The following is a 263,506-nucleotide window of genomic DNA, read 5'->3' on the forward strand; positions in this document are numbered from 1 at the left end:
TTTAGCTGATATTCTGTAAAGCTTTGCTACTAATATCTTCATTTTACCCTACTAAGAGTTTGTTGCTAAACTTTCTAAAATAGTCCAGATTTTTGTGACTTTCACAATTCATCTACAGTTAATAATTTCCATGTAGATTATACTGCAATAATGAGAAGCAGACGTGAAGGACTCCTTTTGCTTTGGCTGATAAGAAGCTGAAGTTCAGAAGTCTTCATTAGTTTGTTACATTGGTAACCAGAGCTCTTCCCATACAGTTCTGAGCCACCTCCGTATCTATTCAAAATTCAGAAGAAAGACAGACGAAGTCACAAGAGGACATTGCTGCTGCACATCATAAATGACAGGGGACACAGCAGAAGTTAAGACAATAAAAACAAGAGAACAAGACCAGATCACTGCGCAGAGCCTGGAGCTGGGTCACTCCAGGTGCACAGCAAGGAGGGAAGGAAGGGCCCTCTGAAGTTCTGCCATGCAATTTTGCATATCCATTCCTTGAGTCAGGAGATTTATCACACAGTTTAATTCATTTTCCTGAGTGCCAGAAAGAATTGGGTATTTTCCAAGTGTAATTAATAGACCAAAGCCTCACATCACCTGATAACACATTATCAGAAGTTGTCCCTTAAATGCAAATTTCCTTTTCAATGCTCTTTGTCTACATTGTCTGCTTTAATATTCCAGCAGAATAATGTTCAGGTCTCAGTTTATTATCTATCCAAGTAATTTGATCACACAGCTATAACTTGCATTCTTTCTCCTGTTTGCCTTTTCTTACACTGTCTTTTGTCATTTCTCATTCTTAGCCACACTGTCCTTGATCTCCACATATTTTGTCACGACTCTTTGATATTAATTTTAATACTATGTTTATCACATCCTTAGTAATGGTTCCTTAGTTTCACCTTCATTCTATGGCAGAGAATGAGCACTTCCTTCACTCTGTAATCAAATAAGTCCCTCTTGGCATAAGATTAAATTACAAAGGTAGAAAAACCAAACATCTGTTAGTGCTTAAGCATAGATTTTTCCCTATCTCTGTGTCTGTAACAGGTATCATCAGAAGCAACATGAATATCAGTCCATAATGAGAAACATATAGAGGGCACTTTCCCTGGCTAAAGCATTAGAGCGTATGAACCTCAAGGAAAACAAAGTTCAGGAGAGTGAAAGGCCATGTGATTGTGTAAGGATCTAGTGGAGCATCACTCTGATGCTCAGTTTCTCAGACAATTCCTAGTGAACAAGCAGTTGGCTTAACTCATCTGTGTATTCACCTTAAGAAAGTTATTACTTTTCAGGAGGATTCAGTTATCTCTACATGCTTAAACAGGCCAGTTCTTACTACATCAAGAGTCCTAACCTGTTAAGTCACAGTAATAGAAAGTATGGCACTTACTACGTGACAGTTCCTTTTTAAACCTGTTTTGGTTTATGCTGCATTTAGACAGAAATCAGCTTCTGCTGAAGAGCAGTTTCAAATAACTTTATAGCCATTAAATGAAACTATTACACTACACTGTAACAGGCTGAAAAAAAGAGTTAAATGATAAAAACATGGGCACCACTTCCTTTGTGTTTACTGATTATAGGTAATGTGTCCTTCAGGATGCTAGGATTAGTGAATGCATACAATTCATGCTTCATTATTTATTAGTTGAGAGAAGAAAATGAGTTTTCCTGCTTTTCAGCTGCCAGTCAGTAAATCGGTTCAGAATAATTCAATCACTGACCTTGACTGAGTGTGAAAAAAGTGTTTTGGCTCTTTCAGAAAAGGTCAAAAATCACAAAAATAAGATTTTCTTTTTTAAGTCCTTACTTTATCCAAGTTACCAGGCAGCAAAATCAAACCCTTCATAGAAAAGGGATCATAGCATATGCTTCATACATGAAGACCTGAATGCTAAGTCTAATCAGCCTACGACTAATTATTTTCAGGTAATTAGTTGATTTTAGTGTAAGTTGGAGTATCTTATGCCATAGCACATACGGACATATTTCCACATTTTAGGTACATTTTTATTTAAATGAAAGATTTAGTCTTTAAAAGGCAAAATCTCTGGTGTAAATACTGAGATATGTTAAAATTAGTTTGAAACCAGTGTATGTTTGGACTCTGTCCCTCCTAAACCACTCCTGCAGCAGTGTGATCTCTGCCATTTTACCACCATTCATCTTCACAGTATCACAGTATCACAGTATGTTAGAGATTGGAAGGGACCTCAAAAGATCATCTAGTCCAATCCCCCTGCCAGAGCAGGAACACCTAGATAAGATTACACAGGAATGTGTCCAGGCGGGTTTTGAATGTCTCCAGAGAAGGAGACTCCACAACCTCCCTGGGCAGCCTGTTCCAGTGTTCCGTCACCCTCACTGAGAAGAAGTTTCTTCTCAAGTTTAAGTGGAACCTCTTGTGTTCCAGTTTGAGCCCATTACCCCTTGTCTTATCATAGTTTGCCATTGAGAAGAGCCTGGCTCCATCCTCATGACACTCCCCCTTTATATATTTATATACACTAATAAGGTCACCCCTCAGTCTCCTCTTCTCCAAACTATAGAGACCCAGCTCCCTCAGCCTTTCCTCATAAGGGAGATGCTCCACTCCCTTAATCATCTTAGTTGCCCTGCGCTGGACTCTCTCCAGCAGGTCCCTGTCCTTCTTGAACTGAGGGGCCCAGAACTGGACACAAGATTCCAGGTGTGGTCTCACCAGGGCAGAGTAGAGGGGAAGGAGGACCTCTCTCGACCTACTGACCACCCCCCTTCTAATACACCCCAGGATGCCATTGGCCTTCTTGGCCACAAGGGCACAGTGTTGGCTCATGGTCATCCTGCCATCCACTAGGACCCCCAGGTCCCTCTCCCCTACACTACTCTCTAACAGGTCGTTCCCCAACCTATACTGGAACCTGGGGTTGTTCCTGCCCAGATGCAGGACTCTACACTTTCCCTTGTTATATTTCATCAAGTTACTCCCTGCCCAACTCTCCAGCCTGTCCAGGTATCGCTGGATGGCAGCACAGCCTTCTGGCGTGTCAGCCACTCCTCCCAGCTTAGTATCATCAGCAAACTTGCTGACAGTACACTCAATTCCCTCATCTAAATCATTGATGAATATATTAAATAATACTGGTCCCAGTACTGACCCTTGAGGCACTCCACTAGATACAGGCCTCCAACTGGACTCCGCCCCATAGACTACAACTCTCTGGCTTCTGTCCTTCAGCCAGTTCGCAGTCCATCTCACTACCTGATCTTCTACCTTTCCAGTGTCAGAATGTTAGAAAGGAGAATTGCAGCTCCAAAGACGCTGCATTGGAGATAACTACAGGCATCAGTGAGCCTTAGCCCAAGATGATGGCTTAGAGACAAGAATTAGCTGAAGCTTTTACATCCAACTTGATTTTGTCTGGTTTGCAGTAGCTGTAGGCTGAAAAGAACTTCACTATTTTTTGAACTTGATGCATAGGAAAAGTTGGGTTCATGGAGACGAGCTACAAAGGTTAGTTTCAGGTTTTGAGTATCAAAATACCCATGGGGTGAGCCAGATGGGACTGGCTGGTCTACAGGTTCCCTGTTCTGATAAAACCTGATGTGAAACCACTATCTAGTTGCAAACATCACGCTAATGTTTTATTTACAAGCACACAACAAAAGTCCTGATGGAATGCTGCTCTCTAGTGGTTTGCCATTTGTGCAAGTGGGACATGCTTCCAGAAAGAGTGAGGAACTCCCCATCACCACTCACAGCCCGTTCATTCCTTTGATCCCTCTCTGCACAGTACAGACCAGTAACTGCTTCCTGCAGAAAATGCTTGCAAGCATGAAGAGCCTATCCTGTAATGCATGCCAAGAAGTGATGCACCAGTTTTGACCTAAATCATCTCAAGACTGCTTTAGCATCTGCAGCTTGTTGCTTCACTATTCACCTCCTCCAGGTACTTTTAGATTACACATACAGATGCCACAGTAAGTTTCTGATGTGTTCTGATGGCCCATTAGGAAAATGAGCTCTTTACCTACATTATTTTCCTCTAAAAGATTTTTAGGCCTTAAAATTTCTTTTATTAATGAGTCCTCCTAAAAGCTTTTAGAAAGCTTATACTGCAGAACCCAAACACTCTTCTGGCTCTGCTTAGCTCCACTTTACAACAGAGGTCATTGCTCCTTTCCCTGGCTTGCCTTGGAAGGGAACCAACAAAACGGACCAGAGAGAAGCAGCAGGAAAAGGGCTACTTCATAAGCAGGGTTCTAGAAACTGTAAGGGCAGCACAGCCTGTTGATGAGGTGTTGAATCACCTTCAGTGCCCATCCAAAAGCTGAAGGCACAAACAAGACTACAACGTAAGCTTGAGGTTCAGCAAGAAACCAAGACCAAACCAAAAGAACATGGTCCTACAACACAGCCCCAACAAGAAGCAAAATGTAAGGCCAGTGCTGAAATAGAGGCTCTGGGAGAGGCCATGGGTAGAGACACCAGGTGAGGCCAGTCAGCAGCCATTAAGGTCTGTTGACACCCTCCATCCCTAAAAGCTACAACGTGTTGCACCAGCCTTCCTCAGTCCCTGTACTGTCTAGTGAACACAACTGCAGCTTAGGTAACTATATCCACTGGGTTACCAGCTGGATCATCATGAGCTTCTTCAGAGACCACTAGGAGACTGTATTTAAACTCTGACTCAGCGCCTATACATGATGTTTATCCCTTAGTCTACTTCTTCCATTTTCATTATATATTTCTTCCAACCCTGGGTATGGAAGAAATCCAACCACTCACCGGGATCCTTCTTTGAGTCTGGTTGCATTTTCCCCCAGCTCTGGCACTGCAGTGATTTAAGTGGCACTTACTAAGCTCACAGTAGCTGAACAGCTTCAAACATGAGCTGCCTCTGAACTCCTGGGTGAGCATCACCTGCTACCTACAAGTCAGTACTGCTTGTTGCACTGATTTGTGCTAAACCCCGTTCTTCTCAGCAATGATATTTTCTCTGAAACATCCTTCCTGAACCTGAGATTTCCTCAGATCAACCCCTGTAAGGAATGATCTTATCAGGAACATCCCTGTGCTGCTCCATAGCACATGTCAGCCTAAGGGATGCATGGTTTTTTCTGCAGTAACCTTATTTTTACATCCTGCTTTTCTACTGATTCCAATAATTTTGGCAGATTTCTAATTTAAAAAGATGTCTCTTTTTACCCATGTTGCCACTTGTCAGAATTTACATTGCTCTTTATTTTCACCAGATGACTTCCATTCTTCATTTCTGCTGCTCCCACATCTAAGCATGATTGCTCTTTATACAGTGTCTAGTATACATTTTATTTCTATGTCACTAACATTGTCTTTTAAGTTTCTAAGTTTTTATCCTTTTAGTTGTTCCTTTTAGCTAATTTCTTTGCTTTTAGGGAGTTCCATTTTTTAAAGTGCCACATTACAACTGTGTGGTTTTCAGGTCTTTCTGTGCAACCAGAATTTGGACTTCATACAAACATGGAAATGTATGCATAACATACCCATGCAGCATATGCATGGATGTATATGTATTTCCACAGCAGCTTTCAGGGAAAGAAACCAGAAACCTTGTAAGAAACAAACCTGGTTCTATACACAAGACACTACTTTGAGATGAAATTTCTTAATAGAGAAGCATCAAGCAATTGGCTAAGATCCAACATTTCTTTCATAAACCTGTCAGGATGAAGCTTCAGAAATAGAATAGGTTTGATTTCTCTGTGTGTTTGTAGGGACAGCACATGTCTTGGGAATATACGCTGCTAGGCTAAAAAATGACACGAAAAATGTACAAGCAGGTAATAATGTTCAGTACTTTCTTAGCATGCCTTATTCAAGGTATTTTGAAAACATAATGAAATCCTAAAAATTGGAATGTTTAGCCACATTTCATGAATAAAGAGATTCAGATGCTGGCTCATGAACAAGTGCATCCAGGATGTCTCAGTAGCAGAACAAGAACAAGAAACCAGGAGTCCCATGCCATCCCTCCCTATGGGGATTGCCACTCTTTCCTGGCAAAGGAACAGAGCCTCCAGTCTTCAAGTGTTCTCTGGCAAGTGCTTACAACGCAGTTGGGTGCTATTACCTCTGTTTTAGACAAGAAATTAAGGTAAGGTTTTCAAAGCCGATTGCTAAAGAGATGCACCTTCAGCCACATTTAGGATGTGAAACAGGTGTGCTAGTTCCCAGAAGTGCTTAATACCTGCAGCTCTCAGAGGTCAAGGATTTACCTTCAAGAAAGGAGTTGCCTAGCTTTCCCCAGGAGAAGGTTTGTTAGAGTCAGTATTTCTGCATTTAATGTCTTTATACTTACTAATAAAGTATTTTATCTCCAATCCCAAGGACTGCAGGTGGTAGTTGCTGTGATACTGGGTAGTGCAGAGTTAACAGAAGAAAGGGGTCTTCTGTACAGCATTTTCCTATGTGATGGGAGAGGGTTGTGCCACCTGTGTAAGTGACTAAATAATTGTTGGTTTAGTAGTGCAAATTCTGAGTCACAATACGGTGTGTGCAGTGATGTCTGTCAGCACAAAACAAGCACTATGGATGCTTGATAGTATAGGAATGTATAGGATGATATATAAGCGTATAGGAGTGACACGCTACAAGTACTCACTAAAGCCGCTTAGTCCAGCTTCTACTGGTTCAGGTACTAATGTCTTTGGTTAGCTTTTTTTCACTTAAAATTAATCTCCTTTTCCTAACAGAAATGTGCTATTGTTAGAATGCTGTTCTCAAAGTAGATTTTCTGAATCATGCAGGTAATAATGGTGGCTTACTGAAGGTTCATGGGAGAAGCTGCAGTCCAAGGAAACATTGCTAATACCCAAAAAATCCAAAAAGATTTGTGATGAATATGGATTGTAACAAGAAGCTGAGCTTGAGGCTGGGTGAGTAGCACATCATTATTACTAAAATAGCTATTTTCTGGCCACTGTTGCTGACTTTCAGAGTACTGTTTTACCTGAGGGGATACTACTCTACAATGCTACAGTGCTAAGGTTTTCTTTTCTGAAGTGAGAAAGGTTGAGGGTACTAAGCTGTGAAGGGCAGTGTTGAAAAGGGCAGTCTACGTTGTCTTAAGTTAAATTTCTGGATTTTCAATTACAGAAAAGCAGCTGATTTCTAGGCTCTTTCTATAAGTTAAATAGATGAAGGGGGGAAGTTGGGGGAACACTGAACAGGCAAATCTGAGAATCTATTGTGGTATCTTAGTGCTGATTAATCTTAAAGGCCAGCATTTTAGATCCCAACATTCTACGGGAGAGCAGAGAGGAAGTATTTCAGTTGGTCACTGCCTTTCTCCTGGACGCTCTTCTCCGTGACAACCAATGGTAAGACAAGGGGTAATGGGCTCAAACTGGAACACAAGAGGTTCCACTTAAACTTGAGAAGAAACTTCTTCTCAGTGAGGGTGACGGAACACTGGAACAGACTGCCCAGGGAGGTTGTGGAGTCTCCTTCTCTGGAGACATTCAAAACCTGCCTGGACGCCTTCCTGTGTAACCTCATCTAGGTGTTCCTGCTCTGGCAGGGGGATTGGACTAGATGATCTTTTGAGGTCCCTTCCAATTCCTGATGTTCTGTGATTCTGTGACACTGAAAACGGGCTGAAACAGCTACATAAGGGTACATGGTTGTCTCCATCAGCTGAAGATCTGGATACTTCATGAACAGTAAAACTAAAAGCAAGGAAAGGAGGAAGAGAACAAGGTGACAGAATAAGAGTCTGTTGTATCTGAACCTGCGCTTCAGGAAGGCTGTCTGCCAGCTGTGGGATTGCCACGGCATCTTTTGCAGTTCTGCTATGCAAAGTTTGTATTTTCCTCGGATGGAGTGAAGAACTGAGACCTTACACCTTAAACATTTTGCTTTTTAGATAGTTCATATATTTTTCAACAGTTACTAGAATCCATATAACTTGCCTGTGCTTTCATCTCCACGGCAATGCTAATATCCTCTCTCCATGGTAGCTCTACAATAGGTAAGCCCAGGTCAACTTTTTCCCTTCTCGAGCTATAATTACTGAGGCACAGCCCATTAGTGAAGAATAATATGATGGGTATGAAGGAGATGAAAGTTCCTTTTCTTGGCATTAATGGTCCTACCACATTTCACTAGGATTAGATAAAGAACTAATTCTACATGCTAATCCCCATATGCATGCATAAACGCAGAAGCACAGTTTTGCATATGGGCACTGTCTCTTGCAAGCATATAAGCATACAAACATTAAATATTTGCTCTGCAATGGATTTTTAAGAGTGTGTAAGACCTGTAACAGGAATTCAAACAGTCTGCAAAGTACTTCTGTGTGGTTTTGTGGTGAGGATAAGGTAGGAATCTTCTTCCCCCACCCCTCTTAATCCACTGCTGTGAGTTGGATCTGAGATAGAACTGAATTCCTGTCAGAACAGTGGTTATGTATTTGTACCTTCAGCTCTGAAGCATTGTTGTCACCCACTTTGTGTGCAACTTCAATTATTTATATATTTATAAATAAAATATATACTTTATATATTTATTTATAGAATAGAATCATAGAATAGTTTGGGTTGGAAAGGACCTTAAGATCATCTAGTTCCAAGCCCCCTGCCATGGGCAGGGACACCTCACACTAAACTATGTCACCCAAGGCCTCATCCAACCTGGCCTTGAACACCGCCAAGGATGGAGCATTCACAACCTCCCTGGGCAACCCATTCCAGTGTCTCACCACCCTCACAGTAAAGAATTTCTTCCTTAGATCCAATCTAAACTTCCCCTGTTTAAGTTTGAACCCATTACCCCTTGTCCTGTCACGACAGTCCCTGATGAAGAGTCCATCCCCAGCATCCTTATAGGCCCCCTTCAGATACTGGAAGGCTGCTCTGAGGTCTCCACGCAGCCTTCTCTTCTCCAGGCTGAACAGCCCCAACTTTCTCAGCCTGTCTTCATATGGGAGGTGCTTATATTTATATATAAGGCAGCACATCCTTTGATGTACTGCCAGGCATTTTTTAACTATGCATGCCCACATCATTCCTGTTCACACAGCATCCCCAGTGCCTGGTTTAATTTATGGTGAATTATACCTGTTTCATGCAGCTTTTGCTCCAAGTCATTATCTGGAAGCCTCTGTTCTTACTAAAGTGAGACCAGCACCTAGAGAATGAGGGAAGGTCCTCTAGAGTTCATTTATCAATCAAAGACTGGAGCTTGCTCTAAACCTAATCTATAAAAAGGGAGTTGGTCACCCATGGCAATATCTGTGTTGACTGCAAAAGCTGCGTGTGGATTGCATATTGCGCCAACTAAGGGAATGTTATTTAGTACTAGGAATTCTGTGATGACAAATAGTTGGTTTAAGTGTTCAAGACCCTCTGCAACTAGACACCATTACCAGGTGCTGATGTCTGCAATAGCCAGACCTAATAGGCAGCTTGAACACAGATCTGCTTTGGTGGATGTTGTCTGGGTTGTATTAGAATTCTTTTGCCTGGATATTGGACTTGGCCATCAATATTTGGTGTATTGTCAGCTTTTCTCAGTGGCAACCTATTTTAAGCAGAAGCTGTTGAATGTAGGTAGTATTTAAAGCTACACAGAGCGTGCCTGTGTGAGAAGTGTCTCTGCCAGTTACTGTATCAACACAGTGACACTGACACTTTTCTTTTCACTGTAGATTGACAGGTAGTTGTCCCTGCCTGTTTCACTAGGTAGTTCAACAGCATTGCCACTACTCCAGAACATTAATATGGGTCTAATGCAGGGCAGTGGATGCTTTGTGGATCAGTGATCAGGGTGGAAAAACGATCTGGTAGAGGCACTAAGAGGGTACTATGTCAGGACAGGGGCACACGGCTAAAACTGTAGTGGGCAAGCACTGGAATTAGTTTACACTCCCAAGTATACCTGTAGAGCTTAGAAGAGTTCCCACAGTGCCTAGCAGAGAAACAAGCCACTGCTGTTAATCTCTCTTCTCTAGGAGTATTAATTTTTACACAACTAATTTACTGATCAAACAGTAATGTAATCAGTGTACTGGAACCTACCTGTCATTAGCAGAAATACTTAGGCAGCCCTTTCCTGTTGTGCAATCTAAGACCAAATACAAGTCAAGATGTCATCCTGTGCGATGGCCCCACCAAGCCTAATGACCTGAGAGAAGAATCCACTGAGAGTACTGTTAACGCCAAATGAATCTCCTCTTATAGCAGATACTTTAGGACATCACTCTTCTTTTGCAGCACGATTTTCATTAAGCCATGTGACTGTGCTTAATCAAGATACATGTTTGCAAATCATAGAATCACAGAATAGTTAGGTTTGGAAAGGACCTTGAGATCATCTAGTTCCAACCCCCCTGCCGTGGGCAGGGACTCCTCACACTAAACCATATAGCCCAAGGCCTCATCCAACCTGGCCTTGAACACCGCCAAGGATGGAGCATTCACAGCTTCCCTGGGCAACCCATTCCAGTGCCTCACCACCCTCTCAGTAAAGAACTTCTTCCTTATATCCAATCTAAACTTCCCCTGTTTAAGTTTGAACCCATTACCCCTTGTCCTGTCACTACAGTCCCTGATGAAGAGTCCATCCCCAGCATCCTTGTAGGCCCCCTTCAGATACTGGAAGGCTGCTCTGAGGTCTCCACGCAGCCTTCTCTTCTCCAGGCTGAACAGCCCCAACTTTCTCAGCCTGTCTCCATACGGGAGGTGCTCCAGTCCCTGATCATCCTCGTGGCCTCCTCTGGACTTGTTCCAACAGTTCCATGTCCTTTTGATGTTGAGGACACCAGAACTGCACACAATGCTCCAAGTGAGGTCTCACAAGGGCAGAGTAGAGGGGCAGGATCACCTCCTTTGACCTGCTGGTCACGCTCCTCTTGATGCAGCCCAGGATACGGTTGCTTTCTGGGCTGCGAGCGCACACTGAAGCCGGCTCATGTTCATTTTTTTCATCGACCAACACCCCCAAGTCCTTCTCTGCAGGGCTGCTCTGAATCTCTTCTCTGCCCAACCTGTAGCTGTGCCTGGGATTGCTCCGACCCAGGTGTAGGACCTTGCACTTGGCATGGTTAAACTTCATCAGGTTGGCATCAGCCCACCTCACAAGCGTGTCGAGGTCCCTCTGGATGGCATCCCTTCCCTCCGGCGTATCAACCGAACCACACAGCTTGGTGTCATCAGCAAACTTGCTGAGGGCGCACTCAATCCCACTGTGCTGACAAGTGTCTTAAATGTAGTGGTAGACACCTCTGTAGGTAGGGCTTTCTATTGGGATGCAATTCAACCTAGCAGAAACAGGCTGTAAGACAAGAATCCTTGTAACCTCAGGGCACAGACACTCAATGCAGAAGGAGCTACAGGCCTGGTTACAGAAGCAGCAAAGCTCCACCAACACTAAGTGGAAGCCACAGCTAATACTCCGAGTCTGTCTGCTGCAGTGCCTCATGCTGTTATTTTCCTCCCTTTCCCACCACTAACAGCAAGTAGAGGGAATGATGCTCCAGTTAATAATTTATAAATGTCCAGTAGTGTTAGGCCAATATTTAATTAAGCCGTAACACTGTAAGGTACAACTTATACTGAAATAAAATTATCACAGGTCAGTGCTACTAATATTCTTTTGGACCACAGGTCCTGAGCATGGAGGGTGCTAGCTGGCTTCTTATCTCTGTTGAGAAGAAACTTTACTCTAGGGAGAAGAGATCATAAAATAGATGATAGGAAGCTTTTGGCCAGAAGCACTGCTTACAGAAAGCACTGTAACTTTGGAAGCATTATCATGTCAATGCCTCCTTCCTGTAAAAAATTATACTGCCTGCGTAGGTAGAAAGAAACCCCAAACTTCAAAAGGTCAAGAGACACCCCCGTATGAATTCTATGGTTCATGATAGGGGTGAAGTATTATCTACAGCCTTGTTCTGGCATCCTGAGAACAAATCACTGGTGATTCCAAATGTCAGTAGAACCTACTAGCAGAGCTTTGCTGCCTGTGCAGTTCAGAGTCTTTGGCATGAGTTCAAAGTAAAAATGAATCTGAACATTTTAGAGGTCTGGGAAGCCCATATGTGAATCCAGTTATGTATCCTGGCATTTTGGCAGAGACAGTTTTCTGTTGCAGGACTCTGAAGGCTACATAAATTGCCTTTGTGCTCCATAGCTAAAGGCGTATGAAATGCAGCAGCTTTAAGTGAACCTAGAAGTTCAAACTCACTCTCTTTTTCACTTTATTCCCCTCATTAAAATTACCAAAACCTGCTTTCGTTGCCAAATACGTGGCCTTTTATGAAATGGAGCTTCCAGCTGCTTTCAAGGCTGGATTTTTCAATTAATCTCATCTGAGTTTTAATTTTTGGGAATATAAACATAGGAGCTTTCACAGTTTATTTAGTATGAAAATGCTTTCAAACCTTGTTAGTTTATGTTGTTCAGTGATGCAAAGCTAATCACATACTATAAGAATAAAGGGACTACCTTTATTAAATTAGAAAAATAAACTGAAACTGGTCCCTTCATTCTCAAAGAACACATTTTAATCAAAAAAGGGTGAAAATGTGAACTTCAGACAAAACAAAGTTCCTGAGCAGTCTGAGAATTAAACAGATGGGGTACCTGATTATTGCTGTCAAACTGAAGCAGCAGATTACCCCTATGGAAACTAGTGGGAATTTTGTATGACTTCAGTGATGAAAGGATTTTATTCCCTGAATGCTCCTATAACTTATCTCATGAGCAGGAGGAGCAACTATTATGCTTCTATAATGTATTCTTACTCTCTCATTTATGCCATCCTTTCAGGTGGCAGCATTTTGTACCTAGTGTGGACAGTATCTGTGGGGATGTGCATTGTATAAGATGCATGGCAGGTGAAAAATCAGGCTCCAAGGATCCTTTGTTGCCAACAATATGCCTTTTCTTATACAACCCAGTTTGTAAAATAATCCTTCTAGAAAATGCCAATATCTGCTGGTGGAAGTGCTTTGGCCATTTTATGTAAACTACCAGAGTGTAATAGAAACTCATTCTTTCTTGGTGCTCTGAGAACAAGCTGACCATGGTCATAGCTCAGTGTCTCTTCACATCAGGTTTGCTATATTTATTTTGCCCTGTAAGTTTGTGAAAGGCTCTGTCACAGGCATTAAGCAGCCAGCCTCATTTAACAGTGCTCTTTCAAAGAACTTTAAAGAAACTCAACAAAGAACCACAAATAATGACACAATAAGCCAAGCTGATATTTAAAGTTCAGGATTTTACATAATTGAGAAAAAAAACATTTGCATTCAGAGAAGTGGGCAGACTGATGAGAGTACAGCTCCAGAAGGTAATGGGTAAGTGCTGTATCCCTGTGCAGAAGGATCTTTATTAAAGAGATTTGAAATGGATTTTATATAAGAACTTTCCCAATAAGAGGGGGAAAAAAACCTCTACACTGAAGCCAAAGTGCCATTTGTAATCCAAACCAGCAACATGTACAGAGTTCTTTTCATATATCTACTTGAGAGCTAGATGATTTCAGCTTAGTAAGAGGGCTGATATATTTTTTCTTTCTATTACTGCCATTTTCAGTATTGTATAAATCACATCTTTATAGTCTTGCTTAGAGCTCTCTTGTAAGAATAGTATATTTAACATGCCTAAGTGTGTTAGTAATGTAACATCACCGAATGGGGGGGGGGGGGAAGGGGGAATAAAAACCATTATGAAAGCAAAGGTCAATAACAAGTAGGCTTCCAGCTTATTTTTAGTGTTTATGGTAAGAAAGGATAATGTAGTATTAGAATCACCAATAGTAAAAGTTGGTTACAAGAAACAAATCTGTCAATGCTTTTATTTTGCTCTCCCATCAATGAGGAAGCTTACAGAGACCTGCAGCTGAGATGCAGAATAGGAGAATTAGGTCTATCAAGTTCTGAAGGTTTGCCAGTGGTGTAGTCTATCTCACTGTTCTGCAAATACCTCTGAAGCTTTCTTGGTACTTCATGGTGGAGCTATGACACTGTCTCTTCACGCATACATGGGATGTGACTGTAAGCCAAAAACCTGGAGAAACAATGAACCCTAGACCAGAAATGTCAGATCTCTTGAGCTGTGTGCAATATCCATGGAGAGAATAGCTTTGAGAGTTAAACTAATTTATTCTCAACAGTTGTTATCTGTAAGGTGAAAATAAGTTTGAGATTTTAATGAACATTTCACAGTGCCTGGTCTTCATATTTTGCCTTTCAGCTCAGATGGTGAAAACAGCTAGTTAAATCTGTGTTCCCCTTGCCAACTTTTCATTCTGTTCTCAGTAAGGCTTAAGACATGCAGATATACCAGGAACATTGTTTGGGCTGTATAGTCTCAATCCTCTCTATCATTACCAAATGATGCAGCATCAGTGTTCAGTCATGAGTATGTTTTAATGGACAACATTACCCCTATTATAAAGTATTTTATTAAACAGATCTGATTAAACAGATCTGTTCTACAGCATTCATAGCATATATAGATATTGATTATAGCATATATAAATACTGAAAAGACATCAGTAGAAAAATATTTCCTTACTTTAATTTCAGATGCTCTCAAATCTTGCAGTGCTTGCATTAATTTGCGCAGCCAGTACTGTTACAAGTACCAATTTTAATAGTTTATGGTCACCAAATCTACTTTAAACTGAGTGTAATAGTTTATTCAAAAACATCAAAATCTCTTCCTTTCCATCTGCAAGACTGACTCGAAGACAAACCTGCAGCTAGCTGGCCAAGGCAGAGCCCATCAGTGATGCCGGTAGCACCTTAGAGATAATACAGTTAAGAAGATGGCGGGTGAAGGGGTGGGGGGATATGCAATGGAAACTGCAGCCAGAGAGAAGAGTGACAGTATGTGAGAGAAACAGCTCTGCAGATACCAAGTTCAGTGCAGGTGGTGCTCTGGGCTCCAGAGCAGAGATTTTCCTGTGGCTGTGTGGCTGCAGCCCATGGAGGTCCATGGTGGAGCAGATTCCACCTGCAGCCCATGGAGGTCCATGCTGGAGCAGATTCAATCTGAAGCCCGTGGAGGTCCATGCTGAAGCAGATTCCACCTGCAGCCCATGGAGGTCCATGCTGGAGCAGATTCAATCTGAAGCCCATGTAGGTCCATGCTGAAGCAGATTCCACCTGCAGCCCATGGAGATCCATGCTGGAGCAGATTCTACCTGCAGCCCCACACCAAAGTAGGGGGATGCCCAAAGGAGGCTGTGACCCTGTGGGCAACCCATGCCAGAGCAGGCTCCTGGCAGGACCTGTGGCCCCATGGAGAGAGGAGCCCATGCTGGAGCAGGTTTGCTGCAGGACTTGTGACCCTGAGAAGACCCAGGCTGGAGCAGTCTGTTCCTGAAGGACTGCACCATGTGTGGGACCCACAATGGAGCAGTTAGTGAAGAACTGCGGCCCATGGGAAGGACTCACATTGGAGAAGTCCATGGAGGACTGTCTCCAGTGGGAAGAACCCTACTCTGGAGCAGGGGAAGAGTCTGAGGAGTCCTCCACCGTAGGAAGGAGCAGCAGAGACAACTGTGATGAACTGACCACAGCTTCATTCCCCACAGCTTTGCACCACTGGAGAGGAGGAGGTAGAGAATTTGGGAGTGAAGCTAAGGCCAGGAAGAAGGGAGCATGTGTTTGGGAATGGTGTTTTTAAGATTTAGATTTATTTCTCATTATCCTACTCTGATTTGATAGGGAAATTAGTTTAATTTATCAAAGTTGGGTCTGGTTTGCCTGTGATGGTAATCAGTGAATTATCTCTTCCTGTCCTTATCTTGACCCACAAGCCTTTCATTGTATTTTCACAAGGCGTGATCGAGCGGCTTTAGTGGGTGCCTTGCCTCCAACCAGGGCCAACCAACCACACCAGAATTTCCTATTTAACTGGAAAACGAAAACAAGCCTTGGGGTACCACTCCACCTGTACTGTCCAAGGTGGCTCTGCAGACTGGAAATAACAGTATGAAACAGCAAAAAAAAAAAAAAGAACTGCTTTTCCTCCACTGTGCAGAGTGAAGGCATTTCTAGCCTTTAAGCTGACACATTTTTCCTTTTATGGTTTCTGATTAAATAGGGTCTACTGTACTGAAAAATGATTTAGAAGACATACATGACTGCCAAGGGCATATTCTTTAGAGAAGCCATTGCAAAGTTTCTAAGTCAAGGGGTAAAAAAAAGGGAATAAAAGCAATCCTTCCTCTTTTGTATTTAAACACTTGCCAAGTAGTGGTTAGGCTCTCAACGTAACATATTAACTCAATATTCACCTGTGGAATACTACTAAATCAGAGAAAACTGAACTCTCAACACCACCATTTGCTTAATGTTGTTTTATCTCCCAGCAAATGTTTGTATTTCCAGGTATCATTACTTCAAACTGCCCTTCCTTTTGTTTTGTTTTGTCTGGCTTCACTCATTCCATCAAACCGTTTGCTAGTAGGTGTGTGATTGTGCCTGATGGTAGCTTTAAAGCAATACATGGGAACACAAGACAAAGCCTTTCCACACTGCCACAGGGTGCCCAGAGAAGCTGTGGCTGCCCCATCCCTGGCAGTGTTCAAGGCCAGGTTGGACGGGGCTTGCAGCACCCTGCTCTAGTGGAAGGTGTCCCTGCCCGTGGCAGGGGTTGGAACTGGATGAGCTTTGATGTCCCTTCCAACCCAAACCATTCTATGATGTCTTTGCCACCAAATAGCAGACCCTGATGTGAAGCAGCAGGAGTGGGTACAGCCCCATCCTGCGGGGCTGGAAACCTGGTATGTTGGTTGAGAATACTATGAGAAAAAGGCCAGAAAGCCCAAATTCCTCCCAGAAACTCAGCTCTTGACCAGAATCAATGAAACAACAAGCAGCACACACCAAGGACAGAGCCTAGAGCACAAACTCCTCATCTTGGCCAAACACCACCTCCTTGCCTGGCTATGGCTGAGTCTTACCTCCCTTTCCTGCACTCCCATTAGGTATAAAACAGAAAACTGAGGTGACTAGCGCGTTACAATTTGTAAAGCACTTCAACATCAAACGTCAGGAAGTGTTTGTCATTAAAGCGTGTCCGGCGGTGCTGCTCAGCTCCGAACCCCTCAGAGCACTACTAGGTGCACTACAAGAACGAGCCGCAGCAGCGACCCCCGACAAGATGGCGGCCCCTGACCCCCACGCTTCCTCTTCCGGCCGGGGTTGCCATGGCGCTGCCCCCCCTCGGCCCACCCCTTCTTTTCGCCGCTGTGTGTTTACACCGGGCAGGAGGAGCCGGAGCCTCAGCGCCGGGGGACGCGGGGACGCAGCCGATAGGCGTCCGGCCGCCCTCCATCCATCCCTGCCGGGCGGTGCTCCGGGAGGCGCGGCATGAAGGTGATGCTGGCGGCGGGGGGTCCCGCCGGGCGGGGTTCGTCTGGGCCGCGGCGGGTACCGGTAGCTGTGGGGGGAAGAAGGGTAGGGGCCGGGTCCTCGGTAAGCATTGGCTTGAGGTGGTCGCCGTTCGCTCTCGTAATGAAGTGCAACTTCCAGAAGCTTCTAACTTCGCGGGGGATGCGGTGCTGCTTCTTGGAGCCGTCTCCTGAGGAAGATTTACCCCCTTCTCTCCATTACAGCCCGGTTGTTGCCTGCGGCGCTGTGAGGGGAGCCGGGGGAGGCTGCCCGGCTCGGTCCCCCTCTGGGCTTGTGTCTCTGTAGGGAAATACCCCTACTTTTCCCATGCTTCCTTCGTCATGGCTGTACTCGTGTAGACAGTTCTACTGCCACAAGCAGCCGTGGGGTTTGGTGCTGCTGGTATGCTCTTGGGAGTAGTAACTCTGGTGCTCACCTGTGCTGCTTCTCTCACAGGCCCTTTCAATAGTATGGAGCAGACCGTCGACTTTCTCCTTAGTTTGCTGTGGAGAACTATTAAGGTAGAAGTGGGCTGACCCATGCCAGCAGGCAGCTTTGGTGCTGTGGGAGAGGTGGATGCTGGGGCTGGCTGGGCTATAATAGTAGTAATAATACACTGGCTCTTAGCTGAGAGGTTGTCTCTTCATTTCTGTTGGTTAGTAGTCAGCAGTGCTGTGGTATTGTTTTTCTTCCCATTGTTTTCTGTCCTGTCTCTTTAATTTGCAGGTGCATGACTTCTGAAATGGGTCGCTCACGTTAATCAGTTTGAAACACAAGGCACCCCAAGCATTCCCTGTCTCCTGAATTTGTCCAGCAGCAAAAAAAATCAGCTAGATTGTAAGCTCTTTGAGGCAGAAACTGTATGTTTCTATGGTCTGTGTATGGTCTATGGTCTGTACTGATCCTGATGGAGAAATTTGTCTCAGGCCCTCTTCCAAGCCTCTTGAGTCAAGTAAGTATCTGTTAGGAGTTCCCCAGCCTGTGCAGGTTTTGGGTTCTGGGCACTGCTTGTGTTGGTTACTCAGGCTGACGATTGTCTCTATGCACAAGGGGCTCTCAACTCTCAGTGTCTGCACAGCTGACATGGAAGAAAAGGGACAGTTTCCGACTGCGTTAAATAAATCTATCTAAAATGAATGTTTCCTTTTGTGCAGTGTTATTGTTTTGTTTTGCATTTGTTCAAAGCCTGACAGTAAAGAGTAATTTCATTTTTCTTCCTCTCTGAATGCTCGTTAGTTCTGATAGCGTGGGATAACAAAAAATACGCATGATACAGCTGTTGGTAAACAGTGCTGTGGCTCTGGGTGAGTTGTTGACCTGTACTGCAAAACAAAAACCTCAGAGTGCTGGCTGAACAGTGCATCCAGCTTGAGGCCAAAGCTGAAAAGATTTCCTGCAGCTTCTGTTTTATTACATGCAGAGTAAACAGCTGATTTTTCTTGCTAAGCCCATTATTTCCACTGAATTCCTCTTTTGCCCCCCTAGAGTAGGGAAAGCTTGTGGCTATTTTAGATGGGCTTATTCAAAATACACCAAGATGTGAATGGAGTCATGTTCTGATTGAAAGGAAAATGTGTGCGTTTGTGTGGGGAGAGTTTTTTTTAAGCAGTCATTTATCAGGTATAAACACTGTGTAGAGCTTTTCAGTATAAAAGGATTCACAGCTTTCCCTCTGACAGTGTGTTTTCTTTCAGTGTGTGTTTCTTTCCAAATGTGCCACCATTTGCTGTAGCAGTTGCCTTAGCTTTCTTTTTGTAAGATCATTGCAGCTGCATGATTTAAAGTCTTAAGCTGGGGTGGGGTAACAATTATGTTTTTAATTAACAAGTGACATGCATCAGAAGTGCAGTGTTTTACCCCTTAAAAGGAGGAGGAAAGGAGAAGTGAGGCAGAACAAGAGGTGTCCGTGTGGTATGAGAGATGGGAATCCCTTTTATGGACCTGATCCAAATAGTTCAGTGCGAGCTGAAAATAAGTCAAAGTTTCAGCTGTTGATCATTGCAGGGAATACATCAGAACCAAGCATTTTGAAAAGTCATCTTACCTATTTCTCCCCTAGTTGTTATTGAGCCTTGGGAAATATATTTGACTTTGTGTATTTTATCAGTATGGGTTTGGAGCCTTTCTCATTGATGCTGGCTAGCAGGTTGCTGAGAAAGCAGAGCTGTCAAAGTAGAACAAGTTAATGCTACTGTGTGTATGATGGCCTGCCTACTAGGCAAAGGAAGAAGCAGGTGAAGAGACCCATCAGGGGAGTTCTGCTGTGGAAGTGATCCTTTCAGGATCCTTCACTAATGTCTGATTGTTGCTGAGGAAACTGAAGGTTTCAAATAACTTAAGTATCCTGTTTGAAAGATGGAGTGAAATAAAGCAGCGTGGCAAAGTCATGCTTTAAAGCTTGAGGGACTGAAACTGGATTGGATTTGAGGGAGTATCTTTGTGTACTTTGGTTCTGTTCCCAACTCTTTCAAGCAATGGTGGTGCCGAAAGATGATATTTCTGGGCCTTTTTAGGCTATGCCAAATACAAAACTGGTTAAAGCCCTTATTTCCTGCACTGTAGGACAGGAATGAGAAGCAGTCAGCTTGGAAGTGGACTGTCTCAATGTGTAGGAATAAGTGGTACATTTTTAATACACAAAGAGCATTTGCTTTCATTCAAGGGCAGATCCTCTGATTGCAAGAAAATACGCCTTTTCAGGTTGCATTAGGAGCCTGGATAACAGTTCCATCAGGTGGGAAGGACAGTTTCATTCATTAGGGAAGTGAAGAATTGTGAGGAGATGATCAATTCCCCTCCTATCCATCACAGTGTCAGCTACCAATTACTGTCCCACAATACAGCCTGTTTCCAGTGTATTTCTCTTGTGGCAAAACACTGGTTGATGTCTCTGGGCTTGGGGAGCACTGGAGAATGTGCCCTGGATAGCAGAACCTCTTCATGCCTTTACCTTCAACTGGTGAATGAATTGGGGCATTAGGATAGTCCCTGATGGCTACCAAGTACAGTTGCTGCTGCAGTGACTGTAATACTGCTCCTTCACTGCTCCAACTTAAATCCAAAAATCAAAGGAATGAAAAGCATTGAGAGTCAGGTGATACTGAAGCACTTGTTTGGGAGAGCAAGCTCAAGATGTGATTTCGCTTAAGTAGCTGCTCCCCTTTTTTATTGAATTTAAGTGATTCTCCAAAGTAGAATGAGAGTTTGTGCTTTGGCACGTGGTCACATTTATGTTACATATTCTGGGATAAAACAAGTGTCATAAATGTGACATTTTCCTTTGAGAAACAGCTATATTTAAGAGAACGAACATGAATTTATTGCTTATAGTTCTGTTTGTCTTACTGCCTGTGATACTTGATGTTGGCAGATGAATCCTAGAGATCAGATAAAAGCATGAAGATGAAGCATCTAACGTTATGGAAAGCCTGAGTGAATACTTCTCTTGCTTCCATTTACAGACAGCTCTGTTCTTGAAGGATGAAGGGTGCCATGGGTTATCCTCTCAAAACTTGATGTATATGCAGCTTCTTTTTTATGCTGTTTAGTGGGGCACTTGACAGTTGAAATGAAAAGCACTTGGGAAAGGAACAGCTTATAAAAAGGAGACAAAAGGTATTGCTTCTATGGAGTATATAGTAAATTCGTTATAGGAAGCAGGAGGAGAGTGAATGTAAGATATGGAGTAAAAGGGAACATGAACTGTATAATCTGTAGATAATTCTGGCTTGACTATTTGCCTATCATTGGTCACGTCTGGTTTTCTTTATTGGTGAACTGCCTTACAAACTTTCTGGTGGTTTTCTTTTCCCAGTGTTGCAGCTGAATTTCAGAGGGATGGGAAGAGGTTATGTGCCTTCAAAGTTCTGGGCAAGGTACATGTTTACATTGGTCATGGCAGCAGCCGAGCTCTTAAGCAGTTTCTTCAACGTAAGTGTTGATGCTGGCTGAACCTGTTAAAGTCACAGAAGTTGTTTGTGTTAGCAAATCTTACAATCTGAATGCTTCTGCAGAGCTTCCTAAGGTCTAGTGCAATTCTTGGGCTTCCTTTCAATCTAAAAAGAAAATCATCTTTGAGGAAGGGATGATGAAAATCATCACCTTGCAGGTCCTTAAAAGTAAGAGGCAGCCATTACCAAAAGCTACTGCTGCCAGAGTCAATTTTTACTTTTAACTTGTGATGCTTGCATTCGTAATGGTGGTTTTCTCTATCTGATGGTTGTTTAGTTGCCGAGTGAAATAAGTCTGGTTGGAATCTTGGATGAGGCAGGTTGTGATATTTCTCACACTTAGTCTGGAAGCAAATGAAATCTCTGTGAAGCCTGAAATAAAAGGGATGTTCTTGCTGGCAGGGCTACTGTCAAGTTTAAGGTGTACAGGCTAAGGTGTAAAATTGGAGAGCTTGATAGTACCAGAAGATGCAGTGTTAGTTCTGTAGAGTATATAAATATTTTATGTGAAAATTTTTCCTTTAAAACATTACAACAATAAATGCATAGAACAGTAAGTAATCCTAATCTAAAAGAGCTCTGATCTCAGTTTGGAACTCCTTTGTAAGGAAGGAAATACTTAGCTACCTAGCCATCAACAAAACCAGTTTAAAATTGGTGTGATAACTACATCATATTTTTATCTCCCAGCTAATTCAGAAGTGCTTGATGTTTTGCAGACAATTTGTTTAGCAATTCCTAATGAAATAAGGAAGCAGAAGTTAGTTCTGGATTGAAGAACATATTCTTCCCACTGAAATTGCCTGAATCAGTGAATGCCGGTTACCAATATGATTTAATTGATATTTCTGAGATGATGTTGTTGGTAATTATTTACTTGCTTTTGAATTGGTTTGCTTTGACCAGGGTCATGCTTTGGTCCTGCATCATTCCATGTCATGCTCCTCTTTGTTTCAGAGTCTGCTGGGTATTTCTGTAATGGCTGTTCTTACTATGTATTGTCTTGCCCCTATATTCAACATTTGCTAATGTGCTAGTTATTCTGTGCAATTACACTTTGCCTTCATGTAACTTGTTCTTTTCCAAACAAATGCAATTCAGCACAGTCAGGTTTTGAATATAAGCAGTGTTCTGGACAAGACATACCCTTCCTTGTGGAGACAGTAGTTTAAACTAGAATTGACAGCAGCTTACACAGCCTCTTTTGGGGTAACTTTTCAGCCTTTGCACTGCTGCATGGCATCCTTTTGAGAATTACAGTGGTTAACCTGATGGAAGTGAGAAGTGTTCCCTTTGGGCCAGGTCAGTACATGATCAATTGAAGTGTGGTTTGTTTGTTGTTTGTAAAACAGTCTTTCTGTGCTAACACTGATGCAGGTAAAATTCACATGGAAAATAAATGGTCGATAAAGACAAAATTCAATTCAATAATTAGCTTAAAATCCAGAACTGTCTGAGCTGCCACTGAGTAGAATGTGTTGGCTTTTTGCTGTAGAAGTGGTATTACATGCTCCATATAAAGCGTGAATGGAAAAAGTGTAAACCAGACTGTTTACTGGCTTGCTGAATGGGGAATAGATTGTGGTGTCATTAATGTTGCTGAAAAGTTATTTATGCCAAGTATACCCTAATTAGGATTACTCATAGTACAAAGTTGTTTTCTTGCTGCAGAAATAGGATTTTGACTCTTCTGCTGAGAGCAATAGAACTCGATTTGAACTTTGCAATATTAAAACTTGCTCTCGTTGCCTCTCTCATCCAGTATTGTTGTCAAGACAAAATTAGGTGGTGTTAAAATTGTAGCCTTCCTGGTGTGTTTGTCCAAATGCAGAGAAGAGCAAGTAATCTTACCAACTTTTCTAGTTCTTTCTTGCAGTGTACTTTGAACAAAGGGCTGTAATTTTACGCTACTGTCATGCTCAGCATTTCTATTTCTGTACTTTCCTTTAGTGTTCTAGGGGATTTATAACTGCAACTCCAATTCCCTTTGGGCTGAAACCTGACACAGAAGCTGTCATTATGAGAGAACTTTGTTTTGCAAAATCAAAAGCAAAGCATCCATCAAGAGCCTTCCTTAAGCCTACAGGACATGGAGGGGGGGAAAATGTTGCAGATCAATTTTTTCCCTCTACAGGAAAAATCCAGCTGGCTTTGGAAACCTGTAATGTGTGGGTGTGCGATCAGTAGTGATGGCAGATTCAAGTGGAACACTACTAGATTTAGAAAACTTTAACTGAAGGTCTGAATTCCCCAATACACTGAAAATTGATTACTTAAGTAAAAGCTGCAGCTGCAACCCGCCTACCAGAGGTACAGTGGTAGTTTAAAAGTTGCTCCTACTGTTTGAGAGTGGTTGGCTGAGCAGTAGTGTATAAAGAGGTGGTTGGGTTGTTCTGTGCTTCTGGAGTTAAGTACCTGTAAACTCTCAGTTCCCTGGAAAAGGGAATAATTGTGTTGAACTACCTACCCAGTCTCTGCTTGTTTAAAATCCTTTTATGTTCAATAAAAACAACAACAAAACCCCAAAGCAACATCAAAACTGCCCCAACAACCCTCCCAAAGACAACCCACCAAACTTCCCAAACCAAACAACCAAAAAACCCCCACCAAAACCCGACCCTCTTGTTTTCTGTAGGAATTGAGGCTTTATGTAACTGTGTAGAAGCCAAAAGGACATTCTGAGCCACAAACAGCTTTCATATAGAGAAGATGGAGTAATTTAATTTGGTTAAGCTTGAAATATCAAAAATAAGTTCTGAGGAATTTCATAACAGTGCTTGGATAGAGGAGAGATCCCAAATTAACAGTTATTAATGATGTCATTGTAGGAAGGCCTGATAAGGGTCAGCTTCATTATTAGTGGATCTGACAAGCCTTTTGACATCTGCACACATTCAGCCTAGTCATATGATCATAGAACCATGGAATGGTTTGGGTTGGAAAGGACCTTAAAGATCATCCAGTTCCAAGCCCCTGACATGGGCAGGAAGATATATGTTTTCTCAGCCGTTTGGAGGAAGTGAACCTGGGATGAGAAGAGCTGGGGTTTTTGTGGTTTTAGGAAGGGGCAAAGTATGTAAATGTACAGGAAACTCTGGTTTTTAGTCTTGTGGGCATGCAATAAATATTCTTTAAACATAATGCAAAAACAGGCAGTGCTTTCATGAAGATAACTTAAAAACACCAGTGTAATTTCCCAAAGCACTTAACAGACTGGCTTATACTTGGGAATTACTTGTTTCTTCCCACAGACCCAGTAATCCTTTAGGAGTGTATCTATCCTTTGCAGTTATCAGTTGAGATGTATTTGATACTATATAAAAAGGGTGTTGGATCTGTGCTGGGAAAGCTTTCAAGTGAAATCAGAGATGTAGAGGGGTGAAGCCTGTGCTGCCACTAATTCTCTGCTAAATTACCTTATTGGAATTATGCCTACCTAGAATACCAGGTCTGAACCTCAGTGTCAGGCAGGACGGAGGATGTGTGATTTAGGCTGGCAGTTGAAGATTTTGCATAGAATGAACTAGGTCTGACCTTGTGGGCTCTTTAAAGAGAGACTTTGAGGAATGAGGCAGTTTTGGATAGTGAAAGAAGTGAGATTCTAGGCACAAGTCCAGAATGGAAATGAATATGAAGATAAATGTCAGAAAGGAAAAAAACTGGAGTAAAGCGTTCAGGAGCAAGAATGGAAATACAGAGATTTAGGTCAGGAAATAAATAGTGTTTTCACTTGAAAATGCACAGGGAAAGTGGTAGCTAAAGCTGCAGGCTTTAGAATGATTTCTATAAGGTACTTATAGAGCTCCAACACTGAACTGCTGCTGAAGTCATGACAGTAAGCTTGACATTCCTCTCCCTTCTATTCTGCGTGGAGGAAATGATTACTAATAAAATTCAGTATAATGGAGAGGAGTATTCTTTTGGTGGGTTTTCTTTTGGGTTTGCTTATGTGAGGAATATATATATATTTCAGAATACTGTATATCTAGGGATTGAGTAGGTATGGCAAGAAGGAAAAGGATGGTAAGATACATGCTTCTCCTTGGTTGTGAACAGCAGTAAAGTGTCTTTTTACTAGTAGTCATAACTGAAGGAAACTTGGAAGTAATTTGCTCCAAGCTCATTCAATTCCAGTAATAACTTTTCACAGGATGGATTCTTTATTTATCTTTGATTCCCATTCTCCCCCTCTCCCTTTGTTTGGGGGTTTTATTTTTTGCTGTTTGTTAGCCTAGTGAATTAGCTCAGTGAGCTGTCAGTTGACAGACCTTATTTTGGTTCGAGATTGTATACCATAATTAATGTAAGGCTAAATACAAAAGTAAAGTCTTAAAGGCCTCAAAGTGGTTGTGACGGTGCAGGGTAGGGTAGGGTTGGTTTTGGGTTGTTTTGAGTTGGTCTGCAAGGACTTTTTAGAAACCTGTGCCGTTTGCAGTGTTGACATACCTGTTGGGGCATTTGCAGCGATAGTCTCATGTCGCTGTTGACTTACATGTGACATGGCCTAATAAGGGTTGTATGGTGCTGGGATTGCCCTGAATGATGTGAGGGTTTTGTGTACTTAATACTCTGCTGAGACTGAGGTGGTATAGGCTGCTTTTATGACCATGCTGAAATAATTAGTTTATACAAATGTGGTGACAAATGCAGCTCTTGGTTTCAGTGTCATAAATGTAACTCAGTATCTTGTGGAAAATAGTGACCCTCACTGGATAGGAATTTTCTTTGTCGTGCATGGATTTATCACAACACTTGTAAAATATGCAGTCTTTTAAATATAGTGAAAATATGAGCATATCACTGAAGTTCTGGTCAGGCATTATATCCCATGGAAAAGCATGAGGGGTAGTCTGAAACACTTGTAGGGGATTTGTCAACGCTTGCTTAGTTCAGTACTGCAGTCCTCTATCCTTAAATCCATAGCCTTCCATGAAACACAGAGTAAAGCAGCAAACAAATACTAATTTACTGGGTCACAGAAGCCCATAATACTTGAGTTAAACTGCACTGTAAGGTCAGTAGTCATACCGTATGGTCAGAAGACAAGATAATATGTTCCTCAGGCAATTTAGATCTTGCTTTAAAATACAACATAAAAATTGCCGCTAAATCTTAGTAGTGCTCATAGTCAGAAACTCATCGATTGCTGAAAGGAATTACATGATGTATGTGCTTGTGAGAGCAGGGACCATCTCTGAAGAGCCAAGAGGTTTTTCTTAGTTGTATGTTCCTAGGCTGTGTGCCATAACCTGGCTATTTCTGTAATAAGACCTGTTTAAATCTGTGCTTCTCCAATGGCTCTAATGAGAAATGGAACCACATTCCCAATTAAAAAGGCTATATAAACCCTAAATAATTGAAAGAATATTGTACAGTTAATAATCTACTGATGTTTCTGAACTGTTGGAACATCTTCCTGCATCCTAAATGCTTCTAGAGAGAGCATCAAAGCAAAGCAACATCTGTGTGCATTGCTTCTGCCATGGCTGCAGCTCAAAAATTGTGGAATTGCTGGACACTGCATGGCTGCTTGTCTGCAAGCTAATAACTTACACTGTTGTGTGCATCCCATTCCTCAATTTGTGTGTCAAGGATCCTTAGGAATGAAAAACCCAAGTATAGCTGATGCCTCATTCTGTTGAGACCAACAGCTAATAATTTAGTTCTAAATCATCTTAAAAGACAATTTCCAGAATCTAGTCTTGGTAAGACAAAGATGAGATTTTTTTTTTTCCTTTAAATACCAAGTGATGACAAGTTTTGCTGCCTGCGGTAAATAGGGATTTGAATTTATTGTTGTAATAATTGTGTGTGTTAGAAATAATAATTTAGAAATTATGCTTCACTGTTCGATTACTGGTTTTTAGTCTACTCAGACCCTTGTAACTGTTTCCTAGCTTGAAGATTCCTTTGGGTTTTTAATTCCCCCATTTGTAAATATTTCAACTGCAAACAAATCTCCCAGTAGCTCGCTTTCGCACCAACTAAAGTGAGCTCCTTACTGTCTGGCATTATTGTCTAATCCTGTAATTATTTCTGTGGTACCTTTCTGAACTTTCTCCAGTTTACCTCCTCTTGATCTTCTGTTCTGTTCTGCAGGGACCTAGCTTAGAGACACAGATGGTGGAAGATGAAACTGAGACAACAAGTGAAGAACTGCCTCCTCATCTGCGGGAAGAGCCTCCTGAAGGTACAGTACTAGCAGTCAGTATAAACTCTTTACATTAAATTGGGAGAAATGTTCTGGCCAAGGAAGTCTTATTTATCTGTCTGACTTGAGAGCCTACATTTGCCTATTTTCTGAGAGGGATAAAGCTTTGTCAGTGCTGGCAGCTGAGCCAACCTCCAAGCCAGAGGTCTAGCCAGCTCCTGAGCCTACTTCTGTATTCAAAGAAAGCTGCACCCACTGAGGTGGGGACATTGTTCTGCATTCTCTTTAACAATATGGTTTCTGATTAAAATTGTCCTGTTTGATCATCCTGTCTGTAGGCTTAGGAATAAAATGCCTTCTCTACTGTGTTGTGTGTGATATTTTGAGCCTTCATTAGGGAAGACTTCCTAAGCAGTCGTCTATTCTCTCCTTACCTTGCTCTGCAGCATCCTGCTATTGAAATTGTCCCCAGCAGAGACTTGTCAAAGTAAGGTGTTCTAGTGATTTTGTTTCTTTCCGCTGTCTCTCCTGGAAGCCAGTTTAGCCATCTGAAGAGGAGGTAGTGAAATGCTGTCAGTCAGCAGGAGGCTCAGAAACGGCAATTTTAATTAAAAACCTTGTTTGCAATGGCATGCCCTGGATTTAGACAGGGAGTGGAATTTTCCCACTGTGTAAATGTTGCAGACATTGTATGTGTGCAACAAAACAGGCGTTGCTTCCTTTTGAATAGAAGCTGCTAACATTGCTGCAAGTGATGGTACGTTTTAAGCTCTATCTCCAGTGCCTTTTAAAACACAATCACTCATAATCATGAATAGGTTAAACAGCCCAGAGAGTGCTGAGTTTCTTATTGGCAACTTAGTGTTAAAATACCATGACATGTCTTTGGGAAACATAAGTGTGCTTTATATTTTCTCTTTAAGAGAGTAAGATGCTGATGCAGCATTTATACTGTCAGCTGTTCTTAAAGGGAATATGAACCAAGTAGATGGTTTTAGGAATTTGTTGCTCCATCCCTTCTTGTTGAGCATTCCATTATAGTTTTCTCATTAAGTAGCAATTTCTTGTTGTGCCATTTCATATACTCTTGTGTTGGCAATTACAGTATATAGAGGTAAGTGAAAGACAGGTCAATTTTTGCAACTCCTATAAAGCCAGAGGAAGTAAATGTGGAAGATGTTGTGACTTTTATATATATATATATATATATATATATATATACACACAGAGGATATAATCTTGATTGAGTTTTCTTTTGTTACCCCCTTTTCTTTGTAAGTAATGCCAAGTCAGCATGTAATGACAGAGCATTGTTGAAGTAAGAGTTCTGGTCACTAGCCTGAAGTGATCATTAGATGAGCCTAAAGACCATATCCTGGAATTTAAAACACAGGAGATCATTTTGTGTCATCAGTTTATCAGGAATAGTCTTAAGATTTTTGGACTATGGCTTTGAATTGTGTAATCAGAAGGTTTTATTTTAATGTGGCTGAGTATTTTTGCAAACTAAGTTTTTTGTGATTGAGAATGTTTGTTTCTGCTTGCAACCCTGCTGCTTTGGATGATGGTGAAAAATAGGAGTATTAATATTCCATTTCTGTGGCTTGCTGGGTGGTCTGGAACAAGCGTGTGCTCTGACTATGCCCACTTTGCTGGCATGAGTCAAAAACTCTTTAACAGTGGAGCTGGTTTCATTAAGTAGTGGTATAGTAGGTACTGTGAGTTCTCTCGAAGTCTGAGCTCTGTATGTATTATTAAAGTATTCAGTGATGTCAAGATTAGCAAAATAGAAGAAATATTTGGAGCACAACTGAAACTAGAGACTGCTTGGGAGAAGAGGTGGAAAAATTGCTCATGAAAGAGAGCCATCAGGATTATGTTGAACTTACAGGTGGCTTTGTGTATAAGTGGAGCTGAGTCACGGGAGTCTTCCTTAGAAGCTGCTGTCTACCAACAGACCAGGCAGAAGACCATGTAGTTGCAGGAGTGATTACAAATACTCCATGAAAAGAGACCTCTGAAGTTCTACCATGCCATGCAGTACTGGTGTCATCTTGTTCTTCTACTGTTTTCTGGCTTCTGATAGCGCTTTCACAGTTAAATCAAGCGCTTTGCAATAAATAAAGCATGTTGTCATGACTACTGCACTCCTGTTTCCTGGGATCTATGAATTGGAGACTGTGTCTGTTTGCCTTCTGGTAATGAGCGCATAAGGGAAGGAAAGCTCTCCAGAGTCTGTGCCTTTCTAGCACAATCCATTATTTCACCAGATTGCATCACAGTCACTTCTTTTTCTAGCTTGCAGTGCATATTTACTCCCCTACTTTCAGGAGGGAATTGTGAGCACTGTGCTATATAAATACTTCAGGAAAAGAAAAGGTGAACCTTCAGGGATTGTCATGTTTTTGAGTAGCATTGCAGTGTGGCCTTCTACTAATAAAGGGACAGTTTTACAGGTCTGTCATGTGCATAGCTAAATTGAGTAGGTTTATGTGTGGGTAACAAGTGGTGGAGAACAGCGGATGTTGGTTTTGGGTGTAGTGTGGTGACCTGTCAGTATTTGAGATGAGTTTTGTGGTTTGGGAAAAATGAGAGAGATTGGAGAAGACTTCCCCCAAGCCCCAAAGTTATGTTATAATGTTAAGGAAACTTTGTGCTAAAGTGCAGCTGGTGTAGTGTGCTGATGCAGTGTGCTGTCCAGCGAAGTTCCTGTAGTGAGCTCTGACAGGTTGTTTGGGCTCAAGGGTCCCATCTTTCCTTAGACGTTAACAGACCTGCAGACACAAAGGTCTGGGTCTCCTTAATGTGACATACAGTTTAAAAAGGAGATGAACCAGGAAACCCCTGAAAGACAACCAAGAAACTATCCAACAGAGGCTAGTTCCTGTATGTAGTCTGAGTCCATTTATTTGATCTGCTGTCAAATATAACTCTTATGTTTAAGTAAGTCAACAGAGTAAATGAGTAAAAAATACAGCTGGTAACAGATCCTGTAGGTGGTATTAGACATGAAACCTGGCTTTTTATTCTGTGAGGTAGATGCGTTATTACCAATGGCATGGACATAGAATCAGAGAATGGTTTGGGTTGGAAGGGACCTTAAACCTCATTCAGTTCCAGCCCCCTGATACGGGCTGGGATACTTTCCACCAGAGCATGTTAATCCAGTCCGTGTCCATCCTGGCCTTGAGCACTGCCAGGGATGGGGCAGCCACAGCTTCTCTGGGCACCCTGTGCCCTGTGTTGTTAAAAATTTCTTCCTTATCTGTCTCTAAAGGTATCCTCCATTAGTTTAAAATCATACCCCTTGTTCTGTTGCTACAGGCCTTGTTGAAAAGTATGTCCCCATCTTATATACCGCCTTTAAGTACTGAAAGGCTACAATAAGGTCTTCCCAGAGCCTTCTCCAGGCTGAACAAGACCAACTTTCTCAGGCCTGTCTCCATAGCAGAGGTGTTCTAGCCCTCTGAGCATCTTCATGGTCTCCTCTGGACTTGCTTCAACAGCTTGACATCCCTCTTTGTGTTGGGGCCTCAGGGTTGGATGCAGAGCTGCAGGTGGGGTCTCACCAGAGTGGAGTAGAGGGGGAGAATCACCTCCGTTTACCTGCTGGACACGTTTATTTTAATGCAGCCCAGCATACGGTTGGTTTTCCGGGATGCAAGCACACGCTGCTAGGTCATGTTGAGCTTCTTGCCAAGCAACACCCCTAAATCTGCTGCCCTGATACATGTGCAGGACCTTCTAGGTAAAGTAAACACGGCATTAAAGAAGTGATGTGTCTGCAGGCATATGGGAACGCTGTGGCAGGCGCAGGACCTCCTGTACCGTGCCCCATCCTGCAATGGAGTGGAGGAATGGGGACCTGGTCGGGTTTTCGCTGCGGGAACCCTGCCGTTCGCGCCGGGACGGAGCGAGCGGTCAGCGCCATGGAGCGTTGGCGGGGTGCTCGCTGCAGCCGCGGGGGGGCGCTGCAGGCCCGCCGATGGCTGCCCGTGCACACCCCTGCGGCAGGCGGCGGTGGCCGCTGGTGTTAAACCTCTGCCGTTCGTAACCTGGTACAGGGGAGTCTCGGGAACGCTGCTTGTGCCTGATGATGTTTTACCTGTTCATGATGCCTCTGCCCAGTTCACACGTTTATTCCCCTTCATCTTTCCTTTCTTTCCCATCTTATTAACATACTTTTTTCACCCCTCAGTTAAAAGGCAAGCATGGGGGAGCGGTAGTAAGTACAGTGTGATGTGCTGCTCAGGCTGATGTGCTTACCGCTCCGCAGAGGAGGCTGTGTGTGTCACCAAGCAGTGCAGTGCAGCGCAGCGAGCTCTCGAGAGGAGCCGGTCTGTTTTAAATGGTATCAAACACTTTCCTCTTTTCAAGAGGATCTGTGCTGCCACATGGTCAAGCGCTGGGCTACTTCCAGATGGATTCTGTGATCTCAAATGTTTGCTGTTAAATAGCAGTCTGATTGTAGTTGGAAAACTAGTTTTAGTTACCCCAGTACAGCAGCATCTTGCTGTATCTTTTGCTTCTTTATCCACCAGTTTAGAGTTCTGTTGCTGATCATTTAATGCAGTGCATTGTTAATTGTGCCTTGTTTTTCTGTTCTATTCCATTCAGTTGCTCAAGGAAAGTGATAGCAATGAAGTCTGGTGGTGATTAAATCTTCTGTAACATGATCCCTTATGAAATACTAGCATCTTCTTTGTTGGACAGCTCTGATCCTAATCTCTCCTATTTGATGAATTGGTGACCCTGACCATGTTCCTCCTTCTCCTGCCTGCTGCCAGCAGGTCCTTCCACTTTATTCAGCACTGTTTAGGCCACAGCTGATGTACTGTGTCCAGTGCTGGGCTCCACAATATGAGAGAGACATGGACATGCTGCAGAGTCCAGCAAAAGGCTGTGGATATGGTTAAAGAGCTGGTGTATCTCTTCTTATGAGGAAAGGCTGAGAGAGCTGGAGCTGTCCAGCCTGGAGAAGAGAAGGACTTGGGGGAGCTCTATCCATGTGTAAAACCAACTGAGGGGAGGCTGTAAAGAAGATGAGGCCAGGCTCTTTTCAGTTTTGCCCATTGACAGGACAGGCAGCAATGAGCACAAACTGAAACACAACTAAACATAAGGGAACACTTTTTCACTGTGAGGGTGAGGCACGGGAATGGGTTGCCCAGAGAGGTTGAGGAGTTTCCCACCTTGGAGGTGTTTAAAAGCCATCTGGATATAGAATTGTAGAATAGTTTGAGTTGGAAGGGACCTCTAAAAGTCATTTAGTTCCAACCGCCGGCAATGATCAGGGCCATCTTTAGCTAGATCAGGTTGCTCAGAGCCCCATCCAACCTGGCCTTGAATGTTCGCAGGGATGGGGCCTCTGCCACCTCTCTGGGCAACCCCTCATAGTAAAAAACTTACTCGTATCTAATCCGAACATGGTCCTGGGTAGCCGGTTCTAAATGACCGTTGGTGAGCAGGGTGGTTGGACTAAATGATCTCCAGAAGTCCCTCCCAACCTCAACTATTCTGTGATTCTTTACCTCATAGGCACTACCTCTGTATTTAAATTCTCTTTCTGAAGTTCCTGCATGTATTCCCCATTTATTATGCTAATTCTTATTAGAAAAGTAGCTTTACTGCTAAATATTACACGTTTTGAGAATGCATCGTTGGTAGATACTGGGGTCTGGCTGTAGCTTCTTTTGGCCCTACATTGCTAACTAGTACTGAGTATACAAATGCTTCATGTAAGATGGTGTGGTCTGGTTAAAAAGCTGTATTGTCGGTTAACAGCAGTAGCCCCTCTTGGGAGTTTACAAACCGGTTTGTTCTTCCATGGTCTTTTAAGTATTAAGTGCTAAGATTTCATCAGCCAGCCTCCTGTGATCAATTTGGCAATAAGCCCAAGAGTCTCGTGTCTGAGCCTTCTGCTATCTCTTCTGCGGACATATTCCTTCTTTGCTGCGGATTGGGCCTTGTGGAGTAAAGCTTTATTAAAAGCAATGGTTCTTAGCAGCTCTATAGTATATAGCAAATCTTGGGAAATTTACTTTCCAAATAACTGTGGTGTTCCTAATTCAAATTGTTTTATACTTGCTGTGGGTAAAGAGCACACATAGATAGTTACAGTAAATCAGATGATTTGCACCAGTTTAGAATGCAGTATCTTGTGTGAGCCTTATAATCTGCCTCCATGGAGGCATATCGCCTTTTCTGCTGGTTTATCTCTTCTACAAGATATGAGTATTGCATGCTTCTGTAGGAAGCTTTAGGACTCCTGATTGACAGTTTGGGAATCTCTGATCCAAAGTATCTGGGAGTTTTGTGAATTATTTATTCAGGATTGTCTTTGGATACAAATATTTACCTTACAGATCTAACTCGTACAGTTGTATTTCAACTGAGATACTACCATGCATTTGAAACTTCTGAAGTTAATTGGACTTTTGACTTCATATTGTGGTATTCTCTTACAAGAGCACAAGGTTTATTGAAGCAGATGCCAGAAGAACATGCTGCTTTAGGCATCTCATCTGAGATGAGGCATTCAGTTCAAGTCCATAATACAGGTGCCTAACTTTGAAAAGGTGTACTCCCCTAAACAGATCCAGTTCTGATGAATGGGTGGCATTTTTCCGAGTACTTTGCTTAAAGTATTCTTTACAGAGAACAGTTTCCATCAGAGACAAAGTTTATATTGTTGGGCCAAATGTTTGCTGCGGTAACTGCTATACGGAGATTTAAATGCTGCAAACGAGCTGGGTTGTAGTTTGCATCTTCTTGTTGCAAGTAACGTTTAGTATATTTGTCTCCAAACTGCCTATATCCAAATAACTACGAAAAAATCACCTTGGAAAATGGTGCAGTTAATAGCAATTCCATTTCCTTTCAGTGTTAAGCTCTGTACTAAAAAGTTTGCTTTTTCTGGTACAAAGTGACTTTAATAAAGTTGCCTGAGGCACTTAATGTGATCTACTGCATACATACGTAAATATTAAGTGCCATAAATATGTATGTATGTAGTCTACCACACTAGCATCTTGAAGTTCTGTGTAGCTGGCAGGGCAAAACTGTGGTATCTGCTGAGTTGCCTTCTGCTTTCCCAAGTCAAATTACTGTCTGTTGTGGTTTATCCCCAGCCAGCAACTAAGTACCATTCAGCCACTCATTCCCTACCTCCCTGGGGAGGAGACCTGGAAAAGTGTAAGACCTGTGAGTGGGATAAGATCAGTTTAATTATTGAAATAAAGTAAAATATAATAATAAGGGGGAAGGGTAGGGAAGGGGGGAGAAATAAACCCCAAGAAACACAACTGATGCACAGTACAATTAGTCACTGCTGGATGACTGATGCCCAGCCCATCCTCAGGTAGTGATCGGTGGCTCGCAGCCAGCTCTCCTCAGTTTGATATTCTATGGTATGGAATATCCTTTTGGCTAGTTTGGGTCCTGGCTGTGCTCCCTCCTGGCTTTTTGTGTTCTTCCCCACTGGCAGAGCATGGGAAACTGAAAAGTCCTTGACTTAGGGTAAGTGCCACTTAGCAACAGCTAAACATGGTTGTGTTATCAACATTATTCTCAGACTAAATCCAAAACACAGCACTGCACCAGCTACTTGGAAGAAAATTAACTCTATCGCAGCTGAAACCAGGACACTGCTTCAGTGTGCTACCTCATGAGGTCCGACAGTCAAATCCTTCTGCAGAGGAGCTCTTTAAATGGTCTGCTTTTTTTGTCTCCTGTCCAGCTGGCAACATTCTCAGCATGGATTCACCTCTGCAGTTCTGTGGTCCTGTTAACTGAAGCAAAAGGCTGGGAACTGGGACAGCTATAATCTATTGCTCATTCCACTGTTGACTCATTCTAGTCAAGCAGTTTGGCCTTCCTTGAACCATAGTGTTCTTTGTGTATGAAACAGAAATTACTGTTCTTATTTATAAATGAGGATGGTGAAAAGCAAATTGTAACTTTTTAGGCTTTTAGAGGTAAAAGATACTTGAAAACTGAAACAGAAAATGTGATCATACGGCATAAATAATACAAAACTTTGCCCAATACATAACTTGTCAGGCTTTGAGTCCTCAGAAAGGTGATTGGACTTGTCAGGTAACTTCAGACAGCAAGGCAGGTTTCTTAAAAAGCAGAGAAAGAAATTAACAATGAGGCTGTCTGTTCTTTGGAGCTGGGACTTTATGTACCTGGCGTGTCCTCTCATCTGTGAAAACATTTCCTGAGCTACTTCTGTAAATGGCCTGAGGCTGAAAAGCAACATTTCAGTATCATCTGTCTCTCTTTAAGGCACTGGTTCCATGCAGCCGTGCTCTTCTGTTGGCCAAAATAGTTCTTGTTTCAAAAGAAATGACCCGGAGTGTCAGCTCAGTCTTGTGCGCAGTCTACGTTAGTATTTCTGGTAGAGCTCTAAAACCCTTTCACAACTATTGAAGCTCTAAATGTTGTGTTTCTGTTTAATTTATTGTCATAATTTTACTAGAATCTGAGATTCTTCTTTGTTTAACTTCTCCAGTGGCTGTGTTGGCTTTCTCATGCTTTATTTAATTTTGTTCTCTGGGGGAAATCAGCAGTCTGAAATGGGAACAATGCTCAACCAGTGTCTGTGTGTACCCCTGTTTTCTTCTTTCACCCCCAACCATTCTGTATTGCTGCTGCCTGTGCTTGCATCTTCCATTCAGCAGCATGTTACGTGGTCTCCTAGAAACAGCGTGAAAGCTATTTAAATTGTTTTTATTCCACTTCTCCCTCTGTCCTATTCTTTCCTCTTCACTGTTTCGGTATGATTTAATGAGATGTTACTGTGACAGCTCAGTATCCCTTTTCTCTAGCCTACTCCATGCCCTGCAAATCATTCTATCGCTATGTTGTATGTGTGCCCAGCATATGCTGTTAATGGCAGCATGAATAGCCTCCAAGTGCCTGACAGATTCCAGAATAAAGGTTCTTATAACTTAAGTATGGGAAACCTCTTATCAGTGGGTCTTGTTAATACAGTAAGGTTGTGAAGTGAGTCAATAACCATCTGGTTTTCTCTGAGGGTGTTTACACACAGGATGAGGATGGGGCAACGATAGTTTTACCGTTTGCCTTGGCACAGTAACTGTAAGTAATGTGCATCGTCCAAATGTAAAGACATTTCAGGGTGAAGGGCCAGTGGGGAGCCTCTGTTAGAAGATACATCTTTATCAATTCCTAGTGAATGTGTTTTATTCTAGCAGTAAGCTTTTGAACTGCAGGAGTGACAAGAGTTCTGTTTGGTGAGTGGAAGCAGCATATCTTACTACCTGCCTGTAGTGGCAGGCATTCATCACTGTTTTTATACTAATTAGAGACGTGTGAAATGAGGAGTGTAAAAGAATGTATATTCTAATGGACTAAAATAAGAGGCAAGCAAGTCTCACTTATTTCTAGCTACACTCTGAAGTACTAAATAAGAATGATCAATGCAGTAAATCCAGGTCAGGAGTGAAATTGAATCAGTATATCAGTGTGTTAACAATGATGATATCTTGAAGTGCTAAACTATTAGAGTATTATAGCATTATAGCAGGCAATTAAATCATAAGGTCGGTACATGAGGCTGTTAATTCTGCCTCAGAAGTGAGTGAAAGGGCAGTTAACATTTCATAAACATCTGTAGTCTCACTCTGGCTGCCTGTCTTGATTTCAGCTGTTTGTTCACAATCTGAGCCACTACTTTGACTACCAGGATGATTGCATGATTGCACCAATCTGGCCTCTTGTGGACTGATCATTTTGGATCACAAAACCAATCTCACTCTGAAGAGCAGATTTCTTTTCAAAGCTGTTTATGAACTTCAGGATGAGCTGTAAAAGTGAGGGGTTTTGTGTCAATTTTTCTTGCCCTGGGGGATAGTACTCTAGAAAAAGATCTTCATCTGCGTTGAAATTGGGTAGAATCTTAAAGTAATTTTTACAGAGAACAGTCTGGTGCTAGTATGTGTGTGCAGTTCTGTTTCTTATTTTCTGATCACCGTGAAGACAAATGCATATTCCTTATTAATGTGGAGGATTCTTAAGCCACTGTAATATACTTCTTTAGCGTATCATGGGGGACCTGCCCTCTTTCTATCCAGCTGACACTTGTATGGTGAGAAAGAGTTTAGCTTAGGCTAAGTTTTAGGTTTCCTCCTCTCTGTTTTGTTAATGCCTGCTATGTACCACTAACATACTACTCTTTTCAGTGTTGCCAAGAGTATGTAATATTCAGTAGGATATATCTGCTGTAAAAAAAACTCCAGGCAGCTTTATATTTTTGGGTCTTCTCTCACAAAAAATTGATGTCTTTTTCCAGATTATATCATAAAGGAAATAACATAAATATTCTTCATATAAAATACTGAATGTACAGGTAATACTAAAAATGTGGCCATGGTATTTCTGTGAATTGTGAGAGGGTTCTGGGATTGTTAAAAGAATGTCCTGGAATCTTCCTAGAGTAGAAAGAACAGATTTATAGTCTTGCAGTATAACAAATATTTGTTTTCTAGCACCTGAGACCTGATCTTTGGAATAAGTGAGAGGTGTTCAAGAGGTAGGCAGGAGATGAACAGTTTGTGATGTAGCTGTGTGAGCCGTTCACCAAAACCTGTTCATCCATTTAAGACTGTAAGAAAGAATCTGGGAATGGTGTTGACTTCTACTCTTTTACTTTCTGGAACTTAAAATTTAATGTAAAAGTGTAAGACTTAATAAAAATCACAATGGTTCTGCCCTGTTATTTCCTTCCCCCCACCTTGACTTCTCTAGAGATCTGTGTGTGGTGATGGTGGTGGTGTTCTGTATTTTTGATAAGTTTGTTTTCCCTTAGGAAGTTCCTTGAATGCAAAATTGGAATATTTCTAGCTAATTACATGTACTCATCCTCTTTGGTTAAGCCAGCCATTGCTATGTATTCAGTACCAAAAAGTGTGGTTGAATGAAGTGCCCAGTACCTCTCACTCATCCCTGCAAAAGCCAAAAGAATGAACTGGCAAGATTTAATACAATATTATTACAATACGTTAAAGTTAGGGCTTGCTCTGGGAAATGCAAAATGAGACTGCAAGTTTGCTTTAGTGTTTTTATAGCTTATGTTATTGTTACTGTTATTGCAGTGTTTTGTTCCTAGCATGTTGGCTGTTTTTTGTTCAAAATATTTGACTTATTTAGTCGCAGAAGTGGGTAAGTTCTTCCGGTCTATGAATCTTGCACCTTTATGTTGAAAAAGGAGAAAACACATCTACCAAGTCTGAATACTGCCTAAAAATCTCCTCTATGTTATGTACAGAAATACATTTTCTGCAGGATCTGCAGATATTGGAAGAAATTGTGATTAGCTGAACCCAGCTGTCATTGAAGTACAATTTGGTGATTGGTTTAAGCTTAATGTGTGCCCACACAGCTGCTGAAAGAGACATTCCTACATCCAGCCCTGGTTGCACGTTACCAGTTTTGCCCCACGTCATGGCCATGTATGTTTGGTTCCTAGCACAAAAGCAGGAGAGCACCCAAAGTGCCTCTTTCTGGAGAAAGTATGGACCTAAGCAGGGTGAGTTACCGTGCACATCATTCCTATGGACTGTATATTGAAGGATGGGTTGTTTAGCTGAATAGAGCCTGTAGCATGCATATGAGCTTCTGCGGAACTGAAAGACAGGCTTTGAGTCCAGTGTGTGCTGTGGGGCTCTCCTGGCTTCCTTGTTTCAGTAAGGAAGAGAGGTGCAGCCACAAGCATCATTAAAACCCTCTTTTGTGATAGCGTACAGAAGGTCATCATTTGATGTCCCTGTTTCTAGCAGCTTCAATGGAGCACTGTAATTAAGATAGTGAGGAAAGCAGGGGGATCTTGGCTTTCAAACTTCCTCCTCCTGGCTCCGGTCCAAGTATCATTAATATGACATGAGACGTTTTGTTGGTATTTGATTAACTGGGAGGCTTGTTCTTGTTGTGGGTGACACACTGTAAGTTAACCACCCAGCATGCTGACATGTGTGATTAAAAACAAACACTTACAGCTAAATTGAGATGCTGACTGCCAAGTGCTCCACTGGGAGAAGCCCAAGCCATGAAGGACCCGGCTGGCTGGGGTAGGCCCCACCAGCTTTTCTACTGCTCTGTCATCACCAGCTTTTGAGTTCAGTCCTTTATTCACCACTGCTTATTTTTCAACACCTTCTCCAGCTGCTTTTGTGCAATTAAAATGCTCCTGACAACATTTGGGAATGGCAAAAGGCAGCTTAAGAGTTGCATTGTTCAAGCAGGTTGCCCCATGGTGATGGCTGTGGTGTGAGCTGCTATTCCTCGGTGGTTATCAGCACCTTGGCAGTGAGGCATTCCTGCCATCTGGAATGAAAGGGCTCTCCAGCCGTGGGGATTTTCCCGCTCTCCTGCCTCCTGGGAGCTGTGACCAGCACGGTGCTGTGGCTGACGTCCCAGCAGAGGGCTGCCGAGACCTCCGTCCATGGTGACAGATACCGGCCTTTTTTATTATATCACAAACTCACATTTGCTTTCTCCATGAGTTTGTAAATTCCAGGACATCAAGAATGTGTCTGGATTTTCTTATAATTAGCTAATTAATCCCACAAATAAAACTTGAAGAGGTAGCAAAGCTTCTTTTCCCTATACCTCCCATCTCATTCTCTTTAAGGTCCTTCTCTTGTTGGGATCCTTGGTGTGGAAACAATTGCAACATTTTCCAGTCAGCAGCAGGGTGTCTTTAAAGGATGTGTCACCCAGACAGGCTCCTAAATGGCCCAGGGAATGAAAACTGTAGCCTACACAATAGCCCTTAAAGTCTTGGTAGTGCTTAAGCTGTATTTCCAGAGCTGAAGTGTGCTTCACAGCATAACAAGAAACCTTCTGCTGATTCAGTGGGCACTTTCAATTCCACTTAAAGCAAAATGTGCCCTCTGACCTTTTTCCAGACAGATGTTCAATGCTTGTAAAAACACACAGATCCTTTTGTCTGGAACTGCTGAGCTACATCGTGTGGTGTAGCCTGGAGTTGGGTGGCCTCAGAGAGTCCCTGTTAGCTCCTCTGGGAAGGGAGAGCCCATGGGAGAGATGCAGGAAAGATGGGTGTTCCTCACCTCCATGACAGGAAGAGCTGTCATTGCTTCAGCACGCAGCTCCCGTGGCTGTGGCAGGGATGTTCTCATTTTGTCAGCTCTGCAGCTGAATGCTTTCTTCCCAGTTTGCCTGCTGATTTATTCCTGAAGCAGAGTAGACCCTTAATTGATTATTGACTCTGTGAATCTGTTGGGAAGTATTCTGGGGAAGGGGTAAGCAGGCCTTGTATAAAGCTGTCTTCTTGAACATCAGTATCTGCTTTCCCCTTGCACTTGCCTTGAAAACAAAGAAGAATCTTTAAATGTAGCTGCTAATTCCTAAATTGAGATTTTAGTTTGGATTTCTTTTTTTCTTTGCCCTAAGGAAGAAATTCTATCCTTGCAGGCCATGAACTGTGACTGGAGTAGAGGGAAAACAGCAGCAGCAAGTGCACTGCTGGGAGGGGATAGTTCACAGAGAAACACACAGTTTCCTGCTGCTGTCATGAATTGCAGCCAGAAAGAGAAGTCTGTAAAGATACTTAAAGTATGGAACAAATAAGAGTGTTTCCGAATTGTTGGAGTCTCCATGACATCCCAGCAGTTCTCCTAAATAACCTGTCAATTTATAGTAGCTTCTGACTGAAGAGTGTACTCAGAGTGAAAGAATGGAGTGTTTTTTCACCTGACTTTTCTTCCTGTAGCACAACAGGACTTCAGATGGAGCTAAGAAGGGTCCTGTGAGGACAGCTTGGAAAAAAAGTATTCTGGCAGCCACTCAGAAGGACCTGGTTGGAGTCCATTAGTAGTTACAGGTTTGATTTGAGATCACGAGAAAGCTTTTAGTTGACAGAAGCCAGCTATTCCCTGCCCTGAGTTGGTCCTGAATAAACTATTGTTCTCAGATGGTCACCTGAGTGCAATTACTTTTTTCTGCCACATTGGAAAATGGATCTGTGAGTAAAGAGTTGACAGGAAAACAATCTTCAACTCTATGTGGATTACCTAAGATATATTTGGACCGCTACAACTGATAAAGAGTTGAAGGATAGTCTTTGAATCACACGGCAGCTTTTAATTGCAGATTTAGCTTGTGTTCATAAACACTGCAGTCAGATTTTTCCTTTGAGATATGCAGCCCTTCAGATACAGGAATCCTTATCTTGCTGGACAATTAGAGGTTTCACACTCTTTAAAGGGCATGTTTGAGAGGTGGGCCTCACCCCATGTATTTGTCCGTTTCCAGTGCTAAGTTTGGAATGGATGCTATTTGAACTTAAAGCTGACTTCCCTACTGTGTTAGAAAAAACAATGTGATGTTAAGAAGTCAAGCAGTAAATATGTGCAGAGCTGAGTGGCTATAGGAAAAGGAGGGAGGCAATACAGGAAGGGCAGAAAGTGGTAAACTGACTCTGGTCAAGATTTTGACAAGAATGTAATCACTTTAAATGAAGTTTGTCCCCAGCAGACACTTGCAGACATCCTGACCTTTTTTTAACTCTGATTTATTCATCATGGGAATGGATTTTGTACCTCATCCATTCTGTGACTGATGGGCAGGAGTAATTTCTGTCTCAGTACAGATGAGTACGCTGTGGTAGACTCCATTTGCCACACTGACAGGAGCAGAGTGCCATCAGCTAGAGTTACCTGAAGAAATATTTTCCTTTCCAGTCTTGCACTCTAACGTGTGCATGATGTATGTGTAGCAGTGGGATGGGGGGAAGGTGACTGAATTGTATGGAACTTGAGTCATGAATTTCCTTTACTGTCTGAAATCCTCTCAGATCACAAAGAAAAGGAATTAACTATGGCTTTGCTTAAAAGAATGCAAGGGAGAGGGGAGGGAAGCAGTGAAGAACATTCCTTGCCTCCCCCAGTCCCACTCCTGCTTTCTCCTGTAACAGTTTTATGGATGTTTTGCTTGCACATACGTTCTTTGTATTTGTAGCTTCTTCAAGTGTCATGATCCTTATATGCTGAATTTGTTCTATATGACTGTCTTGCCACATGGATGCCCTTGAAAGTAGTAATGGCCAGCCCTTTAGAAGGGGCAGTTACCGTCAACTTCTGCTTCAAAATACTGCAGACAGAACCCTAGCTACCTTTTCCTTATGGATAGCTTTGGAGAAAGAGTGGGGAAATACAGGAAGGGAAGAATAAGATGGTTGAACTGATGCTAAAGAAGGTAACATTAACATCATCAGCTTATTGTATTTCAGTATATGCAAAGACAATGAAATCTTGTGTCAGTGAACATCAGAGATTTAGAAAACAAATGAACCAGCACCTAGAATTCTGATGATTGGTGAGAGTATCTGTAGTAAAGAACTGTGGTGAGAGGGTTTATAAACTCATGGGGTTTTTTTGGGCACAGATAAGCTACTCACTACTGCAAGACCTGTGTGTTGCCTTTCTCATGTCTAGGGATTTTTCCCTAATGGCACATTTGAAATGTAACCAGTAATCTCCTTGAAAAGGACCCATCTTACTGCTATATTTATCTCACCAGATCAAAACTGTTTTCACGTTAATTTCACAGGATCCCCTAAGTCGCAAAGAGGTGTCTGAGACTGGCTCTTCCCTCTGAGACTGACTGTCAACCTCTGCTGTGCTGTTATTAAAACCAGAACACTTTGGCATGCTAGGAAATGAAAATAGGAGCGACATTAAATATACTGGAATTCATATAAAAATTAATGGAGATCCTGTGTGATTTTTATTGTTGGTAATTTAAATAAGACAGCTCCCTTTTATTTGTATAAATATACCATTACAGAGTATGACAATTCTACCACTGAATTTTGCATGTGCGTATTCCACAATAAACAATGGTATTTATAGCTGCGTGATAAAAGCTTTGGTATTTGCCAGAGAAGGGCAAGGATGCTTGGCAGCGTAGGATGGTTTAATTTCTTTGCACCACTTGCTGCTACTGGCATCCTGACTCCCCCACTCTTTATCTTCAGTAATTCCTTCCTTCTTTCATTTTCAAAAGGTAATCTACCACTGCCTCTTTGCTTTTATGACTGTTTGCTACTGACCTTTAACAAGTCCTGTAAATGTTACATTAGGTTGTAGGTTGTACACTTTTTAACGAATCAAGAAGCAATAGAGCTGGTAAATGTTCCAGTAGCAGTGAAGCTTTTTTAATTGTGTAAAACCCCAAAAGAATGACTCTAAATGGGACAAAAGGGATAGCCATTACAGAAATGTCCTTTCCTGAAGAACTGCTGCCTTTTTAATAGTTTCCCTATAATACCAGTTCTATTTCTCTTTCCCTATTTCCCTGTAAAGTGATGACTGATTTGTTTCATGCATTAAAACAAATGTGGCGCTCTGAATCATTTCCACCAGCTTTAAGTCTCTGGACCAGAGCTGTTGATCTGGTTTGCATTGATTGCTCTTCTCCATCCCTTTGCCTTCTCCTTATTTTTGTCTGTGTGGAATTAATGATAAAGCTGAGATGTACTGAGACACTGAAGTAGTGGGGTTTTTTCCTGTTATTTTTTTAATGTTAATACATTTGGGTATTTAATTTCAAGCCTGACATTACATTTAATAAGTTCAGTAGTTCTTAAAAACAAGTCCTCAATTAAACAGTTTCACGCTGCTTTTCAACACGGCTTTCCAGTCTCTCTCTGTAATGTAGCAATGCTGCTGCTTAGCTTGTGCATTAAAACTGTAATGGCTTGTGTGACAGAGTCCAACATGCTGTGATGCTCCCAAAGCTTAAGATTTGCTTCAGTTTGGAGGGTGAAAATCTATTTGTAATCAAATGAGTGATTCTGATATTAACAAGATGCCAAGCTGTAGTATTTCCAGCTAATGGTGGATAATCAGCGCATTGTTAATGGTATGCTGACACCTCTTCCATGCTTTTCCTTCTCGGAGGGCTTAAATAGTCTTTTGAAATCAATGTGGGAATTTACATCTGTACTAAGCACAGTGTTTCTTTTTCTTTGGTTTTCCTCCTTCTGCTCACCTCACAGTATTGCTTTGGCACTGCTGCATCAGAGGTCAGGGCATCTAGATGCCTGAAAGTAATAACCTGGTGTTGTTTCTCATTAAAAGAGAAGAGAAAATCCTGTTTGTGGGACTCTACCTTAAAATCCCTAAACACCAACATGACACTTTCTAAATGTGTATGGGGGATCCAGCTCCCAAAGGCAACTAAAAAGATATATATATACATGTATATTTCCTCTTAAAGCAAAAGCACTCAATGTGCTGTCATCTGTAACCTGCATATTTGTGTGTCACTTCTGTCACACTGGCTCAAAACTCAGCATTGTAACAACTGCTTGTCTGTGTAGTGTTAGTTTCCAGCCTACCCACCGTACATTTTACTGGGTAACACCTGTATGTTTTAGAGGATTGCTGAAGAGCAGTGTCAGTGAAATGACAGCTTCCTTCTTGCAGCTGAGCACTCAGAATTTTTAACTGGTATGTCATGGGCTGAGTCACTGCTGCAGTTTTTCCTCTGTGGGTGTTTGTGTCACTGGACAGGCAGGCAGCTTTATCTCCATTCTGGCATGCATTCTTCCAATACCTTTTTGGGTCTGAATGGCCACCTCCTTACAGTACTGGGCCTGACGTTTTCAAACTGATATTTGCTAAAGAAGCATCATCTATCTTAATTTTTAACTTGTTAAAGAAATCATTTGCAGTTCTTTTGTTGTTTGAAATGTCTCATTGGCTCCCATCAAGCTGTTAAGATTAAGACAGAGCATGTTTGGGTAGATTATGATGTAAAATACCATATTTCTAATGCTGGCAGCTTCTAACATGGGCAACCTGCCCAGTCCTAGAGAGAGCAGTGTGATAGTTTATCATTTAAAAACCAACCAAACACCCTATTATTTGCTCTATTATTTAGTAGCAAGTATGCAGTGCAAATATGTCATAAATTTTCTGTCTTATCTTGTATGATAAATTTTTCAGTAAGCAAAACTGGTCTAAGAATGCATTAGCCAATAATGAACTCAAAATGGTAGGTCTAAGTAAGGAAATAGGGATCCTTCTTTTAGTGCATCTGGGCGTACTCTCAGCAGCAGGTCTGTAACTTCTGTTTATGAACTTATGTTGCACTTAGAATCATAGAATAGTTAGGGGTTGGAAAGGACCTTAAGATCATACAGTTCCAAACCCCCTGCCGCGGGCAGAGACACCTCTCACTAAACCATGTTGCCCAGGGCTCTCTAACTTGTAACTAACGGGACTGTTTTAATACAATCCTTTCATTTTACTATAAATCATGAGGTGGGGAAAGCATCTGGAGAAGTTTTCCAGAGCACATGCTCTCTAGGGCTATACCCATCCAGCCTTTCTGAGCCTCTTCAAGAACTCTTCTTACGTCTTCTTGGTTTTGGAAAATGATGAGGGTTTGGTGGCAATAAGCAGGTTTAATGTCAAACCTGTCTTGTCTCTCCTATGAAAGATGTAAAATTGTCCTGAGCGGATTTTACAGCTGATGTTGGAAAGAGGAATTTCTACTTGAGCAATGTTGTTTCTCTGGTGGAACCCAAGAGATGTGACTTCTATGGTCAAGTTTGTACATGTAATTAGACAGGTAGTAAATTGGAAGCCTAAGATGCATGACTCTTGTTACTTGACTTGAATTTGTCCCTTGGATTTGATCCATGCTTTACTGTTCTGGACCTGCTCTTTCAGTGTTGGCAGCTTTTGATTTAACAAAGAAAACCTAGTACATATAAAAAACACAAACCACAAAACAAGCTGTGTTGCTACTGGTATTATATTTTAATTGGACTATTGTATAGCTTACAGGATGGGCCACAAGGGAACAGCCAATTACTCTGTGTCTGCCTAAAAGCTTTTTCATTATAGAATTCTGATTAAGATTGTATAGCTTCATAGTGTTTCATGTTATTGATTTCCACCAACCCCAAGTCAATGGTCTCATTAATTGACAGTTGCCTTTTTTCACCATGTTTCAGAAAATTGACATGGGCAACCTGAGGTGTTAAGTTCAATTTGAACCTAGGTATCAGTGTGCCTGTTTAATCTTAGAACAGAGAGCCTAATGGGTCTTGTTAAATTTTACACAGGCCATAAAGGCATCTCTGCAGGGAGGCTACAACCCTCTTGGTATAAGGAGAGCAAAGATAGTCTTTATGGAAATAATAGGGAACATCTCTGTGCCTATCTGTGCTGATGGGAGGAATCAATGTTTTGCCTGTCACAGATGCTGCAGTAAAGTTTGGGGCCATTGACATGTACTGGCTCACTTGAGTTGTACCTTGAATTTGTTTGACTGTGTCTTCAGGAGTTGGATACAAGAAGTGAAATCTTTCTTTCACAAGTCAAAGGTGAGAATGTTTGAAACGAAAGCAAAGGGCTAATTCTTTTGGAGGGAGGAACTTTGTGTATAAAGCATGAGGCTGGGGTTTTTGTTTTGTTAGATTGCCTTTGTGTAGGACTAACTTCCCAGAAATACTTTCTCATGTATTTTATGTAAAGCAGTCAGCCTTTGATCAATGATAGGTTGCATACACCTTTCTACCAGCTTCCTCTGGCTCTGCTAGCTGCCGCTAGCTAGTCCTCCAAGCTCCATGTCCCACTAAATGTGACAATGCCGTTTGTAGTTTCAGTTGTTGTGGGAGTGGGAATACAGAGCTGGAGGACATCAGCATGCTGACAGTGCCACAGCTCCATTTCTTCATGAACCTTCCCAACAGTCCTCAACCACAATGAGCAATGAGGTCCTTTTATGTCTTCAGAAGAGGTGCTTCAGGGCACAGAAGTAATTGGCACACAACCTTTTGTGTTTAATCTGAGAATGGAGCTCCTTGAGAGTAGATCTACAGGGCCCAGCTAAGCTATGTCAGTAAGACTTTTATTATAATCAGTGGCATCAAAGGTTTCCTCATTGTGCATACTGTTTGTTCAAGCAAAGAGCAAAAATTAGCAGTGCTATGGTGCTTGATTTCAGTTGGTGTTTCTTGGTCTCCTGCAGTGGCTCAGTGCTATGAAGTTAATTGTATGCAAGGGTTATTAATTTGCAGATCCTCAAAAGAATTAGTGTTTTCCACAGACCCTGTCCTTTTGTGCACTTGTGTCCCATTGTACTCCACTTGCACCCTTTTGAGCAAAGCATTATGGATTGCACTTGTCTTGGAAGGGTTTGCCTTCTGCTGTTGTCTGACCGTGCTGCTCCTGTAACTGATGCACATTGGTAAGCGTAGGTGAGTCATAGAATCACAGAATAGTTAGGGTTGGAAAGGATCTTAAGATCTCCTAGTTCCAACCCCCTGCCATGGGCGGGGAGAGCTAAAACCATGTCACCAAAGACTGTCCAACCTGGCCTTGAACACTGCAACTACTCATCAGTGTGGGGTGGAACTAAACTTGGGTGCCAATAGAAATGAGCTCTTATGTGGAGCATACCAAGCCATATGCTTGCCATTGCTTTGAAACTTACGTGTTATAGGACAAATTCAGAAGGCAAAGAGTAACTTACACTTACTGTTGCAAGGTCAAAGGTCAGGTGCTTGATTCTAAGTGTAGAAAGAGATGAAAAATTTTATATAATTATTATTTTCAAAGATTTACCAGGAACTTAACTCATTTTCTTAAAGATGCTTAGTTAGAGACAGTCTCCCAGGGCCTACCTCCATCATTACCCCTGTGTATTGTTTCTCAGTCATCTTTCTGTCTTCCCGTAGTTCTGGTTCACTAGCTAACCTCAGTGACTCAAAATTAGAAGATGATCTTGAGAGACTTTCTTAGGAAGCTTGTGTTAATTTAGATTAAAGCAATCTTCAGAATGTCTTGGGCACTTTCCAAGTAGAGACTATAATCCCTCTTTCCCAAAGGTTATTAATTCATTGTTTATTAATTGTATCAATGTTATCCTTAGGAACTTGTGGCTAGGACCCAAGGACTGCGAGTTTTAGAGCTGTTCCTGTTCATGTTCTTCATATTTTCTTTCCCCTTTTTTCCTGATGTGGATTTTAATGAAAGTTCATTTTAATTCTACTTGGTAATAATATTTTGTTTTGCTGCTGCTAAGTATATCACTGTAAATATCTACTGTTCTGTTTTATTCAGTCAATCCCTCCAAGAACAAAGGAGATTTATGGTTCAATTACAGACACTTCGATCTTTAATGAGTTGTGATGGAGGAGATGGCAGCAATCTTCAGTGAGCCAGAATTCGTTACCACAGTTTTCTAAAGAAACAGTTACAATATTTATTATGCTGATGAGTTGAAATATTCATTTTAGCTTCTCTTCAGGTTAAATAGTCAATCCATTTGAAGTTGATGTCAGAAATTCTTCTGACTTGAAAAGCAGCAGAATTTTCCCCTCAGTTTCCTCTTTCCCATCTTACAAAAACATTGCGTTCCCTTTAGGGGAAAGGATCAGGCTGAAGTATATTTCTGGGAAGAGATTATTGTACATGCATTCCATACATGCATCAATATACCCAGGTTGGTTTCCCACAGCCTCACTTTTATTTCTTGTCTTGACCTGTTCTAGGACTGAATCTTTCCTATGTTTCATTTTGGGGTGACATAATATTAAGGAAGAGGTGGTTGTCCTGTCTTTTTTTATGTTTGGGAGTTTTAGTAGTGTTTTTTCCAGAGAAGAAGGATCTGTCCCTAACACCCCACTTTGCTTTATTTGGTTCTGCTTTCTTAGTGGGTTTGGAAGGGTAAAAGGTACTATAAACTTCAAGCATTTTGAGGTTCTCACTGAAAGGATTTGAAGCTTGGTAGGTCTGCTTTTTTTTTCCTTCTTTCTTTAAGCCATTGACAGAGGCTGAATTGATGTGAAGCCTCAGGCCTTCCACTGCTGAATTTGTCTAGAGCATGAAGAATCTCATTATTACAGAGCACGCTTGAAGTATAGAGAGTATGATGACTACACTGATGGTTAAGTTCTGCACCCTGTGAGTCAGTGTCACCAGTGCATTTAACGTCTAGGTTTGTGTTAATGTTCGTATTCATGTGCTTGAGTGATGGCAGAAGGTAATGACTCATTTGCTTCATTTACTGGTGTCCTAGCACTTTTTCTCTGGCTTCATGGACTTTTTGCATCTCAAAGAGCAATTACTGGGAAAGAATGAAGTCTCTATGCATGAATAAGGGTCAGAGAATTCAGAAGGGCTCTGAACATTGTTTTACCAAAGAAAACAAGATGTTTTCCTTCAGTTTTCCTGAAGTACTTGGTTTATGTCATGTCTTTGCTTTTACCAAAGTAGTTTAAGGTCCTGTGCTTCTGGTTTAGCTGCAGAAATTCATAAGGTAAGGTGGCTGTGTGCTCATTTGTCGAGTTCTTGGTTGAAAGTAAAGTAGATGTGGTTGCTCTAGTGTAAAAATTATCAGAAGCTGTGATGTTTAAATGCATTGCACCAAAAGTGGCTCCATAATTTCCATCTATATGAGGGAAAATACGGTATTGTGCTAGTAAAGATCTGGAGAGGTTTTAAGCGCATTGTTACTTAAATAATACATTAATAAAATTAATTTATGAATTATTTATTATTTATATAAATTCAGGACTTTTCAAAAGCACTGTACAAAAAACTTCTGCCAGATGGTTTCCTACTTCCTCTCTTTTCCCTCTTGTCCTTCCTGGCAGAAGCAATGCGGAAAGATGTGGTTGATGGCGTAACCGTGTGAATGTAAGGTGGCCAAACCAGTGCCTGTTCTAAAGCTGCTTCTTGTTGTTACATGGTCTGAAAATAACAGAACAGTTAACCACCTTGATGTATGATGAAAGGTAAGAGGCATTCACAGCAGTTGGATATGAAAGACTGGAAATAAGCAGCTTTAGGTCAGATTCAGAAATCAAAATATAATGCTTGGCATGACCAGTCCAACATCTGTGAGAGGTTTGGGATCTTTGTCTTACTCAAGTCAGATGTGCAGTGTTTTGCAAATCCTGTTGTGCTTATAATGACTGAAATTGTTTTCCCGTATGTGGGACTGAGAACTGTAAATACAGTTGTCTGCATGTGAAAGTAAAAAGACGTATTAGGAGCTGTTGGGTCAGTAGAAGGTTATCAGGGAAGCCTTGAGGTGTTGGGGTTGCCTGCAGGTTCCTTTCTTCCTCCAGTTGACAAAGAAACTGAGGCCAAAGCCGCGTAGAAGGTCTAATGCATACACTGTCAGGCAGTGTGGCTGTGGTCCCAAAAGGCTTGCAGAGTGATGCCTGTGTTTCTTTAAAAATAAGGAAACTCATGTAAATACCAGTTCTCAAACAGTTCTTTTCCCTGTGGAGATATTGAAAAGGAAAGCTCGGGAATCAGCTCTCTGCCACAGCAGCTGAGGAATCATGGTATTACTTAGGGATCAAGGATGAAGCCATAGAAGATAGTTGGATCTCATTCTGACTGTGAAACTGTTTATATTCCTCCACTGAAGAGCTGAAATCTCTGTCCTGGATGTTATGCCCTATACTATATACATTTGCAGTACTCCTAAGGGAATGGTGCATATTCAGGATTTTTGTATCGGCAATAAAGTACATATGCATGTTAGCTGGCCTCTCCTGCTTAAAGCAGTTTGCCATCACAGACTGGTGCTTCTTATGTGGTGTAGCACTTGAAGCATCAGTAGCCCCATGAGTACTGATAGCTTGGTGGTGGCTCCTGAACCTTGTTACATTTTAGTGAGCAGTAGTTTGAACTCTGTCCTTCTTAAAATACAATTTTGGATCAGAACTTAATTACAGCCTAGCAGGTAATGATACCAACTGGTGCTGGAAGACAGTAGCATATATTACATAAGCCTGGGAGATATATTCATGGTAGTTCTTGGAGACCAGAGAAATAGATAAGACATAATCTGGATATACAGTCTTCACTCTGCAACAAAATCAGTGTGGTTTTTTCTGTATCTAGGCTACACATCTGCCACTGAGGAGTCAGGAGCTCTGCTCGCCACTATTAGAGCTGTGTCCTGGCTGGATGCACACAGATGTACTGGGCTCTTTTTGAGGCAGTGTTTCTAATTTTATATGTTGCCTTCAGAGCAAGACAGACGTTTTGTCTCTGACTTTATTTTATCCTTTTAACCATCAATCTTTCTTTCAATCGATTTTAAAAATTAAAAGCAATTAAAAAGTTTTACTGAAAGACTGAACATTGGATAAACTTGCTGCCTGTTAGGCTCCCCAGAAGACAGAGCTTCCTACAGGGAGTTGGAGGGGAGGTAAAGAGAGCAGGGCTGGAGTTTCCCCCCTGAATTATCATTATGCTGTGTAATGAAGCAGCAGCTTACGCTGCCATGAACTAATTTGTTATGGCTCCTCATGAGGTCTGCAGTCCAGCTGGAGAGGTAAAGAGATGACAGCAATTTGTTAGCAAAGGCAAGGGAGAAGCTTGCTTTAATAACTGACTTGAAATTTTGGATTTTCTAATGCCATCTTTGTTCAGAAGCCATTTGGGTTCAATCGTTTCTGTCTGATCTATACATTGCTGTGCTCACCCCTTTTTTTCCCTTCTTGGTGAACATCATGGGTGCAAAAGTGAAGGTGACTAAATACTGACAAGTGGTGCTGTTCACACACTGTAGCAATCTGTTACCAGTTTAAATGGTAGGATGCTGTTTTGGATCTGTTTAAATAAGAAATATGTTTATCACAAGGGTGCTGAGCTGTGCTTCCTTTTTGATTCGTTAATTTTTAATGTGTAATGATTCTGCTGAAGGCACTTCTCTTCCCATTTTTCTTAAGGCACTGCAATGTTCATTAATAAGAGCAGCACCGTTGTAAGGTGCAGTGTGTTGCTGCTGTATTAAATAATATATATTTGAAAACTGCATTTAAAATGATGTTTTGAAGGTATGTTTCCCATGAGTGAAACAGAGGAACTGCTACTTTGTCCTTAATTCACCTTGCTACATTACAGATTGCAAGAAATACAAGAACAGAAGCAGCTGGAGAAAGTTGTTTTCTCCTTGTGGATATTCTTATCACATTGACCTGATGTTTTTAACACAGGTTGTAGAGAATTTCCTAGTATTTTTGTGTTTAATTAAGAAATCTTACTTCATTTTGCAATAAGAGATCTGACAGAACTTACTTGGAGAGGAATTTTATCCCATAGCTCAGAAATCTCTTGAGCTTTTTCCAGGAAACGTGTAAGGGTTTCATCTTTGAAACCAGCAGCCTGGATGTGGAAGATGGGTCTCACCATTCAGGTAGATGAGGTGTGTGGTATCCCTTTAACAAATGCAATATTTAGCTTTTTACACCTGAAAAGGGTATCTTTATTGTTTGTCTTACTCTTTATTTTGAGTTCCTTCTTTAGGATTATGGAGTCCTTGACTGAGATTTCAACACCAAAACAAGCATATGTGCTAATGTGAATCACGCTCACTACCAGCTTTGTTTGCAAGTGGTCCCAGAGTGCAGCTCTGTCTCTTACAATCTGGCTTTTTTGGCATGGGGCTCAGCTGCTTTCCCTTGATATGGAACACGGATTTTTTTCTGATGCCCTTCATCACTCAACACCTTTCCCTCCGCTGCATGAAGAGTAGCAAACCCAAGAGCACGGAGCCAAAGGCTGTCATTTCTCCTTAGCTTCCCAAGGACTTTTAGAGAGTAAAGAAATACCCAATCCTTGTGTCATAGCAAAGGGGGATGACATGTACTTGTCACTCCCAGCCATTATAGCTCTTTTAGAATATTGGTGGTATTTAGAAACAGCACTGGAGTACTCCCAACTTCTAGGTATTTTTTTATGTACCTGGAAAGTGCCATAGAGTTCCTCTGGCTGTTTTAGAGTCCTCTTGCTGGAAATGAATATGCAGAACATCTGCACTTCTATTTTGACTCTGAGTTTGTCAGAATGAGCTTGGACAAATTGGCAGCTAGGGGATGTTTGAACAGTGATGCTTTTAACAGCACTCTTGTAAAGCACCATATCTTTGTATGGTTTGAATCTGCTGGTGCTCTTTGTCCTTTGCTCTGTCTGGGAAAAGATCATGTTTATCCATGTTTATCATTTGCCTGCTTCACTCCAATGAGTGTGTCTACTGAGGTTCAAGACTGATTGTCAGTAGCTAGTCATCAGGTTCCTAATTTATCTTGTGCAGACAATTCAACTCCCTGTTTGCCAAAATCCACAAAAATCCTGAGAAGGGGAAAAACCAAAGCAGAAACTCCCTAGTGAATAAAATGCCAAAGATAAATGAAACACTAGCCACAGCAAAGGTAGTGAGTGTTGTTGCCTTGTAGCTGAATTCTGGTACAGTCTGGCAGGTGTTTAATGCTTACAGGGTAATATCCAGTTCCAAAAAACTGGAATTTTGGGTCATGACAGAAAAAAAATGCATTCATGTCTCTTGAAGTAGAAAGACAGTCTCTAAAGTGGTGAAGCTGGGCACTGGCAGGAAGAATGTAGCTAATGTGTGAAACCTCTCACTATGGTGGGTATCCCTTCTTGAGTTTTATGGGTTTGGTTGTTCTGAAAGATGGTGTTGAGAAGCAGCAGGAAAGAAATGTAATTTGTGCATAAATCCCTTCTCTACAGAGGACTGCCTTTCTGCTTTACTGGTCCTGAGCAAATGTGTAGAACTTGTACAAGAACACTCTGTATGTACTTCTAACTACAAATACATCTGTTAAAAAATGCAGGTACAAAGTGGTGGAAATAAATGCTTTGTTAGACTGAAGAAAAACAAACAAGGTATTATAAGCAAATTATCCTGAATGTACACAAAAGTGTAGGGTAATGCTCACTGCACAGGCAAAAGGAAATGATCCATTTCACTGCATAAACCTGTAATATATGTGGCTGGCAGGAAGGAGAAGGAAAACCTTTTCCTTCTCTCACACATCATCAATCCAGAACAATGATTCTTTTGTATGATTAACTCTGTATATAGCGATGCCAGGTTCCAAAAGTGAATCCACATGGTTCCAAGTTGACAGATATTGCCCCCACTTGTATTGTTGGCTAAATGAAATTTCCTGCCGAGAACTTGTTTGAGAGCTCCTTTGATCACTCCACATAACAAGAGGATTCATCTCACAAGGTCAGTTTGGTATTAACATACCACTTTAATTTCAGAATAGTAAAACAATATGCTATTGCAACAGGTCAAGCATTGCTAGGCCATTAATATGGACTTTGAACATGGGAGAAGGCACCTCTACTTAATTTAAAACCATGGCTCAGATATATTGGAGGATAACTGAGGTATGGAATGTTCTAGTGATGTTCTTTTCAAGATCAATTTGAGTTTCTTTGTTTAGAGTGCATAAAATGCAGTTTAAATACATAACGTTCACTTCTTTCCTTCCCATCAGCCTTCCCAGTGGTACTTATAGAGCAGCTCCCTTTAAAACCTAAATAGGCAGCTGTTAAAATGTCTATTTTAGGCAATGTGCTTACACTTTAAGTAAAGGTTAGGATCTAACGCATTTAGGAACAAAAGCTAAAGGTGTTACCAGATACAGCCATCTGTTTTGCTGTAAGCAGCTCTCCCTGTAGTAGGTAATAATGGGAAGTGCATCCTTTGCTTAGCTGCTTCAGACAAGTCCACTTGGCTGTCTTAAACTGCTGATAAAGGTGCGTTTGAGCTGGGTTGTAAATTAAGGTACAGGCACACACACGCTGGCTTGGCTGAGATTGTGACCTCTGAAGGTGGTAACATTCCCACATATTATTTCTTGGTGACCTTTTTTTGAGGGTACAGCATTGCTTTCATAAGTCATCTCATTTGTAGTATGGCTTTCGGTCATGGAGTGCAAGGGTCAGTTTTAGAAACCTGAAGACAGGAGGATGTTGGCACTCCAATATGTTCTCAAGATAATGCTCTCAAAGATGCATAAATGGAAGGTGGTATATCAAACCCCTTGCTTCAGTGTTTTGTTAATGCATTTGAAACCTATATTGAAACCTGTTTTCAGATGATCTTCTTTAGTGTTAAGGCTTCTATTTATGTATATAAGCAGGCGCATTGACTGCTTGGCCCCAGTAAGATACTTGTGTGTATGTAGGTTGATCTGATAACCCATAGAATGGTTTATGTTGGAAGGGACCTTAAAGACTCTTTAGTTCCAAACCCCTGCCACGGGCAGGGACACCTTCCACTGGACCAGGTTGCTCCAAGCCCCATCCAACCTGACCTTGAACACTGCCAGGGATGGGGCAGCCACAGCTTCTCTGGGTACCTTGTGCCTGGGTCTCTGGGGAGACCTTATAACAGTCTTCCAGTACCTAAAGGAGGCCTACAAGAAATCTGGAGAGGGACTTTCTTACAAGAGCCTGTAGGGACAGGATATGGGGGACTGGCTTTAAACTGACAGAGGGGAGATTTAGACTAGATATTAGGAAGAAATTATTCACTTTGAAGGTATAGCTTGTCCAACTGTTATGTAGGGCTCTGCTACTATGACAGCTGTACTTTTTAACTTCAAGTAACATGAAAATAAATAATGGCTTGCTGATTCTGCATTTAAAACCAACCAGTGCAAAGGAGAGACACTTGTAATAAGGCCGTGTGAGAGCTTTGATGCTCCTGCCTTCCACTTTCTGCCTGTCACTTGGCAGTTTCTGTAATTCTGATGTTTTCCTGAGTTGAATCTAACACTGGAAGACTTTGTTATATTGTATTTTGTTTGACTTTATGCTTGCTGAAGTAGTTCTCACTGTACTCTATTGCTTTTCCTCAGAAGCCTATGGATAATGAAATCTTGCCCCGCTTTGAGAGCAGGGGCTTTGCCTCTTTTTCTGCACTACAAGGCAGCCAAGCTGAAATCTTTGCTCTGATAGGGAGTACTTTATCCTAGCTCATGCTGATTCAGCAATGCAGGTCGTGTGCACCCCGCTTTGCAGGCTGACATTCTAACTAATCTTTTTCCTTTTCTAGTCTCAATCCTCCCTCTAATTTTGGGAAATGCTAAGTCAGAACAGCATCTTTCTTCACAAATCTTGATCACCTGTAATGCTGATGAGATAGATACACTGTGGATCTACCATGCACAAAGGCAGACCATGCTGTACTATGGTCAGTGAACTTCTAGATGGAAAGCCTTCGAAGGGTTAGCAGCTTTTATTGTTCCTTTCACCACAGGGAGAAGTATGGGTGTGTTTGGGCCTTCATTCCAGGAATCATTTGTAATGCTAGTGAAACTGTATGAGTGTCTGCAGACATACATACCTTGGAGTTCAACAACCCTTATCTTTACTCTTTTTTCCTCTGGGCTGTGTTGTTAGGTACTGTAGGCAGCATATAATTTTAGAAAGTTACTTATTTTGTTTTCATTATTGAGCCAATTAATATCTGAACCCTTTCATGCTAATATTGAAGTCTTCGGGACTTCCTTGCATTCTTTATATACAGAAACAGTATGTCTGTGGTGTTAAGCCATTCATTTGTAGGCAGCTATACAGCTGTGGGTGGAGAATTTAGGAGTTACGTTATTTTTCTTTTGCAAGTTGTCTGTGTCTCTGGAGAAGCACGCTACTGACCATATTGTAAGTAACATATATAAGAAAACTAGAACATATTCTGGTAGCACAGGATGGAGTCAAACTTGACTTAAGCAGAGTTGCACCAGGGATGTAGTGGTATGATTCTTCTCACTGTATTTTAATTTTGGGAAAGGAGTTCTTAAATCTGGTTATATACTAATGAAGCACAAGCAACGTGCTTTCCTTGTCACCTCAGCCCATGAGAAAGAACCTCTTTCTGTGGCTAAGTATATGCTTTGTAAAGCAAACAGTCCCCATGTTAAGGAAATAGGCTGATGTAATGCAAGTGGCAGCCCCACAGTTTGCTCATCCAAGGCTACTGTTTGATTCTGTAACTTTAACAAAAGAGGGTTAAAGGTGGAAAAGACCTAGAAGTCATACTCTCCATCCCTTGGTTGATGCTTGGGTCATGAAGCATTAGACCTTTGTGGCATTTGTTAATGCTGCAGCATGAGATTGTCAAGACTGATTTGTTCATCCACCTATCAGTATTCTGGCTTGGAAAATGGTACCAGATATGATCGTCATTCTTGTGCTTTGTGCTGGCAGATTATTGTTGCTGGTTTTGGCTACCATTGCATCAGGCAAAGAAAATAGGCCTTTTTCTCCCCCCTTAAGTTCAATTACAGCTTTGGTTGTGGATATCAAATACATTCATGATACTTCATAGCATCATAGAACAAAAATAGTCCAAAGATGTTTTTCATAGCCATAGGCTGCAATATTATACTGACTCATTCTGTGTGCAGTAAAGTATTAGGGAGGGAGAAAAAGGGGTAGATGAAGCAGCATCAGATGCCGTGCAAGGCTTTCTAATGTGTAGAAATAGATGAGTCTTTTCTGTGGGGCCAGGCCTTGTCTCATAGAAAACCTTGAAGTTGCAGATTTGTTCAAAGTGATGTGATCTCTACCATTTCCTGTCACACAGTGTGCCGTGTTCAGATATTGCAATGCATCTGTTATGACAGATATGGGAGATTTGGGGAGTCATATGAATAGAGAAGTGGGGAAGCTGAGTTATTCATAATGCTCTTTCAGGATGGCTACCAGAACGTAGCCACTTAATTTTGGGGCTGGTGTTTATTCACTCCTTTTATCGCTTAAGGAGGAAAAGAAGTACTCTGGCACTGTGTATATTCACCTCAGCTGCAAACTCGCTTTGTATTGTTGCTGCTGCTCTCTGTCATCTTTCTCTCTAAGTCTTTATTGCTTTTTGTGTTGTATCATATCTGTAAATGTTTTCTGTGTTCCCTTAGATAGGAAGCATGGCTGTCTATTTTGGATGACTTTTAGAGGCTTTTTGAGTGTTTCTTCAGGAAGGAAAGGTGAAATAAAAATGTGCCTGCCAGCTAGCAGAGAGATTGCTTCCTCCCCATTGAGAGCTCGCCTGTTTGTCAATACCCTGTACAAAAAGGAATGGAGCCGAGGAGAGCTCTGTGCAAAATTCTTCCTTTACCACTCCTCTTTTGTCTTGGTGTTTCTGCTGGATAGACCTTGTTGGAGTAAGCCAGGACTGAATTAGCATTTCAGAGCTGGTGCAGTCTTAGATGGTTTTGCTTTTGTATTTGGTGCGTAGGTTTTCTTTCTCTCCTACCTCTCTCTTGTTAATTAGTGCTGTGTGGAAAATCTGATCTGCTTGCTGATTGTTGTCTTCATTATTGACTTGTAGCACTAAAGCAGTGTCATTATCCCATGAACCTACTTTTATGTCTTTAATAAATTCACTCTTACTACTTTACATAAAGTGTTGGATTAATGGAAAAAGCTGAAGATGGGAGTGCAAGTTTTGTCAGTGTTGTGCTAATGTTCTGCCTCCTTTCAGCTGCTGGTCCTTGAGGTGTAAGTAGCACAATCATTTAAATCATGGCTTTTCAGTGAAAAGATGGGAGTGTGTTGCAGTGGTTACCCCATCACTGCAAAGTTGAATGAATGCACTCATTTGTGTCATAAAATTTGATGAATATGCGATGGGTTTTTTTCCTCCTTGAAATGAATGTGTGTTTATGTTCACGTTGTATGTGTATGTGTTCCCAATATCAGAAATAAAATGGGAGAGTTCCTTGCTGAAAGACAGGCTGGCTTTTCTCTTTTGCTTTCGTTTCCAGTTATCATACAGTCTGATTAAGCATTAGTGCATTGAATGACTTCTGCCACTAGAGGAAAATAAATAAAGGCCTTGGAAGACTTTCTTAAAATACTCTAGAAAGTAGAAGCTGAAGTTGAAAGAAGTCTTGTATATTAATTCTCTCTCCTCTTTTTGTAACTTTACTTCTCAATCTTAGTTCACAGTCTTAAACTAAATCAGAGCTTGTCCAGTACAGCAAGGTGAGTGAGTTGATGCTGGTTTCCAGTTCTTCAGACCATGCATTGTAGAAATGTGTTTCCTGAGTAGCTGGACTCTAGGGCAATCTTACGTGCATGCTCACACTAGGAATGATTGCTCAATCCAGAATGACAGAGCAGCAAAACCAGTGGGAAGAGTACAAGGTTGTGCCAGCAGAAGAGCGAGGTGTGTGCCTGTTTTGACAAAACAGGGATGTGGGGAACCAGCATAATTGTGTTGAATTCTCTTAAAGCATTGCATTGTTTATCAGGATTAGCAGACTGTTTTCTTCTGTAGCTATATTGTTCTATTTCTTTTCTCCTTCATAATACCCTTTCCTCCTCAGTGAAAGATGGCTATGTATTTCTTTTACAAGTGAGACTGATAACTTGCTATTGCTCACATAGAGGATGAACTTCTGTAACTGAGAGAAACTTGTAATATCCTTTCCTCAGATAGAATTATTGTGATTCTTCCTTGTGTCAGGTAGCTTCATCTCTTCAAGTACATGCTGCCTAAGTAAGGGCATGCCCTTCAAAGCCCATCTTTCATCTCTCTTTCAAATCAGAATTAATTTCTAGCATGTCAGTCACCTCCATGGATTATGTCATTGTCACTACAGGATTATATTGGGTTTTTCTTTTATCAGTCTTTCTAGAGTAACATTTGGACATATATCTAGAATTAATACAGCTGTAGAAATCTGTAGTGGATAATGAGTTGCATATAAGTAAGAAGTTGCTTTATTTTGGCTAAAGGTGTTTAGAACAGCAAGGTCTCTAGAGACATAAGCAAAGAAAAGACAGGAGTAAGTTGGCTGACTGCTTCTCATGTAATTGTCTGATGTTCCTTCCTTTGGCATCCTCTCCAAACTTACCAGACTGCGTGGACATCTTAACACTGGTATAAAGGAAGCGTTCACAGTGTAAAGATGTACCCATGTTAGTGACAAGTTACCCTGTAGAGTCTTTAGAAGAAGAAGGATATGGCCATTTCTGTATGTGCTTTGCTAAAGCGTCACTGCAACTCTTCACTAAGTATTGATTTCCATGCCTTTTAAGAAAGGAAAACCTACTTCATGGGTGGAGAGACTGAATTAAGAAGCTTACTGAGTTGTCCAAAACTACATAGCAAGAGAGTGAGAAGGCAGGGAACCACTAATACTCTATCCTCTCCTGTGACAAGTTACTCTCACTGGCACAACAGTGTTTATAACCTTAAAATTGTGATGCAGCCTGATAGAAGCATGTGTTCTGTTCTTGCATGAAGCAGTAAGCTCCCTAGCTTTGACTAAATAAGTCTAGGGATGCAGTTTTAATGGCCTTGGTTATTTCCCAGTGCACTGTCATGCTGTCTGTGCAGTGCTTCCAGTACATGCTCAGAGTCCTGTTGGGTGCTGAAACTGAGAGCACCCCTCTGCCCTCTGCTGAGAGCAGCCTTTGTATCGCAATGGAATTTGGGGCAGAAGGCTTGAGATGGTGAAGTAAATCAGCGTTTTGAAAGGAGCACAGTGCAGTTGTGGAGGGATTTGTATTCTCAGGTTTATCGTAGCTATTAACTGCACTTTCCCAGCGTTGCTCAGAATAAACAGGAGCTCTGATTTACTGCTGCAAATAGGTTTTGTTTTGGAGATCGTTCTCGTGGAATGGGCTCTTTAATGTTTTTTCTGTTCCTGCAAGGACACAGGAGTAGTTCTTCTGGCCAATGAAAGAGAACTCTTTATTAAGCAGCAAATTAATGCTGAGTATTTAAAGCTCTCAGGTGACTGCCTATGGTGAAAGTACTTTTTCTCTTAGGACTTTACTGTGGGCGTTGTACTTTTTCTCTAAACTTCAGTAATGATCTTGCAAGCTAAGCTGTTCTTCCCATGTGTTGCTTTTGTGAGCAAGCTGAGCCTTGTATAGTTACAGGTACATCTTGAGTGTAACTTACTGTGTCTCCTCTTCACTGTCTTCATAGAACACTTTGTCTGAAGATGGTAATATCAACCAGCAGGACTGCTATATAGTACTTTCAGCTGAGATTTTCCGTTATAGATCTCCCCTGTGAGTGGCTTATCCTCTAGTTCAGATGTTTGAAGCGCTTTCAGGCTGAAACTAAATGTATGAGTTCTTTGCCTAGAAGCATTCCCCACCCTAATATCCCCTTAAAAGCAGGTTAGCTGCGGAGAGCGTAATGTAATCAATCCTCTGTCTGCCTTCAGCACTTTCCAACTGCAAGTGTTTAAACACTTTCCAGACATCATATTAATACTTGCTGCACTTCTGTCAAATCAGTGGCTTGATGCTAAGGATAAGTAGATCGATTTTATATATATGAAAACAGAAGCAAAGAGCAGAGTGGGGCACAGAAGGTCATGATCACACAGCTAGGAGCACAAGAGTCCAGTCACAGATTCCAGCCTGTTTTGAGAATGAGAATACTTAAAATAACTGATGAATTGTTTAGTTTTTGTATTTCTACAAAATTTGTTTCGTGTTTGTAAAAGTAGCCTTAAATAATACATCATGTTAAGATTCTGTAACAAGTGACCTAATTTGTAGCACTGTATGAAGGAAATGTAGTGCTGTATTGCTCCCTAGCATCTGCTTTTAAAGCTGCTTTAAATGGGTTGCATACGTGTGTGTATACTTCAGTCAGGCAAAATAAGCAGTACCTTGCATTGATGCTAAGGAACATATCACATTGAGGATGGCCTCTTTTGTTTAAACGTGACATAATTATGCCAGTTCCAGGAAAAAAAAAGCCTTCGCTGTCAGCACTCCTGTGCTTGTAGGGTGCAGCAAGATCGTTGGAATATGTTTAGTAATAATGTACCTAAAGAAGGAAACCTGTGATCTGCATAAACCTGGTGGGTAAGCTTTGTGCTTTAGTCTTTGCCCTTTTCCCCTTTCTCTGTAGTCTTCTGTTTTAGTTCTGGCAGATACCAAAACAGAAACCCATGATTTTGATTTGATCTTTGGATGTCATGTGAGTTGCCTCTGTCTCCTCGGTGTGTATGCCTTCATGACAAATGTTAGCCGCAGTGTTTTCTTCAGGCTGTTGTTCTTACTCGCTTGCCTCTGGACAGTTGTTGGCCTCTTCCTTGTTTGAATGCTCTTCCAAAAATATCTTCCTGTAAGCAATCGGTCACTCTATGTCTGTATAACTATTTCCTAGTCTAATGACCTAGTCAAAAACTAGCAACTGTGAAGTCAGCTGTTTGGCATGGATATTTGGAAAACTGTGGGAGGCTTGGGTATACAGAAGCCTTGGCAGATGCTTGAGGCAATCATCTTGCTTGTCTAATCTGAAATCTCTCAGCTGGGAGAAGGAGATCTATTACAGCATGAAACAAACCATTTTCCTAAAGTGTTTAAATGGATAAAAGGAGGAAATGGTGGATTTAGACTTCTGCAGAGTCTTTGACTCAGCCTCTTGTGTCTCTCTACCTGTTAAACAACTCTTTGCTATGCAGCAGCACAAATAACTGAGTTTCTATGCTGTCATCACTTTAAGACCAAATGGCAGCATTTATATAGTTGTGTTTAATAATATAGAATTGAGTGCAGGTCTTTAGTTCCCTGCAGAGACAACAGTTGAAACCTGTGAAGTCTACACAAATGAATCAAGAATTTGAAGATTGACTGGCTTTATGAATTCCAATCGGTCTCTGTTTGCTATTGCATGCTAATAGGAAGATGAAGGAGGAAAGCGATAAAGACACAGCATGTGTGAAATAGAGATTCCATTAACCTGAGATCCTGTGGCTTCTGATGCTTGAGCAGCACGCAGGATGCATCTGCTCTTGAGACCTACTTACCTCAGGGCACAATTTATGTATATTGACTAAAGGATCCAAGGGTAATTTTCCAGGTCTGTGTAGGGCCAGATGATTGCAGTGACTTTAGCACTTGAATAATGGCCTCCTACATCTCAGGCTTGTTTCTGTGACTTAAATAGGGAGATTACCAAAAGCTGAAGGAGATCTGAAATGAAGGAAGACTGTATAGTCAGAGATGCTACTGTTGAAGACTGGGAAGAGTGAAGGCAGGGAGAAAAGAAACAAGGTGTTCAACAGCAACTGTTTGAAGTTCAGAATGCACTGGGGAGAGTCACAGCTTGTCTGCAGGATTTTCACTTTATGGGCTGCAGTTCAATTTTTCTTTCTCCATGTACAAGCAAACCAAGCACAGCTTTCAAAGGAAAGTTTGCAATCTTTTCTTGTCCCTAATCTGCTGTTTCTCTTGTAGAATTATCTGCATTCATGTGGTGACCAGACTGTTGTCACTGGAAGCTGTAGAAGGTCACATTAAAGAAAAATCTGTATCCTGGATGCAGTGTTCCAATTCATACCTGTTTGCAGAAGTGCTTACCCACAAGCAAAGGCAGTACACAAGTGACACCATATTCCATTGTTCTGGCTTGCCTGTGAAGTACTGGAGAGCTTCAGGTGATAGGTCCCACTGAACACATACAGCAACCAAACCTACTGTATTTGTGTGTTGTAGGTTTTTAGTCAATAGACTGAACACAAGTCTTTTTATTTTCTGCTTTTTACTTCTGTAAAAACCTGAAGTGCTGCACCTCAAAGTCAAGATGCTTTTGCTGAGCAGCCTTGCTGGATCTCTCAGTCTCTGGCATGTATTGGGGCACATGTATGATTCGATGGTGAGCACACATACATGGTAATTTACATACCTTTTAAAAATTCCCTTGATGTAGCAGCTCCTGTGGGCTGAGCTGGAGCAGATTTACTTCCTGTGCCCCAGCTCTCTGCAGGGGTAAGGCTGCAGCCACCCAACAGGGATCTGTTAAAAACTCTTTATATAGTCGTGTTTTATGAGATCATGTGCATGTGAGTACCTATAGCAACACTTGCTGCGGTTGTCTTGAAGAACAGAGAGTGTTAGCAGTATCTGGCACAATAGGTGGCACTGGCTTTTGTGCTGTACAGATCTGCTTTGCTGCATTGCTAGAGGTCAACAATAGGAATTCATGGTTGTATTTACCTTTTCTTTTTTATATAAACTGTAATTTGTTCCTTGCTTACGTATTATTCTTGTTTGCCTTGATGATACTGATGATAACAGTGTTAACAAACATTCATGATTCTACTTCTGATGCAGCTTCCTACCATGAAGCGCACTCTCCTTTGCTTATCCACAGTCTGTGCTCATGTGAACGTTGGAATATCTTTGGGGGATTTTTTTGGGTAGCTGAACTGAAAGACCATTTTGAAGAGATACTGCACTGTTGGGAGAGCTGTGAGTAGTCAGAAGGAAACCACATTATAATCAGTCGGTTAATGATATTCATTTTGACTTTTATGCAGAGAATTGCTCATTGATTTCTAAATCAGCTCCCAGAGTAAGTAGCCACAAATTACAATATCAAGCATTGGTTCACCAGTCTGATTCAAGTTACTGCTCCTGGCAGCCAAACTGCAAAAAGGGGTGGTGTATTTGCAGTCAGATATGAAAGACCTTTCACTTGAGAGGTCTTCCAAGCTCCTCCCATAGGAGAAATACCAGATGCGGTGACAAACTTTAATTCTGAAAGTCACAGCTTGTCTGTAACCAGCGAATCGCTGAACCCTGAGAAGACTGCCAAGTACACACTGACTTTTCACAGCTGCTAGATGCTCCCGGGTGCCATGCTGTGCTTTGGGGACTTGCCATGACAGGTTCCAAAACATAGGGTTATCATCCCTGCCAAGGAAAGTCCACGTGCGCAGAGCATTTGTCATGCAGGTAAAAATGAACAGATTAATCCCAGATGAGAAAACAAAGGCTTCTTTTGTCTTTGTTGTGCCTAACTCCTCAAGATGTGGCCATCTCTAATTTATGTGTGTTGCTACATGGGTTCATGTCTCTCCTAAATGCTATCAGTGTGTGTCTGTCCTGAAGAGATTTTAAGATACAACTTTTATCATCTTAAGTAACAAATTAGTTTTCTTGTCCTTGTGCTACCTTATTTCCCCTGACTCTCTACAATCAGTGGAAAGAAAGAGGAAGGTTTTCCCAAGGGACACAATAAAGCAAGAGCCTGATGTAACTGTTCTGGGCTATCAAATAGAAGACTCTTCATCTCCTTGTGTTGATTGCACAGGGATGTTGTACAGCTGCAATTACATGCTATAAACAGCCAATGCTCACAGAAGTGGTTTGATTCAGTAACCTCATGGAATGTTGGCTTCATAATGATACTACTTTTAAACTCAATGGGCTCACTAAGAGTTAACTTGTGATGTTCTTGATAATAACAGAAGTAGATTTGCTCAAAAAAGCCACAGTCTACATTTGTGAGACTTCAGTCTTTTGTTACAGACTGTAGTTCCTACCAGCTTTTGTGCTGTCTTCTTTTCTAGGGTGCATCTTCTCCCCGTTCCTATCTGTGTTGCACAGGATCTCTGATGCTCAGTTACATGTCTACTCAGATTCTAAACTCTTTCAAGTTGTGTCTTATCTGAAGATCAACCTTACCCAACAGTCACAGCACATTCTATCAAAATTAGGTCTTATCTGGGCTCTTGCAGAAGCAGTGATTAAATAAAAGCAATGATTTTGAGGGGAACAAATCTTTTTAATTTTTTATAAGGTTCTAGCTGTATGCAGGTGTCCAGTGACAGCCTGATCTTTGGTCACGTAATGCCGTCTCTGTAATGAGCATCGGTACAAAGCAAGAATGTGATTATATTGTCACTCTACAGGTTGGATATAAATAGAGTTTTAATGGATTCCATATCACTCGCAAGGCTCCTGCTGCTCGCTGGTGGTGGCGGTGCCTTGAAATGTTCATTAAAATGACTTGAAGTGTTGTTTAAGCAGAATATCTGGTGCAGTTAGCTAAGTTGGCTGCTGTTTTCAATTCGCTGTATCAATCAGGACTTTAAGTCTCTACATTTTAATTTCTTCTTGCGTCAGAATCAACTCTGTTGTCTCGTTTCTGCACCTCAGTTGCATAAATTGCCTCTTCAGCTGTCAAAGTAGGTAATGGACTGCTTTGTAAAGAGCCCATACTCTAAGGGCTCCAGAAAGCTCTGTCAGAGTCCAAGCTTATGAAAAACAGTTTTAAGTTTCTCTTCTGAAGTTTAGATACTACAGCTTAGGCACTGTTCAGTATTTTTAATAACCAATGGTAAAGGTTCAACCATGGAACCTTCTAGCTGTTAGGTGCTAACAAGCACTGTCAGACAGTGTGTAGATGGCTTTTGCAGGACTTTAGGTTTCTGATCAAGCACACAGGAGTAGAGAACTGGTGAGTGTCCAGAGCTCAAGTGAGGTTATTGTTGTTGTTGTGGTTATTATTACTGTTTTTAAACCTGAAAAGTTGTAAATCTAGGCTCTCACCTTCAAGATTAATTCATCCCCTGCTTTAGGGAAGCAACAGGAAAGAGAATGTTGAAAGCAGTGGCGCTGGCCTGCCATAACTATGAACTTTCACTTCACTAGTTCTAGTGTTGGATACAGACAATTTGTTTTAACTCATCAGTAATATTCCCACTGTAACATCATAAGAATGATCAATGACTTAATATTTTTACAATCTGAAATCTGTGAACAGCCTTCAGAAGAAGCTTGTTTTCTTCTAGCTCTTCCTGAAACTACATATGGATGAGTTTTCTTCCTGTGTCTTCATCCTGTGTAATAATGTGCAAGTCTGGTACCTTGATTGTATCAGGCAGGGCCATATAACCTTCTGTATAAAATGATGACAGGGCCTCTTGAGGCTAGTTAAATTATTGGTCCTTGGAGTAAGTATCTCCTCTTGCAGTTAGAAATCTCTTAACTCCTTGTCTAAAAGGGCAGTAGAGCATGTCAGGAGTTTGGATCCTTGAGACTGCAAAGAGATGAGTCACAGCCTTTCTCAGGACCGGCCCTTTTTGACAAATGCAGTCCCTGTCAGAGGTGCTAAAAATTAAAGCATTCTGTCTTTTGTTTGCATATGCTTCCTCGTTTTTAATTCCATGACTCGCAGATTTATTCAGCAATCAAAATCCTATTGTTTTCTTCTTCCTTGGTAATGACTGTGACAAAATCTGAGTGTATTCTGTGATTTCAAGCTCCTGTTTTCATATTAGAAGATATTCTAGCTCTGTCACTTTCGTGTCACAACCTTTTAAAGGTGAGCTGTCTGCATAACTCTTTGGGGACAGTCAGTTCTCCCTCAGCTTTCCCTGAAGATGAGACTGCAGTGAGCTTGGCAGTTGTTGGAATTTGAATTTCTAATGACTGTCAGAAGAGAAGGGTCTCTGCATTAATGACTATTCATGATACTTTTAAAATACCCAGAAACTTTCAGTGGCTACATCCAAGCTTAAAGGGTAACAATTGTGGATAGTGACACTGAGAGTAGATGGGGATCTGACACTCCTGTGTCTGAGTATTTTTAATAGTAATTACTAGTAATAATATAATAAATTTTTAAGTAGTTGAAATATGTGCTAGCATGAGACCAGGTAGATCGGTGTTCTGTGGAAGTGATACAGTCTTCATTGTCTGACATGTGATCCTGCAGAAGAGCTGCTGGAATAGCTCGTTGTATTTGACTGTCTTACTTCAGCTTGTTTGGGGCTGAAAAAGGGCTAGTAATACAGGAAGAACCCTTTACTCAAACCCTGCAGCATCTGTGGTATCTAAAGAAAAAAACCAACAGATTTCATGCTGAGCTGCAAGACCAGTGCAGTTGGCCTTGTGTTTAGTGGAGGGAAGGATGGTGTGGGTCTGTAAAGTTCACACCTATGGTACTTCTTTGCAGTTACACTGAAACTGTGTTTATCTAGTAACAGTGGAAATGCACACCCCAAACTATGAATTTAGGATTTATGTTAGACATTAGGATGAAATTCTTCCCCATGAGGGTGCTGAGGCATTGGCACAGGGTGCCCATAGAAGCTGTGGCTGCCCCATCCCTGGCAGTGTTCAAGGCCAGGTTAGATGGGGCTTGGAGCAACCTGCTCTAGTGAAAGGTGTTCCTGCCCATGGCAAGGGGTTGGAACTGGATGACCTTAAGGTCCTTTCAACCCAAACCATTCTGTGATTCCACCCCTACCCTCCAGTATTCGCTTTCTTGTAGCCATTTTCTTAGTAATGTGTTGGAAGTGCAGCATCCAATGTGAAATGCCTTTTTTTCTGCAACTAAAATAAGATTGGTGATTCTAGGCGAGATCTTAATTGCTTTTGGTTCACAACATACTCTTGTGTTGCTAGGTAGTACATAGCTCAGCACTACATCAGTCTGCTGAAATGAGTCTCAGGAGAGGAATAACAGGATTGGGGAGCTTGCAAATTAGGTGTGATGTACAATGTCAGAGAAGTGGTGGAGAGTGGACTAGAATTGGCCTTCAACAACTTTTTCTAGTCCAAGAATAAGAGAAACTGGCATGGGGATAAATTTAACCTATGGGGTCCGAACTGCAGTGGCTGGCTGGGCTGCAGGTCAGAGCTGAGGTTTGCTATCAGAGCTCTGTCTGAAGGTTTTAACAGCATCTGCCTTCTCTCTGCTTGACTTGTAGCGCATGAGCTTGCTTTCAGGAGAGCTAAAACATGCTGTGTAAAAATATCCCGTCACATACTATGTGTAAAGGCTTTCTGTAGATTACTCAAGAGAAGAAGTGAGAAGGATATTGACTCTTTTTGCTGTGTTTGTTTGGAGATGGCAAGTCAGCTTTGTCAGCTCTGATGACTCCCTTGAAAGGGCAGGCTCTAAAGACACAGGGAAGAGCCAAGCACTGAGAAGAGCAAGTTAGAAAAAGGACATATACTAGATGAATAAATTGCTGACAGCCCCATTGTATTCCTAATAATCCATCTCAGAAGAAGAAAAACTTCCAGTGCACAGCTTTGAATTTATTTTACATGAATCGTGTTTTGCAGTCTTGGCACTGTCTCTGATTCAGCTTTTTCATACTCTTCATCTCACAGGTAAATTAAATGCTATTGAAACAGCTGTGTGTTGCCTCTGAGAGTATTGCTTCTATGTGAAAGAGAGCAGTTTCCTATAGGACATAAATTAGATAGACTCCTCTGGGGAGAAATATTTGTAAGTCTAAATGCCAGCCAGTTGAGTGCAGCATCCATGTTCTTATGTACTTTTCAGTGTTGATCTCTGCTATTATTGCTGAGAAGATGCATCCTGACACAAGGTAGACAAGTGAGAATGAAGTATCTATTAAGGATAAGGGACAAAAAGATGTGCTTCAGAGGTTGCTAATTGAGAGCATTGCATGCATTTGACCCACGGCGGTTAAAAGCAGCATCTTTTGGATCACTTTCATTCACTTAGTGCAGCAATTTTACCAGAAGAAGGTAAAGGCTTTTTGACATCTAGTCCTTGTGAACGCAGTGCTGCTTTTTGCTCACAGTTTTGTTCTCTAGTTATTTAAATATTCCCTTTCTAAATATCTTTCTACTAAAACCTCTGTTCGAAGAGTGGAGAGGTTTGTTTGTGTAGAACCTGTGCCACCTTCTCGACTCTCTCCTCTCTTTTCTGGTTCTTTCCTTTTCCTACATAACTCAGAAAAAAATGGTTATGCGCTCTACCTGTGCCAGCCAGTATTTTAACGCTCTAAGATGGGTATCATCACGTCCCACTGATATTTGTTATAAATACTGCATATACATAAACTATATTAAAGGAATATGAAGTGATGCATTCATGTTATAACAAAATGCGTTGGTTAAGACAACCTTTAGGCACTTCCTGTGGCTTTACCCACTTCCCTGTGAGGGTGGGTGCGACACTGCCACCCACTGCCCAGAGAAGCTGTGGCTGCCCCATCCCTGGCAGAGTTCAAGGCCAGGCTGGACAGGGTTTGGAGCAACCCAGTCTAGTGGAAGGTGTCTCTGCCCGTGGCAGGGGTTTGAACTGGATGAGCTTTAAGGTCCCTTCCAGCCCAAACCATTCTGATTCCGCTCTTCATCTGTATTATGATACTGCTTAGTAACACGTTCACATCCTGCTGTAATTTCCCATAGAACATCTGCTTTAGTGCATTTGCTTTTCTTCATTCTTTCTGGGACTAACTACCTCTTAAGTACTGCATACACTGCAATTCTTCTGCTAAGGTCAGAAATAATTTCTTTTCACTGGCAGTTCTGCAGTATTACTGTGAAACCAGTTCTTGACAAGTATGCCCATGCGTTGCAGCAGTGGAACAAAGTATTTTCATCCCGACAGACTGAAGTAAAACAGAATCTTTGACTCCGTTGTGCTTTGGGTTCAGTGTTACAGCATGTAGCTGGGTGGCTTTCTTGTGGTGGCATAAAGGTGGGGTAGGAGCAGAGCTCTTTCTGCTACTGCTTCAGTGCCTTGACCTAACCTCTGGTGGTACAGCTGTGAAAAGCTTTACTCCAGGCAGCTGATGCGGGCAAAGTTGGAGGCTGTGATCTTTCCTGCCAAGGTGTGCAAAATGGACTCGTTCAAAAGCTTGCAAACAAATAAACCCATGGTGCTTGGGTTTCTTAGAGTGGGGAAATCGGGGTTCACGAGCATGATGTGGTTGTCACATGTTTTGCCTCCTGCTTGCTGATAATCTTTGAAAGTTAGTGAGTCATGGTTGCTCTTTGGTTGTATCTTGATGCAAAGTCTCTGTTGTGTTGACAGCCCTCGATAATTAATTGGTAACAGACCAAATGTTTCTGTGTGAATCATTCTCACCTTCATATTCTAATTCTGTCTCCCAAAACCTTTCAGTTCTAGTAGGTCACAAGACAAAACAACTGCATAACCAAATGGCAGGAGTTTTCAGCATCTCCTCTGGTAATATGTATAGGAATTACTTTTTCCTTGTATGAGTGTCCTTCTGTACAATACAGAGTCTCTGCCTCAACGACATACGTATGTCTCTGAGCCTATAGAAAACAGGCCTGACTGATGTTGCAAGAGAACATATGCAGATATTTCTTCATAAAACTTATGTTCTGTGGCAGACTGGAGGTAATAATAAACCCCTTTTTGCAGGGTTTCCTTTCCTATTTCTATTGACCTGTAACAAGGTAGCTCCTGTGTAGCCTGGGGTTGTCCTTGGGTTTGTTCCTTTTCAACAAGGGGAGTTGTTGCATTGATATTTTTAGTGGCACATAATAAGTAGCAGTCATAATACGGAAGTCTGAAATGTTTCATTTAGTTATCCTCAGGTTAAATAATTATTTTCTTGGAAGTAGTGGAAAAGCTTTTGTCTTTCCATCTTGCACAAAGTTACTGGAGTTAAATTGTGTATTCTGATGTGCTGGAGTCTCTTTTCTGCCAAATGAAACTGATATTCTCTCCTGTGTCTGCAAACAAAAAGATCACTCATTTTTTGCCTATGTTTAACCCCTCTTGTGTCACTAGCTCCCAATGGAGTTTTTTCAAACTATGAAATACTAATAATCAAACAGGTACTCAAGAAGTCAGGAAGATAATTCTGACTTTAAAAATTCACGAGACTAAAAACAATACGTGGGGGGGGGTGAGCATAGAAGAAACTCGGGCATCAGAGTGCTCTAAGAGTAAATGAGGGCTGCATAAAAAAATGGAACCTGGACAATCCTCATTCCCATTCAGTAGGAGCCAGAAAGGAATGTGAAGTCAGCTGGGAGTTGTGTAGTGTCTTTATGGTGTGATCCATAAGGCTGAGTCTTGAATGCATGAAGCCAACCTTGCATGCTATTGACAAGAGAATTAGCTTCTAAATCTGCAGCTGCTGTGTGCTGGAGCACAGGATGGGTGAGTTTACTTGCCAGGCGTTTGATTTCTAGCTGGGGTTTTGCTTGAATGGGGAAAACAAGGGAAAACCAGCCAGGTTGGCAAGAACAGGCACGAAAAGTATCGAGTTGGAACAGTCCCGTCTACACTACTGAATGCAACTGATAAGAGGGCTTCAGGTCAACTGATCATGACCAGTATATAACATTAGGAGATGCACTAGGAGTCCTTGTTCCCTAAGTAACCATGGTGTTTTAAGGGTGCCTCCACCAGCACAAAGCTGTGCTAGCCGAAGGCGGTTGTTTGCAGCACTGACTTCAGCAGAGCATGCAGCCTCTGGGTGTCCTCTGTGAAATGCACCTTTGCCAGCTTAAAGCTAAGGTGGATCCCTGAGAAACTGTTTTTTCTCCTTTTCAATATTCTTATGCTTCCTACATAGCATGTGTAATCCTCTCTAGAAAAAAAGGCAGCGCCACCAAGGAACAGACTCTAGCTACAGACAGTCGCTTCTATAGATTCTGTTTTCATTCAGTAATACAGCAAAGTTAATGCTAGATAATTTACAAAGTGATGCCCGGACTCTTTGGAAGGTGGGATGTGGGGTGTAAATGGGTATGAAAGCTTCTTGATGGTAGGATAAAATAAAAGCTCAGTCATAACCCAAAGTTCATAATCAGGTTAATTGGGTATCTGAGATGCTGAATGCTGTTTAAATTGATAGCATGTGGTTTGTTCAGTGTCTCTTGGGAAACACGTGGAGAGCAAGGTCTGAAACCAGAATTATTGTGAGAGTAGGCAAAAATGCAAGGAGAGGCAAGGCTTCTTTTGGATCACTGCTGAAATGATTCCACGGATGGCCCTACTTCAGCCCTTGGTTAGACTTTCCAGACTAACTTCATGGCAGGTATAAGAGGTAGTGAAGACATGGTTAATCATCTCTTCTGAGTCCTTGTGGTGTGTGAGGTTGTCTTTACTGAATATTTATGAAGGCTTACCTATTTTATTTCTGCATATTTATCCAGGAGTAGGTGCTTGCCCTCTTGCCTTGAAGAGCATGTTGTGTTCACATTCTTTTAACTCTGCCAGCTTTTCATTGTAGCAGGGCTCAGCTTTCTCCACAGTTATGCTCTTGCTAACATCTTGAATAGCGTATTTTACTGCCTCTCCAAAGACGCTTTGAAGTTATTGCCAGGCTATTATCTTGGCATCTAATATCTTTTACCTTCCAATCTGTAAATATTTTTCTGTCTTCACGTGTCTTTTCCTGTGTGGTTTTTGTTATTCATGGCTGCCTCTTCTCATTCTGCTTCCTTTTCTCTGAATTCTCATGACGCTGGGGAAAGGGTTGTTTTGACCAGTGCATACTAAGCCAGCAGTTGTAATAATGGAACAGTTTAGGGAGCCTGTAAGCCTGCAGCACTGATTCCTCCCTCCAATGGACTAACTAAATTGATTTCCACCTGGTGAGGACTCAGGGGTATCATTTATACCTTGAGTAGATGGATGAAATTTAGACACATTTTGTTAGTCCATGGGGGGATTTATTTGTTTGGTTTTGGGTTTGCATACATTTTCATGCTAACTAAGGATTGCCATGCAAGTGACTGGTACTGACCCTTTGTTCGTTTTCTTTGTGCAGATTGTAGAGACAGTGGATTTGTTGCCAGAGCCACGAGCAGAGCATAGAAGTATTCATGTCTTCAGTGGGGTGGTTGTGATTTGAGCACCAGAGTGAGGTTTGGGGATTTGTTCTCTTGACCCCTCTCTCTCCTTAGGTTTTGGACAAGTTATGTCCAACTATATTCCTCATCTCTGCTGTTCTGCCTTTCAATTTAAAAACACTTAAACACAAGACCTTGCAGAGTTTTCCTGTGCATCCATAAATGTTAGGAAGTTGCAACAAACATGGGAAGATTTTAGATTGGATCTAAGGAAGAAATTCTTTACTGTGAGGGTGGTGAGGCACTGGAATGGGTTGCCCAGGGAAGTTGTGAATGCTCCATCCCTGGTGGTGTTCAAGGCCAGGTTGGGCAGAGCCTTGGGTGGCATGGTTTAGTGTGAGGTGTCCCTGCCCATGGCAGGGGGGTTGGAACTGGATGAGCTTAAGGTCCTTTCCAACCCTAACTATTCTATGATTCTCAGTACTGTACATTAGTAATTACAACTTCACAGAATGCACTTTCCTTTTGCTGGCAAAGGATTGGCTTTGCCCAGTCTGGCAGGTCAGTTTTCTCTAGGACCTTTGAAAAGAAATGCCAGCTCCTGTCCTGGAAAGGTGTTTGCACCTTTTGTAAATAGCTCTTTTTTTGGTAAAGGAATCCACCTTTCTCCTGAGTTACTGATCGCAGGGAAAGACTTTGCCTTGTGTTCCTGTGGAAGGATGGAGATGTCTTCTAGCTACCTACAGAAGAGAGTGGTCTTGGGGTCTCCACATAGTTCAGTTCCCAGGGCAGGATTGTATGACCCTCTCAGGCAATGCTCCTGTAAAGCAGTGTTGGAAGAAGAGAGAGGAGAAATGATCCAGAGGCTGTCTTCAGAGGTGTGATGTGCAGCATAATGACCCATGGCCTGTTAAAGCAAGGCTGTCCCTATTGTGTAAGACATAAAAAGCTGGTTGGGAGTGGTGTTTAAGTGAAAGCTGGGAAGAGAAGTGAATAGGAAATTGAATGCCACTTCTGTAGCTGTTTTTTAACTTAATTCTCCAATGCTTCCGGTAAAATTGTTCCAATTTCAGTCGTTGTGGATACTCTGTTCGCATTTGGACAGCACGGGGAAATGGTCAGCTGCCATCTGCTAACAGAAGTAACAGCCCTCCCTGCAGTGTACACAGATGTGGCTGGAAGATCCCACTAAACAACCAGATTCTGCATGTGTGAGCTTGAAATAAAACTGGCGAGCACCCTGGGAGTGTTGCCTTCCGGGAGTCGTGCCCATCACCAAGCTGTTTGCATCCATGTGTTTTAGTGCTGTGCAACCTTTAAAAGAAACCTGAAGGGTTGCTTTTGAATATCTGTAATGAAGGAGGATGTGATTTTAAAGGCACTTCTAAAACTATCAGGTAAAAATAAGTGAAATATGCTGGATAATGAAAAGTCTTTGAACTCCAGTGATGCATCTGGAGTGGTAATGTTCACTGCTTGTTTTTGTCTGATTAAATGTATAGTAGCACTTAAATTGCTTCACTTTAACACCTCTATGTAGCACGTGCTGTAAAAACAGAGAGTTGACTTCAGTAACTGTTAGCAAGGGACACAAGTTGAACAGCGTTATCACTGTTACTGTATGTTCCTATGAGTATATGGATAGAAGGGACTGTCAAGTCATTGAGTGTGCTCTTCCATAGCTGCAGCAACTGTGTTAAGCTTAGAAGTGCTCACAGAATATGAACTGCACATATTATGGGTGATAGTGTGCATCTTAACTATGTAGTATGAATTGATAATCTGTAATAAAGGATCAAATATTGCAACTGTAATATGCCATAAAGCAGAACGAGAGAGTTTGAGAGTGTCACTTGAGTCTTATGCCTGTGTATTTGCTAGTATTAATTAGATAATATTAGTAGATTAACCTAGGGATTAGACTGTATACCCTGTTATAGAGGATGCAAAATCAAAAGCAGAAAACCTCCTACTGTTCTGACTAGCTTGGAAGCACAGTGTTTCCCTCCACTCCACATTTTTGGGAATGATTTGACATCAACCATGAGCAGGTCCCATCACTTGGGCTGCTGTCCATGTAATTGCAGTAAGAACAGCAACACGTCCTACCCAGCGTTCTGCCCAACTGACCACTCTCTAGGGCTTCAAAAGAAAGAAGGAATGGACCGGGAAGAGGAAGATTTCTGTCTTGAAGTCTCCAAATGACTCATGGATACCTGGATTTGGTATTTGTAGAAAATAAAACCACTGAAAACAAACTGATCCTGTGCTCTTTAAAGCCTTCTTCAGAGAGCCAGTCACACTGTTTCTTCATCAGCTTTTCCGGATGTCTTCAAACACCACAAGTGTTTCTTGCTCCCTTTCCACCTCCTAAATACAGGAAAACCCTTCTAGAGCTTCATTCTAGGTTCTTCATTCATTTTGACTTCCAGTCTGAACTGGGATGCAGCCATTTTATAATACTTGGTTCCCACCTGGAGCATTGTCCTTTGACTGAAGTAGTTCATAGTTCTGCCTGCCTGCTTCTCCCATCTTTCCACCTTTCCCGTATTTGAAAGGAGTAATTGTAATTTCTTGTCACTTTTCTCTCTTTTTATTAAAGAGACTCCATCACTCTAATCATTCTTGTAACCTTTCTTTGCAACTTTCCCTGGTTAATCTCCTCTTCTTTGCGTGTAAATTACCAGAGAGGTGGTAAAATATTTCAGATGAAGCTTTACAGGTGCCTGGAACAATATTCAGAAATGATGGGCTGCAATGTATTAAGGTATTTACGAGCTGGGAAGGGAGAAGCCAGAAGCTTTCCTGGACCACTTTCCCAAGCTCTTTCCCTGCAGGGAGGCCAGTCTATAAGGACAACTTCCCCAGTTACCTTGCAGCCTTGTCTGCCTTCTGCACCCTTACTCTATACATGTGCTCAAACCCATGCCCTGCTGCTCCTTGGGAGAAAAGTGGAGGCCAGAACATTAAGCAGAATTTTACCTTACAACAAGCTTGCTTTCAAAACCAAGAGAGGAGATTTGGGGAGTGTTTGGATGCAGTCCTTCCTGAGCCTGGGTTTGAGGGGATCAGCAAGGTTAGACTGGAATCCTCTGTCCTCTCTATTCCCACTCTTCCTGAGGTATTCTAGCTGGCTGCTCTGTCTCTCTGCAGCTTTTTTAAGCTTTCCTAACTGATTTTCTCACATCTTCTTGCTGCTTTTGTACTACATATCCATCCTGAAATCAGGCTGGTGTCTTACCTTCCCATCTCCTTGCTTGAGCAATTAGTGCATAGTCTCTCTGAGGAGAGAATGAAAGTCGGGAGTGGGAGGATTGTGATGACAGCAAATCACGTCCTCTCACACACTGGAGTAAAAGCGGAGTAGTTTTTGCTTGGGTCTGCATAGGTGCTACCAAGGTCAAAACGCTGTTCATTTGCAAATCTGTCCTGAAGCACACACAGATGCCTACCGAGCACCCAAATCATATGGAGAAGAAATGGAAACAAATCTGCTTCATAGCTTCTCAAAGTTAGCAGATGTGTGTTTCTTCCTCATGCTGCAAACTCCCTCCTGTCAGTGCTGGGAGCAGAATTACAGATATTTGCTGCCTTTTGAAATTGGTCTTTGTTTTCTCCTTGCCTTTGAACCTTTTCTGTATTAGTATTTTTCTCCTGCTGGGTGAGAAAGTGGCAAGAAAAGATATTCTCTTCATCTTTGCCTTAGAAGTGTGACAAATAGGGGCTCTCAAGCCTATGCACCAGCTGCACCATTGCTAAATTATGATACATTATTGCTTCCATTTCTTTGCTTTCTCATTCAGCTGCCGGAAGGATAGGGAGGTTAGAAGAAAACAAAGGGGCAGGCTGCTTTCAGAAGGGAAATCTGAGGAAGGAAGGCCATCACAACCAGCAGGAAGAAAAGGAACACATTGTAAAGGGAAAGGAAAGGGTGCTGAGCTGAGGTCTGCCATGCGGATCTCAAGCAGCAGTCGAAGCAGGGGGAGTGTAAACACTGAAGCGGAGCTGGAAGGAAGGTGAGGATGTGTTTGGAGCTTATCACTGGAGGCACAGGCGAGCTTGCAAATCATGTTGAAGTGGTCACACAACAGAGATGAGTTTAACCTTGGCACAAACTGAAGTATTTGCTTAAAGCATTCGATTTTCAAATGAATGTCTGCTTTCTGCATTGAAAAAAAGTGTGTGTACTGTAAATCTCATCCAAGAAAGAGGCCTAACATGGAAATGTGTTGTTCTTTTCCCCTTGGGGTGGAGGCATTTGCCATGACTTCCAGAAAGCTGTGACCTGCATGCTGGTGCCCTCCTGTGCAGTGGGGTTTCTCAGGGTACGGATGGGACCTGGGCTGTGCTGTGTTCTGTCTGCTCCCCCAGCTCGACTTCTCAGGAACCGCTGAAACAAAAGGTTGGATGTCTTGCTTCTACGCATACTCTTTCCAGGCTGTGAAATTTAAATGAAGATACTCATAAAGTTTAAGTGTGTCAAAGAACTAAATAACAAGTGATAGACTGTATGAATGGATATATATATAGTAAGTCTTTTTTATACATACATACATACATATATATATAAAAAGAAAATAAAGAGGAAGGAGTTATCTTCATGTGCAGCTGGAGGAAGGGAAGTGGGAAAGAGTACCTTGAAAGAACGAGGGGTTGGAGGATGGGCAGTCATAATGTACTCTTATTTTCTGTTGGAAATCAGACTGAATAATTCTGCTGTAAATCTGAGCAGGAGCAGCAGTTGATTGATTGTTTTTCCAATTAGGCGCAGGAACACGCTCCTGCTGGGCTCTGACAATGTTGCCCTGAATGAACTCAGTAGTAGCAAAGCTTTTCTTCCTGCAGTTAGCAAAACAAACAACACCCTGAGCAGAAAAATGCCCTTAAACCTCACTCATTTGTGGGCAATTTAATTCTTAATTTAGCAATGCTGCTTAAATTGTAATTTCATCTTCTGATGTGGTATACGAGCACCTTTTAATCATTGGGTCACTTCAGTGATGATTTAGGAAAGCAGGCCTGCTGGTTGGATGCTTCACAAGATAGCATTTAAATCCAGTTAAAGGTACCTTGTGCACTTGTTGGTTGTAAGACATGAATTTGATTGCTTTGCTGAGTAAGAGTTGAGCGTGGGCTTTCCAAACTGGTATGTCTTTAGAGTGCCCCTTATTCCTCAGAGAAGCAACAAAACACTTTAATTGAATAAGGTGTTAAAATGAAACCACTTACTTTAATAAGGTATTAAATTTTCTACTGAACTTTGGGGAAACCATTTTTACCATTTTCAGCACTGGAAGAAAATAATATCACTTCTTTTCGTTTTGGAGGGATTTATAGTTTTAATAATGCAGCATTCCCCAATAATATTGCCATCCTATTTTGTTCCCTCTAAAGATGATTTGGAAATTAAAACATAAATCTCTGTATTTCTTCAAATAAATCTGATCATCCTAAATTGAAATCGGTAGTTTTCCCAGGAACCGCAGCCTAGTCCATTGAAGTAGACATGAAGAGTATTTTGGAGAGTTTTTTCTTTCTAGATCCAGAACTCTCCATTCATGAGATGAAGAAGTTACAGCCTCTCAAGCTGTTGGGTTTCTGTCTGAATTTTAAGAAGAAGGCTAAAAACTTGAGAACATTCTGCAGAAGAAATTTTAAATGTGAATAATTGTGTCAAGATTTTCACATTAAAATTACACTCAAGAACTGAAGCATTGGGGTCATGGTGCAGCTGTAGCTCTCATGCTGTCAGCTCTTATGTTGCTTGCCTTGGTTATGCTTATCAGCGGCTGATGAGATGGGGGTGATCTTGTAGAACATCAGGTGAGTTTCTGATTTGAACCTGTCTGGAAGCTTGTGCGTTACTATCCATAATGTGTTGCTTGCAATGAATCATCTTCAAATCCAGACAATCCTATCACAGTCCTTCATATGTGTATTTCACGTGTACTATGTGAAACTAGATAGAAGAGCAGGGCTGTGTTGGTACTTGGGGGGAGAATAGCTTCCAGTGACTCCTGAGCGTATAAGAAGCTGATGTCTACTTCCCCTCAGAGTGTTTAACAGTGGTGCTGGAAAGACTCTTCTAGAATTGGAATGTTTTATTCGTTGGGAAAACACCAGAGCAGTTTGTTTTCCAATCTCTGCTTTTATGAATGCGGTTAAAATGGCAAGGTATAATCCTTCTCCCTCCTCCTGACCCTGCCCTCTGACAGAAAGGTCAATATATGTTTCTGATCTCCTCTGTCACCTGTATCTACATCCAGCTGGAGGGCTCTGTTGGCTTCTTGTAAATTCGTGATGCATCTCAGTTGCATAAATGACAACAACATAACATGGGGTAGAGACCTAAATGCAAAGGGATTTTGCAGTGTCAGCTTTATTAGCATGTAAGCTTCCCTGTTATATTTGTGGTAGTTATAGTGCATCTCTTCCTGATTTTTCGATTCCCACTGGCAGGAATTGTAGCATGTGACTTTTATCTGATTAATTATTTTGATTATAAACGACAAAATAATTAACTTCTATTGGGTGTTACAGAGGGAAGTAATTTCCAATGTTTTGGCCCTTGAAAGCAAAGGCCTCTTTCCTTGATGGTTCCACTTCTATCAGTCAGTTAAAAACAAGCTTTCACAATATACAATTCTCCTTCAGAAAAGTTATTATTCACCCAAATGTAGCTTGTGGAGGTAGACAGAAGGCTTTGAGATGGAGGATTAAAGATTATTTGGAAGCCTTACTCAAGGTATTTTAACTTTCTGAGATGTAAAGCTCTTTCAAGGATAGAAAATAAATGACTTTCCAGAGGTTGGATGGGAACTAATTCCATATGTTGCTCTGGGTGGTAAACATTGATTTCCTCTTCGATTCAAGAAACCTAGAATGTGTGAAATCCTCTTTAAGGTGAAGAGCTCCCCATGCATCAGTAGGGCCAGTTTTTGCTGCAGTTACTGCAACGCTTGCGCTGGTTTGAATTTAGCAAGGCCTTTCTTTTGGCTTTTCTCAGTACATAAATTTTGAGAGATTAAAGTGGAAAGCAAAAGGTCTTCCTTACGATGCACTTTTAAAAGGTGTTCTGCATGTGGCTATTCTCCAGTTTTATTCTTAACTTTAAAATCAATAGATGCTTATGGTCATAAACCTCTCTTGTGAAAAGATTAATTGATGGTCAGCTATTGAGAGCAAATTATGGCAATACTGTATTGGGTTTCTAAGGGAGGCAGGTGTCCATCTAACATTTTTATTGCCATTGTATTTTAGCAGATGTCTTTCCCTGCCTGTCACTACACTGAAGAATACATGGGGTTAGTAATTCTCATGAGTTAGATGCGTTCCTGAGGTTTTAAAAAGAGAAAAATTAAAGAAAAGAAATGGTAAGTTTTTTAGAGTTCCAGGACAAGTAAAAAGACAATTTTCCTCAGGAACAGTGTGATCGAAAATCTTAACTTGACCAGCAGTTGGTATGCCCTGTTCTGTATTTGGTTCTGCTGTAGGTGGTCACCAAACATCTACTTCAGCAGATTTTGCTAGGGAATTGTCTCGGTAAAGCCCTATCATTAGTTAATACTCTTTAGCTGGTGCTTCTGAAGTGACTCCATTTTTGCAATTCCTCAGATGTCAAATAACATCAAAACGAGCTGGAGTCATGATGGATGCATATATAATATTTGTTTGGCATCTCCTTGCTGAATGCTGTCAAAATACTTCATTTCTGTGAACATAATCAAATGCCTGGATTCACTTGAGGTATAGGGAAACCATAGGCAAGCCTGTCCTCATGTTTCTCAAGGAATAGAAAAGTTAACCTACAAAGAACATAGTGCATTTCCATTCATAATCCCTGGTTTTGGAAAGGTTATGGGAAGACTAAAGCACTGGATTCTTTTAGTGCTTGTCAATTTTCAACACTTGCATTTGGTAATAGTTCATTTTAATTGCCCTGTATGTGAGGATACACCTGCTCATATATAAGCATACATTCTCTAATAAAGCTTGAGACAGAGGTACTCTGGTGAGCAGCTCATAGATTGCTCCCTTTGCCAATATAAATTTCAATACCATGTTTAATAGTATCTGGGTATTATTTTGGGAGCAGTTTGAGTGTCTGTTATAGATCTGTTTGGGGAAATAAAATCAAAGATTCTTGTTGTAGTATTTATATCTGAGAAAGAGCTGAGTGACCAGTATGAAGAGTGCAGAAGCACTCTGCTCACTGTACCCAATGATTCACTCTCTGAGTTGCAATCTGCAGGATCAGTTCTGGACCAGTAATACTTGGTGCTTTCATTAGTGTTCTTAATGCTCTCACCTGGATTGTAATTACTAAATTTGCAAATTATATGAAATTAGGAGGGGTTGCAAATATGTCGAAGGACATAGTGAGAATTACCATTTTGGTAGGCCGGAGAAGTGGTTTGGGAGGAAGGTGGAATGATGCCGTGTAAGGGAAAGTGCAGTTTTGTAGATGTCAGAGAGCATTAAATGCCTGGGCACAGAGTAGGGAATAACTGGCTACTGAGTAGTTTTATAGAAGAAAGATCTGATGTCAGTATTTAGTCTGTAATCCATTTAAGTCAAAGTGTTGCATTTGCACAGAAGGATGTCAGAGGGTATATACAAGAAGACTCATGAAGTAATCCCTAAACCCTCCACTGGAGTGTGGTGTTTGGTTCTAGCCTTGCTCAGGAAGGAGGTGAAGTGATGGAAGAAATGCAGAGGACAGTGAGGATGATGAGCCTTGGATAACTTGATGTTTGAAGGGTCTGGACTGGTTAGTCTAAAGAGAGGGGCGATGGGGTCTTCAAAGATGGGATCTTCAAAATAATCTTCACACATTCAAAAGGCCACTGAAGAGAGAAAAGGAACCTGAACTCTGTATACAGAGTGACTAGAAGAAGTGCTGAAAAACTCTGTCTGGTCTAGTAAGGTAGATTCGGGTTGGGAAAATACTTCTAACAGGAAGAATGAGTCGTGGAGTAGGTTGGGATATCATGGAGTGTTGATCATTGGACATCTTTCTCATCTGCTCTTGGGTTTTTCTCAGGAAAACCATCAACCTTGATTCTTATGTGGACAATGGGTAGGCGACTAGATGACTTTCCAAGATTTCTGGTAGCTCTGTGGTTTTGGGGGTTTAGTTTTTCCTTCTTCCTGCAGTTTATATTGGACTGCAGATGTGTCTCAAATGTTTTTATGGATGAGCCGTTTTGTAAACAGTGTATGTCTTTTCAAGTGTGTAAACGAGTGTAAATGATCCTTCTAGTTCCAAATTTCTCTCCACAATTCTGTACAAGATCAAGTAGCAAAAATAATCCTTTTAAAGAATGCCAACTTTTAGAGACTCTCAAGAATGGGTAATTTTCCTCTGTGATGAGCTGAGAATTGTGGCTTGGGGTCACATCAAAAACTGGAAGCAAATTTCAGAGTGAAATTGTTTCATTGTCCCTTTTCCTTTCCATTTTATCAAAGTTACAATAGAGAAGAAATGTTTTAATTTTCATTTTTCATTTTTTAATTTATCTATTAAATGGATTTTAAATATAAACTAACTTCTTGCACTTACTTAAGACCCTTTTACAATCTAAATATCTTGGCACATTTAATGTAAGTGGAAAATTGTATAGAAATTACCTTAACATCTATTCTGTATTGCTTTTTACTGCCGACTTCATCATTCAAATACACACAGCACATGCCCGGCTGGTATAACTTAATTATGTTCAATTTATGTAACTTAATTATTAAAGACCAGTTTTCAGAGAGTTGATTTCTATGCTTCATCCAGCACTCTTGCTGGCTTAAAGGAACAGCTTTAGAGTCACAGAACGGTTTGGGTTGGAAGGGACCTTAAAGCTCATCCAGTTCCAACCCCCTGCCATGGGCAGGGACACCTTCCACTAGAGCAGGTTGCTCCAAGCCCCATCCAACCTGGCCTTGAGCACTGCCAGGGATGGGGCAGCCACAGCTTCTCTGGGCACCCTGTGCCAGCACCTCAGCACCCTCATAGTGAAGAATTTCTTTCTAATGTCTAATCTAAATCTCCCCTCTGGCAATTTAAAACCACAAAGAAAAACACATTTTCAAGAAGACATGCTTTAAAACAATTGTTTTTACTTCCCGTCCCTTTCTTTCTCCGATCCTTTTCTTTCCAAATTTCAAGTAAGTCAGTAAAATACTACTTTAAAACCAGAACAATCTATGTTATGAAATAAGGAACTGAAGATAAAGGTATAGTTTGTCTAAATTAATTTAAAATAGTATCTGAAATTAGACCTTAAAGTGATAGGAAATCTGCCAACATAATAGCAGGACAATGTTCTTTTTTCGTGCTACTCAGAGACTGCATTGAATGCTGAATTGTCTGAACACTGGTAGTGTCAGGCTGAAAAGTTTGCTGCTAACACTGAGAGATCACAGGTTGCCTTTTGTACAGCTGAACAGGCAAGAAGTTTTGTGGGATGGAATTAGATTACCTGGCAAGAGAAGGAGAACTGGAGAGCAGAGTGGTATGTACCTGTAGACATTGATCTCGCACAAATGTACATCACTGTTCCTGCTGCAGTCAGTGAGGCACTTCACGAGGGTGATTCAGAACTTGGGGTGAATCATCTTCTGGAGGTCTTGTTTGCGTGGGAAGATGAGAGAAATTAAGCCTTTCATTCAGGGCTTTCAGCCACTGCTTAAAACTAGGCTGGATGGATCTGAGTCAAGGTCCCTGTGTCTTTGAAAAGTGAAAATTAAGGAACAAATGCGAAATAATATTAGTGTTAACTGGTCCAGTCTGTTAAATCTATTTCAGGACATCAGGTGACCTTTTAACATGAGTTATCAGCATGCTGAGAACCTTCTCCCATTCTGCTCCCACTCCTGGCTTGTGTGTCAGGCTGTGTTCCAGGCTTTAAATGGGCATACCAGTTTGCACATGAGAGCCTAGAATGGTTTATGTGGTCAAAAGTCCCAGCTGGGAAATCAGTTCACAGTAAGCCCTACTACAGTGAAATAAATGAATACATACACACAAATGCACTATCCGTGTATCATGTGTTGTCTCCATCTCGCCCACTACCTTCCCTCCCATCTCTGGTATCTTTACTGGGGAGAAAAGAAGGTTTCCCCTACTCATGGAGCTGGAGAGCAGTTCTGATCACCAGTGTGGTGGTGTTAAAAGCACATCAGTTTTGCGCCGTGCTAGCAGAGTTGGTTTGGACCAAATTTCTTCCATGTGAGGGTGCTGAGGCACTGGCACAGGGTGCCCAGAGAAGCTGTGGCTGCCCCATCCCTGGCAGTGTGCAAGGCCAGGTTGGACGGGGCTTGCAGCACCCTGCTCTAGTGGAAGGTGTCCCTGCCTGTGGCAGGGGGTTGGAACTGGATGAGCTTTAAGGTCCCTTCCAACCCAAACCATTCCATCATTCTCTGAAGTAAAGTATCCCTAAAACTCTTGCAATGAGAACCTCATTAAGTTCACTGAACTCCTTAATGTAGGCACTAGGACTGGCCACATATTAAATTCAGTGACTGAGCTGAAAACTAATAGAATTAACCTAAACTGTCTCATTTGACATAGAAAACATTTTTGAGCCTGCATTGTGAATATTTATTCCTAGAACACATGATTTTCAAATCAAAAGGTCCGTAGTGAAAATTTTGATAGTTTTTCTTGAATTGCTTTGCTTAGGAATGGGTTTTATTCCAGGAGGAAAGATCATTTCAGATGTTTTTCTCCTTCACTTTTTTTCCTGTCCATTCATTAACCACAGCAAAACTGTTTGCACTGCTTTGTTAGGTGCGTCCTGTCGGAAAACATCTTACAGGCTGCGTTCGGACTGAATTTAGAGGGAGCTTCACCATTCGTCGCAGCCTTCTAATTATAAGTGCAACATCCACAAAATTGATCCAAACTAAATTAAAACCCAAATTGCTGCTGCTTGCTCCTGCTGCTCACATCACCTGAATATTTATTCAGGTAGTGATCGTTCTGAAAGGGAATTTTTTTGGGTTTGAAGACGGGGCAGAAAAAAGCTGAGCTTTGACATCAGAAACCTCCCTTGATCCAGTTTCTGATGATTTTTTTCCCCACTCATGAATCCTCATGGCAAAGTGCACCAGCCCTGCTGGTGAGAAGACGTCAATAATTCAGATCACATTATGTTGGCAATTCAATCAAATACAAAGTTACCTACGTTTCAAGAGCATTTGAAATTCCTAGTTATGTAGGAAGTTAATTTGAAAGAGCAGCTGAATGCCTCCTGGAAAATGCAGAGAGTTTCTCTTTAGTACCCATTCTGCTTGCTTGCTCTTACCGTGTATTTTCTGCATTTCTCTAACCTTGTTCTTGATGACAAAAGACATTTGCATGAAAACAGGATCTTTGTTTCTTAAGTGTTCATCTGTTCCCGCTGTTTATTTCCCACCTAAAGTCATAATCCTCTGTTTGTGGCATCACAATTGGGTGCAGTGGAAATTATTATGTCATCACAAACGAAGGATTATGACTTCAGGTGAGGGGGTAAGCAGCAGGAACAGATGAACTCTTGAAAGCAAAAATGCTGTTTCATGTAAATGTCCTTGGTAATAAAGAAGAAAAGGAGGTGAAATACAGAGAAACAGAAAATTGGTATGAGCAGACTTGTGCCTGAACAGTAGGGCAGCAGATTTTCCTTCAGGCAGGAGCAGCTATTTTAAATGAGGGATATGTCCATGTATAATTTATTCTTTTAAATGTTTTCCTCTCAATTAAAAAAATGGAACTACTTGATGTTGCCACTCAAATACCGAAATGACAGCTCAGTTCGCAAAGGGGCTTTTCATCTTTGTCAAGCATTCTCTCATTCATTCCTTTGTGTATGTTTTTGTCAAGTCACTTTGAATCTTAAGGGAATTTCCTTTTTTGTGCCTGCTGATAAATTTTGCAAGCCCAAACCCCACCATTTGGAATGGAGCATCTGCCCAGTGTAAAGCAGAATGACCATGCTGGAAGCTCATCTAAACCACACTGCTGAGCCAGTCAGCCAAATGCTTTTCACGGATTGCTTCCATTTAAAACCACAAGCAGCAAGCTGACATTTCACTTCAGCTTCATAAGATGGAAAGCTCTGAAATACCCAGTAGCAGTCTCAGCTTGTACCTTATTTGGGTTTTATATGTGCTTTTTTCCCCACCTTCCATGTTGCAGCTGCTCTATTCTTTAGTAACAGGAGGTTAAAAAACATTGGTGAAAACCAAAAGGTTTATAAGAACAGAAACTAAAATACAGAATAGAAATGAGAGTAGAGAACGATTAATAGCAAAGCCTATTGTGCGCTTTCTGTGGTAGCAGCCAATTTGACTTGCTTTCATTAAAATTCTCCTTGTTAGCTCGGGCGATGTGGTGGGGTGATGGACTATTTGATGTCTGAGAAGTGGTGAGAAGTTCGCTGTCTAATGATGGACTAATTAGAAAGCCCATCCTAGCAGGATCCATGGAAATTGATTTGCACAGTGCCATTTTTGCTAATGACAATCATGAATACGTTTGCAGTCCTTTACTTAACTCTTCCTACCCACAGCTAATGAAAGAAAAGGAATCGTTAAGAGCTCAGCTACAATCTATCCAGAGTTTCCATTGCCATGTAGGAATAGCCATACTTTAAGATCTTCAGTTTTAAATAATACTATTCATAGAGAAGCAAGCTCCACTTGTCTGCCTGCTATAAAATGAGTGTGTTTTCTAATGCATCTCTTCTCAAGAGTTATCCTTGCTGAATAGGGAGTCGATATCTCCTCTATGCAATTTACAGGAAATTACCATTGCAGCATGGGACTAGAAGAAACGATAAATGTGTAGTCTGAGTGAAATTAAAATTAATTAGATGATTTTTCTGTTTATCCACAGTTTGGTCAAGCATTTGTAATATTTGTGAGTTTAAGACAAACAAAACGCTGTTACTTTTAATACCTCACCTTATGATTTTGTTTGAATTCACATTTACCCGCTTGCTTTCAGATGCTTTTAATCTGTGCAGGCAGTAGATGCCCGTATGGCCCAGAGAGTATCCACAAAACTTGAATTGTTTGCACAAAGATCTCCTGAATAAAAGATGGTGCTGATCAATGCAGTGTGGCTGTAAGTACATCCTTACTACCTGTAAGTACATCCTCTGTTGTCCCTAGGACTGTAGCTATCACCTCCGAAGCTTCTTGAGGCCTTCTTTCTTTTTCTTTCTCTTTCACCCACCTATGCTCCTGTAAATTCTATCATAATTGAAGAAAACTATAGACCTCTTCAGTTATCCCTTAACTTAGGTCTTTTAGGAGCATTTTGGCTGATGTAGCCAATAGCTGGGGATATAGCATTAGGCTCCAGGAGCTGGCTGTAGCAAAGTTTTAATGTATCTTCACTAAAATGGATGTCCCATGAATGTCATCAGGCAAAGGTGGAGTTAGAGAAACAGAAGCTAAGCAAAAGCAGCTGAGGGCAAGCAAGGGAACGGCAAAATGTCTTTGTAGGCAGCAACGAAGATGTGTGTAGTGAAGGCTAGAAACAAGGTGTATGGGTAGCTTGAAGCTATTGTTACTTGGATAGGTTAGAAGAAGGGGTGGCAGAGGAAGCAGAGTGAGTTATCAGAAGGGAAAATAGGAATGGAAAAGGAAAGATGAAGGTTCCTTTATCTGAGTTTCTTGGGTTTCTTGGTTAAAAGAGAAAGAAGGGAAAACGGAACTCTTGAGGAACCAAAGATAGCGATCAAGTGGGAAACTTGCAAATCTCATCAAGAGATTCTAGTAAGAGGACAGTATTTGCTCTGGGGCATGGAGGTTATGTGTAGACAGTATTACAAAACAGGATGATTCTGGTGTCGATGCCTGATTTAAATATAAACAAGAAAAGTCCAATTTATTTTAATGAAACCAAGTTACCTTGACATACATAATCAAGAAGAAAAAGATCTTCCATCATGCCACAAAGGAATTTAAGTAGGGTCAGCACTTTAATTTATTTCTGAGGTTTAGTCTGCCCAGTTTATCTTGTATCTGCATTCACTGTTTTACTTCAAGAAAGTTTTTATTCATTAGTTCCCTGAAGCAAAAGCCTTGTCTGATTTTAGCAATAAAGCCAACTCTAAGTGTGTTCATTTAACGGCTTGCTTTTTCCCCTGAAAGAAGAGATTTTCTAATTTAAAAATTCACTTGTAATGCCTCAATTCATGGTTTATGATGTAGCATCTGTAGACAATAGATGCATGAGTGTATTGCATCCATATATATGAAAAGCTTCTAGATATAGTAGGTACAAGATTTTGGCTTTCTCTGCTGTTCTGTGTTACATCCCAGCATTAGCTGCTCATTAGTTTTGTAGGGTTTTTAATATTTATTCCTTTTTATTCCTGTTACGGAAACTATGTAAGAAATGAAGAAGAAATGTCAAACCCTTACGTCCTTTCTGCACTGTTATTATAGTGGGTTTTCAGTCATCTTATAAAGCGTACCATTCAACGTTTGAATGTGCAAACACATATAAACTGACAGTTCATTTAAATTAGCCTTTTTGTGTGTGTGCAAAACTGACTTGAAAATGAACCTGCAAAAGCAATTGGATGGATGCACAGCTCAGAGATATTCCAAAATGGCAATCAAGGAAGATTATCCAGTACAGCAGGCTAGAGAAGGTCTATCTATGGACCATATTAGGACTTTCAAAACTAGTATTTCTTTACAAAATTAAATGATGAAAGGTACAGGTATGCAGTGATGTGATCCACTAGCATCGCTTAACATGCAGTATTGATGGCTGATAGTCTTTTTGAAGAAATGTTGCTGCATACAAGCTCAAACATTTGGCTTTAATTTAAAGTTCAGGTCATATAGTTGTTTAATCTAGACTCTTCATTTATAAGGAATGGCTTGGGGCTTGCTTGAGACGAAAAAAAAGATGTTAAAAGTTCTTTACTGTGAGAGTGGTGAAGCACTGGAATAGACTGCCGAAAGAAGTGGTAAATGCTCCATCCCCGGCAGTGTTCAAGGCCAGGTTGGACAGAGCCTTGGGTGACATGGTCTAGTGTGAGGCATCCCTGCCCACAGCATGGTGTTGGAGCTGGATGATCTTAAGGTCCTTTCCAACCCAAACTGTTCTATGATTCTATGATTCTATGTTGATATGGGCAAGTGCCTTGTCTTGTCTGTTACTCTTGTGCAATTCTTGCACAAGAAGTCTGGGTAAATACAATCCAGAAGTGCAGCACGGGCTGGGGTCTACCCAGCTGAGGAGCAGCTCTGTGGAAAGGGAGCTGGGTGTCCTGGTGGACAACAAGCTCAGTATGAGTGAACAGTGTGCTGCTGTGGCAAAGAAAGCCAACAGGATACTGGGTTATGTCAACAAGGGCATCACCACAGAGATAAAGATGTCATTGTCCCACTCTACTCAGCGCTTGTCAGGCCACACCTGCAGTACTGTGTTCAGTTTAGGTTCCTGCTATATAAAAGGATGTGGACAGGCTGGAGGGGGTCCAGAGAAGGGCCACAGAGGTGGTGATCCAAGTACTCGGAAACCATATGAGGAAAGGCTGAGAGAGCTGGGTTTGTTCAGCCTAGAGAAAAGAAGGCTCAGGGGAGACCTTATCACCATGTTCCAGTATTTAAAAGGTGGCTGCAAAGAGCATGGTGACTCTCTTTTTACACAAAGTGACATGGAAAGTAAAGGGTACAAGTTACTTTTGGGGAGATTGACTGAACACAAGAGCAAAATTTTTCACAGTGAGAACAATCAGTCATTGGAATCATCTCCCCAGGGAAGTGGTGGATTCCCCCATGTTGAACACTTGACTCAGCTGGACAGAGTCTTGGACTATCTAGTCTAGGTCATGTTTAGCCAAGAAGAGTTGGCCCAGATGATCCTTGAGGTCCCTTCCAGCCTGGTATTCTTCTTTATGATACTGTGAATTCTGATAAAAACATTAGTTAATTGTAGTACATTGTGTAAAGCAAATATAAAAGCATATTAAATGATAAGATTTTGCTAAGAGGTCATTATGTTGGTCAAGTCTCTGTGCACTGCCCTGAACTCTGATGTGTTCTTCCTGTATAGAAAAACATCCAAAGAGCTGCTGTATTCTAGACGATTCGGTAGCTGTTAAAAATAGATGTAGTGGGGAATAGGCAGCCGCTGGGCAGTGAATTAATAATTACAGAAAGCTCTATGAACAAACTTCTTACCCCTCCAGTGTTGAGGTCAGAGGCATAGTCTTCGTAGGCACAGAACTACTTGGCTGCAGTGCAGCAAAACGATAAAGGAAAGGCCACATTAATGAAAAAGCAATGATTGATGTTAGAAACCTAAGGCCCTCTGTTAGAAAAACACTAGTGATCTACCTAGATGGTATCTCATATCCTGCCATATAAAAAGACATCACCTTCACAGTTCTGTTTCACCTAAATACAGCCTTTGTTCTGCTTTACACTCTCTGCCATTTCACGTATTTTTCTCATCTTTCTTCCCTTAACATGCCCTTTCCGTTTCATTTTCCCAGTGGAACTGCACTACTGCCTGTACTAGGCTCCTTTTCCCGCTGCCAAGAGCCTCATATTGTCTCTTCTTGTTCTTCCTTGGTATTCACTTGCCACTAAAATTCACTTCTATGGGTTAGTATTCTTGCTTTTCCTCGATTGTATCTCAAGAGGAAGAGCTTGGTTTGGTTTATGGTGGTCAGCCTTTTAAGGTGGATGTGTACCATGGGACTTGTGTAGTTCTCCACTGGAAACTTTCCTTAAGCAGGGCCAGTGGTTTTGCAAAGCACAAAGGTGAGATGATTATGAAGACAGACTGAGAAAGTTGGGGCTGTTCAGCCTGGAGAAGAGAAGGCTGCGTGGAGACCTCAGAGCAGCCTTCCAGTATCTGAAGGGGGGCTACAAGGATACTGGGGAGGGACTCTTCGTTAAGGACTGTAGTGACAGGACAAGGGGTAACGGGTTAAAACTTAAACAGGGGAAGTTCAGGGCAGATACAAGGAAGAAGTTCTTTACTGTAAGGGTGGTGAGGCACTGGAACAGGTTGCCCAAAGAAGTGGTAAATGCTCCATCCCTGGCAGTCTTCAAGGCCAGGTTGGACAGAGCCTTGAGTGACATGGTGTAGTGTGAGGCATTGCTGCCCATGGCAGGGCATTGGAACTGGATGATCTTAAGGTCCTTTCCAACCATGAGTATTCTATGATTCTGTGATTGCTGTGCTTCTCCTTGCTTAACTTGGAGATTGCAGACCTGCTGAAATATCCAAAGGTTTTTACCTTTTAATATCATGTTTTATTGGGCAACTGTTTTTATAAGGTGTTTAGATTTACTTTATTGCATTTTTAAAATGTAAAACTATTTTTATTGTTCTTGTCATCTTCTGTTCCTTTGAGTTTACTGTAGTCAGAGTAGTGGCAAACACCTAGACAACAAGCTACCTTGGGGTAAACTTTAATAACAGGAGCTCCTTCTGAGCTGCCATGGTTTGTATCACAAATCTTCTCTGAATTTTGCTCCAGATTTTATTTTCCTTAAGATCTTCCCGACGGCTGGAAAAAGGGAAATATAACCCCAATTTTCAAGAAGGGGAAAATGGCTGACCCAGGGAATTACAGACCAGTCAGTCTCACCTCTGTGCCTGGCAAAATCTTAGAGCAGATTCTCCTGGAAGGCATGCTAAGGCACATGAAAAACAAGGAGGTGGTTGGTGACAGCCAGCATGGCTTCACTAAGGGGAAATCCTGCCTGACCAATTTGGTGGCCTTCTATGATGGGGCTGCAGAACTGATGGACAGGGGCAGAGCAGTTGATGTAATCTACCTGGACTTGTGCAAAGCATTCGACACTGTCCCACACGACATCCTTACTCAGTGGATAAAGAACTGGCTGGATGGCTGCACGCAAAGAGTTGTGGTCAATGGCTCAATGTCCTGCTGGAGACCGGTAACGAGTGGTGTCCCTCAGGGATCAGTGTTGGGACCGGTCTTGTTCACCATCTTTGTCAGTGACATGGACAGTGGGATTGAGTGCGCCCTCAGCAAGTTTGCTGATGACACCAAGCTGTGTGGTTCAGTTGATACGCTGGAGGGAAGGGATGCCATCCAGAGGGACCTCGACACGCTTGTGAGGTGGGCTGATGCCAACCTGATGAAGTTTAACCATGCCAAGTGCAAGGTCCTACACCTGGGTCGGAGCAATCCCAGGCACGGCTACAGGTTGGGCAGAGAAGAGATTCAGAGCAGCCCTGCAGAGAAGGACTTGGGGGTGTTGGTCAATGAGAAAATGAACATGAGCCGGCTTCAGTGTGTGCTCGCAGCCCAGAAAGCCAACCGTATCCTGGGCTGCATCAAGAGGAGCGTGACCAGCAGGTCGAAGGAGGTGATCCTGCCCCTCTACTCTGCCCTTGTGAGACCTCACTTGGAGTCTTGTGTGCAGTTCTGGTGTCCTCAACATAAAAAGGACATGGAACTGTTGGAACAAGTCCAGAGGAGGCCATGAGGATGATAAGGGGACTGGAGCACCTCCCGTATGAAGATAGGCTGAGAAAGTTGGGGCTGTTCAGCCTGGAGAAGAGAAGGCTGCGTGGAGACCTCAGAGCAGCCTTCCAGTATCTGAAGGGTGCCTACAGGGATGCTGGGGATGGACTCTCCATTAGGGACTGTAGTGATAGGACAAGGGGTAACGGGTTCAAACTTAAACAGGGGAAGTTTAGATTGGATCTAAGGAAGAAATTCTTTACTGTGAGGGTGGTGAGGCACTGGAATGGGTTGCCCAGGGAGGTTGTGAATGCCTTGGGTGACATAGTTTAGTGTGAGGTGTTCCTGCCCATGGCAGGGGGGTTGGAACTTTGGGTGATCTTAAGGTCCTTTCCAACCCTAACTATTCTATGATTCTATGATGCTGTTAAAAGTAGCCCCTCACAACAGGGAGATCAAAGCATTAGAGCTGTTGGGAAAGTAAGCAGTTGTGTTTTGAGGAGTATGTCCTGGATTTCATCATCTGTTTAAGACTGGTGAAGTATTGGAAGTATCTTCATCATTGGCTGAAGTGCAATTGGAGGAAGCAGTTACAGAAAACTTCTTGTACATTTGCAGTGGGATGATTGGGAGTCCTAGTCAGGGAATGGAGAAAGTCTTTGGAATTAAGGTGACGAATCACAATGTTAAAGTTCAGCACAATGATTATTAGAATAATTTTTGAGGGACTCATTGACTGAAATATGTTTTTAATAGTCATACTTCATGTTGCACACTTAAAAAATGGAAACCTTCAGAAATTTTGTTGCATAAGATACATAGAAAGAATATTCAAGTTATCTTGGTTTATGGACTGCGGTTGCCTATCCAGAAGACAGATGAGTAGAATATTCTTGTGTTACCTGTTCATCAGTCATGTAAATTTGTTGCACACTTTGATTTCATCAGAGAAACGTCTGTTAATCCCTGGGGAATTGGAACAATGAGCCTGTGGATCATCCTGCAGTGCAGGGTTGCCTTCCTAATCTACTCTCTCCCAACAGCCTGTTCTGGCACAAGCAAAACCTAATCTGCTTTGCACTCCAGGGTTCCCTCTTGCCCCTGTGTACTCCTGACTGAGTGAAGTCCATTGTCCCTGGGGTTTAATAAACCAGGTGAGGTGAGGAGGAGGACCTCACTGGATTTTCTTGCTCACCAAGTTGAGGACCAGCTTGGCTTATGAGCCCTGCCTACCCATAGCTGTGATTTGATTGTTCTCTTTTATTCCCTTCACAGTTGGGTAGCACCAATTAAAACAACAACAACAAAACCCTCATAATAACTTTGAAAATCTGCAGTGAAGAGCTGCAGAAAGGATCCGTGGCTTCATTCAAAACTAGAGTCAGAAGAAGAAAGGCATGTTTATAGTTTTCTTTACTTACATTTTTCAGTCCGTGCTAAAAAGAAATGTTGGGTGCCCCAGAGATATACGTATTACTCCACATGGGGTCTCACCAGAGCAGAATAGAGGGGGAGAATCATCTCCCACACTCCTTTTGAAGCAGCTCAGGCCACAGTTGGCTTTCTGGGCTTCAAGTGCACATTGTTGTCATGTTAAGCCTCTCATCAACCAACACCCGAGTCGTCCTCAGGACTGATCTCAGCCCAGTCTCTGCATGTTTTCATCCAAATCCAGTTGCACAGAGTAGCTCATTAATTAAAAGGAATGTAATAGTCTAATCCCTGCCTGAAAGAGTCTGGACCCAGACACCCCCCCCAGGTCTTTCTCTCCAGGACCTCACCTGTACAGAGTTCCAGTACACAGATTCCAGGGCACTGGCACAGCAGACAGAGCAGCACTGCAGCCTTTCCTTACTCTCCAAAACCATGTGCTTGTCCCCTTGTGAACAATGGCTGTTAGTGACACGCTATGCGAGTATTCAGGCTATTTTCTGGTTTCTGAGACTTCAGAGAAGGAGCTGATGCTTGTGCCTTTGTCCCTGCTGCTCCTGCCCTGCCAGTAATGAGTGGATTCCTGTTCACCGTGTGACTTTAAAGTGGTCCCAAACATACTGGCTTGAGTAAAATCCAGGTTTCATTCCCTCCTATCTGAAAACTGGGATACTCTCCTGAAGCTACAGAGCATCTCTGGGCTACAGCTTTAAATAGTGACAAAACAAGAGACTGCTTTATCATTGTTGGGGTGCACAGTAATTGTTACTGAGCAAGGCATCCAGCTTGCTGTGACTGTCAAAAGTTTTACTTAGCGCAAGTTTCCATTGTATGATGGATGCAAAGAAAGACGTGGGTGTAGAGAGAGCAGTCTCAATACATTATTGTCTTCCATATCTGCTTGAAATCCATAGAAATTGTTAATAACGGAGAATTTTACAGTTTAGCCAATAGTCAAACTCAGTCACTGCATCTCTCTCTAGATAAATTTTAAATATGAGGGTATTTTGCCCTGTAATTATCTATTTCTAATGTGTATGGGTATCTTCTTTGTCGAGTATTTCACACTCTGTTCTCTGCAGGTCAATCCCTGCAAGGGAAAGACCATTTTCTGTCACTGGAAGAAGGGAGTAACAGATTTATATTGACTGATTAACAGCCCATCCAGTGATTAAAGTTGCTGACTCTTCTGAAATGACTGGCTGCTAGCAGGAGAAGCCAAAAGTGAGAGGAAGTGAAGGAGTAGGCTGGGAGAAATACCTCTATTCACAGTAAAAATGTAGTCTTAATATTCTCACTTTACTAATGGATTTTCATATAATCTTAATTTCTCTTTGTGAGAGAGGTCAGGCAAGAGACATCTATGCCTCATGCTCCTGCAAAAATATGTTTTAACTTATATTAATGTATTGATTATATCAATTTATATTCATGTAAGCAAGTAGAATGTGGGTATTCTGCTTTCCTGACTTGGAACTATATATTGCAATATTAATTTCATCTGTCAGCTATGTTAGACAGCAGGCCAAGTGTGAGACAATCAACAATATGCCCTGAAATACTTTTATTAGACAACTTTAATCACTCAGTGCATGTTCAGATGTAGCGTGTTGTACAGCGTTGCTCTCAGAGTATTTGGGTGCATGTGATGCTCCTTCAAGTCTGCAGAGAATAGTAGGGTGAGGGAAGGAGGGAGGAATGTTTGTCTTTTCCTCCAAGTTTCTCTGTCAAGACTTAGCTGTACTTTTATATCAGGAGATTCTGGACTCATGCATAGGTATGTCCACAATGAAGTCTTGTGTACCTGAATTTAATAAGCTGGCTTTTTGCAGCAGCTTATTAAATGCTGTTAATCAATCAATCAAGTTAATGCTGATCTTGTGACAAGAGTCTGCCTTCACGAGATTTCAGGTCTGTCTCTGCAAGCCTAGAAACCTATGGAAAGACTAGAAAATAAAAGATTAAGACTTACATGGGTTAGACCTCCAAATATCTGAGGTTTTCATAGGTACAAATTGAAGTGTCAGTAAGGTGGGAGTTCAGAATATGGTTCTTCACTGCTGTGTTGTCAGAGTAACGTGAGGAATGCTTATTATTTCCAGCAGTAGAAGCAGGTGAAGTACTCAAGTGAAAGGGCAAGGAATGCTTAATGGCAGGTATTAAGTTGGTGCACAGTCTCAACTTGAAAGTCCTAGGGTGGATAAATTATAGGGGATTAAATACTCCACAGTATTGCTTCCATTGGAGCTCTGTGGAGGTGGGTGGGTAGCTGGGACCACTATAAGAGGAAGTGTCAGATGAACTGAAGAGCTGTAAACCAGTGTCTGCTGCTGACAGTGAGAATAGTGATTACTGAACACGAGCTGAGCTCTCTAGTAGTAGCTCTGCTGCTTAGGACTTCTTATGAAGACAGGCTATAGACAGTGCTATGCTTTTAGCAGAGTGAGCTTAAGGTGTCCTGTCAGTGCAACACTAGCTAGTTCATAATAGGACTTGGTACACAGCCTAACCAGTGTAGACGGCTTTGGAGCAGAGGCGTCCATTCCTTTTTGGATGTGTCTCCGCATCCAAAACCACCAGTAGCCTGTGTAATTTGTGGAAGTGCTTACTTCTAGCAAGTGACTAATGACCAGCACTGATACCCAGGGACTCACACCTAGAATGACTCTCAGGCATTGGAGAGAATTAATCCAGGTTCTCCCTCATCCTCTGAGAAACTTTAGGACATGATTTTTTGAGATAGAAAAAGGATAAATACTAACAAAGTGCTTTTAGGTATTACCTTTGAATGAAAGGTAATAAGTTAGGCTCACTGGTGAAATGAAGAAAATCCTGGTGGAACATAATGGCCATCAAAATTGACCTTAGGAAGAACCGGGCAGAAAGAAGTTTCCTGAGACTCAGGGCATTGTAATAAGACTTTAGACAGGCTTTCTGGTTTTTATGAATATAAATAGCATTCAAAATTACCACTAAATAGGCTTCAAAAACCAAACTTCGTGTTAGGAATGTTAGTGACTGTTAGGAGAGGAATAAAGAATAAAGCTGAAAGCATCATTATAGCACTGAATAAATTCATGGAGCATCCACATCTCCAATTTTTTTGTGGTTTGTGTTCCTTTGTCCTTCCTACCATCACTCCCTCCCCCTCAGGCATAAAAAAGAAGGACCAGAAAAGAAGCCAAGAAAGATGGCAAATATAATTTAAGGTTTACAACAATTTCTGTATTGAGGAATGGCTGTAGCATGAATCTCTGCACTGTGGAAAAGAAACCACATGGAAGAAATCTGGGATACAGGTTTCTTAGATCATGGGTGTCAAAACAGGCAGTAGTTGTTCACTATTTCTCCTCATACAAGAACTGGAAATCACTAACAAAGTTATTAGCTGGTAGGCTCAAAACAGATGAAAGGCAGTATTTCTTTTCACAGCATCTGTAAACTGGGATCTTAGTGCCACAGGTTGGTTTGATGCGGAAGTTTACATGGGTTTAAAAAGTGAGAAGAATTTGAGGAAGAAAAAGCCATTAGGAGCTATTAAGCACAAGGTTACCAGGTGTAGCTGAGTTAGCCTTATCCGTAAATAGCTGGAAACTAGGGGAGCATGCAGAGGAAGTATCATTCATTGCAAACTTGCCTTGTCTTTCCCTTCATTTGTGCCAGTTGTTGTTACCAAGAGAGGCAGATGCTGGGGACAGTGGAGTTTTGGTCTGATTCAGTTTTCGGTCGTTCTCACTTAAAATCCAAGGTTCTTGCTTAAGGACATAATTGACGTTTCCTTTAGGCCAGTTAATTCCTGTGTGTGCTTTTTCAGAATGTGCCTGTGGAACATCTGGCAATGATTGCTGAGGGACATAGTCATGCTGAATCAGCCATTGTCCATTGTAGTGCATTGTATCTCATCGTGCCTACGCATTCCAGCGTAAGTTTGTATTTTAATATAGAATACTTAGGTAGCTGTGGTGTTCAGTGCAATTGTGGGAGATGATGGAATTATTAAAAGGATAGTATGAACTCTGAAATCATACAGGTGCTTAGAGGCACTGGCAGTATGGGAATTAGGACTCTTTTACTGACAGTGTTTAAATTATTCTTCCTTTTCTTTACTGACACCTTCAATGTAAAATTGAATTCTAGAGCTACATGTGTTATGCAGTGTTACTTAATGCCTTGGCTACGTAAGATTAGATCCTCACCCCATGTTTGCTCTATTTGTAGTACTCAGAAGAAACAACTTAAGTACTGAATATACCCGAGCATGGGAACACCTCCAAGGGCATGTACTGGCACATTTCTATTGTGATCATAAAAACAGCAGCAGTGTTTAGTACATGCAGAAAGTAATGACAGAGACAAGCCTGCTTTGAACTGCAACTGCTCTGGATGTCCTCCACTCAAACTAGCTAGCTTGAAGATGTACCTTCAGATGGCCTAAGCAGGTCTGTGCTGCATCCAGATGTCTCTCTGTGTAGCATTTGCACCACTCCTGACAGATAAGTAGCCTGTTGGAGAGCACTGCCAGCCTGCTGATACACATCATCCTCAGGTTGCTTCAAATTGCTGTGGGACACACTTAGAATAAACTGTACAATGGAAAGCAGTTTATTTGTGAGATCGTACAAACATTTTATGGTCTCATTTTATTCAGAGTAAAGCACTTTACAGAATTGTAGTGAGCAGATACTCAGAGGAGATTTGTCTGCCTTTCACTGCTGCCTCTAGTTACATGCATCTCCCTAACCTTGGTTAGGATGGGGTGAGCAATCTCCTGTGTCTGCCTGTGTGGAATGGGGTATCTAAGCACCCATCACGGGCTGTTTTGCACACCTGGGTGCAAAAAGGCAGGTTAGTGAGAGGTACGCAGAACTGATAACATATACTGAGTTACTGAACAAATGTTGGTTGCCTCAAGGCTGTGGTAGGCAACACACACAAATGTTAACTCATGACCTTGATATGAATGCTCTCCTCTTCAAAGAAGCCTTGGGACGCCCATAGCCATGTGATTGTCATGTAACAACACATGGCCCTTTTTATCTTGGTTAGTACTACAGTGAATTTGCAGAGTTGAAGAATATTTTGCTTGACTTTCAGATATGTCTTTTCCTCACTTTTTCACTTAAATAGTTTCTGTCTCACTAAGGCCATTGGCAGTGATGTAATTCTCCTTGCTCTGGGGACTTCTCATCCCTTTGTAGAAGTTGCCACAATGAGACTTCTATTCTGTCATTGGCAAATTCCTTATTGTCATAATAACCAAGTATGAATAATGCAGCTATTGGTATAGGGTAACTGACACAACTGAAGGAAAACTGATGCTTTTCACCACAGTTTGGGAGACAACATACTTGGTAACGTATGACACTTGGTAACATTATCTGCCTGGCATTCGCATGTTGGGCTGCATTTGCCTTCAGTCAATCTTACTACCTTCTTAATTTAAGCTCAGATTTAGCTGTAAATTTGCCTAAATTTAAAGACAAAACTGGAACTGCTTCGCTGATTTTTTCATTCTAATATGGCTATCTTTGTTGCTGTTCTTTTCTGAAAGGGAACAAACCAGGTGTGCTTAAAATTGAGTTGCTAGCTTACTTATTTGGGATTGTTTGTGTCATTGCAAGCTCAGGAAAAAAAAGAGGTATGGTTGGAAACTGTCTTGAGCTGTCAGCTCAGATCGAGAGTGGTCTGTGCAGCTCAGTGCAGCATGCAGTGTTTACTGCAGACAAAAGACATGGAAGTATTGTTAATTCTTGCTGCACCATTTGCCTTGAAGCCTGAAGAGAATGCTAGGAGGATTTTCACTTTGTTTCTGTTTTCGGTAAAGACATTTTGTGTTTCCCAGGGAGATGTTCGCAAGCTGGATGTCGCAGAACCCAGAGCAGAACTCAGCCCTGCCTTCCCCAACACCTCGTGGTGGTGCACTAGGAGCCTGGCAGGAAAATCTGAGTCATCCATCCTTATCCCATCCTATTCCTTATCCCATCCCTGGCAGTGTTCAACGCCAGGTTGGATGGGGCTTGGCGCAACCTGCTCTAGTGGAAGGCGTCCCTGCCCATGGCAGGGGGTTGGAACTGGATGAGCTTTAAGGTCCGTTCCAACCCAAACCATTTCATGATTCTGCGATTCTATTTTGCCACCATTTCCCCATAGCAGTGACCCACAGAAGCCCTGCCCCATGCTGCTCTCGGCTGCAGGCTTTTCAGTCACCACTGATAATGAGACTTTGAGATAAGCCATCTGCCTGCTGGCCCCTGGTGGTTGCCATGCTTGGCATTGAGCTGTGGAGGCCTGTGACAGGGCTGCTGCAGGAGAGGCTGGCAGTGACACAGCAGCTGCTCGCTGAGATACCGAGTGCTCTTGCAATTGAGCACCTACGTGCTGGGGGTTTTAAAACATCCCTGGCCAGGAGGAGCAAACAGCACTCCCATAAACAGCGTTTGCTGTCTCTCCAAAGCATGCACTAATGAAGGAAAGTCAGGCTGGGAGGGCAGAGAGGGCTGAAGTCGGTAACGAATTCATCATTTCATCATGCTTTTGAGCATCCAGGCAGGGAAGGGAAGGCATGTTTTGCTCTAGTTAATTCTGGCTGATTATAAATTGAGGAGGGCAGGGAAAAATCTGCTTTTTAGTTGTTGTTTGTTCTGTGGTTTTGGCAGTCTTGTCCCTGTCATACACGTCAGCAGTACATGAAGCTCTACTTACAATGGGATAGGTAGCTCAAATTAACACCTTATTAGAGGTTTAAAAGAACTGTGTGTCTATATCAGGCTTTATACTGTGATTGAGAGACCTGCTTATCCCTAGTGTCTCTTCCAGTTCTTCCTTTTGTTTCTGCTCTCGCTCCATCATTTGACTAGAAATCCCTTCCTTGTTGCAGGCTCCTTTCTTCTATGACTGACATTCAAGTGCAAAAGCTTCATCATTATTATTATTTTTCATTCTTATTAAAGCCCAAACCTAGTCCAGTCCTTATTGATGAACAAATAGGCTGGGTTCTTTTCCTCTTTTTTCCTGTTGCGCAGAGAGCATCACGTGTGAACAGAGAGGCATAAATGTTTGGTTTTCTTTCTTTCCAAAAGTGAGTGGAAGCTTAGCTCAAATCAGCCTCTTTCCGCCTGGCTAGATTAACAGCAGGATAGCTGCAATTTTTGTTTTATTAGGCAGGAAACTTGTTACTTGTGAGGGTAATCCTGTGAATTCCAACTCTGTGGGTCGGCTGGCTTCAAGGACATCCCAGTGGGTGTGATGGCCTCATTCTGGACATAGAAAGAAATGGAAATCTTTTTATTCGCTTAATGGGCAGAAGCTCAAATCCTAGTATTTAGAGGTTGATTCCATTTACTTTTCTAGTAATGAGGTGAAATTGGCCACGGTTGTAAAGAGAGCACTAAGTGCTCACCTCTCCCTTCAGAAGAAGGAAACGCAAGTGTTGGTATTTTAATTACTTGGTGGAGGTACTTCTGCTTCTGCAGTGATGGAAGCTGAGAAACACCTGTGTTCCTAAGTAGATGCAGCAGCGACTGCCGTCTCCAGTGTGGGGGCACTGTGGCATGAACAAGTAGCCAATCCATCGATTTAATTACAGCTGGGGTCTGATATTCCAAGCAGCAGCTTGTCTTCCTGCCTTCCCTGCTGGATGAGGTGACACTGGCAGCAAGAGAGAGACTTGGGAAGAAGCAGAGCATAACAGGGCAAAGGCAAAAAAAAAAGAAGGACTATCAGTGGAAACCACATCAGATCAACAAACTTTAATTACATTTAATTTTAATCCTTAACATTTATCTAAAAGGTGATTGAGGGAAGGTTTATTAGGATTCTGTGTCCCTATAGCCCTTCTTTGAAAGAACACTGAACAAGATGATTGCTTGCGTCTCTAATTAGAAGTTTTTCCCCTCTTGATCACCTAAAGTCAAATTCATTTACTCTGCTTGAAACAAGGATTTAATTTGATTTTTTTTTTTTTGGTGCATCAAAAGATGTCTCTCAAAGTTGCTACAGAACCCGAGCCTGCTCATCAACACAGAACCCATTACCAGCCCAATTTTATGAATATTCACATCAGAGGGCAGCACCAACCTCATTAGGAAGGGTGTTGCAATCATTATTAAACAGTTGGAGTCCATTATGATTCAGAGTGCTGTAATGATGACTGATACCCACTGAGGGCAGCTGAGAAGAATACCAGAGTATAATGACCTCCCTTTTTTTTAGTTCCATAAGCCTATAGGGCTTTTAAAGGCTTTCAGCTGATGTAGTTTGTGCTCTTTTCATCAAGTGTGTGAAAATGGTCTTAATACACCGGCTTCTCTTGCACAAGTGGTGTGAAGAGAAACATGAGAGCAATTAGGGAACCTGGGGGTTATGTTTGGGTGATGTGGTAAGACAGTAATACTACTGATTCTTTCAGATCTTAGCTCTCCGTTAATGAGTTGTTTCTTCTCAGTTAGATTAAAAGCTCAGAATTTATAGGCTGGATCAAGCCCCTTCTGTTCCTTCCTTGTAAAGTAAGAAGATGGTACTGCTGTTAAACCTGAGTTTGATCATTCGTGCAGCAGAACTGCTGTAGTTAATGGACTGTCAGCATCCTCAACATAAGCCCTTTCTCCATCTCATTTGCTTTCCTGCTCCAAGAATAAAATCCACTGGAGGTTAAATGTTACTACAAACAATTTGGTACCCCTGTCTTGCTTTCTATGGATCTCTGCTTTGTTCAGGCACAGTGAAAGGAGCTTAGCCTGAACTCTTCAACTCTCAATCCCAATCGTGCCTTGGTTACATTTATGTCTATTAATTTTGTGCAAATTAGCGTAGTGTTGGAGAATGTTTTTCTTTTTTGTTTACAATAATCTGGAGGATGTGTGTAGCTCTTAGTATACTATCTGAGCTCAGAAAGAGGCCTGAGATCTTAACCTTCGTGTAATGATGAAGTAACTATACATAACCAAACAAATCTATATCATTCTTGCAGTGTTCAGTGGCTGAGAGAGATGCCTACTGCTTTTCAGTGTCCTCAAGAGAATTTACTATCTTTTAATGAGCCTCCTCTGTTCTGCTTGCATCCCAGACATCATCTTTCAACCCAGAAGCTCCTCTCTTTGGAGTCCTTTGGGATCTGTCTTTGCTCAGCCTTGAAGGGTGCTGAAAAAGGTGTGGAGGCTTCATGTGCTACACGCTTCTCCTTCAGGTTGGGACTGGGACTGGCTGTCTCTTGTAGCACTGCAGGCTCAGTACATCTCTTTTAAAGTGGTTTTAATTGACATTTCTTGCTACTGCGTTCTTTTTATAAACTTGCAAGGGACTGTTAATGCAACTGGTGAGGCTGATTGCAAGTTATTCTGTGATAATGATGCTCTAAAGAGGAAGCATTACGGCAAACTGATTGTAAATTTCGGGGAGGACAGCTATGTGCCACCAGAGAGCATCTCTTTCTTCATTCTTCTTCCAACTTGGCTTCCACACTAACTTGTGTGAGATGTAGCTTGAAAGATCTCACTTCTTTAGCTGCCTTCTTGTGAAACGTGAGTGAATGTGTCCTAGTCGGTTGAAGCAGAGTTGTTATAGCTGTTCACAGCAAAAGTAACAGCAGTCTTTGTAGGATAGAAGAGGAAGGAGCTTCAACCAACTACAGTGTTAATTAAATCTAGTGAAGGGAGTGGAAATGTAAGGGGTCTTGTAATAAGCAGGGCAGAATCTGCCTTTGATTAATGATATTGCCAAGTGGATTAATTAGAAGATTAACTCAAATACTACCTAGAGGGGTCTGTGGAAAAGAATGTCTAGCATTTCAACAAGAGAAACAGCTTAACAAAGATGGGGACACATCTCCTTTACAGTGATTTGGCAGAAATGCTCAGTTCTGGAGCAGCCTGCCTCTGGCAACAGCGAACATCTCCTAATTAGACTGTTTGCACAGCACTTGTTGGCAGGAGAACATATCTTATTTAGGATCTTTAGGAATGCCCCTCAAGTAAACCTTTCCAAGATGAATATTTAGACTAAGCCATTAACGGTTGTTGTGTCCTGATTCATCCCAGTTTCCAGACTTTATTGCTGGGAGCATCTTCCATTTATCCAGTAATGCTTGTGTTCAGCAAGGACAGTCTCTGTTCTGAGGTAAATGACCTTGTGGGAGGCAGATTTTGTGCAGACCATCACTGAACAGCAAAATGATTGCCACCACTTTTATGTGAAACTTCATATTTTGCTGAATCATGCAAGGTCACCTTCTCAGGTTAATGTATTCCTTCATTATACGTGGTGCTAAGCAACAAGTGGAAAAACTGCAGTTCAGGCCTTCCATTTCTACTAGGATTATAACTTACTTTAAAACAAATGAGAAAGCTCATCAGAACTTGGTTTGAGAAACAACCAGTTCTTTAAGCAAGGTATTTCCCTTGCCCTGGATTACATTGCATGTGTCCTTCTAAATAGGCCTATTTCAAATAAGTCTATCTTAATTGATCCCCTGAGAGCCTCTGAGAGGTTTCCTGCTGCATCAGCTCTTGCTTATTAATGCATTTTACTATTAATGAAGATATGTAAATACCAAGTTGTTTAAAAAAGGGCTTCACCTCCATTATTGCACGATAGGCCTGCCATTCCTGCAGAGATTTGCTGATGTTAGTTAACAACGCCTGTTCCTAATGATCTTCTTGCCATGCAAAATGACTTGGAATGCATTGTGTGGAACTGAATGAGAAGCGACGTATCAGCTCGTGGTGATATCCACTGCATCAAGGAAAAAACAGTTTGCTGTTCCCTCAAGGCTTAAATTTGAAGGAGACACAAAAGAGGATGCCCACCTGCATTGACTTTTGATAGTATTGAGTACCTGACTCTTATTTTCCTTTAAAAGTCACCACTTAGGTGATTTGTGCAATCCTGAAGTTGTTAGAGAAATTTTGTCCTTATACACTTCTGAAACTTGAATTACTGAGGAGGTTTTTTGTCACTCTGAGTACATCTGCCATTTATAGCAACTCATTTTGTTTGGCTTTTGACAGACCCATATAAACTGCTAGCCAAAAGAGTAAGGGAAGGTAGAGGAAATGCATCCACCTTTTGAAAGATGATAATTGCATGCAAGACAAATGATAGAAGAGTCTTTCAAAGCAGGTGGAATTAAAGCACTGACACAGTAAGTATAAAGACTGAAACAGTTTTATTAACATCCCTTCAGAATCCGTTACAATTGGTTCTTCTTGCAGTTTGGTTTTCTCTTTGTTAAGCATCAGAGGAGTAGTATGCTGCTATTCAGAAAAATGTGGTTTTTATTGGCAGTAGTCATCTCATGCAGCAGGAATGCTATTTTTAAATTATAGCAAGCATTTTGCATGTAAAACTGTGCTGATTTCACTGTACCATTTTGATTATTTCTCACAGAAAGCACAGTAGCCTTATGCCTCCACTGATAGTTGATTTTAAGTTACCGTTGCTCCACTGATGTCTAACCTGATGTTTTCATACCGTGAGACATCTGTTTCTCATATTGGTTTTTGGTGGGATCTATTCTATGTTTATGAGGAATGGGTCACCTAAGGTGTCCAAGTGTGTAGTTTGGTGTTCAGCTTTTGGCACGTAGCTTTGGCAGTTGTTAAGATCTTAAACTTGCATCAAGTCCCTACTTAAACTGATGAATATGTAGCCAGAGATTTTTCAAGGGGCTTGGTACAAGTAGAACAAGGCTGGTTTGTGGCATCATAGAATCATAGAATAGTTAGGATTGGAAAGGACCTTAAGATCATCCAGTTCCAGCCCCTCTGCCATGGGCAGGGACACCTCACACTAAACCATGTCACCCAAGGCTCTGTCCAGCCTGGTCTTGAACACTGCCAGGGATGGAGCATTCACGACTTCCCTTGGCAACCCATTCCAGTGCCTCACCACCCTCACAGTAAAGAATTTCTTCCTTAGATCCAATCTAAACTTCCCCTGTTTAAGTTTGAACCCACCGTCCCTTGTCCTGTCGCTACAGTCCCTGATGAAGAGTCCCCAACATCCTTATAGGCCCCCTTCAGATACTGGAAGGCTGCTCTGAGGTCTCCACGCAGCCTTCTCTTCTCCAGGCTGAACAGCCCCAACTTTCTCAGCCTATCTTCATACGGGAGGTGCTCCAGTCCCTGATCATCCTCATGGCCTCCTCTGGACTTGTTCCAACAGTTCCATGTCCTTTTTATGTTGAGGACACCAGAACTGCACACAGTACTCCAAGTGAGGTCTCACGAGAGCAGGGTAGAGGGGCCGGATCACCTCCTTCGCCCTGCTGGTCATGCTCCTTTTGATGCAGCCCAGGATACAGTTGGCTTTCTGGGCTACATTTATGGGCTCTTCAAGTGATTTGTCAATGGACAATTACTTTTGGACAGTTACTTGCTCTTCAGCGTTGCTTTAGATTGAAACAGTGGTTTTTACATGTGCAATGGCAGTGTAACTGTTGTAAAATCTATGACGTTCTGTTCGATAAACCCTTTAATACTAATTGTCTTTGGGGATAGGACACATTCCCCACATATAATTAGGCTGTCTCATTTCAGACTTCACAAGAAAACAAAATGAGTGCTTTTCCATCATATTGAAGTCATCCTCTTGCTTCCAACCCACACTCCAATTTCGTATGTCAGGCTCCCTCTGTGAAGCTGAAGCTCAGAAGAATAGAGAGGCAGTGCGTAATGAATCGAGAATAGGTTCATTTTTTAATGTCTTATGTTTAAATGCACAGCTGGGTATATTGTTTTAGTACTTGTGTTTATATGTTTAATGTTTGTGTTACGTGTAGCTGGCTCCCCTTCGTTGAGCAGTGTCTGAATCCTTTACCAGAATGAAGATCCCAAAGGCACAGCACTGAGGAAACTTCAGGCAGCTGGAACTGAAGGAGATTCCTACCTGTGAAAAGGGGGAATGGCACACATTTTTTTGCCTACCTGTTGTTATCTTTACCTGTATGTATTTGACATACATATGTGGTGTCAGTTCCTTTAGGATCTATAATTCCCTAAGTGTTCTCAGTTTAATAACCTGCTTTTGGTCACTTAAATTTACTTACATTGTCAGCCTCAGCGTTAAATTCTTGGGCTTCTTCTCTGCCACGGGTAAATACTTGTGAGAAATCTCAAGGGGACTTCCCTGAGTGCAAGAGGGGTGAATAAGATGTCTGAAGACGGTGTGTGTGGTATTTCAGAGCTATGTAATACCAGTAGGATTATGCAAGTGAGAAGCTGGTACTTCCCATGGAAGTTCTTCTATGGCAAGCAGTGATTTTGCATCACCCAGTGAAGACTGGCTTGGTGCTTACAGTATGACTCCTTGAAGACCTTTTACCTGATTTATTGTACGACCTCTGCAAGAACAGGTCTCTAACGCTGAAAAAACATGCAAGACAAATACCTTTGATTTGTAATCTTTATAGTTTAATAGAAAAGGGCCCTCTGGGCCTTGGTGTTGTTATACAGGGAGTTTTCTTTCTAGCACTTGTTTCCAAGGTCTAAGCATGCAGTGTGAAAAAAGGTCTGAGGATGCTGTTCTCCACATATTTTAATGCTCAGAATTCAGGCAGTAACAGCATTAGCGCTGCATACACAGCCTTGTTTCTTTTTCTTTATGTGCATACTATGATCTAAATGCCTTGTCACATAGTGCTTCTCAGACACGTGTGCGTCTTTGTGCGAGCCCTAAATCCCTTGGATAGTACCTTTTCCACTCCTTTAATCTTGTCTATTCTCTGTTCCTCTCACTATTGTTATGGTTTAGAATCCTTATAGATTTTCTTTTTTCCTTGTGACTCTGATCTTGGCATCAAATTCATTACATGCAGAAAGGGTGACATGTAGCGAGTAATAATGAACTTAATGTGATTCTTCAGAGGCACAAGTGTTTACCCAAGTGGTTACAGCTGTGTAGGGCTGGGGCTACCATAAGCACAAGTTGCACACTTCTTTTAAGATGATAACCTTGCTTGCATGAGTAATTTCCAGAATTACAGGGGCTACAAAAAAGGCATTTTTATGGGAAAAATAATGTTGCCAGAATATACACATTTGCTTCTAATCCTGAAAAGTGGCAACATCTCTGGAGTTTTAATAAAAGACCATTTTTATATGTTTAAAGACTATTTTAGGGATGTTACAGGCTTTAATATATAGCAGTTACAATTTCCCCTTGCTTCCAGGGCATGCACAGTTGGACTTAGAGTATTAAGGTGACCTGGTTTTATAGGCCATATGGAAAATAGGACCAATAAAATGCCTCAGAACGCTTTAAAACACCCTCAAACAGAGCATGGGGGATGGTATAAAGATCTTATTTCTGTTCTTTTTAGGATGACCGGTATAATTTGTTTGCCACCTGTTTAAGTCTTTTCATCACACCACGCTATGTTGTGTTTGTTTGGTTCAAAACCTTAAGAAATGCCTGGCTTTGAATGCAAGTGCTGGATAGTAAAGTGAGATTATAGGTGATGAATGGATTGAGAGCAGCCCTGTGGAGGAGGACTTGGGGATACTGGCAGATGAAACGTTAACTGTGAGCCATCACATGCACTTGCAGCCCAGAAAGCCACTCATGTCGTGGGCTGTGTAAAAGGAGAGGTGATTTTCCACCTCTGTTCTGGTGAGACCCCACCTGGAGTACTGCCTTCTCTGGGGTCAGCAGCACAAGAAAGATGTGGACCTCTTGGAGCGGCTCCAGAGGAGGGGCATGAGCATGTTCAGAGGGCTGGAGTACCTCTCCTATGGAGACAGGCTGAGAGGGTTGGGATTGTTCAGCCTGGAGAAGTGAAGGCTCAAGAGAGACCTTCATGTGGCCCTTCAATATATTAAAGAGGGCTTATAAGAAAGACAGAGAGAGACATTTTCCCAAGGCCTATAACTTCAAGACAAGGGGTGATGCTTTTAAACTAAAAGAGAGTGAATTTAGATTAGATATAAGGAGCAAATTCTTTTCTGTGAGGGTGGCACAGGTTGCCCAGAGAAGTTGTGGATACTCCATCCCTAGAAGTGTTCAAGGCCAAGTTGCACAGGGCTTTGAGCACCCTGGTCTAGTGAAGGATGTTCCTACCAATGGCAGGATGGGTAGACTAGTTGATCTTTGGTCCTTTCTAACCCAGATTATTCTGTGGTTGCACACAGAGCTGAGCTGCACCGTGCAATTGCTTAAATGTCTTCTGCTCTCACCCAGGTTGGAGGAATGGCAGCTGAGCAGTTAGGACCTCCTGTTCTGCAAGAGCTGTGCTCACCAGCATGGAATCCTTCAGAGACATTGTATCCTGGTGAGACACCAACCTTTAGGGATTGTCTCATGGATTTCTCAGTTTAGTGACACAGAAGGAATGCTTGACAGGGATAGGTATGCAGGGAACGCTGGCGCAGGGCCCTTTTGGAGTAGTGTGACATGCCAGGAGAACAGCCAGCTGTTTGACAGGCATTTCTGACTGATGCCTACCGCAGTAAGCCCTGATGATCAGCTCATGTATTTTGTTTGTGAAGAAGGGAACATCTGAAACCAACTCAGATTAGGTTTAGCGTTGGCAGTGAAGGAGAACCACCAGTGACCAACATGACATAAAATCCAACCTGTTTAAAAAAATAAAGCTATCATTTCCTCATGTGGTTTTGCATTCCTCTCTTTAGCAGCAAATGTAGGGGAGGTGGAAGGTGACAGGCTTTAGCTGACATGTTGTCATCATCTAATAGGCTCAGTTGCTGCGAGAGAAAAGTTGAGCTGACCAGAAACCTCTGTATTACCCTTTTGCATCAGTAAATGTATGCAGATGTGCAGGTGGGAGGTTATGGCTCATATTATCAGAGCTTCAACAGTCGGGTTTGCATCTCACAATTCAGGCTCTAAACTGATTTCCAGTAGTAGTGGGTTTTCAGATTAGAATATGAGCATGTGGAAGGGGCAAGCCTCTCAGGTTTTGTACAATTGAATAGTTCAACTTCACTTGCAGAGAGCTTCTACTGGGGCAGTCTGCCCAGTGGAGGTGTACCAGCAGGAGTGTGTTGTGCGGCGTTAGAAATGGATGGGTGATACTGCGAAGGACACATCTGGTTTTGTTCATTTCCATTCAAGTATTGTGTGGATGGTTCAGTCAGCTGGAGAAGATGAATCTAAAGGGTCTGCTTACCTCAGTAAGACCAGTTATCTCAGGAACAGGGGATTCATGTGACAGCCTGGTATTTACTGTGCACGTTATCCGGGCAAGAAAGAGCTATAAAGGCAGCTTTTCCCTCAAGTCTTGAAGTCCCAGCATTTTAGTCTAATCTAATGATCAGATTAGGAAACATGGCTGCTCATACATTAACTACAGTCAGCGGGTGTGAAGGGTGGCAAATTCGATTAAAATACACCATTTTTAAAGTGGAACTGATAACCTTAGTGGTACACGTGTCCTTGCTCTTCATGCAGATAGCAGGGGAAGCCTGCTTGTCATTCAGAGTGGGAATCTGCATGGGAGGGAAAGGCTGGTGGCTGGTTTGGGACTTTCTTAAAGGAATACACTGGAAGGATTTTGTCTTCCAAGTGCCTGTGTGTTTCTAGTGGATTTCATAGAAGCTCAGTGTGCTACATTGAAGATGACTGGAGGGGTGGCAGGGAAAGATTGTCTAACCTGGTAATGCTGGCTTTTAATGACATTTAGCTACGGTGGAAAAGCAAGACCTGAGAGGAAACAAGCTAATGAGAGTGTTCAGAGATGTTGAAATAAAGATAATATTGTCTAGGTGGTGACATAAAAGACAAGTTTGTGTCTGGAATGGTAACAAGGATGCTCCGACCTTTTCGGCTCTTGACAGACTTTGAAGTAAAGAGGGGGAAAAATACAGAGGAAAGGGAAGAGTCAGGCATGGCCAGAAGACAGGCTTGGAGAGACCATAAAATGCTGACAGAAAGAGCTGCCAGCACAAGCTGGAAATGCACCCATCCTATGCCTTGCCATATATTGTAAGAAGTAAATCAGTGGTAAAGCCATGGGTTTACCATCTGCAAACTGGCTGCAGAAAGCCCTTTATCAACGCCCCCAGCACACCTTTCCCAGCACTGAGGCAGTGATCTGAGAACGCTTTAGCTGTCTGCAGGCACTTTCACAGTGTGTCCTGATGCCTGCTGAGAGTTGGGCAGGTTTTGTCCTCCCATAAGATCCTGCCCATCTGACCCTCTGCTGCCTTGAAGCTGCTGGATGACTTAGCTTACCATCTTGCAGTGCTTCATTTGCAGCCTTCTGCGCTTCTCCCTATACAGACATCTTCTGAACATGCCTTTCTATATGGTAAGTGTTGTAAAGGCTGTGGTTGATTCATGGCTTGGAATTGTGAAAACACACAGTTGCTTGGAAGCTGTGGTAAATCTCCTCTTTTTGGTTAGCAGAACGAATGTGATAGCTTGATCTAGAAATTCAAAGAAGGAGAGGAAAAAGAGAGTTAATGGATTATCTCCACAGAGGAGCTGAGATAAAGGCTCTGTGTTTCATTCTGCTGCTGTTTCAACAAAGAGAGGGTTTTCTCTAAGTGTCTGCTTTAACTCATGTGAATGGATCTCTGCTAGTTCGTGACCCAAAGAGCAAAGACCTGTCATCTATACTAAAGGAGCGCACAGGTCCTCTTTCTTTCTGTACAAACACATCTTAAAAATACGGTTCTGTTTATTTAGTCAGAATAATGAAATGCAGAAGGTGAGAGGTTAAGAAGACAGAGGTAAACAGCAGAGGGAAATGTTTTCTGGTTAGCCTAATGGAGAACATACTTACAAAGGATGTTGCACACGGCAGGGCCACAAGGGGAGAGGCCTCTGCACAGCAGAGAAAACTGATGCCAAATGAGCAGGAGGAGCAATTTAATGATCAATTTTTTTGAGTTATCTTTTAAACACAAAGTGTACAATTATTGCTTGGATTGTGAAAGTATTTGAGGCTTCTGTGTCTTTTGGGAGCGGCTGGGTCAGTCGTGGTCTAATCTCTGTGTTATTCTGAAGGATTCTAAAGAGAAGAACCAACAAAACCACCAGTATTTATTTACTGCCTTGCAGGTGGCAAAGGTCTGCACATTTCCTCCAGACAAGCCTGTTTCCTATTAAGAAGCTGCTGATCATTGACATTTAACATCTGTGTCCAATAGAGAGCACATAGTTCTCTGAGGGAACTTAGATCTGGGAAAGAGACAGGGAACCTAAAACTGTTTGTGCTCCACTGAGACATTCATATTCACTGGTGTCTGAGAGATGCTTAAAGGGATTGCCTGATAATTTATTCTACTGTCTTGCTTTACTCTGCGGCTGAACATTGGAAAGGAAGCATTTTGCCATTAAATGGAAATACAGGGACAAGAAGATGTGTGTCTCCCTGGGCTGCCTATGTGATGGCTTTGCTGGCACCATCCGTCTTGCAAAGCACTGTGCTTGTGACCTAAGAGATAAACCCTGTGTCACAGAATGCACTCTGCTACTGTCCAGCTGTAAAACGATCACTGGAAGAGCTCTGACCTTTCTGTTTCTTCCTTTATGTAGATCCTGGTGTCATCTAACAGTAAAGTAACAGTTGTGGGGTCAGTAGCTCCCCAGATAATTCTCTTAATTGAGAAACATTGCTCCCTCACAAAGAAACTTGCAACACAGTTGTGATAGACTTTACAATGCTGTATTTCTTAAGAATTCTCCTTGCTCATGTTTTGACACATTCACATCCATGGGGTAGTTATTTTTAATTATTTTTCCCTTCCAGAATTTTAAAACTGTAATTTTTTGTTATTTTGTAACTTGCAAACTTGGAAAATACTTTTCTCTTTTGAGAGCCTTTTTATGCTACTCATATAATTTTAATCTAAAGTCAAATGGCAGTTCAGGTACCTGCTCACTCTTTTCATTCAGACAGTGTTTGAGGGGCATATCTGTCATTTAGCAGAGAACTGAGATGGGGCATGTCAGCTGCTTGGTCCTGCAAGTAACAGTCGTTACCTGGACTCTCAGATGTTTTAGCTGCCTTGCCTCCATTAACAGGCATTCCAGTGATGGTGGCCAGCATCATCTTCCACCTATAGTTTCTCTTCTGAATCAGGGGGGGAGCCTTGGGGTGTCCTTACATTTGTCAATGACCAACAGAAGGTTTTAGATTTCAATAATCTTGTATTTGCAGAAATACACATTAGATAGAGAGCTACATTATGACCCAGAACAACTGGTCTACACAGCTAAACAGATCACCTAGCTAAGGGATGGTCATAGCAGGAATACAGACAGAAGTTCCAGCTGAAACAGTGCACAAGAAAAGTCGTACATTAAAAGGCTGAGGTTTTAGTCTGACCCATGTACCAAGATGATGTTCAGTACTGTGGATGGTTCTTTACATTGGCAGGTTCTCCAAATCATGATATATCTTAATCTCGGACTTCTGGTTTTTCTTGCACCGTGACATGTTGCCCTACACTTGTAAAACAGAATATAAGAACTCAGAATATTAGAGTATAGAGAAATTAAATAATACATTTATAGTCTTCTCCTGTGTCATAATAGCCAGTGTCTGTATTGCACACTTTGAGATAGACTTATGACTGAGCAATAAATTTTGCATTTCAATTGGCTGATGTAGCACGCTTCTTGCTCCCGAAGTAAGAGTGAAGGCTTGAGGCAAAAGATGTCAGTTTTGTAATAGTAGTTAAAATATATCTATGCACCTAAAAGATTGGCAGCTGCACATTAAAGACCTTCACTACTGTTCTGTGGACAGGACAGAGTCTTTCCATGAAAAGAAATGAGATTCAGTAATCAGACTCCAGACACAGATGGGAATGAAATCTAATCATAGCCTTTGCACGCAGATTCTGAGTTTGCCACAATAATGAGGTAACACACTTGCAAATCTTACCTATATTATAAAATAAGAATGCATGTCATATATGGTTTAGTTCCTGATCATCACACACTCAAGCTGCTTTTGTTATTTATACTCCAGATGATATTCTCCTCTCATCACACAACTCTGTGAGCTTAGGCTTTATGCATAATGCTAATATTGCACGCTTTATGACAAAATCCAAAATATTGGCATGTTATGGGTAGAAGATTAAGTTGCCTCAGATTATAAACATAATGAATCTGCAAGACCTGTGGTGGCTTTCAAATCATCTTTTGTTGTTCTGCTTTATTGAAGGAGGCGTATGAAAATGAACTGAGAGCAACCAGCATGTAGAATGGCACAGGAGGGAGTTTTTCATCACTGTTGTATTTATCACTGAGCACAACCCTGAGCTCTGTCAGACTTAAATGGCAAGCTCATTGTTACTTTCAAAGTTCAAAGTGTTCTTTAATCTTTCCCTTATTTTGCTCACTCATAAATACCATTATGGTTTTCAGTGCCCTATTCCAGGGTTCTCGCTAGTATTATCAGGTTGTCCTTGATAGGTGGGAAAATCCGTCTTACTAAAGGAGCCATGATTCAAGAGGTCAGAGCATTGTCTGTCTCTGGAAACAAGGCCCATAAAATAGTGCTTAACAAAGGGGTCTATTTGCAGTGTGGAGCCTCAGCATTTATCTGGTAAGTGCCTGGGCGTCATTGCTGAAGAAAGAAATGAAAATAAAGAAAATAAATACCCAGCACTACTAAACACTTGCCAATACACTGAGGAGAAGAAAGGAATCCATAAAAGGAGCCACTTTTTATTAAGGACTCTTCTTAACAAGGATTATTTCTTACTTTCTGAAAGGTGCTCATGGTGTTTTCACTTTCCAGCTAAATGGAAAGAGGAACATTTTGTGAGAGGCTCTTGCATTCATCCCTCCTTCCCGTGCAGCTTTCATGCTAATAAGCTGCACAGATCCCAGAAGCAGTTTTCTCTCTGGCTGTGGCAGGTTTGTTAGTAGATTAAATGGTCAAGGTGGATTTATAAAGGGATTTAGTATGTTTGGAGCTTGTGAGAGATTTGGAGTTTAAAACCCACTAAGGTTGATTATTCCCAGAAGAGATAAAGGTCTGGCAAAAATGAGGGAAAATTCCCTTTCTAAACCACCTGTCTTGATCCCTTGAAATATAGGTGAAAGAGAAAGGTAAAAATGACCTTTTCAATCCTGAAAATACAACCAGGTTGGCCAGCTTTGGCAATAATTCAGCACTTCTGTCTAGGAAGTGAGTCTAGAGCCCTGACTCCACATAGACCTGTGAATGTTTGGCTGGATTCCAGTTTAAATTGTATTCAGATTGGTAAACTAGAAATGAAGATGCCCAATGCTACTATGCTGAGCTGGCCGGCTTCCTTTGTTGTGTTACTTAATGGTGTGCATGACCAAATCCATGTCACATTGGAATGAACACTTAAGAGATGTTACATCACCCCCTTCTTAGAAGCCACTGGAGTTTCATGATGCTTGTCTGTCTTTCAACAGATATTCTTACTCTTCTACACAGACATTCACTAGTGTAATGTCTTTGTCATGATACTGAAAAGTTCTTGAAGTAGTTTTAATGCTTTTCTGCTCCATGGTGTCTGTATTAAACATGCATTTTCTATATGGGGACCGCAGGACTAAACCTTTGTTTTACAGGATTAGTATAGGTTACTATTGCTGAAGCTATTTTGTAAAGGCATTTTTGTCTGTTTTTTATTAATACAAAAGACCAAAAGGCAAAGGTAACTCCTCAGCAATAGATAATTCTCTGAACTCCTAAGGGCACAAGGAAGATAATACCTGGTACAGTCACTGTGCTGCTCCAGCTGATGCCCTACCTCCAGCAGTGGTGGTTCAGTTCCCTGCTACCTATCACCATGCCTCCAGAAGGCAGGAGAGCCTAATAAACACATATATTCTGGCCGTGCCACCACTGAGGCATCATGTTAGCCTTGGAAGACCAGTGATCAAATAACTGATTTAATTCAATATTAGGAATGCCTGTGGCAGGGGATTGGAACTAGATGATCTTAAGGTCCTTTCCAACCATAACCGTTCTATGATTCTGTGATTCCAATCAAAGGTTGTCTGTTCTGCCTTTATATGAGCAGCCAAGCTTGTTTAAAAGAGACAATGGTAGAAAAGGGAGATTCCCCTGATGATGCAGCTGTAGCAGGATCACATGTACTGGAAGGCACAAGGGGGCTGAAGAAATCTTCACAACCTTTAATGCATCTGCATTAATTTAGTATTTTGTAATGTATGATGTACCACTCTATGGAAGCAGATGCAGGGGGAGTCACTGCTGGGAATAGTTGCTGGTAAAACACTCATCGTTTTTTCATGTGTCAATTATATTTGTGAATGGCCTTAATTTCCCTTGTTTGTGTGAGCTGGCCCATATTCCAGGGTCTCAGCTCATAGGGCCATTTAAGGCCACTTTCCTCAGTGCCTTGTGTTTTCGTTGTGGTTCAGGATCTCAGGAAATGGAAGAGCTGTTCAAGCCATTTATCTTTCCGCCATTCAGCAGCTGTTCAACAGGTTTTTTGCATGTGGCAGTGCCGGGGGAGTGCGATGGGAACCAAGGGAAGGGGAGCAAGCAAACAGCTTCCAGCAGGAAACTGCTGAAGGAGGTGGGATACTTTTGATGGAGCACTTTCCACAAAAGAACTGCTGAAGTAAATGGACTTTTTAGGAAGTGGTTGATGGGTGAAGAGCCTGTGGGGCCATGCAGAGTTCTTGGGAATACTGTTTGGGCTCTGCAGGTGGAAGATCATTCATCTCATTTATGTATATACTGGCTTCTACTCTGATGAATTGTGCTTTGAGGCACGGAACATTTACCCTCTGAAGGTCTCTCAGACCTAAAGGTTCTGTGGTTCCGCATTGCAGGCTGCAGTTCAGCTCCAGCCTTCCCTCTCCTTGCGGTCAGCAGTCTTGCCCACAGCATTAACCTGCTCGTGCTATTGGAGGCACCAGCTGGAGTCACTTGGAAATGCTGCCTTTGTGAAAGTGTTTCTCACGTGAGCTGTGTTTCTTAATGTGAATGTAGTTTTCAGGGCACTGACCGTTTCCAAATGATGTCCATTTGTCTTCCCTGCTAAAGTTCTCCTCTGCCTGAGACTTTGTAAGCTTTATGGTGGTTGTTTCTGTGTCTGGAAGTTGCAATCATAACCGTTCCTGAGGCCTGGGCTAGCTGTGCTCCTACATACATTTTGTGGTGCTGTTTGTTTGTTTTGGTCTGAAATTCTCTGGCTTCCATGTTATGATGAAGTGTAATTGTTCTCCGAAGCACAGATTATAACGTGGAAAAGAAGCCAATTCCTGAAAATGCTTTTAGTTGAAAGTAAATTCATGCTGCAGCATCTAATCTCATCTCAATTTACATAAGGTCGCTGTTCTGTCAGTAGATGCTGCAGATCCTTGTCACAAAGGCAGGAGATGATACAGCTTATATGAAATAGAGCAGGTTTTATTTGTTGTTGTTGCTGGGTTTGGGGCTTTTGCATTTTTGTTTGGGGCTGTGTTTGTTTTCAGTAAACACATCATACAGAAGGCAAACTGTGTTTACAGTGTTTTCTTACTAAGGACAGCTATACTGCCGTCTGTTCTCGGCTTCTATGTCAGATACACTGACAACTGAGAAGTAAATTCCCTGTTTTCAGGAGATGAAGCTTAGCTGTGGGCGGTACTAGATCCGTTCTGGTTAGGTCTACCATGTAGGTATGTAATTGTATGTGTACAGTTGTGTATGTGTGTAGCTGTTTGGAACAGCTCTTAACACGAGGAAAGATTTGCTGATGGAAGTGCTTTCAAAAGGAGCCCAAATAACTTTTGTTTTCTGTGATAAAGCAATTCATCAACTTCACTGAGTATTTTAGCTGTGATTTGACTCTAAGGTAATGTCTCCAGTCAGCTTTGCCTCTGTCAGATTTCAGTTCTGCCCCCAACCATTCGCTCCCTTGCTCATCTCTTCTGTCAGTGTACACATCTATGCAGCTTTATGGGGCTGTTCAGCCTGGAGAAGAGAAGCTTCATGGAGACCTCATAGCAGGCTTCCAGTATCTGAAGGGGGCCTACAGGGATGCTGGAGAGGGACTCTTCATCAGGGACTGTAGCGATAGGACAAGGAGTGATGGACAGTGGAATTGAGTGCGCCCTCAGCAAGTTTGCCGATGACACCAAGCTGTGTGGTTCAGTTGATACGCCGGAGGGAAGGGATGCCATCCAGAGGGACCTCGACACGCTTGTGAGGTGGGCTGATGCCAACCTGATGAAGTTTAACCATGCCAAGTGCGAGGTCCTACACCTGGGTCGGAGCAATCCCAGGCACAGCTACAGGTTGGGCAGAGAAGAGATTCAGAGCAGCCCTGCAGAGAAGGACTTGGGGGTGTTGGTCGATGAGAAAATGAACATGAACCAGCTTCATGTGCAACAGCACATGAGTACTAACAGAGACTTCATTAATGTGCATTGCCTGCCCCTGCCATCTCCAGGTCCCCATGGGCCAATAAATCATTCTGAGCTTAAACCCAGAAAGCCAACCATATTCTGGGTTGCATCAAAAGGAGTGTGACCAGCAGGTCGAAGGAGGTGATCCTGCCCCTCTACTCTGCTCTCATGAGACCTCACTTGGAGTATTGTGTGCAGTTCTGGTGTCCTCAACATAAAAAGGACATGGAACTGTTGGAACAAGTCCAGAGGAGGCCACGAGGATGATCAGGGACTGGAGCACCTCCTGTATGAAGACAGGCTGAGAAAGTTGGGGCTGTTCAGCCTGGAGAAGAGAAGGCTGCGTGGAGACCTCAGGGCAGCCTTCCAGTATCTGAAGGGGGCCTACAAGGATGCTGGGGATGGACTCTTCATTAAGGACTGTAGTGACAGGACGAGGGATGGTGGGTTCAAACTTAAACAGGGAAAGTTCGGGTTAGACATCAGGAAGAAGTTCTTTACTGTGAGGGTGCTGAGGCGCTGGCACAGGGTGCCCAGAGAAGCTGTGGCTGCCCCATCCCTGGCAGTGTTCAAGGCCAGGTTGTACGGGGCTTGCAGCAACCTGCTCTAGTGGAAGGTGTCCCTGCCCATGGCAGGGGGTTGGAACTGGATGAGCTTTAAGGTCCCTTCCAACACAAACCAATCTGTGGTTCTGTGGTAAATTGGATTGGGGAGCTGACATGAGTTTTTTGGCTGGGGCAGCCCAGGGGTGATAAGGAGAGGCTGGGATAGGAGGGTAGGACTGCTTCGAGCAGCGGCGTCAGCTTATGGCAGCTTTACCCATCAGTGATGCCACAGCCAGAGGCTCTGGGAATTGTCAGAAAGGAAGCATCAGTCACTTCCTGAAACTGCATTTTGCAACCAGCATAGACTCAATGTGGTGTGTGTTGGATAAGAAAACTTACCTAAATCCAAGGAACTAGTTTTCCACTTGCTAATACCCTGGATGGATGAAGTGCATGTTTGAGCTTTGAAATTGTCCTGTGCACATCTGCCTTCTATGCGCATGTGCACCTGCTTTAACACCAAGAGATTATAAACTGAGCCTGTTTCAGGCTCCTTAGTTCTGCTCTGAATCGTGTCATCCATGGGCATGACACAGTTGTAATTCAGTCAGGGAATGATGAATATCAGAGAAAGTCTCCAGATTCACCAGTCAGCTGTCAGGTAACCAGTCTGGCAGGAACTGAGGAACCATGTCCTGGCAATTGCTTATCATGAGGATAATGATTATGTTCAAGATGATAAAATGTACATAAGATGACAGAGAGAAAACTTCTGCTTAACTTGTAAAGATGTTGGATTGCAGCTGGAACTAAGTGATAAGGAACACAGCAGAGCTGGAAACGAGCAGTCACCGTCTTGCCTTCTTTCAAGTGTGTTGTGCCCTCTTGGGACATTGCGGAGCTTTCTGCTTTGTGAAGGCCAGTAAATGGCTGATGAGTGAACAGAAAGGAGCTGTAAATCCTTCCAAAAACATACTTTGCATTTTTATTAAGTAAAAGTCCCCTTGAATGATGTGTGATCAAATGGGTTTGTATTTGCTATCAACTAAGCTAATTGATAAAACTCACTGTACAGCCAGGCTTCTCTCCTGCATTTCATTGCTTCATCTTAGTCTATATTAGCTAGAAAACAGATCCTTCTTACAGACTGGCAGTGACCTTCAGGGCCAATAAGTGAGTTTTTAAGCAAAAATAAGTGTATCATTGCATTGTTTTTTGCCTTTTTTTCTGCAGCAAATCTGGATGCCCTCTAATGCTGCCCCCAAAATACATTATGGGGCGTTTGCTCAGTCAGTGCTTTTGAATTGAGGAAAGCCTTAGAAAGCCCAATTAACTTCATTTAATGTTAGCTGTGAATATACTTATGAACTGAAAATTACGAGTATAACAGAAATAGGTAGCAACCACCGATGACCATCAGTTCCTTCACAACAGCTCTTCATGCTTTCAACTTAGTTTGAGGTGAGGAAATGAACTGGACTGGAATTTCAGTGCTACGAGGGGAACCTGAAGCAAAATCCATGGACAAGTGGCTCTGACCAGCTCCGGGACTGTCCTGGTCTGCCCTTGCTCTTCTTCACTGTGAATGGCTTTGAAAACCTTCCCAATTTTCAAGGGAAATAACATAACCAGCAAGAGAGCAACCAGGCTGGATCCAGGCTTTTCTTATATGGTTGTGTTAGCAAAATATATGTATGCATTAATCAAATTACAATGTAATTAGTTTTATTGAAGGAATTCAATTGGAATGAAGACAGTCCTGTGGAGACAGCACACGGAACTAATGAACCTGGGTTTTCTTAAGCATTTGGAGTTGAGGTAATCTTTCATTTCAGAGCACAGACAAAAATAATTTGAGCTCAATTAGTTCTCTTGTTTTCTAGATTGTACCTTTAAAATCCTTAGCAGCTGGTAAAAGAGAAACACACTTCGTTGCCTTATCTTCCCTTTTCTTTTCTCTGCTTTGGCTGAGTTTGAGAGGGTGAGGGTTGCTCCAGTGGCAAGTGATTAGCTTGTCCCTGTGCTTTTGTTTTCATCATTACCTGCCAGTCATTTTCAGTCCCCTTCCCTAGTTCTTTTCTATGTAACATCTCATATGCATTTCTTCTTTCAACTGGGCATCCTCTGTGTCTCCTCTTCTTTGCTCACCAATTCCTTTGCTTGTCTTTCGAGTGTGCTCCTTATTAGCCTGTGCTGACTGGAGTCGTAAGTATGCGCATTGCTTAGTTTTCCATGGCTTAAAGAGACCTGGTGAGCACCTTATTAAACACTCTGTGAGTATTCCTTGCAGCCAGACTACATGCTAACTTTCAGAAAGGGTCTTTGTGCTCAGCTGGTATAATCATCACCACCAGGCTGAAGGAGTCTGCTTTGTAGCTTGTCAGCACAGCTCCTTACATTGCTTTGTATTAACTGAGCAGTTTTATCTCCTTTCTGTGGATTTGCTGACTGGACATGCTACACAATGTCCCTCCTGTCTCTGATTGATTTTTTTCCTTCTCCTATCTGGGTGTGTTGGGATACAGAAGAGATTCAGCGTGCGATAGGCTTATCTTAGCTCTCGGATGCTGTAATTACCTGCGTAAAACTGAGCTGCTCTTTACACTGATTCACTGCACTAAACGTCTTTTACTGTGCCAAAAGGCTGCGTACCTGGGCCTGCTTTTTTCTTTTCCCTTTTTCAATCCATGCCCAACAGATAGGATAGCCTCTTTGCTTTACTTTCTCAAAACAAGTATGTACTTTCTCAAGACAAGTATGCACAACCAGCTCCCTGAGACAAGATGTGTGGTCCTACATCGCTTTGAAGCAACCCTGATGTTCAGTTTAAGTTCAGTATACATGACATTAACTTTGGTTTTAGAGTACTGAAAAGCAGTAGGGCTGTAAATCTAGTAACAAACACTTTTCTGTTCTCCCACCGTGCTCTTGCCCAAAAAAAAGGAGAAGAGAATGGAAACAAGGGAAGGGAAGCCCTTTCAGCAATAAAATGATACTGTTCATCCTGAGTTTAAAGCTCTGTTAAGGAAAGGAGCTGATGATAGTGCTGGTTTTAGAGATTTTAATCTGGTTATCCCTAGGACAGATGAATCTGTCTTGCATTTTTTGGCAGCATGCTTTAGATGTGACCCAGTGAGAAAAGAAGTAGCTGGGATTCCAGATTCCTGACTCCAGATGATTGAAGCAGCTGGGAAAAGCATGGCTGCATATCCATGCTGGTTTGTGTGTGTTATTTTTCTCTCTGCACAAAAGTCACTTCAAATTGGTTTTCACTGATATAAAACCAGAGGATCTAATGTGAAACTTTGTTTCCTCCTTCTCTCCCCTCTTCTTTGTACTTGGACACAGCTTATGTAGTATATTCCCTGGTGAAAGCCAGCATGGTCTGTGGCTCGTCCATGGATGTAAGTGTCTGTGCATCTGCTCATTGTCCAGCTACAATTGCAGTAGGAAATGTGACTTGAAGGTAGAGGAGAGAGCTTTGTGTGAGACCAGAGAGTCTGTGCTGCCTGGCATGGTAGCTAGTTCTCCTTGCCAGCTCATCATCACATTGCTATGAGGTGCGTCCAGCTTCAATAGCATGATTGTGTCAGTGGTGATGACATTCATCAGCTTCTTTGATGAGCAGACTAGAATGATCCCTGGAAAGAGAATAAGAAAATGGAAAAGGTTATTTGAAAGGGAGAGATAAAAGGTAAAGGAGAGAACCACAACTTCATGATTCAGTAGAAATGCAGCATTGAGCAATGTATCCGTGTAGTCAGACAGGATCTTCCCTGAGTACTGGAGGTTATTTAATACTTTTACTTTGCTGTGTTGAGGTTGAGTAGAACGTCAGGAAACTCCTTTCCTGAAGAGAGTTGATCTGGCATTTTAGTGTGCTGGGTGCCACGTGATACTTCCTTTTCAGTCCTGGGAAATCCCCAGAAGGTTTTAAGACACAAGAAGATAACTTTATCTCACTGAACTTCCACTAGTCTGAGATCATGGGAGCTCCTGCAGTAGGTTGCTGTGACAGTGGAGAGACTCATTTGCCTTAATACAGGTAAGACATCTCCCCCTTCTTCCTTCTGCTAAGGTTTGGTAGAAAAGGATGAGCTACACTGTGGGGTGTTGCATTCACAATGTTTATTCTTAAACTAGATTGTGCTGTAACCAAGAGTTTTCAGAAAGCTTGGTTAAAGCGTCTGTGTGTGTTTTGCATGCCTTCACTGTAGGGCAAGAGTGCCCTGGTACTGCAAACCATAGATAATAGAATCATAGAATCACAGAATAGTTAGGGTTGGAAAGGACCTTAAGATCATCCAGTTCCAACCCCCCTGCCATGGGCAGGGACACCTCACACTAAACCATGGCACCCAAGGCTCTGTCCAACCTGGCCTTGAACACCACCAGGGATGGAGCATTCACAACTTCCCTGGGCAACCCATTCCAGTGCCTCACCACCCTCATAGTAAAGAACTTCTTCCTTAGATCCAATCTAAACTTCCCCTGTTTAAATAATAAGGGGCCTTGAGTGTGGGTATTAGCCCTGAAAGTTTATCCTGTCCAAGTGATTTGATTGGAGTTGTTTAGGCTGGGGAAACGTAATATCTGTGAGACTGAGAGTGAGAATGAGCCTGGCACTGTGTGCAACCAAAAAGACCACAGGTTCTTGATAAGATTTATGATCAGTTGGTTCTTGAGTCATAATTCTTACAGACTGTGCAACTGAGTGGAGAATCGGTGCACAAGTGCCAGGTGTTAGTTCTGGAGGATTTTGTTACAGGAGAGAAACGGGGTGGATGAGGTGATGTCTCAGCTGTATCATCTGCTGCCTAAGAAGGAAATAGTTTAGAGATGAATCCACTCAGTTGGTCTCTAAACATTTTAGAGTTTCTCTGAGGCTCTTGCTGTCAGCAGACTCCAGCAGGGAGAGGCAGCTGAAACATGGAATCAGAATGGCAGTGCTGTGCGAGAGTTTGGGTAATAAGTAAATGTAATATGTTGGAATTCTTTAAGTACTTTAAGTGTTGTCTTTATGCTAGATGTGCATAGCTGTAAGAAAAAATAAATCAAATAGATAATTTTTTGGCATTCTCCAGATCTCTCCACATTTGCTTGAAGTAATTTAAACTTGACTTGGGAAGAGGGAGTGAAACTGTATAATCCCATGTCTGTTCCAGTTTTGGTCTTTTTCCCGACACATCTAAGAGGAGGGTGGTTGTGAATTGTTGCTGAAGCTTCATGAGTTGGAAGTCAAAGACACCCTGTGATTGTGTTACAGGTATTGAAGAGGTGGACCTGCTATACATTACTTCTCTTTTAGTGTCCTTCCTGTGTTGAATGCAAGATCCTGGCATCTCCTACAGTCAGTTCTCGATCTTAAAGACTGTGGGGCACAGTGCAACCAGAAAACATGGCTTGTGAGTGGAGCACAGGATTAATCCCCTTGCCAGCTCTGCTACTGGTTCTTTGTAAACTTTGGCACATGGCTTAATTTTCTGTGCCTCAGGTTCAACATCTTTAAATGCCACCAGTCCCTAGAAACAACTTTGGAATAAAAATGTTTACTGCTTTCTCATGAGGGAACCTCCAGGTCACAGAGAGATGAGCCTGTTTTCATGTGACTGCTACACAGCTGACCGAGAGCCCCTGCATTAGCAGAAACTGAAGTTTAACAACCTCCTTTGAAGGTCATCCTGTCCTAAATATTCACTGGGTTCTTTTACATTTTATGTCTGTCAAGAAACCTCCTGACTCCTGTTGCTTTGGAACCGGTATTGTGATAACCAGAGAGGTTTTTGTGCGAGTGCTCTGCTCCCTGGTCTCCCCCTCCGTCCAGTCTAGGCTCCGTTTTCCTTGCTCTCTGCTTGTGGTATTGCTGGCTGAGCCTTGCAGAGCATTCTCTTCGTCCCTTCTAACCCTTATTAAATGCAGTTTATCTCTCTGCTGTTAAGTAGTCTATTGATTCACTTCAGAGTTTATTAGATTATCGCTGTCTGGGGTTTGAGTTTTTGTAAGCGGTTTTTCAGACGCGTTACGTGTGCACGTTTGAAAATAAATCAATGAGCAGGGACAATGCACAATTATTTACACAGCTACAGCCACTACTCTAATATAATATTATCATTTAAATGCTTGCTGAGTATTCAGACAGTGAAGGTCTGTGCTGCTCTGCAGTGCTGGAGCCCTAGGGTAAGGTTTTTCATAGCTGTTTATTCCTAAATACTCTTGATGGAAATACAAATGTAACCAAAGCTCCATCTGTGGTTTTAAGTACTGGGAAAAAAAGGGGAATGGAGGGGCCTATATTGTTTCAAAAATGGCACTAAAACTTGAACATACGTCTGTAAAAGAAACAGAGAGGCAATGGGTGCGTTTGAGAGAAAAGAGGGATAAAACCAAGTGGAAAATTGATCTGCAAAGCCTGCAAGTTTATTTGTAAAATCCCCCTCCAGCAGAAGCTTAGACACTCGAGTGAAATGAGGTTAACTCTGAGCAGCCCAGAGGAGTTTTCATCACCTGTGCCTTCCTAAGGAGACCTTTCCTTTCATCTTTGCAGGATCTCTCTGGCCAGGGAAGGCAAACAATTGATGTGAGCACTGCCTCGCAGTTGTGTCTCTGAAATGGCTCCTATTTGTTTAAATCTGCAAGTGCACTGCGCTGTTCCAGGTTGGGGTGGAGCTGTGGCGTGCCCAATGGTGTGCTATTTTTCATTGTGCTGGCCGGGATCAGGCTTCCTCTGCTGGATCCGTTTCAGTTTCACCAGCTGGTGGGAATAGTGACAGGAATTTGGGGATTACAGATGTTCGTGCAGCCAAGGAGGAAACAAGCCAAGTTTAAAGGGACATTGTTAAATTCTGTCCCAGCAGCCTGGCTTTTATTTATCAGAAGATCATTTATTTATCATAGATATATTTATCAGATGACCTCAGAAGTGTTATAGTGTTACAGTTCACCACTCCCCTCCCGGTCCTTGGTAATCTATCACCCATTAGTTCATCTAAAAACCTTCCGCTCACCAAAATGACATATTTGCACCAGAAAAGGCTCAATCTTTTCATGTAAAACCTCAAGTTTGCTGTGGATGTGTTTGCACAGGCACAAGCCTCCATTTAGGAGAACACTTAAACGCATACCAAACCCCTGCTAATGCTGTTTGAACATCTGACAAAGTGCTTTACACTTGGGGCCACGCTCTTTGTATGGAGAAAACTGCGTAAGTGTACACACATGGGTGTGTGCTCAAAGGAAGAGATTTCATATCTCATATTAAAAGTGACGCAGAGCTATTGATGTGGGCTCACAGTTTATTTGTAGGGTAAAGTCTCTTTCAAAGAGCTTTTTGTTTGACATCTGATGTTTTAACTGATTTTTCTTTCTTTGCTGAACTATTTGGTTTTCAGTCCCTCTTTCAGTAGGGGTTTTTCTTCCTGTGGCACAGCCATTGGTGTGGTGCAGTGAGAGCTCAGTTCCCTTCTTCTGCTAAAGGCTTCCTCCAGCCTGGCTTTATTTTACCCTCAAAAGCTGCTGGAAAGAAACTCTGTTGTTTTCCTGCTTATTTTAGACAAGCTCCACCATAAATTTAACATCAGTTTAGTTGGAGGAAAACCCACCTGGTCCTATTCTGTACCAGATTTTCTCCACTGCCATATATACTGGTGTGCATCTCTTTATTTCAGTATGGTTCTCCAGCCAGCACTCTTCCCAGGCAGTCTCAGGTTTTCATTTCATTCTTCCTTACCTGTGGTTTTGTTGATATAAAACCAAGGGCAAATTGTTGGTGTTATCCAAAACAGATTGCATCGCCGGAGGTTTAATTTCAGGTGTTAAGAATCTCTGTTCCATGCTGCTCCCTTTTTCTGCCCCTGCCTTGCTGGAGCAGTTTCCATAGCAATAACCTCTTCAAGTTTTCCAGAAGTGTTACAGGAATGATTTTCCATCTCCTCCTTCTCAACAATTCAGGAAAATGGAGCTTATTAGAGAGACTTCTTTGTCCTCTGTGCCTTGATAGGAGCCTAGCAGGGGCACTCTGCAATCCCAGGTAAGCTGTCTGCAGCACACAACTGCTCTTCTATGATGAGGACCCCAGCCGGGCTGCCCACTGCTGCAATTTGCTTGACCTAATATAGGTTGTCTTGCCTCCTCTCTTGACTAGGGCAACAGTATTTTTATGCTGCTCCTTGCTTCTAAGAAGAATGAGCAGGACAAATGTTAAAAAAGAGGAGGAGCGAGAAGAAGTATTCTGAAAATGAGGAAAAACTATTACACATCCTAAAGACTGAGAGCCAATAATTCAAGTTTCCATCACGTTTCTTTCTTCTGCCAGGCATGTGAGGTACTACACAGGAGTTCAACTTGCAGCTCAGTGGCATATAGGAACATATAAATCCCTGGAGAAGGAAGGCATTAAGCAGCTGCCTGGAAGCCCTCAGAAGCCTGACAAAAGGGGGAGGTGATGTTCACATGGGATAAACAGCGATTATCTTTAAAAGTAAGGCATCCAGGGGCAATATGAGGTGGTGGTTTGGAAGTGAGATGTAGGTGATGGTATCTGTATGTGGTAATGTGGCAAATCCTTCCTTTGTGACCTACTAGGCCAGAGCAGAATGACCTGATGAACGTGCTCATAATGTCCAAGGAGTGGTCCTGAGATAGAGCCTAGACCTACAGCACTATGACTGGGCATTAGGGTGCTACCATTTCTAAATTGATGAGTAAGATACTATGCTTAAAACAAAGTTATTATCAGGTAGAAATAAGTTGAAAGCCATTTATAGACAAAGCTGTGAAGTCTCCTAGGGTGACACATGCAAAAATAGCTCCCAAGTGTGATGGGGCTAAGTTCATTTAAAATTAGGTTTGCGTAGCAGTGACTTTAAAGCACTGTCTGAGACACAAGTCTGTGTGGCTCATGCTTAATGTTCACACTTGGAATGGAAATAGTAGGACTTTAGCTTTATTTTTGTATTCTCCCTTTTGTGACCAGGCAGCAGCAAAGTTGTGAAGCTCATAGGAAAATCCTTTTCCTCTGGACATAGGGGATGAGCCGCGTCCCAATGCTATGATCCGTTGTGCCCTTGGCATCTTACTCCATATCTGAAGTCTCCCACACGCCTCACATTGTAGGCTTTCTCTTTCACCATTTGTTTCAACCTTGGAAAGACCTTTCTGTATACTTTAAAATAACTGTGTTGTCATTCCTTAGTTAAAAAAGAGAGCTTTTCTTCCCTCTGTTTTTCCTCTGTTCACCTCAGTTGTTCGGGCTTTTAATAATTCATATCCCTTTGACTTCATGCACTTATTTGTGCTACCTGTGGTGCTCAGTGAGAAATGTGCGCTTTGCAGAGCTCAAAAGATCAACTGAGAAATTAGTTAAGATGAAGTAGGTGGAGGGTTATATTTCACCTGCTAATTGAAGTGCTAAACCTACAAGTATTAGGGCTCCTACAGCGGCTTGGCCAAAATGCCTGTGCTAAGCTGATCCCTGGCTGGTATCTCCAATAAACATGGATGCTGGCTTTGTAGAAGTGAGTTGTTGCTGAAGAAACCATGAATTGGAAATTCCCCGTCTCTGTGTATTACATCTTGGCTGCAATGCTGTGCTGTGTGTTTTTCACAGAGTTCCCTGCACAGACTAGTAGAGGGAAGGCTGGAGAACTTCACTAGGCTTCTGTCCCTTTTGTAGGCTTTTTAAGCTTCTTTTCCCTGGCAGTCCTAGGTGCTGTGCTCTCTGACTGACTTAAAAAATACCATTTTGACAACTTAATCTTGCAAAAAGACAAAGTCAAAGTACTCATTCAGGAAAATGTCATAGCCGCATACATACAAGATTTGGGTTTTAATTATTGCTACACCCTCTAGCTATAATAAAAGACTTGTCAGCGTATTCATGCTATCCCTATTCATATTCAGAGGGTTGGAAAGCAGAGGTTTAGATTCATTCTGGATTGAGGTTAGGCAAGCAAGGTCTTTCTTCAGCATAATGACTTTCAACTCAGTTTGGTGACTGATCAGTTCAGTTGTGTGAATTGTGTATGCGCAAAGAGAAGCAGGGTTGTGCTTTTGCATACATTCAATTTTCATATTTATAAATCAGAATCTGCCTCCATTTAAAAAATGAAGTGTTGCTGCCTTCAGCTTATAAAGAGCAGCTGCCACCACCATTAAAACTTTGCAATGTTCCCTTGAGGACTCCGAGAGTGCATCTGTCTGAGCCTTGTAGTGGTCTGAGCTTACAAGTGGGAGCAAAATGTCCCTTATTACTCAAGAGTTTAGACAATAGATCAAAGGCTTGAGGTTTAAGCAGCTATTTTTCTTGGATGAACCTGTCTGCATGGGTAGTTGCAAAGTTCCAGCTAAAAAGGATAGTCTGGCTGCTGCCAAGCTTACGCAGAGTATTGTTGTTGAGTTGACCCAGAGTTCTGGGTCCTACTCTAGCAAAACACTTCACTAGCATAGGAAAGAGCTCTGGTAGCTTTTTCTCCTCATCCCAGTGGTCTAACTACAGAAGTAGAGATGATGTTCTGGAGCTCAGGGCCTTTCCTTTGCATCAGAGGTGGTCCATAGAGTAAGACTCTCATGAATATTTCAAAGAGCACCTCATCATGTGCAAACTTGCAAGGTAGCTGTGGGTGGGTTTGCTCCAAAACTGGAAGTGGTTGGGCTACAGTGTCATAGTGTGGGTGAGACACGGGGCTGATGAGATTAAGCACACTCCTTCAGTGACGTGGCTGTGCTCCCGTCAGGACTTATGCTGGGATTTCATATGGCATTGCACTGCACAGGCTGGAATTTATGAGGGGAAGGAGGAGGTGTAAGAGGTCATTGCTGTGTTGGTTGGGCTTAGGTTGCTCCTGCATGGCACCGCAGTTGAAGCTGCACTGGCTGCAGGGGTGCCAGCAGCATGAGGGGCACCTCTACTGTGTGGAAAGGCTGAGAGAGCTGGGGTTGTTCAGCCTGGAGGAGACTTTGAGGAGACCTTATTGCAGCCTTTCAGTTCTTAAAAGAGGCCTATAAGAAAGATGGGGAGAGACTTTTTGGCAGGGCCGGTTGCGATAGGATGAGGGGTGATGGTTTTAAACTAAAAGAGGGGAGATTCAGGCTGGATGTGAGTTAAAAATTCTTTACAATGCGGGTGGTAAAACACTGGCACAGGGTGCCCAGGGAGGAGGTGGCTGCATCATCCCTGGAGACATTCAGGGCAAGGCTGGATGTGGTTCTGGGTGACCTGATCTGGTTGAAGATGTCCCAGCTCATTGCAGGGGGGTTGGACTGGATGAGCTTTGTAAGGTCTCTTCCACCCAAACTATTATTTGATTCTACTTGAACCCACACTCTCCTCTCTGAATCATGCCAGCTAAAGCAGGATGGTGTTTTAAGTGGGTGGTTTTGGCCTTCATACCACAGTCTTGTGAGGCTGGTGGCTTCATACACAGTAAACAGCTCGAATTAGTACTATGTATTCGGCTGGATAAGTAAGATATAAAGTAAGCGTAATCCCAGCTAAGAGTCGCGGCTGTGACATCAGTTGATTTCACCTTGTGGATTGATGAGTGGTACCTGGAGCTTGGCAGCCGAGGTGAGACAATGGCAATGCTGTCTGTGTGAACTCCAAGCTCCTTGCATGGCAGCATCCTGGAGGACAGAGCAGCCCATAGGGCAGACACGGAGGTGTCTCGGCTCAGGGGATCAGTGGAGTCACAGGCTGGTAAGTGTCAAGCCTGCAGACCTTCCAAGTTCAAGTGTTTGACTGCACTTGAATTCTCTTCCCCCAGGGGAGAAGAAAAAGCTTTAATTTATGAAGTGTCACAACGCATTACAGCACATCACATCCCAACACGCCGCTGCATGGAGCTGACATTTGTTTGCTTTAATTCCTCAAAATAGCTTTTATTTAGAGCAAATGTTCCCTGTTAATTCAAACAGTTCTCATTTTCCTGTGCTCTGTACTCGCCAGTTCCCATGGGGACAGTTGTTCCTGCAGCGCTTTGCCCTGCGTTGGGGAGCTGTCAGGCCGTGTCAGGGGTTTTAATTATTTTTCTTATTAGTAATAGAGAACTTCTTTGTTGCTTCTCAACCCAAATACTCTCTAGGCAGGGGGCACTGATGCGTATAAGCTTTAATTTTAGTACCATGACATACCAAGTGCTTCGCAATGCTGTAAGGAATTAGGGGTGTGTTTTGTCAGAGGAGCAGGCTCTAGGTGTTTGGTTGTGGCAATGGAACCCAACGTGGGACCCAAGTGCTGTTCTAGATGAGCTTGCTCTAGGGGCTGGCTGTTGCAGAAGCCCTGTCTGCAGACTTTGGTGCTGTGGAAGCCTCCCTGAGGTCAGCCAGTGTGTCAGGCTGAGTGTCACTTCTGTCACACAGGGCAGCGTCCTGTAGAGCTCCTCGGAATGAATGGGCAGTTCACTCTCCTGAAGCTGTCCTCTGACAGTTAGCCATGGCTCAGGCCTCATTAGGATCAATGCCCTTTGTGGTGGGGGCTGTGTGGGCACAGAAGAGGCACCATCACCTGGAGTGAAAAGCTAGAGAAGATTGCAACTCGTGTATTCAGCAAGGGGTTTTCATCTGGCTTATGTACGTGTTTGGTGAGAGGATGAGGAGTTGTTCTCTCCTGAGAATACCAAGTATTCAAGTCATGTGAAAGGCTAAAACAAAGGGAAGTTCAGCCACCCATCTCCTAGTGTGCAATACATCCTTTGCCTCCTGCGTGAGCAATGTCTGTACGAGTACAATATTCCAAATTGCTGGGATTTGTCATTTAATGAATTCTAGAATGAACAATTTAACACTTGCCACATCCAACTTTACCTAGAGATTTGGCATGACTTTTGCTTTCCAAATGATGACCAAAAGATGGGCAATGCCTATTTTGAATGTGCTTATTTTATTCAGGAAGGTACATATCTTGTTTTTCTAGCAATCAGTTGTTGCTGGACCGTTTTCACAGGTGTATATGGACTCTTGTTCTTTAGCAACTTTATGACTCTTGGGAAAGTGCTTGGAGCAGGAATGCTCTTCCGTCTTTCTTCAGTTGGAATCAGCAGACAACTCGGGTGACTTTCAAAGTTATTGCTGTTTATTTCCTTGAAATCCTTTTCCTTTTCATCCAGTCTCCTTCACTGCCCTTCATTTTGCTGTGAGGAGAGAGCCGGAGCTGCCTGTGCTCAGACAGGATTTTTGCTGCTCACTTCTCAAAGTGGTTCAATGCATTAGCAAATCCCAGGTCTGTGTTGCATCAAGCCCTATGTCACACTACTTCTACTGAGAACTGCTGCTGTCAGAAAGTGTAACTACAAGTAAGGTGAGAAGGATGCTGAACAAGCAGTGGAAAGCACTAGAATTCTTGATCCTTCCTGCTCTATGTGTGTTCCTGGAAGCATTTCTGCTGCTTCCTTACTTGCTGCTCTATTTGGAGCCGTATTCATCTTTAGCTAGGTACTGGAAAAATTTCAGTATGACCAGCAAGCTTGCAATGGGTAAGCATAGTATGTGAAAGAGTCTCCATGAAGAGCTTGTGTCCTGATGCCTCCTTAGATGACTGTTTCCTGGGCTTTGGGAATCACATATAAATCAGCGCATGTGCAAACCACACATCATGCAAACAAATCTGCCTGGACTTGTGGGCATGTTTGAATACTCTCCTTTGGATGGAGCAGCGGCTCAGGCTGTTGGGGAAAGCAAGGGTTTAAGATCTTGGAATAATGTCAGAACTGTTTTATTTTCAGAACCATTTTCCCTTAAGGTTGAAAAAGCTAAATGAGGCTGTTTTGGAAGAGAGAGTGAGTGGGGGGACGGTGTGAAGCAGGAAGGGATAAGCGAGCAAGCAAGCTGGCCTGTTGATAGGGGAGTCCCAGCACAATCACAAGCAGTGTTGATGTAATTTAATAGCAGAGCTTTCCTTTTCCTTGCATCAAAACTATTTTATTCTATTCTTTTGTAAAGGAACCTGCATACCTTTAATCGTAGGTGGCTGGGATTTTTGTTTCCTATAGTGTCTCCAGATGTCTGTGTAGGATTTGGCTCTCCTCCTGAAGTGAAGAGCAAGACTGCAAGGAGACTGCGATGGCCCAAGCTGTGAGCATTTGGAGCAGTTCCTTTCTGTAGAGGAGGGATCAGTGAGAGCTATTGCCATTCTAAAGTTAACAAAATGGGAGTGAATACTCACTGTGGGTAGAAGGTCTGGTTGTATCAGGTGCCTTCCTCCCAAGCATTAACACCACAGTGGTAGACTGCGTTTAAACAGAGTCTAGGGGATTGTTCATATACAAATACCTATAAAGCTTATATATGCTATTTCCCCCCCCTTCATACCAGCACATTATTCCCCCACTGTCTGTCAGCATTTGTGTGGAGGTGATCTTGTTCAACCAAATAGCATCCACCTCCGCTGGCAGAAGCCCAACTCACTCTCCTCCTTCCCCTTTCCTTCATTTTTATTCCTCACTATTCTCCATATCCAATGGTAGATAAATAACTTCAAGAGAAACTGCAGTCACCCTGTTTATTCCATGTTGCTTTGTGATTTCTTTTCTGCTCATCATAGTGTTTTGGAGTATTTTATCAGGATTATTATTGATGGGTTAAAACTCAGAAAGCAGAAAGCCTTTCCATATGCAAAGAGTGCAGTGGTTTTCCCTGCTTTGGGATTGGACCTTTACGAAAGTTTTGGCCATTTTCATTTAGTGCACAAAAAACCCCTCTCAGCTTATGGAAACCAGTTACTGGTTTGGATTTGGGGGACGACTGTGTTACCCACTGATCTCCCAAACCCAAGAGCTATGGGACAAACCTCAAACAGTGTTGATTTTCTGTCTGCGAGATTACGTGTGAAACTGCTTTTGACTGTGTTGTTCCTTGTCTGAGATACACGTCTCTCAAGGGAGCATGTGGCACTTCCATCCCATGCCTGCCTTGCATTCCTTATGTGATTTAAGGTGTTGGCTTTAACTTTAAAGCTTGAAATAGAATGAATGGTGTGTGATATAACTCAGGTGCATCTGTTCATTTCCCATCCTGCTAACAGCCAGTTGGTTTAAGGAGGAACAGTTTAACTTGAGGCCTTTGCTTCTGTGATTCTGTCTTGCCAGTGTCTGAATGTATCATCCTTGAAGACAAACAATGGAATCTCCTGTGTGAAAGACAAAGCAGCGTTGGCTGGGGTAGGGCACAGCGCAGGAAAATCCCTTATTTCACAGAGCTCTGTGGGAATTCACGGATCATGGGGATAGGCATTGCATGTACAACTCCTGATGTTACACACACATGAGATAGGCAAGATTGTAAAAGCTGTGGAAGAAATCACTAAAACTGAGGATGCAGGGGAACAAGTATGCAGTCTTTTCCTCTGACAGGTCAAGTGAACAAGGCAGGGTCACATCGAAGTGCCTGATGCTTTGTGCAGTTGCCTCTCCCTTTCCTATTTGATTTATCCCAGGAAAGGATTGGAGCCAGAGAGCAGGTTCCCTAAGCTACTGTGCTCAAGCTCAGTTATACAGAGCCCATGGATTCACTTCACTTGGTGTCTTCTGACATGTCCCAGGATCTGTACTTCATCTATACTCACTTACTCCTTACTTCCTATTGTAAGGGATAATGCGAATTTTCTAGGAAGCTTTCTCTTTAAATGACATTTATTTGTATTGTCTAGTGCCTTCATGCATCACTTTGCCTTCAGCAAAAGAAAAAGGTACTTGAATGAAGAGAAAGGGATAATAGCGGCAAAGAGGAGGGTTGTTATGTATCATAACGTTAGCATTCTTTGGAGAGAGACTGTAGTTAGAAGTAGTTGGAAGAACTAATCTTTGCTTGCATAAGTAGACAGAAATGCTGGCAATTTACAGCATCCGCTCATGCCCAGATGTCAACTCACATTTCCGAAGAGAATCATCAAGTCAGGAGATAAACAGCTGGTACAGTCGAAAGGAAAATAAGCTTGTAAGTGTTTAAAGAAAAAAAAAGTGTTAATTTTTATGAAGCCTAGTGGGCTGGCATCCAAATAAATGGAAGTTAACAGCCAGGAGCAGGGAAGTAAAAGGGTTTCTTCTTGGTTTTAACACCTGAGAACTAAAGCCTTGGTTCCTCTCATAGCAGCTTTGAGGCACCCGTGTATTTTTGTATGAAGTTCTTTCTAGTACAACTTCATGTATGCTAGCAGCAAAGCAAGTGCTGTCATTGGTGGGGTTTGGACATTCCCACAGCTCTGCCTTGAAGTGCTTTAAACTGACCCAAGCATCACACTGTGGTCGTAGAATCATAGAATGGTTTGGGTTGGAAAGGACCTTAAGACCATCCAGTCCCAACCCCCCTGCCATGGGCAGGGACACCTCACACTAAACCATGGCACCCAAGGCTCTGTCCAACCTGGCCTTGAACACCACCAGGGATGGAGCATTCACAACCTCCCTGGGCAACCCAGTCCAGTGCCTCACCACCCTCACAGTGAAGAACTTCCTCCTTAGATCCAATCTAAACTTCCCCTGTTTAAGTTCAAGCCCATTATTTAAGTTTGAACCCATATGCCTCTAATTTTAGATTTTAACCTGACACACATCTCTCAGTCAGAGTCTCAGTAGCTGCGCCAATGGCTTCAGGGGCACAGATGGACAAGAGACCAGCAGGCCTTGGAGACCAGGTGTGGATGCCACATACAGGGTGCTCAAAATTAGAGTCCCTTTCTCTTGAGAAGCCAGGCGTGTGCCTGAACTTGCAAGTGTTGATCACCTGATAATTATGAAACAGTTACATGTAAAGACAAAGTGTTTCTGTGGTCAAAAGCATAGTGTTATAACTGCAGGAGCTATTGCTGAAAGAGCATCTAATAGAGAATGCTGACTTGCAGCATCCTTTGCAGGGAATGAGAAACAGCAGGCCTGCTGCTTGCCTGTGGACATCTTTCTGTGCAGGCAGGAGATAGGGTTTGCATCCTAGTTGGGTTGATAACAAAGCAGAATAAACAAGTCTTAAAAAACTCCAAAACTAAACTAAGAAACCAAACTATAAATTCTTTACTCCTTTAAGGAAAATAAAGTGCAGAGTATTTACTGTCTTCCTCCCTCTCATTCGTTCTCACTTCAGTCTGCTAATGCTCACAGGGCCCAGCAGGGTTTTAGGTGGAAATCGTTGGGATTATCTCGCAGTTTTTTCTCAGATAATTCAGTTGAGAGATTATACAGAACTGAGTGGTGTGGAGGCTGGGAATCACTAAGCTAGAGGCTTTAGGATGTTTGCAGGCTCCTATCTGGACAGAACAGTTCGATATTTATTGGATGTGCTACCAGTTGGCTGAAAATCCATCTTTCCTCCTTTTTTCTGAAGGTCATTTGCTGAGATTGGGCAAGGGCAGGAAGGTGAGCAAGTGTCCCAGCTTCCTGAGATCTCAGCCTGGCAGACTGCACTGAAAACTGCTGTGGTGACTTGTGATTTATTCTACAGGTTTCCATGTGGTGCTTCCCAAGTGAATCTGTGTGCTGCCCTGGGATGGGAATCCTACATTCCAGCCCGTGCAGCACTTAACAAGTCAGTTGTCTGAGTATGTGATAGTGCATGCAGAAAGCCAAGCAGCACAGCCTGGAGGGTAGACATGGAGACATATTTATGTGTGTTATTCAGAGCAGATCTGGTTAGCAGGGACAAAGGTGTGAGTACAGATTCCCTTCTGTAGGTCACCCCCAACAGCTGTACCTACAGCACCAGGCCCCTGCAGCGGTTCTGCCCCCCATCTCTTCCAGTAACAGAACCTGCCAGCCCTGCCCTACAGTAGTGTTTGAAACAAATTGTAATGAGGTGAGCGGTCTTAGCTGTTACAGTATTTACAGGATAAATAGTTTCCACTTCACCACCATCCATACCTCCGCCCTAAAAATCCATTAACTTCCTGACTGCTATATGCAGCCTTAGTAATGGGCTGACACTGATTTAAGGCTACAAAAACCCTGATTAGAGCTCTGCACTAGGGAAAGGGAATGTAAATTGTGACCACGCCATTTGGCCTGGGACTAAAAATGTCTGCGAGAATGACACGTTTCAGAACTGTGCATTCAGCTGTGACAGCGACGGTGCAGAATGTTCTAGTCTTATTTGGTGGATTAGTGGGAAACATGGAAATTAGCAGTGCCTGTTTCCTAAGAGTCTGTAATCTTTAAACTATAGAAACATGGCAGGGATGGACTATTCTGTAGCCTCATCTAAAACCTGTCTCTGTGCTGGACCTTTGTGCTTGCAGATGTTGGTGACATTGACTCCCTTCATCAGAAAGAGAAATACTTTATCTGAGCCGTGTTGGGTTCCTCTCCTGGACCTATCACAGTAGCATCGAGTGGTTACTATTTTTAATCTTTTCTAGCTGATTGTTTTAGAGGAATTGAAGCAGACTTCACTTATTTATTGATGGCTGGAAACAAAAACCCTGCAGCCTCCCTCTTGCATTCCTAGTGTGACTGAGAGAGGAGAGGTGTGGAATTGGAATAGAAGATCTATCACATTCAGCCTGCAAGGCTATTATTTGAGCTGCCTCAGAAATGTTTAAGTTTTTTGCTGTTGTGTTAAAGCACTGGCAGTTGGATTTTGTTGAAGATGACACAAGCGGAGAGGTTTTATTTGAATCCCACCCACATGATCTTCAGGGATTTATATACAACAGAATATGAAGCAGCTTCTGACTTTTGCATATCACAGATTGGCCGCCTTATCTTGTGATGCAGGGATTGTGTGTATTTCAGAGCCTGGAAGGGAGGAGAGGGGAAAACAGAACAAAATAAGAAAGGAGAGATGTGTCCTTTTTATCTTCCCCTGTTATATTTTGTGCATGTTGGTTAGAGCCTCTATGGCCAAAAAGAGCTGGACGCTGAGCAATGTAGGCTATGCAGGACAGTTTATTTGTGTACAGGCAAGTGATGGGATGCCATTTCAAGCTCTCATTGGCCTCTCCATGGTGAGAGATTCTGTGTTGTGCTGTATCCATGAGCAGCAGTTTTGCAGGCGGAAGCATATGACCCCGAGCAGCTAATACAAGAGCAGCTGTACTGGCTTCATCCTGCATGAACAATCAGCATTGAACCCATCTTCTCTAAAGGCACAAGCCTTGTGTAATTTTGCTGCTGATGTCTTTCTCATGAACCTTTCCTCTCCTGCTTAGATTGTTTCAGTCAAGGACACAGGCAGTGAAAATATGATTTCTGACACTGTCTCCTGCAGTACATAGTGAGGGCCAGTCCAAGTGTCTCTTCTATTTGTTTCCTTCCTATTATTACAATCCTGATGGGTGATTGCCAGTCTCCATCAGAAATGAGCCTCCTCATTCCATTTGAGGGAGGACCATGTAAAGAAAATGTATGGCAAGAACTTGTGAGATGCAGCCTGTCATTTCCAGGAGATGAGAAACAAAAGGGCGGGTTGCTCTGCAATGTGCCACCAAGATCACTTGTGCCTGCTTTTGGAGTGAACGGGGGTGGGAGGTTTCCTATGGGGCTGTTTGTGCATAAAGCAGCCAAGCGATGCTGAGCATCTGTTTCATTATTAAAGCATTATCATTAGCTAATTTCTCAAAGCCCAGTCAGTGGAAGAGGGGAAGCATTGTGCTTTATGCTGTGTCTATACCTGCAGGTTACTTCATTTTCTTTTTGGATACAATTAGTCTGTTTGATGGTCATTAGCTGAAAAACAGTAAAGTCATTAAAGGGGCCATAGGTGCCCTCTGGAGCCACTTGCTGTATTTTGATAGAGGAAAATGGCAGTCTAATATAAAATGTAATCTGATCACTGTATCTAATTACAGACAAAAGTAAGCTGCTAAAGAATGGTTCTGTAAGAGTATTATAATTGTGTTCCTACAGCATTTCCAACTTGAAAGCTGTGAGCAAATACCAACTAATCCTCCCAACAGCCCCTGAGGGTGGGAAGGTAAATCTATTACTGTTTATTAAGAACTTGTTTCAATTAGCTTTAACCACTGTTAAAATAACTATGAATTGCCGAAAAAATTAACAGCATTTGCCTTGCAACAGTTTTGAACAGCTTGGATGTGCTGGTACTGACCAGCATTCCTGATATCTCAGGCAGAAGGGCATCGTCTGACTAGAAGGAATGTTGGGGAGTGTCAGAAAAATGCCTGTTACTTTTTATTTCCATTAATCTTTAGTGTCTTATTAAATGCTAAATATTCTTCTTTGGTAAATATTTAACAAGCTCTCTGGGGCTTTGTCGACTGTATTGTTTTCAGTAAGCTTACACAACATCATATTAATATTATTATTATAATTCGAGGAAATATTTTTCTGTGCAGCACGAAACTGCAGTAGTTAGTGGTAATGGCTCTTTTTACAGCATAAAATGACTGTGATTTTGCTCCTTTAATTGGCAACATTCTCTCCTAGCCCCAGGCTGAGGACAGAGGTGGAAAACATAGGATCATAGAATCACAGACTGGGTTGGATTGCAAGGGACCTTAAAGCTCACCCAGTTCCAACCCCCTGCCACGGGCAGGGACACCTTCCACTAGAGCAGGGTGCTCCAAGCCCCTGTGTCCAACCTGGCCTTGAGCACTGCCAGGGATGGGGCAACCACAGCTTCTCTGGGCACCCTGTGCCAGTGCCTTAGCACCCTCGCAGGGAAGAATTTCTGCCTAATGTCTAATCTAAATCTCTCCTCTTCCAGTTTAAAGCCGTTCCCCTTTGTCAGTATATGCCCCTGTAAAAAGTCCTTCTCCAGATTTCTTGTAGGCCCTCTTTAAGTACTGGAAGACTTTAGGTGTGGAAGACATGGATTAAGCATAGCCTAGGCACCTGCAAGGCACAAAGGGGTTGTTTTGGCTGCTACTTGTTTTGGGGTTCTACATGATAGTGCTTATCTGGCTGACAGCCTCTGCAGCTTTCCACTGATGTCAGGTTGTGCTGTGGGTGCCCATTCCTCCTGGGAGAGAAGTGGCCATGTATAGGCCAAAATATTGAATATTCTGTTTGGAGGGGAAAGTGGAACATTTTTATTAGCTGCATGAGAACTTGGCTTAGCTTAAATCTGTTCAGGCTCCTGATTGCCCCATGCAATCTCTCTCTCAAAAAATAGAAGAACCATAGTTTGTTTGGGGTGTGTGTGTTATCATTATGTATATTATCATGCATATTTATCATCTCTTTGGAACTATCCTCTCCACGCAGAAACATGCTGCAAAGCTGTAGAGCATGTACTGCATTCCATAGCTTTCTCAGTGAATGTTTTAGATGTCATTTTGTTATAAAAAACTCCTGGATTTGACTCAATGCTTAAATAGTTGTCAGGTGCTTGCCATAGATCGTGGAGTGTCTTGTGCCCCTGTTTTGCTCATGTATGCTGAATGAAAAGCTGCTCTTTGTCACTTGTTTGGCAGACTCTCAGTGCTCGTACGCAGCTTGCATTAATGCTAATGGGAGCTGCACACACAGTGTAGAGCCAAAAGAGCCAGGTTCCTCCTTAATCTACACTATCAGGTAGTGAATGCCTTGTCATAGTACCCGAGGTGGCCTTTCACTGCCCAGAAATTCAGTCTACCGTGCCTTTGTTGCTTCAACTGCATGTAGAAGCTAATGGGATTCCTCCCCTGTCCTGACAGGTGAAATATGGGGTAATATATAAAAGACAAAGCTTGAATGAGCAGTAACAATCAAGTAGGCAAATAGTGCATGCAGAAGATCACTAGATCTTTCTTCCATTGGCACTGGAAATCACTGGGTTCAGTGGAGCTTGGAATCATAGAATGGTTTGGGTTAGAAGGGACCTTAAAGCTCATCCAGTTCCAACCCCCTGCCATGGGCAGGGACAGCTTCCACTGGACCAGGTTGCTCCAAGCCCCGTCCAACTTGGCCTTGAGCACTGCCAGGGATGGGGCAGCCACAGCTTCTTTGGGCAACCTGTGCCAGTATCTCACCACCCTCATAGTGAAGAAACGTCAGCTTGGCGTGGCTGAAGGTTTTGGGCACCCTTCCTTGCTTGTTCCTCTTTAGAGGTAGCTCTTTACCTTAAAGCTTTTTGTCTGCAGCTGATGTGCTGGATACCTGGGAACTGCAGCAAATGGTCTCTCTGGGGAGGCTTAAGGAGACGAGCAAAAGGTGAGGGGTGAGCCAGCAGCTGATTTTTCAGCAGCATTGGCCTCTCCTGAGCTCCTCTCGCCTTCCCTCTTCTTGAGCTTTTCCTCTTTACAAATAGTCTATTACTGTATATACGATAGTAAAGAGTTGCCTTTTCTTCTTCAGTGTCTCACAATAAAATGCCAAAGGAGTTGGGACTGGGTAGACATTCTGCCAGAAGCTGCTCTGAAGCAGAGTCAGCGCTTCTTGCCTGAGTGGTTCTTTTCCACTTGTGCTTCCCCTGAAACGTCTGTGTCCCCCCCTCCAGTACAATACGGTGTTTTAAAGCTGGGTCACTTCTGTGCTTCACCTGGATTTCCTTTTTATGACACTGGCAGCCCTTAAGAGCCAATTAAAGTGATTGGGCTCTTTGGTTGCTTTTATTTTTTATTACAAAGTCTTTGGAGGCGCATTGATTGCGACTCCCAGCTGAGATTTCAGGCACACTTTGTGTGCCGCCTGCTCTCTTTCCTCATCCTGATGTGTTCTTGTTGTTCTTGAATGCCTGAGCAGCCCTAGAGTTGCTTTTTCCTTAGTCAGAGTTGATTACAGCGATTTCTGAGACAGGAGAGTCTTATTTTATTACCCCTCAGCCAGCCTTTCCCAATGGAGCTCTGACTGGCTTTGTGTGGGCTACTGGCAGAGACAGAAACTGGGGTCTTCACGGGTTGTCATGCGCCGGTTACAGATTAACCTCTGCTCTCTCCCTGTGACATTATTTTTAGGCATGTTGACAAGCTGCTTTGATAATCAGAAGTGGGTGTATATTAACTGGGGAAATGCTTTGGCTCACCTTCACATGCTCTATGAGCCAATGAGGCAGCTGCCTCCCTCTTCTAACTGGGAGCTGGGTGAATAAAGCCGATGGTTAACTACAGGTGGCGGCAGCTTTCTCAAGCTGTATTTACGTGTGCACGTCGTTCGGTTTCTCCAGAGCGGAGGTGATGCTTCATTCAGGCCTCAGCTCCTTTTCTCCTTTGTTTCACTGAAGCTTTTTTAAGCTTAAGCTTTCACAGGGCAAACCTAAACTAGCTTGACACGTCACTGCTACTCTGAGAATTCTCCATCTGCAGAACAGGATGTGCTCTAATTGTCACACTCCTTGATATTTATTAATTTGTAAGCTACACTTATTTCCACAACTACAATTCCAGAACTACAGGGTTTAAGAAGATTTATGGCTTGGCTTGGTTTCTGGCTGCCTTCTCGGCTGTTCTCTCATAGGTTTCCTTGAGCTCTGTAGAGATGTACAGCTTCCTACACCAGCATCATCCTAGTGTTGTGTTCTCCATAATCATCCCTTGAACTGCCTTGTTGTGATAGAGCAGCAGCCTCAAAGCTGTGATTGGCAGGCCCATGGGGACCCATGTGCTACTTTGGGGGGCAGGAGGAGTCTGTTAAAAGCAACTAAGAAAAAGCAATTGTGGGCTTAGGCTGGCTGATATGATTCTGCACCTCCCTGGAAAATGCCTTCAGGGGTCTGTACATTGCAAAAGGCTGAAAAGCACTGAGTAATAAACTGTAAAGAGAAACAAATCTGTGCACTAGGAATCACTGTTAAATCTGTCAGAATTAATGCTATAAATAAGGAACATTTTGGACAGCGAAGCACAAGCACTTCTCTTAACTGTGCTGTAATACATTGCTTTGGGAGCGTTGGGGCAAATGTGGTGATAGATGTTCTCTGAAACAGTAGGAGCATGCATCTCTCTCCAATCCCTTGAATTGAAAACCAGGTTAACTTCCAGTTTTATTTGCTACATCAAAACTTTGCACTTGTCCTCACACCTGATGTTTCGTATGCTTGCTGTAGGCTGCTTCTGAGTGTGGTGGACAGGATTCCCTAAGGAGCGTGGTACTGACAGTGAAATGCAGACGGCAGCAGGGTATTTCAAAAGTCTTATACCTGAAGCTACTTGAGGGCAGTTGGAGAAAACAAAATCCTTAGGAAATGACCATTTGTGAAAAGAGAATGGTTTGCACTATGGAAACTTTCATGGGAAGAGTATGCTGCTTCCAGGAAGGAATTCCAAGTAAAATTCGAGAAGTTCCCTTCCATGGTCAGTACTGTCATCTGAGATGTCAGAGATCAGACTTCACTCTTCCTTTCCCTGAATTAAGACCAGGGATTGAAGTTCATTTTTCATATACTAGGTGAGAGTCCTGGCTCTTAGATTGAAGCTTTCTTGCTTGGTTTCTCTTGGAGCAAAGTCTGAAAAGCCTCTTGATTTCATTCAGAGGGAACAGGAGAATGTAGAAAGTCCTGGAGTGGCATGGGATGAATAAGCCATTGCCACTCCCCTGTAGACATGACATGTGTTGCCATCTGGATATCTGTGGACTTCCGTAGGCTTTTCTTCAGTATTTGGTGGGTGAGCGTATGCCTTTTCTGCACAGTGCATGGGCGAATTTCTCCAGGACCTTGGTGTTAAATGCAGCTGCACAGCTTTTAATATGCAAGATAACTGGTTAAAGCTAGTTTAGCTGTCATCTCTGCATAGTACCAGTGTTCTGAGAAATGAAATCAAACCGTTCTTGTACAGCTGAGAGGGTAATGCTTTCCCTTCCAACAGGCTGGTTCTTTCCTTGAGTCCCCAGTGACACTTTGCCATCCCTTTACATCTCAGTGCTCCTGTCACTCCCATTGTTACACAGCCTAACTTCAAACTGCTGTCAATTAAAAATGGAAAGTTCTTGGTTTCCCAGGAGTTCAGTGTGTTCATACAAAAAGCTCTTTAGCATTAGCCCATGAATCAAGCCATCGGGTGGTAGATGTGTTGCTCTTGTGCATATACACACTGAGCAGCTTTCCACCGACCAGGAAGAGCAGCAGCATGTCTGACCCATGATGCTTGCTGCCGTTGCCTAATGAAATGCTTCAAAGCTGGAGGGATGGATAATGTTTTGTAGTCCAGGCCCAGAAAGTGGTGGTTGTGAATGAGACAGGGTTCATACGCTGATAACCTTTTGTCTACAGGTAGAAATTGCCAAGCCTCAACACTCCTATTTTTTGCAGTCATTGTTCCCTCTTTTTGCTTGTTTGCGATACGCTTTTGAGTGGAGAGTGTGGTGGGACAGCGGATGAATGTAACCATTATATTTTGCTGGAAATGATGAAATGAAAGCACATATTATATTCATACCTGATGCATCGTTCTCCCGCCTCTACCTTCCGGTCCATCACATTCCAGTCTATTTCAGAGATTTAGATGCATTTATGTCAGATCACCCATCCCAGAATACAATCTACATCCAATTATCAACCCTTAGGGATACATTAGATGTAACTATTATATCTTCTTCTGTCAATAAAATTATAATCGTGGAATGCACAAATGTCCTACTTTGGTTTCTAAAAGCATCACAGAAAAGAATGAGATTAAATGAAAGGGCTGTTACACTGCATCTTACACATGCTTATATGCAGAAGACTGCCAAAATCTCGAGCTGAGGTATTTATCTTCTCTTTCTGTCTGCTGCTAATGCATGCTCAGCCCTGAACAAGCAAGTGTCTGTGTAAGATCTGACAAAATCAGATGCAAAGATGAATTAGGCTTTTCCTCCCTTTGTTCACGTGCCACGTCCACGAGAATCACGAGGGCCTGGGTGACTTGTAGAGGTTCAGTCAGGACTGTCATGTCCAGATTTGACAGGTCTGTCTACACAGAAATACTCAGTTAAGTGAAACCAAGTTAATGAAAGAGCTGAATTTCAGCTATGTTAGAGCTCACTAAACCCCGTCATCACTCTCCTTGAGAAATAATTTACTCTGATTTCTCATTAGCTTGCTCAGACCCCTTTTACTTCTGACTGAAAACATCTGTACAGCGGTTCCTTAGTTAACTCACCTTCAACTTACATCTGTACTTAATTTGGCTTAAGTTGCCTAAGCTTCCCTTAATTGCAGATATTACCCTAAGTGAAACAAGCCATGTTAGCTCAGCAGAGTCTGGAGAGCAGTAGTCACTCTTTATCAGGTGGAAGTCCTGTTCTGCCTTTCAGGCAGGCATGGTTAGTTACCTGTGCTCATGAAACAATCATCACTGATGGTAAACAAAGAATTTAATCTCCTTAAGGAAGCTGCATGGCACTTGAAATTCAAGGAGTAAGGGGGAAGGGAGAATTGGTTCTGTGTGCAGATTGTTCTGTAATAGTCTGCTTCAGTGTGGGTTTGTGCCTTCGTTTAAGCTTCCTGGTGTTGACCACTGTGAGAGATAAGAGAAGGTGAGATGATCTCTTGCTGATTCAGTAACCTGGGAATTTCCATACTCTGAGCTAAGCCTCTATGGCAGGGCTGCAGGCAGTGCTAACAGCATCTCTTTCAGCCGTGCACAAAACAGAATTTCAGTTTCTAATACTTCTAACCCATACACATTTACAGCCAAAAATACCCATTCAAAATACTGGAACCTGGCAATTTCTGTTTTAATGCTCGGGTTTTAAGCTGTTGCTCTTACCTGGGTGCCAAGGCAATGGCTGGAAGAGGATGTCCCGAACTGCAGAGATGCTGAGGGCACAATGACTGGGTTCAGGGTTTGGTGGTCGTTGCCAGTAAAGGGAGAACACGAAAACCAAACACAAACAAGAAAAGCAACCAGACACAAGTTCTGTTTCCCTGGAAATTGCTTAACATTTGGAACCCCCCCACCCTCCAAGAGGAAAGCTTTCTCATCCATCTGTCAATGGCTTATACCTTGCCACAGCTGAAGGGTGGTGGTAGCAGTTCATATAATGGAGAAAATGTTTTCCTAGATTCAGAAACATCCTGGGGTATCAGTGGGATTTGTGCGGTAGATTGTATGCAGGCTGGATGGAAGAGATGGGATTTTAGGGGGGATCAGGATCGTAAATCTGGTAGTTAATGTTTGAAGAGCATAGAGTTTAATGGGTAGTCAGATTTACAATTTGGTTCTCCCATAGGATTATATTCACTAGAAATTCGGTGGGGTGATACCATGGTGAGCAAATGTAAAACTCAGACATCTACTTGATACAATCAACAAACTTGCAAGGGAGATGAGATGAGATTAGATTAGATTAGATATAAGGAAGCCATTCCTCTCTGTGAGGGTGCTGAGGCGCTGGCACAGGGTGCCCAGAGAAGCTGTGGCTGCCCCATCCCTGGCAGTGTTCAAGGCCAGGTTGGACGGGGCTTGGAGCAAGCTGCTCTAGTGGAAGATGTCCCTGGCCATGGCAGGGGGTTGGAACTGGATGAGCTTTAAGGTCCCAAACCGTTCTATGATGGAGCAGTACTAAATTTCATCCCTGTTTGTTACATCTTGAAGAGTTTGTTATCAGTAAACCAGGTACAGGTTAGGACTGGACAAAGGAAGTTTTAAAATGAGGACTCTTCCCTCTTTTTTTCCCCAAATTGCCCTCTTACAGTACACCATTGCCATGTTGAGGTGGAGGACATACCACTGTAACAAACTGTGTGCATATCCTTCCAGTTACAACTGTTACACTCTTTCAGGGTACCACTGTTTCTGAAATCATCAGCATCTCTGCAAGATGAACATTAGTTGTGTTTTACTTACAACTGCCTTGCCGAAATTGCTCCCCGTGGTCTGTGTATGCATGCATGTGCATTCATGTCTGCACACCAGTATATTATATAAAATCACTGCCTGCTTTGGAAGGGTGCTCTTTTTCCCCTCTTTTCCTTTCTGTGACTCTAATTTACAGTGTCCTATGAGCTGTTTGTGCTTGAGTAGATGGCTGCAATATAATTTCAGGCAGAAAACAGATGAGACTTGGAAGCGGCAAAGCAGATCTGGTTGCACAAGGATGGGTAACAAAGGAAATGTGCTGAAAAAACGCTCTCTGTTTTCCACCTTTGGAGGGCTGTGTAATTTATAACTGCTGTCTGCAAAGTGTCTGAGGCAGTGCCAGGTGGTGGGGAGTTAAATTAACCCCTGTGGCGTGTAGTTATCGGCAGAGGCCAGCCCTGTGGATCGATACCTCTGTGCAGTGACTCACAGTATCAACTGGGGAAAGTGAATCTGTAAGCTCCTTATTTCTCCATTCTTTTAATCGCAGGGCTGTGTCTGGCTGTGATGAAGATGGAGCAGACGCAAATGTCTGATGCTTGAAGCTCTTTGATTTCTGAGTTGATGGGGTGAAGCCAATGAAAAGCTGCAAGAGACTCAGAGAGCTGATAGTATATTGCCTTTTTCCAAGTCTCCTCAGTGCCCATCCTCTGTTTTCCTCCTCCCTCCTTCCTCTCAGATCTGGTTACACTCTGTAGCTGCATGGTCTGTGCTTTGCTTGACCGACACAGATAATTTCTAGCATCACTAGTTAAGCCTATTTTTTATTATTATTAATGATAAAGACTGGTTTAGTCTCACTTAAATGGATTAGCCTTGCTCCTGCCTGCTTTTTGATTGTTTTTGCTGCTGGAGGTTCGCTCTTCTGATGAGAGTTCTTGCAGATAGAGTTATTGCCAAGCTGATCTGTCACTGAGGCATACCTAATATGGATCAGACCACGAGCCAGTGTAATTGGGTTTCAAGAGAGCTACTGCACCAGCAGAACGTATCTCCCTCCAAGGATGAGGATTTTCGTTGTAGCTATGGCAGATACTTGCACAGCTGCCGAGTCTGCCGCCTCCAGTCATGTGCCCTCAAACCTTGTGGGTGCACCTGTTTTCTGCATGCAGCCCCCTGAATTCGTGCCTGTTGACAGCTGAGTCTTCATGATTGCCTCGAGATCGCGTGTGTCCCGAATCTATTGCCACCCCCTCCACCTCCCTCTTAAAACAAATCAGTTACATTCTGCCCTGTTAATTTTTAATAAACTCAGAGCTACCCATTAATTGCCCATGTGGAGTGCACTGGAAGATCAAGAAATGTGGTGTTCTTTCCTGTGTGCACCCACTTTCTAGGGGATTGGAAGACTGGCATCTGTACTCATCACCTAACAGAAAAATAAACAGGATCAAACAACTGCAACGAGTCTCTTATAAAACCAAGTGTAATGTGCCCATCAAACCCCCTTCCCCTTCCTTCCCCTCACAGTAAGTCAATTCTTTTTGCCTTTTGGACAATGATGGTGGTCACTGAGATTAAAACTGGCTGTCCCTCAGCTGAGGCTTGAAGCAGTTACAAGATGAACCAGCCTTTTAGTTGAACAGTGGTTGCTATGGATGGGAACGCTGGGTGATTGCTTTCCATGATTAATGAAGGCTGAACTTAAAATGTCTTCTCAGCTTAACAGCTGAGTTTTTGGCTATTGTTCTAAATCTTCTGTTCCTCAGATTATGTTCTTGTTCTAACCTCGCTTTCTAGTTCAGTTCTTGTCCTTGTTATGCATCCAGTTGCAGACATTGATCATAACCACTGGCCATGACTGTTCATGCGCCGCTCTGTTTCTCTTAAAAAGTCATCTGAGCTTTCTGGGTTTCCTGTGGCTTTATTCTCAACCCGTTGTCATCCTTGCCCAGCCGTGGAGAGTAAATACATCTGTGCGCACTTCTGCATCGCTGTTCCTAGCATAGCCAGGGACGTTCCTGCATAACAATGGGCAGGATTATCTATCTCAGTGTGCTGACTCTGTTGCCCAAATTAGTTGTCCCCATCCATCTTCTCCCCAGCTTCTTGCACGCAGTCAATTCTTTATCCCTCAACTGTCTTCGTTTTTATTCATCTATGAAGGCACATTGTAATACTTACTTCAGGTCAAATAAAAAATGACTCTTATGCTGAAAATGTCCAGAGACCCCTTAGATTTACTGGGAAAAACATTAGGTAAGGCCTCACTAGACAAGTACATGTTGGGTTTAGATATTTTGATTGGAAAATGTCTGTATGAGCTTGAGCAGAAATAACCAGCGTTAGTTCTTATGACTTCTACTTTGTTTATGGTCCCAAGACATTGGGTGAGGCTCATGTGAAGGACTCTCAGGGTGAGTTTGCGAGTCTTTGAGCTCTGATGACAACACCATGCTTCATCTGCGCCGTAACAGAAAAGTCACTGTGGTCATAAGGATTGTGTCAGCGCCAGGCAAAGGGCTAATGTTGCAGCAGAACTGCATTAAAGACGTTTTCTTTGGCTCACTGGTGCTTGAGGAAGGATTGTAAACAAGCCACTGCAAGGAAGCCAGTGCACAAACAGGTAGACAGTAGCTGATATTGTCTGGCTCCAACTGATGGGAAGTGAGTGGCTTTACTGCTGCACTTCTGGCTTGGCATTCGTCATGCTTTGTGCATCAGCACTAAGATTCTTGCAGAGGAGGAGTGACCAAGATTGAGAAGGGATTCATATGAAATAATGGAGAGCAGTATAGGGGAAGGTAAGGATTAGCATGCCCTTTCTTCATCCCAGCACACTGTGTGTTTGGAGGACTGTCAAGAGAGTTGTGAAAGGGTTTTCCACAGACAGACTCCAAGTGGCCAGGTGAGGTCACTGGGCTTTTGAAATACCTGAGGTAGTGGTTTTAAACAAGTGACTATCTCAACACAAACAGGAATCTTGTATAATCTTGGTCATACAGTGACCGCTTTGTTCTGCCTTCACTGCTCATGGTGAAATGACTTGGGTTGTTAAATTGGAGACTTTGCATCCCTTCATGGTCATCTACCCTCATCCAAAGTCTGCCTGAGTCTTCAGTGCAGATGCTGTGTGCTTCTGCTCTTCCAGATCTGAATTTGTATTCTCAGTTCTTAGAATGAAAATACTGAGGCTGTGGTGACAACAAATAGCTGGAATCAGAAAAATCTGTAGATTTAACCCTGACCCTGCCAGCATGTGATCCAATACAAGGGCCCGAGGGGAAACTCCCTGCATCTCAGGTGATGCAGAACAAGCCAGCAGCTGGGAAGTTTACTGAAACCAGATGCCTTGTAGTAGCAGCGCTATGGTTACAGTTGTGTGCTCCAAGGACCTTTAATTGGGGTGTATTTTTCCCCTTCTGAAAGAAGGTGACTAACCAGGGACAGAACACACATAGATTTAGTTCTTTTGTCCTCAGATGTGTCTCTGTAATTGCTGTTTGGCTTTTTTCCTTATGAAAGTTTAACATGAAGTCACAGATTTGGGTGAAGCTGGATTATGTATTTCTTGGCAGTCCTGGTTTTCATTCTTGACCAGAGAATTCAAAAAGCTGCATTGCCTGTGTCTGTGAGGATCCCTCTGAAGTGCATCTTGAGTAAATTGGTCATAGTGTGTATATATATATATATGTTTTTATGCTGGGTTTAAGAGTATCTTTTATTTGTGTGCAGTGTATATAACCTAAGCGCTGGAGGGTTAGAAACAGACAAGATTGAATGGGGCAATTGTATGAATTGGCAAACACAAGATTTCTCCTTCACACACTCTGCTTCTCTGTTAAATGTTCTGCAATAACAAAGGAAGATGAAAGATTTGGTCTGTGTGGTGTTATGAAGGCTTTCTCAGAGGCTTAATTTACTTCAAATAAGTAAAAAAAGCATCAGTTTCAGGTACAGACCTTGCTCGTGAAGTGGAATGACACTGCACATGCATCTTAACCAAGCCTGCAACAGCACGGAAGTGAAAAGCTGAATCCTTGTTAGGTGTTTAAAGAGTAGCTTTCCAATCACAGAATGGTTTGGGTTGAAGGGACCTTAAAGCTCATCCAGTTCCAACTCCCTGCCACGGGCAGGGACACCTTGCACTAGAGCAGGTTGCTCCAAGCCCCTGTGTCCAACCTGGCCTTGAACACTGCCAGGGATGGGGCAGCCACAGCTTCTCTGGGCACCCTGTGCCAGCACCTCAGCACCCTCACAGGGAAGAACTGCTTCCTAATGTCTAATCTAAATCTCCCCTCTGTCAGGTTAAAGCCATTCCTCCTTGTCCTGTTCGCTACAGGTCCTAGTAAAAAGTTCCTCTCCAGATTTCTTGTAGGCCTCCTTTAGGTATTGGAAGACTCAGAGCTCTTTGGCATCAGCGTATTCCTGTGGGATTATGCTGGAGGTGGGGAACGGTCACTGAATCCAACTGCTTCAAAACAGGTTTGGGGTTTTTTGCCTTTATTTTTTTTCCCAACAGGATCAAAAAGGGGTGTCCTGGATTCAGGAACCACGACAAGGGGGGAAACCCCCAATTTTTACTAACTCTTTCATGCAAAGAACTGCATGAAAGTTTGACATCTTCCTCTCGTTTTCCTCTCTTTCCCATGTCTCCATTCTTCACATTCTGTTTGCAGGGCGACAGGGTCAGTCAGACCCATTGCTCCCAGTCAAGAACTACTGATACCTTTCTGGAGTAGTGAGGTGAGCTGCTTGGGCAAGGGGAAACGTGTGGCCCCAGCACTCTACACCCATTTCTGTCTGTCAGCAAGCTCCAAGAGGAGGACATTAGTCATACTTCTGCCAGAAATCCATGCTTTTTCCCTTGGGGACCTTGCTCTGAATCACCAGAACAGCTCCATGTTACCCTAAACCTGCCTCAGAAGGACACCAGCACACTTTGGAGCAAGGCCACAGCCTTGCTGACTGTGTTGGAGCCAAGTTTGCTGCTGCTGAAGTACAGCTGCCTCTCAAGAGGATCATAGCAGCTGTTTTATGACAACACTATTCCACTAAACTACTTTTGCTAATGGTGAAGGGTTGCATTTCAGCATAGTATTTCTTCCCAAACATGAAATGTAAGTGCAGCCTATATATTTCCTGGGTACTGATGAAAGAATAGCTCACATGGACTAACTTTCTGCACTGAAGAACACTGGCAGTGGACTGTGAAATAAAGGTGGGTTTGGGGTTGTGCAGCTTAAAGTAATGTATTTCATAGTAGGACACTTAGTGTCTCTGGGGGTTGGACCAGAGGTATATTCATTGACACATTGTGAGTAACATCATACCTTCTACATCATGTACTGTTCTGTCTTCCCACCTGCAAATAAGCTTTTTCAGTCTTTGTGGCTTTGAGTATCTGGTAGTTTGAGATGACTTATCTGCAGTTGGGGTTTGTTTTGTTGGCAGCCTGCATCGGGCATCTTGTCAGAGAGCAGCTGTTCTTCTCTCCCATCCCCATCTTATCCCAACCCACTTGCATGTCAGCTGCAGTGTTCTGTTGTCTTATCAATCATCTTGGAGTAGGGGTGTTTTGAATTATTTTCGCAAGGAGCCTGCTACAGTTTTCAGTGAGGAAAATGCTCATAATTCCTAGATCAGAGATGGAAAGAGATACTGGTTCCTCCCTTGCAATGCCCAGCAGGATACCTCAGGTATTATTTTCTTCACCTTCTGCCTCAGAGGCTGGCTGGCTGATTTGTTCAGTGTAAAAATACAAGGTGATAGCCACATGCTTGCATTGTTTTCCCGACTGTGTTTCCATTCCTTGCGTTCTTCTAAGGACTGAATTTGCGCACAGCTCAGCATACATGTTATTTCCTGCTTCCCTCAGATGTGAGCCCAGCAGAATAATACATATGACTCAGGTGTCTGGATACCCTGAAACAGGAACTACATGGGTGACTTGTATGCTGGATGTCCCATTTTCACTAAGCCAGTAATCTGTGAAAATCCCAGGACTCATGAGTCTGTGAGATGTGAGCTTTACCAGGTGATAATACTCACCAGGGAATACAAAAGGACGAGAGCTTTCTCAGAGAGAAAACATTGGGAAAGGAGCATGTGCAGTGTATTATCACGCTCAGCAGGAGCACAGATTTTCTGGAAACTTGAGCTAAGTAGAGCTAGAAGTCAGTTGTGTTCAGTCATCCAAACCAGATTATGCCACCTCGTTGGGAATCTTATCATAAGCTGAGCCACGTGGATTTCTTTTTTTAGCTCATCACAAGAATCAAGACTTCCACTTTAATAAATAAACAAACTGCCAATGGGTTGGTTTTGATTAAAGGTGTTTCTTTTGCCATCTTTGAGGTTAGCAGGGAATAGGAAGAAAAAGGGGTAAAATGAAGGAGCAGTAGACTGAGTCAAACGTAGGTGGGTAGTGAGCCACATTTAGAAGTCAGTGTATGCTTAAGTCACAGAACAGAGCAATCCCTCCATTGCCATTTCTAGGCTTCTCTTGAACACACTGCCAGGTAATCAGTTAATGCCAGCAGAGAGCTTAGAGCCTGACTTGATCATTGTGAGGAGGTTGGTATGCAATCATGCTGCCTGCTGGTATGAAGACATGACTGTGTAGAATGATCCCAATTATTCCTACTTCTGAACTTAAAGGCTTCTGCTGTAACCCACAGTTCACTTTGATTCTTCTCCATGTGGATTTCAAGGCATTCACATGCGACTGTAACATGCGGTTTTATCTCATGCCAACCACCTGCATTATCCTGCCCTTGTGAGCATCACCAGTGAAAACCACCAGTTGGACCATAATCTACACAAAGCCTCAGCAGGCAGTGGTACTCCTGCCACTCTGTTCAGGCAAGCCCAGGCAGCACACAGGCAGGAATGTCATCTGCCATCAGCATCTTCACTCTTGTTTCTTGTGATGCTGTTGGTCACGGGGCTGCACAGCAACAATGAAAACCTCAGGAAAAGCAGTTTTCAGACAAGTTTTCAGTGGAATGATAGCGGTTTGGCTTAGCTGGTGTTCAGATGGCTTGTCCCCCTCGCTTGCATCTCAAGAGTTTCTTTGCTTTATAACATGAGACAGCTGGGCTTTAAGTTAATCCCCAGGGTTTTGGGGGCTTTTTCTTCCCCTGGCAAACTTGTGAGGAAAGATTCTTCAGAAATATTACCCATTGGCTGTCACTTAGTAGAAACTATAACAGTTGGTGATGGTAATAGCGTTGGTTTGAAACTAGCAGGGAAATGCAGGTCTAGCATATGGACAACTAAAATCTATGCAGTGATGGAGCTGAGGAACATGAGACATTCAACTGTCTTTTGAGTTGAGGGCTCGGAGTTAGGGTTTTACAGCATCAAGCTGTCTTGGAATTTGGCTGCAGTAAGCAGTTAGTGCTTCAAGAGAGAAGCTTCCAGCTAATCTTTTTTCCTGTCTTTGCTGGGCAGACTGCACTGAGTCAGCTCAGCCCCGGTCCCCACTGTGCAGCGGCTGCAGCCGCTGCAGCCAGCCTTACTCCATCACTTTTAATGAAACCGAGTCTCTGTGGTTTTCACTAATTTACTCATACACAGGAGAAATGAGGAAGTATTTTCCTGTCTCTCTCTGATAATGAATGAGATATGAAAGAGCTTCATGGCCAGTAAGCACCCTGGAGGGACTTGAGTTTGTCAAAACGTGCAAGGCGTCTTCATCAAAGTAACAACATGATTTTCTTTCCCTTTACCCTACGAAGTGAAAATTCACATGACAACAGCCAGAAACGTTCCCAGTTTTGCTTAGACAACGGAATTGGCTTTGAAAAGCCAAACGTGTGGCAAAACTGATGACATCTTTTGCATCAGTATTTGTCAGAGGTGTGCCAGGCAATAATAAGTGGTTGCCTGAGGCAGACTTTAATGTGGGGCTTTTGCTGTAGTCTGGCTTAGTGTCTGCCCCGTGAACCCCTGCTTGCACAATAGAGCGTGTTGCTGTCAGAGCACAGCGTGGGCAATAAATGTGTTTCCTTCAAGGGATGTGTCGAATTCTGTTTACCAAGAATTCCCATTTCTGTTTGCTGCCCTCCTCAAATGTACTTTGTATACATCAGAAAGACGGAGATAAGGCTTTACAGAAGATTAAACAGGCACAAACACATTAAGAGAGACAGTAAGGGATGCAAATTGTTAAGGAAAAATATTAAAGTCCACTTTAGAAGCCTTCAGGGCTTTTCAGTACCAAGGCTTAATAAAATTAACCAACTATTGCAGCTTAGCTGCTGTGCCTAGCATCGCTATCAGAAGCAATCAGTAGGAAATCCATCCTTGGATGGTGTGGGTTGGGGTACAAATTGGAGGTTCTGCCAGGAAATGAAGAACAAGTGCCCAGGAATATTGTTAGCCATGGAATTTCAACCAGGTGACTTGTCACAGTGCTCCTTAGGGCACTGCTGTACTTCAGCCCTTTTTAAAATGCAGCCCCCTTTGAAAGGAAGAGTAAATAATTGGAACTATCACTCCGGTTTCATGTGTAAAAGCAGACAGACCTCGGGCAGTGAACTGAACACTTCTTAGTCCAAGGATTAAATCAGCTGGCCAAGAGAATTATCACCCTATAGACCTCCCATTGAGACCTGAAGGGGTACAGGTATTTTCTGCTGTTTCATTTGAACATATGGTTATTCAGTGGTGACAAACATTCACTGAATCTACTATTTAAATAGTATTGCGTATTCATTGAATACTGTGTCTGTAGCATGCAATTTGAGTGTCACTCAGTAGTCCCCTCTCTTGTACTCACTCCTTCACTTTGATGTCAACATTTCCTGGGCTGTTCAGCATTTGTCATGGATCAGTTCCCATGGAGTTCCCAACTTTTCGTCCTCCAGGAAGCCTTCACTTGCTTGACTGCTAGAAAAGAGGAATATCTTGCTACTGAGGCCTTTTTGTTCTGGATGTATGCTAGATACCGACTGGATGTGACCCTATTCCAGATTTGTCAGATTCTTGTGATTTTATTGCTTTTATCAGGTAGAACCTGAAGGCTCCAAGACATTCAGCAGCGTGTTGTGGTATGTGCTTTGCATGCAGTTTGGGGGCCAAAGAGCTTGTCTGCGTTGTAAGATGAAATCCCATCAAGTGGAGAGGGGCATCCATCAAGAAAGCAGAGGGGAAAATAACCTAAATAACTGTGACAGAAACACCTCAATATGTTGGTTGTGCTCCTGCATCTTTCGCCAATTCAAAATCCATCTTTTATATGTCTAAAGTCTTAATAACATTGTACCCTGTGTGCAAAGAGGAGAGTGTTTTCTGTACGTGCAGCAATTAGCATCACAGCCATTAGTGTCCTGCAGTCTATGGCTTCTCCCTCTAGAAGAGAGAGTACAGCACAAGCTTTTCCGTGGAGAGTAGCATGAAGGAAGCTCCATTGCTCCTGCAGTTCATTAGCTTTCATCTTAACTTAGCTTCAGCCTAAAAAGCAGGTCTGAGGAAGCAGCTGCTTTGAGGCTATTTGAGCTCTTGTGTGCCAAGTTGTGCTTGTGCCAACACATCTCCCCAGCCCGTGGCCTTTGTGAGGGATGGCTGAACAACAGGAGGATCTATTGAAACAGCCCCCCAGCAGTGCAGAACGACCTCTGGCATGGCTGAAAGCACTCTTAAGGAAAGACATGGACTGGCACATCTATATGAGCTTCTTCTGGAAGGAGCCAAATATGAGGAAGGCATTTGTCCTGCGTTGGCAGCCAGACTCTCCCTGGACACCTCTGCCCCATCACTACACACAGCAGACTGAACAGCCTCGCAGCCAGAGACCTTTAAGAAGTGATCTCTGAGGCTGTGTATCCTGAGCAAGAGACTTGTCACCTGTGATACCTGTTGCAAAGCTGTGTGTATGAGTTTGAATTTCAGGCATTCTGGTGCTCTACACATCTCTTTACTCCCTGTAAGGAAAAGCTTGCACAGCTCCTCTGCTGAGTGAAGTTCTCTCTTAATCAAGGAGCATGAAATATATCTCACCTATGGAGAGAGAAGTTCCTCCAGATAAATATTCAAGTCATTAAGAATGCATGACATGGAGCAGAAGCTCCACACACAGTTTCCACTGCTGTGGGTCCTTTACCAGGAGAAAGAATGATGCTAAAAATCTATTTAAAATTAACAAAAAGAATCATTAAGCAGAGTTAGATTTTTAAAAATGCACTTTCAAGCTGGGAAACCACCTCATTTAGTATAATGAGTGAGCAGATCCTCGGGCCCTGAAGAGAAGCAAATTGAAACAAAATGGCTCCAGCACTGACTTGCATAACGATGGGCTAAGCACGTGTCCTGGCATGTAATGATCCCATCTTTCCCACGGGGCTTCAGAAAACAGCGTTTATTGTGACAGAAGGCTCTGGCCGGGATACTGTTTCCATCAGGAAGAAGAAAAGGGCTGGTAACAGTGTGAATATGGAGCGAAAATAAAAAGGAGGAGAAAAGGTAGCAAAGTTTAAGGTCACACGTATTAGAGCGGAGAATAACGATGATGCTCACGGAAATAGAGAGGGAGGCAGGAAAAGGGGAAGGACTCAAGGGACAGCACATTTGGGATTAAGGATGAGTTGAGGCAGTTGAAAGGTGCTCCCAAAGAGCAGCCGGTTAACTGGGTTAAGAATGAATGAGCAGTCCCCAGTGAGGTAACTAATCCTCACGTGAGCCTTTGCCACCCCTAAAAGCTTCTTTCCATCTCCTCTTGCCAAAGTGGCACAAGTTTTGAGAGAAAAGACACCGGCCTGCCAAAAATACAGTGGTGTAGCAGGTACATGTACCTGTACCAGCACCGTGCTCTTCTTCCTTTCCTGTGTAGTGAAGGGTTTCCTCAAGTGGGAAGAAGAGTAGGCCAGTTTCATCCTTGGCCTTTCTGCTGAAATGCCTTCTACAGATAAGAGACCATTGAATGACCACATGAGATAAAGAGTAATGAGATGTGGATGCCATCTCCTGAGGACTGGACTGGAGTCTCAACTGCTATATCGTATCTTCTGTGCTGTTTCATAAAGTTACTGGGCAGCTGTGGAACAAATGGGGGAGTGCATCTCATCTGGCAGACACTGGGATTTTCCTCTGCCACCCCAAAGTCCTTGGAGGCCTTGCTCCATTTGTAAGTTCCAACTCCTACTTTGTTCTAGCTGAGTAAGGTTAGTGGGTTGCTGTGATGAATACTGCCCTGCAGCGGAATCACTTGTCCACTTTGCAGGTGCAGTCTGCAGAGTGGAAGATCCTTAATGAGTGGCCCACTTTATGAGGGAGGCAGTGGCACTGCTTTCTGCAGAGCATCAGCCCACTGACCAAAATGGAGTAACGGTCACAGCATAGGTGCTTTAAGTGTAGATTACTCCTTTTTACAGTGACATCAGAAAAAGTGCAACTGTCCTCATCCGTGCTAGCTAAGAACTCAGGCGAGACACGGGACTGATAGAGCCACCGCATGCATACTCATCAGAACTTGGTGGTCCCAGTGGAGCAAGGCTGTGCACTGTCTGTTCGGCATGCAGCCTGCCTCCTGCCTGATCCGTCATCCAGTCCCTTTCATCTATCATTGTGCATGGGAAGCAGGGAGGCTCTTTGCTCTTCTGTCTGTGTCTTCTGTCATTCTTTTATTACTGCAGACTGGCAAAATGTTGTCTCTCCCTACACCTCCCTTTTGCCTGTGTCCCTTTGGAATTTCTGCTGAAAGATGAAAGCAAAACCATCCTTCTTGGCTACGAAAAAGGTTCATTCTGACACGTGTGCGGCCTGTGGAGACGCAGAGATCACACTGAGGATGAAGAGAAGAATATTTGGGTGGAGAGAAGCCATCTGTTTCCCTGGCTAGAGCATGGCTTACCTTCTCGGGGGCTCTGGGAGGTTTATTTACTGAAAGAACACATATCGTCTTGTTTGCCTCAGCCTCCACTCTGCCACTTGAATGCGTCTGCGATCCAGTCCGGTGCAGTATCACCAGGCAACACATCACCCTCCTCTGTAGATAAGGACACACAGATCTGTGTTTCATACTCCGGCAAATCTCCACTGACCGCAAGACTGTCCTGCCCCCAGCTAAAGCCTTTCCTGGGAAGGCAGGCGCACACCGGTGTCTGTTCCTGCATTGCACTGCGTGCAGCCTTTAAAGCCAGCTCTTTCTTTGCAGAGACTCATTTCCAAGGCAGAGACTCCTTCAGAATCAGTTGACGAGGAGGAAGGGCTGTGGGACAGGCTGATGTTGGCATTCAGGGTGAGGGGTCCTGGAAGAACCAACAGGCTCTTTAGCTGTTGGAGGGTAATGCTGGGAACTGCAGGGAAACTGTGGTCTCCTGACATATTGGTGTTTCTGGCAACTTTGCAAACTAACAACATTTAGAGTGGGGAGTTGTCTTCACCTGTGATCTGAAATGAGATTTGTGTGTCCCCTCATGTGTGGCATCATCCTGCCGCCCAGAGCAAGAGCTGTGCTGATGGAGAACTTGTTAAGAAATACAAAATCTGGAAATCTGGCCATGCTCCCTCACACCTTTTTCTTTTTCTTTTCCTTTTTCTTTTTATTTTTATTTTTCTTTTCCTTTTCCTTTTTCTTTCTCTTTCTCTTTTTCTCTTTTCCTTTTCCTTTTCCTTTTTCTTTCTCTTTCTCTTACTTTTCCTTTTCATTTTCCTTTTCCCCTCTCTCCCTTATTTATATTTTCAGTAATTGTTACAAAACTTGTGTCCCTCCAATTAAATACATTAAGGCTGGGCTGTGATAGAAGGGACTGAAATACATTAGTGCCACATTGACGTTGCGGAGCACCTGAATGCAGTAGGTATGGTCTTAGCTTTCCATCACTCTTCTACCGTGGGGAGCTTTGGTACTGGAGAGGGGTATGTAACCATGGCTTCAGATTTAAAGATATTGGCAGGACTCCAGTGTTACTGTCTGGGATTCCTCATGCCTCTCATCCGAACCACCATCCTAAACCTGGGTGGATCCTGAGGTCCTCTCAGACATTCAGATCTCTTTTCCAAAAAGCTTAGCTATCAAATCCTGGTCCCCTGATTGGATTTCAGTGCGTGCAGCTCTGACAGTCTCTGACAGTGTACATCTCTCTGCAGCTTCAGCTGGACTCTCTCATCTTTGCTTCCTTTCTTTTCATTCATTGGAATGTCTTTAGAAGGCCATTTCAGTTGTGTTGGTTTGTTGGTTGATTTGGGCTTTTTTAAATAGTAAGTTCTTAGTTACTCCAGTACTGGCAGCCTAAATCACAGAAGAAATCATGGAATCACAGAACAGTTTAGGGACCTTAAAGCTCATCCAGTTCCAACCCCCGGCCACGGGCAGGGACACCTTCCACTAGAGCAGGTTGCTCCAAGCCTCATCCAACCTGGCCTTGCACACTGCCAGGGATGGGGCAGCCACAGCTTCTCTGGGCACCCTGTGCCAGCGCCTCAGCACCCTCACAGGGAAGAATTTCTTCCTAATGCCCAATCTCAGTCTCCCCTCTGTCAGGTTAAAGCCATTCCCCCTTGTCCTGTCACTACAGGCCCTTTTAAAAAGTCCTCCTCCAGATTTCTTGTCAGACCCTTTAGGAACTGGAGCTGCTCTGAGGTCTCCCCAGGGCCTTCCCTTCTCCAGGCTGAACAAGCCCAGCTCTCTCAGCCTGTCTCCAGAGCAGAGCTGCTCCTGCCCTTATTGCATCTTTGTAGCCTCCTCTGTTTTTACTCCAACAGCTCCATGTCCTTATTATGTCGGGGGCCCTAGACCTGACTGCAGTTTGCTGCCACCTTAGGAAAACCAGCCCTGTTTTGTACCATCCCACCATACATTTCCCAGCAGTTCAGCTCCAGCGCAAACTGCTGGCACCCCACAGTGTGATCCCAGCTCAGCTCCCACACTGACCTCCTGCAAAAAGGATTGCTGTCAACCAGCACAGCAAGGTAGGATTAGAAGAGGAGGAGCGGATTATGTGTAATTGATAAGCAGCGAGAAAATGGAATGTGCCTGAGCTTGGAGGAAAGAGTGAGCAGTTACAAACCAGGAGTTTTCCTGTTTCCTTGGCAGGTATAGGTCTGCAATTACTCTGCAGTCACAGCTCTGGCTCCCATTTAAATACAGTAAGATATTCTATTTAATATCCTTGCTATTGGGGAAACTGAAGGTTCATCACTGTCCTTGAAAACAAGAATTAATGCAGTTGCTTCTATAGTGCCAATTAAATCCTCTGTTTAATTCTGGGAGCCAGCTGGGGATGTTTGTGACTGAGACTTTAGATGCACTCATCTTACTGCATCTATCTTAGTTGCTATTGCTGTTTTCCTTTACTCTGGTGCCTTATATCTGAGGACAGCTGGGATATTAGAAAGTTAGCACTTTCTAATCCCCCACATCCACGGCCTTCTTGTTCAACCCCTCTCTTTGATCTCAAGACTAAAAGCTCCATTTAGTTGTCTGCATGTCATGAAGCCCAGCATGGTCTCATCCTTACGTATGGAAGAGAACAGTTAAGAGCTGGTTTAAAACCACCTAACTGAACAGAAACTTATTGCTGGTTGTTAGAAGGTTACTATTTCTTCCAGCAAATCTTGTTTTGGTTGCAGCAGTAACAGGGATGAGGTCGTTTGTTAGATTTCTAGATGTTGTCTGATGCTTCTTGTAAAGGTACAGGCAAGTGAAGGCAAGTATCCAGGGAACAACCTTAAATTCAAACCAAGGGCGCTGATTCATGATGAAGCTCATCGGTGTCCACCAAACTGGAATATCTTCTTGTATGTGTAGTCCTACACAGCATGAGGTAATCTGATTGCTTTCACTCTCCAGTGAAAGAGGATTACCGGATTTGTATTTCTTTGCTTTTCCCACTGATAACCACCGCCCGCAAAGCAGAACTCGGTAGGTGCTGAACAGCTGCCCAAACCGCAGTACCTTGTCAGTCTGTAATACCGTATGTTTGTGAATCTTGAAACTTCACAATGACCTAATGATGATTTAGTAGATAGAGTGATTTTTCCTTTTCCTTCCTTTCTTTCTAAGTTAATCTCTGTTTAAAATGTAAACTGACTCTAGTTTGAAAAGCTTTGCAGACTTAGCTGTCACTGTGTTCCGAAATACTGTTACGATGACAGCTAATTCCTTGAGCAATGGGATTTTCATCCGGCTGCTTGCTCTTCTTGCAGAGCTTCAAGGTGATCTGTAGCCATGAGTGTCGAAGCCTGATCAGTCACGCTTTCCGAAGAGCCCATCCAGGACTGTTTGGACAGAACCAAATGCCCTTTATTTAGCACTTTGGGTAGCAATAGAAATAAATACAAGAAGGAAAGCTGGTCTTGGCATGTTCCCTGGCACTTAGTTAAGTCAAAGTAGCCTGCACTGTCAACACTCATCACGGAGCAGGGTGAAGTCCGCTCTAATTCCTTTACTAGTGTTCATGCTTTCACTTTTTGCTTGCACTTGCCTCACTGGAGTACTTGTCAGCTGGCCTAGCTAGCTTGTCATGTTATCTGTGATGCCTCTTAGACCATTCTGGCACCCTTGCATGAATGACAACTCTTTGATGAGGGTATTATAGGAGGATGGGCCTGACTGCAGGTCTCAGTTAGAACCATCACCACCCATTCTGGAGATGAACAGCCAAATTGCCTTATTTCCTACGAGCTCGTGTAACAGGAGCTACTTTTCCAATGAAACTTTTATTTTTTGATGAAGAAAACAATCTTTTTTTCCCTTTTCTTTTATTCCCCCCCCCCCCGAAAGGCAGATCTGGTATTAAGATATTCAGCTGTCTGTCTCATTGCTTAACATGCAATTTGTCAGGAAGTGAGTTGCCATTAAATTCGTGATAATCAGCATACTAGGACTTTGATAGACATTTTTTCTCTTTTACAACAATATTTTTTCCCTTTGCTCGTTATCTGCATGCAAGATCAGTCAGCTAAATTCCTCGCTGTCACACATTCATTTTTAACCAGTTTGAGGTCCGGAAGTATTGCAATGAATTATTGCACTGGATCTCAGATTTTACATGGGTGATAGGTCAAATGAGTTGGGAAAAGTCTGCCTAGAACATGCTAAATGCTTTCTCTTTCCACGCTGCCTGCTTTGAAATTATACTTTTCCCTGTTTTCTATGCTAAACAGAGGAGCAGGAGTTCAGGGCAGGTCAGCAGTGGGGTGGTATCTAGAGATCCCTAATCCTTTAAAACAGGATATGTAAGTATTCAGTCCCCCCTTCGAACGGGACTGGCAGGACTTACGGCAGCCTCTCTGTGTACATTGTGCTTAGTTTTAGCTGGGCTTATTGAGCTCAACACTATGACGGGCACTGGATTCAACTAATTTTTTATTATTCATCACAATGTGTTCTTCGACTAAATTGAGTTTCCCATTGCCATCGCAGCTGCTTTCTCAAAAGAGCTGGTTATAAATGCACAGCCTCTTTCTCTGAATGTACTGCCTAAGAAGCACATGGACCTGGCTGTATCAACATCAGAATCTCTTCTTCCTTAGTTACTCGTCCACTGGCCTTTTCTGCTGTGGGTGGCTGTTGTAAAAGAGCACTTGGAAGTGCAAGCACTGCTGTGAGTTCTCAAGTAGTTCTGTCCACTAGCTTCTTGAGATGTCACAGGAGAAGACAGCTGCAGTCAAGCCCTTACCCCGGATGACATCCATGGCAACATCCCGTAAGTTTTGCCTCAGGGTAATGCTAAAATAAATTATATATTAAAAATGAGGTAGGGAAAGTAGCAAAGAGGTAGCTAATCCCACAGAGCCATGGGCTAGAGAGAGCTCTTGGCTATGAGCAGGGGGTGAATTGATCACAGCTGGCTGCAACTGGCCATCTGGTCACATTAACTTCAAAGGGGTTCTCGGCAGCTATGGCTTCTCTCAGGCATACTAATACCATCCAGGAGCAGAGAGAGGAGGAAAGGACACTGAAAGGGGGCAGACTGGGTTGCCCGTTTGACATGTTAGTGAAGGGAGATTAAGGAAAAAGTAGGAATTGTCATAGTTCTCCAGAAATACATTCCTCCATGAAGGAGCATGGAGACTCTGGGCTGCTCTCACAGCAAGGCAGAAAACATGAACAGAAAATGACATGAAAAGCTCTTCTAAAATTCTTTTTCTGACCAGTTCTCACTGTGCTGTGGTCCTGGTGCTAAGTGTCAGATACTGCATTGATCCGACCTTGAAACCGGGGCAGACAGAGGAATGGCACTTGGAAAGTGAGCCAGGCTCTGCGTGGCTTGTTCTGCATCCCCTTGGTCTGGAGCACAGATGGGAGCATGAGGCAGCTCTTTGGACTTTCCTGGCCTCGAGCAGCATGGCTGTTGATGGGCCTCAGGTCCCCTATTTCAACTGATTTGAATCCTGTGCACTTCAAAGGTACTGCTTGCAAAACATAATCCCTTGCTATGCATCAGCCCATGGCTTCTGGCAGTCTGACTTTAAAAGGAGTGGAGCAAACTTTGAATGTAATATCAGCAGAGTTTGGTTCCTATGCCTCCTTCCCATACCCAAACCTTGCTCATACTGCTGCCTAGTTAGTGCTGAAAGAAAGTATATGGAAATCAATGCAGAAGTTAAGACCAGCGAATCACACCATGACCCGACTATAATTCCAGAACACACGCTCCTTTGAGAGCTGTCATTCTGTGTGGGCTGCTTGGACAGCAGGGCAAGGAGAAGAACGTGGGTTAACAGGGCTTGAGTGTTTGCTGCTGAATTATTCTCTTTGGGTACAAATACTGATGCAGGACGGTGGCTGAGGCCGTTGGACTTCCAGTTCAAGTAGGTGAGTCACTTAAAAGGGCCATGGCTGAAAGGTTAACCAGGGATAAGAGGAAGCTGACTGCACCACAGTGGTAGCTGCAAGCCACCACACATGAGAGTAAGGTTGAAGCAACACGTAAGTGTGATGCAGAGAGAGCTAACCAAAGTCAGTGCTCTTCTCTCCTACAGAAGGGGACCCTGTCCTCATTTCTAAGTTGCTGCAAGCCGAGTGGCTGCTTTTAATAGAGTATGCACAGAAGATGGTTGTAGGCAATTGAATTAGGGTTGCGTTATTAGTCCATCTGTGCAATATGCTCTGTTTATTGACAATCTGGTTAGAGTAGCTGGAGCTTGTTAAAGGTAAAGTGTTTCCTACTGCTGAATTCTGGGGTTGTCCACCTGTTAAAAAGGAAGCAGCACCAGAGGAAGGGCTCTCTTTAGACTGAACAAGGGCTCAGTGTGAACTCTCTGCACGATTCTTTTGGCTTTCTGGAAGGGGGAGCTTTTGCATGGGAAAGGCTCATGGGATAGCAGGATTTTGCCCTGCGGTTCATTGTGATGTGCATGCTCTCACTCCATTCCGCTTGTGGCAAGAGGCAGCTGTTGGCATGTGGCATTGTTTGCAGGGCTCTGAGGAGAGCTCTGTTTTCCTCACATCTCTAAAGGTTATTCAGTAGGATCTGTGGATACCATAAGCTGAAGTCATCCTCTTAATGTCATTGGGTCCACAAGGTGCCTTTGTGACTGTAACAACTGTGCATCAGAGGGAAGAAGTATGTGGTGCACTGTTGGTTCAGGCAGGTGTGACACGGCTTTTGCAGCAGATTTTATGTGTGTGTGTCAAGCTGTTGCCTGTAACAGTGGCCTCGCTGTGGTATTTGAGATAGAAAGCTTATCAGTAAGGATGATCACTAAGAGAGTAGGGAGCAAATACTGCGATTGCTTATGCAACAAGTACATTGCTTTTTGAAGACAGCAGGTGTGTGCTGTTGCCTGGGGAATAGAAACATAGCCAGAGTCATAACTCTTTACCAAAACTGTGATGCTCATTCAGGCTTATGGCTTTCCGGGAATCCCTTATTTCAGAGCTTTTCTGTCAGTGCACTCGGTGCTCACCAGCATCAGATGTTTATTCTTGTATACCAGAGCTATCCATAGCAGCCCTGTCACATGTCTTGTGAATTATCTTGGTGGGTCTGTTTCAATATTGGGTCCCAATAAGTGAGCTCAATAATACACATAATAAGACAACACAAATAAGTCTTTGGTATCTGTATCTCTTCATAGGTTCATAGTGAAACCCCTCTGCAGAGAAGCAGCAGTGATGACTAAAGAGGGTGTAGGAGTGACTTAGGGGAATAGATACTGAAGACCTAAATAGGTGTAACTTGACTACAAACCAACTTGCAAAACATGCTGTAACTGTATTTAGAGCTTGAAAGTAATAGAAAGTAGGATAATTGTGATCTAACAGGGATTCAGTTTAAGCAAAGGATCAAGTATCAGAATTTTGTGTGATAGGGATGTATAAGATCTTCACTCTGAACAAAAGAGCCTCTATCACATATGAAACAGAAAGTAGTCTTAAAGTATGGAACAACACAGAGGTGTGTTTAACTGTTATAAGGTGTATATTGTTCTTGAAAGTGAGTTGTGAAGCAACTTTAGTTTCTAGAAGTCCAAGTTCCAAAGGACATCTCATGAGCACCCTGAGAGTTCTTATTGTGGCTAATTATTTTCACAAGAGGCAGAAGGAGCTAAACAGCAAACTCTTACGGCAACTCGGTGTGCAACTTGGAAAGTATCGTTTGTACTTCTATGAAGGTTGACATAAACCTGGGAATGCTTATTTTCAGTTACCTGACAGTGGCCTGGAGCGACACAGGATGAAGAGAGAACGATAAAGGTGCATAAAAAATTGCTTCAGACCATCCTCGTTACTGTAGTGTGCTGGGCGCGGGAGCATCCTTCATCATTGAGAACTGTGAGACAGCAAAAGTCAGTCCGTATGAAAATGAGCAACACAGTTTAGAGGCAGCCTGCATTTCTAGAGATCAAAACCTTGAAAAGCCGAGGATCACATAAAATGCCTACATTGTGCATTCATGCTCTTCATCTGGAAGAAGGAAAAGTTTAATAACTGAAAGCTAGGCTAGGGAATCCAATCCATCTAGTTACTACAGAGAGAAAAGACTGTGGAATATCAATGCACTTTGAAATCGGTATCCTGGTAGGCCCTGGTGTATTTGTGATGATTTGCAAGTAACCTGACAGTGCATGAAATAATTGTCTTTGTAGATATGAAACAACATTGACATCGACTTTGAAATTTAAATGAAAAAACCACGGTAGAGTTCTTTTAGATGCATACCCTTGGTGCATTGACTTATTTTTTCTTTCTAATAGGTTAATTACTTGAACAGGTATTAGTTAAAGAGGTTTCTATTTTATTGTAAAGCAGAAAACAACCGTGTAAGAAGCAAAGTTCTTGAACAATTACAGTATATCACTTCCCACCATGTATATAAAAATGACCTAAACCAACGTGACTTAATTGTCTGAGAGTAAATAATTGTTATTCAGGAAATACTTCGGTGAGCCCATCCCGTTGCCACTGTGAGATGCAAATCACAAAGCAAATCGCAATATAGTCTCATTTGTTTGTGTGCTGTGTGCAGTAAACACAGCAAATAAATGCACAAACAGCAGCTTTGAAAACCAGTTTAAAAGCTCCTCTGGTGTCCAAGGCCTTTAATGCAATTTCTTAGCAACAAATGGTGGTATTTGAGCAGAAGCTTTCATTGAATAGTTTAGTCCTTTTCGACGTCTTGGGTTTGCTATTGTATGGCATCTGCAAATGAGTAGGGAGTTATTCAATATTAATAGGTTTATTTTATCAGGTAAAGTGTTTATTAAAGAGAGTTCCTGAGCATATGATAAAATCTTTATTCGAAGTTATGAAGTAGAGATAGAATTAGATAATCTTTCCAATGCGTTCTGTGTAAACCCATTTTCCATTTCCAACAAAGACCATTGCTGCCCTAATTACAAACTCTTCCACTCTGAATAGCAGAATTTAATCTTGTCTACTCTCAATATCAGCGTTTGCTTTATCAGTCTTGTCAGGTGGCATTTGTTTGGGGGGGCATTCAATTTCATGCCATTTTAAGCAATTTCACTGGCAAAGCACACAGATTCACAATGTGTTTAAATGGAAAATGGAAATTCTCAGTAAAACTTGTTAAAATCTCATTTGAGTTAGCATATAGTCCTCTATGGGACGCCAGTCTGAGTATAATCCTAGCCCTTTCTGTAGCATCCTCCTTCAAAAATATCCCCTGAACTGCTTTTTGGAGGAACGTTGGGTTTAGTTTTACATTTAGCACCCGAGTTCCCGATTGAATAATAGCAGTAAATTCATAGTTTGAAATACTCAGCATTGAGAACATCAAGGCAAACCCAGCTGCCAGATGAACTCTAGCTGTTAGCCCGAGCTAATGAGCAATGTGCTGTGTTGTAGATAGTTTAAAATCTGTTCTTTTCCAGAACTCCAACACAACAGAACCACAGCTGGTGTCATTTCTGGTGGAGGGGTTGCACTGCTTTCCATGGCTTTGCCTGGGTCGGGATGTGTGTAGAATCCAAGTGTACTCTGGGGAAAACATTTTCAAGTCCTGACAGCAGAGTATGTGTGAGCACATGTGCAATGAAATAAATTGGCTCTTCTGCTATAAAATGTGGTGGGTTCCCACTGGAGGAATGTGCTCTGGTAGGAGATGGAGTGGTGCAAAGAGACTTTCCTCCCACAGTCCCAATTCCCTTAATGATCTTCATGCTCTCCTTTTGTTCTTAATCCTGCTTGACCACAGTTGCGGCCAATGTGTTGCACTGCTGGTATTGTCCATGATCCAGATTGCTTCCCAGCAATATTTGCTTCCCAGGATTTGTTACTTTCCTTCCCTTCCTTCATTTTCTTTCCCCACCTGCAGCACAAGGGAATAAATTGATAGTAAGTGAGAAAATACTGCTTGGGTTTATTGCTTAATTCCCTCAGCGCTTGATTTCTGGAGAACAGAGGTTTAGTTTAAAGCAGTCCCTCAGCAACAATCTGGCTATAATTCATGTTTCCTTTTCTTACCAAGACATAGGAAGCCCTAGGTCTTGATGGAGATGGGTCTTTCTGAGGTTGAGAATATATCCTTGTTGCTCCTAATTGTACTCGGGATGTTTTGTCATCCTGGATAACATTCACCTCTCGGTAATGGGAAGGATCTCATTTGGCCTGAAGTCAGTGTTTTTCACTAGGTTTTTTTCAAGACTTGTTAACATGAGGGCAGTATTCGGCTCTCACTGAGAATCTGACCATTTCCTTTAGTGCCTCCATGGGAAATAAAGCATTTGGAGAATCTGGCCCCAGTCTGCGCGTGATGAGCAGGCTGAACGTACTTCCGAGATTGCTGTTGAGACATCTCATTCCATGTCTTACCGGAGAAATCACTCAAATCAGGAGAGGCAGGGATGCAGCTGGTAATTTGTGCTAGCCAGTCTTTTTAGCCCTCTGGACTTGATGAAAGCACCATCTCAATTTGGTGATGCTAACAGCTAAGCCTGGGCTCATTACTGCTTGCACAGACTTTTCTGTAAAAGAGATCAGAAAAAAAGCTGGAATCGTAACTAAAGACCAGAAAAGGAAGTCAGAGCAGGAAATGGGCATGTCGTGCCTCAAAATTTGCCAGTGCATCTTAGTCCTCCATTGTTGGAAACTTCATATTCTATTTCTGTTTATCCATCCTTTTCTCAAACTCAGAATAGCTTTGCTTGTGCTATCCCCATCTGTCCCAGCTGTGTGCTATTTCGGAGCAGATGATGCCATTTGCAGCGTGTTGCCATACCGTGTAACTTCTGCAGTGGGAAAAGAGCCACCAAAGGCTATGTGGGCAACACCAGAATTTATTCCCCTGGTGACCTCGCTCAGCTCTGCAGGGTTTGAGTTTAGTGCACTCATTTATGGTATCAGTCTACCTTCTGCTGTGGTACTCTTTCAAAATGCCTTCTGCATTTTAGGGAATGTCTTGAGTTCAGTATGTCTAAATCACTTTTATATGATTTTAGGTTCAATAAGGTAAGTTTGTTGCCAATATAAAATGTCCTCAAGTATTTTGGGAAGAAAGGTTTGTTTGAGTTGGTGTTCATTATGGGAAGATTAATGGGGCCACTGATTCCATTAGGTTGCTATTGACCCTAACGGGCCAGGCATCCGTGTTGTAGCTTCAGGACAAGTTTACCCGGTGAACAAATTCCCCTTCTGTTGTATAATAATTCTTCAGAAAAGTTCCATTCATCTTTAGTACCTGGTTTTAATGAGGTCTCTGTTTTATATCTTGAGTGTAACTTGAGCTACAGAGGCAGGTCACACAACTTGGGCAGGATCCCATGGCACATCCTGGTGTCTCCATAGCACTATAATATAACTGTAAAGAGATCTGTGCTTGTGGAGTCACAGATAATATCTGCATGGCCAGCAGGTCAAGGAAGGTGATTCTTCACCTCTGCTTTTATGAGATCCCACCTGCAGTTGTGTGTCCAGCTCTAGGGCCCCCAACATAATAAGGACATGAAGCTGTTGGAGCAAACCCAGAGGAGGCCACAAAGATGCAATGAGGGCAGGAGCAGCTCTGCTCTGGAGCCAGGCTGAGAGAGCTGGGCTTGTCCAGCCTGGAGAAGAGAAGGCTCCGGGGAGACCTTAGAGCAGCTCCCAGTGCCTGAAGGAGTCAACAAGGAAGTTATAGAGGAACTTCTTACAAGGGCCTGTAGTGACAGGACAAGGGGGAATGGCTTTAACCTGACAGAGGGGAGACTTAGAGTAGGCATTAGGAAGAAATTCTTCCCTGTGAGGGTGCTGAGGCGCTGTCACAGGGTGCCCAGAGAAGCTGTGGCTGCCCCATCCCTGGCAGTGTTCAAGGCCAGGTTGGATGGGGCTTGGAGCACCCTGCTCTAGTGGAAGGTGTCCCTGCCCGTGGCCGGGGGTTGGAACTGGATGAGCTTTAAGGTCCCTTTAACCTAAACTGTGATTTTATCAGTGTTATCATAGTAACAGAATTGCTTGGTTTTCAGTAATGCATTTCTTAACCTTTCTGGATTCTCTGTCCTCCTGTGACAAATGAAGCCTGCTTGTCTTCACTTATGAGAGATGCTTTGCAGGAAGGACTCGGTGTCAGGAAGGACTTGGTGTCTCGTAGACTCTGCCACCTTGAAGAAAGCAACAAAATCTGGAGTGAAGGAAGAAATGAGTGAGGAAATAAATTGACTTTTTTTTTCTTCTTAAAGCTTTATGACAATTTGTCTTTAATCTCCAGACCTGGTGGGCATCACTGGTGAGCCTGGTTCAGGATGGGAACCTGAGCTATCTCCTCTCCCACATCCCCGTAGGTTCCCTACATCATCCTGCCCAAGGCTGGTGTACTGGTCCTACAAAAGCAGGTGCTGTAGAGCAGCCAAGAGCACACCACCTTCACACTTCTTTGTGTTTGTAAGTCACAGCAAAGGGTGCCTTCATTCACATTTCTCCATGTATTTGTAACCCCTTTACCAGACATTCTGTGCATACCATCTGTGCACCCTTCCAGTGTTTTGTGTCCCCTGGTGCTCTCTTGTCTGCACACCCCGAAGGCAGACAGCGCTGTGCGTGTGTTCAACAGCTCAGTCTGTCTTCTGTGCTCAGTGGTTAGTTCAATTGCTGCTGTTCCATCACGCAAGATGCCTTCTGTTTTGACTCTCTTCTTGTCACACTGGAACATTATCTGCTGTGTGGGAAACATGGTCACCCTCATCTGGCTGTTGGTGCTGGTCTTTTGCCATGCTATTTACACTTGAAAAAGCCCAGAATTTCTTATAAATTCCTTTTCTGATAAATTAGTCTTGTAAGATCATGTTTTCTAGTGGGCCTTTTTTATTGAGGAATGTTATTTATATACAAACATAGAGTAAAAACATGAGAAAGATGCACCTTGCTGAAAGCATATTGAATGGAACTTAAAAAGGTCTTTTTAAGCCTCCATTTTAGTCTCCATCTGCTTTTTATCTCTTGCTCTACAGAGAACAATTTCCTCTGATGCCCTCTGCTTTGAGGAAGTTCTGTAATTTAACTCCTGGTTTCCAACATTCTCCTCTGTCTTTTATCTCATGTCTCATAATTTTAAAGAATTTCATTAGCCACTTTTAGCTGGAGTCTACTTTACTCTGTGAAGGCTGTTAAAAAGCTTTTAAAGCCCAGTATTTCCTATGCTTTCTCTTATAAGGGCTGAATTTGGCACTTGAACCGAGAATGCTTGTCTTGCTAAAGTCTGCATCTTACCTACAATGCTCTGAATGAAAACTATTTGCAGGGTTTCCAGGTTCCACCCAGGTCTCTATTTCTGAGCACCTTCACAGCTCCTTCACACATCCCCCCAGGCCTGGACCTCCCATGTCTCTTTGGAGTCTGAGCAAGAGGATGGTCCCAAGGCTTATTCTTCATGTTGTCTTGGTTCCTCCTGCATCTCAGCTGGAATCACTACCTCCAAAGCCAGAGCAGTTGTAGGACCAAGTTTTCCAGGTGTCTTTGTTCTAAATTTAGGATCCTGTGTTGCTGTGTACCTCATTGGAACAGCTTGTCTCCTCCAGAAGCTGTGCTTCCGCTAATACTGCTTAACTACAGATTTATAATGGTCTTCTAGCCACCATGCTTCTTATTAAATATTTATATTGTGGTAGCACATAAAGGCTGTAATTGGGGTCTAATTGTGCTGATTTATTCAGACCACTTCTGAGACCTTTGCTACTAACTCTGCAGCTAGCAACCCTCCTACGTGTCCCTGTCCTTCACTGGCATTTTCCTTGCTCAGGTCAGCTCATGAAACCAGATCCCTGATTCTCTGGTGTGGAAACCGAACAGCCCAACAGCGCAGTGGGCTGACAGCTCTCTGTGCTTGTTCCCTCTTCATCCTTTCTTTGATTTATTCTTGGATGTTTCAAGAAGAAGGGGACAGGGCAGCCTGTCTGCTGAATTCCCCTGCAGTTCTTTTTGCCCTCATCAGTGCATCTTTTATACGGCTGTTGATTGTAAAGCTCGTGAGGCAGCCCAGGTGAGCAAATGCCTTCTTCCTCATGCATATAATGCAAATTGCTTCTCAGCTCCAACTACAGAGCTCAGCTGCTGCCGATGCCTTCTACATGTTGAAGAATCTGAATATCTTTCCCATTTCTTAAAAATTAATCTCCTTTAATCCTGGCAGCACTGTAAGGTTCAAAGATGTTTTACATTATGTACAGGTAGGATTACGGCTTATTCATTAGTGGGAAGGAAAGATTGATTTTTTTTCTTCATTGCATCCCTGGTAGTTTTTTCTTTGCTGAAATTCTAGTTGAGGCGTTTTTATCTGCTCGGCCTGCCTCTGCAGAAGGTGAAGATACAGCCCTCAATATGAAAAGTAAATGCCACAAGTCCTGATGAAAGCAGCAAACTAGCATCGCTCTTTCTGTGAGAGAGATGGACTATTCTGAATTAAGCTGTGCAAGGTGATCTGCCCTTACAGCCTCCACTCTCCTCTTAGTTCTCCTGTTAATAAGAACTGGGTTATCATCTTCAGTTTTCATTGTTATAATGGTTGCTCTGGTCTGGAATGAAGAGAATTTCACATCCACAGCAAAGACTTGTCAATAAATATCCCCTGCTTGCTTTAGGATTTCCTTAAACTCTTCAGTCCAGTCAATGCAAATCTGTCTCATCTTAGGCAGCAAATCACTCTAAGGCAAAACAGAAGAAATTCTCAGTTTGAAGTGCCCTCAAACCCTTCTTACAGCAGCAGGGACACTGTAAGATGTGCTTTGCCTCGTCTCGCTGCTTGATGGAGAATGGAGCTTTGCTGACAAGCCATAGACCAGTTGTTTATTTTAAGAAAGTGGGACAGAATATATTGGTGTGTTACCGAGGAAAGTCATCCAGCAAAGTAATGAAGGCAATTCGGAAACAACACCGTTGTTCTTAATTTGGGTTTTATTTCTTCTTTCTTTCTTTTTTTGTCTTCCTCATAGCTGGAAGTTTTCATTGAGGCTGTGTTGAAGGTTGGAGTCTTTTGTTCACGTTCTCATGTCTCGTAAGCAGTAGACAGCACAAAAGACAAGTGAGCTTTGAAGTAACAGGTCCTTATAAGTCCAGTGATCTCTTTTGCACAAGCTTATAATCTATTTTATAGCTCTCTTTCTGTGTATCAAAGCAGCCTTTAGGGCTAAAAATCACTTGGCTGCCAGTCACAGCTCAGTTAAATCCTGTTTGTCGAATATGATCTGAGGTGGGGCCAAGAGTTTTAAGCATTGAGGGGGTTCTGTAGTGGATGTAAACTATTAAGTGGATGTAAACTCTTGGTGTAAGGAGAACAGAGCAGAATCTGGATGCTTCAGAATTTGGAAAAGGCACCAATAGGAAGCCTGGTGAACACTGAAGATCTCCAGAATTCACACAATTAGTGTGGTAAATGGGGAATTATGAACACAAGGAAAAAACAGGACAGAAATAAACCTTTCAGCAGTTCAGTCTGAAGCCTTCTGGCATGATTCAGTGACTGGTGATTAACAAACAAGAAAGATCTAGAGATAGAAAAGAAACCAGCAAACAAACAGTAGATATATTCAATAAAAGGCCATGCAGAGGAGCATGATGGTGGGCTCAGATGCCCGGAATGAGGACTCTCCGTGTAGAACGAGGATGTAATGAAATCTCTGATGTAACCAGAAACTGAGTTTGAAAATGGGGTTTGCTGAGATTAGGACATGGTCACAGAAGTCTCAGCTATGCTGAGGCTCACTTTATGCAGCTTATGGAGTTCACAGAACCAGTCTGTGTAACACAAAAGCATCTGCAGAATGGAGTGGAGGTTGTGTCTGGGCTGAGCAGCAGGACTTGTGGCTTGTGTGCTGGATGCCTCCAAAGAACTGTGCCAGTGCTGTGGGTGATCCAAATGTTGTAAAACGTAGTTCCTGGTGTCCTGTTTTTAGCCTGACTCTGCTAGGATGCTTCACAAAGCCACTATTGACACTGATGCCAGCCCAACACTGACGTTTACAAGAAGGAGCAGGAGGGACAGAGGCCAGCTACCTAAGCTGTAGCCACAAATATGAAAGATGAGGATTTCTGACTCCTAAAGGAAACTGGAGGAACATTCTTTTACTTTCTGAAGCATTCCTGTCAGTCAGGTATGAGGTAAGCTTCTGTTCTGGCTATTATCAGGTTCGTGCCCTCAGTACCTTGCTCCTAAAGACTTTCATGCCAGCTTTGTAAAGTTAAACAGTTCTGCTTTGTAAGTGTTCTGCTTTGTAACTGTGAACAAGTGCATTGTTCATCAAGCAAACCGGTCTAAAATCCACAGAGGGCTTTTCCGGCCAGTGGGTTCTATCCTTGTGCGGGAATCAAAGCCTGAGATGATCATTCTGTCCTCCTCGTGCCTCTGGTGAGACTGCCAAGAACGAGGCACCCAATTAACATCCGCAGGGTTTAGATTTTCATTGTGGAGAGTCTTGCCTAACTAGGAACTGGCCTGAATAAAGCCCATTCCAGCTAAAACTGTGGAATTTTGTATCTTCCTCCTGTTTTCCTTTACCCATCGTTTCAAATAAAGAGCCTGTTCAGTTAGAAATGCACAGGGGGACCTGTGCAGGTCTGCAGGGGTGAGAGCCATGCCACTGGGCACAGGGGGACCAGAAAGCGTTGCTTCTCACTCTCCCCCAGTCTTTTCTAGGCTGCTGCTTTCTTTCCCCTGCGTACAGTACCTGCGGTCTGCGTGAGTGTAATTTAGTGCTAATTAAGAAGTGAGTGGGAGTCATAAGCTCATTTCATTTAGAACCTGGAAATGGCCTCCTGGGAGCCCACGGAGGGTACCGGCTGCCTTCTCACCACAAAAGCTTCTCCACCCCATTGCTGTAATTCTAACCACCAAGCTCCAGATCTCAAAATTCAACAGCAGCTCAGATTTACGGAGCATTGAGCGACTGAATTAAACCCTCAGCATTCACTCGGCGTCAGCCTGACTGAGTGAAGGATTTCACGGGCTGGGGTGCTCTACGAGACCCTAATTTATAGCGTTCTGCAGAAGCTGCTCCTCCAAGTTTCGTTCTGCCTTGCCACAATTTTGTTTTATTAAGGCCCAATGGTATTTGTTGGTTTTCTGTTTGCTTTGATGTGGGAGTTCTTAGATTAAATCTCAATAAATAAACGAGGTTTAAAATTGAATTAGGTTGCATTTGCATGAGTTGGGGAGTGAAGTGCATCTTTCTTTCACCATATAAAACCTAACAGAGCCATTACCCATCACAGAGCCCTCAGTTGCTCCTGAAGAAAAATGACATTTCCCTCTGCGTAGAAAATACTTAGAAGTCCCAAGAATAGATTTATAGGAATGTTTTAACCTTTTCTTTAATCCTTGAAATGTCATTGTTCTATAGGCTACGTTGCAAAACGTGACCTTTTATAGGAACCATGGGATGGATTTGATCTTTGGAAGACGTTTTAGAGATAATGCACTACAGGGTGCAAAGAGCATTCACTCCTGAAAAGGAGCTGAAAATGGTTTTGTCTGCGGATATTTGTGTTTGTGGGATACGTAGAGGAAGAAAGGATTGTTTATGGTGAGGCTTGTACTCCAGGGACAACAGGGAAGGAAATAACAAGAAAACATGGCATCTTCTTTGGGCTTAATGTGCAACAGTTTTATTTTCATCACGTTTAAAAGAAAAATTTAAGTAGCACAAATTGTTCCCAGGGGAGATGCTTGCAAATGAACATGTCGGAAATATAATAGGTTTCTGTAAGCACTAACTATTTGCTTTTCAGAGTGCACCTTGAATTCTTGACTGGCAAAACACAAAGCTGAGCAGCTGAGGAAGGAAGGGAGCTGAACCTTTCCTTCAGATTTGTGTTTGCTCTCCCAGTGTCCCCCTTCACAGTTCTGCAGTCTCTCTCGAGTCTCTTCTCTAGCTGTCTAACACCCAACATTCTTCCACAGTGTGAGTTCCCTGGCAAGAGAGCTCAGCATGAAAACACCTGACCTGTTCTGATGTTTTCATGAGGACTGCAAAAAGCTTGTGAGCCAAGGCAGATGCGAGTCCATGGGTTCACACGGTGTGAGTGCTGTCTCTTTGCTTTGCCAGTAACTGTTCCAAACCACAGCTTTCTGAAAGATGCCACAGCTCTTGTCACCAAGTATTGTGAAGTTCTACTTAATTCTGTAGCTCTTGCCTGTGCAGAATTTTCACTGAAACTCATTGTTGTGGCATAATGTATTAGATTTTTCCCAGAATATAGACTTAAAGAATCATAGAATGGTTTGGGTTGGAAAGGACCTTAAGATCATCCAGTTCCAGCCCCCTACCATGGGCAGGGACATCTCACACTAGAGCAGGTTGCTCCAAACCCCGTCCAACCTGGCCTTGAACACTGCCAGGGATGGGGCAGTCACAGCTTCCTTGGACAGCCGGTGCCAGTATCTCACCACCCTCACAGTAAAGAACTTCTTCCTTATATCTAACCTGAACGTCCCTTGTTTTAGTTTGAAACCATTACCGCTTGTCCTATCACTACAGTCCTTGATGAAGAGTCCTTGATTAAGGGACCTGCCTGAAGTGCCTGGCAAAATCTTGGAGCAGATTCTCCTGGAAGGCATGCTAAGGCACATGAAAAACAAGGAGGTGGTTGGTGACAGCCAGCATGGCTTCACTAAGGGGAAATCCTGCCTGACCAATTTGGTGGCCTTCTATGATGGGGCTACGAAACTGATGGACAGGGGCAGAGCAGTTGGTGTAATCTACCTGGATTTGTGCAAAGTGTTCGACACTGTCCCACACGACATCCTTGTCTCTAAATTGGAGAGACATCAATTTGATGGGTGGACCACTCGGTGCATAAAGAACTGGCTGGATGGCTGCACGCAAAGAGTTGTGGTCAATGGCTCGATGTCTGGCTGGAGACCGGTAACGAGTGGTGTCATAGAATCATAGAATCATAGAATAGTTAGGGTTGGAAAGGACCTTAAGATCATCTAGTTCCAACCCCCCTGCCGTGTTCAGGGACACCCCACACTAAACCATGCCACCCAAGGCCTCATCCAACCTGGCATTGAACACCGCCAAGGATGGAGCATTCACAACCTCCCTGGGCAACCCATTCCAGTGCCTCACCACCCTCTCAGTAAAGAATTTCTTCCTTATATCCAATCTAAACTTCCCCTGTTCAAGTTTGAACCCATTACCCCTTGTCCTGTCACTACAGTCCCTGATGAAGAATCCCTCCCCAGCATCCTTGTAGGCCCCCTTCAGATACTGGAAGACTGCTCTGAGGTCCCCACGCAGCCTTCTCTTCTCCAGGCTGAACAGCCCCAACTTTCTCAGCCTGTCTTCATACGGGAGGTGCTCCAGTCCCTGATCATCCTCGTGACCTCCTCTGGACTTGTTCCAACAGTTCCATGTCCTCTTTATGTTGAGGACACCAGAACTGCACACAATGCTCCAAGTGAGGTCTCACGAGAGCAGAGTAGAGGGGCAGGATCACCTCTTCCGACCTGCTGGTCACGCTCCTCTTGATGCAGCCCAGGATACGGTTGGCTTTGTCCCTCAGGGATCGGTGTTGGGACCGGTCTTGTTCAACATCTTTGTCGGTGACATGGACAGTGGGATTGAGTGCGCCCTCAGCAAGTTTGCCGATGACACCAAGCTGTGTGGTTCGGTTGATACACTGGAGGGAAGGGATGCCATCCAGAGGGACCTTGACACACTCGTGAGGTGGGCTGATGCCAACCTGATGAAGTTTAACCATGCCAAGTGCAAGGTCCTACACCTGGGTCGGAGCAATCCCAGGCACAGCTACAGGTTGGGCAGAGAAGAGATTCAGAGCAGCCCTGCGGAGAAGGACTTGGGGGTGTTGGTCGATGAGAAACTTAACATGAGCCGGCTTCAGTGTGCGCTCGCAGCCCAGAAAGCCAACCGTATCCTGGGCTGCATCAAGAGGAGCGTGACCAGCAGGGCAAAGGAGGTGATCCTGCCTCTGCTCTCATGAGACCTCACTTGGAGCATTGTGTGCAGTTCTGGTGTCCTCAACATAAAAAGGACATGGAACTGTTGGAACAAGTCCAGAGGAGGCCACGAGGATGATCAGGGACTGGAGCACCTCCCATATGAAGACAGGCTGAGAAAGTTGGGGCTGTTCAGCCTGGAGAAGAGAAGGCTGCGTGGGGACCTCAGAGCAGCCTTCCAGTATCTGAAGGGGGCCTACAAGGATGCTGGAGAGGGACTCTTCATTAGGGACTGCAGTGACAGGACAAGGGGTAACGGGTTCAAACTTAAACAGGGGAAGTTTAGATTGGATCTAAGGAAGAAATTCTTTACTGTGAGGGTGGTGAGGCACTGGAATGGGTTGTCCAGGGAGGTTGTGAATGCTCCACCCCTGGCAGTGTTCAAAGCCAGGTTGGACAGAGCCTTGGGTGACATGGTTTAGTGTGAGGTGTCCCTGCCCATGGCAGGGGTTTGGAACTAGATGATCTTAGGGTCCTTTCCAACCCTAACTATTCTATGATCCTATGATTCTAAGAGATAGAAGATATGTCATTTCTGTCCCAGTAGAGTTTGTAGTCCAAGCAGAGGGAGAACCTATTCAAGTGAGAATGCAGTAAGGAAAATAGTGGGTGGGAGAACAGAGATCATAGGTTGGCATCCTAATTGTTGTTCATCCAAGTTTAGGGTAAAGAAGGACAATAGCACCAGACAAACTCTGAGCCACATCAGTATTCAGACTGTTCCTGGCACTGGCTTTTCAGGCTTCTGGCTGCTGAACTGCTGCCCCACTGGTGAGACCATGCTGGATCCCAGTCACTCTGGAGCTTGGGATACAAATATGAAATCAAGAATGTACAAATAGCCCAAGAAGTCAGGGTGCAGAAGACTGAAGGCTAGAAAAGAGATACTGGCCTGGAGGAGATGAGGTTCTAGATGGCAACAACCCTGCCTTGCAGAGACTGAGAACTGGGATGTGGCACAGACAGTCCTGGGGGCCTTTCAATAAAGCCACGAAGACCTGAACAACATGTCTTTGTAGACATGGGGCCTGAAAGGACTTTATACGTATCTAATGTGCTGGAAAACAAATTAGTGTCTTGGAGTCACTGGCCTTTCTCACTGTGACATGACTATTGGGAAGTGATGACTGGTGACATTTTGAATGTAGGAAGTGAAATGAGCAAAATAAAGATATCCTGGTGGCAAGTTGCAGCAGGAAATGATGCACATTTTGTACCTTAAGTAAAAATGTTGTAGTTAAGACCCAGTCTTCTTGCTTGGCTCAAGTAATTGAGCTGTTACTCTGATGCTTCGCACGAATGACTTTTTATGGTGTTTCTCTTCCATTGGGCAAGCAGGGCTTAAACATGTTCTGTATGGAACAGGCACCCCAGTGCTTAAATTGTCTTTTGCCTTGTCTGTGTATTAGGTTTGGTGTTTGGGTGCTGCCAGAGACAAGTTGAAAATCAGAAGTGTGATGTTACATGAACTTTCCTCTGAATCCATGATAGTAGTGGTGAAACACTCAAGTGTAACGTAGTCAACCCCAGAAAGCTTTGAACAGCTGAGAAAAACTTCCAGATGAGCATAGGATGTTTCACTTTATTGCAGGAAAAAGGTGGTTGTGTATAAATACTGAAGTATTTATAAATACTGAAGTATTTATACATAATCACTGTTGTCAAATGAGTCATCAGCAATATTAATGTGCTATGTAGCATCTAATTGCATCTTCCACCCTGTTAGAGGTCGTAAGATTATCAGAAAATTGTTACAGGATGCATATGTTTTATGCTATGTGCCTTGCACGATGCTGTGAAATCAGAAAGAGGATTTTGTGGTCTAGGGAAGCAACCCAATCTGTGATGATCCAAGCACGTTATAAGGCGCACAAGAAATCACTTCCTCTAAAAACTCTTTCACAACCAAAAGTGAACTTGTCCCAGGATGGATTTAGGGGTCAAAACCTTTGCCTTCCCCCTGTATGTCACTTAACTCTGACTGCAGGATCGTGCGTTCACCTGTATTAAAGAGTGGGTGAGGGATGGGGAAGGCAACATCAGATGTCTGATATCATCTGATGTCCTTGCCCTGAGAGGAAACCAATTCTAGCAGTTTAGTGAAACTGTACTTTTAAGTGATGATTTGAATATATACTGTATTGAATTGTGAGTTCAAGCCCTCTGCCCTTATGCCTAGGAAGCATCTCTGATTTAGTTCTCCAAAGTGATACTCAATAGTGAAGTGTTACTGGATTTGTCCTCTACACCTTAATGTGAGAGGAAGCCTTGGATGGAATCCAGAAACTCATCATTAAGTTTCAGGTAGATATTCATTCACTTTGTTACTTTCCTCCTCTCCCCAAAAGACCAAGAGTCATCACACAAAACAGATACTCCCAAGATTCAAGGGGGCAATGAAAGTCTATGCAGCAGAGCTCCCTTCGGAAATACTGCATCGCTTTTTTTTGTCAGTTGTATAATCCAAATAATTGCCTTTGTTCTGTAATACAGTGAAATTGATTTCTCCTTACCTTAAATCTCTTTCAGCTGGCACTCTCAAGGTGATCTGTGATACTAGGCATGCCATTCCGTGGTGAATCTGCCTGTCGTGGTGGTCAGACTTGCCTTTGGAGTAGATGTTTTTGAGGCTTTTAAGTGTGTGGTCCCAACTCTACTGCTAAAGGAGGTTTGGGGTGATTCTTCCTCAGTGTATCTCTCTAGCTTCCAGTTTTAGGCATTTCCTCAGCCAAGCACTCTGTCTGAACCCTCATATTTGATAGCCACTGATAGACCTGTGCTCCATACACTTATCCAACTACATTTGGAGCCATTTATACTTTTGACCTCCACAGAAATCTGTGGCAGTTTAATCCCACTATTTAAGTGTGTGTTGTCTAAAAAAATAATTTCTTTCATTTGGTTTAAACCTGCTGCTTGATCATTACTGGCTGCCTCCTAGTTTGTGTGGTATAAAAAAGTAAGGAATAATCATCTCCTATTCAAATTCTGTATGCCATTCATGGTTTCAAAGCTTTTTATCATATTCATCCTCAGGCATATCTTCTCCAAGCTGCAGAGATCTAAACTATTTATTTCTTTCTCATCTGGAAGCTGCTTTATACCTCTCAACCAGCAGCACTGCAACATTATTGTTATTTGCTCTAGTTCTATTATGTCCTTTTCAAGGTGAAGAAACCGTAATTGTGTATAGTATTTTAGATGTGCACTCCCCATTGATTTATACAGTAGCCTATTTAGGACTTCTTAATTCTTTCTTGATCATAGTTTCCTCATGATAGCTACCTCCGTGGTTTAATTTCACAGCAGAAGAAGAATAGGGAGGGATGAAACTGGAAGGCTGTTGTCTAACGCAATCCGGTGGAGTCAGAAGAAGCAGTGTTGGCCAAAATTGCAGATCTATAGCTCAAATCATGATTTATCGTTTTCTTTGCTACGGTCTCCGTGCATCACCCTTCATTTCACATTCTGATGCTCTCATTTCTTCAGTGTCATGAATTGCTCATCTAGAAAACCTACTAATGAAAGATGTCAGAAATGTAGGTGAATTCTGCTTCTCTGTTACTTATAGAAATTAACTCCTGGGTGCCTTGCCTTTCTGAGCTGTTTATTTTCACTTAGGATGATGTTGTTTTCAAAGTTACTGCTTAATAATACTAAGGTGCACTAAGAGAGAAGACCAAGTGCCTGGGATTTGCTTTATCATGTGAATTTAGTGCAACCCCGTCTCCTCAGTAAAGACCACTTTCCTCTCTTTTTAAGTGGTACCAAGCAGGGAGGGTGAGGAGAATTATATTCCTGAGTTACTTAGTGGCACGAGCCACATTGCATGAGCGCACAGTCTGATTCAAGAGTGATTTTATCATCCCCATTGGCATTTGGAGGGTTTCAGAGTGCTCGAGCTTTGTCAGCCCTCCTACCCACTAAAGGTAATGTTTGATTTGAATGTTCAAAACCCATGAGTTTTGAATTGCGTACTGAATTGCTAAGCTCAGAATGTTGCTTGTTTTCACATTGGAAATCGCATCCACATCCAAAACCTTTCCTTTCATCTGGCAACTTCCTCTCCCACCCCCAACTCCACATCCTAGTGACCTGTTTGATGATCAGTGCCACTGACCATCAAATAGTTCTCAATTTGGGAAAACCTGATCTTGGGGAATGTCTTCTCAAGAAGACATTGTTGGGAACCTGCTGTAGAAGCACAGCAGGACAGATGTGCATGGGAGGAGGTGGCTGTGTCAGGGGCAGCTCAAGGACTGCACAGTTGCAGCTAAGAAAACTCCAGCTAATAGAAAGGTGAACTCGGAAAACAAAGTAAAGCTTCCCAGAAGAGCAGAGGCAAGGTGCTGTGTCTTGGACAATTACTGTTATGAGAGTCTTGTCATGGAGCTCATGCAGGACATTGTGGCCCAGTTCTGCTACTCCTGTAACCCCCAAGCTCCCTTTTCTCTTCTCTGTGCTATCTGCCTTCCTCCCACGGCCCTTTTCATGGTGGCTCCTTCTCTCCATCCCTGTTCCCAAACCAGCCCTCTCTCTTCACTGCATCCCCCTTCTGCTGCCAGTGACTATGGAGATGCACAGTCACAAGACAGATGACCCAGCCCTCTGCAGGGATTGAAACCCACCATGCTGGCACAGTGCTTGCATGTAGAACAAGAACTGGTTGTGGAAAGTGTTCACAACTACTTCAAAGCAGATACAGATTTTCACAGCCAAACTCCTGACAACTTGTGCTTGAAGGAAAAAGCAGGAAAACCAGATGTATCAAGTTATGGGCTAGAAGTTCTTTGCGTAGGTCTGCTCGAGACTTGCTGTCGCCCAATACAAAGACATGATGCCTGGCCAGGAATCACAGGAGTGGGTCTGCAGGATGTTTTTAGTCCCTGGTGGTATAATGTCACTTATAGTGCTGCAAGAACTCCTGGCTGGCTGTCTAAAGAGACACCTGAGCTTCTTGTCACCTTGAATTCTGTGCTTATACAATCCTTTCTCTTCCCCTCTGAGCCCTCATCTATGCTGAGGTTCTTAAAGCAACACTTTTTCCAGGTGTTTGGGAAAGTGTTTTGACCCCAGGACCTGTACGTGCTGTCATACAGAATAGCTCTGTAATGCATGTGTTAGAATATATCTACCTTCTTCACTTCACAAAGCACAAACATGTAATCCTTTGCACTTATTTTCTTCCTCTTGCCCTCCCCATGCCAACAGCGATGCATAGGGATGCATTAGCGACACGTCTCAACTCGAGTCATGGCTGGCTGAAATTTCAGCCCTTATGAGAGACAACAGACCTTGGAAGCCACAATTTTTTATTGTGCCCTAAGGTTGTTGCAAGTGAATCATCCAAATACTGTGATTCAGTTGTGGCCAGAACGTTGTTTTTCCTCTGTTGCCACGAGCATGGAAACACAGAATTGATATGCTTCAAGTTCTGGTCGCAGGTGCTGCCTGATCCCTTTAATGCACAAACTGTAATGGTTCTTACTTCTAGTGGATCTAATGCCTGGTACGTGATTCTTCTCAGGAAAGACTTAATTCGGAGACAAATGTTAACATAAGGGGTTTGCTTCTCCGGCTGGATCTGTGTCTTGTTCAGATAGTCCTCTCCCTGGGTGTCCCTATGCTTTTTTAGACCTTTCCTCTGAGAACATCTGTGGGGCCTAATGCAGGAGCATTGGAAGTCTCTTTTGACGTGTCACACAGCACATCTCTGACACAGATACCAACCAAATGTGTTCAGACAGCTGATGCTGCAGGATTTTTGCTTGTCTTGTTTCAAAATGAATGTCATCTGTGCTTGAGCAGCATGAGCCCTGTAACTGCATAAACAAACTGCGTCAGGGAAGAAGAGGTGCCTGACACAGGCACTGATTAAGATGAAGGACTAGGTAGCTCTAAAGACTTGATTTCTTGGTGTAGCTCAGGTTAGGTTTGTCGGATTGTCAATCTGTACAGCATGATTCACTCATGAGATGTTAATTCTGTGTCTGGCTCACAGGTTAACAGCATACTCGCCTCCATTCTTACTATGATGACAAACTGTCTTCCCTTCCTGTTCCTACTTGGAAAATGTGTCGTACTTGTCAAATTGTGGAATTAAACCCTAAACCAGACAGTAGCTGCAAAAATCCTGAGGAAATGTCCATAGGGAAATTTTTTCCGCCTTCTGGATTTTCTTTGTGTGGTTTCTTTTTTGTTTCTTCCCTGCTTCCTTGTCCTTTGTACCTTCTGAAAGCAAGGCAATGCCTCTGTGGACATGCTTCAAACCAGTGAACGGGTTTCGTCTCAGGGCTCCTCCTGTGCTTTCCACACACACAGTTCTGCATTCTTATCTTCAGACCTGGGCTTACACGGTAATTGTATGAGCCTTCTGCTCTGCATCTCCTGCCATGAGTCAGCTTTAGTACCGCTCATTATTTCTGTGACTGTCAGGAAACTAGATGGAAGTTGCCTCTTTAGATCTTCTCTTTCTCTCTTTCAGTATTGGATATGACAAATAAATGAAGATCTCTTCTCCAGAAAGTTTACAGGAGTCCAGAGGAAGAGTGGTGCTGTGCAAGGTGATGGTTTGCATGGTTGCACTGGCTTGAGGGCTCATTATTTGCCTCCTTTTAGGTGATGGTGTATAAGGCAGGATTTGTTCCTGTGGGAGCTGTTCTTTGTGGAGTGCTGTCATGGAGCGGGGCCAGGTGAAATGAAGCAGGAGATAGAGCAAAGAAAGAGAAAATCTTCAGACTAAATACTGGGAAAAGCTAAGGATAATGATAATGGCATTACAGAGTCTTCAGCATATGGGTTTGTTCGGCTACCTCTTGCTTACCAGGTCTTCATCGCTTCCCTGAAGTCACACAGCTAAAGTGCAAGGTTAGGACCATGCAGACCTTGATGGCCGTATAACTGATGGGGAGGTAGAACCGTTAACCTGCTGTCCACTGATTTCCAGATGTCATTAAAGAACCTTAATTTTTCTTTTGCATTTCATGTTTCTTGCCCTTTCTGCTACTCCTTTATGAAGAAATAACCAGACAACATCCCATTTTTTACCAAAGTCTGAACAAAATCCTCCATGAGTTGCTTCATGTTGTAGTGCATTTCTCATAGTGCTCCCACTCCCTAATGCCCAGTTTTTGTGTTTGGCCTTACATCATTCCTTTCAAAGACATCCTGAGGACGAAATCTAATGGCTGGTTTCTTTTGAAAGATTACTCTGAGCTTGGCAGGACCTTAGCTCATGCAGCAGAATAGTACATCAGTGTAACACAATGTCTGGGCAGCGCTTACAGGGCAAGCAATTAAACTACAACAACAGTGACCCCTGAAATGCAGTGTCCTGGTGTACAGTAAATTTCTTCATGTTAAAGGTTTATATTGCTTCCTCAGGAACTGGTCTGGGAGTTTTTATCACAGTCTGGACATAATTGGTGCATGCTGCAGATTTATTCCTCCAACAGGTCAAATAACCAGTGTATTTCATTGCTTAGCTGAGCGGGGCTTTTATATTCTCAAATTATATTTCTGTCAAATATTCATTTGTCTGTTTCATGCTCCACAGAGGATTTGGACTGTTCCATGCTTGTAGCAAGTGGATCTACCCAATGGATTTGCTCCTCATCCAGCTTCTCTTTTAGCAATGGTTATTGCCAGCAAGGAAGTGGGTTGAGTGTGGACATGAGTGTTTCATCCACCTAATGATTCTATGATTCTATGATAGCTTTCCCCCCCCCGCAATGAAAACACATTAGGAACCATCTCAGCAGATGGTTTGGAAGCTCTTAGTATTGCAGCAGCCTGGGGTCTAGCAGCAGTTCCCTTGCTGTATTTTCAGAGTTGTAGGCTTGCGGTGAGAGCAATTTATATTGAACTCGATAGGCTGTGTCCTACCGTGGATCAATAGAGAGCGCAGGACTGTACAGTCAGACAGAAAGGATCCTCTAGGAAAACGTGAAGGATGCAAAGGAAAATGTGCAAAAGTAAGAAAATGAATATTATTGTTTTTAATAGAGAAATCCCATCTCTGCTTTTTGCTGCATTTGCATTACAATATTATATTACATTTAATAACACTATGACAATAGTTCTCAAACAATACACTGTAATGAAATATGATCATTTGTATGCGAGTTTAGAAACATTTGTAGGATTTTAATGTTCTTGCTCTAGGTTTGCCTGTTTTCATTAGCGCACTGTGCCTGAACTAGACCTCTTAGAGATGTTCTCAGTACATCATTTACACCAACAATTTTGCAAGCAACCTTATTAGCCATGTTCTTTCCTGGAGCTGAGGCAGCTAATGATGATCTTGATTTGACCATTTGTACATATGCCGAATGCAGCGCTGTAATTTAGGGACTAAGTAAATAAATAGGGGTGTAAATTATCTGTAATGTTGCTTTAACCCTGTGTGTGATTCAACTTTTCCTCTTCCTCCATGGGAATAAAGTTGATGTGTGGTCTGTTAAGGTCATTCTGCTTATACTAAAACTTGAATTATGTTCTTTAACTGCAGTTACTTCTCATACATAGTTGAGCTTAGCAACATTTTTTATCATGTAAGTATATTTAGGAGAGGGATGGGAGGTAATTGCTTAACCATTTGCTCATTTAAATCTACATTTTCTAATAATGTCCAGTGAGGAAGCAGTGGGGAGGGAAGTGGGGGAAAATATCAGAAGAAATTATCTTCATCATATTCTACCTATCTAAGACTCTGGCTTAAATGTTCATGGAGAAAATAGGAGAAACAGATGCAAATCCATCCTTTCAGGTCAAAAGGCTTTCCATCCCTCAAGAAAGCTCCTTTTCCAAAAAAATGGAGAGTGTTTTGAGGCTGATACCTTTAGAATCATGGAATCATGGAACAGTTAGGTTTGGAAAGGACCTTAAGATCAAGTTCCAAACCCCCTGCCATGGACAGGGACACCACACACTAAACCATGTCACGCAGGACTCCATCCAAGACTGTGATTCTCGCAGTCTTGTGAACGTACTGATGGAAATCCTGAGCCTGATGGTGAGAATGCTGAGCTGGCACGGAGAGTGCTTTAATTCCGCTTCTTGCTCCACTGCATGGTTAATTATTTTGCATAGAAGAAAACATCCCAAGATACAGAACATCCAAAGTATATAGTACTGTGCAAGCAATTTGGAGATAAAAATGTGAATCTTTAGGGCCATTAAGCCTAGTTCCTTCTATCCTTGGTGAATGCTCTCTCCTCTGAGCTATTGTGTAAAACCTAAGTGCACCACCAGTTTTGTGAATCCTACCATTCATTTCCATAACTTCCTCTTTTTTTTCCCTTCTAAAAGCACTATAAAGGACATGTTTTCTTCTGGATAAACTCGAATGTTTCCTGTTGAGCAGAGCAGTGGTTTCCGGTTGTCTCTTTTCTGTGCTGAAGAATTTTAACTTGAACTTGGTTTGAAGCAGATCTTTATCTCAGTTTAATGTTGGTTTGTAAGAATAAGAATAATAAGAAGAACATGAAGAAGAAGACGAAGAAGAAGAGGAGTAAGAATAAGAAGAGCAATTTTATCTAATAGGTTGGGACCAGTTTGACTGCATGTCCTGGCTCCGTGTTTTTGACTCTGTGGAGCAGAACAGTTGGAATTACTTTGAATGGGTCTGCAAAGCTGATGAAGGCAACCACACTAAATCTGCAGAATTCCTGAGAGACCAGGATCTCTGTTAACAAGCCATTCTGGGACCACAGATTGAATTCATGGAAAACCACAGCTCAAGTCTGATCCAGCAAAGCACACAGACACCTGCTTAATTTTAAGGAATATGCAGTGTCCCATGAACTTCTATGAGACTCATGGTTTTAGGAAGCATTTTTCGGGACTGAGGTAGAGCACTCGCTGTAAGACAGAATCAACTCCTTAATGAGCTTACCAGAAAACCCCACAGGCATACTCAGCATGTGCTTTTTAAACATATATAATTGGGTCAAATGAAAACTAATTCCCATTGGAGTCAGGCCATGCCCAAGGAACCTTTCTGGGATTATTCTTTGAAACCCTTCAGGCAGAAATATTTCCGTGCCAATTTCGACTTCAAAACCTTTTGACTGTGGAGCTGTTCAAGAATAGGCTAACAAGAATTCTTCTTCTATGAGAATTTTTCCTGTTCTCTATATGCCTCCCCTGCCATCCTGCTCCCTCTTGCTTTCCTCACAGCTTCTCAGCATACTAGAAAAGGTCAGAAGCAATTTGATCAAATGTCCCATGAAAGGAGTGTCTTTGAAGAGAGTGCAGGCAGTGGAATTTGAATATGAGAGGTTATATTCTAAGGAATTGTTAGGTCCTGGAAATAGAGCTTTATAATGAAAAATCACCTTTGAACCTTACTTCCAGTTATTTTAGGTTAAAGAAAAATAAGTCTTTTCATTGGGGAAAGGAAAAAAAAAGGCTTCCTACCAAAGGTATCTCCTCCCCCCTTTGCTGTCTGGGTAATACATTTGCCCTGGTTTCCCATCCCTTGATACATACTCTATAGGCACAGTGAAATCTAGGGAAGAAACAAATGAATTAACAGTCCCGGAGGGCTGTCAAAATGCAAGAAGTTATAAATTAAAGAGAGACTTAACCTAAATTGGTGTCTCTGAGTTCGTGAATGAATTGGCACGTGGCTGTGCTTGTTCTCTGAAGCAAGAGCTGCTGAATCTCTACACTACTGACCTCACCCTCCCTCACCAGCTCTGTCTGGTCTGGTTTTCAATTGCTAGTGCAAAATAGATGCTGTTGAAGTGCACATTATTCTTATCTGGTGCTAAGACTTGCAAAGCTGTTTGTCTCTTTACTTATTGATATAATCAGAGACATCACCAGGTCCCTCACACGTGCCAGCGTATGCTTTCTCCTTGATATCCCAGTTGGATTTGTCTACGTTGGAGACTGAGCATCTCCACTTTTGCTATAGCTCATTTAAAACTGTGCAGGAAATCAGGCTGCAAAGCAACTCGTTAGCTGTGTAAAGTGTAGGGGGAAGCTTACACATCCCGGTGCTATACTTCACATCTGGAAGTGAGCCATTCTGACTTGGCTTACGCATTTCACTGTCAGGTGTTGCCCTTTCCAGCAGTAGCAGCATTCCTCCTCTTAACTGCGAGATGCAAGCTGAGAAACCCTTCAGCACTTAGAGACGAGCTTTAACTCCAAGTGTTGGTGCATTTCATTTTGATCTTGGCTCTCTGGTTTCCAAAAGTTCCACTTTACTTTGAGATCTTTCAGTTGTTTAAGCGCCGACACACGGTGTGATACTACTTCTCATAGAAAATCAGGGAGCACTTGCCAGAGGACAATGTTAGCCCTCTCTGGTGTGAGCCCTTTAATGTGTAGTCTCTGCTAAATGGATCTTCTCTGGGATATTTTTCATTCTTGACAGTGGAAACAGACAATCTGTTGGGAGCAAAGGGGAGTAATTTCTTGCTTTTTTGGAAGGGAAGTCTCTCTGGTTTAGGACTGCTGTGCAGAACAGCGAGGTTTCATCTCCAGCTGAACTCCCGACTTCAGGCATACCTGAAGGCAAGGAGGAGGGTTAACTTCCAGCTATTGACAGGAGAACACAGCTAGTGTCACAGACCTTCTATAGCTGTAGCTTCTATATTTTCCCTTCCTCACCTAATACATAGGAGACTCCTTGTTCAGGCTGGACTGTGCCAGCAGGGGACTGATGATGGCCCACAAAGGGTACAAAAATGATGACACCCTTTTTATTTTCAATGGTGTAGTTTAGTCGTGCCTTGCCTGTCTTCTTTTCGGGCAGGAGATCATTGTAGTGCTTTGATAAGGGCAGATAACTGCTCAAGATTGGAGCTGCAGGGAGTGGATCGGTCACTGTGCCCCAAGCAACCCCTTTGGAGCAGAGTTCTTCTGGAGGGACAGGCTCTTGGTCATGCAAAGCCCATTAAAAAGGAGAGGAGCCTCCTGAGCTTGCATAGCCAGGGCAGGGTTTGGCTTGCAGCATAGAATCAGGCTGCTGGGGAGTGCAAGTCTTGGATATTCCCATAAGGCAGCAGCCCCAGTTTGGTGAATTTGCAGATGGGGAAGACTGCAGTAAGCCTAATGCACAGTGGTGCTTTGGGAGGGCCCAGAGCTTTAGAGGTTTGCTGCATTTAAACAAGTTAACACAGCCATGGTAGCAAATGGCTGTGATTTTTCTTAAAGATGAACAAACTGTGGGTCTATTGGGGACCTGCTGTTTCTCTGAAATTAAAACACTGCTCCCTAAATGAGGCCAGGGAGGATGATCAGATGTACAAAGAAGGAAAAGCATTGCCAGACAGTGTCTGAGACAGTATCTGGGGCTGGATAATTCGCATCAAAGTACTCCCTGTGTCGTCTGTATGATAAGAAAATCATTTTCCCCCAGTTCAGAGGATATTGAGTACCAAGATTTCTACATCCTCTTAGAAACCTGAAAACAGCCTTTTTGTCCCTATTGGTGCTGGTGGTTTATTTTTTTCCACTGGACAAACATTGATTTTTCTTGCTGCCAAACTCTGCATTTCTAATGGAGCTTGAAATTAACACGATTTTTTTTGTGGTTGTTGTTGTTTACCTCCTTGTTTGCGCACCAATAACCGAAATGATGTTGGCACAGCTTGAGGAACGAGGTTTCTTCAAGTTTCAGTTGAGTGCAGCAGGGAAAGCACAATGCATCTTTTTTCTCCAGGCACTACACAAGTAATGACCTCCACATGGTATCACAGGGTGGTTTTATGTATCTGAGACAGTGATCGAAAGGCTTGGGAAAGCTTGCATTTGTTTAAGATATTTGGGATCCAGAGGGGATTCTTTATCTTACTCTGCTGAGATGATTTCAGCATTATGCACACACAACCTTGTGTTGGCAGCCACTGCAGGATCCTGTAATTCTGCTCCGAGAACCTATTCCCATGGAAAACTTATTCCAGTGTTTTGGGGACCTTTGGCTGCTGACTTACCTCCTCATCTGGGGATAAGTCAGATAAGTGAGATGAAGGTGTTAATGGGAAACCTTTTGTGAGGTTTGCAAATGAATCAGAAATATCTTAATTGAAAGAAAGGGGCAGTTAAGCTGAGAGAACAGTGTCCCTAATACCTTCTCACATGGCAGAATTTACTGTCCCTCCTGACCTTCTAAATTGGGATGCTGAATTGGGGTGCTACCCTTGTACAAAGCCTGAGTTGATACAATAATCCACTCTTGTCTGGCTAACTTAGGCAGTTTCAACTGGCTGTAAATTACAGCATGCACATCGTACAGTAATTTGAAAATCTAAATGTCTGAGTGTTCTTTTGAAACTTCACAGCTATCATGTGGTCCCAGTGCCAGTTCCCCTTAATCCTATCAAATACACTTGGAAGAATTCTTGCAGTCAGGGATAATGGACTTACGATATGGCTGAATTTCCTTGCTGTAAGTATGAATAGATAATAGTAGCAAAAGATTTCTCCTTTAATGTTCAAACAACAGGTTAAAAAAAAGGAGGGACATTTTAAAGCCCTGTAATTAGAAATAACTGCAGATAAGGTACTCCCAGGTCCTTGTACTCAGGACCTTTTGGTAATGCGGGTGATTTGGGAGAGCTTTTCACCTCTCCATCAGGAGAAAGGCTGTGATTGAATCCCAACTCTGCTCTCAGCAATTTAGATCCATATGGGCCTAGTCTCATTTTCTCAACCATCTGCCAAGAATAAGATGTTATCTTTGGCAAGTGTTCGTGCTCCCATGTTATGAGAGCAGGAGATACACACCACAGAACCATTCTCTATCAAAACTGACTGGTAAAGTGTCCTGAATATTAGGTCAGCAATTTTCCATCAAATTGCTGTCAATTATTGTTGATACAAAATGAAGGTCATTAAGCAGAAAGGATGTGGGCAGTGCAGGGTCAAGACTTGAGTAGCTCTTATCCAGTGAATAGGAGCCTGCTCTCAATGTCCTTATTGGCTGTTGCAGCTGGAAATTCTTTCAGAATTAATTAGGAAAATGACTGAGTGGGAATGTGACACTGTGTGGTTTGTATTTATTTTCACTCGCTGACTTACAAACGAAAATCTGTTCACTTTCCAACTCCAGCAGTGATTTTTCTTCCTGCCAGAGGCACATACTTCATCAGGGATCTGGGAAAATCAATCTATGGCATCTTTATCACCAGCGATGATGTATGGGACAGACATAAGGTAGGACTCAAGGCACGTGTTTGAGAAGTGCAGAGCATCCTCACTGTGCTGCATTCCAGGCCCTGGTCTTATTCTCCTCTCTTGGCTCTGCAAGACCAACAGTTGAAAATGCATTCATTGGTTGAGTCAGTGGTTAAAAGGTGAGGAGGGGCAGGGAGCAGAGGTGGTGGGTACGGTCACCACTTTGCAGTACTGCCTTTGCTTGCTCACTCGCTGCAGTTTTGTCTGTCTGAAGCCCTCAGGGAGGAGGTTGTGCACCAGGAAAGCATCGCTGTCATGTGGGAGAAAGCCGAAAGATCTGAACTTTAGGACCAAGAGCTTGGAGCAACTCATTTGGGGATAAGTCGTCAGCTTTCTGTCAGTGAGTTGAAGGTGTTAATGAGCCAGCACCTTTGTTTGGTCAGGTTTATTGCAAGCCAGAATTAGAAACATTTTTCCCGAGGTCTCTTGCATCTCTTGGCTGTGATGCTGTGCGGCTTGACTCAGCAGCATTCAGTGGCATTCCCTGCACTGTGTTTTACTCCTATTCATTTCTGCTCTTAAGATTGAAATGTCGTATTAGATGAAGAGCTCTACAGATGTCAACAGCGTGAAAGGCTTCCCTTCCACTTTAGCAGGAGTGGGGACTGAGGTACTGCATTGCTGACAGCATCTGATGGAGTTTTGCTAATAAGATCTGATTTCATGAGGTTTGCATCCTATTAAGGCAAGAGGGGATCAGGCCTGCGAGCATGATAGAAAAGTGCAAACACAATAGAAAGGCTCTTATGAATATTAATAGGCCACAGAACAATACAAGGCAAAAATGGTGATGGGGTGGGGGGTATGCAACTGCTATCTAGTGCAGCACAACGGCCTCCCTTTTGCCTTGCTTCCCCCACCATCTGCCTGTGGCCTGTCACTTGCAAACCCTGATAGATTCAGGGCTGGGGCTCAGGAATGTGATAGCTTCCCTGAACCAGTTTCAGCTCTGCAGCTTACAGCCTGTGTGTAGGGATGAGGCAGCTGAAGTATCTGATCCCTATGCACCAGTCATCAGTCTTCCTGAGCAGCCCTGCCCAGATGCAAGCCAAGATCAGCTCTCCAACTATCCAAGGAGATGTTTTTAAAAGTAGCTTGGCTTATCCTTAGTGATCCCCTTCATGGGTAAGATATCATCCATGTCAGTGATATGTATGTACCTCTAACCTCAGTATAAAACATCAGCTAGTATTTCCCTATGGTTCTGGGACTGGTTCATGGCCACAGCTACAGCTCCCTCCTCGTGGATGGCTTCCTCTGCTGTAGCTCTGGAAATTACTGGCTGTGTTTTGCATGATCTGTCCTGGGAGGCACCAGCTCTGGTGCTTTCCTGCAGTGCTTTCATGGAGGAGTCAGTTCCCCCTGTTACAATGCCTGCCTGTTACCCTCTGTTGTAGTTTGCTCTTCTTACCTGTTCAGCAAAGATTTTCCCTCCTTTGTGCATCTTTAGCTTTTGAAATTTATATGCAAACACAAACCACCCCAGCATCCCACTACAGACCTGCCCTTAGCCCCATTTTATGGACTGAGAAACTGAAGCAAGGGATATTCATGTCCACAGAGAGGGTGGCCAAGTTGGGATTAAATGTTCTGCTTCTATAAGTGTGCTCCCAGCAGCAACCTTCAGTCAGCCAGGGCAGGACCACTGATTCTCCATGCAGAACGTGTGGGTTGCCAGACCTCCAGGCTGCAGGAATTCATGGCATGTACTGGCCTTCCAATTTGTTTGCATTTCATTTCTTACAATGCTCACCTCTCTACAGAAGTGTCTGAAATCCCCAAGACATCGATTACCTTCCTTTACACACATTTCTCTATCAATTTAATTCTTCAGCAAAGAGGTATGTTCATATTTTATTGATATAATTTGAGGTGTAATCTTACTCCTTTTCCCTTAGCACTTCTTTAAAGAAAACAACATTTCCTTCTGTGTTGCTTTGGTTAGTTTTCCTTGCATTCATCCCTGAACCTTGACGCATTTTACTGCCTTTTCTGTGAGAAAAAACTGAGTTGTGGAGGTTAAGTGATTTGCTGCAATTCATAGAAGGGAGCAGCGGTCCATGAGAAACAACATCTATGCATCACACCTACTACTCCAGTGCTTGCCCACACTGAAATGGTATTAGGGAACACGTGAGCCAGGAGTGCTGTCCTTCCATTTGTTAGCCAGCTGCCCATGGTGGAGCTTTTTTTAAGTAGGCTCTACTTAAAGTGATGTTTTCCATTGTTTGATAACAGTTTCATGGCTTGAATTAGGTTGGGGTTTTTTTGCTTCACTGCTTTCTTCCATCTTTGCTGTTAGTCTAAGTTGCTTTCTGCCTTGGTTTCCCATCTGTTAACTGGGGCTAGCAGCATCAGTTCATTTCACAGCAAAGGTGGGAACATCAGAGCCTTAAGGTGTTCTGACATTGTGAGAACAACAGGCTGATAAACCAAGGTAGCCCTCTTTCAGGAATATGGCTTTGTATTAATAGTCTGCAGAAAAACTCCTTAGAATGGGGCTTGGACGGGTTTGACTGAAGCACTTAAAGCTTGTTAAAGGAGTGAGTAATGGTAACTTAATTAAACTGCCCTCCTCTTTGTTTTTCTGCTCTTTGGTGGAGAAGGGAGAAGCCAAGTCCCACTGCTGTGCTATTGACTCTGGCCCCTGGTTGCTGAGAGAGGTGTTTTATGCTTGGCCTCTTCAGAAGAAGGCTGCTTGTATGCATTGTATTGGTGGCATAATTACTAATGGTACAGATCATTTTTATTAGCCAAGCTGTCTGCATTAGAATGATGGATTTTTGGTGTTATTAAGAACATCCAAGGGAGTCTCTGCAGCGGCAGGAGAAAGATGATAATTTTTCGTTTAGCTTAAGAGCAGATGGTTACAGAAACATTCTATGTAAATAAATTAAGGAGAAGCCACCCTCACTAATAGTGAAGTAAACAGGTTTTGAAAAGAGCCAGCTCAGGACCAGGCTTTTCCATTCCCTTCCTTTCCTGCAAGAACTTCATTCTGCTCTTCAGCTTACAGCCCCATATGGATAAGGCGTTAATTAAACCAATTTGCTCTTGGCCCAAACTCATCTAGAATAACTTGAGTCCTGCTAGAGCAAGACTCTCCCAGGCAGCTTTCCTGAGCACTAGAGAATACTTTCCTAGCCTAAAAGCATCTGGGCTGTAATCAATGTTATTGATAACATTTCCAAATGTCTTTTGTCATGGCAGCGAGGCAATGAGCGATCTGAGAGAGGTATTACTAATACTGTTATGTTTTATAGCTGCATTCTGTGGTTGATGGTGAGCACTGCAGTCACAAAGCCATATTGCCCTAGAGAGTTTCGACTCGACAAAACAAGTAAATTGGAAGTGGAGAAATGAGAGGTAATTAGGGGAGGGAAGTCAGACGCTGAAGCACAAGGGCTGCAAAAGCCTCAGCTGTGGTAGCTGGAGAAGAAGGTTGTGCTTCTCTTCCTACTACCCAAAAGTGAACAAGAGGTGGCAGAAAGAGGAGATTGTGAAAAGCCTTGTCCTCAATGGGATCACAAAATGAACAGCTGCAAGAGCCTTGAGGACACAGAAAGTGATACTTGATTGTCTTCGAATGGTTCTCTCCTGCCCACCCGAGTTAGAACAGGAAGGGTGGCTGGTACACAAAAAACGCTGATGCAGAGGACAGTCCCTTCTTCTGTCCTTGCAACCAGACCAATGCAAAAGCATCACCAGGGTGACTGGCTTCTTCCTTAGGTCTCTGGTTGCACAGCTGGGATTCATAGAATCCCAGACTGGTTTGGGTTGGAAAGAACCTTAAAACTCATCCAGTTCCAACCCCCTGCCATGGCCAGGGACACCTTCCACGAGAGCAGGGTGCTCCAAGCCCCATCCAACCTGGCCTTGAACACTGCCAGGGATGGGGCAGCCACAGCTTCTCTGGGCACCCTGTGCCAGTGCCTCAGCACCCTCACAGGGAAGAAATTTCTTCCTAATGTCTAATCTAAATCACCCCTCTGTCAGTTCAAAACCATTCTCCCTTGTCCTGTTCAGCATGCTTGAAAGAGGGTTTGGAGTCTTGGCCAGTAGCCGAACATGATTTATGTGTGCCCTGTATCAGGAGAAGATCACGTGCACATGAAGTGGTTTTCTCAGCTGGGAGAGGCTGGAGCTGAAGGAGAACCACTCCTCTTCCTAGTCTGGAACAGCTATTTGACTGGGATGACTTGAGCAGTTTCTAGATTCCAGTATAGATTTTCTCGTGGGTGTGGACATATGAGTAGGCATGATGCAAAACAGTGAGCATATTGCCATTACTGATAGCAATGCTATCAGCAAAAACTGATCACCAGTGTCTCATAGAAATGACACAATGTTTACCAGTACTAAAAACAAAATACCACACACCTAAGGACTGATAACAAGAATGTCTGGGGTAAGCTGAGAGCTCAGTGAGGGACTGAGGGAAAAGAAGGGTTAGAGCGTGTTAGTTAATGAAAGAAATGACTGTACCCTATCAATATACTGAAAACCAAATGCAGTCCTAGGTCGTATAAGGCAAGCTGTCCCTCTGGGGAGAAGATCATATACATGGCTTTGTCAATTCTCACACTACCAAACACCCATGTGCGAAAGAACCTGACATGAGACTGGCATATAGGTAAAGAGAAGGCTTCTGGGATGATGGTGGCGATGGGGCATCTATTGTATACATGAGTAGTGGAAGTGTTTAATCTAGCAAAACAGAGACTGAGAGGAGATATGAGTGCTCTTTATAAATACATCAGAGGAGTAAACACCATGGAGGGAGATGAGCAATTTAAACTAAAAGGCAGCATTGCAACAAGAGGAAATGGGTATAAATGGCCCATGAATAAATTTAGGCTGCAAATTGAGTTTCTAAGCAAAAGACCAGTAAGATTTTAGATATGCGAGTAAGACTACTATGGGAAATAACCTAACTGTTTCTAAGATGGGGTTTGGTTTCTTATATGATAATAATGTGCTTAGTTGTGGTAGGCTGTGGCACCTCCACTACTTTACCTGATAGTGGAGGGCTGAGTATCGTTTTCCTTTGGTTTTATATTTGTATTTGGGGGAAGATCAGCCTGAGAAAAGCAGTCTCCGTATTTGATATAAGCAGCCCTGCAGAGAAGGACTTGGGGGTGTTGGTCGTTGAGAAACTTAACATGAGCCGGCTTCAGTGTGTGCTTGCAGCCCAGAAAGCAACCGTATCCTGGGCTGCATCAAGAGGAGCGTGACCAGCAGGGCAAAGGAGGTGATCCTGCCCCTCTGCTCTTCTCTCGTGAGACCTCACTTGGAGTATTGTGTGCAGTTCTGGTGTCCTCAACATAAAAAGGACATGGAACTGTTGGAACAAGTCCAGAGGAGGCCACGAGGATGATCAGGGACTGGAGCACCTCCTGTATGAAGATAGGCTGAGAAAGTTGGGGCTGTTCAGCCTGGAGAAGAGAAGGCTGCGTGGAGACCTCAGAGCAGCCTTCCAGTATCTGAAGGGGGGCTATATGGATGCTGGGGATGGACTCTTCATCAGGGACTGTAGTGACAGCACAAGGGGTAACGGGTTCAAACTTAAACAGGGGAAGTTTAGATTGGATCTAAGGAAGAAATTCTTTACTGAGAGGGTGGTGAGGCACTGGAATGGGTTGCCCAGGGAGGTTGTGAATGCTCCATCCCTGGTGGTGTTCAAGGCCAGGTTGGACAAAGCCTTGGGTGCCATGGTTTAGTGTGAGGTGTCCCTGGCCATGGCAGGGGGGTTGGAACTGGGTGATCTTAAGGTCCTTTCCAACCCTGACTATTCTATGATTCTGTGATATCTCCAGAGTCGAACACATCATATGTGTAGCCTGTGTGCTTCACAATAATGCATGCTACTCAGTTCTTTGTAATTAAAAGGAATTCCTAAGTAAATGGCCAGCCCCTCAAAATTATGAACTTAAAGTAAAACTTGTATTTACCTTATCAACTCTGATAGGCTCCTGATTTATGACAGCAGGCCTAGGACTGCTTGAAAGTGTGGAAAAGCTCAGGTGCAGGTGTTAACAGCTCAAGACTAAAACTGTGATGTTTGCACAGTGAAAACCTCCCAGCCAACCTTATCTGCTGCTGATGTTTCACCACCCAAAGCCAGTGACAAGCCTGTTCTCAAGCAACACACATCTTCACCGCATCAGTGGCTCTGGAAATTGAGAAGTGATCTCTGTGTGATCTGTCTGTCTCTTGTTTGATAGACTCCCTTTTCTCCCTTATTGTAGCATTTAAACCAGAGTATGTGTGTCTCCAACAACCTACTTAAGAAGGAATATGCAGTGAAGAAAACTCTGCAGTCCACTAGGAGTAACCACACCATGAACTCCACTGACCAGAGTAAGATATGTAAGGTTTTGATATATGCCATACACTTCAGTGGATGATAGGAGTATGGATGGCAGTGATGTTTATGCCAACAAAAGTTTTTTGTCTACACAAGCAACGTTCATATACAACAGATTTAAGATTTTAACAGCTGCAAATGCATAATGTTTTACATTTCTTCTCTAAACCTCCTTGTTAACGAGTCCTTATCCAAGTGTTGTAGGCTGGGAATGAAGGTGGAAGGTTGTAAAGGGGTGGAGTAGAGTAAAATTTCAAAGCCTTTCAAGACTTCCCATTCCTTGGCTTTCCAGCATGTGGGGCAGTTGGGGGTTAGGTGACTGAGCAGTGAATTTGGAGCCTTTTTCTGGCTGGATTTGCAAAACCAAAGGATTTTTTGCTCTGATTAATAGGATAATTAGAGCTGTATTGTAAGCATAAGCTTCACTGAGCATTGCAAGTACTCATTTCTTACCTGGACCTCAGAGGCTCACTGCACTCCGTAATGCTGTGCAGAGCAGACCTTGGGTGTCTGTTTAAACACCTCCTGTGCATTTAGCCAGAGCCTCTTTGCTGCCCTGCGTTAAGCTCCTCTTTGGCAGTGGTGCAATTTCGTAGCTCCTGGGTGGGTTTTTTGTCCAGGTTGCTGTCAGTCAGCTTAAAAAACCCTCACTGAGGTCATTAATGCAATGAAGCTGTGTTTGCTGTGAGAGCCAGGGTCAGGAAGCAGTGAGCTCCATGGCACCAGGGGACAGAGGAAACCAGTGGCATTGCAATGGGGCCGGTTGGATGCCGCTCCACTGTGCTGATCCAGCGCCAGTCCCAGCTTTGTCCTCCCGTTCCCTCTGCTCCTCCTTTCACAGTGGAAATCAGTCCCCACCAAGCGAGTCTAACTGGCAATAAAGTCTTCATACTTAAGCTGCTGACTCCAGAGGAAAACTGAAATCCTCATCAATCATTTTGCCTATACAATACCTCTCAGTAGGCAAATTTTCTGCTGGCAGCATCTGCTGTCACTCTTGAATCTTTTAGCAAAGTGCCCATTTGGTAGCTCCAACCTGTGTACTAGAGAGAATTCAGAGCCTTGCATCAGGCATCTGTGCTGGTCTGAGTTTCCAAACTAAATGAATTACTTCATAAGTAACAGATTGATCAGCCATGATCCTTGAAAGTGGGGACAGGAGGCATTGGACTTTGCAGCAGAGCTGCTCGGGGATCTCCCAGAAGATTAAATAGGTGGCACAACACAGCTTGTTTAGCTTAAATCAAGGTTAAATCAATCAACAGTAGATCGACGCTGATTCTGCTTTTTCAGGTCCTGTGTTGTAATTAAACATGAACTTAAGCTGCTGAACCTGTAAGTCTGTTGAGATGTTAACGTACTGGACACCTTCTGAAGCATGTCAGGATATGTGATGTTTATCCAGGTGGCTACTTTGAACCTTGAGTATCTTGAACACTTACGGTGCTTTCTGAAACCAGGTTCCGTGTTTGTAGCCAACTTTTAGCATTTCCAGACCTAACCTCTGTGTTTCCATTTCCCGCTGCTGATGGGTGGAAAGTTTGGTGTTCCAGGACCTGTCATCTCAACGGAAGCTAATTCCCAGATGAGCTTCTTTTTCCATGGAGACCCTCGACAGGCTGTGGGGCAGAGGAGGCAGGTAAAGGCAGAAGCGAGAGGCCTCCAGCGCTGTCTGTGTCTGTGCAGCCGTTCAGTTGCTTTCCTGGCAGCCAAGACGAGCTGGACTGAATACCTCGAAGTGCTCCTCCATACCCGCCAGCTCTGTCTCGGTGCACTGGCTCCTGGAAGCTCTGGTATGTAGAATCCAACCATCATCAGCGCTTGCCATAAGGATAAATTTGCAAGCAGATCATTTTTGGCTCTTGCTGTAGCCGGCTCTGAAAAGAGCCCTTCTTTCTGTCTTTCCTCCACCTCCCTTTCGGAGACATGACCAGTGTTTTCCACAAATGGAGACGTTTACAGATCCCCACACACGGCAGTCCCTGCCAGAAATTTTGTTTTAGTTGCCACAGCAACAACTTAACCCATTTTTAAAGCCCCTGCCAGTGGCCGTGCCTCTGCCCTGTCTGTTCTTCCTCTGCATTTCCCCAGCAGAGGCAGTGACTGAGAGCTCTAATAACCCAGTAATGGATCCAATTATGGCTGTTAGTGCTTCTGTTGAGAGTACATGAATAAGTAAATCTGTGCATAAGGATGAAAGAGTGTTTTTAAAGCTGCCTGAGAGTCTCTGGGAGCAGTGGCCATGATGCTCTTGCCAAGCCCTGGTGGAGGATGGCATCTGAGGACTCAGCAGATGCTCGGCTCCCCTCTGGACCACGCAGGCTCCCTGTGTTGTTACGTGATCACTACCTAGTCGCCATTGACTTACAGGCATGGCCTCACACTACAAGCATTGGTTTGTGCTTGTTTCAGTTGCACTTCGGGTGCCTCTGTGAGGCTCTCTGTTGACAGAGCCTCTCTGTTGGTGGCAGGCACACACACAATAAATAGTGCTTCACTTTCATTGGAAAGCATCACCACATTCGTGTGGTTATGGGGGTTGTGGCTGGAAATGGATTGGGCAGGACAGAAAAAGCACTAGCAAACTTATACTTGACATGTTTCACTCCTGGAGTACAGAGGCATCCATCCTCACTCAGCTGTCACATGCATTTGTGACATACATTTGTGGTCTTCTATCATCCATCAGCTGATCAGATGAGGAAGGGTGCCCTCTTTTGCTCTTGATGGTTTCCTTCCTTGTCTGCCTTTTCCAAGCTGATGCATGAAGTGGCAGAAGAACGTCTTTGGTTCAGCATATGGCAGGTTTTGAGGAGGGGGATCCTGAATGTCAGCTGCCCAGTGCTGCCTCCTCAGATGTCAGAAGGGAGCTGGAGGGGCAGGCATCTGAGCAGGAAAGGTTGGCTGCAGAAGACCTTTCAGCAAGCAATGCCTTGCTCCTGCTCCTGTTCCCTGCATGTCTGTGGTGGCAGGAGGATATATCATATTCCAGGGTTCAGTGAGCTCATTACAGCCAAAGTCATTTGCAGGCACCGACTCATAATCTTGTGTATAACCAACTGGGAATCCTCCTTTCCCATGTCACTGTCTGTCCCAGAGACCCGTGGCTGCACAGTTGCACTGCCTGGGTTTGGTTTTCTGCTGCTCTCAGTGTCTCTGTATGGACTGGGACAAACTGGCTGTCAAAGACCATGGTGATCATTCCCTGAAGTCAGAAGGAGTAGGTGTTGGTGAACCTCTTGAGAAAATTATGTCCTCTAAGATGCCTGGTGGCCCTGCTGAGCCTGTGAGTGCAAGGCTGATGGTCTCCCATTAGCATTCAGAGGACAAGAAGGAGCTGTGAAAGGGAATCAGCATTAGCTTTTCCTGAATTGAAACTTCTATTTCCTGATGAGTTATTGGAGAGCTGCTTTACAAACCAGCCTGTGAGGGATAGGCTGGGAAAGGCTGACAATACATCTGTTACTGGATGTAGATGTCCCCTTGAAACCTCAGATTCATTTCTACCCACTACACGGTGGTGCTGTACAGCCTCTCTTTTCTGAAGCGAGGTCTTGTTTTCCTGCCCTGCAAGGGTTCGCAGTACTAGCCTGTTCTTGTTAACTGCTGGACATTGGAACTGGTAGGGTAGGAATTAGTTTCAAAGGGGTCCCTGAAAGCAGTTTCTGGACAAGGAGCCCATAGATCTGCCCACAAGATCCAGGACCCAAGAAAAGTTAGGAGCACTCTGCAAACTAGGATACTGTTAGTCATCTCCTTGACATTAGGGAGGCTGAGAAGGGAGTTAAAGGACAGCTCCTCTCCTCCCTGCTGAGCCAATACCTCCAGGGAAAAAGAGTGATTCTTCTCCCCTCACCTGGCTGTGTCACAGGAGAGCTCATTTCTGTTATGCATCATTAATCTCAGTTTCTAATAGCAGTAAAAGACTCTGAACTTGGTCGACGGAGAAGGTAACAACCAGTTTGCTGGAGTGCTAACAGTTGATCACTTAGCCTTGGTTATTAACTGCAGGCAAGGACCAGTTTCTGTGAGATAATTGGGGTCATAAACAGTAGCTGTGTAATGGAGACTGTGCCTTAGGAGAGGGACTAAACATATTCAGCTGCAAGAAACTTACTGCCTTTGGATGGCATCCAGGTGCTGCCATCAGCCAGCTAGAGCACAGCCAGCCAGGATGTTGCTGCAGGGGAAGGGAGGTCTTTTGTGCCCAGCAGACAGCATCTATGTGCTCAGGATAGCCCTAGCTGGAAAGATGCTTGAATGTGGCCACAGGAGGCTTGATAAAACTTCTTAAGCAGGGATCTGGAAGGTGCAGATTGGAAGCCATGTGTCTTTTAGTCCATTTCAGAAACAGGGCTCAGCATTTAGGAGTGGGAAGCTCTGCTGAGGTTGGTGATATATCAGTGGGTTTCCCAAGTTGAAGGTGTCTGAGGGCTGAAGTGATGCTCTTTGGTCATTCTGACTGACTGGTGAACAGGGCTGCAAACGTCCTGCTGCCACAGCTTTCACTTGAGCAGACGTGTGCTTGTGCACAGCAGGCATGAAATGTGTGTGCAGGGTCTCTTTGGCCATTTGGGCTGTGCTGTAGCGTTGCGGGACGGTTAAGATTTCTCTGCCTGGAATTTCTTAATACGGAGTTGGTTTGTTGCTAGGGAAGGAAGTCCAGAAAAGCACCATTAAGAGGTAGGAGAGTATTTAAATAGATAGAATTTTCATTTGTGCTTTCTAAAATAAAACCCAGTTTCTGACTACTGAGCCCATTAAGAATCCCTGCTGGGGACACAACGTGCACAGGGGTTCTCCAGGCCATGACAAGACATTTTCCTTTGGTGGAGAGCTTGTTGGGACTGGAAGATAGCTTGATGGGATTTCTGATGTGGAATCAGCCTCTGATTAGATTCACGTCGCTCCAGTCATTCCCTGTATGCATCTGATTGAAAACAAAGGGAGGAAAATAAAGGTGCAAATGAGTTTCTGTAATGGTTGCACTAGCCAAACTGGTGTGGCATGTTGGGATCTGGAGTTTTTGGAGGTTTTATCCTATTGAGAATGAGAGGAGCATGTGCATGCATGTGCACCACAAGCTGAACTGGGCACTCTGACGTGAAAGCTGGGAAGACACCTGACACACTGCATCTCTGTACCGTGGTACTTGAAAGCATCCTTGGATACTCCCCCGTTTTTAAAGGAATCAAGTGTTCTGTTCCAATGCTCCTTCCCATGTGTATGGAACTGCAAAGGAAAATTTAAGGGGAACCTGTGGAGGAGGGAAATACTGCCCTTCATTTCCCAATAGCAAAAGGATGATAGCATTGCCAGGCTGGGCTACATCACAGCATCAAGACAGTAAATGTTGCCTTACCGTGGAGATCTGAAAGGCTGCTGTAGGTGTGCAGCTGAATTTTATCCACTGAGCCCTGTGCTCTGACAGCAGAGCCTGGCTTTGCTTGGCTTTGATTCAGAACAGGTAGGTACCAGAGAAGGGCAGTGATCCCAGAGGGGTCTGAGGTTCTCCAGGCTTTCAGCCTGTCACAGCACATTGCTATCCCAGTCAGGCATATAGGAGGATTTTCAGCAGTTGGTAAAGTGAATGAGAGCAGAAGTATTAGGAGTATTTCTGACACTGGTCTTACATGGCACCCCTGCTAGGAACTGGGTTCACCAGGCTGAAGTCTTTGAGTTAAGGAAGGTCCTGCTGAAACTGGTGGGAGGTTGTTCGATGTCCCCCCTCCCGGTGCCACAGAGATGCACTGCAGGCTAAAAGCTAGAAGCAGAGCAGGGAGGAAATCAGACTCTGCTTGCATGCACTCCGATTCCAGTACTTCATAGTCAGCCAGTCTTCTCCCTGCAGCAACAGGGGATACCCCAAACCAGAGTCAAGACTGACTCAGGAGAAAACCAAGAGGTGATAGGGGCTCCTCTCTAAAGCCTGTTTATCACTGCTTGGCAAGCTTAGATAGACCTCCTAAGAGAGGCTGCGTGTGTAAGGCTGAGATGGTGGCTGTGCCAAGGAGGTGGGCAGGAGTCTTTCTTATTCCAGATATTCCTCCAACTATATGAAGCATTCTCCTCAAAGGGAGGCCTAGGTATCCCAACCCAGCCCTTGGATCCATGGCAGTCCTGCTGCAGCATTGAAAAAGAAATCCAAATCAGCTGCAGCACCAGGCAGAGCCCTTCAGTAACCCCTGGGAAGCCAAGTGAGGGTGGGATCCCTGCTGTGCCGTATTGAAATCTGCCCTGGAAAGAGCAAGAACATGAATATGGAAGGAAGCAAAGGGAACTGTCACACTTGTGGCTTCACATTCCTAAGCAGCATTTCTTTGTCTGTGCAGCGCACAGGAGAAGGTTTGATGTCCCCTTGGACAGTGTTAGCGCTACCTCCAGTTTATGCATTCCAGGCTGAGATTCCCAGGTGGCGGGCTCCCTGGGAGCACAACAGGTAGGACCAGATGGCTCATTTTGAAGTGACAGAGGCAATGGGACACATGAGAGGTTTGGGCATAGAGCTGGGGTTTGACTTTTGCACTGGAATAGATCTAATGGTCTGAGACAGGGATGGGCCCTGTCCTTTCCTGTTAACCTGGCTGTGGGAAGGGATGCTCTGCCTGGTCATCCCAAAGGCTGCGTACCTTCTCACTCCTGACTGCAGCACTCTCCCTTTGACAGATGAGGTGGGGAACAAGTTTTTGGGACTATGCCATTGAACACCTACCACCAGCAGAATAACAAAGGCTTATCCTGCCCGTTGCTGGCATGCAGAAGCGTGAGCAGGCAAGCATATTCCTTCCTCCCCAGTAAATCCCCAGCTCAGCTGCTTCTGTAGCACACAGCTTCTGGCTTAACTGCCTTGTTATCATTTGGATGGACAGATTTCTGGAGAGCCTCTGGGCTGAATGGGTCATTTCTCTGACTTAAAAAATCTTCATTCAGACCTTAGGTCAATTAAAGTTTGTGGCTTTGGTTTTTGAGCCATGATCCATGTTTTTCTTCAGTTCCTCACGTACCTTGAAGAGAGGTGGGGAGCACATAATGAGAATAAATGGGGGATTTCTCCCTGGTGCCAGCCATCCTGCTGGAAAGCATCAGCGTCCATTGCACAGCTGCTCCAGGAATGGGAAGAGGAAATGCCTGAACCTGGGTTTTCCCCTGTTAGCAAGGCAGGATATGTTCCCAAACTTTACTGGGAGTATTTTTGGACAAGTTCTCGGATATCTCAGCTGTAAACTGCATGAGTGACAGTCACGTGTTTCCATAAGGCTGACAGATTAAGCCTTTAATAATAAGGTGCAGGGTACACAAAGTATTCACGGTGGTTGATGAACGATCAGACTTCTGATGTCTGATCCTAGCAGCTTGAAGCACCTTGCTGCTGTTTCAGTGTGACTCCCTTTCACTGCTGTGCCCCTTCTCAAAGTGCTGCTGGGACCAAACTTTAGGGAATCCTTGATAAATTATGAGCAATGTTGTCATGGGAAAGACTTTTAGGCTCATTGGACAGAGGAGGCTTAGCTCAGTCTGCCTTTGTTTGAAATCCATTGGGTAGCATTAGAGCATGGAAGAAAAGTCATTTCTTACATAAGCTTAGATTATGTTATTTACTCTCCATTGTTTGTAGGGGCCTCATGGAACCATGAAAATGACCTTTATTTCTCTGTGGATTTTGTCCTTTTACCCTTAACAAATATTGATTTTTTTTTTCTTTTCCTGTGTCTTTATCAGAGCTGAATTAACAAGGCTGTTTAACAAGAGCCTCTGATTCATTTGGGGTCTTTTTGTGCCAGGTATGTCACAAGCAGCTGAAAGCAGCTCAGTGAAGAATGTGCAACCACTGGTACAGAATTGACAGGGGAGGTGATGTGCCCTGACAAGAGCTGAGCTAGCATGGGTCAAAGAGCAGGCTTAAAAAGATGATCCCTTCAGCCTGGGCATAAATACTAGGAAGAGTTGTTTGTAAGGAATCAGATCTCATGTCTGAAAGCTCCTCAGACCATTAAAGCTTGAGGCCACTGAAAGTCATTGAATGTCCTGGATTATTCTGGTTCCACCGGCAGATCCCCAAGTGAGAGCAAGAACTCATATTCGCAGCAAGAGGTGATTCCTGTCCTTGTGATCCAGAATCTCAGTGTTGGGGTGATGAGACTCCAACTAGAAAAAGAGCCATTGGTGCAGCTTTATGGGCTCCTTCTTGCCAGGCTTTTAAGCAAACCTCTTGACTGGTCAAGAGCTCATAGGTAGAGCAGAGAGTGGAAATTGAAGGCAGACAGGGACATAAAGTTCTGACAGACTAAGTCTGATGGCCACTTGCAATGCTTATAACACAAGTGATAGGGAAGGGATAGCCCAACTGATAGCTGTCCTTCACTGTTCATACTTACCAGAATGAACCATTGCAGTTTCTTGGCAATAGTAGGGAGGAAGCAGCCACCGTGTGCAGTTCTCTGGGGCAGACTGAAATCTCATGCCTTTTGGGGTCATCTCTCCACTCTGTCAGTGGCCTTGAGACACCCTGTAGGGTTTTTAGTGACCTCTCTGGCCAGTAGCAAAAGCTTGACCTTCTGCATATACTCCACATTGAGAAAAAGAGATGTCATGATGGAGATGGAAGTGGTACGTTCAGATTTCTTGCTGTCTGAATGGGCAAGGCCACTTGTAGCTTTGCTCTAGGACTCTCCTGTGGGCTCATCTTCCTTACAACCCATACAGCATGGTGGGAGATGACATTTGCTTCAAATGAGACAAGGGTCTCCTTAAACCAGCTGTTGAACAAGCCTATAGAAAGGGTGAGTCCTCATCCTTAAGCCCTCATGATCTGTGTCAGAGGATGGCAGATTTACAAGGGCTTTGTCCCAGTGAGCACTTCTTTCTCGCTGAGAGGTTAAGTATGCCGGTCGGAGCTGGGAGATTGTCTCTAAGAGGCACCATGAGGCCAATTAGTTAGTGCTCATTAGTTTCCGTGCTGCAAAGGGTGGACTCCTGCCGTTCCCGACTTGCTGGCCTTGGTATACCTGGGCCTAGCTCCTGGGCAGTCACCATGGCTGAAACAGGCCAGTGAGGTGGAGAGGAAGCAGAGGAAATGTAGCTGCTACACAACAGGTCATTAATAATGCTGAGAGCAGAGCTGGGTCTCCAGGTTCCTACCTGATCTGTGTCCTTTCTAGCAGACAATGCTGTCTGTCCTGCAACTCACTTGTATTTTCCTAGAGTAGAAGCAGCATTACCTCTGGGCTGTGGGCCATCCTGGCTTTCAGCATCATTAGAGATTAAGTCTGTGCCATCAGAGTAGCTGAAGTCTTGTAAACTTAGAGGAGAAATAAGGAATTAAGAATCCAAAGGGTTCCAGGGTATCCTGGTTATAGGAAACTCAGCTATAGAAGAAAAAAAGAGGTGTTTCTGGATCAAGAAGAGAGATGCGTTCTGCAGGAGGGCAAAGCAAAGGAGCTACCCCATCTCAGGGCAGATCTTCGCTCTGGTATTGCAAGTACTTGAGAAGCAAGAGGACAAGTTTATATTCCTCTTCCAATTAATACCTCTTCTTGCAAAGTGAAACAGTCCAACAGCACGAGTGAAAATGGCATTCAGCTGCTGCTTGGGCCATTTAGTGGGTATGTATGAGGCTGGGGAGTGCCCTTGGGCTGACTCAAGGCTGGTCGGCTGCTTTAACCAGTTGGTTATTAGGTGCTCTGGAGCCAATCTCCCTGAATCCTCTTTTCAGTGGAAGTTTCAACAATACCACCATGTCTTTACAAACAGTTCTGTTCTGGTGACACGATGCTTCCCAGCAGAAAGAGTTGGAAAACTCCCAGCCAACTCTAAGCCTCACACTTGGAGTCAAAGCTTTGCCTGCTTCTCCCCGAAGGCTTAGCTGAGGAAAACAAACCACTCCATATCACTGTTCGTTTACCCTCCTGAACCCTGTCTCTCAGTGCTTCAAGGTAGATGCTTCAGCAGTTAATACTGCTCCTGGGGCATGTGCAAGGAGCAATTAAAGCTTGTTGTGCCAGTGAAGGGCCCTGGGGTGAGCTGGGCTGTGGAGACAGCTGCCCTGTTTTGCTGCGTGCAGCAGCTTCCCGAACAATCCTGATGCAGAGGGAGACAAGTGCATCTTGCTGATTGCAGAGTTAAAGCTTAAAGCTGCAGGGCTAAACTCAACGTGGCATTTCTAGGATTTTTGCTGGTCTTGGGTTTGTAGCATTCAGAACCTGGGGAGAGCAGGGCTGGGGAGGGCAGAGCTGCTGAGCCTGCGAAGCCATTCCCAACCAGCTGCAGCACGGCATTGATGGCAGGAGAGAAGCATGAGTGCTCAGACACACACTCTGTAGTGCACTGTGTAATGCTTTGCCTGTGACACTGCAGGACCTAGATCATTGATGCTAAAATGACAGAAGGGACACGAATGGCAGTTCTGTCATCTCAGCTATAAATGCTGTGGCCCACAAGGATCAGCAAAGCAGGTCAAAGAAGGTGATCTTCCCCCTCTCCTACTTCCGAGTGAGGCCACATCTGGAGCACTGTGTTCAGTTCTGGGTCCTCAGTACAAGAAGGACAAGGAGCTGCTGGAGAGGGTCCAGTGGAGGCCACAAGGATGATCAGGGGTCTGGAGCATCTCTCTTATGAGGAGAAGCTGCAAGAGCCAGGCCTGTTTAGTCTGGAGAAGAGCCGACTGAGATGGGATCTCATTAATGCAGATCAGTATCTCAAAAGTCGGTGCCAGGAGGATGGTGCCAGACTCTTTTCAGTGGTGCCCAGCAACAGGACAAGGAGCAGTGGCCATAAACTAAACCACAAGCAGTTTCACCTCAACATGAGGAAGGACATCTTTACATTGAGCGTGGTAGAGCACTGGAACAGGCTGCCCAGGGGGGCTGTGGAGTCTCCTCCTCCGGAGACATTCAAAACCTGCCTGGATGTGTTCCTGTGTAACCTGCTGCAGGTGGCCCTGCCTTGGCAGTTGGACCAGATGATCTCCAGAGGTCCCTTACAGCCCTAATGATCCTGAACTTCTACAGCTGCAGGCAGGAGGCTTGGAAGAAGGCGGTTTTGGCCATTCCATGGAGGAGAGTCCTGCTAGGTGATGTGCAGCTAGATGCTGTGTGTGCCCAGCAGTCACTGGGCTCTGGTGCTAGGAGTGTAGAGCCCAAATGGCAAGTCTCAGGACAAGTTTATCTACAGGATAAACTTGTGTAGATAAACTCGTGTAGCTCCACAATACACACAATAGCAGGCTGGCGTGCATGGGGAGGGGGCAAGTGTTTCTCTTGCCTTTGTGACTTGTCTGGAAACTGGAAACCTGTCCAGAGATAAATTGGAAGTTGTCATTGGCATCTCTACTGAGAATGTCAAGAGGAATCTGTCAGCGCCAGTCATGACAATACAAACACAATTTCCTCGTTTAAAGCACCGCACCAACTGTACCTAATTAACCTTCATGACAGTGCAGCAATACAAGGAAATAGGGATCATTAACTTCAGCTTTGCTTTACAGAAGGGGAAGAGAAGCAGCAGCGCCAGCCCGATGTGTTTCAAATTAAAGTAGGCTTGGAAAAATCACAAGGTTAAAAATAACAATAATCCCATTTGGGGTTCTCAGTGCCTTAAGAGTGCACTCGAATCAAGCTTTCAGGTTTTTCTCCAAGAAACATCAGGACTGGAAACTTCTCTCCTGTCCACGCTTTGTTTGTGACTCAACAACCAAGGCTTTTAGAAGATCACACATTCTCAGTCGCAGCGATGCAGAGGTTATAAAGGTCAGAGCGATTTGCGCAGTGGTGCTTAAACATGAGCTGGGCAAGGCTGGGAGCAGATCTGTGTGAGTAGCTGACCCTCCACCCCTGCCTTGTTTCTCCAGAACACATTTTTCGAGGTGGGTGAACCTGCCTAAATCCACCAGTGGTCACTTAATGGCTGCCAGAGGTGTAATTCAGGCTCGAACCGGTGACCTCATCCCTTCCTCTCACGTCTGCAGTGGGCCAGACTGATGACCTTGACTATTTACATTCTGGTCTCTGAGCCAGCCCAGCTCCTTCGCCAGGGGCCCAGAAGGGATGGAAGTATCCTAAAGATGCAGAACCAGTGACACTGACACTGGTTTAGGGCTGTTTTAGTAAGTTAGGAGGAAGAAGCAACTTGCACAAGTCCTTTTTAAAGAAGAGTTTTCCCTCCCTCTCGTATCACATGCAAGCAGAGGCCAAGGGGAAGAATAATGCCAGTGCTATTTGAACCGGGCCCCGGCGCAGACTGTTGTTTTGTCTCACCATATAAATACAGTGCAAAGCCCTGAGGAGTCACCACAGCAGCTTTGAGATGCTGTCAGGATCAGATGAGAAGACCTGGGTCTGTCTGGAGCCCCAGCAGGCAGGATCCCTGCTCTGGACAGAAGCCAGCAGGGACTGCAGAGGGCTGGAGGAGGAGAGCCTGTTGTGTGGGGTGCTGACCCCAGCCCAGATCGCTGGCACTCATACAAGAGTGTGTTTTATCCATCAATTTTTCTTCTGCTCTAAGCTGACTGTTGCAGTTTAACCCCGGCCAGCAGCTAAGTACCCCACAGCCACTCACTCCCCCTAGCTCCCGGTGGGATGGGGAGGGAATCAGGAATCAGTTGTCAGTTATCTCCTTGAGATAAGAACAGTTTAATAATGGAAATAAAGCATTAATAACAATAATAATAGTAATAATGAGGAGAGAGAGAGGAAGGAATAAAACCCAAGGAACAAAACAAGAGTTACAGTATAAAATTGTTCACCACCCCTGATTGATACCCAAGCACAAATCAGTGGCTCCCAGCCACCTCCCCCTAGTTTATACACTGGGCATGATGTGCTGTGGTATGAAATATCCCTTTGGCTAGTTTGGGTCAGGTGTCCTGTCTCTGCTCCCTCCTGACTTCTTGTGCTCCTCCTCACTGGCACAGCATGAGAGACTGAGAAGTCTTTGACTTAGAGTAAGTACCACTAAGCAACAGCTAAACATCATTGTGTTATCAACATTATTCTCATCCTAAATCCAGAACACAGCACTGTGCTGGCTACTAAGAAGAAAATTGGTTCTATCCCAGCCAAAACTAGGACACTGACAGTGGGTGAAGTGAAGCTGAAGGGACCCTTGAAAAGGCCAGGTCATGGATGGAAAGGAAAAAGGGCTTGGCAGATGGTGAAGAGTTCTTGAGCAGCATGGGCTGCGGCTGGCTTCAGGGTACAGAATTGTTCCCCTGCTCAGGCTGTGTGTCTGTCTCTCTGATTAGTTTGTGTATTTCATCTCTGCTGTCTGTCTCACCCTTAATCTGGGCTCCTCTGTGCCAACAAAATGCTTAGCTCACTCCATTGTCTGAGAGACTAATTTGCAGTGTAAATCTGATGCTTATCTTACATGACAGCTTACTGTGGGGTTTATTGCAGTCCTGAAGACAAGCTAACCAGGGATGGCTAGAAAGCCTTCGACACATCATCTGGAGTATAGAACAAATCCAGCCTATTTCAGCTTGCTGCCAGGTTAGGATGAACAAGGGGTTACAGGGTGTTTAGGCTCACAAGGGGTTTCTCTCTCTCTTAACATTATTCAGACCTGAGTTTGTTTGGGGTTTTTATGGCACAGCTTCTGTTCTGAGCTGGAGCTGCTGGGATGCTTCTGGAACAGACTCACAGCCCCCTGGGGCCAGCTCCTGCATCCCTCCTCCCTGCTGCCTGTGGGGTTTTCAGGACCACGGGAGTAGCTCAGATCCGGTGCAGGCAGTGTGCGAGCACCAGTGCTCCAGTGCACTGCGGCTTCATTGTCTCTGCCTGGCTTAATCAGAAAGAACCTTTGTCCTTGTCATTCTTCATTAGTATTTCCTGACACTTTCTCCAATATGTTTTAGCTCCTTGCTGGCAGAGGAACGTGCCCCTCAATTGCGTCTGCAGTTGCCTCCTTCTAGGTGGTCCCTGGGCTATCCACCTGCAGGCATTCATCATGGAAGAGATTTTCACACTACTGGTGTTCAGGTAACCAGGCAGCTCCAAAGGCCTAAATCCTCTTACAGAGGTAGATACCTCTACCTGGAAACCCCCCTTTGATATCTCCACCCACTGCCATTTCCATACAGGTAGCCTCAGGTGCAGGTGTACCTGGAGAGAGACAGAAAGGTTACTGCTGCTTTGATATAGCTCTTGGTTCTGCAGCTGAGCACACCGCTAGTTGTTTAATGCCCAGAGCGTCTGCATTGCAGGTCCTCTGGGATGCAAAGGATCCTGCTTCGCCTGAGAGGGGAATGGAAAAACAAGACCTGCCATCCTGGGAGGCTGGTGTTTGTTCTAAGGACCAGTCTGATTTTCACTGAGCCCTGCTCTACAGTTGAATGGGTTTCTGGATGCCTCTGTTCTTCCCACCCTCGGTCTCAAAACAGAACACAAAATGCTGTATTGGATAAGCTGTGTGCAGCAGTTGGAAGGCTGGCAACTGAACTGGAAATGGAGCCAAGAGGTCTCAGGAGCACTGAGGGAAAGGAGAAAAAGAAATACCCAGTGAAATTGTTGAGGAATAGGCAAGCAATACATTGTGTACTGGGTAGAAATGTAGCTGCCTAGGCTGCACCAGAAACTCTGTATGACAAAAATACCCATGAAAAGATCGTGACACCACCTGATTCAGGGTCATGCCTTGTCTAGGTTAGGCTACTGTATGCAGCTTCCTCTAAAGAAGCCCCCCTCTTTCCTGGCTAGCAACAGAGTCAGAGGAATCATAGAACGGTGTGGGTTGGAAGGGACCTTAAAGCTCATCCAGTTCCAACCCCCGGCCACGGGCAGGGACACCTTCCACTAGAGCAGGGTGCTCCAAGCCCCTGTGTCCAACCTGGCCTTGAGCACTGCCAGGGATGGGGCAGCCACAGCTTCTCTGGGCACCCTGTGCCAGCGCCTCAGCACCTTTGTAGTGAAGATTTTCTTCCTAAGATCTAATCTAAATCTCCCCTGTTTCAGGTTAAAACCACTCCCCCTTGTCCTGTCCCTACATGCCCTTGTAAAAAGCCCCTCTCCAGATTTCCTATAGGCCCCCTTTAGGTATTAGAAGACTCTTATAAGAGTCTCCCTGGAGCCTTCTCTTCTCCAGGCTGAACAACCCCAACTCCCCCAGCCTGTCTCTATAGCAGAGGTGCTCCAGCCCTCAGAGCATCTTTGTGGCCTCTTCTGGTCTCACTCCATCACATCCATGTCCCTCTTGTGTTGGGGGATCCAGGTCTGAAACAAATCACCTTACTTAAACCTCTCTAGTAAGTGCCTGGAAGTTAGGAGGTTGAATCTGAAGACATCTTCATTTGTCTCCTAAGATGCCTGGAAAATCCTCCTTTCCGACAGATAACACGGTGCAGTCTGAGAGCCCCTGGTGTGAGTAGCTGGCCTCCTGTCTGCCCAGCGCTTGTAGCACAGGCAGCAGCTCTGGCAAGGTCAGGTTGTCCCTCCAGCCATGTGCATCCAGCACCCCAGGGCAGCTGGTGCTTCCAAGGATAAAATCCATGCCCTGCTGCTGCTGCTGAGTGTTTTCTGTCAGACTTATGTTTGGTTTGTTTAACAAAAAGGAACAAAAAAGCAAGAAAAAAGCTTGTTTTCCAGCAGCACTTAGAGACCCTACTGTGTTGTGTGACACACGGACAACGGGAAGATAGTCTCTGAGCCGAAGGATTCAGAGCATAGCTTGGCAGAAGTACACAGACTAACAGATGTGGTGAAGGCACGGCGTGAGATGGGTTAGTAACAGTAAGAGGAAGATGTTTGCTTAGACTGACTAGGTCTGACATCTCCATCAGCCAGGGTGTGTAGTGTGCGAAGGCCCTGCAACTAGATGAGCAGTTGGGCCAGCCTCCCGGCACTCCCAAGGTCTCTGCTTGCTGGCAAAGCAAATCCACTGCCGACATCAGTGTTGGCTCTAATCTGTTTGGAAATGGCAGTGGGTGGATATATCAAAGGGGGGGTTCCAGGTAGAGTTTTCTGCTGCCTGGAGTATTATTAACACTCAAGGAAGGAAGCTGCTGATGGGCTGGATAAGCAAAGGGCTTTCTTCACGGGGAGCTTTAGAAAGGGGATGAGGGGAGCTGAGAGTGTGGTGGAAAGGCTGGGATCTCTGCTACCTGCCATTGCCCGTGCAGTGCAGCCTGGCTCCTTCCTTGGGGTGCTGCTCTGAGGCAGTGGCTGGTGGTGGCAGGGTCCCTGTCCTGGGCTCTCTGCAGGGGCATGACTGTTCCATTGCTTTATGCAGGCTTTCAGAAAGCCATTTCCATTCCTGTCATTTCCTCACTTGTCAGGAAATGGGTTGCGCGTTTAGCAGGGGGCTAAAGCCCTCTTGCTGCATCAGCACTGTGCAGCTCCTCTTCTGAGTAGGTAACGGGCTAGAAGGGCTGCTGCTGCTGCTCCAGGGATCCTGTATTCCCAGCTGGTGCTTGCTTTCCTCCTGCCAGGATTGCTTTGTTGTGGTTTTGCAATTATTAGTAACTCATCTCGTGTGCAGCGCTGGCGGTGAATCAGGACTCAGAGAATCCAGAATATCTCTCCCCACGAAAAGAGCAGCTCTTCCTTTGCTGCCTGCATGCAAAGGCAGAGGACTGTGTGGAGGCCAGCGAGAGAGCTGTCAGGTTTGAATCCCCTGCGCAGCAGCTCAGAGCCAGCCCTTCCCCAAGAAGTGGTGAGCTGTGAACGTTGTGTCTGCAGTGCTGTGGGGTGGTGCGGTGGCAGCTTGGTGGGTATGTCATGCTGGCCTTGATCCAGTTGGCACAGGTAAACCAGCAGTGACATGGTGTAGCAACTTTAAGCACTGTCTTAACACTATTAAATACGTAGCTGAGATCTCCAGAGGGCTTGTACAACCTGAGGTGACGCTTGTGTCACTGTATCTTTACTGCAGTGTGCTATCTGTGCTAGCTCAATTACAGTTCTCACAGATAGGTCTGCGCTGTGCCTTAGTCCCTCATCTGACATTAGCACAGACCTGTCTCCAAACAGATGCTTCTGAGGACCTGCAGGCCATGCAAACATCAGATGTTGCTGTCTGCAATTTGTGCCTCCTGTACTGGTGTTCATCTTTGATTTACTGGTGTTGGCCAGCACACAAGGGAGGGGGATTACATCTCTTGTTAGTGAGACTTGATTTGCATTGCAGCACTGAGGCTTGCGCGTTTGGGGCTGTAACTGAGCCACCTTCTTCCCTTCTGCTCCCGCTCCCTACCTTCCCAAAGTCCTCTCCTGCCATGCTGTAGCTTGGGATCACCTTGGTTCCTCCTTCAGGTACTGAGGCATCAGGAGCTGCAAGGCACTGCACACACACGGTGGACAGCCCTCGTGGGCTGGAAGCGGTGTCCAGGGAGCAGGTCTCTGGTATGAACGCTACTGACTTCCCCTTTCCCTGTCTCCCTGCAGATGCCAGCAAGGACCACCCGCAGCAGCAGGCAGGGGTGATCTGGAGAGTGACAGGTGGCCTGTTCAGTATCACCCGGGGAGCCGTGGGCGCCACGCTGGGAGGTGTTGCCTGGGTGGGCAGCAAGAGCCTGGAGCTCACCAAGACAGCCGTGACCAGCGTCCCCGCCGCTGGCGTCGGACTGGTGAAGGGCAGCGTCTCGGCGGTGACCGGCGGCGTCGGAGCGGTCGCCAGCAAAGTCCCTTTCACCGCAAAGAAGAAGGACAAGGCTGACTAATCCCCATCGCGGGTCCCTGCGGGAAGATCGACCTGCCCATACTGTCCCCCTGCACAGCACCTCTTTGAGTTGGAACCAGCCGCTTCAGGGAGGGTCAAGCACCCGAGCAGACTCCGGCTGCAGCCTGCTCAGCGCCGCCTGCCTGGCTCAGAGCTCACAGAGCTGCTGTCAATGCCTTTCACTCCCGTCACCTACTGGGAACCATCTTTACTCCGAGGGCTTTAAAGGCGCCGTTGTCTCTGTCTTGCAGTTTCCTTCCTCCCTCCTTGTTCTTGTAAGCACAGAGGGGTGGGAGAGGGTGTCAGGCTCCATCTGCCTGGAGATGGGGGAAGTAACAGAGGAGGGGGAGGAACTGTGCCTGGCTTGAAGTGTGGGCTGTGTAGTCACATTCAGCTTCAGCTGGGAGGACATCCTCTGAAACACCCCTTCCCTTGGCTCTTGGGGCATGTGCTTTTGGGATCTGCTTGGCAGAGAACCATAGAAGAAAGTTCCATTGACATAAAGGAGAGATACTGTGAAGAGGGGGAAACTTCCCTCCTGCCCTGCAGCTCTTACCTTTTCTTTGCAGGGCCCATCCCACAAGCTGCACCCAGTCACTTACTCCCTGGCTGAATTGCACCCTTCAGAGAAGGAACCCTCAAGCTCAGCAGAGCAGCTCCAGGGATCATGACTCACAGGAGTATGATATGTCCCAGACCATCAACTTCTGCATAGATTTTGTTGGTGAGAGGCAGTAGGTGAAAGCTGCTGTACGTTCCCACTGGGGAAGGAGCTGACAGTGGCATCTGCCAGGCCCCTGTGATGTTGCAGCGCAGGTAGTGATGCTCCACAGAGCTACCAACTGGGCCTTTGCGTTTGACCCTTGAAGTCCTTGCAGTATCTCCACCTGCAACAGGGGCATTTGGGCTCTAGGCCACACTCTCCCTCCACAGACATCGCTAGGAACCACAAGCAGGCATGTTCCCAACCACCACCCAAATTCTGCTGCAGCGAGGGATGGGAGGCTGAGAGCGTTGCTCTCCCCATCACTCAGCACCCCGGGAGCGGTGGCCTGGGTTTGAGAGGCCACCATGGTTTTGAGAGGCACCATGTTGGAGGATGCTCCAGCAGCATCCAGCCTGCACAGGACACCAGCAGCTCCTCCACACGCTGCTCCTGGGGCTCCAGCCTGGCTCCTCTAAATGACCATGTTGCACTAAATACCCCACCAACTCATAGTGCCACAGAAACCCAGATGCCTGCATCCCTCGGTGGGTCACAGCCATCCTCAGCTGGGCCTGTGATGCTCATCACACACACGTGCACACACACATTCACTCGCTCCAAGGTCCCCTGTAATTCTCGGGATAAGGAAAGCCACAGGCTCCACCATTAACTCCCCTCCTGGCTTTGGCAGGTGATGAGCCTAGGTGTTAGGTGTTGGATGCACAGGTGAGTGAAGTGCTGTATTTTATATATATGCATCTGTGTTAATGCGTGTGTCAGTCCACAGGCATCTCTTCAGCCAGGGAAACGAAACAAAGGGGTTTCCATTGTCATCTTAGGCACTTCCATACAGGTTTTCTATAGGGTCCTGGTCAAAATAGAAGGCATATTTTAGAGGATGTTTTCCCCTCTGCTGCCTAAGAGCGTAGTTTATTGAAACCAAAGGAATGTGAAGCATCCCCTTGCCCCTGTCTGTGCGGTTTGTTTACTTTCTGCCCTGTCTGCTGGATATTGAAGCCAACTTCCTTGATTTTCATTTCCCGTTGGAGGTCATTGCGCTTCCTGGCTGCTCTCTTGTGCTTAGGACTCGGACATCAGGGAATATTTAAGTACACTGCCCCCCCCACACCATTTTTGCTGAGTGTTCTTGGCCTTGTGAAGCAGTTTTCATTCTGACCTTTATTAAATCCACATTTGGGGCCTGACGTAAGTCACTGTGTCCTGTGCTGGTGTTAGTTTCTCTCCATACCCTTTGCTGGGTAGTCCCTGCTGTTAGCAGTGGAAAGAAGTTGCTGATCTCCACAGTGTGTGACTCTTGCTAGCGTGAGCATGGTTTAACCTACATCTTTGTTTCTGAAGAGGAAACAGCATTTGCCATGTGCGTGCATTTCCTCGCTTTGTCTCTTTTGTTCTGGTGAAGGCCAGGTCAACCCAGACGTGTCGGGTTTGTCTCTGAAGGCAGCAGCCTCACAGAAAGATCTGGCCTTGATGTGTGCCTGCACTTTGTGGGATGCTCGTGGCAGCAGGCAAGGCCAGAAGAAGCCTTGTCTGTGCTTCCTTTGTCTCGAACGCCCTGCAGACCAGGAGCACGGTTTGCTGTGTTTGCGTCCCTGCTCGCTGCTCCTCCTGAGCACATCTCATTTCTTATTCCAGATCACAGGCTGCTCCTGAAGCGAGCTCTAACCCCAGAGCTAAAAGCTGCTTGTGTGTAACTAGCTGTGCTGTCACCAACCCTCTTAGAGAGACAGTTCCTTACCCATTAGGACAGAAGGCAGTCTTCTTCCTGACTGCCTCTCCCAGGCCTTGGATACAAGATAGTATCTGAGGGGCTTTACTTCACCAGCCACCCCTGGGCGGGTGATGAGAAGCTCATAAAACCATAGAATGATTTGAGTTGGAAAGGACCTTAAGCTCATCCAGTTCCAACCCCCTGCTATGGGCAGGAACACCTTCCACTAAAGCAGGTTGCTCCAAGCCCCATCCAGCCTGGCCTTGAATGCTCATGCTTTTGGATAACCAGTATCTCACACAGGCTCTTGTTGGGGGAGGCAATACATCCTTCCAGAGCTGTTGTCTGCAGGCACTGTGTGTGCAGAACAGGCATGGTAAATGGGATAAAAGTGCATTAAGGAAGGCCATAGGGGTCCTGAGGGTTTCCCATCTTTTTGTATCAGAGCTCTCCACTTGTCTGGAACTAAAGGCAGTTAATACGAGGAGGATCGCCAGTTTTCAGGTGAGAGTGAGATGAGGAGGGACTGGTGACAGGAGGAGGTGAGGAGTGGGAGAGCAAGAAAAGGTGGAGGGGAGGGAATTTGTTTCTTAGGACAGGATCTGCATCAGAGGATGAACACAGCAGAGTTTGTCCTAGGGAAGAGTACAGAAAGGGAAGTGGGGTTTGGGGAGGAGGGGTCTGCTCCATGCCCAGCTGGTGCCCTGCTTCCATAGTAGTGTTGATTGCTAGGGGTTCCATTTGGATAGATCAGTGTGCCCAACGGATGGTCCAAGTGCCAGATCAGCTCCCTCCTCACCACTCCAGATCTCCCCCAGGCTTTTGTCATGATCATCCCATGGTGGGGCTGGCTCTTCCCCCTGGTGGAGGTGGGATGTGGCCCTACCCTCAGCCCTGTGTCCTGCCACAGCCGGACATTCCCCATGCCCAAGGATCATGGCCTGGATGAGAGGAGAGCCCACAGGCACATCCTTTCCTCCCTGTACTCATCTTGTTATTATTCACTTTCTTTTTAATCCCTCCCTTCCCTTTCTGTCCTGCCCCTGGATGGAGCTCTCCAAAGCTCTCACCCAGACCCTCGTTACACATCCTCACTCGGGTTGGCTGGGAGAGCAGAGCTGCATCTGTCCCCTGCAGCTCCCTTGACTGGGAGAGAAGTACACGTCTTCCACCCCTCTCCATCCCCGTGTGCTGTGTGTGTGGAAAATCTTAACCCACTTCATTTCCTCTGGGTTCCCCTTTTGGCTCTCGTCCCTGTGGGTGGGTCATTTCTGTGTCTCCATTGCAAACCCATCCTTGTGAAAACAACAGCGTGAGTGGGAACGTGGAGGTGGCTACAGAGCTGCTGGGACAGATGCCAGAGCCCAGCTCTGCTTCTCTGGGAGCCGAGAAGCCCTTTGGCAACCCAGATCCATCACGGCAGCCACGCAGTCCTGTGCACGGCGCTCGGCTCCGGAGAACACTCATGTTCTCTATCATTTCATCGTCTGTAATTGGTTTCCTACTGAATTTGTTTGCTTGGTTTGTTTTACAGTGTGTTCCTGGGAATATTCTGCATCTCTGTATTTTAATTACAGTAAAATTTGAGGATAAAAACCTTGTATATGCTGGCTCTTGTTTCCAGTGGGGGAGGAATGAGGAGAGGAAGCGCAGTGAAGGAAGATGTTAGAGATTCCTTGGGAAATCAGATCTCCCCCGGAGGGCTCTACATGAGGCAGTAAGCAAGGCTGAACCTTCATCCCTGCTTAAACTAGGACATGGCTTTCAACCGGGATTCAAAAGCCATTTTGCTGCAGGCGTATTTCCGGATTGGAATGGTAAGAGCCGTTTGGATAAGACTTCTAAACTCTATTTCTTGTGTTGGTTTAAAGACCAGTGCGTGACAGGACTTTTGGGCTGGGGACAGCTGATGCAGTGGGATGACAGCCAACGATGGGCAATTCCGCCTCTACATCCTCTGTTCCCTCATGCAGAGCCACTTCTCCCTGCTGAAGAAATGAGGAAAAGCTCCTTTCCCCCGCAGCAGCCTGCCCTTTCTGCAGGGGAAGGATGTCAAACCCTCCCCAGAGCCAGACCCTCTGCATTGGCTCAGTGGGTGGTGTGTGGAAGGCACAGCACCAGACAGGGTGTCCCTTTGCCTGGGTGGGGGCCAGGAGCCAACAGCGCAGCATTTGTGAAGTGCTGACGAAAGGATTAATTTAGTAACTAATAACGGGGCAATCAAGCCGTTATTTGGTTGGTGTTTCGCTGCCAGCTGCTTGGTAAGAGCTCTTGAGGCTGGCTGCAGTCACTTCTGCTGCCTGCCCTACTCATCCTCACTCTCAGACACAGCCAGGGGCTTGGAGACACAGATGGGGAAGTGCCCATCCTGCAGCACATCCATGCTGTCACCCTGTTCCTCCTCACAGGGATGGAGCTGCCTGTGTCACCTTGCAGACAGCAGGGATGAATTACAGATGCTCCAGCTGCCAGCCCTGAGGAGAGGCCTCAGATACATCACCCCTGCTCACCTCTTCTGCAGCCCAGCTGGAGCACATTGCTATGTTAAGCCAGGCTGAAAAACACCACTAACAAGCTGCCCCTCCAGAGGTCTTTAAAGGGGGAAAAGGATGCTGGAAAATCACCTGAGCTGCCTCATGCAGACAGGGTGCCAGCAGCACCCAGCCTCACCATCTCTCAAGAGCTCAGGCTGGAAGCTGGTGGGCAGCAGACCTCAGAAGAGGCCTCTGGAGAGGAGATCTGCCCAGGTAGGGGGCCTGTGGGTGGCTCAAACAGGGTCCAGTGCACACAGATGTGTGCAGATGTGACCAGCCACGGCTGCATCCCTCCATGGGTCCCTGCCCGTCTCCAGGAGGAACAGAGCCAGGAGACTGCTGGGGTGTTGCTGTCCTCTGTGCCCTGGGGACTGGCACTGATGGCTCCCCATCTGCTTGTGGCCTGTGCCTTCAGGGCTGGGTTGTTTGGAGGACTCTGTCCCAGCTGGGTCAGAGGAGCGGGTGAGCTATTCCAGCAGGCAGGGATCAAACGGACCACATCAGTAAATAACCACAGGGTCTCACTTTCAACTTAACTACTTGCCCATCGATGCACTTGGGATGCAGGCATGCATGTGCCCAAGGAGGTGATGGAAGCTGGGGGCTGTGGTGTCCTCTCCCACCCCAGCCTCACAGCAGCTGGGCACACCAGGAGATGCTGCTCTTTGCCTGTTGGTGCATCCACCCCAGTTGAGTCAACTTTCAGTTGAAGTTCACCCCCAGGGTCAGTTTTATTGCACTTTTTATTTACAGAAAACACAGAAATAAAGCATTAAATGTGTTGGGCTTTTACCAAACCACCCAATCACTTGGGTTTTTCCCTTTTTTTGTTTTCCTTTTGTGATTTTTTTTGGCACGAAGAACTATCACAGGTGTTACCAAACCACCACGTACGAGCAGCTGACCCACTGCCCAGCCCAGTAACAGGACTTAAACAGATATTATCGCACTGAGATCAAAACCAAGGAGGTTGTTGCACGTTCAGCTTCCAGTCTAACCTGCTCATTGGGGGGCGAGGGGAGTTATTCTGGAGGGGATGACACCATTCATAAATTATAGTTATATTTACCTCTTACATTGTAAAAGTAAACAGTGCAAAAGTACAGTACCCCAGGTACCCTTCGGTTTGGAAAGCTTGAAGGTTGCTTTATACGCCTTGTGTGTTTTGTAAACATTATAACCCATCCACAGTTCTATAGCTCTTGCTTGGAGAGACCCGACTCCTCTTGCGTCCCAAACGTATTATTGAGGGGCAGCAATCGCTTCCCTCGGACTCAGCTGCTGAGATTCCTGCTCAAGGTTTAGTGCAAATTTTGGAGAGGAGAAAAGAGAGAAAGAGGGGAAGGGGGGAACCGAAACGAACAAAAATAAGGCAACAGTTAGAAAGAGTCCGTATCAAAACCGGGCCCCCCTGGGGCTGCCTTAGGAGAAGGGCAGGAAGTCTCTCTCCTCCACCAGGCTGATGGAGAGGTTCTTCAGCTCCTCCTCGGAGGCAGCGGTTCGGTAGCCGAGCTGCGCCAGCACGTGCTGGCAGGCGTGCTGCGTGAACGCCACGATCTCGTAGGACAGCCGGAACCGCCACTTCTCCGCCGTCGCCGCCGAGTTGCGCACGGTCCCGTACTTGTGTTTGGAGGAGGACCTGTCCCCTCGGGTGTTGTTCTGTATCCAGCGCTCCACGTTGCTGTCCATAGGGATGCCCAGGAAATCGTAGATCTCCTCGGTCTTTTTCATAGGGTTCCTAGCCAGGTCTTCGTACCGCACCAGCATGTACTTGCCCTTGAGCCACGGGGGCCGGTTGAGGCCGGTGGACACAGAGTTCCAGAAGTCCTCGCACACCGTGGTGAGCTGCGTCACGTCCAGGTTGTACGGCTTCCTGCCGGTGCCGTCCCAGATCCTCCACAGCCGGTACGTGTCCCGGAAGGTCTCGCTCCGGGATGCCAGGATGCCGCGGGGATCCCGCACCAATTGGATAACCTTCAGGTTGAGCCGCGGGTCCTCCACCAGCGCCCGGAGATCGCTGACCTCGGGCACCCGCACGGTTTTGATGGCCACGTGCCCGTGCTCTCTGCAGGACTCGGTGGCCAGCGTCAGGTTCAAGGTCCCGCACTTCTTCACGCAGTCTCCTTCCTCGAGGTGGAGATCGATGGCACCCAGGGACTCGCAGACGGGCGGCGAGCACAGGGCCTTGCTGGCTCCCCTGCGGAAGAGGCGGTCGGTGGTGTGGTTGACAGGCTGGGGTTTGATGTAGTTCTCCAGGAAGTAGAGGTCGCAGTCGTACAAGCTCCTCAGCAGGTCTCGGCTGGCCCCCAGCATCACCCGCCTGTCCGTCGTGCTCTTGCTCTGGGTCAGCTTTGGGATCAGGGTGTACTGGACGTGGTAGAGGGGCTCAAATAAATAGAAGACATCGAAGTGCTGGTTAAAGAGCTGCCCAACGAAGGAGGAGCCACTGCGGGTGGTGGCGAGGATGAGGACGTGCGTCTTCCTGGACAGGTTATAGGAGAATGTGGGGCTCTCGTCACACAGCCGCTCGGCCGCATCAGTGTCCTGGCTCAGGCTGCAGTTCACGGGGTTGGGGATGGGGCAGCTGTGGAAGGACTTGGCCGTGAAGGTCCGGATTGCCGTGTATTGGATCGCAATGGATGCCAAGGCTAGTAGGAGGACAGCCTTCCAGGAACATTGCATGGCTGGTCACCTTCATGGAGCTTCTTCACAGGTCGTTTTGGTGTCTGCAACCCAACAGAGAAGTCACGGGTTGAGCAAGGAAAGACAAGGAGGACCCAAGTATCCTACTGGTGGGGATATCAACAAACAAACCCTCCTCCCAATGCATGTACATCAGCCATTACCATCCCTGTGACCCAAGCAGGCAGATGTTAGAGCCTGGTGGCCATGCAGTCTCTGTGCCTCCATCCAGCTGAAAACCCTCCTCCCCAGCTGCCTTGTGAGTCACTTGTCACCCCTTCAGCCAGTGCCTTCAATAACCAGCACAGGAGCCATGGCAAGGAAAGGGAAGGGGATGGTGCCCAGCACTGTCTGGAGAGGCTTGTCTCCATCCAGAAAGTCCAGCTGGCAGGACAAGGCATGGCCCTTCCATGGCCAACAACGTCCTGCTTCAGAAAGGGGTGATGGCTCTCCTAGAGCTGCAAACCTCTTTGCTTAAGGTCCACCAGCCAGGCCAGCTCAATCTGCCAGCCTCTGGGGATGAGGAGCACACAGAGCTGTGTCCTACCTGACAGCCCAATGTGCCTCCAGTACTATGGTACCGGTCAAATCCTGCTCAGCTCTGGGATTCAGGGGAAAGCAATACTGCAAAGGAAGAAGCACAAGAAACCGCATCCAAGCATCCTCAATTGGAAACAGTGCAGCGGCAGGAGACCTTGGCACTGGAGATGGGTGCAGCTTCAGTGGTGCTAAACCCTGCCTTGCTGCTGCCCATGTGTGGGCAAGGGTGGGGGAATCTGAGTGTGATGCTTGGATGGGTGCTCAGGGGTGGCTCAGTGAGGAGCACCCACCATGCCTGGGGAGCTACGGCATTGCTGTGGTGGTGCCTCGACATCTCCCCCCATTCACTGCCCAAATAACACTCACAGACTGCCCTGTGGCTCTCCAAAGAACAGGACTTCACGTGATATTGCTCCCCAAGGCCAGTGGGGCTGGAAGGGCAGGAAATGGCATCCTAGAAACCAAGGGGTCAGACCCAACTATCTCCCCTTCCCGCCCAGCACAGCCCTTCCTTCCCACAGCATCATCGCCACCATTCTTTGCCTTCCCCACTCCTCTCATGCTCTCTGTGCGTCCCCCAGCCAGCATCCAACTGAAACAGGGGAAGTGCAGGTTAGATACAAGGAAGAAATTCTTCCCTGTGAGGGTGCTGAGGCACTGGCACAGGGTGCCCAGAGAAGCTGTGGCTGCCCCATCCCTGGCAGTGCTCAAGGCCAGATTGGACGGGGCTTGGAGCAACCTGCTCTAGTGGAAGGTGTCCCTGGCCGTGGCAGGGGGTTGGAGCTGAATGAGCTTTCAGGTCCTTTCCAACCCAAACCATTCTATGGTTCTATCCCAATATTCTCCTCCTCCCTGGAGACACCCTGTCCCACAGTGAGTGATGCCAGGAGAGCTGCTCAGCCCTGCAGGTGAGTCAAAAACCTTCCTTTTATTTCTTTTCAGTTATGATTTTTATTATTTCCCAGCAGCTTGGTGCAGGCAGGAGGCTGCAGGAGCCACCAGCTCCAGAGCCTTCTTGCTGGGAGTGGGGTTTAGAGCAGGACACCAGCATGTGGGCTCCAGCACAACTGCTGCAGGAAACCCCTGCCACCCATCACTGTCTGTACACCAAGAGCCATGCCTTAGACCTGTGACAATGCTTTGAACAAGGGTTGCTTTGTCCCAGGCTGCTGCCTGCCAGGGATGTGGCATCCGGTTGCAGATGCTCGGTATTGCTGCTCCTGGTTTGGGGTTGCCCACCCTGCAGAGGGCAGACCTGGCCCCAGTGTCCACACGGGCTATTCTTTCCCTTGAATCAAGTGTTCTTCCAGGCCTTCTAAGCCAGAGCAGGACAGGAGGGTCCCTGCTGGCATCTCCTGGCCCAGGTGGCTCCTGTACGCTACCAAGGTGGGAGCTGCAGTGGGAACGCTTTCCTGCTCTCTAGTGCTGGCCAGCCACACTGCATCCTTCACACAGCCTCGGCTGTGCTGCTGATGGATGCTGGAGCAGATGCGACTTGGATTGTCCCAGGATGAGGTGAAACCTGCTGCCAGCAAAAGGTAACCAGAGCCCCGGTGACTCCACATCCCAATTCCTGCTGGATCACTGGATGAGAGAGTTTCAGCCTTTCCCCCAGCCCAGACCCACTCCCCTTTGCAATGCGGAAGAAACAGGGCACTGATTCACCTCCTTGGCAGAGCAGGTACAAAACTACAGCCCAGCTTCAGCCTCACCCTTCGCCTGTGCCCTGCCTGTCTGCGCTGCAGCCGGGGAGGGTCTGGGGAGGTGGCTTCCTGATGTCTCATCTGTGGCCTTTAGACCCAGCCAGAGCCAGCCCTCAGCCCCTGGCCCGCTCTCCTGCCTCCTCCCATCACTGCCTGTCCCCAAGGGGCTGCAATTCCCCCTCAGTCCAGCCCTGGGCTCGAGAGGCAGTGGTGATGGTGCTCATGAGGGGTTCCTGGGGCATCACTTCAACTCATGCTCCCCTTTGCTCATCTGATGGACACAGCCAGGCTGGTGTGAAACACGCAGACGGAGCTGTGTATGGCTTGGAGCAGGCAACACGCTGCAGGAGGATGTCTCCTATTCACACATGCAGCGGGATAGCCACTTGATCTCCCATCCCTGCCCAGAGGAACCTTGTTCTTACACTGGCCTGTTCTGTTTCAGGCACTGATACCAGGGCTGCAGTACAGAGCAGCAGCTCTGTGGAGCCGTATCTGGGAGTCCTGTGTGAGGCACGTACTGGTTTGGCTCCTCAACCCCAGACCGTGGGATGCTGTGGCCATGGGAATCATCCGAAATGCTGGCCTCACAGATGTTTCTGTGCTGTAAAGTGTTCCCAGCTGAAATCTCCCCTGCTCTGCCTCCAGCTCAGCTCCACCAAAGATGATGAGCAAACAGAGCCCGAGGGTGGGAGCTGAGTCCAGCAGGTCCCTCTAGGCTGCAGGATGGAGAGCTGGGGTGGGGGGAAGCACCGCAAGGGGCCTGTGAGAAGGAACAGGGGTTCTTTCTGTGCTGTGCTGGGGTCACTACTGCCCCTTCCCTGACCCTAACCCCCCCTCTGGTCACAGCATGCCAGACTGCGCTGCACTGCCTCCCAGCATCTCTGCCGGCTGCTCGCAGTCACATCAGGACCAGGCTGTCCACAAGGGATGCACGGCATCCGGCCCCCGACCCCGAGCACTGCAGGAGGCCAGCTAGAGCCTGGCACGGGGACAGGAGCATTGTCTGTGGGAAGAGGAAGGTGCTGAGCCTTTCCTCTCCCCTGCCCCACTTCCCACAGCCTAGAGCCTGGAGAAAGGGAGAGGATGGGCGCAGGCAGTGCAGGCTCCGCCACCGCACGCAAACGGGTGCATAATCACCTGCCTTCCTCCTCCTCTTCCTCCCCTGACTCCAAGCACCGCTCCGGGGAGGACGAGAAGGCGAGAAGCCAGAGACAGCCCAGGAGCACCAGGGAGATGGGAGGCGATGAATTAAGCTGAATGGCATCCGTGAGTCACCGGCGCAGGGAGCAGCGAGTGGCCGGCCGGCCGCAGCGCAGCAGAGGCCCGGGAGGAGGTGCTGAGCCGTGGGCTCCTGTTGTGGGGATGATCTTCCCAGGTTCGATGGGAATAACCTGCTTTTAGAGCCGCGGCGCCGGAGGCTGCGCTGGCAGCCGAGCTCCAGTGCTGCTGGGCAGGATGAGTTCGGCAGGGCTGCTGCAGGGATCAGCACGTCTTCTCCCCTCCGAAAGCAGCCCGTGGCACACAGGGCAGTGCCTTACAGCATCCCATCCTCCGGGGGCTCCCGTAGCATCCCCACGCACTCCATTGCCCTGTCTCCTGACCCAAGCCTCCCTTGCAGGTTCCCTTCCTGCTGCTCCCTCAGGTGTTTGGGTAGCTCAGGGGTGACAGCAGCTTTAGGCAGGGGACCTTGCAGGAACTGGCACTGTCACTGCTGTTCCCAAGGCTCTCTCACAGGGCAGTCAAACCCTGTTCTTTTCAGTTGCCTTCCAGGCTGTTCCCCTCTCTCAGCAGCTCCCCTGAAGTTGTGCCCTTGGCTGGGCGCATCCTGGTCTCTCTTGCCACCAGCAGGGAAATCCCTCTGCACTTCCCCATGGCAGGGAAGAAGGGAAAAGGGAGTGGAAGAAGGTCTGAGGGTCTGTGCAATGCAGGTGCCTGCTCCAGCCCTGGCGCTAGGGTGATGGGCTGGAGGAGCGCCTGTGCCCCGCAAGCCCTCCTGGGGTCTGCCCGATGCTGGTCCAGCTACTGGCACCCTCTACCCCCAAAACCGATTCCCGCCAGTGAGGCTGTTTCCATGGAAACGGCAGAGTGACTCAGGACTTTGGGACCAGCTGGAAAACACAATTGTGAGCAGCAAACACCGGAGAAGTGCCGGGATCGCGGTGCCAGGACGATGGGTGGATGAGTGCAGGGACCAGGCAGGGCTGCCTGCCCGCACGCTTGGGCACACTCACACCAGCACAGAGGGGCACATGGGCACACCCTGCACAAGGCAAAGCTCACCCCAGGAGTTGCAAGGCAAAGCCCCTCTCCTGACACAAGTGCATCTGCACAAGGCATCACCGCAGCACACTCACTGGGGATCGCATCCCAGAACGTACCTTATCCCACCCGGACGCATGCAGAGTCACCCGCAGAGCTCCCAGCACCAACTTCAGCTCTGCAGCCCTGTCCTCTACTCAGCAAGCAACACCTCTGGGTGCCCTGCCCAGGACACAGCAGCTTGCCAAATGGGTGGTCAGGGAGGAGGGAGTGGCAGCCATCACCCTGCAGTGCCCCTGCCCACCCAGCCTGGCTCCTGTGGCCCCACTCTGCCACCTCCCTGTCCTGGCATGGAAATCGGGTTGCAAAACACCTCTTGCCCAGGGACCCACTGGCACGGGCCCTGCTGCTTCCCAGCATCCTCTCACTGAGCAAAGAGTTTATGTCGTAAAACAACACGTTGTGGCCACTGAGGTGAGGAAGACAGGCTCTTGACGGGGTTTAAAGATGAGCATCCCGCTCGGTCACAGTGGCTTAGGCACGCTGGTGGCTCTGCGAAGAGCACAGATACCAAGCACGTCAGATATCTGCACTGGGCACACTGCACCCACTGCTCCACAGGGAAAGGGACACTGCTGAGCAAAGCAGCGCTGAGCAGCCCCCCTTTCTCCTCACCACGGGCACTACCTGGTATTGGGTACTGCACAGACGCGTGAGCAGGGCTGCTCTCTGTCCCCAAGCATCCCCCCAGGCCCACCAGCATGAAATCCTGATGGGACGGGAGTGAGCCTTCAGCCTTGCCTCCTTTTCAGCCGTAGAGCACTACAGCTTCCCCACAGTCACAGCTCCAAAAGCCATGTGGGGACTGACATCCAGCACCTTCCCCAGGTGAGCACCCAGTGGAGGTGCTCCGTGCCCTCAGACCCGCTCTGCTCCTACGGGCATCACCTCCCCAGGCACTTTCCTAATGGTAAGGCGCAGGACTCCAGTGCTCCAAAGCCACCCAAGGCATTCCCCCACTCCCCTAGCTCTGCCCTCTCATCCCCTCTACATCTCAGGGGGACCGAGAGATCCTTTGCCACCAGATTACCACCTGCTTTGACCAGCGCTTAAATCATCACAGAGCTTTCACCGGGGGTTCAGTTTGCTCCTGCCGGCACTCGGCATACACATTTTGAGTTAATTAATCACTATCAAGTAACGCCAACCCCTGCCAGAGTTTTCTTATCGCAACATCCACCTGTGCCTGTTTATCCCTCATCTGCTGAACCGCATCTGTCTCTTCCCGCGGATGCAAACGCCTGGGTAAACCCGGTACAATTATTCTGTGCTTTCCACCTTCCCCTGAGCCATCCACCGGGCTGTTTGTGCGTGCTGCTCCCTCCCGGAGCGCTCCCTGCCAGGAGCCGCGGGCTCTTTGGGGATGAACGCTCCCATTCACCACCTCCAAACCCCTTCGGTCGCGCCAGGAACACGAACCTTGAACCGCGCAGCTCTCCCGTGAGGCCACCTCATGCCACGGCGAGGACCCCTCGGCAGCCTACGTCCTCCCGGCAGGTTTAAATCAGAGCCCTCTCGGCTCTGACAGCAAACGCTGGGGCATTTGCTCCGCCGGATGGCGCGGCTCACACGACCGGGCAGAGCATCTGGGCTCCGCGGTGCCACCGGGGACTTACTCACTTGTTCCAGGCGGCAGCTCCTCACACAACAACCGCCCGAGTTTCGCCGCAGCTCGTTCCGCCGCTCAGGCAGCGCTGGACCGGCGGCTGGGGGCAGGCAGAGCCGCGCACCCCGCACGGGGGGTCCCGCCGCAGCCGGCGCTGGGGACCTGCGGGGGGAAAGTCCCCTCCGCGCTGCGGGGATCTCTCGCTGCGCTCAAAGTTGGTGGCGCGGGAGGGGTTACTGGAGAGCCCCGCACGCCGCGATCGGCGCCCCCCGCCCTTGTCCCCCCCCACCGCCCCTTACCTGGCGGAGCGCCGCGGCGGGCTCCCCCCCGCATCCCCGACGGGCCCCGCCGCGGCTGCTGGGGCGGGGGACGCGGAGCCCGGCCCGGCCCCGGGGGCTGCTGCGCTGGAGCTCAGCGGGCCGCGGCGCGGGGGCTCATCCCTGCGTGGCCCAGCGCAGCCTGCCCTGCCCTGCCCTGCCCGCGCTGCCTGCCCTGCCCGTGCGGGCAGCCGCCGCGCGGGGCCGCCTCTCCACGCCCCTCCGGCGGCGAGGGGAGGGGAGAGAAGGGGAGGGGAAGGAGAGGAGAGGATGGGAGGGAAAGGAGAGCAGGGGAGCGGGGATGCAGCCACTCCCCCGCCCTCCGCCGGGCCCCCGGCAGCGCGCAGAGGCACAGAGGAGCCTCCGCGCTGCCCGCACCGCCCCAGCCCCGCCGCTGGGCTTTGCCGAGCAGGAAACTCGCTGCTTCCTTCCCCCCCCTCCTCACGGGATATGCGTGCCCCCGCGCCGGGGGATGGAGGATCGGGCCCCGGTGCTGGGGTGCAGTCACCCCCCAGGGTTGGTAGCGGGGTGCGTGTTTCCCTTTTGAAGCCTTTGCTCGTCAGCAGCAGGAAACCCTGCATAGTTCTCCATGGGCAGGAATCCTTCTGCGCTGCCACGGCCCGAGGACCAAACCCATCCCGGCGGTACCAGCAGGGAGGAGGGAAGGTGCCACCCTGACTCCCTGGGAAGGTGGGATGGGACAGAGGAATGGAAACAAAGGAGAGCGGCAGGGCTGTTGAGGCGGCTGGGGTCTGACAGCTGCGTTCCTCCCAGTTTCTGCTTCTGTTCGACCCCTTGAAACTGGTCCGACGTTTACTTTCGGCAACTTCGAGCGTTTCCCTTTTGCCCAGCGCTTGCCAGCCAAGCTGTGCTTTTAGCACTTTATCTGCCCCTCTGCTGAAATGGCAGCTGCTGACAAGAGCCAGCTTATGGTTCTGGAGTCACTACAATGGATATTCGCTTTTATGTCCCTGATGTACTTCGTGTATGTTTAGTGCTGCCTGGGCATTATAAGGAATCACAGCAGCTTTCTTCTTAGAGCCATGTGAGAGCCACCCAGCTCCTGACAAGCCCCAGAGCTGCCTCCCCAGCTCTGGGATCTCCAAACCTTCACCTCTGACTCCAGGATTTATAGGGTCATGGTTCCAGTGTGTTCAGCAGCACCTTGGAACAGCTCAGCAGCGACTGTGCTACGAGAACCAGCACAGCCCAGGTCCCTGTGCTGCAATTGGATCAGGAGAAGAGTAATTCACTGGGAACAGTGGCCTTGCCTGCGCTCCTCAAGGCCTGCCAGGCTGTGACAGCGAGTTCGGGGCTGTGAGAGTGACTTTAAATCTCGGGAAGCACAACAGCAGATTGTCACGTTTGATGCTGAGCATTTTGGACTTGCTTTTGCTGTTTTAGGAGTACCCAGATCTTGCGTGTTCAAAAATACCAGTGTTTCTCAAGTCTTTTACAATCCCCTGACAGCCCTGGCCCCCTTCATCTTATTTTAGGAAACTTTGTGGGGATTTTATATTTATAAACAGTTGGTGCTTAAATATTATTTCCCTCACCATAGCAACAGCTCCCCGTCGTAGCATTCGTTATACGGTGCGATTGCATTGGTGTGTCCCTGTTTGGAGTGAGAAAGCCCTGAAACTGCCCTCTCTTGTGCTCCGGGGCTCCTGCTTGCCCTGATGTTGGGGAAGAGCTGCTCTTGCTGGAAATGGCTGGGATTTCTGCCACCAGTGATCCTTGGGTGATGTGGCCTCCCAAGCCATCCTCTTCCATGGACACAAGCTGCTGATTCATCTGCCATAGCTCCACAATAGCCCTGAGTGTCACCTGCATGCAGCACACAGCCCTTGGGCAGCTCCAGGGTCTGTGATGTGCTCCTGATGTGTGTTTGTACTTACTCAGCACCTCCAATGAGCTGCGGGGAGGAGCTGGGAGCAGGAGTCCAACTGGCCCATGGCCATGGCTGGGCTCTGCTCCCACTGGGGGCCAAGGTGCTGGAAGTGCAGGAATGGCAGGGTTTCAAAGAGTTTGGCCACACAAGGCATAAAGCAGGCCAGGGATTAGTGCCAGGAGGAAATCAAGGGGCTCACAGTAAGAATATGAGAGCAGATGGGCACCTGCGTGCTTTCCAAAGAGTAAGGGTTTGTTCTTCTCTTCCACATCAGCTCAGAAACAGTCTGGGCACTGAGACACCCACGAACACTGCAAACACCCAGGGTGCCCCACAACTTGGAGCAATCCTGGAGCTACTTGGACACTGACCTCCAGGTTGTCCCCTTACACATGGGACTGGCGCAAGTGCCTGGAGAACTGAGGGAAGAGCTGAACACCAAAGGGTTCCAAACACCATTGGATGCAAAGGATGTGCATTGAGTGTCTACGCTCAGTGGTGATGTAAATGGGGATGTTGAACCCAGGGCAGTCAAGGTATCATGGCTTTAGAGGCTGCCTCTTGCAAAGGAAAGAAATTTGAGGAACCATGTAAGAAATAAAGCAGGTTTGAAGGACAAACAGATGCAGAAAGCAGGGTTAAAGGACTAAAGGATGCTTCTAATGATTTCAGCTGAACACAATCGCATTTTCTGGTGCTCTCTGGTATTTTAAGCGTTAATCTAGAGAGGCGGTCATGGTTTGAAACTTCACGTATTACAGCTCTGCACCTCTGAGCGGTGAGTATTAACATACTAATGAGGCCCTGTGGTGTGTGTTTGTGGTCAGTTTGCCTGTCAGAGGGAAGGGCTGCTGTGGCTGTACCTCACCCTCATCAAGAAAACTTGCCTCTGTTTAAAAGGCACCGTTTTTCCCTGCGTGGCTCTAGGCAGGAGAGCAGAGAGGCTGCTGGTGGCTTGGGAAGTCAGAAAAGCTCACCTTTTAAACCCATCCTCTGAGCCCAAATGCAGTTTGAAAGCACCCAATTTCCAGGCTCTCCAGCAACAGATTTCTGCGAAGGTTTTGTGTTTTCTCCTCTTGAGTTATGGTTCCCAAAATCTACGTTAACAACGTAATCTGTTTGGGGATATGTGTAATAAAATACCGATGTGGCTGTTGAGGTGAGATGAAGGTTACTGTTCTAATCACTCAAAATGCAAAGTTACGATTCTCACAGTAACCCCACCACGTTACATCCGCCGAAACGCTGTTAACATAAAGAGCAAGGTATTAAGGCAGACTAATAGGAAATATTGTGTTCTTAAGCGTGGCATTTTGAGAGCCGGTGTCATACCGTAGTGTTTGCAAACCCACTGGCACGCTACGGTTTTCCTGCTGGAGGAGAGCTCCCTGGGCTGCAGTGCTGGTGTGTTGCCACTGCTGGCACCCAATGGAGATGGAGGTCCCTTTCCCACCTGGATGAGGCATTCCCACACTGCAAGGAAGTGCCGAGATGACAAAAACTTCGCTGCCCCACGGACCGTGTATGGATGGAGAGGATGGAGAGGTTTGCTGCTCGCTGACAGCAGCTTGGCCAGGGAAGAGGCATTGCGGCAGGATGGAAGTGCTGAAGCAGGGGCTGCTGCTGCCTCTCCCCTGCCCCGTGCCTCCCATTGCAGGGCTGTGGGATGCAAGGCTCCCTATGAGCAGTTTCTAAAGCCTGCTGGAGCCTGATGGTGCACGGACCTGGTGGGGGGGTTACTGAATCGTTGCTAACCCCTGAGATTTCTCATGGAGTGATTTTTGACACCTTGATCTTAAGGGACGGATCTTAAGGGATATTTTGGGGCACCTGACTTTCAGAAAGTGTCCTTTCTCATTGGCCTTCACCTTGAAGCTTCAACAAAAGACTTAAGACTTGACGTCCTTCTGTAGTTCAGAAGCAGCGATAAACAGCTCATGCTATAATCCCTTCTCTTGAGGAGCTTATAAACTCTGTGTGTGCAGGGCTGTTCGTGCAGCCAAGGATGTGTTTATTTATCCCAGCCTTTCGCTCCCCCTTCCTGTTTTCCCTTCCAACAAGCCACAACAAGTCTATTAACACTCTATATAAAAGAAGACAAAAGTGACCATCCCAATGTTATACTTTTTGATATCCTTACAGCATCCTAGCTACAGATGAGATTAAGTTGCTGTGGTAGGAAAGGAGATTTGCCTCCTCTATACAAAAATTAACACCATCAACCATCCATTTGTAAAATCCCACATTTTGAGTGCCAAACAGTCATTGTGATAGTTGTGATGTGCCAATAGTCTGTGCAGCCTTGCCCCTGGGGGTGACAGGGTACTGCCTTGCATCATTCCTGCATCAGAACCATCGGGGGGGCACAGGCACACCTTTGTTTCAGGAGAGATGCCATCACTGCTGTTGGTGAGTTGTTCCAGAGCTTGATGCACCTGATGGTGAAACGTGCCCTTATTTCTAGTCTGGAGATGTCTAGTTTTGGCTTCCAGCCACTGGATTGCATTATGTCTTTGCCTATTAGATTAAAGAGCTATCTACTATCTGAACTATTTCTCCTGTGTAGGTATTAATAGATCATGATCAAGGCACCTCTTAACCTTCTCTCTGAGAAGTTAAATAGACTAAACTTCTTTATCTCTCATGATGAAGTGGGGGGGTTCTGGGCTTTTCATCATTCCTGCCTGTCTCTCCAGCCTGCCCGATGTCTGTTCGGAAACACAGATTCCACAGGCACAGAGAGCATCCCAGAACTGACCAGAGCAGCTGTGCTAACCCAGCTCAGCTAAGGATCCTACTGTTGTTGAGCACACTTATTTAGCCCTCCATGACCCCCCCACAACATGGGCCCTCTTAGCATCCCATCTTACTCCTGATGAACCTCCTAGGAAAAGGTCAAACCTTACAGTCTCTGTTATTCTTAGCACAGAAAATAACATCAATGGGACACAGTGCAGTTCTCCCCCAGCCACAGGCATCCCTCCATGGCCTGTTTCCACCTCCCTTAAGGTGAGGTCAACAGGAAAATCACCTGCTGATGAAGACCTAAAGCCAGTATCAAAAGCCCTATTGGGCTTTCACATATCATTGTATTTTTGGTTTCTTCTCTAAAAGTGTACATCAGGCTTCACGGTATTAAACATGCCCCATAAATCACACTGTGTCCAAGTCAACACTTTCATGAGGCCTTTATCTTTTGTAGTCCCATTTCTTGGGAGTTCAAAATACAGTAGTAACTTTAACACCAATTCTGGTATTTTCTAATAAAAATCATCTATGTATTGTGAATTTACAGGGGGTTGGGTGGGTATTTACTGAGATTCCATGTTTCACTGCAGTGAAAAAGGGGGATGTGTGAAAACTAGAGATTAGAAGTGTGGTTAAACAGCAGTTTGTCTTTGGAGCATCCCCCTCTCCCCTGACCAGCCCTGTGCCGCTGCCTCCCTGCCAGTCCCTGCCAGCATCCCAAGCTGGCTCAGACAGGAAACCCTCAGGAAACTGCTTCTTAGGGCTGGGTGGTGGCATCAGGTACGGGGTTGCTTTGATCCCATAATGAATGTGTCCTGGGTTCAGCTGTAACAGTTCTTTTTCTCCTTTTTAGTAGCTAGTGCAGTGCTAATGGCAGAGTCATCAGAGCCAGCCATGTGTGCCACCTTTGTGCTGGGCCAGGGTAAGGTGTTCTGCGTTCATACACTTTGTGTCTTGAAAACTTCTGCAAGTGGCTGAAGAGTGGCACTATTTAACCACGGTGTAAGACAGCAAGCTCTTGTAGAAGGGGAAGGTGACTTTGTTATACAGCATCCCTAAGCAAGTTGGTTTTACCCGTTCATGCTCTCCTATGTACAAACTCCAAGATGCATTTCAGGATCTCTGTTACCCAAAGGACATAGGATGCTGGTCATTGGGTCTTCCCTGTCATTCCTCGACTCCTATTGCTGGGCAGTGATGAACTGGTTTTTGGACTGATCTTGTCTGTCTGTTCAGAGTTGTCTTTTGCAACTACAATACTGCTGGGTTAACAGAAAGTAGTAGCACTCTGGTGCCTTCTGCTAGCACAGTGCCTGTGCTGGGGCTTATCAGACCTGGAGCTGGTGGTGCTTAGCTTTACTAACTGGAAATGCATCCTCATAGTTATGAATACAGCCCTTCTTCTACCCCTCTTCCTGGTGTCCCTCCGGTGCATACACACATAAGCCTGTGTTTGTCCAGTATTTATATCAGTCTTAATGTTTCCATTAAAAGCCTTTGCAAGGCTAAGAAGCGGAACAACCTGCCTCCTGCTAGTCCTGGGTGCCAAGAGTCCTGTATGTAGGGGGAAATGAGAACCTCTCCTTGCTAACTGCCCAACGCTGGGGTGCTGGGCACAGGGGATTAGGTTCTGCTGGACCTTAAAGCAGGTCTATCTCCATACCCTGGGGTTTTGATTCAATTTGTTTCCCTTTCTGGAAAAAAGAAGGATGCAAGGTGTTAAAGTTTGTGTGGTGCTGGTTGTTCTCACTGTTACTTGCAATGCTTTGGGGTTTTTGTAAGCTGCTCTGAGGTTGGTACGTAGCCACGGCCACCACATTTGATAGGGATCTATCAGATCTGATAGAACCTTGGGGGGAACCAGCCACTCCCCAGGGAAGATGGGGAGGCTGCTGGATGCTGTTTGCAGTGCTTGAGACAAGAGAAATTCCAGCTGGAGCGCTGTAGTTCTGTCCTGAGATAGTTGTGCTCCTGCACATGGTGAGGGGCACGGCTGCCAAAGGAACATGATGGAACAGGGTGCTGGCATGGGAAGGGTCTGCCTGCCTGTGGCAGGAGGCAATGAGACCTGCAGCACCCCCAGCCCTGACCCAAAGAGGCTGCAGTGGGGGGCTCAGGGCAGTGATGCTCCTAGCATCCCATGGCCATGCCTCTGCTGGAGAGTCAGGCGTGACCCACACTACTGGCACTCACAGTGCCTGCTCTGCCTTCCCAGCCCCTTTGATGTGGGTCTCAGGCTTCTGTGGAGCCTTGAAATTAGCTCTCCTTAAGTCCCTGGGGAAGTAGGAGGGATCAGTGCACTCTCTCATTTCACCCTAAGCTGTTCACAAAGCCTCTGAGGGAGCCTGCACACTCCAGGATGCACGTGAGTCGGTGCCATTCACACTGCCCTGAGTGTCTGTCTCTCTAAGGACATAAGGGTCCCTGTCCATCCTCAAGGACACCCTGCCTCCTCCAGCCGCTGCTTTGAGGGTGCGGAACACGGTGCACTGAAGCCCCACGCAGTGAGCCCTGGTGGGTACCAGCCCCGTGCCCATTCCTGAAACCACTTTGGCATCCACAAGACTGGAAAGAGCTGCCCCACCAGCAGGCATGCACCCCTGCTTGCAGTGTACAGAGCCACCCAGGGAGGGAAGGGGCTGAGCCTGCTCCCCAGCAGGTCTGTGCTGGCAAAGGTGAGGAGCTGCTCCTTCACCCTGCCCAGAATCCCAACCCCACCAAACTGCCCATGTGGTTGGCGGAAGCCTCCTGGCTCCAGGGCTGGGAGAGGAAAGGTCTCACCATCTGACAGGTCACACAGCCAGGTCACCACGGAAGTGGTTCTTCCTTATACACATCCCTTGGGTGCTGTGGGACAGGAGAGATTGGGAGGCTTTGCCTCCAGCACCCTGCCAGCCCTTGCAGGGCTCAGACCAGCCCGGCTACAGGTACCGGCTGTGATTGCCGGATGTCTTGGGGCCGGTTTCCCCGGGGCAGCCGTCATTCCTTCCTCTGTTCCGCGTGTTTACCGGTGGCTGCAGGAGCTGCTGAGGGACAGGCAGGGCTGGACTCCTGCCACGGCCAGGCTGGGATCCGCTCAGCTCCTTCCCAAGGAGCAGAGAGCACAGAGAGCATCCAGCAGGTTCTGTGAGGAGCGCTGGGGTGGTGGTGGCCGTGCTGAGCATCGCCCCGAGGGTTGCACAAGAAAGCCAGGTCTGGGGAGCCGGGGGAGATGCTGTGCCAGGGTGGTGGGGCTGGCAGGGAACGGGGTAAGAGTTCGAGTGCAGAGGCTCCATGGGCTCATGCTGGGTTCCTCATTCTCCTGCAGCTCCCGGCTGCGTTACAAACCTGCCTTGTCATGGGGGTCGGGGCTGCCCGCGGCCAGGCATGGGGTGTGCAGAGCCCACCGCCCTCAATGCCGCCTGTGTCCCTGCCTCCACCATCACCGACAATGAGCCCTTTCAGCGAGCCGGGGCTGGTCCTGCTGCAGGCACAGGCAGCAGCAGGCTGCAGGCAGCACGCTCAGGGTGCCAGGAGTCAGCAAACCTGCGGGCATCTCCCACCCCAGCCATGCAGCTCCCTCCGCTCCTGGGCACGCAGGTTGCTCAGTATCCATGGGCTTCCCCACAAACCAGGCTGGAGATGAGGTCAGGGCTTCAGCTTAGGTGCCAATAGGGAGTCCTAGATAGGGAAATGGGGGCCATGTGGGAGCTTGCTGTGGGCATCAGGCATTCAGAGCCCACAGCACACCAAGGCATGCTGGATGGGGTGCACTGTGGTGTTTGATGCAGGCTTCCTGCTTGGGTACCTGTGGCTATTGCTGTCAGTGTGTAAGCACCGAAATCCCAGATAAGCTCTATGACACAGGTTCAGTAGGTACCTTCCAAGGTCACTCAGCTCCCCGAGCCCTCCTCCTGCTCCCCCTGCCCCTGCTCAGGGCTTCTCCATGCTGTTGGCTGTGGCTTTTCAGCCTCCAGCACTGGCTGCTCTGACAACAATGCTAGAGGGAAACAGGGGAGCAGCTCTTGTCCCCGTGGGACACTTCTTCTGCTGAGCCTGCATGTCAGTGCTGCTCCTCCTCCAGGCACAATGCTGGAGCTGACCTGCAGGCTGCTGATGCAGCACGGGGACAGGAGCAGGCAGGGACACTGGCTGGTGTCCCCAGAGAAGGGTGAGAAGATGCCCTGAGCCTCTTGGTCATGGGGCAGTGAGCAGGTAGGTTCTGTGCGCTCTGCACAGGGCCTGCCTGGCTCCTCTGCAAGATGGCCACAGATAAGGTTCATGTGCTGCGGGAGTGAATGGCAATGGCAAGTTTGTGCCTTGTCCCCACAGCACCCAGCAACACATCTCAGGGCTGTCTCAGGATCTGATCGCTCCCTGGGGGCCATGGTTAGATGTCAGGTGATGGAGCCAGAATAAGACAGGGTCATAGATGGAGGAGGAGGCATCATCCGGGGCACAGGGGGTCTCACTGGCTCCCAGACAGGCTGTGGGAGGCTTCTACATAGAGAAGAGTCTTAAACCCCACATCAGGACACCAGTGGGACTCAATACTGGAAGTCTTGTCTTGAGCCGCTTTGTAGATCCACGTTTTTCAGGCTCTGGCTTTAACCTTGTTCTTTCTCAGCGGCTTCTCCTGCTGTCCCAGGCTGCTGTCAAGCTCCTTGCTTGGCACCTTCTGGTTTGATTTTGGTGGGCCACTTGCTTTTTGCACTTGTTCTTTTGTTGTGCCTGCTTTAGAGCTGTATTGATTTCTGTCTTTACGTGACTTCCACAAAAGCTGCTCTTTGCTCCCAGCTGGGGATGCTGCTTTTCACCATCCCTTTACTTGCCTTTGAAAACACTCACCCCGCTAACCCCTGCAAGAAAGAAGACACCTCAGACCTCCACGTATGGATAGATGAAAGGCCTGGATGTAGTCTCCAGTGTAAAGTACAGCAGCTCTGGGTCTGCCGTAGCTAAAACAGCCTCCTCTGAGCTGGCTCTACCTCTTCTACAATCCAGCTCCTCCCTAGAACTGGCAGCAACTTGGTGTCAGCAGAGGGGGCATATTTGGGGGATATTTCCCGAGGAGAGCACTGGATGCTATCTCATTTCACTATGGCTTTCACCTGCCCACATACTACTCTGGGACCTGGAGATCCTTCCTGCAACCTGATGGGAAGGGAATTGGAGATCACCATGGTGCCTGTAGAATCAGGGTTCTGCTGACCTCCTATAGCTTTTGCGGAGGCAGAGGAGAGCTCGGCAGGGATTTCAGCCCTCACTGGGGATGAACTACAGCCACAACTGTGGCCAGATGAGGAGGTGGACCTGGGAAGCTGCCCTGCTCTGCGAAGGATCATGGCTGTAGCTCCCAAAGGAAAGGAAAAACACAGGTGCCTGGCTGGACCCAGCTGGAGATGCTGGTGCTGTGGGAAAGCACACGGATTGCCCTGTGCCCACTGGAAACTGGTCCCCAGTTCAGGCTCCCCTGAAGCAGGATCCCCCTGAAGCCCTGGGGTTGGCAGATGTGGAGGTACACTGCTTTCTGCCTGAGCTGGGGCAGCCTGAGCAGCCTGATGTGGGGTTGCATCCCATACACACAGGAGCCATCTGCTCCAGCACGATGACACCTACCCCTGCTGCCTGCTCCGCTCTCCCCTTTTCCCCCTGCACTGCCTGCTCCAGCCACACTCTGAGCAGAGACAAGCCAGGCACATTAAAAACTTACTGCAAAACTAACTTGTCAGCCATAAACAAGTGGGAAAAGGCTTTTGTGCACTTCCTGCTGGTTTATTCACCTGCTCCAGCAGAGGACGTGTGCCTCCTGTCCCTGCTGAAAGAGCTCCAACTCACTGGCATCATGGTTGGAGCATGGTGCTGGTGGGATGAGAGGGCATCCCCCAGGCAGGCTCTAATGGGGAAGTCTGGGACGTGTGTGAAGGAAGGACACCTTGCATACACACTGTGAGCAGGGTAAGGCATGGAGGAGAGGGGCTGGCACAGGAGTCTGGTTCTGGCTGTGAGAGGAGACCTTCAAAGAAGGTGCTGCCACCAACCTGAGCATGGGCAGAGTTTGGCCCCTTGCAGTTTGGGAAAGGTCTGGGGCCACCCCTGAAGCATAGAAGGGGGACAGCAGGTAGGGTCACAGGATAAGTCACCTGGAAGAGGGACCTCCACTCTTCACGTGATGCTGGTGACTCCCTGGCACCTCAGAGCTAAGCGGCAGCCAGGACACGCTAGCTGAGCAGCAGGAGCTGAGGGGTCTGTCCCCAGGAGGGAGCTGCTCGAAGGGAACATGGGGGAACTGATCCCTTGGGATGTGCCATGGGGGTGGCAGAGCTCCACTGATGGCTCCATTCAACTGTGATGAGTAAGTGATAGCATTCTGCACTGATGGACAGTGTTGAGTCACCCCAAAATCATGGAATCATAGAATGGTTTGGGTTGGGAAGGACCTTAAGATCATCCAGTTCCAGCCCCCTGCCACAGGCAGGGACACCTTGCGCTGGACCAGGTTGCTCCAAGCTCCTTCCAGCCTGGCCTTGAACACTGCCAGGGATGGAGCATTCCCTGCATCATCTGAGAGCTAAAACTGTTCATCCTTTCCTGCTCTTCCAAACCAGCAGTACCCACAAACAGGAACCTGCAGGGCCTGATCACCACTTAACCCTCTGGTCATTGCATGCTTCTCCAAAAATACTGCTCTAGGATCATGTAAAGCTCTAGATCAGCATTAGCGTCTGAATATCTGCTGATATCTACACAGTCAGCATGTAGGTGCATATTTAATATTAGCATGCAGAAATGCAGCACTTCAAGACAAACTAAGTGGTGCGTTGTACTAACTATATATTAACCCAAAGTAACTAGTATTTTGCATAGCTACGTACTGAGTGTGGGGTAAGGCATTTAAATTTGTAACATTTATTATCACCAACTCACACTAAACCATATATTTATCTGATTGTTATATATAATATACCACAAGAAGCTGTGATTCTTTGCCTTCCAACATCTTTTTTTTTCCCCTTAATTAACATGTTTGTGATACCAGGTCGGTGCGGGTCAAATCCTTCGGGGCTCTGAAATAGCAATGCCACCTCTTCCCCCACAGGCGCATCCCTGCCTGAGCGCTGGCACAGGAGGTGTTACTGTGCAAATCCCGGAGGTGGAAGTATTGGGATTTCCCTGCTGTCATTTTTATGCTGGATCAGTCAGAGTAAAGGCTTGGAAGTATTTCTTTACCATACTCACGTGTTTGCCCACTTCTCCCCCAAGAGCACACGTCCACCAATACAGGGGAGCAGCAGGGCTAGACCTGCTCGGGGGGGGGGGGGTCTGGCAGAGGGAAGGAGGGCTTGGTGAGTGGGGCTGTGGGCTCTGAAGGGTATCTGCAGGATAAAGCTTTGCCCTGGGCAGGGTTTGCAGGGAGCAGCACTGGGAATGCAGACAGGCTGAGCTCTTGTGCCCCTGGGGCTGCAGGGATGCTGCAGGCAAAGCCCCTGCCTCAGGGAGTGGAAACAGTATAAAAGTGGGAGAGAAACTCAAGAGAATCCCACAGTAACGAATAGGCTTCGGCCTCAGGAACGTTGTGGTCCTAAGCAAAACCACTCGAGCAATGGGCAGAACCCAGCCCCATCGTCTCCGTCATGCTTGTGCCCCCGTGCTGAGCTGCTGGGCACTGCCAGCCTCCCCACTGCCCTTGGGCAAAGACAGGGCATCACACTCCCTCCCAGCACCTTATAACCCATACTGCAGCCAGCCAGGACATGGCAATAAGGATGGATTTAGCTGCCTGTGGTCCCTTATGGTGCTATTCAGATTGTCCCAGGTTCCATCCCAAGGGTCCCAGGTGGTGCCCAAGGTGCCAGGCAGCTCTGCAGACCTTGTCAGCCTTTGCAGAGTTTGAATCAGCAAAGCTCCAGCCCCGCAGAGCCCAAGGTGCGAACAAGTCTGGGATTCAGCAGAGAAACTGCTTTGTCCCAGCTGCTTCCCTTGACTGCTGTGTGGAGAAGTGAAGGATAATGTGTTCAGGCAGTCGGTGATGGATGGCAGGGTGAGCCTGGAGATGAGGAGACAGATGGTGCCACTTGTGGGAGGAGGAGGAGGGAGGCTGAAGGGCAGGGGCAGCCCATGGTCACTGGAGCTGTGCAGAATGGACCCTCTGCATTGCAGCAAGGTCCTGGGAGGCTGGAGGTGTGGGGCAAAGACATGTTTGTGGGTGGGAGGAAGTGGAGAAGCAGAGTTGTTTAGGTTAAGTTTCCTTTTGCATGTTCCAGCTCGTTCCTGTCCTGAGGGGCAGGATGGGGTGGGAAGGGAAGAAATACCACTGGGCTGTGCCCACTTCCCCAGGGAAATAGGCTGCCATGGGTCATCATTGCCACATTTGTCATCACCAGGTTGGCTTCATCACCATCGCTGATGGAGGCAGGAGGAAATTCCAGAGAGCAAGACACATCACCTCTCTGCACAGACCCCATGTCTGTGCCTCCATACTCCCTGCAGGAATGATGGCACCTGGGTACAGCAACACTTGGGAGCAGTAGGAGTATCCAAGGGGACGCTTACATCCCATTCCCAGCATCTTCTCACTGGCAATATGGGAGACACAGGGGGTTAGGCTCTGCCCTGGAGCACTGAACTGCTCCGTCATCCCCATCACCAGCTCTAGAGAGCAACATCCTGCCATGGAGAAGCCTTCTCCCTGGGGTACAGAAACATGAGCTTGGAAAGAGGGAGAAGAAAGAGGGAAGAGGTGGGAACCTGAAACTCCTTCTCAATTACAGCCTGTCCTGGGAGGCCAGGGAGAGGTGCTGTTTGCTCCCATATAGCACACCTTTAGCTGTGCTTAGTGCTTACAGCATGAGTAGGGGATTGCTTTTATTTTGATGGGCAAAAGAAGCACAAAGGAACAGCCTCTCCCCAAAGCATCAGTCAGCTCCTGAGCTTGAGAGCTCTCCCTTTCCTGCAGGGTTACAAATCAGTCAGTGCCTGTCGGGTGCAAAGGCAGACAGTGAGTCCATTACTGTCCACAGGGCACCTGCTGTTCCTGTCATTTCTAACCAGCTCCATCAGAGGAGTGAGTGGGAGAGACTCATTTCTGCAGTAATCCCTGTTTCCCAACAGCAGAGACAAATGCTGGCTGTATCCTGAAAAATAGCAGGGGAAAAAAATAACGTGTTCTTCTAGCTAAAGGGCTGTGCTACATCTCCAAGCAGCTCCCTTCTCAGCCATAGAGCATCTGTGGAAGGACAGGGGACCCCCAGAACGTGCCCAAGCCCACCCAAGAGCAAAGTGCTGTCCTCCCTCTTCAGATAAGGGAATATGTTGGAACCTGGAGTTTCAAGCATCGTTCTGCTCTAGAGAGTCACGGCTGAGGTTTTGGTCCAGCAAAGCAGGGAGAGGCAGCCTCTGGGGCTCTTGGATTGGACACAAATCCCCCTAAGAGGGAAAGTGGGGCAGGCTCTGCTCACTAACAGGTTAACTTGACTCCTCGTTTAGTCAGAGCAGAAGGAAATATCGGGCTCCGACTCCCACCCTTCCCTTTGATTTGTCGTGATTGCTGCAGGCACTTGCTTCTTTCTTCAAGGGCTGGATTCAGAGCCCCGCAGAAGCTCCTGGTTGTTTGCAAGGCAAGATCCTGGAGCAGGGGGAGAGGCAGTTTGGGGATGAGCCCCTTCCTTCAGCAGGCAGCTGTGGGGCAGGAGTCCCGTTCCTGTGAGCAATCAGGGCATCCTTGCCCACCTGGCTCCCATTGTCTTGCTCCTCTCTCCCCAAAAGGCTCATCAAAGCCAAAGCATCAGCTTGTGGTGCACATCAGCCCCACCAGCTTTGCCTCTGGGCTGCAGCAGCAGCTCTCCAGGGCTCCCCATCAAGAGCACCTGGTCATAGCTACCTGCCCTGAAAAGCACTGTGGTGGATCCAGGTCTCCCTTTATCCCAAGGAGCAGAGGCACCATGAAGGTCAGCACTAAAATAACTTGTTTCCATCTCTGCTTCCAGCAGTGAGCATCTGGGCTGGGGAAGAGGAAAGTCCTCCTTCCCTGGGCTGATGGAAAGGGATCTCTCCTGTTCCCCTAGATCCATGGATATGTTAGGCAAAGAGCTTCTCTGCCTAGTGGCATTGATAACTTTGCAGCCTGGGAGCTGTGTATTTTTCCCTGCCCATGGCAGGGGGATTGGAACTGAATGATCTTAAGGTCCTTTCCAACCCAAACCGCTCTATGATTCTATGTCACAGCTGCCCTCAATCTGACCAGTTCCAACCTGCTGCATCTTTCCATGCTGCAGGTTGTGGCTGCATGGGAGCTTTGGGGCTCACCTGCCCAAGCTCTGGGCACCGTGCATCCATCCATCCTTCCGCTGTCAGGTCTTGCTGTGTGCGCTCTGGGGGGGTGTGCAGCCATCCAAGCATTGTTGGTTTATTTTGCAGGCGACGATGATAATTTTCTGCCTGCTGCACACTCTTTAATTAACAGCTCAGAGGATGTGGGGCGAGAGGCGTAATGAGCGCTCTGTTTGCATATCAAAAGGCAGCATCATTAATATCCCTGTGCTCACAAGAGCTCTCGGAAAGCAGGCAGGTCGCAGGCAGGGATGGTGCTGGTGGCTGAAAGCCCTGATAGGTGTAGGAAGCCCAACTCTCCCGCTCCAAAGCAGCAAGCAAAAGGGGTTTGCTATGGGCTGTGTGTAACAGGGCAGTTTCTATGCAAAGGGGGTGCTCAGTGAGGATTTGGGGCTAAATTGCCCAAATCCAGCACCATCGGAGGCTGTTCTGCAGCAGCTCCTCTTCTGCCAGAGAGGAGTTGTCCCCAGATGACCCCTCGCTGGCCGGTGCCAGTGGCCCTGGGAGGCTGCACTGAAGTGGCTGATTGTTCAGATAAAGCTTATCCTGTTACCCAGGCTGTTTGTCACCGTACGGCATTTGCACAGAGAAGTCCCTGTAGATCTCCCTTTAGCCATGCTCAGCCAGCAGGATTAAATGTTCCTTTGCTTCTGTCTCCTGCATGGGGGAAATCGGCTACCCGGGTGATGGTTTACTCCTACACATGCACTCCTCTTTCTTGCTTTAACTTCTAATTAAATGGGAAAACTTCCCAAGGGATGGGGAGATGGCATGTTGGCATCCTTGGCTCTCCCTGTATGCTTACTGGGAGCCCGTCCTTGCCAGGCTCCTGAGGCTTTTTGTCAGCAGGAGGCTTGTTTTGCGTAAGTACCAAATAAGTGTTAACCCATTCACTTACGTGCAGCCAGGGAGTGTGAGCAGGCAGGTCCAGGTAGGACTGGTCTGGGAGGCTCTTGGCTTCCCTGCTGCAGAGCTGGGGCAAGGCTCTGTGGGCTTTGCAAAGTCCTAGGATGAGGTCCATGTGATTCCCAGGATTTCTTCTGCTTTGCTCCCGCTTTCAGCTTCTCCTGCTTCTGCATAGGTTTGTGTGGGTCACCTCACCCTGCTGGCCTCAAGGAGATGAGGATTTGCAGCCTCTGGGGAAAGGGCTGAAGACTTTCTAGAGCCTGATTTTTCTCCCCTGTCATCCTTCCGGTTAGTGCATGTCACTCACTGATAGGTACTGGAAGGGGCTGCATGCAGCTAGACAGCAGAGATGCTAAAAGACCAAGGGAGGAAAATGAGTTGGTAGAGGTGTAGCAAATACCCATCTCTCTTCCTCCCTGTGCAGCCTCACTTGGAAATGCTTTTGGAGGAAATAACCATATCTGAACAGAAATACATGCATTCCATGAGCTGCCTGGCTCCCCTGACACTGCCTGGCTCAGCAGCAGGCATCTCTGCCTGAGCCCATCCGTGGCCAGGGGAAGGATGGGGTAGGCTTTGTGAGGTACAGGAGCTCTGGTTTGGTAGCAGAGCACATTACCAAAGGGACTTGTGCCCCCCCAAGTTCATTATCCATGCTGCCAGTCAACAGAATAACCTGAATTCTATGCTCTGCCTCACAAATGTTCTCCGAAGGCCAACCGAGCACATGTATGCTTGTCAAGCATGTTGCAAGGCAAACATCCTATGAGATTCCTCTAAGCCAATTAGAGGTGGAACAACACAATGATCAAATTAAGGGCACAATTAAGATTAAATGGATAGGCCTGAATGTTCAAGTGCCAAGTGAACGCAGCAGGAAATCACATCCAACACTGAGGCTGGTGAAAGGATGACATGGTGCTCATCTTCCTTGCGCTGTGAGAGTTGAAGGAACAGCTGAATCACTTTCAGATGGGGCTCCAGCCAGCACCATGCAGGGATGGAGCCAGGGAAGGAGCTGTGGGACATGCAGGTCCCTAGGATCAAGCATCTGCTGCTAAGAGCAGTTCCTGGTACTAGTCCTCCACCTCCTTGAAGCTGAAACTGTTCAGGATGGGGTGGCATGGAGATGCAACCAGAGCATTTGCCTCTTGGATTTGGCTGTTGAAAGGGCACATGCAGAAGAGAAAATGTAGGTTTAAATGGGTGTAAGTTTGAAGAGCTGTTGATTGGTGCCACCAAGCACTCTCTTGGATTGTCAGGTCTTTACAAGGTGTTGTGTATGGACATCAAACACTTGAATTTCAGCCTTTTCATCCTGTCTGGCAAGCCAGATATGTGCTCCCTGATGCTCTGCCTTCCTCATTTGGCTGGGATCAGAGCAAAAAGTCCATGTAAACAAACTTCCCTGTCATCCCAAAAGATCTCACTTCCTTCTCTAAAGGGATTCTTGTATTTGTTTTGTTTCTTCAGCAATGTTGCTCAGTCCATAGCTCCTTTTCTTGGGAAGGAAAGGAGCTGCTGCCCATATACCACCACAGGAAGGATGTATAGCTCACACAGGGCCTGTGGCAGTTTACGATTCGCAGCATGCATTGCTTTGTTGAGCAGATGTCTGGGAGGAGGAGGCAGCCAGGGGCTTCCTTCACTTGCATAGCAAGGTCTTGGTGCACCTCCTGTTTTGGAGATCACTTTTCCGAGGAGCATTTGGCAACTTGTTTGTGCAGCAGGAGGAAGGATTAACCATGAGCATCACTGGCATGCCAGGGACTCTCAATATTCAAACTCAAAAGGAGAAGCTGTTACAGTACGTGTCCAATGCAGGTGCTGGGTGCTCCTTAGTCCTGTCCCCATCATTGCCTGTTTCTTACCTCCACTGCTTTGGTGCCCCATTTCCTTTCCCATGGGGGTCAGGGACAGCCAGTTGTGCCCATCAGCAGCATTGGCATGGCATTAGGTGGGAGAAGAGGCTTTTTTCCCAGGCAGAGGGGACACAGTGCTCAGGGTGGCAGGTGCAGAAGTGCTCTTTGGGGAGAAATCCTGGCCATCCTTGGTTTTTTTTTTTGCCAGAAGAGTTTAATTGAGTTTCCTTAGGGAGAAGCATTTCCACCTAATTCAGCTCTTAATTAACCCCGTGCACCCCAAAGAGGCTCTGCAACCACTTGTAAATTAAATATGAAAAGCATTATTTATCTAGGAATAGCAGCCTAATGGCTGCAGCTCTGACATTTATAGTTGCTAATGATGATGGATCTAAGAGAGAGAAGTTGGGAAGGGAGTGGAGGGGAAGTTTTCTCCTCTTTCAAAGATACAGACACAGATGTATGAGGGCCATGGTCCTGGGGCACAAGTGAACTCTTTCTTCCTTTGATTAAAGATGAATGGGAGAGGAGCACTGGGAGGCTGGAGAAGTATAATCACGGTGTGATAACCTGGGAATACACTCCTGTAGTGTCCCATACTGTGTTTGGCAAGTGAGCCGTGGGACTGGTGTCACCAGGCTTGTGGGAAAGAGGGAAGTAAAAACTGCTTGTGCAGTGGGAAATAACTTTATGGCCGATAGGGGCCAAAAAGAAATGCCAGGAGCCTTCCAACCTTTCCCAAGGAGAGGGGGAAGGTGCCAGGGGCTGATGCTCTCTCTTCTCACCCCTGCAAGCCCTTCTCCAAGCCTGGGTTTCACCTGCAGCAGGGCAACTGCAGGGTTCACTTGGTTAATGCAGGCTCTGTTTGTTGGCATTGAGAAACTCCATGTCTGTGAGCAGAGATGGGGCTTTGGAAGGAGACAAAAGCCAGGAGAACAGCGGGTCTGGCTGAGGAGCTGCTGGCATGGATGCGGAGGAGAGCTGGAGCAGCACTGGGAGCCTCCAGATCAGTGTTTCCCTAAGGTTTCCCACTTCCCATTTGTCTCTGCCTGAAGGGTTTTTCCTGTTCTCTGAAGCCTTTTTGGTGTGTGTGAGGGCTGAAGCAGCTGCCTGCCCTCTCATGGGGGAAAGTTTCTTCCCAGTGTGGATGGAAGATATTCCCAGTGCGGAATATGGGCTTGGCATGGCTGGCACTGCCAGGAGCACTGACAGGTATGCTCTGCCACTTGGACAGGGGTGGCATAGCCTGGATGGGATGATGTTGGCCAAGTCTGGGGAAGTTCCTCTGCTATGGGTTGCTCTGCACTGAGAAATCATAGAGTGGTTTTGTTTGGAAGGGATCTTTAAAGCTCATCTGCCATGGGCAGGGATCCCTTCCACTAGAGCAGGTTGCTGCAAGCCCCTGTGTCCAGCCTGGCCTTGAACACTGCCAGGGATGGGGCAGCCACAGCTTCTCTGGACAACAGACAGGCCTAAAGACTGTCAAAAGCTTGCAGGTGCAGGATGCCAAGGAGGAGAGTTTCTGTTCCTGAGAGCTTTCCTTGTGCCACCCTCCTGGATGTTCATCCTCCCCTTCAGCAGAGCAATATTAAGCCTTGCTAGCAAGGTCTGGCTGGGTAGGAGCTGTCTCACTGCCTCTGGGTTGATGCTGAGCCCCCAGCAGTGGCTGGGGCAGGGTAAGGAGTGAGGCTGGCACAGCAGCCATGGGATGACATGGTCCTCTGGGAGTCTGGCAGAGCTGGAGCCCCAAGCACAAAGTTTCCCATCACAAAATGTCACCAACAATAGCAATGCTCTGGGTTTCATTGATATCTATGTGTACATCTAATCCAGTGCTGAATCTCACTGAGTGGTGTCAAACAGCTATTTCCTGGGGAAAAAACACCATCATTTAATCTTGCATCAGGTCATGTAGCGTTTTCCTGCCTTGTCCCTGCTTTTGACTGCCCAGCCTCCTGCTTGGCAACAGGGAAAACCAGGCTTTCCCATCTTCTCTCTGCCACTTGTAAGTCTGCCTTGTGCCTCCCCATCCTGACCGTTGGGGTCCCCATCCCTCAGATTCCCCACTCCTCTCAGTAGCCCCCTCACAGCCCTGCTGTGCCCATCCCTGTGGCCTCATGCCTCTTTCTGCACTATTTGTCACGTTTCCTGGCCCATCTTGGTTGCATTGAGGCTTCCCTGGTTGCTGTTGTGCCTTCAACAGGGAGAGTGGACTGAGCTGTTCCCGGGATAGCCCCAGCCTCCTCTATGCATGATACAACATAAAACCTATAAGTTTCATGCTGTAAAGTGCATTTCTTTGCATTTATCAGCATCAGTACAATTTGGCACTGTGGTACCCATTCACAGAGTACCTTTGGGACTCTCTGAAGCTCCTTGCTGTTTCCTGTGCTCATGAATCACCCGAAGAAGTTTGTGTCTGCTCCTATCTCCTGCCTCCACTCCTCCATCCAGACCATTAATAACACCCTCGTGCAGCAGGAAGCCTACCACACGTCCCAACTGCACCGCTGCTAATCTTTTGCCATTAAAACCCCCATTTAACCTCTCTGTTTTGGGACTCCTTGCCAGTTTCCCATGCAGGAAAAGACAGTGCCTCCTGCCCCATGGCTAATCAGGTTTTTTAGCAGCTCTCTGGACAACCTCCTGTCAGAGGAACTCTAAACAAATCACTGCTTCATTGTTCTACATCCACTGCTGGACTGACACATTCAAAGAAATGGGGGAGATGAGCGAGACGCGGTTTTCTTCTGAGATGTGCACACAGGGCTGTATTATGAGATGTTCTGGTTTTAATTATCATTCCAATCAATTTGGTGCACACAGATGCTCAATTTACTGATCTGTAATTCCCCAAATTACCCCTGGAGGCTTCATTTTTATTGTCAGTGTAACACTTGTTACCAACTCTGTTAGGGTTTTTTGGGGGGAGGTTTTCTTCTCATTGCTTTTTTGCTTTCACACCTTTGGCCATCTGCTTCCCAAAAATCCATTTTGGCTCAATTTCTTTTCCTTGCTGCCTTCTGTAATTTCTTGTTGCCAGGCAAGGATTTGATTTCCCCATTTGGGAGTACCCCCATGTGCTGCAACCGAGCTGTGGGAACCCAGGGTCTGTTCTGGGCTCTGGTAGTGATTTACTCTGTAGTCAGACCTTTCCTGCTATAACCCCATCTGGGTTTCCCTGCTGTAGCAGGCAGACACGGATCCCACTGCAGCTCCGGGTCTATGGCTTAATTAATTAGCGCTTGTAGAGTGCAGGCAGGAGGGTCTGGGGAAGATGAACGTATCATAAGTGCCCTCTTTATGGAGGTGTGTAATCATCCCTTCAGGGAGCTGCTGGAGCAAGGTGGAGGCAGCTCACAGCCAGGCCCTCTGTGACAAGTGGGGCAATCGTCTGCATCTCCTTGAGGAGACACAATATCCTCTCTGGAAATGGGACAACAGAGCCAAGGAGCACAGCGGGATGAAGGGGTCTGCATCTGGCTGGAGAGTTTGCTCTGCTGCCTGGGGTGCATTCCACTTGGGACCAGGTGCCAGACCCCTCTCCCAGCCATCCCCGGGCTTGGCCATGCCCCTGGAAAAGCCTTTCCATATCCCAACCCTGCATCTGTGTTCCCAGGACATCCCGTCCCCATGCAGCTCTCCCCATGCTCCCCCGCTGCTCAGCACTGGCATCCTTCAGGATGTGCTTCATCACACACTCCTGGGATGCCCCAGGACCCATGGGATGTTGCAGCCCTCCTCTGCTTATACTCTGTGGGTGCTTAATTATTAATAACAGATCCTTCCAGCCCTGCTCTGATGTAGGGAGCTGCAGATGAGCTTGTAGCCCCTTGGGTCCCCCATATGGGGATAAGGAGAGAGAAATGGAGGAGCTTTAAATCCAGTCCTTGTGATGATGAGGGACCTGGGCTGCCAGCACAGGGGAGGGGGCTGCTGGAGAGGGAGATTTAACAAACAGAGCGACCTGGCACTGGCAGTGCGTGCTAGGCTGGAGATAATCTCCATTTAATTCTCTTCCAGATAATCCAGTCTGGGATGTGGTCCCATGCTCCCTGACCCTTTAATCCTATTGCTACAGTGCCTGTTTAATGGGGAAGCTGGTAAGAGCTTCTGAGAAACGGCCTGGGGCAGTCCCCCAGTGCCCAGCTCTTCATCTGCCCCTCTTGCTTCTCCCATTCTTGCCTGGCACAAAACTGGTACCAAAATATCCCTCCTTCCCCTGCAGCTACCCAGAAGCTAGGAGGAAGCAGGGAAGGGGGATCCAGCTCCCATTCCTGTCTACCAGGCGGTTGCAAGGTGATCCATCTGGAAACACAAGCTAGACACCAGTTTTCCAAGCCTTGTTCTACTTTGCAAAGGGACGGCTGTGATGAGCGCAGTGGGGAGGAGGAGAACAGAGCAGCCCTCCCTTGTGCTCTGGCTTTTGAGTAGGAGGCTGGTGCATGGGCAAGCACCTCGATAGCAGTGGTAAGTGGATAGCTGGGAGAGAATTGGGTTTATAAAATTCCAAGTGATGGAAAGGGAGGTGGGTTTATGGAACAATATCTCTTAGAGGGCTGACATGCCATGCTCAGCCTCTCCGACTAATGGACACTGCGAGCTGTGTCTTCAGGGTCAATACTGGGTATATGTGGAGGAGAGGAGATGCTGGTCACTGAGCCCTTGTTGTGTGCCTGGGGTTCCTCTGGCCAAATGATAAAAGCCAGTTTCCAGATAGATCTTTTCTCTGGTAGGAGTGGTCTTTTGCTTCCTTCCTGTAGAGCAAACAGGAATAAGCCGTGCTGTGCTGTGCTGCAACCCCACTGCTGGCATCCTTGCTAGCAAGCAGGTCACCTATCCTGGGGCTATATGAGAGCACAGCCCCCTGGGCTGGGTCCTTCTCACTGTGGTTAACTGGAAACACATCCATCCCTCCAGCCCTTCCTCACTGGTACTTATGCACATGTGTTTGTGTTTGCACTTCCAAGGGTTGGAAATGTTGACCCTGATGATGCTGATAGATACACATTGACACTACTCAGGGTTACTTGAGGGTGCCCATGAGAACTCTGCAGCTCGAAGCCGTCATCAGGGATGGGTTATCCCTTTGCAAGGGATCTGCATTAGCTCAGATGGGGGATGTTGGCCACATCTGCTGGTGACTTGCCAGGGCTTGCTGCCAGCCTATGGAGGATTCTGACCTTTGTGGCTGTAAAAGCTATTTGCTCATGAACGAGTTGTTCCTGAAAGGCACGCAGTCAAGCAGTATGGTCCCCTGGGGACGTGAGCTGTGCCTGACTGACAGCCTGCACCCCCTCGTTGGCTTCCCACTGTCCTCCTCCAGCAGGTCCGTGGAGCTTGGATACTGCCATGCCCCACAGGTTCCCAGCAGGAGCCTTTCCCCTCTACTGAATTTGGGAGTGAGAGCGCAGATGTTCAGCTCCTTGGAGCCAGATAACAGGCAAACAATCTGTTCCTGTTCCTCTTCATGCTTCTTTGGGCTGAAACTAAGGGCAGATTCAATCATTTTGGGGCCTGAATAGGAAGCAGAGGGGTGAAGTGTCCTGAACTGCCTGGGAAGGGCCGTGTATTTTCCACATTGCCCATCGCCCTGCATCCCTTTATCTGTGGGAGTGAGGCCATAAAGAAAAAGGGACCACAGGGTCCTGTGCCTCTTTGAGCGGCTCCCAATAAGCTGTTTTCCATCAGCTTTTCCTGCAGTGCCCGCAGAGCTGGAACCCCGTGGAGGTGGTGGGTGGCTCTGCTAAAACCAGCTTCTGAACCTGAAGTTTTGCAGGGAGACAGCTCATCCCTCGCTCTTTCACTCTCACATGCATATTCAGCCAGAGCAAGCACTGTTCCCCTAAGGTGAAATGCTTGGATATTAATTTTCTGAAGTTCTCGATAAGCTATTGAAGATTAATTTTCGGGGAAGCTGGGGGATATGATGGATTGGAGCCCAAGCCTGCTTAAATATGCAATATTCAAAATTGATCGTTGTGTCTCCTTGTCATACACCCTGCCCTGATGTCTGGGGCAATCCCACAGCCTGACGGCAAGCCAGGAAAATACTCAGTAAGCCCCACACCCAGCTGAGTGCAGGTTTTAATAACTTGTGGTGCCCTTCTTATTTTTAAGATCACTTTTATGAGTTTCTGTTTTGTTTAATGCCTGGCTCTGTTGTGTGGGATTGGCAGCTGGAAGCTTGGGATCCTTCTCTTCCTGCTGGGCCCAGAGACATCACCACCCAGCATGACCTGCTTTGCTATCCTCCCGCCCAGTCCATGCCGTAGGGATGATGCTCCAGGTGACCAGGATTTGTGGTGAGAGCAGCCCATGGTGGAGAGAGGAGAGGTTTGGCCAGGGCGGCTGGTTCAGCCTGGAAGACATCCAGGCACTGGGAAGCATCATTCATGCTTTAGAGGTTTCCCTGTGACTGTAGCAGGCAGCGCTTGATGCATGGAGGGAGAGCTGCATGGAGGGAGAGCTGCATCTTGGTTTTACCTTGCTCAGTAGAGGATCTGGGGCAATGAATCCCTTTGCATCAACACAGCACTGTAAGCATTGACTCTGACTTTTCTCAGTTGCAGAGAAACAACAAAATCTTGCCAAAAAGATGGAGTTCATCAAAGCAGCGATGCGCTCTCATAGGTGTTTTTGAGGCCGGCTGCAAAGTTGGAGTCCCTCTGCAGTGCAAGGGCCCAGGATGACTATGGAGTACTCAGCAACAAGGAGAAAGCTCTGTGGGATTCCTTTTCATCCTTGTCTGGCTGAGGAGAGCCCAGGCAAAGTCCACCTGAGCCACTCTGATCAGAAAGATGCTGACAGGTTTTATTCCTCCCTGCAGATAATGACTGCAGGAACAGGGATTTGCTGGCATTTGCCCTTCACAGAGAGCTCTGAGGGGAGAAAGCTGAGAGAGTGCAGGGAGAACAACAGGCATGGGGTAATCTGGCATCAGGCTTTTCTAGCCAAGTTCTGCTTTCTACTAGATAAGCAATGTGGTGATGCTGAGATACCACAGTGACTAATGGGATATAACAGTGTTGAGGGCCAGTCTGAGCACTGGCCACTCCTTTGCGGTTCATTGGGGGTGACTGTATTGCAGCCAGACTGCAGAGGCACATGTGCAGGAGCCTAAGGGGTGGCAATGTGACCCTTCCTGCCGTGCATCCCCTGCAACAAGGTTAGCACGAGAAGCCACGGTTGAATACAGAAGAGCAGTACACTTGAGCAGAGAGCTATTATTTGCCAAAGGTCCAATCTTCCCTGATTTGCACTTGGGCTGTAGTAGCACTTGTCCTAATGATTCATCCGTGCTCTTCATTGCAGCAGGCTGACAGTGAGGGATGAAGGTGTTTCTGCAGCTCCCAGGGGTGTGCAGGCTGTGCTCTGAGTGCTGTACCCCTTGTTAGCCCCTGTAAAGGGTTGTGTTCAATGGCAGTGATCAACTGTGGCCACCTCCTCCTCCCTGTCCAGAGGACCAGGAGTGGGGTGGCCCAGTAGAAAGCCACAGCGAGAGGCACCAGCCCAAAGAGCACACCAGCAGCAAGCCCTAGCTCGGATAGGCAATCAAACTATCACAGGCAGTGACACGCTGGCCTGCCCGTTGGGTTTGGTTGGTTTTGTTGCACCCTATTTTGAATGTGGAATACTGATGCAGTGGCACCAATGCAGTGTGAAACCTGCAGCTCCTGGTTTTGTTAGGTCCAAGATGTTCAGCCTGGAGAAGCTGCATGGAGATCTCAGAGCAGCCTTCCAGTATCTGAAGGGGGCCTATAAGGACACTGGGGAGGGACTCTTCATTAGGGACTGCAGTGATAGGACAAGGGGTAATGGTTTAAAACTTAAACAGGGGAAGTTTAGATTGGATCTAAGGAAGAAATTCTTTACTGTGAGGGTGCTGAGGCACTGGAATGGGTTGCCCAGGGAGGTTGTGAATGCTCCATCCCTGGTGGCGTTCAAGGCCAGGTTGGACAGAGCCTTGGGTGACATGGTTTAGTGTGAGGTGTCCCTGCCCATGGCAGGGGGCTTGGAACTGGATGATCTTAAGGTCCTTTCCAACCCTAACTATTCTATATGTGACCCAGGTGAGCAGGAGGGAACTGATCACTTCTCAGAACCCTTGGAGAAGGACTTACAGCTGCCCGAAATGCACAGGGACCCCTTCCATCCTTTGCCAAAGCCTTCTCCGAGAATTCTAGAGAGCTGTTGTTGTACGTGTGCACTACACATGTGGGTCAGCCAACTTGATGGTGTTGGTTATTCCTATATAAAACTGAATTTGGACCAAAAAATGTGCCAGCTGGCTTGAAATAAGTACTGAAGAATGATGCTGGGCATGGGTGTTACACAGGCAGTGGTACTTTGAACAGTACTAGCTCAAGACATGGCATTTTTATGATTACATTTAATGACATAACAGAGTGATGCTCTGCAGCGTGACCTCCTCAGTACCTGGCAGGTTGGGAAGATGTGCTAATGATGTGCTCTTGCACAGATAAATCCACCTGCAAGCACCCTGCAGAAATATCAGCTCTGTTCTCACATTAGCAGCCGTGGGGCTGAGTGCAGTGCTGTTTTCCACCTTCAGCAAGGCCATGGAGAGGAGGAAAGACAACAGGAAGAGGTGAGAAGTGGGGGGGGGGGGGGGGGGGGAGTTCTCCACCAAATGCAGTTTTATTTCTGCTTTAAAAATTTATGGAGCCCTTCATTTAATATTTATAAAGTGAGTGTCTTGGTGATGAATTACTAAGGAGTACAATAGGGCAGCCTCGCTGCTCATGTAGGAGTGCCCAATGGGGACTGGGAGCATCCAGTCTGCCTGTGTCCTTTGTCCAGCATCCCTAGGTGATAGCTGGGTTTGTAGGACTGATAGGGATGCAGGGATGGGAAGGAGGCTCCCAGTTTTCCCAGCCAAACTTCATGGTGCTCTGACTGAACTGCTTTCTTCTCTCTTCTCATAGTGTTTGGAGAGGGGCTGACCTCTCACTGTCTGCTGCGAGCCATGAAGTGCTGTGAGAGACCCTGGCGTGGGGTCCCAAGGGGGTTCCAGACATCCTGAAGCACCTACCGGGAACAAGGTAAGTAGGGGTCCAAGTGGGATTGGAGACCAACCGTGCTCTGGGTGGAGTGAGGCTGCCATGGGCTAAGACAACAAGTGTCTCAAGGTGATCTGAGCATCCTTTGAAAACAGGGCTGGATCAATGCAATCGATCCTCCTGATCATTTTGTCTCCATCAAGGCAGGGATTAAAACCCATGAGCTCACAGGCAGTTCATCAGCCTCATGCCACTGTGTCTCAGGGATCCCATTCAGGAGAGGGGAGCCCTTCCTGGTCAATGGGGACCTCTGGGACCCCTCCAGCTCCTTGCTGCTGTTCCAGAGCTTGCCCCCCTTAAGGAAGGAGCACAGGGCAGTGTGAATGGCTGCTACCCTCAGTGGGGAAAGCACATCTTCTGCTTCCTCTATCCCCAAGATGAGTTTCCTGGCCAGGAGCAGTGGTCCTGGCAGGGGAAGGGGTGGCCATGACATCTTACCTGAGCTCTGTCCCAGAGTTTGTGGCAACAAAGGCCATGACACAGCAGTCACCCATCCCTAAGCTTTCCCCCTGCTGCTGCTGCAGGTATCACACCCCCAGCTAGCACAATGGTGAAAGCATCAGTGTAGGCAAGATGCTGGATACTACCTATGTTTCAGCTACAGAATCAACATCTGCTCTGCACAGAGTTAAATGACATTTCAGGATCATTTGCTCACTTGCTCAAGCTCCCTATCAAGGCCCAAGGAGGCAACGAGAGAGCGAGTGGCCGAGGTGGCCGAAAGCGATTTCAGCCCTTTGAAAGGCATAACTGGCATGTAACAGTGACAGGAAATTGTGCAATTAGTACAACGGGGCAATGTCAACAAGCTCTTAACGCCAGTTGTTATGGCAACACCAGGGAAAGGGATGTCAGTGCTGGAAAAATCGAGAGGATGAGAAAAAACAACAGCGGCAGCAGCAGCCAGGATGGCTCTGGCTTGGCTCACAGGGGTCTGGTGCAGGCAGCATCATGGGGCCATTGAGGCCACCCCTGTGCCAAGGAGAGGATGGGGACCTGGTCCAGCAAGAGAGATACAGGAGCTATCAGCAGGGACTGGACAAGGTTTTCACCTGCAGCCCTATGAAGCTCTTCCCTGCAGCACTGCTCTGCAGCCAGGGCAGCCCACGTCATCCCTAGACATGAGCGTAGAGCATCAAATAGCTGACAGTTGGCAGCCCCGGCTTGGCTCGTCATGCTAATAAAGTAGCATTGAGTGAATTGCATGAGAGGGAATATTGAGTGTTTTTCTGCTAGCAAAATGATGGTGCTTTGGGTCTGGCAGCGCGTTCTCTAATCCTGGGCAGACATATGGCTAGGCATGTTGACAAGGTGTCTCTCGTGTGGCTCTCTGGGCAGCTGGTTCCTTTGTATCCCTGCCAGGCATGGCCAGGCCTTTGTAGCACCCGGTGTGCCTCCAGTTTAGCCTGCCATGCCCATGGCACAGAGGAGAGGAGGGAGGCAGAGGGATGCCTTAGAAGCAGCTCAGCCCTCGGTCTGTGCTTGCACCAACACAAGCATCCTGACCCAGTGGCTTGGCTTTCCAGCTTGAGAACAGGCTTGCCTGGTGATGGCTGGGCTGAGGCTGTCCCTGTTTGGTGCCACTGGCCCAGCTCTGTACCCCTATGGTGGGATGCTCAGCCATCTGAGCGGCTGTGATGTGTGGGGTGCACAGGGATGGGGTCTGGTACCGCGAGAGACAGTGATTAATGCTGAGGTCAAGGCATATGCAAGTCTCTGCAGTGCTCAGCGGTAGAAAGGTAGGGAATTTCTCAACATGCACAAAATGTGCCTCTTGTACCCTTGTCCAAAATATATCAAAATGGAAAGGATCTGATTTCGGCTTATTGGGACCTTCCTCCTTCCCTCCCTGTGCTGCTGGCAGCCAGGGCAAGTCCCTGCAGCAGGGCTCCCCCAGGAGCCATACAGACTCCTCTAATGGTTGTGCCCTCTCATTTACCGCAGTGTATTCTCCTTTCTCAGCATCAGTATATTGCTCTCAGTAAGAAATTTCATGCCTACAAAGCTAAGCAAAGGATTCAGGTTACTCCCAGCTCCCTTTTGGGTAACATCACATCTTTTCTGGGCAAAAATGCCTTTGCAGTAAGAGCAGGAGAGACCACACAATGCTTCCAGAGAGTCAGGGTTCCCAGAGTCACAGGGAGCATCGTCCCTTGCAGCTCAGCCCTGTCATTATATGGCCACCAGTTCTGCTCTAAGGCTTCGGAAGCTGGGGGGGACCAAGACCTTGACATAGCAGAAGGATGCGAGTCCAGGGGAAGCTGTGGCAGCATACCCATAAAAGCTAAAAGCATGCAGCTTCAAAGGGAGCAACATCCTGAGCCCTTTGGAAAGAGCTAAGCGATGGAAGGATCAAAGCACTAGGGAGAATTGTGTTTTGTTTAAAACTGAGGTCTTAGAGCAGCTTTTGAGGGAACTTAGGGAAATGTAATGGGATCTCTTAGAAAACAGCAGTGCGAGCCTTGCAGCTGGTACTGTGAAGAAGAGCGAAGAACTCTGTGTGTTGTTAAATGCTATTGCCCTTGTAGCACTGGTTGAGTTAATGATTCAAGCAATTCAGGATGCTGGTGTCTGAGCTTTTGAATGCGAGGGGGTGCTTTTCTGGCAGCTGAGAGCTCTGTGTTGTGCTCCCATCTGGGCAGGCAGTAACACCTTTCATCATTCCACAAAGCATCTTGCCACAGGAATGCTCTTACTGATTTTGCTGGAGCCATAACATGACTGTAAGGGGGCACAACTGAGTCCACGATGAGGAGGAAGCTTCCGTAAAGCTAATGAGCTTCTAATGAATGTGCCTGATTACCTGATGCTCTTGCTTCCTAATGTAATAACAGCATGTGTGCAATGGTGGATGACTATAGCATCGCTTTGGAAAACCTCGAGCCTGAGGAAGGCCTCCAGCTGATGGCAGAACCATCAGGTCTCTGCACTTCTGGCCTGGCAGGGTGTGATGTGATCCATCAGTCCACCATGCAAGCCAGAACCAGGTGATGGAGCGTGACAGCACAGTGCAGGCAGGTGAGGAAGGAGTTGTGCTGCATTTTTGCCCTCTTCATTCATGTGCCTTGATCTGAGCTATCTGCTGCGGTTATTTAGGACTGAGAGAGGGAGACCTTCTCTCCTTCCCACTGAGCATGGCCACTCTACAGCCCATGAGCAGCAGTGAACAGGAGAAAATGCAGCCACTCCAGGAGAGGAGATCCAGTCTTTAACTCATTTCTCTCATCTTTGATCCTACTGAGACACTGAGGGGAGCAAGTCTCTGATGCCATAAGCAGCCCTGGGATGCCTACCCTAGCCTGTGAGAAATAGGCCCCATCACCGTCCTCCTGAAGGCACTGGGGATGCCCTGCTTCCTCACATCTGCACCAACTCTCTAGCCTGCATGAATGACAGTGTAAAGAAACTGGCAGCTTTGGAGCATACCTTGTTTGACTTCCTGACTTCCAGCCTTGTGTTGACCTCATACTTCTCTGGTGGGCATAAGGTGAGATCTAGTGGGGTGGAGAACATGCACGACAGAAACGTAGGCAGGAGGATGGCACAGCAGCAACAGAGAAGGCAGGAGTTCTCCAGCAGCAATCCCAGATTCACCTAGTCTCTTGCATGCTTGGGCTCAGTGCAGGGAGGAAAGGAGGAGAAACCTTTACCAGGGTGGTTAATTCTTCCCCATAAATCCCTGTGCTCCTGCTGCCTGCGCTCCTTCTCTCGAACAGTGCAACCCTGCAGGGGTCAGTGCTCTTGGTTTGCTGCCAGGACACATGGATGCTGAAGGTGAGTGTCACACAAGGCTCTGCTCAAGTATCTAATGACTGTGCTCTACTCTAAGGCAGGAGACGTCAGAAACATGGGGAACCTGAAGACTGGAAAGGGCTTGCTTCTCTGGCAGGAAAATGTCAGCAAGAGCTTTTGAATATGAACCACTACAGTTTGGACAGAGCTCTCTGTGCTGAGAGCACCAGAAATAGGAATAGGACAGGGCTTGTTGCCCTGGGGTTTTTTGCAGGGTGATTTTGCACTCTTGAGTTGCCCAGAGGTTGCAGTAAATCTGTGGATCAGAGGAGTGATGTCCCTGAATCACTGTCTTCTCAAGGGCTGGGAAACACAACGTGAAAATACACGGTGAAAACAGTGCACCCGGTAGGACTTCTGTTCATGGTGCAAAGGAGGAACAAGAAAGTCATCAGATTTACCCATCACAATGTATTTCAACATCCCTGCTTTTGTGCCTCTGAAGCATGCAACTCGCTTCCCTCTCCTTCCTCTAGCGGTCAAGGTTTCTGATGTCCAGGCTTTCCTTCTTGCTTCCCAGCTGTTATCCAATGCCTTTGATCCACCAAGGCTGACCTCACCTCCTCCCTCCTTTCTCTGGGTTGTTACTTGGACAGTACTTGCAGGCATGCCTTCTCCAGGCCCTGTTTCCCAGCAGTATAAGTTTAGCTCCCATAGCTTCCCCTCACTGCTTTCTTGCTCTTTGGCCATACTGAATATATACCAATTCTGTGCTGCCTCCTTTGATTTCTACAGAGGAAGCCTTTGCCAGCAGTGGATATGTCTGATTTTTCTCACTTTACTGTGGCAGCTTTGGAGCCGTCAAGATCCCTGGAGACTCAGCGAGTCTTCAAACAGTCAGAGGAGCTGAGATCCAGTCTCCTGGGACATCTGAGCGCAGCACAGCATCAGCTTTTTGATACAATGCTATCAAGACTTTTCTCTGTATTTCTTCTTTTGCAAATCAATAGAACGGAGCTGGTTTCCCTCCTGCTGTTTTCGGGGGCTGTCGGAGAAGGAGGTGTTTTCATTTCAGCTCTTGAGTCAAAGAATAAAGGAGGAGGAGAAGGTGAGGGAGAGGAGGCAGGAAAGGAATCTCAGAGAGGACAATAAGGGAGAACATCTGCTCACTGCTTTCCCATAGGGATGGCCCTCTCTGAGAGGACAATCAAAGGGCAGTTGCTTGGTACTGGAAAGCAAAGGATGGAGGTGAGTAATAACAGGCAGGAGGTGAACAAAGGGGCTGCAGGGGGCTTGGATATACCGGGGAGCCCAGCGGGAGCCTTTGCACCAACAGAGAGCAGGACTTGGCAGGACAGGGCTGAAGGAGCTGGTTGGCTTTGCTGAGCCTCCAACCAGATGCCTTGACCCTTTGGCCAATAAGTCAGTGTGGTACAAACTGATTTCTTCCTTCCACCAGTGCAGGTGAGGTACTGGTTTTCCAGAGACTGCCATAGGAATCAAACTGTTCAGACACGAGATGCTCCAGGTTATCTGGATGAACAGTCACATTGGCCCTGGATAGTACCTGCCGAGCAGCTGGGCATGGAGCAGGATCTGTCCCAGTGCTGCCTTGGGTTACAAGGTCAATGTATTTTTCCTAATCCCCATGAAGATCCTTCTTTGTGTTTGGCCTGTGATCATTAGTATGAAAAATATCCTTGGCACACAATACCCTTTGCAGAAGTAATCCTCCCACTTGGCTCAGCTCCGAGCTGCTGCCCCGCCAGGCATCCCAGAGCCTTCTACAGGATCTGCTTCATCCCTTCGCCATGATTTAATCTCTGCCTCAATAA

The 263,506-nt window shown here is 45.2% G+C and overlaps 1 protein-coding gene and 1 pseudogene across 2 annotated transcripts; one reads left to right on the top strand and one right to left on the bottom strand.

Annotated features, from left to right (window-relative positions):
* Positions 1-18,269: 18,269 nt before the first annotated feature.
* LOC308221335 (transmembrane protein 263 pseudogene) lies at positions 18,270-217,003 on the top strand (annotated as a pseudogene). Its single transcript has 3 exons — positions 18,270-18,333; positions 27,431-27,521; positions 216,729-217,003. The product of its transcript is annotated as a transmembrane protein 263 pseudogene (transcript).
* Positions 217,004-223,393: 6,390 nt separating this feature from the next.
* On the bottom strand, positions 223,394-224,653 carry CHST1 (carbohydrate sulfotransferase 1; the record flags this gene model as incomplete). Its single annotated transcript, XM_080619456.1, has 1 exon — positions 223,394-224,653. The coding sequence occupies one exon, from the start codon at positions 224,651-224,653 to the stop codon at positions 223,394-223,396; it is 1,260 nt and encodes a 419-aa protein (XP_080475582.1).
* Between the last annotated feature and the right edge of the window lie 38,853 nt (positions 224,654-263,506).

This window comes from Psittacula echo (assembly GCF_963264785.1).
Source record: "Psittacula echo genome assembly, chromosome: 5".
Taxonomy (NCBI): domain Eukaryota; kingdom Metazoa; phylum Chordata; class Aves; order Psittaciformes; family Psittacidae; genus Psittacula; species Psittacula echo.